We start from the raw sequence: 288,358 nt of genomic DNA on the forward strand, positions 1-288,358 counted from the left end.
CAGTTCTTCTTGAGAAACTGGACATTTATCATTAATATGTTGAATTAGAGGCTGACACATTATATCCTCATTCGACCCAAACTTTGGCCAGAAGATTGAGGGTTTGAGGATGGGTTCCTGAGTCCAAGTAAAACAGCAATATTTTATCATTTGTTGCTCTTTCTTATGTTTAGTCCTTTCATTATCCTTCCAGTGTTTTAACATGAGACCTAGGGGACTATCAAGGGGAGTATCTTTGTTACCATCTTTATCCTTCTTGCTCCCTGTCTTGCTTGGGGTATTTCCCATCTTTGGGGTGAGTCTCAATTTCCCTCACCAGAAATGTCTCACTTATTGGGGTGAGGCTCAGTTTCCCTCACACTTTCAACCGCCAAGATATCCTGACCAAGGAATGCTTCACCACCCCCATCCCTGCCACGGTTTTCTTACCTTGGTCCCGACCACCAAGGAAGTACTTTGCCAGCTCCTGTGGCTTTTCCTTCCTTGGTCTGTGCACAGAGTCACCTTATCACTGTGGTATGCGAGGATCCTTTCCCCCAAGTCACCGGCCAGTTTCTGCATTGCTGAGAGTCTGGGTTTATTCATCGCACCAGGTGGGTCTTAGTTCCTCATTCCTGAGGCTGCTGCAGTGAGGCAGTGGGGTGCCTCCTCATGAGAGAGGACCGGAAACCACCCCCAGAGGAGAATGGGCTCCCCATATGGGCCACCAAATTGTTAGAAATGCTTGTTCCTTGGTGCCACAAAGAAATAGCCCTCGAACATAAATTTAATTTTCTCAGCAATTTTTACTTCTATAGAAGGGTGTCACTCGCGAATGGAGTAATGGCGAGAGCACACCTGGACAGGGGAGGGGAAGGAGTTCTTGTTCCTGATACAGGTAGCCCCTACTGCTGTGTCATTCCTCTATTGGCTAGGGATGGACTGCACAGTCTAATTCCGACTGGCTGTTTTAAAGAGAGCAGGGGTATGAGCCAGAGCGGAGGAGTGAGTAGTTTGGTGGGAAGGAAGCTTAGGAACAGGTAACCAAAGATGACTTAGGTCAGAGCAGGTGACCAGGGGCGACTTAGTTCAAAGCAGGTGACTGGGATGAGTCAGGACAGAGCAGGTGACCAGGGAACAGATGTGAACTACTGATTAGGACTGGTGGAAAAGTTGTTTACTTTGTTCTAGTTGAAACTAGAACAAAGGGGCGAAGAGAACCCAGAAGTTAGACTTTAAAATCGAGAATCGAAGAGTAAGAGAGCTGAACATAGTGACATATTGATTCTTTGAAGAGAAACTTGGGGTTCACTATATTTAACACCATCATCTTCTTTTTAATAATTTCTAGGTAAATTACAAATATTAGTATGCTCTGCTCTCAATTTTTCAGTATGCATTTTATTAAAGTTCTCTTTTTTCTATGTAAAAATATGCATACCAACTAATGCTGTTATCTTAAGTGTACATTTGCCAAATATTTGCAAACACAGAGACCTCTATAATCCAAACTCCTATCAAGACATACATCATAACCATAACTTCAGAAAGTTTCGTCATGTCTCTTCTGTGTAAATATCTACCATCACTCTCCAAAGGCAACTGCTCTTCTGATGAGTTTTCTGCGGCAAATTAGCTTTGCTGTTGGAAAATCTTATAAATTAGCTTTGCTGTTGGAAAATCATATAAATCATGCAGAGGGCAGTCTTTTGTGCAAGGATCCTTCAGCTTAGCATGATGTTTTTGAGCTTCTTCCATGTTGGTTTTGTTACTGTTGCTGTTTTGTTTCCATTGCATGCATATATCAGTTTGTCATGTATTCTCATACTGACAGACATCTGCAGTGTTACCAGTATGTTTCTATTATGAATAAAGCTACTGTGAAGATTGTTTGTAAGTCTCTTTGTAGACTTGTGTAGTTTATTCATATAATTAGGTTTTGGATCTCCCCAATGATTCCAGGCTTTTGCATGGATTTGAATACTTGCTCCATATACTGTGATTTAACTCTGGTAATTAGTGGGGAGGGGAAGGAATGCGGTACCAGGGGAGGTGTTATCTGTTTTCTGTGTGTTTGAAATAAGCTTTCTTTTTGGAAGTTAGTTGCTAATTGGAGCACTCATCTACCTCTTTATCCTCCCTGGCTATACCCAGTGCTTTAAACTTAACATAAATGGGCCAGACACCCACTACTTGGCTTAAGCAAAGGAGAAATAACCAAACCAGCTATTCTAAATTTCTTTCCAGTTAATCACGTGGGAAAGAGCCTGGGTACCCTCTCTCCTTTCCACATCCATTAACCTTACTTAGCTGGAAGTTTTCTAGAACCTCTCTTCTTCCTATAGGTTTCTCCTACCTATCTTTTGAGCGGTGATTAATTCCCAGTAGGTCTTGATTTGTAACTGATTCCATCCATTTAAAAAATCTAGGGCCTTGTTTTTACTTTGGAGAAATACATTTGGAGGCATAATTGCTTATGTTTTGCTTCAGTAAGGGAGGTTACAGAGACACAGATGAATATGAATGAACAAGAAGGAAAGTCCTTATTCTATATTTGTGGAAACTTTTTAAAAAGTGTATTTTAGTGGGTCCTCCAATTGTTAAGCTGAGAGTTGGTCATCCTCCAATCATATTTTTTAAATTGTTCACCTAACATACACTACAGTATTGCGAAAAGGTTTTTTTTTATTGTTTTACTTTTTGCATAATTCTTTGCTTATTTTTGTTTGTTTCTTTTGCTTTGATATTGTTGTTTATAAATGTTGTTTAGTTTTGGTGTCAGAAGAACTACGGGCAGGCATTTTTGAGGAGCAGTTAGCAGTTTTAAACTATCTACCACTCTATTTATTTCCTCCGATATAGTCAGTTTCACATAGAACTCCAAATATGCAAATTCTACTTTCAGAAAGCAGTAAAGACTCCTGTATTCCCTTATCATTACAAATGTGTTAATTTTTTAGACAATTTCTGTGAGAAGCAGTATATCACAACTGCAAGACAGATGACCCACATATGCTTATAAATACAAGACATATGGGGACAGAATCAGCCTTTAAGAGACTGTGTGTGCCAGAGAGAAACCTTCTTTTACTTCAGGCACACACAGGATAAAAGTGTGAATCTTTAAACAAAATGATGGTGAAGCTGTGCTTTACGTGCTGTATGACCGCATGTTAAGAAAATGCACATTCTAAAAACAACGGAATTTCAGAGGGAATTGATGCAGGCCAGGTAAGCCCCAAAACTGGGGCTTTTCCTGGGAGGGTTCTCAGCTTCACCCAGGAAAGAATTCCAGGGCAAGCTGGTGGTGTCAAACAGCAACTTGAACTGAAGCGGCTGTGCACAGAAGCAGCAGAGCGATTTCTCCTTGCAGAGCAGGGCTACCCCATAGGCAATGTCCCAGAGTGACAGCTCAGAGGCTGTTCTGCACTCACTTATACTCCTTTTAATCATGTGCAAATTAAGGGGCAGATTATGCAGAAATGTCTAGAAACAGGGTGGTAACTTCCAGGTTGTTAGGTCAGTGCCATGGAAATGGGCGGTAACCTCTGGGTGTTGCCATGGGAATGGTAAACACATGGCACGCTGGTGAGTGTGTCTTAGGGAGAGTTGCTTTAACCTCTTCCCTGTTTTAGCTATTCCTCAATCTGGTCCGGTGTCAAGCCCCAGCTCCAGAGTCAAGACCCACCTCCTATCTCAATCAAGAGAAAAATTTAACAACACGTGCACCATATATATCTATAAGAACTCTCAGAGATGAGTAACTCGAAGGCATGGTTAGGACTTGGGTTGATATAATATCTTAGCAAAAGAACAGTGCATTTTTGGGAAACAGATAAGACAAAGTGAAAAGACATTGAGTATCTAGTGTGGCAAGTGTGGGAAGGCACATATACGGGGAAGCAAATGGCAGATGAGGGCTGATCAGTAAAGCCTGTTATGTGGATTCCTGTGATGCCATCTCCAGGCTAAGAGTCTAGAGTGGTCTCCAGGAACTAACTTCTATCCTTCCTGGCGGACACTGATACTTTATAAATTTATGTGCTTATTTTAGGCAAATAGAGGGAAGGCAGAGAGCTTTCTGTTTATCTGCTCATTCTCAGCTACTTCAGTTTAAAATAATCTTTATGCCAAAGTAGCATATTTTGGGGTGACATATTCTTCAATCCCTTACTTGACCCTAAAGGCCTCGTAAGGAGTCTTATGAAGTATGTCTATTGCCTCCTGCCTGTCTAAGAAAGTGGGGAGCACAGACATTGGCTCCTATGCTCCATTAATCAATGAGGACTCCATTGGGTATAACAGCCCTGCACATTTAGGCTGAGCATGTCAAAGTGCAGTTCCTATGGGTGCCACAGTGGGAGGAAGTGAGAGCTTCACTACATGGGGCCATGGCCTGCCCCTGTCAGTTTCACCAGTGCAAAGCTCAGTGAAACCTGCTGCAATTGGTCAGTGGAGCCGTGGCAAGCACAAGGACAGGCCAAGGGGATGTGAAGTGCTGCACAAAAGATATTAGATGCACTTTTATTCATAGATCTGAAGAGAAAAATCAGTTACCGCCTCCATGGGTGCTGAAAAGGCATTTGAAAAGTTTCAAGTGATGATGCTCTTGATTAAAAAAAAAAGAACACTCAATAAAATACCTTAAATACATATGCATATGCATGCGCCCTTGAGAGCAAAGATTTATCATAGATGTAACACATACATCCAGCAAAATGAGGGATTTATAACTACTAAAGCCATGGAATAGATAAACCGCCCCCGATAACAATAAGATTTTTAACTGTAATGAAAATATCCTCAAATATATTATCCAAGAGAAATAACATAGAGGCATAATAATTAGGAAGAAATAGATAATACTTTTTTTTTATAACATGGCTATACTCTGGGAGACACAAAAATAACCAATAATCTACTAGAAACAATAAGAGAACACAAAAGATAGTAAAATATGAAACACATATATCAATATATAAATATATCATAGAAATCATACTTCAGTAACACTTTGGAATACATAATGAAAGAAAAATAGCAATAACATAAAAACAAATAGAAATATAGTTAATAAAACTGTGCACAACTATATGAAGAAAACATTTGACACTCTTGGAACCTGAAAGTTGACCTACACACATGGAAACATATATCTGTTCTTGAGTAGGTATTCTTAATATTTTATTAAATGATAATTATCCTTAATTATGTTTATAAATATAAACCATTATAGAAATATCAATAGTTTTATTGCTTGGAACTAGACAAGTAGAATCTAAAAGTCATATGAAATGAAAACAACATGCATGCAACATAAAAGGGAACAAAGTGAAAAGTAGTGAAGTTACTATCCTATCTCCTATGATAGCGCAACGTATCATGAAGTCTCTAACAGTTTGGCACTCTTCCACGAACACACAGATGAAGCTATGAAACCAAATATACTGAAAACTATCAAAGTAAACTTGAACAAATACAGTATTTTAGAATGTGGTAAAAGTGCTTTCTCAACAAAGGAGGAGAAAGAGAAACTGGGTTTAGTTCAGGTATCTGTATACTCCTCACAAGTTTGTCTCTTTTAATGCCATCATCCCGCGTTACTGTGGTACAGTCATCCAAACCGATAAATCAACATTGGTATATTTCTATTAACAGAACTCCAGACTTTATTTACATTTTACCAGTTTTTCCACTAATATTCTTTCTGTTCCAAAATACAATTCTGGCTACCACATTGTATTCAGTCATCCTATCTGCTTAGTCTTACCTGGTTTGTAATAGTGTCAGTCTTCTTGTTTCTCTTTTTTTTATTTTTTTTAAACAATTTGGAGGGACATTGGCTAGGTCTATACAATTTTCCTCCATTCAGGTGTGCCTGATGCCTTTCTCATAAGGAGACAGGAGTTTTGCAGCAGGAGACCTCAGAGCTGAAGTCCCCTCTGATCACGTTGTATCAAGTTTACAATTTCTCTATTGTAAAGTCAGTGTTTCCCTTGCCATACCGCATTCTTTGAAAATAAGTCACCAAGTATAAGCCATATTCGAAGGAGGGGATTTGAACTCCACCTCCAAGAGGGAGTTGTTTTAACAATATGATTTAGAATTCTTTTGTAAGGAAGGGTTGTCTTTTTCCTCCAGTTATTTATCAACCTTTTATTTATATCAGCAGGAACGTCATTTCATGCAATGGGATATCCATCTGACATAGCAAAATAAGACCAGATCAAAATGTGTATTCTAATTCATACAAAGATTTAAATGTAAAAATAAAAATTTGCTGTAAGTTAATATGGGCTAATTATTGTATAATGGCAAAGTGGCAAAGGCTTTTTGAAGTATAAAAACGTAAGTGGGTGAAGCTGGAAACCGTCATTCTCAGCAAACTATCGCAAGGACAAAAAACCAAACACCGCATGTTCTCACTCATTGCTGGGAATTGAACAGTGAGAACACATGGACACAGGAAGGGGAATATCACACACCGGGGCCTGTTGTGGGGTGGGGGGAGTGGGGAGGGATAGCATTAGGAGATATACCTAATGTTAAATGACGAGTTAATGGGTGCAGCACACCAACATGGCACATGTATACATATGTAACTAACCTGCACGTTGTGCACATGTACCCTAAAACTTAAAGTATAATAATAATTTTAAAAAGTAAGTGGTGTTAAAAAAAAAAATGTATAATTTTGGCTGGGCACAGTGCCTCACGCCTATAATCCCAGCACTTTGGGAGGCCAAGGCGGGCTGATTGCCTGAGCTCAGGAGTTCGCGACCAGCCTGGGCAACATGGTGAATCCTCGTCTCTACTAAAATACAAGAAATTAGCCAGGCATGGTGGTGGGCATCTGTAGTCCCAGCTACTTGGGAGGCTGAGGCAGGAGAATTGTATGAGCCCGGGAGGCAGAGGTTTTAGTGAGCCAAGATCGTGCCACTGCACTGAAGCCTGGGTGATAGATTGAGAATCCATCTCAAAAAAAAAAAAAAAAAAGTAATTTCACAATATACAAAAAAGATTAAGAGCTAGGATTCACAAAAATACCATATGCAAAGTCTAAAACCATAGTACAAACTAGGGATATGTACCAGCTTATACATAAATGTCTCATCTTCTTAATGTGTATTAATGCCTTTTAGATATAAAGAAGTGAAAGAGAAAAATATTATAGAAAAAATGGCAATAAGCCTAAGCAACTATTTTACAAAGAAAATGTTGCTTAAATATATGAAAATTTGCTTATATTCTGGATGTCAGAAATCCCTATTGAAACTACAATGAACTCCTGTTTTCCAACTATTGAATTAACAAAAATTGAAAATTTGACAATGGACACTGTTATCAGGGGTCCAGAGAAGTAAGCACTCTTCTGCATTTGCCTTGGGAGTGCAAAATTTTCCATAGCATATGTGAAGAAATTCATTAATATTAATGGAAATAGGCTGGGCTGGATTTCACACCGGAAATCCCAGCACTTTGGAGACAAGGCAGATGGACCATTTGAGGTCAGGAGTTCAGGACTAGTCTGGCCAACATGTTGAAACCCCATCTCTACTAAAAATACAAAAATTAGCTGGGTGGGGTAGCATGTGCATATAATCCCAGCTACTTGGGAGGCTGAGGCAGGAGAATTGCTTGAACCCAGCAGGCAGTGAGCTGGGCTTGCACCACTACACTCCAGCCTGGGTGACAGAGTGAGACTCTGTCTCAAAAAAAAAAAAAAAAAAAAAAAAAATGAAATAAAGAATGTATTTATCCTTCAGCACAATGATCCCTCTTCTAGGAATTTATTCTACAGACATATATTTACAAATACAAAGGCGACAAATAAACAAGTTTGATTAATGCAGCATTTCTATTATCCAAAAATAAAGGATTTATGATAACACAATTCTGATATATTTTATAATTCATACCAAAAATACAGTTCATAAACCATAATACAAAGTAGGTTTTATGTCAAGCTTGTTAATATTTCATTTTAGTTTCTGTAATTTCAGTGACTTTTTGCTAGTCTTATCTATTGAGAACTGAGAGAGCTTTGTATAAGTCTCTTGCTAAACTAGCTTCCAGAGGATGGAAATGCAGTCGATTTTTTAAATAATTCAGTGACTACTAAATTATCTTATTAGTGTAATAACCTGTGAGATATTTTGAATTTCTTTATACTAACATGCAATGTGTTTTCCATCTCTCTTACTGATTTTCATAATTTTATGAGAAGAGGCTTCTGTTATGGTTAACTTTATGTGAAAACTTGGCAAGGCCATGTGCCCAGTTGTTTGGTCAAGCACTAGTCTAGATGTTGCTGTGAAGGTATTTTTAAAATGTGATTAACACTTAAAATGAGTTGACTTTAAACAAAGCACATTCTCTTCCATAACACAGGTAAGCCTTTAGTTGAACTCCTTAGCAGACTGACATTTCCCGCAAAAGAAGGAGTTGAACCTCCAGACCACAGCATGGAAATCCCACCTGAGTTTCCATTCTTGGGACTTGAGACCACATCATTTCTCACCTGAATTTCCAATCTGCTGGTTTGCCCTGGGGATTTCAGATTTGCCACCTTACATTCATACGAGCTCAAACGTCTGTGCGTGCGTGCGTGTGTCTGTCTGTGTGTGTGTATAACGATAAGAAACTAATACAACACTCTTGACCTTTCTAATTTAAAGGAAATGCTTGAAACCTTTTATTAAAAATTAATTTGCAATCATATTCTTACAGTGTTTTATATTTTGAAACGTTCAATTAGTCCCTTTCTAAGGTGATATTTTGTTTCAATATCATCTTTGAAAGAGATTAAATGGAGGGGTTTTAGTTTAGAAAAAGCACCAAGATTCTTAGTATCATAACTTTCTTTGCAGAATCCAGTAAGATATTAATGAATCTAAAGATATATATTTTACTCCTATTTATCTTTGGTTTTTCAAATTATTTTTCTTATAGTTTTGCGTAAGGTGAGGGGTTTTATCTGGGTTAGTAAAAAATGATTTCCAGCAAACATTGAATGTGGTAAAATTCAACTGGGTCAAGAAGACTTAGCCATAACTTCCCTTCAAGCTAAATACATAATAAAATATGTGTAAATATGTGTAAAATCACCTGATTCATAAATTCTGATTGCTGACAATACTGAAATACATTTATTAAATCCTTCTAGACTTTATTTTTTTAAAGCGAGATCATTATATAATTTAAATGGCTTATTTGTGATATCTAACAAAATAGAAACTTAAATGGTTTGTGTGTTGCCTGTAGTATATTTCTATTATATAGAGGCCCATTAAATATATTTCAAAGACTACTTAATGTTATTTATAAATGTTAATCTTTTTTCCATCCTTCATGATGCTAAATAAGGAAGTTTATAAAAATATTTTAAAACTTTGTCATTCCCCACTTATAGCGCAGTTGACTTCTTTAACTACTATTATTCTACATAGTTTGATCCTATGTTATCTTCTGTACTTTGCATTCTACTGAAATTACCTGAATGTGTAATTACTTATTTAAAAAATGTCGTAAAAATGGTTTTTTGAAAGTAACTAGTGGAAAAATTTTCTTTGTCACATTCGAAGTTGCTTTTGCAAATGTGTTTATAATTCACGTGTCTACTAAAATCTTTTTAAATGGTTTAATTTTAACTTGATATTATACAAAATCATTATTCTTCTTGTAATCATCATCAACATCATATCTCATCTCTAATGAGTATTCATATACTAAGGAATGTGTCCACTCCTTTATTGCATGTTCACTTTTAATTTACAAAACAATTTTCTGTAAGTTAAGCACTGCTGTCATGCCGGTTATCGGAGGAAAAAACTGAAGCCCGGGGACTAGGCAAATTGTTCACCATCAGAGTGTTTGTAAGTGGTGAGAGAGATCTGAGTCCAGCTATCTGATTCCATAGACCCAGCTTTTAGCCACTGCATTACACAGTCTGTTGAAATACCTGGTCCTTGCCAACATCAAATCCTCATTCAAATGTCTGTTGGCCAATCAAATTGTAGAAGCATCAGTGTGTGGCTCTGTTTGTTTTGCTATAAACTATCCTCATGTTAACCTTACTCTTCTTTTTCTTAGGAAAAAAAAAGTTTATTTAAAAGATTGTGACTGATATATAGTTGTTGTTTTTTTTCCATAAAAGAGGTCACAATAATGAATAAGCTGAAATTTGGGGCCATGAAATCTTCAGTATCAAGGAAGTTTAGCCTTGACATAGAAACCAAGACTGAAAGAGATGGAGAGGAGCTTGGAAGGGTGGCCAATCAGCCCATCAGTGTAGGAGGAATTGGCTGCAATCAGCAATTTTCTGTGACCATAAACAGACGTCCAGGATAAACTTATTCTTTGTTGTGAATGCCCATGGTATTCCTTCATAGCCTTAGAAACACAGTTCATTTCAGCAGTCATACCACTATATTATTTTAGTAGCATTTATTATTTCACTTGTATCAAATATTTCACTATTGAAATCCACTGGAAGATTCTATCACAGAGTGCCAAAAGCAAAGAATAAAGAAGGATAAATGATAATACCACCATAGGAGCAAAATCTGTAGAATTGTTTTAAAAATACTTGTAAACAGGACTAGAAGACATATTTAGTGAACACATCTAGGAAGTTATGCCAGCGTGTTAGGATGTGGGTGTAATGAGGTTTAACTCCCTCGATTCCATCACATCTGGTCTGCTATAGATAACTTGTTCATTCACTCTTCCTATCCTATATTTTTAAGTTTTTATTTTACTGACTCCTTTACACCAGCATTTAAATAAGGTCAACACTATTTGATCCTAAAATCAACAACAGCCAGAATTTTGAACTGTACAATTACTTCTAACTTCTATCTTAGATCTCCAACCCATTCATAGCAAATCTTTTGAGAAAGTTGTTTGCACTTATTTCACCATTATTATTATTTTTTCAACCTCCCATTCATGTCTTTTCCCATTATAACCTAAATTTTCTCCAACACTGTACTGGTTTCTGCCATCACACACAGTGATATCGAATGCAGTGAGAAATGTTTCAGCAATTATATTTCTTGATGTTGAATTATGTTTTTCTCCTGCATTCATCCTTGTTAATCACTATTTTCTTTTAAAAGTATTATCTGGCATTGCTTTTCACGACATCACACTCTTACGGTTGTCATTCCTTCTCTCACTCTGAGCCTTAAACTGATTTACGTGTTTCTCACCTAGATTATTGCAGCACACTGTCTTCTTAAGTACAGTAATAACTCTCTTTAAATATGACCAAGGTATCCTTTCCAAGTATAAATGTAAGTATGTATTTCTTATACATAAAACATTTACTGTAAAGTCTGAATAAAAATATTGGATAACTTCTTTCTTGCTTGAGTAATTACATTGATTAAGAACCTTTAATTAATTTACTTTTAAACATTTCTAAAATCTTAAGAAAATTATTTTCACTTCATTTAGATTCGGTTCCCTCATGTGCAAGGTGAGGAATTTAGATTACATTCGAGGTTTTGAAGTCTGGCTTCTCAAATTTAATGAATTAGGAAATGAAATTTAACTTCAGTATTTCAAAAAGCCAAATAGATATTGCATATCTATTTCCCAGTAATTGGTTCAAACTATAATATATGTTTTTATTTCTGTTTATATCATGTTAAACACAATAATATAACATGTTAAAAATGTTACATATGTTAAATATAATATCTGATTAAAATGTTCAGGTATCCAATGAATATTTTGAAACCTTATAATTTGTTATTACTTGTTAGGCTATTTTGATATACATACTGTTTTCAAAAGAAAAAGTCAAAGTCAGTGAAAAAAAGCAAAAAGCTGTGTGATAGTCAATAGTGAAAAATAAAATTATATCCGTTCTGTGAGCCTTTCTAGGTATAAATACTATAACTCTAAACTCCTAAATGAGTTAACATCATCAAAATTCAAGAAAATTAATAGAAGACTTTCATGTCACTCAAATGACAGCAAAAAAGTCCCCCTATGTTTCTTCATGTTTGTTGTTAATGGGCACTGCTTTGCTCACCATAAGTAACTATGACAGAGCTGGATATTTAGAGGAAGACATACATGGATGAAGATAAATTAAAATCAGATGTTTATTTTAGTGATATGTTGACCGTCTGATAAAAATGATAAAATTAACTATTTCCTCTGTGTAGTAAAGAATTGGCTAGCCTTTGATGTCAGTTCCTGGGAGGGAACTTCTAAACCTTGAGATTTCAAGAGTGATAGGAGTACCTTTATACTCATGGAAGAATCCTGGACCACAGCTGACAGGTTATGCTAATAAGATGACCCATGACTAGGACTGAGACTGGCTACTGCAGTGGTCCCAGGGTGGAGTCGGGCCACACCAGAAAGACCATTCATGTGACTGGAGGGTTGGACTTTGATCCCTGTAAGGCGACATCAGCCTGGATTCTGGGGAGGTGAAAGCACTGGAGTTTGAGTTCAACCACGTGGGCAGTGATCCAATCAGCCGCATCAACCCAGTAAGACCCGATTACAAATGCTGGACACTGGAGCTCACCTGAGTGTCCTGGCCTGGTGTACTCCATGTGACCGTTGCCACGCAACAATGTCAGGAGGGTAATGCATGACTGAGGAAACAGGAGATCCATGTTTAGAACCCTCCTAGTCTCAGGTTCTACCCTGTGGGTTTCTTCCTTTGACTGCTTATGATTTATATCTTCCTCCTGATATAAAATTGTAAGTATAAGTATAGCACTTTCTGAAGTTCTGTGAGTCATTTTATTCAACTACCAAAAATGAAGACGTTTATGAAGATGTCAACATTTGCAGCCAACTGGCCTGAAGTGAAGGTGGGCCTGGAGACCCCTGAAATTGCAGCTGGGGTCAGAATCTTAGGTATATTTGGCAGTTCGGATGACTGTGAATTTTAAGTTCAAGATTGGCTAAATCCTGTTAGGGTCTTTGATCAAATATTAAGGTATTAACTCCTAGTGCATTCCTGATGACTCAAATGATAGAGCTGATAAAAGTAAGCACAGTAAAACTTGCATTTCTGAAAATAAGTATGACTGTAATTTTTAAGCACATTGAGTGTTACAGGAAAAGAGAAATATCTGGTTAATACAACCCAAAATAGAAAGCTTAAGCTGGGACAGCTTTTACAATCTTTTCTTTTATAAAAAACAAAATCAAAGCAGAAAATTTTATACTAATTTCAGTAGTGGTGAAAAGCTAATTTAATGAAATTTAATGATCTTTCAGGGTTAAAACAAACATTTTCCAAAAAATAGAAAAAAAATTTGTTGATAAGCTGCATCAATTAAATACCTACCAGTAATATCAAATTTCTGGTTGAAATATTGAGCACTCTCTTCCCAAATCAAAAACATTATATTGATGTTTACTTTCCATATAATGTGTGGAACTTCTGCTAAACATTGAACTGGTCATCACAGCTGATGTAGTAAGGCAAGGAAAAAGTAAAAGGCATAAACCTGAGAAAAAGAAGAAAGCTGCAGAAGATATGATTTGGTAGTTGCAAAATCCATAGGAACAGTCAAATTCCCAGTGGAAATTACTATATGTAAATGTGATACAATCACAATATGAAAACATTGTATGTCTATACTCTAGTGACAATTAGAAAATGAAATTTTAAAATACATCTTACAATGAATCAGAAATACCAAATACCAAATTTGACAAAACTTGTTTACAATCTATACATTGGAAATGAAATAAGTAATTGCTAAGAATTTTTTACAACACCTAAATAAATGGTTTTGTCATGTTTGTAAATTGTAGGACTGAATATTGTACAGATATCAATTATCTACAAATAATTGTATGAAGCTTCGGGAAGCCAAAACAAAATTCCAAAAAAATTCATAAAAAGTACAAAGGTGATACTGTACTGTATATGAAAATGCAAAGACCTGGAACAGTCAAGACATTCTTAAAGAATAAATTTGACAGATCACTAATTTCAAAAATTAAAATAAAGCAACAGTAATCATGACAGTGTTACATTAGTATCAAGATAGACAAGAAGATCAATGGAAGGCAATAGGACCAATATAGATCGACACATATAAAGTCCATCGATTTTCAACAAATGCATTCATGCAGTTGCAGGAGGAAAGGAAATCATTTCAGCAGACAGTGCAAGAAGAGCTAGAAATTCATACGGGAAGAAATTAACCCTGACCCTAACCTCATAGCTGTATAAGAATTTATTCAAGATGAGTCATAGGACTTAAATACAGGACTTACAGAAAATATTATGTGAGAATACCTTTGATATTCTTCAGAGTTAGCAAATATGTAAGACACAAAGAGTACTAATCATGGAAGAAAAGATGACAAACTGGACTTCTTCAAAATGAAAAGAGCACCTTTTCCTTATCAAATAATATCACTAAGAGAATAACAAGGCAAATTATTACCTGGGAGGAAATATTGTCAATAGCTATACCTAAACAAGAATATACATATAAATCCAGCAGACTGATAGTAAAAGGACACACACTCCATTAAAACTTGACAAACCTTTGAGCAGACATAGTAAAGGTGCTCAACATTATTGTTCATCAAAGAAATAAAAAGTAAAACAAAAATGCAATTATTCATAGCTAAAAATGGCCAAATGAAAAAGATTGACATAGACAATGTCAATTGTCTATGTCAAAGTGTTGGTGAGGATAAAGAGCAACCAGAAACCCTCCTCAATTGTTCATGCAAATGTAAGCTCTTGTAAATCCTTTGGAAAACCCTGGAAGATTTTAAATTTCCCTCTAATCCAATAATTCTACTCTGAGTTCTTCACCCAAGAAAAATAAGAGCATTTGTGCACAAGCCTACAAAAAGACTTGTGGCTTGTGCACACATGTCCACAGAACTTTTTTCATTGTATCATTTTCTTTTTTTTTTTTTTTGAGATGGAGTCTTGCTCTTGTCACCCAGGCTGGAGTGTAGTGGCGCAATCTTGGCTCACTGCAACCTCCACCTCCCGGGTTCAAGTGACTCTCAGGAGCCTCAGCCTCCTGAGTAGCTGGGATTACAGACAACCACCACCATGCCTGGCTAACTTTTGGACTTTTAGTAGAGACGGAGTTTTGCCGTGTTGACCAGGCTGGTCTCAAACTCCTGACCTCAGGTGATCCTCCTGCCTTGGCCTCCCAAAGTGCTGGGATTACAGGCATAAGGCACTGCACCCAGCCACTTTATCATTGTATCTTATACTGAAAACAGTCCATATATTCATTGTATTAGTTCATTCTCATGCAGTTATGAAGAAATACCCAAGATTGGGTAATTTATAAAGAAAAAAGATTTAATTGATTCACAGTTCTACATGGCTGGGGAGGCCTCAGGAAAGCTTACAATCATGGCAGAAGGCACTTCTTCACAGGTGGCAGGAGAGAGAATGACTGCCCAGGGAAGGAGAAAGCCCCTATAAAACCATCAGATCTCATGAAAAGTAACTCACTATTACGAGAATAGGATGGGGGAAACTATCCCTGTGATTCATTTATGTCCACCTCATCCCTCCCACAACATGGGATTATAGGAACTACAATGCAATATGAGATTTGGGCAGGGACACGGTCAAACCATATCGTTCTACCCTGACTGCTTCCAAATCTCAGGTCCTTACACTTTAAAACACAATTATGTCCTGCCAACAGTTCCCCAAAATCTTAACTCATTCCAGCATTAACTCAAAATCCAAGTCCAAAGTCTCATCTCAGGGGGACAAGGAAAGTTCCTTCCACTTATAAGCCTGCAAAATCAAAAGCAAGTTGGTTGCTTCCTAGATACAATGGGGTACAGGCATTGGATAAAAATACCCATTCCAAGTAAGAGAAATTGTCTAGGACAGAGGGGCTGCTGGACCTATTGCAAGTCCAAAACCTAATAGGGCAGTCATTAAATCTGAAAGCTCAAAAATGATCTTTGACTTCATGTCTCACATCCAGGTTATGTTGATGCAAAACGTAGGCTCACATGGTGGTGGGCAGCTCGGCCCCTATGGCTTTGCATGGTACAGCCCCACTCTCAGCTACTTGTACAAGCTGACATTGAGTGTATGTGGCTTTACCAGGAACAAGGTGCAAGATGTTGGTGGATCTACCATTCTGGGATTTGGAGGACAGTGACTCTCTTTTCACAGTTCCACTAGTGGGCAGTCCCCAGTGGGTACTCTGTGTTGGGGCTCCAACCCCACATTTTCCTTCCATGCTCCACTAGCAGAGATTCTCCATTAGGGCTCTGCCCTTGCAAAAGACTTCTGCCTGGACATCCAGATATTTCCATACATCCTGTGAAATCTAGGTGGAGATTCCCAAACCTCAATTTTTGACTTTTGTACACCCACAGGCCCAATACCACAGGTAAGTGACCAAGGCCTGGGGCTTACACCCTCTGAAGCAATGACCTGAGCTCTGTATTGGCCCTTTTGAGCCACATCTGGAACTCAGGGTACCATGTCCCAAGGCTGCATAGAGCAGGGAAGCCTGGGTCCAGCCTGCACGACCAGTTTTTCCTCCTAGGCCTCTGGGCCTGTGATGCGAGGATCTGCCTTGAAGGAGAGATTTTCTCCATTGCCTTGGCTTTTGTTACTTATGCAACTTTCTGCAGCCAGGTTGAATTTCTCCTTTATTGTTTTTTATCACATCTCAGGTGGCAAGTTTTCTAAACTTTTATGCTTTGTTTCCCTTTTGGATGTAAGTTTTAATTATAAACCATGTCTTTGTGAATATATAAAACTGAATGCTTTTAACAGCAGTCAAGTTACATCATGAATGCTTTGCTGCTTAGAAATTTCTTCCACCTGATACCCTAAATCATTTCTCTCAAGTTTAAAGTTCCACAGTTTTGTAGGTCAGGGGCAAAATGCCACCAGTCTCTGCTGAAACATGGCAACAGTTATCTTTATTCCAATTCCCAACAATTTCCTCATCTCCATCCTAGACCACCTCAGCCTGGACTTCATTGTCCATATCACTATCAGCATTAAATGGTCAAAGCCATTGAAGAAATCTGTAGGAAGTTTCAGACTTTTCCACATTTTCCTGTTTTCTTTTGAGTCCTCTAAACTGATCCAACCTCTTCCTGTTACTCAGTTCTAAAGTCACTTCCACATTTTCAGGTATCTTTATAGCAGTGCCCGACTCCCAGGACCAATTTACTGCCTTAGTCCATTCTCATGCTGCTATGAAGAAATGCCCCCAACTGGGTAATTTATAAAGGAAAAAGGTTTAATTGACTCACAGTTCTGCATGGCTGGGCAGGCCTCAAGAAACTTACTATCATGGCAAAGGCCCCTCTTACACAGGGTGGCAGGAGAGACAATGAGTGCCCAGTGAAGGAAAAAGTACCTTATAAAACCATCAGATCTCATGAAAACTAACTCACTATTGTAAGAACCAGATGGGGGAAACCACCCCTGTGATTTAATTATCTCCACCTGGTTCCTTCCACATGTGGGGATTATGGGAACTACAATTCAAGGTAAGATTTGGGTGGGGACACAGCCAAACTATATCACCCATCAACAGGAGAATAACCCAAGTTTCTACATTTATACTATTTAGCAAAAGAAAAGCAATAAGTTTATAAGACATGAAAACACATAGATAAACTGCAAATAACTTTTGTTGGATAAAACAAAACATAGATGAAACTAATCTGTATTAACAAATCAAATAGAGTTGCTTATGCACTGGTAGTGACTAGAAAAAGAAATTAGAAAATATTTAGAAGTGGTAGAAATGGACTATATCTTGACACATGTTTTGTCACCTGAGTGAAAATGTTTATTAAAATTCATCTAAATGTCCACTTAATAATTAGGAATTTTACTGATATCACAATAAAATATTTTTAAAGTACTTTGAAACTAAATTCATAAATTATTTACATATGTGAATAACCATCTGAGTTAGTAAAATGTATCATTTATCTAACTTAAGAAAAACTGTACAGCATATGTCTTGGTTTATGTATTTCCATTTTCAGCTCAGTGTTTCTAAATTAAATATTTTAAGGTAATTTTTTTACAACAAAAATACCTAGAAATAACCAAGGAGTTGAGAGAGCTATACAAGGAAAATTACAAAACACTGCTGAAAGAAATCATTTTTGACACAACAAATGGAAATACATCCCAGGCTCATGGGTAAGAAGAATCAGTATTGTGAAAATAACCATCTGTATGGCCTAAAACAATGTACGAATTCAATGCAATTCCTATCAAAATATCAATATAATTTCTTTTTGAGATGGAGTCTCACTTTGTCATGCAGTCTGATCAATGCAATTTTTTACAAAATTAGAAAAATTCCTAAAATTCAAATAGAACCAAAAAAGAGCCCAAAGAGCCAAAGCAATCCTAAGCAAAATGAAAAACAAAAAAAAAAGTTGGAGGCATCAAATTACCCAACTTCAAATTATACTACAAGGCTATACTAACCAAAACACTATGGCACTGGTATAAAAGTAAATACCTAGACCAATGGAGCAGAATAGAGAACCCAGAAATAAAGCCAAATATTTACAACCAACTGATCTTTGACACAGCAGACAAAAACATACACTGGGGAAATGACACCCTCAAGATACGGTGCTGGGAAAATTGAAGAGCCACAAGGGGAAGAATGAACTATATTCGTGACTCTCACCATATATAAAAATTATCTCAATGTGGATGAAAATGTTAAATTTAAGACCTGAAGCCATAAAAATTCTCAAAAAAATTCCTAGGAAAAACTTTTCTGGACATTGGCCTAGGCAAATAATTTGACTGAGAACCCCAAAGCAAATTCAACAAAAACATAAATAAATGGGACCTAATTAAACTAAACATGTCTGCACAGCCAAAGATTTAATTATCAACGAATGGAGCAATGGCGACCTTTGTGAGTGAGCTGGAGGTGGCCAAGAAGAACTTCAGTGAGGCCCTGGGGGACAACGTGAATCAATACTGGGCTAACTTAAGCTGTGGTTCAAGCGGAAGATCAGGAAAGAGGACTTTGACCTTGAAACTCATAGGTTTCTTACATAGGATAATATGCATCCTCACAATGATTTCCTCCTGGCCATTCTCACGCATTGTCAGATTTTGGTTTCTACATCAGAGGGTGCTGGATCTTTGCCCTGGATGGGGGGTTCTGCAGCAAAACCTGGAAAGCCCAATGGAAAGAAAAAGCTTTCTTCTGTCAGAAATTTGATCATAGATTTCAGCCTCACAGTCCTTTCTCAAGAGCCCAGTAATTTGTGGCAAAAGATCCCCAAGATGATGATGATTTGAAACTTTGTTCCCACACCATGATGCTTCTCATTCAAGGCTGGCTTGAAGGGAGAATGACAGTGACTGCTTATGAGCATGGGCTGGACAATGTCACCGAGGAGGCTATTTCAGCTCTTGTCTATGCTGTGGAGAATCATCCTAAAGATATACTGACATCAGTTGTGTCAAGAAGGAAAGCTTATCGGTTACGAGATGACCATTTTAAATATGCCTTTGGCAGTAATTTGACCCCACAGCCATACCTGAAGAATAATGTAGTAGCTTAGAACAACTTAATATAAAGCCCTCAAGCTTTTACTGCTCCCTGTGCTGGTCAGAATCCGGCTTCTCACCCACCTCCTGATGAAGCCGAGCAGCAGGCTGCATTCCTTCTGGCATGCTCTGGAGACACTCTATCTGCATCTTTATCTGCAGCGAACATGTATGAACTTTTTGAAGCTCTGCGGGTACACAGGGAAGTCATACCTACACATACTGTCTATGCCGTTAACATTGAAAGGATTATCATGAAAGTCTGGCATCCAAATCATGAAGAGCTGAAGACAAAGTTCACCACCAGTGCTTGGCAACCAAGGAGGGGCTTTTGCTGTGCTAAATGAGGATTTGAAGGTGCGGGACTCTCATCAAATTCATTGATTACTGAAAATTGAATTTTAGTGGGGGGGTCTACATTTCAAGGCTGAAGTGTATGGTATATATATAACCGTTCATATGGAAATGAGACAATGAGTACCTTTTGTGTTGCTCTTGTGAAGCCACTAATATAAATCTTTGGTAATGACCCATATCTCTATATGTATGTGTTCCTAGTTGTGGGAGCAGGCACTAATGAAATCCTGTGCCTGGAATGGAGATATTTCGGTACCTGAGGCTTAGTATCTTGTGGTCTGCATGTAAGATAGATGACATCCTAGAACAAAGAAGCTGTTACAACTTAGTCCCCCTGATCAGCAGGGCATCTCTGTATTCAGTGATGTCGTACATTCTGTATCTAGAAGTCTAAAATTTCTGCCTTTCTCTTAAAGGATGTGCTCTTGCATTTTGCTTTAAATAACCTACACAGTTTTAAAAACCAGATACCTCCATTATTGATCAGTTTAATTTTTAATAGCTATACGTAACCCCTGAAAAATTTATCACTATAACTCCATGTGAAATATGACTTGGAAGTGCTCTGTGTTACTAAACAAAATAAAGTCCCTCTGCATTTAAAACCAAAATCAAAACAAAACTCTTGGAATGCAATTAATTAACTCTATGTCTTCCCATGACTCAAGTTTTGTTAGAGTTAGTATGCCCAAAGAATTTGATTGGCAGTCTCTTTGGTTAATTATTCATATAGAATATATTTTAAGAAATGTATACAAACTTGATATATGCTTGGTAATTCCCCTGTTTCTAGGAGGTACCTATTTCTACCCTTTCAAGTGATAAAGTGGAAATAATTTACATTCGACAGTTTCACTGATAACAAACCTAGGTTTTTTTTAAGAGATATGTTGCTTTTTACTTAAGGGATAGCGCTGATGATAAATTAGTATATATACATATAGGTTTGCATAGGTCTAAATAATGGCTTTATAGATATGTATATATGGTTCACATATCTGGTTCTGTGTATTTGATTTTGTACTTTAAATGTGACAAACCTTTTGGGAGAAAAAAGATTTAATTATCAGTAAATAGGCAACCTACAGAATGGGAGAAAATATTTGCAAATTATGCACCTAATAAAGGACTGATATCAAGAATCTACAAGGAATTCAAACAAACCAGCAAGGAAGAAAAAAATAATCCCATCAAAAATTGAGCAAGTGATATGAACAGACATTTCTCAAAAGAAGATATACAAATAGCCAACAAACACATTTTTAAGAATGCTCAATATTACTACTCCTGAGTAAAATGCAATTGAAACTACTATGAGATACCATCTTACCTCAGCCAGAATGGGTAAGGGTACTTTTTATTAAAAAGAAAAAAGTAGATATTAGCATGGATATAGTAAAAAAAAAAAAAAAAAAAAAAAAAACACTTATGCACTGTTGGTGGGAATGTAAATTAGTACAACTTCTATTGAAAACAGTATGGAGATTTCTCAAGTAAGAATAGATTTACCATTCAATCCAGAGATCCCACTGCTGGCTATCTACCCAAAGGAAAATAAGTCATTATATGGAAAAGAAACTTTTATGTGTATGTAAATTAGATATATGCTTGGTAATCCCTCTACTGCAGCACAGTTTACAACTTAAAAGATATGGAACCAACCTAAATTCCTATCAACCAATGAGTGAATAAAGAAAAGGTGGTATATATCCATATAAATATACTATGGAATACAACTAAGCCATAAGAAAAGAACAAAAGTGTCTTTTGCACAATTTGGATGGAGCTGGAGGCTTTTATTCTAAGTGAAGTAACTCAGGAATTGAAAACCAAACATTACATGTTCTCACTTACAGGTGGAAATTAAACTGTGGGTATGCTAAGGCATACAGAGTGGTATCATGGGCACTGGAGGCTCATGAAGGAGGCTGGGCAGGAGAAGGTGAGGGATGGAAAACTATTGAGTACAAGGTACGGTATTTAGGTGATAGGTGCACTAAAATCCCAGACTTCACGGCTACACAATTCATCCATGCAACCAAAAGCCACTTGTATCCCTAAAGCTATTGAAATAAAAATTAAAATAAAAAGAATTGAAGCTAACTCTCTTAGTAATTAGTAATGTTAATACCAATTATTCATGTGTAAATGTACATCGTAAAAGGCGAAAACATAAAAATATGTATTTATATTATTAAGAACTGCAACACAGTTACATTTCCATTTTTAACTGCAGGCTTGACTTTGCAATCCTCCTTTTGCCTACACACCAAGCAACCACTAATGTATTGAACTAAGTGCATTGCCTGAAGAAGGTTAGCTCTTCTCGCCCAGTGACAGAAATTAACACAAGTTTAGCAACAGTAAATGGTAGCCAATAAGAAAACCTGACCAACTGTGCTGAATTCTTGTCAGAGGGAATGCTAAGCATCCTTACCTCTTTAAGTTATATGTTGTATCAGTGCCTGCTTATTAATCCTCTGAAGTCACTTACCAGCTCACACATATCTTTCTTTCTTGAGAAAAACAGAAGTTAAATTGATCTGTATAAGACTGTCTATACCAGATATGGATGAAGGCTACCAGTTCAATAAAAGAATGGTTAGCTATGGGGCAGATGAAAACTTTGCACAGCCTATGTTCAACTCCCCTTCTAAAGTTGCCTCAAGGAGCCATTCGATCCACTTCAGCACACATATATACAGTACCTGCTGACTAAAGAGTACATTTTAATTTCAATGAACTGAGAAACAAATAAGAAAGTCGTAAATTTTGAACTAAATACAATACAGATGTTGGAATTGTAAAGTGCTGGGTCTGTCCCACAGACCGTGGCCGAGCGATGGATGAAAGGAGTAGGCAGACACAGGTACTTTCCCTGAGAGTGCGGCTAGGGGACTGCACGGCTTAGCACTGCTGACAAGAGTGCCACCCCAATAAGCCAGAGCTATTTGTATTTACTTAGTACAGATTTAATGGCAAAGGCCTGGAGCAAGCACAGTTTGTGGGTGATTAACACTGCTGACCCCCCGAATAGAGAGCAGTCCTCTGTGCAAATGATCAGAGGTTGGTTTCTGGAGACATAAGTGAACCAATTTATCTAGATAAGGATCTTTATATTCCCATGTTATTTACCATTTGCCTTCTGCTTCAGGGTAAGGGAATTAGCTGCCTTCAGCTTTTATTCTGTCCTGAAGCTGTGCTAAACATCCCAGCCTTCCAAGAAGGTTTGGGTCTTTCCCTATAATTTTTCCCACCATGCTGACTGATCTCTGACATCTCCCCATTTTCTTTTTGTTTGTGTCAGGTTTTGTTGATTGAAGAATACAGATGTGTGCAGCAAAAGGTTTGTCTGGTGTAGTGGTTGCTGCTTGTATTCTGGCTTTGCATCCTAGAATTAGTAAATAATGAGACAAACATGAGTATAATTCGTAACATTCTTTTCCAGTCAAGGAGTGATATGTAGTGTTGCTTGGCTCCTCAGTCCAATCTGTGCCATTACTAAGGAAACCCATGGCGGGTAGGTCAATCCCTCCTAGCCAAGCGGTTACGTTATTAGAGGCTGGGAAGGGAGTATCTGCACAGGTAACAGTGCAGAAGAAAGGCAGATTTAGAAGATGGGCTTAATAGAGTGTAGCAGGTACCAGTTGCAACCAGAGTGAGAAAATAAGAAAAGCCAATATCCTACAAGAGTTGCAATGTACAACAGAAAGCATAGCAAGGAACAAATTATCTGGAGTGAATGGTGTCTGTGTCCAGGGTAGGATTTGCTCAGCCTCCTGGGTTGTCATCTTCAGCATCCCCCAGGTAATGTCCAGGGCTCGTGTCATCCAAGGAAGTTGCATCATCCGGGGCTGCAGGTCCTGTAGGGTCATTCCCTTCATTTCTCCTACTGGGTTGGGTCCTAGCCACACCATGGTATGATTTGATGCATCGTGCTGGAATACAAAGAGGACTTGAGAGGGTGTGAACACAAGTATATCCTCTTCCCCATGTTAGCAAATCATCTGGACCACACCATACATTACTATTTACATCTTTCCATAAAACTGCAGGTTTTATGTTGTGAGGGCCTTTGGTAAAATGCACTTCTGTGGCTGATTGAAATTTATCATTCAAATTTTAAAACTTAAGGGTAAATAAGGCTTGTGCCAATAGTGTTTCAGGGTCCTTACTCATATTCCCCCTTTTTCGTTTTTTGAGTATATTGAGCCTATTAAGGGTGGAGTGGACACATACTATGGCCTGTCCTTGGGGTTTATAAGGGATACCTGTGGAATGTTGGATGTTCCACGTGTAATTGTTGAAATTGTGAGCTGGCACAAGCCAGACCATTATCAGTTTTAATTTTGGGGGCCATCCCATAAATGCAAAAGTTGAAAGAAGATGTTTAATGACATATTGGGTGGACTCTCCAGGCAAAGCATGCACACTAATTAGGTGGGAATTGGTTTCAATGGACATATGTACATATCTTAGTTCTCTAAATTCAGGGACGTATGTAACATCTGTTTGCCATAACTGATTAGGTTCTAGTCCTCTAGGGTTAACACCTGTTGAAGGAGGGACTGTGCCTGTGAGCTGGCAATCTGGGCATTGTAAAATAATTTGTTTAGCTAGTCTTTAGGTAAGATGAAATTGTTTGGATAAATTTCTACAATTTTGATGGAAAAATTGATGCAATTGGGTGGCTTGGCCAAGCAGTGACATCATAACCTGCAGGTATGCTTGATTATTCCCAGAAGCCAGTGGGCCAGGCAGTGAGCTGTAGGTTCGAATATGTGTGGTAAAGTTAGGATATGTACATTGATCAGCAATTGCTGAAGTCTGAAGAAAAAGTGCATATAGGTTGGGCTCCAGAGCAGACTCAATGAGGGCTGTCTCAAGGTTCTGCAATAAATAAACAGCATAAGCAGAGTCACTATCAATATTGATGGGCTGAAAAGAAAATGTTTCTAGGGCCAATATTAAGGCTCCAACCTCAGCTCTCTGAGTAAAGGTAAATCCAGAACGAGTGAGCATATTGAGCATATTAAGGGTGGAGTGGCCATGTTCTATGGCCTGTCCTTGGGGATTCCCACCAATAGCTGCTTTTCCATTTTTACTAGAGCCATCAGCAAAAAGCATTAAAGTGTTAGATATGGGAAAGTGAACTACCTTTGTAGGCATAACTACAGGAGTATGAGGTAAGAACTGAAGTAATTTGTCAGCAGGAAGGGCATGTTCTATATGGCCTGCATAATCAGATACTGCTATCTGCAGGTCCAGAGATAAGGACAAGACTGCTTGGAATTTTTTTTTACTCAAGGGATTTATGACATCAGGGTCATAACCTAGCAACGGATTGCATTGTCTGTGGCCTGTATAGATTACTTTACTAACTAGCCATATATGGATAGATAGTGTTTTAGTCCCAGTATGTGGGTAAAAAAATCCATTCTAGGAGGTGTACTAGCCCTGGGCCATCTGTCCTATTAATCCTGCTGGGGAATGTTTAGTAGGAAAAAAACAAACAATTCCACTAAATATTGTGGGTCTATGTGATTTAGTTGCCTCTAAGAAATAGCTTGATCTATTTCCTCATTTTCCCTTTTTGGTGCAGGCGTTAAATACTTGGGAGAGTCTAGGGCTGTATTGCCCTTTAGGATAGAAAACAGGTTTTGTAACTTATCAGTAGTTATGCCTAAGGTGGGGTGAAGCCAGTTAATATCACATACTAATTTTTGATAATCATTTAAGGTACATAAGTTGTTAGTATTTAATTTAATCTTCTGGGGTATAACTGACTGAGAAGCTATTATGTATCCATGATATTTACAAGGAGAACATTTGTACTTTTTCAGGTGCTATGATTAAACCTCTTAACGGTGTATTCCTTTTGACAGAGGTATATAAATTTAAAACTACTGGCTCTGTTGGGGCTGCTAGTAAAATATCCATAAAATGAATAATTTGCAATTAGGAAATTATTTTCTACTGGGAATCAAAGCTTGATTTACATGATGCTGACACGTGGTAGGACTCTTCAGCATCCCTTGAGAAAGTACTTTCCAATGAAATCAGTGAGTTGGCCTTTCATTATTGATAGCTGGTATTGTAAGCACAAATTTTTCTCTGTCCTGTTTTGCCAGGGAAATAGTATAAAAGCAGTCCTTTAAGTCAATAATGACTATAGGCCAATCTCAAGGAATCACCACGAGGGAAGGGAGCCCCTGTTGAAGGGGCCATATAAGTTGCAAATTTGCATTGATAGCCTGTAAGTTATGCAAAAGTCTCCATTTACCAGACTTTTTGGGAATGACGCAAACGGGCAAATTCCAAGGGCTGTTTGATGGTTCTATATGGGTAGCTTTTAATTGCTCCTCAACTAATTCATGGGCTCTTTGTAATTTCTTTCCCTTTAAAGGCTACTGTTCTACCTAAATTGGATTTTGAGAGATCCATGTCAGGGTTAGGGGAGGGATAATAATAGTGGCCATTATTAGAAAAGGGTTTGCTGTTCACATAGTTCACCAAATTCTGCCCTCCGGAAGAGGTATTGACTGACCTTTAAAGTTGTTTTAGCTAGCACTGACCAGTCCCATGGGGTCATATGTAAGTTGTCTGCTATGGTCTCAATTAATCCTTTTGTAAGTGGACTAGTGCCTCTGTTTTCTCTAATGCTTTTCCTTATCTCTTTATCAGCATCAGAAGAAATGGGTTCATATACCTGATTGCCTTGTCGATCTTGCATTACCAGGCAGGCGAAGAGCTCCCCTTCTAATGCTGCTTGCCTAAGACAGGGTTCCATAGCTATAGTGTATCCCTTGTCTTTCTTCCAATTTATTGTGGGAGGGGGCTTAGGCAAAACCTCCGTTTCCTCTTTGGTATTTTTGCCCTGTAACAGCAGGACTGAGGGAGGAGGAGGAGGAGGCAGTAAGGTAGGTGATGGTTCCTCCTGCCTTCCTTTTTGAGGTTCTTCTGTGTAGAGCAGGGCCAAAGCAGCCCTGACTAATGCACACAACTTTAAAAATGTTACTGGGACCTGAAGCCCTTGCATACGATGTTAAGATTTCTCCGCATTTGTTCCCAGAGCTCTAGGTCTATTGTCCCTTCTTCAAGGAACCATGGCTTAAGGGAAACAACAGTTTGCATTAGGTCCTTTAATTGAGCCTGTGAAACCAAAGCTCCAGTAGCTTTAAGTAGCTGTTCCAATACTTTTATATACTGTTTCTGTTGAGCTTATAACTGTTGTTCCATGATGAAACTCTAGCCTTAACAATTCCCTTGATCTTGGAAATCCTGAGCGGGTACCACTGACCTACTGACTGCACAGTCTCTTTACCTTTGTTTTCGGGGGTTCCGTCACAATCCATGGCAGCATTCCTCACACAGAGCACCACCTGCCAGGTCCGTCCCTCAGACCCTGACTGAGCAATGGATAAAAGGAGTAGGCAGACACAAGTATTTTGCCTGAGACCGCGGCTAGGGGACTGCATGGCTTAGCACCACCAACAAGAGTCCAGCCGCAATAAACCAGAGCTGTTTGTATTTATTGAGTACGGATTTAATGACAAAGGCCTAGAGCAAACACAGTTTGTGGGTGATTAACATTGTCGACCCCCGAGTACAGAGCACTCCTACATGTGAATGATCAAAGGTTGATTTCCAGAGACATAAGTAAACCAATTTATCTAGGTAAGTTTCTTTACATTCTCTTGTTATCTACCCTTTGCCCTGTGCCTCAGGGTAAGAGAATTCGCTGCCTTTAGCTTTTATTCTCTCCCAAAGCTTTGCAAAACCTCCCAGCCTTCCAAGAAGGTTTGTGTGTTTCCCTATAATTTTTCCCACCACCCTGACCAATCTCCTACAGCAAAGAGGGCAAGATAATTGCATCCTAGGGAGTCTGTGAAAGCTTCACAAAAGCAGCAGCATTGACCTGGAGAGAAATGGACTTATGAGGTTCCTAGACAAGAGTAACCTGCCCCTGACTTTGTGCTGCTCACCTGCCCACAGAAACTTAGCAATGTGCTGTTAGCTTGGAAATGTCCATTCGTCCATGTGGCCATCACACATAGGAGGGTGTGTGTGATGATTGTTGCAGGAGATGAGGCTGGAGAGGTAGTCTGTGACCTTGAATAGATTCTAAACAAACATTAGTTTTGTGTGTGTGTGCGCATATGTATAATAAATATTTTTTAAAGTTAAGTTTTATCTGGTTTCATGATTAGCATCTAAGTGCCTGTCATACTCTCCCACTTTAACCTTGGATTTCATCTGTGGAAAGAACACTATGATTGTTCCTTTCTCTTAGATTGACCTTTTGTGAAACCACACACATTATCTCTTCATTCTTTGAGGGCTCTTTCCTTCCCACCCATGCAGCCCTCTCTCAATCTTCTCCCCCTGCCCTAGGCCTTCTTGGAGCTTCTCTGTATCTAGCCTGACTGCCTCAGCAAGATCATATACCCACATTTTTAGGGTCTACTTCTCTTTTTCTTCCTCAGAATGTACCTATCTTATGTCTATTCCTCATAAAACTCTGTATTCTGAAAACTAATCATGAAACAAATTAATCAGACACGAAGATCTTCAATAATTTAATTTGTCCTGTCTCAATATTGGTCTCATTTTCTTTTCTTCTTCTCAGGATCCCAGAGCACTCTAGTCACCAAAGCTTTGGCAAGGATGTGGTTGAAATTGTAGGGCTACCTGGGTAAATAATAACAAATATGTTGTTATGCATCTTGCCTCACACCATCCTTCAACACTCATCACTAAAGCCGTTGTCTTTTCTATATGTAGAATGTTGCCCCAGCTATTCACCAAGGAAGATCACTACCAATACTATTATGATTTGGAATTATTTTTAGACATCCCATCTATTTTTGGTCTGGTGGTAGATTTCAATAAAATTAATCTTCTATATGAAACTGGGAATGTGTTATGTGCCATTTATTATTACAGTCAGGAACTCCAGACAGTGTGAATAGGTTGATTAACGACCAGAGTGGAACTCATGTCCTGGGCTCTCCTACTGACTTCATGTAGCAGAGACACATCATTCATCAGGAATGACCACACAGTCTGCCATATTTTATTTCTTAATTACATTTCAGCTTTTGCAAACTTAGATTGTAAGTCAAGAGAAATTTGAAATTATAAACTTTTAGAGCATATAAAAACTACTTTGATTTGTATACAGAATCCATCAGGCCATCTTCTGAATGAATAAAACACACTTAAAACTCCAGAGACCAAAGTACATATCTCTAGATTTTTCTGTGTCTTGAAAACATTAACAATCACAATGTAAAAATTATTTTACTTGTAATTAGGTCACTACTTTTCGATACTTGGATATGAAAGTCAATTAATTTGAATAATAATTTCAACAAAAAGCAGTATGAAACTCAAGTCATTGTATTGTAGGCACCATTATTAAGTTCTGAACTAATTCTCCTTGTAAATCTATTGAGTATGTGCATTATTTCAAATGTTAATTTTGGTTAACTATTGAATCAACTATTGCCTTTGGGGCTATATCTAAAGTTGGATGGATGGAGTTCAGTTACTTTAATTAAAAATATTCAATTAACTGAAACCCAGATGACTGTGAGTCCAGACAACATTGAATTTCTGAGTATTAATTACTAAGTAAATAAATATTAAATGCAGGATGATTGATTTTTCCCCTGGAAACCTGAAGTCAAATACAATTACTCTTTACATTTTCTTTTCAAGTACTTAGTTAAGAAAATACAAAACTTATAAAGAAACTCATTTAAGAATTAAAAGATAAACGAGCAATGGAAGAGGACACTGACTCTGTGTTCAAGTTTTGTTAAATTATAATGCAGTGTTTTCTTCTTAAAATACATTTGTATTCTATTTTAAAAAGATGAAGCAAGTTGGGTGCATATCAAATAGTAACCAACAAAAATAAAGAATATTAAGTGATATGAGAAAATCCTATTTTTGCATGCATTTCTATTATGTCAGAAATATATGATCATAGAAAAAAACTCCAACGAATGGAAAATATAAAAAAGGTCATGGTTTAGGTGATGCCATTCAGTTATAAAAATATTTTTAATAATTTTCAGACTCACTAGAATTTTGTGGTATTTCTGCATCTTCATAATCATGTTCAACCTTCACATCACAGAAACAGTTCACATGACTAAGACATCTGTAATTTCACATAAGCTTGTCTTAACTCTTTGTATGGGTTGGAGAAGTTTTCATACCACTGAGATGTAATATCTCATAACACTCATAAGCATAAAGTTATATAATTGATGCATGAATTTCTCCACCATTGAAACATTATTAAATATTAGAAAAATGTGTCCTTTACCTTTAAAATAAATTAACATACTGAAATACACATTACTTTGGGGTGCTAGTCTTGGTACAAATAGTACAATTTTTAAAAAGGATAGGAGTAGGGTGGTTTGAAGAGAATATCACGATTAAATATTTTTATGGCATGATTTGTAATGGCAAAAGTCACTCTAATATAGAAATAACAGAGGTGAATGATTTAATTTGCAAATTCTTCATTCTGAAAGGGAGAAAAATATATTTTTTGCAACCCTAAAAAGTTCAGATCTGGGACACCTCTGTGACAAAAGATGGATTAACAAGAGAAAAATAACATTTTTATTTTTAACATGTGCTATGCACATTACCTGGAAGAAGCCTCAGTTCAAAAATATCTCTTGAGATGGTGGCTTAGGGTCCTGGCTTCTATAGCAATCTAACAAAGAATAAATTCAGAAGTAGCAACACAAAAGAAAACACAGCTTCATGGTTTCCAAAAGGTAGACAAATAAAGGGAGAGTAGTACCGTTTTCTCCCAGATTCCCCTAGCTTTCAGGCGGAAAGTGGGGAAACAGGCCCCCGTGCTCCTTTTTCACGAGGAAATTTTTGGACTCCCATAGGAAAGAAAGGTCGTTCAGACAGCCCTTTCCTGTAACCACTGTTTCCTCTGTGTCTCTATCTTAATATGTCTTTCAAAGAGGCATATTGGGGGGTAAAATATTGTGGGTTTTTTCAAGTCATGCCATTCTCTGTCCCTAGATGTCCAGTAGTAATTCTTCCCCTATTTGTGAAAACCAAAAAATGCTTCTAGACCTCATCAGATGTCTGGTGTGTGTGTGAATCACCATGTCCCTCTTTCCTAGTTAAGACCTACAGCTTCAGATAACTGTATGTGTAAACACAATCAGACTGGAATTTCTGTGGCCCTGGATGGTCGTGTAACTTTTCAATTCGTTTCAACAAATCTCTTTCTTGAAGGCTTATTATTTTACCTGAGTGTTTTGTTTAAATCTTTAGGTCTCTAAAAGTAAGGACATTTCTTTTCAACTAAAAATGTGTTAGATACAAGGAACCAAATTGTATGTATTTTGAGATATCATGTGAAGAAAATTAGGAGGGTGTTTTTTTCTTGTACTGCTTTATTTTCAAATGTAATATTTCCTGTGAAATGTAATTACATTCTCCATATATTTTAGGTAGGTTACAGACCTTTGAAACTTGAAAAGTTTATCTCATAAAAATAATTCATCTCTTAAACTGTCCTCTTTTTATTCCTATGTACTTTTGCTAGGCTACATTAAGTGGGATTAGTATAATAACTTTTGAATGCAATAATTCAACTCACCATTTGGTATTAGGATCTAAGAATTTCTGTTGGTATACTATGGTAATGTAGACCATCAAATTTAATTTAAAAAGTGGTGCTCAGAAGAATTTTTATTTAGATTTAAAACTAGATCACAAAGCCTATGCTTTGTGCACATGGGAGAAATGAGACCTAGAATTAATCCCTCACCACAAATAAGTAAAACACAGCACAAAATGGAGGGAACCTCACAGGCTTGCTATGCCTGGGAATAATCTCTGAATTATTTTCAGATATATAACCTAACATGCCTGTGATCCCCGAGAGAAAGGAAAGAAAGAGGTGAATGTGGCCCTCCTCTAAGCTCTCTGCAAATAGGCAAGTTCAGTAACATGTTACAGAGAAAAGGAATCCAAATAAAGATTAGAACTGTTACTATGTTGAATAGAGAAGGTCCCAGTTCAGGGAGTTGAAAGTAACTTAATTTGCAGACTACAGAACCCGAGAAGGAAACCTCTCAGAAGCCTCCTAGCACATATGGAAATTACGTTTACATTTTACTATAATCTCTTAGGTGTGCAATAGCCTTATGTCTAAAAAGTGTATGTACTTTAATTGAAAAATGCTGATGATCGTCTGAGCCTTCAGAGAGCCATCATCTTTTGGATGGGGAAGGGTCTTGGCTAGATGTTGATAGCTGCTGACTGATCAGAGTAGGTGCGAAGGTTGGGGTGGCTTTGGCAATTTCTTAAAAGTAAGACAACAGTGAAGTTTGTGCATGAATTGACTCATGAAAAGATTCATGAAAGATTTCTGTGTAGCAAGTATTGCTCTTCGCTAGCATTTTTCCCACCTTAGAACTTCTTTCAACATTGGAGTCAACCCTTTCAAACTCTGATGCTGCTTTATCAACTAAGTTGATGTAATATTCCAAATTATCTGTTGTTATTTCAAATATGTTTACAATATCTTCGCCAGGAGTAGATTCCATCTCAAGAAATCACTTTCTTCGCTCATCCATAAGAAGCAACTCATTCATTCAAGTTTGATTATGACATTGCAGCAATTCATCGCATTTTCAGGCTCCTCTTCTGATTCTGCTTCTCTTATTTCCACCACCTCTGTAGTTATGTCCTCCACTGAAGTCTTGAACTCTTCAAAGTCATACATGAGGGTTGGAATCAACTTCTTCCAAACTTCTGTTAATGCTGATATTTTTATCTCCTCCCATGAGTCTCAAATGTCCTTAATGGCATCTAGGATGAGGAACCCTTTCCAAAAAGGTTTCAATGTACTTTGCCAAATTCCAGCAGAGGAATCATTATCTACAGCAGCTATAGCCTTATGAAATATATTTCTTAAATAATAAGACCTGCAACTCATACTTATTTCTTGATCCATGGGCTGCAAAATGGATTTGTGCAAGCGGGCATGCAAGTAACATTAATCTTCTTGTGCATTTCCGTCAGAGCTCTTGGGTGACCAGGTACATTGTCAATGAGAAATAATATTTTTTAAAAATATATTTGTTTTTACTGAACAGTAGGTGTCAATATTGGGCTTGAAATATTCATTAAACCATGCTGTAAACAGATGTGCTGTCATCCCAGCTTTCTTATTTATAGAGCACAGGCAGAGCAGATTTAGCATTATAGAATTAGATTTATCATTTTCTTCTTAAGGTCCCTGAGATTTTTGAAATGGTACATGAGTATTGACTTCAGCTTATAGTCACCAGCTGCATTTGCCCCTGAGAGAGTCAGCTTGCGCTTTGAGGCTAGGCATTTACTTCTCTTTCCCTATGGAAGTCCTAGATGGCATCCTCTTCCAACAGAAAGCTGTTTCATCTGTATGGAAAAGCTGCTGTTTAATGTAGCAACCTTCATCAATATTATAGCTAGATCTTCCGGATAACTTGCTGCAGTTACCAGTACCTGCTGCTTCAGGTTGCACTGTTATGTCATGAAGGTGGCTCTTTTTCTTAAACCTTGTGAATAATGTCTACTAGCTTCAACCATCTCTTTTCCAGCTTCTTCACCCTTCTCAGCCTTCATAGAACTGAAGAGAGTTAGGGTCTTGCTCTGAATTAGCCATTGGCTTAAGGGAATATCATAGCTGGTTTGATCTTCTATTCTGACCATTCACACTTTCTCCGTAACAGCAACAAAGCTGTTTCCTTCAGCCTATCTCAGCTTCTGACGTGCCTTCTCACTAAGATTAATTATGTCTAGCTTTTAAACTGTGATATATGGGAATTTTTCTGTTGCTTGAGCACTTAGATGCTATCTTAGGGGTTATTCATTAGCCTAATTTTAATACTGCTGTGTCTCAGGGACTAGGGAGGCCTGAGGAGATGGAGAGAGACAGGAGAATGGCTCACCAGTAGAGCCATCAGAACACACACCACATTCATTGGTTAAGTTCATTGTCTTAGATACCACACATTGCTTGTTGGGAAGATGGTGACAATGAGTTTTGCTGCTGGTGTGCTTTGACCAGGGTTGGGGGATGTAGTAAGAGAACCAGATTTTAGTGTTAGTCATGCCAATATCTAACCAGAACGAGACATAATGATCAGAACAGGGACACTCGATGAGATCGCATAGAAGAGTCTTTACAAGTAGGAATCCATTCAGCAGAACCTGATTATATTTGAACATTTTAAAGACAGTTCACATTTTAAGAAAGTATAAGTTCATAGTATGGGACAGCTTTATTGTTGTAGGAAGAGATATTACTCTTATGTACACTGAAAATACTTATAAATTGCAAAATTTGGTTGGTCCTTGTGCTGCATTCTGAAATGCCATAAATTCCCTTAGTCATTTCATATTCTTTCTTTCTAGTCTCAATGGTTTCAGTATGGTTAGCAAAATCTGCATATTTTATAAACACTCCAAACATACTCCTGCCTTTGTGCTTATATTACCATCTGCCTACAATACTCTGTCCCCAGGGCTAACTCCTTCATCAAAGTCACTCTCCTGCTTAAACAGCTTGTCATTAAAGAAGGTGTCCATGATTATTACATTTAAAATCACCTGTCCTCAACTAACTCTACTTTCCTTTATTTTTATCTTACTTTTTTGGATAGCATTTATTACTGCCTGGCAAGTGATGCGTTATTTTATGTAAGTCATGTATATGATAAATGTTTTATGTCACATATTATATTGAAGTACTTGGTTATTTGTGCCTTCATCCATGGGGAGTATGAAGTTTGTTTTGTTCATTGAGGTATCTTTACTGCCTGAAATGAGACCTGGGCTATCAAATGTATTCAATGGAAATATGTTTTGCAAATTAATATAAAGAATACTCAACTTTATAAACATGTTTGATATAGTTTCCCTTGCATTACACAAAAGTCTTCCAATTATTAGTCCCTAACTCAGAATTTCTATACAGATAGATAAGTCTGAAAAACAATGTTTAGCCTAATAAGTTAAGACTCATTGTGACTTTTCTATGTCATCACTGATGAAGACAATTATGCTAATTATCCTTAGTACTGCACCTTATATTAAACTTTGAGTACCATCTAAAATAAATTCTGTATTGAACACTAAAATCATATTTTCACTATGTTAGTCTTAAATGTTATTATTCCCTAAGTTTCTGTACTTGTCACTCACCTTTTTTGTAGACTCTCATCGTGTGTGTGTGTATTGGGGGGGTGGCTTTAACCTCCACATGCTTAAATCTTTCTTTCTTGTCTAGAATTGTCTCATAAACTCCAGATGCCCAAGACTAATTGCCTCCTCTTATAACTGATAAATTAACTTAAACTTAGGCTGAGATTGTCTCTTACCTTGTAGTTATAAGTAGCAAGCTGCAATCTAACTTAGTATGTAAACCAAAACCTAATAGCAAATTTCAGCCAATCATAAGTAGCCATGTTTCAGACAGTCAAAGACAGCCAACTCATATCATGCCCAAATAAGACACATTTAGCTGTAGTCAGTCAAGCGATTTCTCTACTTTGCTTGTTTTCAGACTATACATACTGGCTATGGGTGGAGCTTTCTGAACCTCCGCTGATCCTAGGGGCTACTGATTTATGAATTAATTGTTCTCTACTCACATAAGTTCCACTAAATTTAATTTGTCAAAAGTTTTTTTCTAATAAAAGATAATTTCTGTGAATTTATAATTACTTCTAGCCTTCTATGATCCTTATTTCATGCAACAACTACCTATCTAGTTTTTCAAGTAAGACACTCAGAAGAAACTGTAATATTGGCAGATATTTCTCATAGATACATATAATCTCAGTCTTATTAACTCCTTTCTTCTTCCTAGTCTCATAAATCCACTTCTTTATTTTTATGTATATGGCTTTAAATCAGCCTTTTACCACCTTCAAATATATTCAGTCAAACTCCTCTAGTCAAAAGTTTGTATTACTTATCCCTAACCTTTCAAAGTTCTATTAATGCAAACACAGCTCTTCACTATCTTGGCCCCTGTTTTCCAGCATAATTTGACATCTGTGAGCTTCTCCTTGGCAGAGACTTGGGCTTATTCATCTCTGTCACCCTAGCACCTAGGATAGTGTCTGATAAATAACAGCTATTAGGAAAGAGAACAGTGGATGAATAATATGTAAACAAATGAATGGATTTTAATAGGACAGTCCAAACATATCTGATTCTTTTCTGGCAGTGTTTATTGGCACCTATTTTGGAAAGAATCAACAAGCCCTCAAGTAAACAAATAATAAGCTTCACCTAATTCATATTTTAATAAGAATTTACTGTATAAACAGATTATCATAGATAATTCTGACATTTTATAAACCTGATTATCATATTATATTAGATAAAATTAGCACATTTTCTTCAGTAACAAAACTTATGGAAGTATCTTCCGTGCATAAACTTAGAAAAGTGTTTGAATTTAATACCTTAGCTGCTTCATATGTCTGACCACTCATTTGTAACCATCAAATAAACACTTCTGAAATCCAGCCTCCTATTTAACTTCATGGTATCTGCATCCCAAAAGATTATGAAAGTGATTATTTTGTTTGGAAGAAAAGAATTACATCCTTTTGGATGATTGTCATCAGTCTCTTGAAGTCATTTAATATGGTGACTCAAAGGCATGTAACATGTAGTCATTCTACTTTATGGGCCAATATAGATTTGATTCATTCATTATTCATCTGAATTTAGTGAGTGCTTATTGGATTTGATGAAATCTGAGGATTTAGAGATGAGTAAGAAACAATTGCTTTGTTAAACACTGGGCTTCAGAGCAAGATGAGAGTCTTGCAAATCCTATTGACCAAAAGGTAACTGTGGTCATAGATGTTATGGGAAGAATGTATACAACAGGCTCCTTTTAGAAATTCATGGTCTTCATTGACACATTAAAGTTCTGATAAGTTATAGTATTAAGAGACCAGTTTGGCTTAGTTTGACTCAGTCCTTCTGATATTTATTTAATAACATATATTTTATAAGGAATTTTTAATCTATTTTCTTAAGTTTTTACATTCTATAGTGTTAGCACTGTATTAGTAATATGAGATGATACACTTTAAGTTACTTTATAATAACAAACTGTATGAATTTGTTGGTGGCAAATAAGAAGTAACACATGTGGAATGGTCAAAAATAATTTATCTCTGAATCCACTGGAATATCTGCTGTTTTCCCATAATACCGTAAGTGAACAAGATCAATATGTACACTACATATTTTAGCAGAAACAAGCAAAAGACCCAGTCTTTGTGTTATGAATGATTTTTATTAGGATGAATACATTGGATTTATTTTAACATTCTAAGATTTATTTTAACATTCTAATGGATTCGATATTAGATGAGTAGAAAAGCCTCACTCTAAGAGGTGCAAAATGCAGAGAGTGATGGATGTCTTTAGCTCTGAAGCTAGAGCAATGATTTACATGCCATTTTCTGAATATTAAGAAGTAAAATATTAGTTTTACTTTTTATGTTCGAGGTTTATGCCTTCTATAGTTAATACTCTTTTCATGCTGTTCATTTGAGAAAGGAGCAATTGTTATGAATATCGCAAATCTGCATTTCAAATGCATAGTGTATATGAGATATATGGGTTACACCAGAATATAGAATATTGATTTTCGCTATAACACATTTTTTTAGTTGCTTATAACTTTCTAAAAAAAAACCACCCAGTTCAAAGAAATCCGTGTTTGACTTCAGTATGTTCTTTTTTAAAAGAAATGTATGACTTGTATAATTCAAAGCCAATGGTAAATTTAAACTTTCAAATCCTAGGAAGATGCTATACACGTTTCATTATGTATTATGGAAATTCTATTTTATTCAGAACTGTACTACCTCTCAACAGTATACGTGAACTTAAAAAAAGATGTGGTATCCTCATCAAATAATATTTAGGCACATCAATTTTTCATGTATCCATATATCCTTAGAAATGTCTTTAAATGTCCTCAGAATAGTATTTATAAGTATATATTTTATATTTTTGTATGTATACTTCAAACCAGTTGACTGAAGTTTAACTTAGTTCAGAGAGCCTAAACATGAGCATTTTTTCCTTTTTAAAATTTTACAAGAAAATAATTTTTAGAATGCTTATTCAGTTATGGTTATTGAGCTATCTGGTTTCTCTTATAACGTTCACAAGTTTTGCTCCATTTATTATTTAAAGAAAAAAATTGAGATTATTTTTAGATAAGTGAAAAGTGCAGATAAGTGATAAATACTGTGTAATTCACTAATATAGAAATGACAATGTTATTTTGTAAATCATAAGTTGTTTGAATATCAATGTCTATGTAACCATTTACCTATGTGTGTGTTGCTCCAAATAATTATAAAAAAGGGATAATATCATTCACAAAACTTTTAATAGAGTATGTGTAGGTGTCTCTGTATGGTGGTATGTTATTCTAGGAGTCATTGGAGGTGGAGTCTTTCACTGCACAAATGCTACATAATGTATTTTGATGTCTTGATTATCTTTAAATGTTACCTCCTCTCCTCTTCCCCTTTCTTTCAATATTCCCACCTCCCTGTCTTATTTCAATTACAAATGAAAGAGACTCAACTGCAAAAAGAAATTAATTAGAAAATTTTCAAGAGAATCCAATGTTATCTTTGTAAGCTTGGGGTAAAATGTGATGAAGAGTATCATAAGCATACAAACTAACTTTTTCTTTTATAAGATGGATCTACATTATTTATTCAAATCATCTCCCCTCTCAGTCCAGAGAAGTATACTGCTTAAAAAATATTTTTTAAAAACCCAACAATTTAACATAAGTTATGACCAGAGGTATAAAGGGTTTGGAACTCAAAGATACTATAAATAGATCCCATTGGTGGCCACAGGTCACTCATCTATGTGACTGTGTAACACACTGGCTCTGTGCTTTCTCAACTGCTCCGGCAAAAGATGACTATTGAGTTAAATAGAGGTTTTCCAATAAAAGCATATTCTTCTTAAATCATGGAAATATTTCACCTCAACTATTAGAAACTAAAATAAAATGTCCTAGAATCAATAGAACGGATTTTTCTGAGTCCTTGATCTTTCTTGACTTTCCTGAAAGAGAGACCACTCTCACTAAATTATATATGTAGAATTATATACACACACACACACTTTTTTTTCAAAAGAAATGCGTGCACATTAAAAGAAAGGCCAGAGAGCTCAATACCCTTAACCAAATAAGCATTTAAAAATTATTTTCATGTAAAATTTTAAAAAGAAAAAAACTCAAAAATTTTTCTATAATTTTTATAGATATAAAATTATCAATATAAATATACAAATTATATATATTTTATATATAGAATTTTATGTATATTTATAAATACATAAAATCATAGAGAAAATTATAAAATTCTCCAGTATATGTATATAATTTATACAACTATATATTAAATATAGAATTCTCTATATAGAGAATATATATATTTATATAGAGAATTCTAATTATATATAATTATATATAATATGTAGAGAAAATTCTCTATAATTACAGAGATAATAATAGAAAATTTTATTGAGATTATATAACATATATAATGACACATATAATTTAGTGAGATTGTTTTTTACTGAGTCAGAATTTTCTATCTTCTTTTAGATTCTCAAACAGTTCTAGCACAGAATAAATATTAGGATCCACAACAATAAAAGGAAACCCCATCCGGCCTGTTGGGCAAATCACATGCTATAGCTTTAAGTGGAGACACAGAGTAAAAGTCAACGCTGATAAAATGCAAGGAAGAAGTCTAAGGCTGACTTTGAGCTAGCTCTGTATTTTCCTACGAGAAGTGTGTTTTATTTGCAGTCATTTATAACAAGTGTTTGTTTCATGAATCTAATTGCTTTTTGTTTTCCAAGAAACAACTCTTACGGATCATGTTACTTCATAAGTTTGACCTGCCTTATGTTACTTGAAGAATGTTCGTGGGATATTCATATTTCCTACTTTTGCAAGATTTTTTACTTGTTCTTCTTCTTCTCTTATCTATATATACTACATTTGTCATTGGAAACTTTCTCTTCTAAAACCCTTGCTAATCACAGAAACCTTTTGTTTTTCTGACATCCTTGGAAAAATTAGTCTGAAGACTTATACTGGAAACATTAACTGTAATCTTTCTTTTTTAAACATTGTTGCGCTGTCTCCTATCTTCCTCCAGTATATGGAACTTCACTCATTTTATTATTAGTGAGACTATTGTCATTATGGACATCAAATAACTCTTGTCACTAACTCAGATCCTACTGAGGCACTTAGAGCTATTTGTCTGTCCATTAAATGGCTTCAGAAAGCAGATTTCTCGTGCCTTTGTTGGGTATTTTACCTGCATCATTTCTTGCAGTTGGTTTGTTACTGCTTGCTGTTATCAAAACTTTTCTGGCAGCTAAGCTGCTCTGAGCTTGGGACATGATCTCAGGAAGAAATTTGCATTGCATAACATAATATCAATAGGTATAAAATAAAAACAGGTGGGTCTCACTGTAAGTAAAATGCATGAAATTTATTAAATATGGAGACAACTGTGTGGTAAAATCATAGTATAACTTTGGTGCTAAACTTCTGAATATGATTTCATATTCCGTCATAGGCTAATATCTTTCAGAAGATTTTTTTTCACATTTGAAGTAGTGCGTCACGTTTATGTAAAAATGTAAAACCTATAAAATACCTATTTTTGTACATGAACAGAGCATACATTAAAATATAAAATTAAAGATGGTAAGGAATATACCACTCTTCTGATAATAATCACCTTTGAATGGAGAGGAGAGATGGGCCTCAAATTTATCTGTAAAACTTTTAAAAGTAAAACAATAAATAGATAAGCATAGAGAAAAATCTCGACAAAAATGTAGACTCCAACTCTGAGAAAGAGTACGTATTTCTTGTAGTACTCCTCCACATTCATTTTTTCAAGATTTTATTTTTCATCAAACATAAAAATAAATGTAACTATGAGTCAAATACTTACAAAAATCATATAAACAAAAATTGATTTTAAAGGGATCCTGTTTTAACTATGTCAGTTGGTATGTGTACCATGTATATATTTATATTTTTAGAACATTATATTATGATTGATGTTTGTTTCAATAATACCTAGTGTACAGGTATCATTAATTGACTTTCTACAGTGGGAACGATGGGTTCAACTTCCTTAGAGCTTTTCCCCTCAGCCCTGCCTGTAAACACAGCCACACACATTTCTCTTAATCCCATCTTTTTAATATTTAGCAATAATTTTTGTGAAAACAATTCACTATTTTTATTATTATGATTATGTAAACATTCACAGGTGAATCACAAAATATACCATATTTCATTTATTTTACAAGTTTTCTTGTTTGAGTAGTATATAATTATCTCTCTTCTCTCTGGCTGTGCATGCATTTGTGTGTGTTTTTAACTTGTTTGCTTGAAAAGTAACTATCCTTGATTTTTTCAAATGCTTGTATTTTCTCTCAGCTTAATATTCTGAAGTCATTGTATTCCTAGAATCTTGTATAATTCAATTTCAATTTGGACCAGCTGTTCTCTAGGTCCGCTGAACTTTTGTCATCAAATTTTCTTTCACTAAATCTTGTAGATTACTTCTATTCTGCCACAGAACCCTTAGATCCTCAAGCCTATAATTTACTCCTTTCCAGCTTTCTGATATGTCTTGGAGAAGCACCCCTCTCAATAATTTACCCAAAGAAGAAAATAATTAATTTAAAAATCCTTACTGAGACCAAACTTCTGCATAATAAACAAAAGACAGATTATAACTTTTTTGGTTATTGTCCTGATGCTCTACCAGTTAATCATGAAATGTGTGTTTAACTTCTTTCTGTGTTAGCATGCATATGGTTTAAATTTTCATAATTAGCAGAACCCACTTTGCCAGGGAATTGTTTACAGTAAGATATTACATGCAAAATCTTAGAATAGTGCCTGCCACAGAAGAGTTCAGAAAGTATTAGCCATTAAAGTTAGTGATAATATCTATTGAAATGTATTCGTGAGATCTTCATTTTATATTAGATATTGAAATTTGATATTGGACTTTTAAAACTTTCTGAATTCAAATTTTTAACAGCTTCATTAAGGTAATATTCACACACCATACAACTCACTCATTTAAAATGTACATTGTAATTAAGTGTAGTCACAGATATTTGCATCCATCTGCACAGTCAATTTTAGAACATTTTATCACCTCAGAAAGAAACCCATTACCTTTTAGCTACTTCCCCAATCCCTGGTCCTCCCAGCCCTAGACAACTACAAACCCATTTTTCTCTGTATAGACATTTAGTATGTACAGAATCATTCTAATATGTGTTTTTTGGTTTTTTTGTGTGTGTGTCTGTGTGACTGGCTTCTTTCACCTAATATAATGTTATCAGGGTTCTTCCATATTGTAGCATGTATCAGTATTTCATTCCTTTTTATCATAGAATAATGTTCCATTGTTTGGATATAATACATTGTCTTTATCCATTTGACACTTGAGAATGCAAGGTGTTTCTATCTTTTGGCTATTACAAATAATGTTGCTGTGAACATTGGCATGTAAGTTTTGTGTAGAGTTATGCTTTTATTGGTCTTGGTTATAGACATAGGATTGGTCTTGCTGGGTCACAAGGTAGCTCTACGTTTAACCTTTGAGGAACTGGTAGACTGTATTCCCACCAGCAGTATGTGTGGGTTCTGTCTCCATATCTTCGGCAACACTTATTATCTGATTTCTGCTTCTAGCCATGCTAGTGCATGTTCAGGGCTATCTCATTATGGTTTTGGTTGATTCGCATGTGTCTAATGACGATGTCATACAGCTTTGCATGTGCTTATTGGCAACTTGTGTATGTTTTTGAAGAAATGTCTATTCATCCCAGAGGTTTTCATAGGTTGTGTCACTATCATCATTCAGTTCGAAGAATTTTTTTTTTAATTTCCATCTTGATTTCATTTTTGACCCAATGATCATTCAGGAGCAGATTATTTAATTTTCAGATATTTGCATGATTTTGAAGGTTCCTTTTGGAGTTGATTTCCAGTTTTATTTCACTGTGGTCTGATTGAGTGCTTGATAATAAATTCAAGAAAATTTAAATTATGAGGCCGATTTTGTGGCTGACAATGTGTTCTGTTTTGGAAAAAATTCCATGTGCTGTTGAATAGAATGTACATTCTGCAGTTGTTGCAAAGAATGTTCTATATATATATCTGTTAATATAGTTTAAATCCACTGTTTATTGACTTCATCTTGATGACCTGTCTAGTGCTGTCAGTGGAGTATTGAAGTCCCCCACTATTATATTGCTGTCTATCTGATTTGTTAGCACTTTGGGAGCTCCAGGGTTAGGTGGATATGTGTTAGGATTGTGTTATTTTCCTGTTGGATAAGGACTTTTTTTTTTTTTATTATTAATGTCGCTGTCTTTTTTAACTGCTGTTGCTTTAAAGTTTGTTTTGTCTGACATAAGAATACCTACTTCTGCTTGCTTTTGGTGTCCATTTGCATGAAATGTTTTTTTCCACCCCTTTACCTTGAGTTTATGTGAGTCCTTATGTTTTAGGTGAGTATCTTGAATTACGTTGAATTGATGTGAGTCCTTAAGTTTTAGGTGAGTATCTTGAAGGCAGCAGATAGTTGGTTGGTGAATTAATAACCATTCTGAAATTCTCTTTTAAGTGGAGCATCTAGGCTGTTTACGTTCAATATTAGTATTGAGATGAGAGGTATCATGCCATTCATTGGGCTGTTTGTTGCCTGTATACCTTGTTTTTTGTTTGTTTGTTTGTTTTTTAAATTGTATTTTTGTTTTAGAGGTCCTGTGAGATTTATGGTTTAAAGAGGTTATGTTTTAATGTGTTTCTGGGATTTGTTTCAAGATATAGAGCTCTAACAGGAAGATTCATAGCCCTAAACAACTATATCAAAAAGTCTGAAAGAGCACAAACACACAATCTAAGGCCAGACTTCAAGGAACTAGAGAAACAAGAACAAACCAAACCCAGAAGAAAGGATATAACCAAGATCAGAGTGCAACTAAATAAAAAAAAAAAAAACAAACAAAGAATAACACAAGAGATAAATGAAACAAAACATTGGTTCTTTCAAAAGATAAATAAAATTTATAGACCATTAGGAAGATTAACCAAGAAGAGAGGAAAGAAAATCCAAATAAGCTCAATAATAAATGAAATGGGAGATGTAAAGAAATCAGTAGCTCTTCTACACACCAACAGCGACCAAGCTGAGAATCAAATCAATAACTCAACCCCTTTAAAATAGCTGTGAAACAAACAAAAATTTGTAATATACCTAACCAAGGAGGTGAAAGACCTTTAAAAGGAAAACTACAAAACACTACAGGGGTCCGTCCCACAGACCCTGACCCAACAACAGATGAATAACGTACACTGACACAGATATTCTGCCTGTCAGTCTGGCTAAGGGTCTGGGCCCCTCACAGACGCTAAGGAAAGTGTGTAAAGAGTAGCAGCCACCGCCCTGATCAGCCAGTGAAGCTCGCATTTATTCATTACAGATTAAAGGTCTTCAGTAAACACTACTAGAGGGTAATTGACCTAGCTGCCAATTACCCATCCCCACTCCTGGTAGAAAGCAATTACGCAACCACAGTTGATCAAAGCTTGGTCTTAAGACCACATGAGTAAACAAAGTATTTAGATAAACTACTGTACATTCCTTTGTACCTACTTGGAGCTATTTAGTCAAGGTAAGGATTAGACTGCTTTCACCCATAACCCTATCCTGAGACTTTTGTAAAACCTTCCAGCCTTCCAAGAAGATTTCTCTCTATATCCTATAACTCCATCTTAAAATTTTTCCCACCAGCCTGACTGAACTCCCACATCTCCCCCTTTTCTGTTTTATTGCCTTGGGTTCTGTTGACTGAAGCATACAGATGTGTGTAGCAACAGGTCTGTGGGGCAAGGCGGTCATTGCTCTTATTGCGACTTTGCATCCTAGAAATAGCAAATAACATAAGACAATCTTGAGTATAATTAGCAACATTCTTTTCCAGTCAAAGAGTGACCCCCAGAAGCAGAGGTATAACCAGGAAAGATGATCTCACACACCCTTCCGTATGGCTGTTTGTTGGGTGTATAGATCTGTAGTGGGAAGGGATTCTAAAATTTTAGTTTTAAGTTGCTTTACATCTGCTGTTGACTTGTCATGAAAGGTTCCCCAGAGGTGTTGTTTCACCTCATCCCAATTATGTATTGATTGATTCCATGGAAGAGAAGTGACACAGATATGTTTATGCTCCCAGTCGTAGTTTAATTGCTATCAGAATGCCAGGGCATCTTGTGACTCCCCCACATATTCCAAGCCAGCCTCGAGGGCTTGCAGACATGTAAGTATCTTTTGATCTATACCCTGCTGTAAGAGAAGTTCGTTAGACACATTTCGGGCTAAATTATCTACAATAGCAGCTGTTTGTACTGATTCAGTAATAGATGGTATAGCCACACTAGCACTTGCTGGGATGACTATGGCTAAGATTATAAAGGCTATAAGTGCATCTATGAATCTTTTGGGTCTGACCTGGGTTAGGGCATGTTCTAAGAAGGCAAAGGCAGAGAAACCTCGCCAATTGCATGTCAAATTGACTGGTAATAATGCCTCAGATTGTCTCAATACCATGACACTAGCAATAATTAGACATATTGTCATGAGGGAAACCAAGCCTCTCCCTGCACCTGGGTCAGCAACACAGTTTTGAGGTGTAATGGAAATAACAGTTCCCATAAGGAAAACATATGGATGGGGAGTGCAAATTAGGGACTGAACAGTGTGATTATGAATAAACGTTATCGTATAGTTGTGACTGGAATCATGATATGTCCCATGCTGAGATGCTGAGATGCCCCAGGTACCATGAAGTGTCTTGGGCTGGCATGGACTTTACTTGGGGTCTGGGGTATCTCATCCCCTCATCAGCCCAAATCATAGGGGAATATGATGAGGCTATGAAACTGGGATTGATGACATTATGGATGAGGACATCAGTAAGTTGGCCCTGCAAACGGCCACAGGGGCTCCAGTCTAAGATGTTATAATTGCCTAACTGGAGGCTATGGGCTTGTTCCCCATGACAGACCTCCCAGCTAAAGTGCAATCCATTACTTTCCCAGCTTTGTTCTTTAGCACAGGAAGCAATGTTTGGAAAAGCAGCACTGATTGCATTACCTGGTTTGAGGCTACCTGCAACTAAGACTTTTAAGGCTTTTTTTTTTTTTTTTTTTTTTTTTTTGCCATAATACAGCCTTAATTGTGTTTGGGCAGATACACAATAAGGATTCGAACCTTTATAACTTACACAGCGAGAGGATAGTGGAGTGACAGGTAGTGTTATCTGGCACCTTAGTCTAATGTGTGCCATGATTGAGGGACCCCACTGGGGGCAAATCTATCCCTCCTAGCCAAGGAGTCACATTATTAAAGGCTGAGCAGGGGGTGTCTGCCCAGGTGACAGGGTAAAAGAAAAATATGAGCCCAATAGAGTGTAGCAGGTACAGGTTGCAGACAAAGTGAAAACACAGAAAGGATCAATATCCTAGGTGAGTTGCAATGTACAACAGAAACCATAGCAAGGAGTAAATTATCTGGAGTGAACAGTGTCTGTGTCTGGAGCAGGATTCCTTCAGCATCCCCAGGTAACATCCAGAGCTTATGTCGACCGTGGAAGCCACATCGTCCGGGGCTGTGGGTCCTGCAGGGTCAGTTCCTAGCCATGCCATGGTATGGGTTGATGCATTGGGCTAGAATCCAAAGAGGACCTGAGGGGGTGTGGACACAAGCATACCCTCTTCCCCGTGTTAATTCATTTGGACCATACCATACATTACTGTTTACATCTTTCCATAAAACTGCAGGTTTTATGTCTTGAGAAGTTTTAACAAAGTGCTTTTCTATAGGTGATTGAAATTTGTCATCTAAATTTAGAAAATTAAGGGTAAATAAGGCTTGTCCCAATAGTGTTGCAGGGTCTTTACCCATACTCCTCCTTTTTTGAGCATTTTTTTAAGGGTGGAGTAGACACGTTTTACTATGCCTTGTCCTTGGGGGTTATATGGCATACCAATGGAATGTTAGATGTTTCATGTATGACAGAATTGTTGAAATTGTGAGCTGGCATAAGCTGGACCATTACCAGTTTTAACTTTTGCATTTATGGGATGGCCCACAAAAATTAGAAGATGTTTAATGACATATCGAGTGGACTCTCCAGGAAGGGCGTGTGCACTAATTAGATGAATGTTGGTATCAATTGATACATATACATATCTTAGTTTTCTAAATTCAGGGATGTGTGTAACATCTGTTTGCCATAATTGTTTAGGTTCACCTGTTGAAGGAAGGGATGTGCCTGTGAGCTGGCAATCTGGGCATTGCAGGATAATTTGTTTAGCTAGTCTTTGAGTAAGTTGAAATTGTTCAGTAAGTTTCTCTAGTTTCGGTGAAGAATTGATGTGATTCAGTGGCTTGGTCAAGCAGTGATGTCATAACTTGGAGGTCTGCTTGATTATTGCCATAAGCCAAAGGGCCAGGCAGTGAGCTGGGGGCTGAAGTGTGCGTAATAAAAATAGGATGTGCATGTTGATCTAGCAGTTGCTGAAGTCAGAGAAAAAGAGCACACAGGGCAGGCTCCAGAGTGGACTTAATTCGGGTTGTCTCAAGGTTCTGCAATAAATAAACAGAGTAAGCAGAGTCACTCACAATATTGATGGGCTGACTGGAACATTTCCAATGCCAATATCAGGGCCCCAATCTCCGCTCTCCGAGTGCTAGTAAACCCAGATCAAGTGATTGAATTACCTGGTCTCCACCAGACTGCCACTTTTCCATGTTTACCTGAACCATCAGTAAACAGTGTTAAAGCATTAGATATGGGGAAGTGAGCTATTTTTGTAGGCAAGATTACAGGAGTACAAGATAAGAAATGAAGGAGTTTATCAGCAGGAAGGACATGCTCTATTTGTCCGATGTGATCAGAGAGTGCTATTTGCAAATCTATAGATACTGGCAATACTGCTTTGAATTGCTTTTTACTTAAAGGAATCCTAATATTAGAATATAACCTAGCAACAGAGTGCATCGTTTGTGACCTGAATGGATGACTTTCCTAAGGAACTGGATATAGGGAGACAGTGTTTTAGTTCCGGTATGTGAGCAAAAAAACCCATTCTAGTAAGCGTAGCCCTGAGGTGATCTGTCCTATTAACACTGAAAGGGAGTGTTTGGTGGCAAAAATAAACAGATGACTTGAGTAGCCTGGATCTATGCTATCTTGTTGCCTTAGAGAGATAGCTTGTTCTATTTCCTCGATTTCCCTTTTTGCTGCTGGGGTTAAATGTTTGGGAGAATCTAGGGTTTTATTGCCCTTTAAGATAGAAAACAGATTTTGCAGCTTAGTAGAATTTGTAATTTCTCTCCCTTTAAAGGTTACTGCTTTACTTAAATTGGATTTGGAGAGAGCTAACAGCTGTGGCCATTATCAGAAATAGGTCTTTCAAATTTTTAAAGTTTACTTAAATCTTAGCAGAGAATTATAATCTGGAATGTTCTTGTATACAAAGAACACATGAAATTTTGCCATGGGTTGCCTGCGGAGATGGAGAGCTGAGCAGGCAGGTCCCGGGGCAGCAGCTGTGTTGCACTTGCTTAAGCGCTGCTGCTTTTTGTCTGCGCCGCTTTTCACCTGTGCCACTCCCTCACCCTTCCTCCAGAGGGCTGCTGCTGGCCAGGTGGACCTTCCTGCGCATGCCTCCTGCATCTCCCCAGAAGGCTAGCTCCAGTGCACTGGGCCTGGCTTCCCATCCCCACTGCCACTTCGCAGGTAGAACTCACCAGTTCTAGGTTTGTGAGCTTTCCCACCGCCGAGCATTCCTTTTTGCCTACTGGTCACTTGGCCGCAAGGCTCCTGCCTCTAATGGTTTTTTTTTTTTTTTTTTTAATCTTTTTATAAGAGTTAAAATACTGGGTCCATATGCCCAGTTGCCTTGTTGATCTTGCATTACCTAGCAAGCTAAGAGCTCCCCTTTTAATGCTGCTTTCTTAAGACAGGGTCTTATAGCTGGAGCATATCTTTTTTCCTATTTATTGGAGAAAGGGGTTCAGGCAAAAACTCCGTTTCCTCTTTGTTATTTTGACCCGGTGATAGTAGGGCTGAGGGACTTGGGTGTAGTAAAGTAGGTGACAGTTCTTCCTCCTTCCCCTTTTTAGGTTCTTCTGTGTATAATGGAGCCAGGGCCACTCTAAATAAGGCCCATAGGGTTAGGGCTGTTATTGGGACCCGTTGCCCTTGTGGATAATGTTGTTTAAGATTTCTCCCCACTTGTTCACAGAGCTTTATGTTTAACATACCTTCTTTCAGGACCCATGGATTATGGTTTACAACAGTTCGCATTAGATCCCTTATATGAGCCTGCAAAACTGAGGCTCCACGAGCCTTAGGCAGCTGTTTCAATACTTTTATATACTGTTTCTGTTGAGCTAATAGCTGTTGTCCCATGATGAAACTTTAGCCTAAACACTCCCCTCCAAAACTTGGAAACCCCAAGTGGGCAACAATGACTCACTGACCACACAGTCCTTTTCACCTGCATTTTCAAAGGGTCCATCATGCTCCCTTTGCAGCATGCCTCACATGGGGCACCAGCTGCGGGGTCTGTCCTGCAGAGCCGTGACCCAATGGCAGATGAATAACATACACTGACCCAGATATTCTGTCAGTCTGGCTAGGGATCTGGGCCCCTCACAGACACTAAAGAAGGTGCTATAAAGAGTAGCACCCATGGCCCTGATCAGCCAGCAAAGCTTGCATTTATTCAGTACAGGTTAAATGACAAAGATCTTGAGTAAACACCACTGGAGGGTAACTGACCTGGTTTCCGACCCCCTGAGTAGAGAGCAATTGTGCACTCACTGTTGATCAACGGTTGGTCTTAGGACCACATGAGTAAACCAGCTATTTAGATAAACTACTGTACATTCCATTGTACCCACTTTAAGCTATTTATTCAAGGTAAGGATTAGACTGCTTTCACCCATAACCCTATCCTGAGATTTTGCAGAACCTTCTGACCTTCCAAGAAGATTTCTGTCTATATCTCATAACTCCATCTTAAAATTTTTCCCACCAGCCTGACTGAACTTCCACAAAACACTGCTGTAGGAAATGATAGACGACACAAATGAAAACATATCCCATGTTCATGGATGGGTAGAATCAATATTGTAAAAATGACCATACTGCCAAAAACATTCTACAAATTCAACCCAATTCCCATCAAAATACAAGCATCATTCTTCACAGAATTAGAAAAAAAAAAACAATTATAAAATTCACATGGGACCAAAAAGAGCACACAGAGCCAAAGTGTTAGTAAGCAAAAAGAAAATATCTGGAGGAAATCACATTACCTGATTTCAAACTATACTATAAGGCTATAGTCACCAAAACAGCATGGTACTGGTATAAAAATAGGTACATAGACGAATGGAACAGAATAGAGAACCCAGAAATAAGCCCAAATACTTACAGCCAACTGATCTTCAACAAAGCAAACAAAAACAAGGTGGGAAAAGGACTCACTTTTCAACAAATGGTGCTGGGATAACAGGCTAGCCACATGTAGGAGAGTGAAACTGGATCCTTATCTCTCACCTTATACAAAAATGAACTCAAGATGGATTAAGGACTAAAATCTAAGACCTGAAACTACAAAAATTCTAGAAGATAACACTGGAAAAACCCTTAAGTCATTGGCTTAGGCAAAGATTTCATGACCAAGTACCCAAAAGCAAGTGCAATAAAATGAAGATTAGTAGCTGGGATTTAAAGAGCTTTTGCATGGCAAAAGGACCAATCAGAGTAAACAGGCAACCCACAGAATGGGAGAAAATGTTCACAATGTGTACATCTGACAAAGGACAAATATCCAGAATCTACAACAAACTCAAATCAGCAAGGAAAAAATAAATCACATCTAAAAGTGGGCTAAGGACATGAATAGACACTTCTCAAAAGAAGATATACATATGGCCAACAAACATGAAAAAATGCTGAACACCACTAATGAACAGGGAAATGCAAATTAAAACCACAGTGCTATAACTACCTTACTCCTGCAAGAATGGCCCAAATCAAAAAAAAGTAGATGTTGGCATGGATGCAGTGAATACGAAACACTTCCACACTGCTGGTGGGAATGTTAACTAGTACAACCACTATGGACAGACTCCTTAAAGAACGAAAACTAGAACTACCATTTGATCCAGCAATCCCACTACTGGGTATCTACCCAGAGGAAAAGAAGTCATTATACGAAAAAGATACTTACACTCGCATATTTATAGCAGCATGATTTGCAATTGCAAAAATGTGGAACCAACCCAAATGTCCATCAGTCAACAAATGGATAAAGAAACTGTGCTATATATATATATATGATGGAGTACCACTCAGCCATAAAAAGGAATTGATTATTGGCATTCACAGTGACCTAGATGAGATCAGAAACTATTATTCTAAGTGAAGTAACTCAGAAATGGGAACACAGATGTTGTATGTTCTCACTCATAAGTGGGAGCTAAGCTCTGAAGATGCAAATGCATAAGGAAGAAACAGTGGACTTTGGGTACTCAGAGGGAAAAGGTACGAAGGATGTGAGGGATAAAAGACTATAAATAGGGTGCAGCATATCCTATTAATAGGGTGATGTGTACATCGCATTCTCACAAATCACCATTAAAGAACTTACTAATATAACCAAACACTACCTGTTCCCCAGTAACCTGCAGAAATAAAAAAAGAATTAAAATTGTCTATTCAAATTCTCCACCCATGTTTCAATTGGGTTACTTGCCTTTTTATTGAGTTGCAAGTATTCTTTACATGTTCTAGATACAGTCCCTGTTAGTTATATGCAATAAATTGTAAATGACTCCTCATATCCTGTAGGTTGTTTTTTTCTTCTTTGATATGTCTTTTGAAGCACAAAAGTTTTTATGTTTCTTTTGTCACTGGAGTTTTGGTTTCATCTAAGAATTTACAGGATTTAAGTCAAGTGTGGCTCTTGTGAAATCACTTAATTAATGCACATTAACTTTTAAAAGTTAATTTATAGTCTACATAGACTATCTGATCAGGTTCCATATTTCTCTATGAGATAATTATCAGATTACCAAGGATTACATTAAGAAATCCTTAATATTAAGTATGGACAATTGCTAGGATGGGACAGATGCATTTTCCAGCATAACTGTCTTTAAAGCACACTTTACATGTCAATTTTATATTTGCTTATATGTTATTTAGGCAACACTACTCAATATACAATATTAGCAAATTGCTTATTTTGTTTTCCATATGGAACACACAGTAGTTCTTTGAATATATATTTTCCACTCTTTAGAAGAACTTCATCTTCTTCCTATGTTTGTTAAATATTAAAAGGAAATAAAAAATACTTGCACGTTAAATTCCGTTTTAAAGGTATTTGTACCTGAATTTCCTTTTCCTGGAACATAGCCATGACCATCTTATTATCAAATGATCTTTATCTTCATCTCCAATGATATTATTACTGAGCTTTGCCTGAAAACACTACCCAATTGTGCTGCAATAAACAAAGTGACCAGAGCTGAAATGAAAAGCTAAAAACAAAAGATAGTAAGAATAAGAAATGTAGATAATACAGAAAACATGCAGGTAAAGACCACGGCTTTGGGGACTTTAAAAGGAAAGAAAAGCAAAGCTGAGAGATAATGGAGAAACAGTCCTCAGATTTAGGGAGATCTTGGAAGCAGTAACAGCATCAGAGAAAGAAGAAGGTGCTGATGAGAGAGGGCTCAACCCAGACAGAAGAGAGCAAGCCACATGGGGGGAAAAGATGGGGGGAGGAGAATCAGACTGGTGTCATTTTCTGGTCATTACTGGGAAAAAATGTTTCACAGAAAAACATACATCTACACTCACTGCATTTTTTTCAGCATCATGGTGCAATTCTCTCTTGCTTAAAGACTGAAAATATATGCAACACACCTAAGAATGCATCCCGTGAGAAGATGCAATTTATGATCTGGGGAAGAAACAAAAATCAGCTGGAAAAAAATCTTTGTGCTTTGTGAGAGGGTTTGAAGAATACAGCGAAAGGAGGATTGTGTTTCTATTCAAAATTGGGTCTGTTTACTCAATTGCATGTCAGCCATATGACTACAGCAATTACCTCATTCTCTGAACCTTAGTTTCCTCAGCCATAAAATCATGAAGAATTAATTTTTAATTTTTGTATAAGGTGTAAGGAAGGGATCCAGTTTCAGCTTTCTACATATGGCTAGCCAGTTTTCCCAGCACCATTTATTAAATAGGGAATCCTTTCCCCAGTGCTTGTTTTGTCAGGTTTGTCAAAGATCAGATGTAGATATGCAGCATTATTTCTGAGGGCTCTGTTCTGTTCCATTGGTCTATATCTCTGTTTTGGTCCCAGTACCATGCTGTTTTGGTTACTGTAGCCTTGTAGTATGGTTTGAAGTCAGGTAACGTGATGCCTCCAGCTTTGTTCTTTTGGCTTAGGATTAACTTGGCAATGCGGGCTCTTTTTTGGTTCCACATGAACTTTAAAGTAGTTGTTTCCAATTCTGTGAAGAAAGTCATTGGTAGCTTGATGGGGATGGCATTGAATCTATAAATTACCTTGGGCAGTATGGCCATTTTCACGATATTGATTCTTCCTATCCATGAGCATGGAATGTTCTTCCATTTGTTTGTGTCCTCTTTAATTTCGTTGAGCAGTGGTTTGTAGTTCTCCTTGAAGGGGTCCTTCGCATCCCTTTTAAGTTGTATTCCTAGGTATTTTATTCTCTTTGAAGCAATTGTGAACGGGAGTTCATGCATGATTTGGCTCTCTGTTTGTCTATTATTGGCCATCAGATAAATGCAAATCAAAACCACAATGACATACCATTTCACACCAGTTAGAATGGTGATCATTAAAAAGTCAGGAAACAACAGGTGCTGGAGAGGATGTGGAGAAATAGGAACACTTTTACACTGTTGGTGGGACTGTAAACTAGTTCAACCATTGTGGAAGGCAGTGTGGCGATTCCTCAGGGATCTAGAACTAGAAACACCATTTGACCCAGCCATCCCATTACTGGGTATATACCCAAAGGACTATAAATCATGCTGCTATAAAGACACATGCACACGTATGTTTATTGCGGCACTATTCACAACAGCAAAGACTTGGAACCAACCCAAATGTCCATCATTGATACACTGGATTAAGAAAATGTGGTACATATACACCATGGAATACTATGCAGCCATAAAAAAGGATGAGTTAATGTCCTTTGTAGGGACATGGATGAAACTGGAAACCATCATTCTCAGTAAACTATCGCAAGGACAAAAAACCAAACACCACATGTTCTCACTCAGAGGTTGGAATTGAACAATGAGAACACTTCGACATGGGAAGGGGAACATCACACACCGGAGCCTGTTGTGGGGTGGGGTGAGTGGGGATAGCATAGCATTAGGAAATATATACCTAATGTAAATGACGAGTTGATGGGTGCAGCACACCAACATGGCACACGTATGCCTATGTAACAAACCTGCACGTTGTGCACACGTACCCTAGGACTGAAATAAAAATAAACATGAAGAAAATACCTTTCTCACAAGACTCGTTAGAGACTGAACTAGATGATAATGCCACAATCACCAGCAGTGTGGGTGATAGTTTATTAAACATCTGTTTACTGTGAATCACCAACCCAGTGTCCAAGAACCTCAATCCTCCATCCTCAAATGCACCAGATACCGTTTGCATAAAAACCTTAAAGGTTTCTAGGATTATAGTTAGAATTCTTATTCAAATTATACCTACAATTACTCTAAGATAGCAACGCTAAAAATAGGACAACATATTGAGAGTTGAAAGAAAGGTTCCTTGGGTACATAAAGTGTACCTTACCAGAAAGATAATTTAGACACCAGGCTGTGTCAATACTTGATATTGACTATAAGTATTCATTAGCACTATTTGCTTATATGAATATGCATTTGTAGAGTGACTGTCTACACAAACTAGAATAATTGAGAAATCCTAACGAAACATTAAATAGCTCTCTGTATACCCAGAATACATTTAAAGGTGCTATTCTATGCTCTAATTAAATATTTTATATTTTTATATTAATGTGTGATATTTACCCTTGTAATAGGGTATAATTTCTATTCTGAATTGAAGAGCCAGAATTCATGATCATTGATGAAAAATGTGTTTATTATACCGAACTTTTCAACTATTTTTCACATGGTGCTTTTTCCACCAGGGTCTTCTGCACACTTTTGTTCATGAATTGTCTAATTTAAATGGCTATTTAGAAAAGCAAAGGTTGCGAAAACAAGTAAAGAATTAGTCTCCTCAATCTAAGACACCTCCTAAGACAAAATGGCTAAATGTAACATGGTCTGCTGGATTAGGTACTGAAGCTCAAAAAGGTACACTGTAGAAATGTTGGTGAAACCCAGATAAAACCTATAGAGTTAGTCATGAGTATTTTAGTATATGCTAATTTCTTCTCTCTCCCTCTCTCTTTCACGAGTACGGTGTCTAGGTCTCAGCTAATGCAGTCTCTGCCTCCTGGGCTCAAGTGATACTCTGACCTCAGCCTACTGAGTAGCTGGGACTACAGGCACATGCCACCAAGCTTTGTCTAATTCTAATGTCATAGTATGCATAAAATCAGTATGATTACATAAGATGTTCACACTAAGAGAAGCTGGGCGGGGGTTATTTTCTTAAATTAACATATTTACATAATAAGATAACTGAGTGTTAAATATAGTGTTGCACAATACTTAGGATACAGAGTCACTTAATATAATTTCACTGTTTTCAGGGAAAAAAGGCTTTTCAGCTACATTAGAGTATGGCCATTTTTTTTCCACATTAGTTGCTAGCATTGATTTCTCAGGCATTCTTTACTCTTGATGAAACTCAGTATCTTAGGCATTCTCATACATATAATTTAAGAAACGTTCACTCATGATTTGGCTCTCTGTTATTCGTGTATAGGAATGCTTGTGATTTTTGCACATTGATTTTGTATCCTCAGACTTTGCTCCAATTCACAATTGCTACAAAAGAGAAGAAAATATCTAGGAATACAACTTCCAAGGGATGTGAAACTACAAATCACTGCTCAAGGAAATGAGAGGACACAAACAAACGGAAAACATTCCATGATCATGGATAGGAAGAATCAATATGGTAAAAATGGCCATACTGCCCAAAGTAATTTATAGATTCAAGTCTATCCCCATCAAGCTACCATTGACTTTCTTCACGGAATTGGAAAAAACTACTTTAAATTTCACATGGAACGAAAAAGCCCGCATAGCCAAGATAATCTTAAGCAAAAATAACAAAGCTGCAGGCATCACGCTACCTGATTTCAAACTATACTACAAGCCTACAGTAACCAAAACAGCATGGTACTGGTACCAAAAGAGATATATATACCAAAGGAACAGAACAGAGGTCTCAGAAGTAACACCACACATCTGCAACCATTTGACCTTTGACAAACCTGACAAAAACAAGTGATGAGGAAAGGAGTTCCTATTTAATAAATGGTGTTGGGAAAAGTGGCCAGCCATATGCAGAAAGCTGAAATTAGATCCCTTTCTTATACCTTATATAAAAATTAACTCAAGATGGATTAAAGACTTAAATGTAAGACTTAAAACCATAAAAACCCTAGAGGAAAACCTAAGCAATACCATTCAGGACCTAAGCATGGGCAAAGACTTCATGACTAAAACACCAAAAGCAATGGCAACAGAAGCTAAAATTGACAACTGGGATATAATTAAACTAAAGAGCTTCTGCACAGCAAAAGAAACTATCATCAGAGTAAACAGGCATCCTAAACAATGGGAGAAAACTTTTACAATCTATCCATCTGACAAAGGGCTAATATCCAGAATCTACAAAGAACGTAAGCAAATTTACAAGAAAAAAACAACCCCATCAGAAAGTGGGTGAAGGATATGTACAGACACTTCTCAAAAGAAGACATATATGCAGCCAACCAACTTATGAAAAAAAGCTCATAATCACTGGTCATTAGAGACATACAAATTAAAACCACATTGAGAAACCTTCTCACGCCAGTTAAAATGTCGATCATTAAAATGTCAGGAAACAGCACGTGCTGGAGAGGATGTGGAGAAATAGGACACTTTTTCACTGTTGGTGGGGGTATAAATTAATTCACCCATTGTGGAAGACAGTGTGGTGATTCCTCAAGGATCTAGAACTGGAAATACCATTTGCCCCAGCAATCCCATTACTGGATATATACCCAAAGGATTGTAAATCATTCTACTATCAAGACACATGCACACGTATGTTTACTGGAGTACTGTTCACAATAGCAAAGACTTGGAACCAACCCAAATGTCCATCAATGATAGACTGAGGAAAATGTGGCACATATACACCATGGAATACTATGCAGCCATAAAAAGGATGAGTTCATGTCCTTTGCAGGACATGGATGAAGCTGGAAACCATCATTCCCAGCAAACTAACACAAGAACAGAGTACCAAACACTGCATGTTCTCACTCATAAGTGGGAGTTGAACAATGAGAACACATGGACACAGTGGGCGCATCACACACTGTGGGCTGTTGAGGGGTGGGGGTCTGGGGGAGGGATAGCATTAGGAGAAATACCTAATGTAGATGACAGGTTGATGGGTGCAGCAAACCACCATGGCACATGTATACCTATGTAACAAACCTGCACGTTTTGCACACGTACCCCAGAATTTAAAGCGTAATTTAAAAAAATGTTCTCACAGACATTAGGCATTTTATTTTTATTTAAACTATCATTCAAAATATTAAGTATTAAATGTAATTATTTTATGAATTGATATTTAATTCACCAGATCAGTGTCTTTTTTTTTTTTTTTTTTTTTTTTTTTTGAGACGAGGCACAGTCTCGCTCTGTTGTCCAGGCTGGAGTGCAGTGGCGCAATCTAGGCTCACTGCAAGCTCCACCTCCTGGGTTTACACCATTCTCCTGCCTCAGTCTCCCGAGTAGCTGGGACTACAGGCGCCCGCCACCATGCCGGGTATTTTTAGTAGAGACAGGGTTTCACTGTGTTAGCCAGCAAGGTCTCCATCCCCTGACCTCATGATCCACCACAGCCGGCCTTCACTTTTCTTACATTGCCAGAAAGCAAATGAATTCATTAATGATTAATAAAATATTAACATAAACCTAACTTTTTATGAACCTTCAACTTATTTTTCTAACATATTCGGGAAAATATGTTTTGGTGAAAATAACAGAAACAAACAAACAATAAACCCTCCTGCCAATGAAATCCAAAATGAAACAAAACAAAAACCCTACTGTATTTTTTACAACAAGTCATAGCAATACCATCATTTCGATGTGTCTACCATTACCTCAGGTAATGACTAACATATTTGCTGTCTCTATTAATGGGCATTTTGAAGATATTTCATATATATGAGCCATATAATATGTGGTCTTTTATGCCTGGCTTCTTTCACATATGATAATTTTTGTTCTTCCTCCGTGTTGTTACATATTGCAGTACTTTGGTATTCCACTGTATGAATGCACCATATTCTGTTTCTCTATTTTTCACTTGATGGACATTTGAGTTTTCATTGTTTTGGCTACTATAAATAGTGTTGGTATGAATCTTTGTGTACAAGGGTTTGTATGGATATAATAGACTTTTTCTTGAATACCACCTAGTGACTAATTTTTCTTAATTAATTTGTAAAGACCCTAAAATAGATTACATGCTTTTTATAGTTCTTTAACATTTTTCAACTCTTAGCTTCCATTCCCTAATAAAAAATGTGCCCATCAACTTCAAAACATTTGGCATTGCAAATCAAGATACAATTGTTCTTAAGAATTCAACTCACATATCAATTTTTTTAAATCTTATGTCTCCCAGTTGATTTCTAATGAGAAGAAATTTTATCACTTAAAAAAAATACTTCTGAAAAACATTTTCAGAAAGATCACAGTAAGTCATTTCATGTTTAAAGTTTTTAGAAAGTATAATTATCTGAATGTAGTTACAAATAGAGGTGTTTTTTTTTTTGTCCAAGGAAAATTGCCACTTTCTATTTGTGAACTACGACAAATTTGCATTCTTTTAGAATAAATAGAGATAGGATGTGTATTTGTCTACTGAGTTGAGGGTTGCAAGTTGAAAATTTAATAAAATTATTTCTCTACTTTGCTTACAGGGTAAATATTTTCATGCATATTACCTATATTTGCAAAGAAGTGGCACTTTGTAAAACCTTAGTCATATGTTCTTTTTGCTTTAAAAGTCATGTCTGCCAGGCATTGATGATAGTAGTGCTAATAATTTATGTAAAAAAAAAAACATCTTGATGTGTAAAAACTATAAGAAGAATCCTTTCCTGGTAAGTATTTAGCAAAGAACATTGATTTTTCTCATTATCTATTGCCTTATCTTTCCATTTGTCTATTTATGTGCCATTATGAAAAATAATCATATCTTAATTCTTCACATATTCAGGAAGGTATAATTATCAGGAAGAAGTTGACACCCAATGGTCCTGCTCTGTAAAGTTTTTATGCTGTTTGCAGACTTCCTGTTCTTCAACCTTTTTTCACAAAAAGCAGAAAGGGGACTTATTTTTAGTAAATAATAATTTACTAAATTTTTTTACTAAATGTTTTGATAATGTCCAAGTCAGCCTGGGCTTCTATTACACCTCTCACCGTTTTGGAAGCTGGAGGTCCAAGGTCCAGTTGGTGGCAGATTTGGTGTCTGGTGAGGGCCCATGTTCATAGATGCCCATCCTCTCCCTGCATCATCACAGGGAAGGGTCAAGGGATCTTTTGGGGCTCTCTTTTGTAAGAACATTTCACTATTAGAGCCCTACTACTATGATCTAATTACCTCCCAAAGGACCCACCTTCTAATACGATCACATTGGGCGTAAGGTTTCAACATATAAAAGGGGAGAGAGAGAAACATTTAGTCTACAGCTACATATACATTTTTTTAAATCTCAGTTAAGAACATTTAAATTAAGAGCTCAAGAACATACATACGTAAGAAGGGAAAAAAAGTATTTGAGTACATTTCTGCCTAACTCCACAGGCCATGGTTAGGTAGTGGTTTGTAGTGAATATTTAATATTTTGGCATTTTTAAGTTAAAATTATTTTTTATATCAAGAAAAAAAATGAAATTTCATATAATTCAGAAAAAAATAACTTTAGAGTAGATTTAAGCTAATTACTTATATTATCTGGTATTGAAGTCAGATGAGTTCACAACAATCATTAGCCTAGACAACAAAAAATATTGTTATTTTTTAACATCTAATTTTATTAAATATCTACTTTGTGTTAGGTTCTGGTAAATATAATAGAAATGAATTTCTACTGTTTATGTGTTTTAAAGAAAATAAATACATTTTCTTCTCATGTATGGGCTGCTTTTGATTCAAGTAAGAGGAAAATCAGTGAGGATTTCTTAAAAGCCATAGATATTTTAAAGTTATATATTTTTCTTTCCACAACTTGTATCTCTCTCTTTAATGGGAGAGAAATTACAGTGTGTTTTAGTGGTTTAAGGCATATCTCAAAAGCTAGACACACCTGGGAAAAAAAAATTTTGCCAACCATTATTATTGGTGACCTCTGGCAAGCTGCTTAATAAAATCCTCAATTTCTCTCTCTATAAAAATGGAGAGGCCGGGCGCGGTGGCTCACGCCTGTAGTCCCAGCACTTTGGGAGGCCGAGGCGGGTGGATCATGAGGTCAGGAGATCGAGACCATCCTGGCTAACACGGTGAAACCCCGTCTCTACTAAAAATACAAAAAATTAGCCGGGCGCAGTGGCGGGCGCCTGTAGTCCCAGCTACTGGGGAGGCTGAGGCAGGAGAATGGCGTGAACCCGGGAAGCGGAGCTTGCAGTGAGCCGAGATTGCGCCACTGCAGTCCGCAGTCCGGCCTGGGCGACAGAGCGAGACTCCGTCTCAAAAAAAAAAAAAAAAAAAAAAAAAAAAAAAAAAATGGAGATAATAATCCTTATCTGATGGAGTTTTAATTATCATGGAATGATTTCAAATCTCTGTGTGTTTACTGTACTTAGCAGACTACTTATTTCTGTTTTCATGTCTCCTCTAGCTGTGACTTTTTTTTTCACCATGGAAGCAAAAATGCTCATTCTGCTTTTGGTTTTGTTTTGTTTTACTTTACTTTTTTTTTTTTTTTTTTTATAAACAACAGCATTTTTCTAGGCACATTTTCCTTAATTTTCAAATAAATGACAACCAGTCATTAAAATAACTTCAATCTTCTTATTAAACTGAAAAACAGATTTAATCTTGTTATAGAATACTTTCAAATATAACTCATCATCATCTTCATCACCATCCTCATCCTTTTAATGTATAATGAGTTACTATTGAGTAGCAGTCTCACAACATCACTCATTTGATCTGTCAAAAATGCTGGAGTTAAGCAAGGCATCTATTACTGTTCTTATTTCACAGATAAATTCATGCAGAGAGCACTTGAAGTCACTTATAAGTGTAGATGATGGAAAGTTAGTATGCTCACATTTTTATACTTCAAGTTTAGTACTTGGTTTCAATCAAAAACAACCTTTAGAAACAAGAAATAGTAACAGTGTACAGATTTACAAAGGAAATGTGAACAGAAAATATCAAATAATCGTTTTCAAACACTGGATATTACGCCGTAACGAACAGTGATTACCAAGCCAAGAAAACTAAGATGAGCCCTGTGATTTTCTCAATTTACTTATTTGAGTTTCCAGACTGCAATTCAGGTAGGGGAAACTAAAGCTGAGTCTGGCAGAGTTTCTGAGTTGAGGAGATGTTGCTGAGTTTCAAGGGAGACCAAGTTGAATAGAATTTGCAGGATGAATTTCTGAGAGGAGAGGCACAGGGAAATAACTCCAGATCTCGTGGGAAGGTCCACCCTGAGTAGGCAGCAGAGTAGTGATCAGTGCATGAACTTTAGGAAACCACACCAACCAGGGGAAGGCACTACCCAAAAACGTTAAAAGTAACATTGCCAAAAAGAATACTCACTACTGTTAGATGTTCACATTTCCCTACTTGTTCTAAAGTGATCTAAAGAATAAACAGTCAAAACCCAACCACCAAATTAAAAAAAAAATCTTAAAATAGCTAAAACGCCTGTAGAAAATAAAGACAAATTTGAAGGACAAAAATTACCTAATATAAATGATTATTATAAACTAAAGTAATAAAAAGTGTGATATGAGCATAAATAGAGACAAACTGATGAATAGGGAGTAGAGAAAAATATACCTGAGTTTTGACAAAGGTAAAAACCAAATTAGAAAGGATAGTGTTTTCAATAAAGGATGCAGCAGTAATTGGCTACCTGTATGCAAAATAGTAAATTTTGATGAGAATGTCACACCACAAAAATAATTAAGAATTGACCATAAGCCTTAATGTCAAACCTTAAAATATGCAACTTTTAGAATAACATATAGAGAAAATCTTTGTGAACTTACGTTAGGCAAATATTTGATATATTATACCCCAAATAATTTATTTTCAGTTGGCCTTCATGAAAATTAAATTGTTTAATAATCATAAGACATTGTTATAAATGTTAAATCTCAAAGCAGAGATTGGAAAAATATTTTCAAATTACATGTCTGATAAAATTTTTATCTAGAGTATATGAAGAACTCTCAAAGCACAATAAGGAAACACCCAATTTTATAAAAGGCCAAAAATATGAACACATCTGTCATCAATGAACACATATGGATGACAAAAACATGTTGATACTTTTCAGGTTTAGGAACACATGAAAATGGAGAGATGGGTTGCTTTGCATTGGAGAGTATAAATGAAAAGAGCCCTGAGCGTTTTCCTTAAGATCATGAACAAGATAAGGATGCCCACTCTCACCACTTGTGCTCAACACAATACCAGAAGTCCTAGCTACAGAAATCAGGAAAGAAAAAGGAAAAGATATCTACATAGGAAGGGAAGATGTGAAATTATGTTTACGGATTATATGACTTCATATATAAAATTGCTAAAAACTCCACCAAAAAAGGTTAGAATTAATGAAAACAATCGAGTTTGGCCACAGGTTACGAAATCAACATATAAAATCAATAGTGTTTCTGCACATGATGAACTATCCACAAAAGGAAATTAAGAAAACCATCCCACTTACAAAAGCATCAAAAAGAAAATAGGAATATATCTTACCAAAGATATAAAAGACCTGTATAGTGAACACAATAAAACATTAGTTAAAAAAAATGAAGAAGGCTAAATAAATGGAAAGATATCCTATCTACATGGATTGGAAGAATTAATATTGTTACAATGTCTCTGCTACCCAAATCAATCTACAGATTCAATATAATTTATATGAAAATTACAATGTCCTGTTTCACAGAAATAGAAAAATCCTAAAATTCATCTAGAACCAGAAAAGACCCCAAATCATCAAAGCAACCTTGAGCTAAAATAACAAAGCTGAAGACATCACACTCCCTAATCTCAAAATATTTTCTAAAGCTACTGTAAAGAAAACAGCATGATACTGTCATAAACACATAAAAGAAAATTGGCACAATATAGCACAAAAATAAAATAAATTGAAGAAATTGAATGAATTATAAAAAACTTACCCATAAAGAAATTGTCAATCCCTGGTGGTTCCACTGGTGAATTCTATTACACATTCAAGGAAGAAGTAACTTTTTCATATACACTCTTTCACAAAATGTTCTATTTTGTTGGAATATGCCCCAACTTGTTTTATGCGGCTACCAGTACCCTGATATCAAAAAAAGACAAACACATTAGAAAGATGTGGGAAATAATGTTACATATCAGTGTCCATTGGGTTTATAGAAGTAAAAATCTGTCATAAATATAAGTAAATAGAATACAATTTATAAAGTAGATAATACAAACAATAGGATTTTTTTTCTAGCAATCTGAGCTTGCTTGACAGTAAACCATCAATCAAGCTGACTTCCACATTCAGCCAATATAAAACAACACAGACTCTATTTATCCAGCAGCCATAGTAAACCAGGAAATTCTACAGAATACTGCAGATATTGACAAAAGAAGGGACTCTAATCTTGGAGGGAAGGAAACTAGACAAGGTGAATCACATTTCTACCGATTTACTGTCTGTGAGGCATTTTCCAGATTACAGTGCACACAGAAAAACACACAGTCAAGTAGTTTCCATGAGTTGAGGAGGCTTTTACTGAAGTTTGAGAAGAGGGGAAAGAGCTAGGATTTGCAGAAAAAAAGCACAGAAGAGCAGAGAATTCTCAGAGAAAACTCTGGATATGCACAGATGGTTCTCTTGAGTCTTTGGCTGAGTACTGATGTGCACACAGAAGGAGAAAATATCTTAAATGTGGAAAGAACCATAAAAAAGGATTAGGTTGAACAAGCTCTAGAACTCACATGGGACTCCAACCATAGTGGAGGACTTGGTAACATACTGAGTAGAGTCTTTACAATACATGAGAAGAGTTCCTCAGAGTGATATTTATTGCCTTTCCAGAGACATAAATTCACCCTAGACTGAAGGCTTCTCTGTCCCTACCCCATGAAAGCTTAAAAACAAGTCTTAAAAGGATTCTAAGTAAATTAAATGCATGCCAAAACAAACTCCAACAGTATATTAGTAAAACATAACTATAACAATGTAAACTTCTCCAGACCTAGCAGTCAATCAAAATTTACAAGACATTCAAAGATGCAGAATCATATAACTCATACAAAGTAGTGATGTCAGTCTATACAGAGAGACCCATAAATGGCAGGGATGATAGAGCAGCAGTGGACAAAAACAAGCAATTAGAAATAGGCTCCATGTGTTCAAGAAGCTTGAGAAAAATATGAATATAATGAAGAAGCAAATAAAAAAACTAAAAGAACTGAATAGAACTTTTCGATAAGAAAAAATACAGTAGCAGAAGTGAAAAAACATACTGAGTGGCATGGACAGCAGATCAGATCCTCCAGAAGAAATAACCAGTAAACTAGAAGACATAGCAATAGAAACTATGCAAAGTAAAGTTCAGGAAAAAAAGGTAAACACGTCATCAGTCACTTGTGGGTCAATAGCATATAGTCCAATATACATATAATTGAAAGAGAAGACACAAGGAGAATTTTGAAAAATAATACCATTTTTTCCAATTTGACTAAAACTATCAATCCAAAATTCTGGAAGCTCACCAAATCCCAAGCGGAATAAGCGTAAGAAAAAAAAATCCAAGGCAATCATAATTATATTGCAGAAAACCAGTGATAAAGAGAAAAACTCTAAAAGCATTCATCAAGATTGGTGGATGGTGGGTGTATTACATATTAAATAGAAAAAGCAAAATTAAATGTGAGCGATCACTCATCAGAAGCCACAAGCCTTGCAGTCAAGGGTAAAACAGTGTAAAAGAAAAGTAACTGCTAAGTTAGAGTTCTTTGCAAATTATCTTTCAAAATGAAAGCAAAATAGTGTTTTCATACCCCCAAAAAGCCTCAATAATTAATCACCAACATATCTGCACTGACATAGGGGTAAAATAAAGTTCTTCAGACAAGAAGAAAATCATATATACACACAGGCACACTTATATCACAGGGTGTTTAATATATATTTATATCCGTATCCATATATACATATAACATTCTTTTCATTTTCTGTGTCTTTAGAGGATAAATAAGATTTCTAGCTATTACAGCGTGAAGAGATTGGTGAGTATCCTCCAACCATAGACACACACACACACTTTATAGCATTTTCAGAAACACCACATTCCAGGTTCTAGAAATTGATAAAAGGCAAATTGAGAAGTTTTTATTCAGGAGCCAGTAGAGCTTTGGTTAAGAAAAGCAGACGTCTGGGGGCTTCTTGCCTGGGGCTTCTCTCATTTCCCCAAATTTAGTTGAAGAGAATGGTACTTTATCAGGCAGAGCTGATGACAAAGACGAGAGGAAGCAAACTTTACTTGAGGTGGTTAGTGAAGACCCACAGCATCATCAGTAAAATTATCAAATTCTGTGAGTAATGCATGCGGAAAACGTGCAGCTCTGCTAGCCTAATTTCTATTTTAGTTGCAACAGTGAAGGACAGCCAGAAATTTAACAGGAAGAGCTTGGACATCAGAGAGCCATCGAAGCTCTCCACAAACCCCTAGCTGTGTGGGAAACAATTTGCCTATTGCAGGAGAGAACTGAGAATTTCCAGTGGAAAGTAAAAGCTGAGAAAAACTTTGACAACATGTAATGTGCTCCCCCACCCACTTCTCTCTCACACATACATATCCATCTGCAGAGACTGGAAATGTATGGCCTTGTGATGTTCAAGCACAAGCTCTGCCAGAATCATTAGCTCACCACTAAGTTACACTGTCACAGGGTCCAGCCGTAGATAGACTAAAAAATAAAAATAAGAATTCAAAAACAGCATAGACTTCAGCAACTGTAAACAACATGGAAGACAGAGTCTTAAGTCCAAGTATATTAAACAAAAATGTAAAGAGAAAAATTCTGAAGTCAGAGCTGCTGCAGTATAATAACTAAAATAGCCAGTTCTCAGAGAATTACAAAGTGTGCACAGAAACAGAAAACATAACCAAGAATGCAAAATTAGGAAAAAAAAAAGTCAACAGAAATTAACTCAGAATGGGCCCAGATGTTGGATTGAGCAGATAATGGTTTAAAGCAACTATACAAATATGTTCAAATAATGGATGAGGATGTTTAAATAATTACAAGAAAATGTGCAATAATGATTCAACAAAAAGAGAAAAAAATAAGAACCTATCAAATCTATGGAAATAGTAGCATTGAATACTTTTTAAAAGGTGAGAATTTTACTTGAACTCAATAGATTTGAGATGAGAGAATAAAAGATAAATGAACTTGAAGGCAGATCAGGATAAATCATTCAACTGAAAAATGAAAAAAGAAAATGAATATAGCCTCACAGCTGCATGGTTAAACACAAAGCACATCAAGGAATGTCAAGCATACATGTGATAAAGCCAGGTGGGAAAAGGGGTAGAAAAAATATTTGAAGAAATAATGGCTGAAAACTTCCCAAATTAGATGGTAGACATTAATGTACATGTCTAAAAAACTCAACACACTCCAAGTAGCATCAACAGAGATTCACACACATGAACTTCACAGTCAAACTGCCAAAAGCCAACGACATGATAAAACATTGAAAGCATCAAGATAAAAACTACTTACTGTATAAAAGGGAACAAAAATATGACTAATGGCTGACTTTTCATTAGGAATAGCGTAGGCAGGAATGCTATGGAAAGACATAATCAAAGCACTGAGAGAAAAAAAACTGTGCACCAAAAAGTTCATATACAGCAAGACCATCCTTCAAAGTGAAAGTGAAACCTGCTTGCTGGCCAAGATGAAGTAATAACAGAATGGATTTACAATCTACTCTAAATAATTAATTTCAAACGGATCTAATGTATGAAGTAATATTTTCAAGACCCTGGGCATCAGGGAACAGAGGACAAGGATTCTGCAGAGATTGCAAATGATGCACATATGCCCTATGATTGCCCCAGCTTAATGCCTGGAGTTAGATTCCAGGCTGCGGCACAGAGGAGGGACCCCCAGGCAGAACCTGGTGGTCTCTGTGGGAGTTCAGAGAGGGTAAGGAATCTGGAGTGTTGAGGGGAGACCACCAGAGAGGAGCAAGCCACGGGGAGAGATACCCAGAGATCTGAAGAGAGTCTTGAGGCTTAAGATGAGTTCTTATTAGCCCAGGCATCTAAACAAACTATAGGAAGCCAAGAAAATAATCTCCCAAAAGGATCAAAGGAAACACTCCCCTTAGCTCATGTAGAGTCAGGAATAATTCCTGCTTCCACAGTCACAGCCGAAAACATCATAATTCACAGCACATCAGGAACAGTAATCAGAACGGTTTTGCCTTAGTAATCAGGCAAAATTAGGCATAAAGCAAATGCTGCTCTGCTGATTCCCAGCAAAGCTTAAAGCGACACCCAAAAGTATAAAAAGCTTTCCAAGTAATTTAACTGTATCCCAAGAATAAAGCTAAGAGCATTTATAGGAATACTTAAACATCCAGCACCTCAAAAGGTAAAATGCACAACTGGCTTACAAGTTAAAAACTACTAGGCACACATAGAAGCCAAAAAACATAACCAATAATGAAAAGTCAATAAATTAAAATCAGCTGAGACATGACACATTAATAAATTTTTATAACCGTATTCCATGTGTTCAAGAAGCTAGAGGGATGGCCGAACAGGATAAATAGAGATGAGAGATAGTAAACAATCAATCAATCAAACTTCTAGAGATGAAAACAGTAACACTGAGTAGAAAAACACAGGGAATGGAATTACAGCTTAGATTGCAGAATGAAAGATTAAGGAACTTGTAAACATTGTAATAAAAGCTGTTTAGTGAAACAGAAAAGAGACTAAAGAATAAAAGTGTTTGTGAGAAATGAGATAAAGAGCTTAATATATGTTTAATTGCTGTTTCTGAAGGAAAATAGAAGGGATGGCAGAAATCATATCTGAAGAATTATTAGCTAAAAATTTTTCAAATTAGATGAAAACTAGAAACTTTCAGATCCAAGAAGGCCAAGGAACTCCAAGCACAAAAAATATGAATAAAATCCAATTAAAATCAAATTGCTTTAAAACAGTGATGAAAAGAATCTCTTAAAATCCACCAAGGAAATAAGGCATAGGAGAAAAAACAAAGATGACTTCATATTTCTCCTTAGAAACCATGTAAACAACAAAGCAATATGTTTAATGTGTTGGAAGTAAAAAAAAATTCATAGAATTATATATTCAGAATAAAAATTTATATGAGTGTAATAAAAAGTATAAAGTAAAAATTAATAATCTATAAAATTAGAAGGTGAAATAAAAGCTGGTTCTTTAGTAGAAGCAGTAAAATCAGTAAACCTCCACATAAAACTTATCAAAAAAGAGAAAACAAGAAATTTTAATTTTAGGAAAGCGAACATTACTATATATTTTGTAGATAAAGAACAGTAATAAAATATTACAAGAAAGTATGACAATAAAATTGAAACATAGATGGAATGCACTAAATTCTTGAAAGACACAAACTTTCAAAACTCACATGACAAGAAAAATATATAAATTGTTCTATCTCTAATAAAGTGAATTGTTAAAAACCTGTTCAGAAAGAAGACTCCATGTCTGTAAATTTCACCCAGCATTCAAAAAAGAAATGTTAATTCTAACAAAAAAAGATTACCAGAGCTAATAAATAAATGGGTTCCTCAAAGTTGCAGGATAAAAGATCAGCATATAAAATTTAGTTTTATGTGCTAACAATAAGGAATTAGAAATTAAAATGTAAAAATCAATACAATTTACAATAACATCAAATATTAAATGTTGAGGATAAATCTGACGAAAGATTTATTTGCTAAAGTCTATAAGACACTGCTGACAGAAATTAAAGAATATCTAATAAAATGGAGATACACATCATATTCATGGCTCAAAAACCTCAATGTTGCTAGGATGTTGTCTTAGTCAGTTCTGGTTACCATAATAAAATACCACAGACCTGGTGTCTTAAACAGAAGAGATTTATTACCTCACAGCTTTGGAGGCTTGAAGTCTGACATCAGGGTGCCAGCACTGGTTCCTGGTGAAGGCTTTTTTCCCTGCCTTACAGACACAGCCTCCTTCACGCTGGGTCTCCACCTGTAAAGAGAGAAACCATAAGCTATTTGGGATCTTTTGTCCTAAGAAAACTAATCCCATCGTGTGGGCCTCACCCTCATGACCTTCTCCGTACCTAATTAACTCCCAAAAGCCCTATCTCCAAATATCATCACACTGCGAATTAGGGCTTCAACAAGTAAATTTTGGAGGAACACTGAATATGTCTATTCAGTCCATAATCGACATGAATTTTTATCAGATATGGAAGTTCAACACAATTGAAATCAAAATCTCAATGGGTTTTGTGTAAAAATTGACTATTGTATAATGAAATTCACAGTGAAATGCAAAGAATGTAGAAGAGCCAATAAATTATTTAGAAGAAGTAGGACAAAGTTGGAAAATGTACATTTCTGACTTCAAGTATTATAAAGCTACAGTAATAAGACTGGACAGTATTCAATTGGTCAATTGAATAGACCAATGAAACAGAACAGAGGGTTCAAATTAGACTGACATATACTCAGCTGCTTTTCAACAAAAGTGCAAAGGCAATAGTCCTTTCAACAAATGATCCTGGAATTATTGAGTATTCATATGCCAAAAAAAGAGCTTAGATCTGTATAACATGCAAATAAAAAAATTAACTCAGAGACACGGCATAGTGGCTGATGCCTGTAATCTCAGCACTTTGAGAGGCCAAGGCGGGAGGATCACTTGAGGTCAGGAGTTCGAGACCACACTGGCTAAGATGGTGAAACTCCGTCTGTAATAAAAATAAAAATTAGCCAGGCGTGCTGGCAGGCGCCCACCTACTTGGGAGGCTGAGTCGGTAGAATCACTTGAACCCAGGAGGCCGAGGTTGCCATGAGCTGAAATCGCACCACTGTACTCCCGCCTGGGGGACAGTGAGACTGTCTCAAACAAACAAACAAACAAACAAACAAACCAAAAACACCAAAAAAGCCCTCAAAATGAATCATAAACCCAAGTGAAACCTAAAAGGATAACATTCCTTAGAAGAAAGCATGGAAGAACATACTTGTGGGTTAGGGGTAAGAATAAATTTCTTACATGGTATATAGAAAGCATAAATCATAAAATAAAATATGGGCAACTTGAACTTTACCAAATTTTTAAAATTTTTCTCCTTAAATGATTCCATTTTGAATATGAAAAAGCTAGCTACAGAATGGGAAAAAATACTCTTACAACTCAATAAAACATCGCAGACAACACAGTCAAAACGAGGCAATATTTGAACCAGTACGTGAGACGTAAACCATATGAATGGTCAATGAGAATGAGCACATAAACATGCTCTCCATTGTGATTTGTTGGTGTATACAAATCTCAAAATTCAAAAATGAATAGTTTTTTGTTACCTCAAGGAAGTTGATTTGGAGAGAAATTACGTATCAAAACGTGGCCTAGATTTTTACAGAACAAATTGAAGATGTCTATCCACAGAGAGAAATAATCTACAGAAACAAAGACTACAGATTCATAGCCCCTAGCACCCCTACAGAGGTGCATTATAATTAAAAGATATGTAATATAATGTTTATATGTATTAAAAAAAACTTTAAAAGTAAATTAAGTATTATGATAACCAAAATAGTAAAGATCTTAGAAAACACAAGTATAAATACAGGTAAAATCACAATGGAGAGGTGGAACAGTAGACAAGGTGACAGTAGAATTAGAAGCTAAATCAGAAGCAACACAGAATGCAGCCCACAGAGAAAATGAGATATTAAGAATTTAGATGAGAAGTAAAGAGAATGAAAGGGCATGGGAAAGAGGGCAAACTAAGCTGGATGGATTATGAAAGTGCCAATGGCATGGGAAGAAGCAAAATTCAAAGAAATAATGAACCGAGAAGACAAAAGGAAATACAAAGGAAAATACGATCTCAAATTGTGCTAAGTTACAGAACACCAGACACAAAGTGAAAACATTAAAAGGATTACCTACAAAGGAAGAGCAAAATTACCTACCAGGGAAGGACAATTACCTACAAGGGAAAGGAACCAAACGGTAGGCTTTTCAAGACGAACGCTACAAACCAGAAAAAAGTAAAATGATACAGTGAAAGTGTGGAAAGAATTTACTAAGAAGAATCCTAATAATCTTCACATAGCAGATAAGGGCATCTTCAGGCCAAAAGAAAATTGAGAAAACTTCACTAAAGGAAATTCTAAAGAATGTACATGAGAAAGAAGCAAAGTGCTCCCAAAGGAAGATCTAGACTACAAAAAGAAAAGTCAAGGAAAGAAAATGTGAGGCTGCTGGGATGTTAGGACTTTCTTTATCTTAATATTTCCCAATTGCTCCCTGTATCGTCTTTATGTTAGTAATTTTTTAAGAGCAGAGTTATCCAGAGCCATTTATTATAGGAGCAAATACGACTGAGCCCACAGTAAGCCCAGGGAGCATGGCTGTATCACAGCCCTGCTGCAGGATGGATGGTATAATCATCATCTAATTGTAAAACGATGAAAGCACAGGGGCCTTAGAGAACACCCTGCACGGCCTTCTCACTTTTTAATGAGGAAAGGAAAGGTCTTATTATAATGTGTTTTTTTTTAAAAAGGTAGAAACATTTGTAATATATTTTAGGAAAATTTCCATCCAAAAAGGTTGAGCACCTTTAAAAGGTTTAATACTTTAAGGGTAAACTGTAACAATATGAAAAGTTAACTTGAGTGAAACAGTCCACTGTCTGCTATTTCCATATATGTACAGAAATTAATTGCTTCTAATTGTTTAATAGAAAAGTTTGAATGATTGAAAAAACATTACTTCAAATACATAACATGGGGATAGAAAGTCTTCCATTCTGAAGATGAGCTTACAAAAAGCAAGAAATGGCTTCTTACTAAGTTTTGTCTTTTCACCCTGTCTGTACTGGGTCCCCTACCCAATACATTGTATATAGTAAAAGTTTAATAAACGAACTGAAAGATAATTCACTGAAACTATTGAAGTTTGCAGACAGGCGCAATAGAATGCAGACAAATTCAATTCTTGATGATTAAATTTTCTTATTGCTGATGAGTTTAGAAAGAGGAAGGGACTAATAATGAAGATCCAACAGGTATCCAGGGGAATAAGAATCCTCTAATTGCCATCAGCCTCAGTAGAGGTTGGAGCTATAAGGATCAGTGCAATAAAAGAGGAAAAGAGGAGAGAGAGAGAGACAAGGAACAGGGGAAAGAGAGAGAGAGTGAAGACTCCATGTTCAAAAAGAATAAAGACAATGAGTTTTATGTCATATGCTCTCTAAATAGAAATATTTAGAGTATTTTAGGCTGTGATCTATTGTGTCACTGGAGTTTGCCAAACAAGATGAAAAAAGAGAAAAGAAATAGGATGGAGAGAGAAGAGGAAAAAAGTCTTATAAAGTATTTCTTGTTCAAAGTTCCCAATTAGAAAACAGTCACACTCATACACTGAATATGTTTGTTATGCACGACAGTGCTGTACATAATAACAAAAGATTGGTTGCAACCCCTCAATAGAGGGCTAGCTACATAAACTATACAGATACTGTACAGTTAAAAAGACAATCAGGAAAGCCTTTGTGTCCCAATAAGGAAACTGAACAAAGCAAGGGGTGGAAGAATACAGATATCATCCTGTCATGCATGTACGAAATGAAGAAAAGAGACCATGCCTTGTTTTATCGTTTTGATGTTTAAACATCTGAGTGCACCACCTATTTAAAACAACAGGTCTCTCTCTGTCACACACAAACGTTCCTAATTTAAAAGTATACTTCCCTGATTATTGCATTTCCTTTGTGTATGTTCCATTCTTCACATTTCGATATGAATTAACCCACATATACAAGAAAACATTATAGTTTTAAGGCCATAGATCTAGCAAATATCAAACAGAGAACAGTAGGAAAGAAGTAATAACACGGTGAACATTTCCTGCTTGCATTTGGGTGGTGCAGTGGTGTATATGAGTCTGTACATACATAAAACAGAATTAACATTGTCTCCAGCTCTCCTCCTCTCTGGCCCACCACAGAGAGACTGTCTTTGCTGCCTGGTGTGAAAAATACATAGAGGAAATACCAAAGACAGTGACAGACCAGGTTGATTTACTTTGCAAAGAGCACAGACTTGTTGGGGGAAGGTGTATAATTCATGCCGAAGTTGAAGAGACCAATGAGAAAGAAAGGAAGAAAGACAGGTTGTTGATTGCATGCAGAGAAATATTTGAAGGATTGCTGCCATGAATGCTGTTTTTCTTTTCTTTCTTTTTTGGTTGACAAATCGGTGGTTGAGTATTTTACTATTTTTTTCTTCTTTTTTAACTGTTTATTGCATAGAAACAAACTCTAAGGAGTAGATGTATAGACACATATACATACACATTCACAAAGCACTTTCACATAATATTTTCTAATTTTATCATTGTAACAAACTTTTAAAAAGCACCCATTTTTAAGATAAGAAAACAGGATCAAAGTAGTTAAGTGACTTTCTCACTGTGCCGCAGATAATATTGGGAAAAGACAATTTACTCATTTAATAAATATATATATTGTAATATACTTATTACTTATATATTTACTAATATATAAACAAATACACATTACTAACATACTTATTCTATTTATTGTATTAATGTATTAGTAATATATGTATTTATTACTAATAAATATGGTAACCATATTTATTAAATATTAAACATATTTGGTATATTAGTAAAATGGTATACCAAATTGGCCATGGTAGGCGACTTCTCTCTCTCTCTCCTCATGGGGGAGAGAGCTCACTCTGGGCCACGTTCTTTCGTTTGCTCTGAGAGACAAAGATAAACAGGAATGCGGCCTGCCTTCGAGGAGCTCACATTCTAGCAGAGAAAGACAAGAGTCCAGCCCACATGTGCTGCGGAAGAAGCATGGGTGGCACAGGAAGGCGCAGGGGCACGCTGCTCGGTGCTGCCTGATGGCTGGGGCATGGCTTTATGGACAAGGTCACCTGGAGCTGGCCTGGAAATCATGCAGGCCCTCCGAGGTACATGAGACAGATGTGAAGAGTATCTCTGCCAGAGGAGCTTTGCAAGTATAAAACACCTGGATGCTTTAAATGGATTGTATGTACCTGGTTCAAAAAGAGAAGCGATAAGAGAGGGTGCTCTTAGGGCCGTGAGGAGGCAGTGCAGAGACTCAAAAACACGTTTCTCTCTCGCCAAATCCCATCTCTGACCGCGATGACAGCATCATTCAAACTTTAGTGTGCCTAATATCACCTGGGGCGCTCTTCTCAGGGACCACACTTAGCACAGTGTCTGGGCTGAGGGTGGATGCTCTGTGACCTATGAGAACAAAAGGGAACAGAGAACAGAGGCAAGTCTGCCGGCCCTGGCTTGGCCACCATCCAGCCCCTTTACATCTGTAGACCTCCATTCCTTTTCAGCATTTCCAACGTGAGGGTGTTGCACCCAGCAAATTGCTTCCAAATCTTGATTTTTCTATTTGTGTTTTTGTTTTTAGTTTTTCCAGGGGAATTGTTAGTGTTGTTCAGAAACTTCATGCAACAGGAATATATGAATAGCTAATGGTTGAATTATTCTGAAGGGAGTAGGAGAGGAAATTCTAGAACTTCTCACAGCCCCCACTCCCTCCTGAGGCATCACCTGAAGCCCTCAGGAAGGTCCCCGAGCTCTTTTGTGTGGATCTAATGCCCACCCACACCTAAAAGAACCAACGCGGCGCCACGGAGGAGACGTGGAGCGCTGCGAATGTCTCGGCAGCGGGGATGAGAATGCGTTTAAGAACAGGGCAACAGTATGTAAGCTCATTGAAATGAGGGTGGTTAGACATTTCTCCATAAACCGTGATGGGACACTATTCAGGCAGAGTGGATGGTGTCTGAAAGTGTAAATGCAAAAATTTTCCCCACAGGACGACACAGCTAGCCCTATAACTGAAATGAAGTAATTCTGCCAGACCAGAGTTCTCCATGAGGTCGGGCACTGTATTTTGCTCAGCACTGCAACCCCGTTACATAGTACAGCGTTCCGCATTTTGTAGTTGCTTAATGACTGTCTTTTGAGTGACAAGATGTGATGAAAAGGAAATCAAAATCAAATATATTCAATTAAAATATACAAAAGAGAAAAAGTAGAAAGTCCAAGTCCTTTATATCACACAACCACCCTTCCCAAGTGGGAAGAAATGAGTCCAGGAAGATAATAAACAGTAAGCAAATAAAGCTAGTATACTTCCTACCCAAGAGTCTGTCAGGCTGTTCAAGAGCCTGGGGTGAAGGTAGATTAGACTGTGCCTCACGCAAGTTATGAGAACATATTCCAGGTAAATGCCAGAAGAAGCGCATAGCATGTCCACATGTCGAATTCACACGCATCTGTAAGTGACAGTGCTGATAAACGATTAAGTCTGTAACCTGTTTCATACTTTCTCATTGAAAATGATGAATTAAGAAATGAAAGCAGCTGAGACATAGTTGGAATTACTTGGTACCTAAGCCGCATAGTTTAGGATTGGTATTTACTTTGACCTACAAGGGAAGCCTTGACTATACATATTCACTAACATATCTCCTTCAGAGGCTCAGATATAGATCCTAATTTTTTGGAGGTAGTAGGTAAAATTTCATTCGGCCGTTCCTAAAAAAATGTAAAGACCCTATACAAAGGAGAACATGACTTACAACACCCACAACAGGGAGACTTGAGATCGTAAAGGGGCTACGAGAATGTATTCATGAGAAATAGTATTGAAATGCAAATCAAGCTCCCCTAGTAGCTAATCTAATTCATCACCTGCCATGGTTATGATTTAGGAAACAGCTACAGGTGGCTAAAGAGCATTGACTTGCACCAACAGATGACAAGGCATTGATGCCTAAAAGTCGGGATAAAGCTCACAAATCAATACGTTGTGATTCCTTCTTAAATGTGTAATTCTCAAAGGAGAAGAGTTTATGTTGATGATAAAATAACTATTAAAACAGTGAATTGTGAGCCATCCACTTCTGACATGCTCATGTTATATTGGCCACGGTTACCATGCAGCTAGCACAGAGTTGGTGCTCAACAGACATGGATGATTAAGTGAATAAAAACGAATGACTTAAACTGAAGAGAAATTGAAGTGCAATAGGAAGAAATAGTGGAATTAATTTTGAGAGAAATACTAAGACAGCTGCCATCTATTAACAATTAATACTTTTGTTAATGTAAATAGCGATCCACTTTTTGTCAACTTCGGAGTTTTAAGGCAATTATAACTTGAACCACTTTCTACCTGTAATCCCATGTCCTTCAAACCAATTTAGTCACTGGTGGTTTTAAGATCTCACCTACCTGGCTATCATTCATTAATTGCTCCATCCATTCACTCATCTGTTCCTCCATCCACGCATGCATTCACTCACAAATACGTGCAACTTTATGCCTCTTTGTCTTTCCCTCCCTCCATCTCTCTATTCCTCCATCTCCTTTCCCTGACTCCCCTGGAAATTCTTGAAAGCTGACTGCTGCTTTCTCTTTACTTTTCATTCAAACCAGAAACTCCTTCACCTCCACAAACAGACACAGCCATTTTCCTCTCAAACCAGGACTTTGCCTGGGAGACCACGTGGCAAGGTTTGCACTGTGGAGAAACTCAGAACTGCCCCTTTGCTCTACATTTTCTTAATCTTCAGAAGAGCCTTTTGGACTCTGCTATGAGGAACCATTTGGAATACATTACTATTGTAACATGTTGTAATTATAATAATGATGACATAAATAAATCCATAGCCATAGAGAAAAAGAGCCCATATCAAATTGGGGAAGACAAGGAGAAGAGGGAGAAGAGGAAGAGGAGGAAGGGATGGAGGGAGGAAAGGACGGAGGGAGGAAGGCAGGGAGAAAGTGAAGGAGGAAGGGAGGCAGTAAGCCTGATTCAAATAAATATGTCAGAATTGTTAGCAAGCAACATGGAAAATGGACTCAGATTTCCTCCTCACACGTTTATATGATACTGAGAGAAAGAAAACAATTGGCCATAGTGCTAATAGGAAATGTCTAACACCCATGGCAATTTCCATCCTACGTTGTAATGATAATATAATTCAGTTGGTCTCTCTCCTAAGAGGACTTTTCTCCCTGTGCTGTTTTTCACTTTAACTATTAAACGAGCGAGCGTTTGATGTTTACCTACTTTTCTGGGTCTTGGTATCTGCACACCCACTGAGCTTGTAAAAAGTCATCATTTCCTGAAGAAAATCACTGCGCTAGTCTCACATGCATTCTTAGAAACAAAATAATGCATGTCTAAAGCAACCATTCCCTGATCTAAGCAAAAATAACAAAAGTCTTCCTCTTCTTGAAAAATTTTAATCCTTACACATTTTATCTTTGTTATTTGTGGGCTGTCAAGAAAATGCCATGTAAGAAAATGCAGATGTGTGTTTTACTTCAAAGCAAATGCCTCCTCCCACTCTCAGAAGCAGGAACATTCCTTCACCACGCCATCCGACTTCCATAGCCAGATGCTTCATTACACAATAAAGTCAGTGGGCTTTCTGTACAGACTGGAGACATAAATTTGTGCTCAGTTGAAAAGCATTGATTGAGCCAGATTTTGTGGACTTTCTTATTCATTCAAATCGATTTATTAAAAGTTTCTTAGACATCTTTCACAAAGAGAGCACTAGGCTGATGAAGAAACAGGGAGGATGAAGATGTGGCTCCTATGGTTTGAGTACCCTATGTTCTTGTGGGACAAGAAGTATAAACCAATAACCTTCCTCCCAGCAAAATATAAGAAATGCTTAAGTATGAAGGGCTCCGTGAGAAGCAGAGGTGAGTCAGAGGTTAACTGTCCAAAATCCAGGAATTCTTCCCATAGAGATATCGGAGGTATACCTCGGATTCAAGGTAAAATCATCACAGGTGTAGATAGTGGAGTGAAGCATCCAGGTGGCGTTTGCTTTAAGACCAGTCAGAATAGAGGCTGGGAGAAGGAGAAGATGACAAGGTCAGAGTATGAGTTAGAGCCAGGAATGGAAGTAATTTAATGCCAGAAAAATCTGTTTAGGCTTTAATGAGTGAGCACTGAAGATTTCTTAGCAAAGAAATAACATCATCTGGGTTGTGTTGTTGGAAGATTTTGGAAGCAGAGGTTTCTGTAGATGTGGGATGAATTTAAATTATGTTTAAACCGCTGATGTGTCTAATTCATAAAGATTTACGGGATAAAATTTCAATACTAGAGGACTATTGTAATTATTAATACCTTAAATTTGTAGAGTGATTCATAGTTAAAAACAAATGTTTATGTGTATTGTCTCATATATTCACAATAACCAGTGAAGCAGGCAGCATTATTTCCATTTGTAAATAAAGGAGAAACTGAGTTTTGGTCATGTAGCAACTTTCATATATGTCATAATTAGAAGAAACAGGACCAGAATCCAGGGATTCTAAAACCAAGATCTCTTGTGAAATCAACAGCTATATAAATTAGGTATCAATAAATGAGGAAGGAAATAAGAGCCTGAAAATAATGGTAACACTATAATTTAAATAACGTAGGTGTCAATTTTAACAAATCAATGCTTTTACTTCTGCTCCGTTTGAACACATACTTTCATTTTCAGAAAAAAAAATAGGAGTTAACTTAGAATATAAGAGAAAGATTAACAGGTGAGACCAACCCCAACACTTTGGCCAAATTCAGTGCCATTCTCTCTGAAATTTAACATGAAATCTAGCACATATAGGTTTTCTAGTTTTATATTATCTATTTTATTATCAGACTATATTGGTGTCTGTCTGAAGACCTTGTTTGCACTACAGGTGCCTAAATCTTCAGGGGGATGAACTCCTGGATTTAAGGTCAGAGTGCTTTTCACAAAAGCCACTGTACGTACTTGACTAGCAAAGTCATAGAATTTAGAATCAGAGTGAGTTTTAAAAGAAAACCCCTTTGGAGGAGGCAGAATTTTAAGATGCATCTTCCAATATTCTGCTTCCTGGTGTACACAAACCTTGCCCCAGTTACACTAATCTGGGTGCTGATGTGAAGGGAATTTAAAGATGTAATTAAGTTCCCAAATCAGTCCTCCTTATAATAGGGAGATGATCTGGGTAGTTCTGACCTAACCTTATCAGCCCTTTAAAAGCAGAGGGTTTTCTCCTGCTGGCTGCAGAACAAAACGTCAGAGAGAGACACCCTGGCTGGCCTGAAACAAATCAAACATGTCATGAGCTATCTACAGGGGCCACGTGGCAAGGACTGCAGGCAGCCTCTCCAAGCCAAGTGTTTCTCAGACAGCAGCCACAAGGAAAGTGGGACCCTGAGTCCAACAAGTGCAAGGAAATAATTATGTAGGCAACCCGTAAGCTTGGAAGAGGGCTCTAACCACCAGAAGAGAAGCACACCACCCAGGACACCTTGATTTCAGTTCAGCTCTTTGGAACAGAGAATCTAGCCATGTCTTTCCTAGATTTATAATGAGCAGAAACTGTGAGACGATAAGTTTGCATCATTTTAAGTAGCTAAGTTTCTGGCAACTCGTTATATAGTGATAAAGGAGGAATACCCTCTTTATTTTTTAAGTAATAAAACAGGCCAAGAAAGATGTCATTATTTGATTCGAGGTCATCCAGTCAGCTAGTGACAGTTCTGTAAAACTCCAGTTTCCTGACTCTTGGTACTATGGTTTTGTTCTTCCCTCCTTTGGGGCACGCAGAGGTTTCTCGTGGTTTCACACCCCTTTAAGATAGTTCTTCCCAAACTCGATCTCTGGTGGCGCATATTTTACCTATCCTCCCTCTCCAACCAAGGCCCGAAGCTCTTGCCACACCTCTCCTATTGGACAATGCCCAGGATCAGAGCTCTCTTCCCTCTTCCCTGCCCTATTGTCAAATCCTAACACATTGCACAAGGCAGTTTCAGAATTGTGTTGTGTACCCGTCCCAGCTGGGAGCACTTTAAGAACCAAAGGTGGTGGAGATGGCAAAGTGTTTCAGAGTCAGACGATGGTCCCAGATCCATTCCATCACGTTTCCTCTCTCAAACTCCAAAATCAGGTGTCTGACATGCCCTTCCACACCTATACAGTAACTATTATTGTAACCTTCTTTTTTCTCTAGTGTTCTCCCTTGATTTTCAGTTTCTACATGGGCACTCCTGGTATCTGGTACTTTGCTGATAGACTCATTTCCAGGATCGCCACAAATAACCTCTGTGGCTTTAATTACCCAGAAGCAGTTCATCCTAAGGACACCACATTAACTGAGAAGGGTATGAATCTATACGTATTAACAGTTACAGTTCTCGAGAGCTTGTTTGGAGGTTCTAGCAGGGGAGCACAGCTACTCATATACCCTTGACAGAAGACCAGTCACCCTCTATTGGGGATGGTCATCCTCTTTGACCCAGCATGCAGCTTCAGGAGGGATGCACATGGAGTGGAGAGGGAGGAAGGGGTCACCTGCCTAGCCAGCCAAATCAACCCTGGTGATTAATGGGGTGACAGATGTCACAGCCAGATCGCCCTCACATCCTGTGCTTAAAAATGCCTGTTAGCATGCCCACATAATATTGCTTGAATGAAGAGTTACAATGTATAAAAATTGTTTTGATTATAATGCATTTTTACATTTGCCAACGACAAATAAAAATGTGTATCATTAGATCAAGATTAAAATTACGTCTTTGAAAGTCATAAGGCTAACAGCTATCGGCTACATAAAATATTATATCCCATGCTGGGAGACCAAAACAAGTGCTAAAATATAAGTGCAAGTTCCAATGAAATTTTGAGACTCCCTTAACGTTATTTATGCTCAAATGTGTAAAAACCAAAAGGTGTCCCATTCCAAGGAATTTTCAATGCCTCAAATTGAGATGTTAGGACCTCATATATATCCTTAAATTTTCTTAAGAAAGTTGGAACTTCAGTTACATTATCAATCTAAAAACATCTGCCAGTTGACCTCTAGATGAAGACATGAGTCCTAGTCACATTTGTAAATATGTACACATAGTTTAATTTTCTTTTAAAGTTGGTAACATGCAAATTAACCAATAGAAACCTAACTGATTTGCTTTTATCAGCACATTTTAAAATAACAGCTAATCAAAGGGTAGACATTCATCTTCTCTGAACAACAATACTTGCTTCATTAAGCAATATGTTGACGGCTAATATGATAAATTCAAATAACAAATACAAATTTTACAAGCCCTGATAACGGAAGACATAAAAGAGCATATTTTGAAAAGGGTGATTGCCTCATATATATAATTTTTGTCACAGTTACTTGAAATACACATGAAAGAGCATTGATGTTGAATAAATGATAACAGTAATCAAACTTTAATATAATACTATGTATAAATAGGCTTGTCAAAAGAAAAAATATGAGTAGCAAAGTGGAAAGACTAGATAAAATAATTCACTAAATGAGTGAGCAAAGTATTTAAACATTTTAATCCTTAAGAAACTTTTTTGTTAAAATAAGATAGGAATAAGAGATAGATATATTAACTCCCCATTTGAAATGTATATAACCGATTTTGAAGGTATCTTTCTCCATGTATCTACTGCTGCTAGAATAAATTATGCCTTTTCAGCAAGATATAATAAGTACTTTTCCTTCTGATTTCAGTCAGTATTGTGCAAAAGTTTTGTGTCTTACAACCGGAAAAAGTTTAGTGTGAGGGACAGTGTTAAGCTGATAAATAAATGAGAAAATTCCAAGCCAAACTTTTGAGTTATAGTGTCCTGTCGCCTTTCTTCTTAGTCTTTAATGTCAGTGCTGGAACTTAGCTAGCATCCATTATTCCATTTGGTTTCTCAGTTCTGATGTCCCCAAATCAGTCAGTAGACAATTTGTGGTTAAATTATTTTAGATTATCTTATTTCTATCATAAAGCACAAAATGTATTTTTACAATTATCTTTCCCAACATCAACAGGGGTAATTATTTGCAGTCTCTAAAGAGGCCCTAGCCTCAAAGTACTTTCTTCATACGCCTGTAATCCTAGCACTTTGGGAGGCTGAGGTGGGTGGATCACTTGAGATCAGGAGTTCAAGGCCAGCCTAGCCAACATGGTGAAACCCCCATCTCTACCAAAAAAAACAAAAAATTAAGTGGGTGTGGTGGCGGGTGCCTGTAGTCCCAGCTACTCAGGAGGCTGAGGCAGGAGAATCGTTTGAACCCAGGAGGTGGAGGCTGCAGTGAGCCAAGATTGTGCCATTGCACTCCAGTCTGAGCGACAGGAAGACCCTATGTTTAAAAAAACAACAACAAAAAAAAGAATGATGCCAAGTCTCAGTCGCCTGAACAACAAATAAAATACTTCTGTACTGCTGTGTTCTTCCAAAGACATTCAAATCACCTGTGACCTCCGTAGACTAGCAGGTCCCTGATAATAACACCCATGGAGCAGCAGTGCCTTGTGGGGGAAATGAGTGAGACTCATTGAGGACGTCAGATGCAGTGCCTCAAATGGTCTCATGAGGAGCCTCCGCTTAGGCTGGTTTCTGATTTTGAGAGTAAATCTACATCACTAGCAATGCTGTATAACAGGAAATCTGTCAGTACTGGGGGCCAGTGTGTTAGACTTTACTACTCAGCCGTACAAATAGCTTCTCTAACATGAGGTCCCTTCTATGTCAGCCATGCAGCTATGTTTTCTTTCCTTTAATTACCCAGAGCATGTTTTCTTCAGTTCTAGTACAATACGAGAAATAAGTCTTGATTATGCCAGAGCATCTTGAATCTCCTATTTGAGATTTATAAGTACAAGATGATCGCTTTAGGAGATGGTTTTATTTTCCTTTTTCTATTTTTTTTTTTTTTGCATTCTACAGAATGTTTAACACTATGCGTTACACACAATAGGTGCTCAGTCATTATTTGTTTAATAAGCAAATAAAAGACTCACAATTTCTTAAATATTGAGAGTCCAAATGTAGCCATTTGTTATTGTACTTTTAGGTCAGCTTATTCAGGTACTAAGGTATTTTAATCTATCATAAATATTTCCCATTTAAGGTATTTCGTTATAATAGTGCCATTATTGGCATGGCATTTTGATAAATCTAGAAATATTACTCATTCTCTGAGATTTCTGTTGTCTACTCAAGACAATGGAACTGAAATATTGGTACTTTTACATATTAGAAAAATAGAATTATTCAAAAAGAAAAATATAACATTATAAAGAACATGTTTACAAATGGCGCCTATAAAGAACACTGTATAGGAAAAAAAAATGCTATCCATGAAGTGGAAACCATACGACATGATAGTTCATTTATAAACTGCTTTCTTGTCTGTTTTCTTTTGTAATCGTGGAGAAGGCATGGTTGGGTGACACTTTATTTACCCACTTCCTCTCAGCTTGTTCTTATAATTTTGAATTTCCTACTTCATAGTCTATCCAATGAAATCTACCCAACACCAAGGATAGTACCTTGAGAGTTAAATGCTCTAACTAAATGTTTACTGGTTTTTTATTTTTATTTATTTATTTATTTGAAATGGAGTTTTGCTCTGTCACCCAGGCTGGAGTGCAGTAGCGTGATCTCGGCTCACTGCAACCTCCGCCTCCAGAGCTCAAGCATTCTCTGCCACAGCCTCCCGAGTAGCTGGGATTACATGCACCCACCACCACGCACGACGAAGTTTTGTATTTTTAGTAGAGATGAGGTTTCACCATCTTGGCCACGCTGGTCTTAAACTCCTAACCTCGTGATCCACCCACCTTGGCCTCCCAAAGTGTTGGAATTACAGGCATGAACCACCGCACCCAGCCTTTATTTCAATTTTTAAGTTCTGGAATACATGTCCAGGATGTGCAGGTTTGTTACACAGGTAAACATGTGCCATGGTGGTTTGCTGCACCTATCAACCCATCACCCAATTATTAAACCCCCATGCACCAGCTATTTTTCCTAATGTTCTGCCTCCCCCCACCCCACCCCTGACAGGCCCCTGTGTGTGTTGTTCCTGTGTCCATGTGTTCTCATTGTTCAGCTCCCACTTATAAGTGAGAACATGCAGTATTTGGCTTTCTGTTCCTGTATTAGTTTGCTGAGGATAATGGCTTTCAGCTACATCCTGATTTGAATAGACATACCTAAGTCAGTCAAGATAAAGAGGTAAAATTGATTGTAAAACGGATTGAACAATGTCCTTGAAATAGAATAGTGTTAATAATAGATTTTCCTTCCCATGAAGTCTGATTTAAGAATCATATTAGTTAGTGGGGGAAAGAATAGCTAGCTTCTAGAATAGATAAATCCACAAAACCTGATAGGCTTAGAACAAAAGAATTCTTTCTTTCCCACAGAAAGTTGAAGAGAGATATTCCTGGTTGTCAGGTAGACTTAGAAGGTCCCAGGCTCCTTCCATATCATGGCTATGCCCCATGCTGGGGTTCAGAGTCCTTGCGTTTTGCCAGTGGGTAAAGAGAGCACACTCATGTCCATTTCCCTCCCACTGGCTAGGAACCAGCCATGTGCTGACCACACTCAAGAAGGGAGGCTGAGATAGGTAGAATAATCATACACCTAGAGAGGAAAATAAATAAATTATGTGCATGCCCTTCCTTGTTATATATCTTAGTATCTCTGCCACTGACAGGGTTTAATATACCTTTTCCAAAGTTCTTCAGGATTATGTAAGGATTCGTGTGTGAATACAGCACAGAAATGATATAGACTCTGTATGAGATAAATACTTCATTTTTAAATTGTCCAACAATTCCTTTCCTCAGACTTACTATATTCCTTGAACACTCGATTTTTTGGTAATAGTCACAACTGCCTCACAAGAAAAAGTTGCCGTTGCTGTCAGTAATCCAGATTTCTCAAAAATGTAATTTTCTAAAGAAATAAGTCAAATTTTTTTCTGTGAATTTCTTTGCTTAAATATATGTTTGTTCCAGCCCCTATATGTCAGCCTGCCCTTGTCCTGATGAGCCAGACCTGCTCCAAGCCCTATGCGTCCACCTTTCTTTTTGCCCAACACTTTGATACAAGTTATCTTTGTTTTTCTCAAGTCAGAATGACTTCAACTCTGGTTAGATTCTCACTTGCTGCATCATAAAGCTGTCCCCAGAATAATTTAGGAAGCATGAGATCTCTGTATTTGTAACCCAACAGATGTCTAGGAAGTTAAACTTCCCCTGGGGCATGGTGCCATGTAATTTGGAACTCTTGGAAAGTGGTCCAGTATTTATCATTTCTGCTATCACTTCATCCCAGGGGATTAAAGCAGATGCAGCCAATGCCCACTGGGTTTTCTCCTCTCTTGTTCGTTCTTTATAGCCTTCCTTAACACTCAATAATTTTTACTAACAAACTACAGTCCCTTGGCAATACAAATCAAAATAGCACCTGGAATATAACTAATTCTTTCTAAAAAGGTCAAAAGGAGTCATTCGTGACATATTTCCAATATGCTGCACAAGAAACAAAAGAAAGATGATCTTGCTTTCATTATAGTCAGAATGTTGACAATCCAGAAGTAACACTGCTATTATCTGCTAATGATATATTAAATGTATGTATGCCATCTCACCACTCAAAATGAGAATTCATAGGAAAAAAAGGAATATGGATTTTTAACAGGGGTAATTGAATTTTGCCATCCTTCTAAATACTTTATTAACTAACCTCTAGTATGCTCTTGTTTAAATTGATTTGCATTGTACCAAGTGAATTGCCCACCATCCACCTGGGACGCAGCATCTTCTTTACTCTTAAAATCCTCTCACCCTGCTCTTTACTTAAACACACACACACACACACACACACACACACACACACACACACAGACTCCACAACCCTCTGCAATCCAAACTATACAGAACTGACATAAAATTGAGACAAAGGTACAGAAGCCAAGAACCCCATATCATATTTTGTGAGACATAATGCTGTAACCAACAATGATTTGTGATGTGATTTGTACTTGTTGATTTGCCAAGATGAAACGGACTCAATTCAGAAATTAGAATCTCTGAGTGTAATGAGAACCTGACAAGCCTTTAACTAGAACAGAAGGAAAAATTATTATCATAGGATCGTAAAATCAACTCTACCAGTATGAACCCTATAGAGGGGCCAAAAATTCTTGGCAATGTTCTTCAGTTGCAAAACACACAAGATTGATTAGAACAAGAAAAGATACATTATTTCCTCTTCCTGAGCAGTTGTGAGACCAGCTTTGTTTTGAAGATCTTATCACATACACACAAAGATTTTCATATTTCTAGGTCATGGTTCTATATAAATAATCATCTGATTCACTTATTAACTGCATAAGCTATTCAAAGTTAAAATGTATAGTGTGTACTAAACAATGTATTTCTTTTGGAACTTTAATGTTTACTACATAGATTTTGAACTTGGGAGTAGTTTTAGGAAAGCTTCCCTTCCTAGAGAATTTTTACTTTCCATAGCACTAAAATGAAGCTGTGAAAGTAAAGGACCTTGTTGTCCAGGTCATATATCATGGTCATTCATGTATCACCAGGACCTAGTATAAGACCAGGCACTCGGCAGGTGCACAAAAATTTTATGCCCTTCAATAATTAAAGTTTATTGTGGAGGGTACATTGTTTTTTATTTTCACAAATGTTTCACTTGTAAGCCAGAGAAGATCAATAAGTCTAGCATTGGAGATTGGTTTAACTCTTTCTTTATATTCCGGTAGTAAGGTGGCATACCAGTTCCAAGGGGAACAAAGTGATTCATCAAAAATTAGTGTATCTAATTCTTTCCCTCTAGTTCAGCCAAAGACCAATAAATGAAGAACTTCATGTTGGTTCCTTACGTTTCTAAACATCTTTACATACTTCTGTGTGGTCTGAAAACACAATTCACTGGGAAACATTTTTTAAAATGAATGGTTATGATAGCATCCTGGGCTCAACTGTACTATGATTCCTATCAGGTGGTGTCTTCTCTAATTTCTCCTGCATGGTTTCTAAACATTAAGCCCTGTTTTCAGTCACGTGAATTTGTACAATAAAATGAGTCGAGTCATATCAGATCCCTATTTTGAGCATATCACTATACAAGGAGTTGCTTTTTCTAAGCTGTGCCGAGAAAGCCTTAGTGGCCACCTGCTGTTCAGAGTTTTCTGTCTTTATCCTCAAAGCTACTCAGAGTGCCTGTGTTTCATTTTAAACATTCTTAGGAATAATACAGCGGAAAGATAATTTCACAAAATATCATCTTATCTATGACTGCCCAAACATTGAATTGATGGGTGTTTATCTGCCATACACTTTCCTAGGTTTTTGCCCCTGTGTCACTGTATCAGGTACTGAGACCTGCAGTGTGGAAAAAGGGGTGATTTGGATGTTGAACTTCCAGAGAACTTCAAGCACCCTATCTTCTGGGGAAAATGATACTAATGAGATGCTATTTTCTTATAACCTCGTTTTAGGTATCTATGTAGATAAACCAAGACCAAGAGGCTCCCTATGCTGTCCAGCATACTACCTGGAATTCCCACTTCCTGGGAATTCCACATGCCCACTCTGAATGCAAAGCCTTTCCCCATTCCCTATCCTGCCTTTCCTTGTCTACCTGAAAATGTCTACTCATCTTCCCAGGCTCCAGCTGAAGCTTAGGAAACTCTGTTGGTCCTTCGTGACCCTCTCAGTCACCACTACAATTAATCACTCTTGTCTTCATACCAACACTGTGTACCCTGCACAGACATTGAAATTTGATTATTCTCTATTAGATTCTGAGATTCTTAATGAAAGAGCCATATAAGTGCATACAAAGTAGAGCATTCTGTCAACATATGACAGGTGCTCAGTAAATACTTGAGTGAATGAATGAACAAAGCAATCATGAAAATCAAATGAAGCATTAACTCATTCAGTTGCCCTAATAACCTCCTGAATAGTTTACGTTTAGTTGTGAAAATGTAGTTGACGTTTTTTAATCTGTCAATATCTGTTGAGATACTTAACAGTAGTAGAAATAAACTAACATAAATATATATTCATTGGTAGGATAGTCATAGCTAAGGAAACCAAAAGGAAGGGTAAAAACCTTAAGATTCAACAAAAGTCAAAGTCAGAGGAGCTCTTGGGATTTAGATAATTGAGAGATGCCACTGTCAGGATGAATAAGTTTCTGTTGATTTCAGACTTTGTGTCACTAAAATTCCAGGAGGGCACCTGATTGGTCCAGTTTGGATCATGTGCCAACCTTCTACAATGAGACTGACTCCATTTCCTTTTTCTTTTTTATTTTTCAGGGTATCCAATTATTCTAATTTGCCCAGAACACTTCCACATTTTTTACACTACTTTGAGGTATGATGGATATACAAAATGCATGTATATTTAGTGTATGCAAGTTGACAAGTTTAGAGATAAGTATATACTCATGAAAGTATCACCATAATCCATGCCATAAACATATCCATCACCTTCAAGTTTCCTCCCACCCTAATTATTGTCTTTTATTTTTAAATAAGAACAGTTAACATGATATCTACACCATGTTAGCAGAGGTCTAAGTATCCAATACAGTATCATTAACTATGGGCACCATGCTGCACGATACAACCCTAGGATTTATTCATTTTGCATAACTGACTTTGTACTCTAATATTTCCCCATTTGTCCCTCTGACAGCCACCATTATCCTCTCTGCACTTCTATGTGTTTGGTTATTTTAGATACTTATAAGTGGTATCATGTAGTATTTACCATTTTATGCTTGTTTTATTTCACTTAGCATGATGTTCTCCAGTATCATCCATGTTGCTGCAAATGGCAGCATTTCCCTATTTTTAAGTCTGAGTAATATATCATTATAAGTATATATCATAGTTTATCAATTTCATGTATCAGTGGGCATTTAGGTTGTTTCCAGGTCCTACAGTGAACAATAATGCAGTGAGCTTGGCAGTGCAGCTATCTCTTCAAGACCCTGATTTCAATTTCTTTGAATATATGCTCAGAAGTGGGACTGCTGGATCATATGGTGCTTCTGTTTAAAATATTCATAAACCACATATCTGATACAGGGTTAATATCCAAAATATATAAGGAACTCTTACAACCCAAAAGGAAAAACACAAATAACCCAATTATAGAATGGGCTAAAGAATTGAAAAGACATCTGTTCGAAGAAGACATACAAAAGGCCAACATGTATATGAAAATCTGCTCAGCATCACTAATTATCAGGGGAGTGCAAATCAAAACCATCATGATATCACCTCAAACCTGTTATAATGGCCATTATCAAAAAGACAAAAGATAACAAGTGTGGGATGATTAAGTGGAGAAAAGGGAACCCCGTACACTGTTGCCGGGATTGGAAATTGGTGCAGCCACTACGATAAACAGTCTAGAGGGTCCTAAAAATATTACAAATGAATCAGCTTTCCGGATTGTGCCACATGCACTTTAGGATGGAGGAGGAATGTTTATTCAAAGAAAAACTAGTCTGCTGTTACGAAAAAGAAGGTAGAATAGAAATTTGATTTTTAAAAATGCCCTCATCACCTGGGCACTAGCCCGGGTCTACTTTTGCTTGAGTATTCTATCTTTTATTCTTCTTCTGATAGTTTATTATTTAATGTTTTATTCAATAAATATGTATTAAGAACCTAAAATACCAGGAATCATTCAAGGCCTGAGAATACAGCAATGAATGAATATGACACATACCCTGCTTTTATAGATCTTACATTTCAATGGAAGGACATAGACAATTAACAAATACATTACACAGGTTGAGCATCCTAATAAACAGTCTGAAATCCAAAATGCTCCAAAATCCAAAATGTTTTGACCACTGACATGACAACATAAGGAGAAAATGTCTACACCCGACCTCTTGTGATGGGATGCAGCCAAAACTTGGTTTAATGCACAAAATTATTTAAAATATTGTATCAAGTTACCTTCAGGCTATGTGTATAAGGTATATATAAAATATAAACTTCGTATTTAAACTTGGGTTCCCTCCCCCAAGATACCTCATTACGTAAATGCAAATATTCCAAGATCCAAAACACCTCTAGTCTCAAGCATTTTGAATAAGGGACGGTCAACCTGTATGCCATGTAAAAATTAGCAAAATAGAGAAAAATCAATCAGAGAAAGGTAAAAAGAACAATGCTGCAGGATGCATGTAGTTGATATTTCATAAAAGATAGGGAAGGTCTCTCTGATATGGTATTATTTCAGCAAGAACAGATGGAAAGTCATGCAGATGGCTGGGGCAGAGGGTTGGGATTTAGGCAGATGAAGCCAGTGGTGAGAATACTGGAAATTTAAAGTAACAGTGAAGAGGTCAGTGTGTCTGGAATGGAGCGAGGAAGTGAACAGTTACAGGAGAAGGACAATAGGGTTAGCAACAAATCAAAATCATATAAGGTATTAATTCTCAGTGACTTTGGTAAATAATTTGACTTTTATTCTGAGTAAAATGGGAATTTGTGGGACTATTTGGAAGTAGAGTGAAAGGAAGGAAGGAATAGATTATTAAACATATTGGGGGATAGCATTAACAGGATTTGCTGACAGATTAGATTTCAATGTAAGGAAATATTTAGCTTGATCAACTTTAATGATGAGCTTGCATTTATTGAGAAAGAAAGAATGTAGACTATAGAAAGAGGAATTTGGGAGGCAGACTGTAGGGCAGGAATCATGATTTCAGTTATGAACACGCTGATTTTGAAATGTCTGTTGTATATCGAAGGGAAGATATCCAGTAGACAGAAGGGAGCGTCCATTCACGCGGAAAGGTCTGGCCTGAAGATACAAATACGTAAAATTATCAGGGAAAAAGCTTTTAAAGTTATTAGACTGGATGAAATACTCTCTTATGTAATTATAGAGAAGAAAGCATATCTGAAAAAATGAACTTTAAGATCCTTCCAATTTTAGATGTTAGGTATCAGAGAACAGCCCATCAAAGAAGGCCAAGAAATAGGGGCTGATGTCAGTGAAGTAAGACTACGAGATGACCCAGAAGCCCCCCACCCCCCAAAAAAAGAGGGAAGGAGGCAAGTACTGGCTGGAATGTCAAATGTTGTAGCCACTTTGGAAATAGTTTGGCATATTCTGGAAAAGTTAATACAAATTACATGATCCAGCAATTACTCTCCTAGGTAGCTACCTGATAAAATTTATTTAATTTTTTATTTATTTAGTTTTTGGAGACGGAGTCTTGCTCTGTCACCCAGACTGGAGTGCAGTGTTGTTGTCTCGGCTCACTGCAACCTACGCCTCCTAGGTTCGAATGATTCTCATGCCGTAGTCTCCCAAGTAGCTGGGATTCCAGGCGCAGACCAGCATGCCTGGCTAATTTTTTCTACTTTTACCAGAGAGGGGGTTTCACCAGGTTGGCACCAGGTTGACAAAGGGAAGACACTAGTGTTTATAGCATAATTATTCATAAATGTCAAAAAGTAGGAACAATCCAAATGTCCATCAACTAATCCATGGACAAATAAATATGGTATACGTCTAAAATTGAATACTATTTGGCAATAAAGAGTAACAAAGAACTGATACATGCTAAAACATACATAAACCTCAAAAACATACTAAGTAAAAGAGACAAAAATGCCACATACATCATATGATTCCATTTATGCGAAATTCAAGAAAAGGCAAATCTATATAGACAGAAAGTAGTTTAATGGCTGTCTGGGGCTGGGAGTGAAATGGGAGTAACTTACTGATAGATACACACGACATTTTGGGGGTAATAAAAATTTTCTAAAATTGGATGGTGGTGATGTTTGCACAACTCAGTAAATTTTATAAAATTTATTGAATTGTACACTTAAAATTGGTGCATTTTATTTTCTGAAACATATATACTCCAATACACCTGTTAAAAGAGGAAGTAGTTGATCTTGCCAAAATTTTTTAGAGAGGACAAGTTACATAAAGAATGATATTTATTTGAGCTTAGAATTTCACAACATGGAGTTACCAGTATAGTTTACAAGAGTTATCTGCATGGTCCTGTTGGAACAAATATTTGCTTTTATTGTTGAAAAGATAATGGGAGACTAAACATTGAAAGATATCAACCATGCCTCAAGTTAGTTTATTGGATTAAGATGAAGTATTCCATTACATCTGCCTAACAAAAGCTAAAGAAAATTCACTTTGATAAACAACCACACTCTTCAAAATTTTTCATGTGCAATGTCTAACAGTCTAAAATTACCAAGCATGTCAAGACAGTATCAACAGACAATACACATATTAGAAACAGACTTACATTCTAGAGTTGAAGATACTAGCTACATTTAAAATAGCACTGATTAATCTTCAGAAAAAAAGATAAAAAGGTAAAGAATTTCAACAGGTAACTGAAATTTATAAAACAAAATAATTGTAATTATAGAATTTAATAAAATAACTGAAACTCAACACTTGTATTTGTCAGCAGATTAAACAGAGTATTAGTGATCTCAAATATTGGTTGTCAGAAAAGATACAGATCTCTCCAACATTGAGAGAAAAAAAGAGAGAATAAAGAAAATAATCTGAGTCACATGGGACACAAGGAAATGCTCTAACATGTTTGTATTATTAAAGTCCCAGACAGGAAGAAAAAAAAAAGGATAGAAGCATTACACAAATATTTTTGAAAATGTACAAAACTGAAGAAAGACATTGACACATTGGCCCTCTCAGGTTGAGGAAGCTCTGTGAACTACTAGAACAAAAATGAGACAAATATATGTGTGTGTGTGTGTATATATTGTGCATACATGTATTGTGTGTGTGTATATATTGTGCATACATATACATACATATATATGCACTATATATGTGTATACACATACATTTTCATACAGACAATACATACATACAGAATATATAATATATACATATTCTCATCAAGGAATATTATACTGGTGAAACCTGAAGACAAATATTGTATGAAGTTACCTTCAGGCTATGTGTTTAATGGTGTATATTTAGACTTGGGTTCCCTCCCCAAGATACCTCATTTTGTATATGCAAATATTCCAAAACCCAAAACACCTCTAGTCTCAAGCATCTTGAATAAGGGACAGTCAACCTGTATGCCATGTAAAAATTAGTGAAATAGAGAAAAATCAATCAGAGAAAGGTAAAAAGTACAAGGCTGAAGGATGCACACAGTTGATATTTCATAAAACATAGGAAAGTTCTCTCTGATATGGTGATATTTCAGCAAGAAGAGATGGAAAGTCATGCAAACGGCTGGGGCAGAGGGGATGGTCGGGGGGGGGTTTCGGCAGATGAAGACAAAGAAAAAACGTGAAAACATACACAGGAAAAAAATGCACATGGCCTTAAAGGGGCAACAGTTAGATTTATGGTTGATTTCTTAACAGAAATGATGGAAGCCAGAATGCAATGGAATTGCAAATTTAACTTCTGAAAAAAAAATCTCCCTACCTAGAAATCTATGATGAGCAAAAAATATTCTACAAAATATATAAAAAATAAAGATGAACAAGTAAACGTTCCTCACCAACCACATATTAAATGACATGCTGAAAACTAGTTTTCAAATAGAAGCAACTCAAATGCAAAAGGATGCACACAAATTTAAAGACCAAAGAGAAATGGAAAAAGAAAACATTTGGCTAAATCTAAATCAATAACAGAAAATAGTAAATGAAATAAAAATCATAGTAATAATGGAGTTTAGGTAAATATAAAATACATAACCAGAATAGAACACAACAGTTACTGAAGGAGTCTTTATATTGTACAGAAATATTGAAAGTTTATGTTTTTCATTATATTTGAATGTGATGAGTATTAAGACTGTTGTTTTGAGGAATAGCCTCTAGGGTAGCCACTAAAATGATAATGAAAGAATTCATTAATAAAGAGATAAGAAATGAAATACTTTCAAAATATTTTATTAATCCAAAAGAAGTCAATGAAAGGATAGGCAAATAAACACACACAGATTTGGTAAACAAAATAAACACAAAATAGCACATAGATCTGAATATATAGGTGTCTAAACTGGCATATCTCCTAATACTTTAATTAATATACAAAGATTAGAAGACTGTTAGAAACCACAAAGACTTAACCATGCTTAAAATATAAGGACGCAGATTAAAAAGGATAGAAATGTATACCATGAAATATAAATTTTTTTAAAAGGTAGTGAGCTCTATTAACATTAGAGTAGTCTTATAGCAAAACACCATTCTGGTGACAAAAAGGAATATTTTGTAATAAAAAAGTAATTCCAACAAAAATATGCAAATTATAAATTTTTATGCATATAATCATGTAGCTGTGAAATATATTAAGCAAATTTAACAAATCCACAGCATTTTTTACATACCTCCCACAGTAATTGATGGAAGAAGCAGAGAAATTAAAGAAATAGATGATTTGAAAAAACAAAATTAATAAGTACCATGTAGAAATTATAATATCCAATAATTACAGAATATACATTTTAGATAAGACATTAATCAAAAGTGATTTATCTAGGAACATAAAGCAAATTAGCAAAATTTCAAATGATTACCATAACACAGAGTGTGTTCTCAGATTCCTGTGAACTTAAATTACAGAAGAATGTTAGAAATATAACTTAAAACATCCCAAATAATTGGAAATACAACAATGCACATTTTCAGAAAGCTCTTTGTCAAAGAAAAATCCTAAAGGGAAATGTAAAAATATTTAGAAAAAGCTAATGGTAATTAGTCATATTATGGGAAGCAGCTAAAGAGTAAACAAGGGTAAACATGCAACCTTAAGTTCATACATTACAAAGGACTAAATTACAATCAGAAAGAACAAAAAGTAGAAGGGGGAAAATAATAAAGACGAAACTTTAATGACACAGAAAATAAATATAGAAAAAGGCACCAAAGCTACATGTTTCTTCTTTGAAAAATTCATATGTATATGCTTTTAGCAAAACTGATGCAAAACAAAAATAGAAGGTATCAATTACCAGCACCAGAAATGAAAAAACAAAGACACCAGTACAGACCCTACATATGTATCATACTGCCATGAAAATAGTTATGAGCAAGTCTTTGCCAATAAATTTAAACCAATAAAATTGACACTTTTTAAAGAAAAGCACAAATAAACTTACTATTAATTTTTAGAAATTATTTTCTCTATGCATTAAAATTTAATTATATAGCCTAAAACTTTTCAAATAAAATATTTTGATAAAAACCTTGTCTGAGGCCAGGCACGGTGGCTTATGCCTGTAATCCCTGCATTTTGGAAGGACGAGGCCAGTGGATCACTTGAGGTCAGGAGTTCCACACCAGCCTGGCCAACATGATGAAACCCCATCTCTAATAAAAATACAAAAAATTAGCTGGGCGTGGTAGTGCATGCCTGTAGTCCCAGCTACTTGGGAGGCTGAAGCAGGAGAATCCCTTGAATGCAGGAGGTGGAGGTTGCAGCGAGCCAACCTCAGGCCACTGCACTCCAGGCTGGGTGACAGATTAAGACTCTAAATAAATAAAGTAAACTTAATCAAAAGGACATCATAAGCGAATTCATCCAAACTTCCAAGTAAGAAATAAAGTCAAGCATTTAGAGAAACTAAAAAAAATAGAGTAATTCCAATTTTTAATTTGCAAGGCCAGAATAGCTTATTGCTAAAAATGGATGAGAGCACAATAAAGCGGAATTCAAGGCCAACTTTCTCTCATGAACATGAATACACATTTCCTCCACAAAATAATAGCAAATAAATTCTGCTGTCACATCATTCCTGGGCATCTGTCAGTTTTAAGTGCAAAGCAAGGGGTAAGAATCCAAGGCTACTGTTGCACATCTGAGAAACCAGCGGAGCTTTGGGCCATTTCTCAGGGCTGGAAAGACACAAATGAATTCTTGAGGGACTATAAATAAATTGGCATTGCACTGTAAGACGTCTAATGTATTTTGAAGCTGCACGGGTGGGAAACTAAACTCTAAGGCGATAGCCTCTGAAAAACAAGCAGAATTGTCCAGTTTCCCCTGTGCAAAAAAATTAGAGCTCAAGAAAGACCCCTTGAACATGCCAGGCACTCAGCCCTAGAGTGAATGTCATCACTTCTATGCCTTAGGAGTAGGGGCAAGTCAGAGACAGACTATGCCCTACCAAAACAATAACCCTATCTCTAGTCAACCCAGGTACCAATTTTGACTCAGTCTTTCTTCCTAGCAGAGGAGACAGCAAATCCTCCAGGGAAGTCTACATTATTTAGTCTTCTTCATTCAATAAAAATGAATAAGCATGCCAGGAGCAAAGAGCAGGAAACCAACCACCAAAAATGATAGTTTACATAGATCCATAATCCATCGATATACTGAACTTAAAAGACAGGGACTTAAAATAATTATAATATGTTCCAGAGAGGAAAAGATAAAAATTTGGAAAATCTCCCAAGAGAATTACACATTAAACAAAAATAAAAGGTGATTCTTTGAGAATATAAGTACATAACTGGAAAACACCACCTAGCCAACAACAAGAAAAGCAGAGAAAACACAAATTACTAACATCAAGAATGATAAGAGAATATCAGCAAAATATAAACATTAAATATAATGAACATATTATAAACTATACATAATTTTGAAAATATAGTTCAAATAAATTCCATTAAAATTGCATTTAAAAAACACATACAATAGAAAGTCTTGTTGTTTATAATGTTGTTAAAAAAATTTACTCATAGTTAAAAATATTTTTAAAAAGAAAACTCCAGATCCAGGTGTCTTCACCAGTAAATTTCTCTAGTAACTGAAGAAATAATATCTAACCAACTTGTTCAGTTAATTGGAAAAAAAGAGAGGACTTCCCAAAATTTTTTGTGGTGAATGTCTTGATAGTTGCAGACAAAGTGCTTCATAAAGTTGAAAAATCATTTATGATTTTACAAAATATCAAATAATAAAAAGCGATTGATTTAATCTTTTTAAAAATCCACACTAATACTTACAGAATACATCATATTCAGTGATGAGTGATAGAAAGTTTTCTAGATGAACGTGAACCAGGAGGTTTACCGTCACTATTATTAGTTAACCTTTTCCTGGGAAGTCTAGCCAATACAATAAAATAAAATGAAAAGCCTAAGGATTAGAAATAGAAAAAAAAATAAATGTCACTTTTCCCACATGACATTTTTGTATTCATAAAAATCCAAAAGAAACTGGAAACAAAGTATTAGAATTAATAAATTTGGCAAGGTTTCTGACTGTGTTAATATAAAAATTCAATGAAATTTTTATGTAACATGAACTGGAAAATAAATTGTAAATGTCATCATTACAAAACTTCTAAAATACATCAAATAACAAAAGAAGCACATAATCTCTACACACAAAAAATGTGAAATATAAATGAGAGAAATCTAAGAAGACCTAAATAGAGGGATATACCATATTTATGTATTATAAGACTGGTGTAAAAATATTCCTCCCCTCCAAATTGTCTATATAATCAATGCAATCTCAATACAACTTTCAATAGAATACTTTTTTATAAAATGAAAATTCGATTCTAAAATTTATACAAATATATGAAGAGCTAAGAAAATTCAAGATGATCTTAAAACAGAAAGAAGTGATAAATGTTTGAGATGATGGATATGCTAATTACCCTCATCTGATTATTATACATTATACGTATTGAAGCAACTTTATGTACCCCATGAATATGTACCATTATTATTTCATCCATTTAAAAAAATAGAATTGTAAGTCACTCAGGACTTGCTTTATGAATCTTGGTGCTCCTCTATTGGGTGCATATATATTTAGGATAGTTAGCTCTTCTTCTTGAATTGATCCCTTTACCGTTATGTAATGGCCTTCTTTGTCTCTTTTGATCTTTGTTGGTTTAAAGTCTGTTTTATCAGAGACTAGGATTGCAACCCCTGCCTTTTTTTGTTTTCAATTTGCTTGGCAGATCTTTCTCCATCCTTATATTTTGAGCCTATGACTCCCACACAATAATAATGGGAGACTTTAACACCCCACTGTCAACATTAGACAGATCAACGAGACAGAAAGTTAACAAGGATACCCAGGAATTCAACTCAGCTCTGTAGCAAGAGGACCTAACAGACATCTACAGAACTCTCCACCCCGAATCAACAGAATATACATTTTTTTCACCTATTCCAAAATTGACCACACAGTTGGAAGTAAAGCTCTCCTAGGCAAATGTAAAAGAACAGAAATTATAACAAACTGTCTCTCAGACCACAGTGCAATCAAACTAGAACTCAGGATTAAGAAACTCACTCAGAACCGCTCAACTACATGGAAACTGAAACCTGCTCCTGAATGACTACTGGGTACATAACGAAATGAAGGCAGAAATAAAGATGTTCTTTGAAACCAACGGGATCAAAGACACAACATACCAGAATCTCTGTGACACATTCAAAGCAGTGTGTAGAGGGAAATTTATAGCACTACATGCCCACAAGAGAAAGCAGGAAAGATCCAAAACTGACACTCTAACATCACAATTAAAAGAACTAGAAAAGCAAGAGCAAACACATTCAAAAGCCAGCAGGAGGCAAAAAATAACTAAAATCAGAGCAGAACTGAAGGAAATAGAGACACAAAAAACCCTTCAAAAAATTAATGATTCCAGAGCTGGTTTTTTGAAAAGATCAACAAAACTGATAGACCGCTACCAAGACTAATAAAGAAAAAAAGAACAATCAAATAGACGCAATAAAAAATGATAAAGGGGATATCACCACCGATCCCACAGAAATACAAACTACCATCAAAGAATACTACAAACACCTCTACGCAAATAAACTAGAAAATCTAGAAGAAACGGATAAATTCCTCAACACATACACTCTCCCAAGACTAAACCATGAAGAAGCTGACTCTCTGAATAGACCAATAACAGGCTCTGAAATTGTGGCAATAATCAATAGCTTACCAACCAAAAAGAGTCCAGGACCAGATGGATTCACAACCGAATTCTACCAGAGGTACAAGGAGGAATTGGTACCATTCCTTCTGAAACTATTCCAATCAATAGAAAAAGAGGGAATCCTCCCTAACTCATTTTATGAGGCCAGCATCATCCTGATACCAAAGCCTGGCAGAGACACAACCAAAAGAGAGAATTTTACACCAATATCCTTGATGAACATCGATGCAAAAATCCTCAATAAAATACTGGCAAACCGAATCCAGCAGCACATCAAAAAGCTTATGCACCATGATCAAGTGGGCTTCATCCCTGGGATGCAAGGCTGGTTCAATATATGCAAATCAATAAATGTAATCCAGCATATAAACAGAACCAAAGACAAAAACCACATGATCATCTCAATAGATGCAGAAAAGGCCTTTGACAAAATTCAACAACCCTTAATGCTACAAACTCTCAATAAATTTGGTATTGATGGGATGCATCTCAAAATAATAAGAGCTATCTATGACAAACCCACAGCCAATATCATACTGAATGGGCAAAAACTGGAAGCATTCCCTTTGAAAACCGACACAAGACAGGGATGCCCTCTCTCACCACTCCTATTCAACATAGTGGTGGAAGTTCTGGCCAGGGCAATTAGGCAGGAGAAGGAAATAACGGGTATTCAATTAGGAAAAGAGGAAGTCAAATTGTCCCTGTTTGCAGACGACATGATTGTATATCTAGAAAACCCCACTGTCTCAGCCCAAAATCTCCTTAATCTGATGAGCAACTTCAGCAAAGTCTCAGAATACAAAATCAATGCACAAAAATCACAAGCATTCTTACACACCAATAACAGACAAACAGAGAGCCAAATCATGAGTGAACTCCCATTCCCAATTGCTTCAAAGAGAATAAAATACTTAGGAATCTAAGTTACAAGGGACATGAAGGATCTCTTCAAGGAGAACTACATACCACTGCTTAATGAAATAAAAGAGGATACAAACAAATGGAAGAACATTCCATGCTTATGGGTAGGAAGAATCAATATCATGAAAATAGCCATACTGCCCAAGTTAATTTATAGATTCAATACCATCCCCATCAAGCTACCAATGACTTTTTTCACAGAATTGGAAAAAACTACTTTAAAGTTCATATGGAACCAAAAAGGAGCCTGAATCGCCAAGGCAATCCTAAGCCAAAAGAACAAAGCTGGAGGCATCACGCTACCTGACTTCAAACTATACTACAAGGCTACAGTAACCAAAACAGCTTGGTACTGGTACCGAAACAGAGATATAGATCAATAGAACAGAACAGAGCCCTCAGAAATAATGCCGCATATCTACAACTATCTGATCTTTGTCAAACCTGAGAAAAACAAGCAATGGGGCAAGGATTCCCTATTTAATAAATACTGCTGGGAAAACTGCCTAGCCATATGTAGAAAGCTGAAACTGGATCCCTTCCTTACACCTTCTACAAAAATTAATTCAAGATGGATTAAAGACTTAAACGTTAGACCTAAAACCATAAAAACCCTAGAAGAAAACCTAGGCATTACCATTCAGGACATAGGCATGGGCAAGGACTTCATGTCTAAAACACCAAAAGCAATGGCAACAAAACCCAAAATTGACAAATGGGATCTAATTAAACTAAAGAGCTTCTGCACAGCAAAATAAGCTACCATCAGAGTGAACAGGCAACCTACAAAATGGGAAAAAATTTTCACAACCTACTCATCTGACAAAGGGCTAATATCCAGAATCTACAATGAACTCAAACAAATTTACAAGAAAAAAACAAACAACCCCATCAAAAAGTGGGCAAAGGATATGAACAGACACTTCTCAAACGAAGACATTTATGCAGCCAAAAGACACATGAAAAAAATGCTCATCATCACTGACCATCAGAGAAATGCAGATCAAAACCACAATGAGATACCATTTCACACCAGTTAGAATGGCAGTGATTAAAAAGTCAGGAAGAAACAGGTGCTGGAGAGGATGTGGAGAAATAGGAACACTTTTACACTGTTGCTGGGACTGTAAACTAGTTCAACCATTGTGGAAGTCAGTGTGGCGATACCTCAGGGATCTAGAACTAGAAATACCATGTGACCCAGCCATCCCATTACTGGGTATATACCCAAAGGACTATAAATCATGCTGCTATAAAGACACATGCACACGTATGTTTATCGTGGCACTATCCACAATAGCAAAGACTTGGAACCAACCCAAATGTCCAACAATGATAGACTGGATTAAGAAAATGTGGCACATACACACCATGGAATACTATGCAGCCATAAAAAATGATGAGTTCATGTCCTTTGTGGGGACATGGATGAAATTGGAAATCATCATTCTCAGTAAACTATCGCAAGGACAAAAAACCAAACACCGCATGTTCTCACTCATAGATGGGAACTGAACAATGAGAACACATGGACACAGGAAGGGGAACATCACACGCTGGGGACTGTTGTGGGGTGGGGGGAGCGGGGAGGGATAGCATTGGGAGATATACCTAATGCTAAATGACGAGTTAATGGGTGCAGCACACCAGCATGGCACATGTATACAAATGTAACTAACCTGCACATTGTGCACATGTACCCTAAAACTTAAAGTATAATAATAATAATAATAATAATAATAATCATAATAGAATTGTAAAAATAAAGAGAAAATAGAATATCAAGATGGAAGACTTACACTACAAACTATCAAAATAATTATAAAGCTGCTGTAATTAAGACAGGGTGGTATTGGCACAAAGTGGGACAAATGGATGCCAGAAGTAGAATAAGAATTCAAAACTTAGCCCTCACATATACAGTCTCCTGTATTTTGAAAAAATTCTCAATCGAGAGCAGTAGGGAAAAAAATTACATTTTCTGTAAATGGTTCTGGAGCAAATGCATATACAAGGAGAAAAATAACTTTGACCTCTACTTCGCTCCACTTCCAGGGTGATTCTAGATCTACATATAAATGGCAAGGCAATCTGGAGAATCAGAATGCAAAAATACTCTAAAAATAGATGAAAGGGCTGGTATACAGCCATGTGCCACATAATGACGTTGTAGTCAATGATGGGCAGCATATACCACAGAGGTCCCATAAGATTATAATGGAGCTGAAAAATTCCTGCCACCTAGTGGCCTTGCAATAAAGATAAGATTCTAGCACAATACATTCTTCATCTGTTTATTGTTGTTGTTTTTGTTTTTGTTTTGATGCTGGTGTAAACAAACCCACTGCACTGCCAATCATATAAAAGTACAACACATGCAATGAAGTGTAGTACCTAATACTTGATAATGATAAGTGACTATGTTACTGATTACTATACATTTTGTTATTAGATTTTACTCTAATTATAAAAAAAATTAACAGTCAACAGCCTTACGCAAGTCTTGCAGGAGGCGTTCTAGAAGAAGGCATTGTCATCATAGGAGGTGACAGCTCCATGTGCTATTGCCCCTGAAGACCTTCCAGTGGGACAAGATGTGGAGGTGGAAGACAGTGACATTAGTAATCCTCACCCTGTGTAGGCTGAGGTCAATATGTGTGTTTGTGTCTTGATATTTAACAAAATATTTAAAAAGTTTTAAAAAAAATTAAACAGTAGAAACTTACAGAATATATACAAAAAATATTTCTGTGCAGCTATAGTGTTTGTTTTAGACTGTTATAACAAAAAGTTTTAAAAAAAAGTCTGTAAAGAGTTACAGTAAGCTGGCCGGGCTCAGTGGCTCACACCTGTAATCCCAGCACCTTGGGAGGCTGAGGTGGGTGGATCACCTGAGGTCAGGAGTTTGAGACCGCCCTGGCCAACACGGTGAAACCCCTTCTCTACCAAAAATACAAAAATTAGCCAGACGTGGTGGCAGGTGCCTGTAACCCCAGCTACTCAGGAGACTGAGGCAGGAGAATCACTTAAACCCGGGAGGTGGAGTTTGCAGTGAGCTGAGTGCCACAGCACTCCAGCCTGGGTGACAGAGTGAGACTCTGTCCCCCACCCCAAAAAGAGAGTTACAGTAAGCTGTTTATTATTGAAGAAAGAAAAGTGTTTTTATAAATTTAGGGTGGCCTAAGTAGATAGTGTTAATGAAGTCTGTAGTAGTGTACGGTCACGTCCTAGAAATTAACATCCACTGACACACAGGGCAATTTACAGTCCCGCAAGCTCCATTCATGGTAAGTCCTATGCAGGTGTACCCTTTTTAATCTTGTATACCATATTTTTACTGTACTTTTTCTATATTTAGATATGCTTAGATACACAAATAGCATTGTGTTACAACTCCCTACAGCATTCAGTATAGTAACATACTGTGCATCTTTTAACCTAGGAGAAATAGGCCAGATCTATCTCCCTATCCCTGTATCCCTCTAACCAACTAACCACTTACCCACCCAATCATTCATCCATTCCTCAATCCAACCATTCATGTATCCATCTACCTATCCAACCATGTGATCATCCAATCACCAATCCCCTAACCCAACTACTGATCCATCCATCCATCCAAATACCATAGAGCCTAGGTGTGCAGGAAACTACAGCATCTGAGTTTATATAGATGTACTCTATGATGTTCCCACAATGACAAAATCACCTAACGGTGCACTTGTCAGAAGGTAACCCTATCATTAAGTGATGTGTATTGGACACATCACTGTATCGGACAACAGCAATTTTAAAACCTGTGAATCAAAAGACACCATTAAGAAAGCAAAATAAGCCATTTGCCTCCTTCTCCGTCATCCTATTCAATGTGTGACACTAAAAGAGTCAGTACAACACAGCAACTTCCAGTGGCTTGTGGTACATCTATCTCCCTATCTACACATCTCTCTAACCAACCACTTACCCACCCAATCATTCATCCATTCATTAATTCAGCCATTCATCTATCCATCTACCTATCCAACCATGTGATCGTCTCCTCACCAACCCAACCCAACTGTTCCTTCAACCATCTGTCCATCCGTCCATTCAACCATCCATCTATCTATCCATCCACCCATTGACCTATCCATATCTATTTGTCTATCCATATGTTCTTCCATCTTTCCGTTCATGTGTAACTATGTATATAAACACACACGTGCACGTACACACATACACAGTTGAAAAGCAAACAATATAGCCACAAAAAGTGCATGACTTTTCGCCTTCAATTCCTTGATTAATGTTCGTAGGTCACTAAGTGGGTGTGACCTTCTGCAAGTCTGTAGAACGTAGCTATTAATAATAATACCACATGACGTAGCTGTGATGTGAAGTACAAGCACCCTGCACCCTGAAGTGTTATCTAGAAGTCAGTGCATTTTCTTCTCATGATGTCTTTCGAAAGGGTGGAAGATCTTTAGATCTGTGACTTAATTCAGTTTACTTTTCCCTCTGTCCATACTTGTCACAAAACAAATTTTGACCTTTTGTCACCAATGAGTTTTTTTCATAGACATGAATTATCTAGAATTATAACCATCTTGTGATCTAATTTAAAGACAAGAAATTCCTGGCCACACTTTTAAATGTGGAAACATATACTTCTCTGTCCTCAGGAGACATGGGGGCCAAATATAAGCCAGGTTCAGAGAATTATGTCCGGATAATTTGCTCCCCCTAAGCAAGGATTGTTTTGTATCTGGTCACTTTATAAGGAGTTTGACATGTTGTCCTACAGACACAGTTTTATGAAATTTGAGAATGGCATTGGAGTAGCTGTTCTCTCCATGTTGTCTTACAGATACAGTTGTATGCAATTTGAAAATGGCTTGGGGTAGCTGTTCTCTTCCCCTGCCTGGTCCTGGACATTCACGTGATGAAGAATACTATTGTGTGCCAATCTAAGTAGCAGGTTCTAAGCACATTTCAATGATGTTATCATATTCTTCCCTTCTCAGATAATAATTTGAATTTTTCTAAACTCCTCGAGCTTGGTAAATATTACTTTAGAAGTTCTATAAAAAGAAAAAAAATAGCAAAATGGATTACCATTAAAACTTGCTTAATATTCGTATCACAGGATTTCGAGCACATTGTCTGATACTTAGTACTAGTCATAGTATGCTGACAAAGGCAGTCATAAAAGGGACAGCATGTTCTATTTTACTGAAAACAGTTTGTGGAGTTACACTTCTGCAAGATTATAAAGTAACAGGAAACTCAAAAAGACACTGCTTTTGAAGATGTGTTACCACAAGCTAGCGTACTGCAAAGTTCCCCTGGAACATTTTAATTCTTCTCTTAGATCCAGAAAATGGAAAGGTGTTTCAGATAAAACACTTCTCAAGATATTGGTGGAAAATGGGAATATCGGGTTTAATAACCCTGGAGCCAAGATTTTAAAAAATAAGAGGTAGTGCAAGAAAGCAATAATCTCAAATTGTTACTGTTATTCTACCCTTATCTTTTCATCTTCAGACCGGCACTTTTACATGGGTAACAAACCCTAGCTTACTTACAACCGCACTCATTAATTCCCTTCAGCCTAATTCTATGTTCCCTCTGTGTGGGGAGACAATTTTTCATGGGTCTCCTGTATCTCTGTGTAGTCTTGCGATGTATGGAAGTGACTTCTCCTTGTTCCAGACTACTGTTTCAGGAATGCTTGTATAGCCAACATCTTCAGAAGGCAGATTGTCTCTCTATAAAGCAAAGGGCAGGCAGGCTTACTGCCCATTATTAAAGATTTGGTTTCCCAACCTCAGGGTTCCATTACACATGCAAGTGACATCTGGACTTCCTGTGTCATCCCGAGGGAATCAGGACTCAGGGAACTTGCACAAAAATGATGATGCTCTGACTACTGCTCATGCCATGAGTACTAACCTGTCCTTCACTGTTGATTCCAGAGGCTCATGGCTTCTATCAGAACCTGGGAAACTATAGAAAGCTAATTTGTTAGTTTGCAAGCAGGGTAAAACCTCAGACCCTTAACAGTTCTTCACACAACACAAACTCCAAAATCATCCAGGTTTGAAAGCTTAGAGTTAAAAGCCTCATACCAATTAATTGACAAGTATTGATTATATTAAAGTCAAGTATTGATAATGGCATTGGAAATCTTACTAGTTATAAGTGCATTACATATCTATATTACATGCATGTATGTATACATGCATATGTAGCCTTCATTATTATGTATTGTCTCTCTACATACAGAATATTTGAGGTGCAGAGAAAGCAAATAACTTTCCCCAATTTACCCAACTAGTACCTAGTGGACCTGAGATTCCAGCCCCCTATGCTTGTCGTCTCCACCTGAGCCCTTACCCACCCTGCTATATATGTCTGTAACTGATTTTCTTCTTTTTCCGCTTCATTCTTTGGACACTATCATTTCTAGGCATCTAGAGAACCAAATATCTCATGGTCTAACTTCATAGTCCCATAGTGAACTAACTTCATAGTGCCTATTGTAAAATAGGCACACAATTTACTGATGTAATATACTAAATTAGTAATATAAGCATTCTGAGCTAATCACTCTAAAGATTCCTCTGTTCCCTAAAAAAGCCAAAATGGTAGCCAGGAGAAGAGATTCATTGTAGCTTGAAGGATCTAGGAAAGATGTCTAGAGAATAAAGCACAAATTTGAGTAAATTAGTGCCACTGAATATTCACAGTGGTATTTGGTTTTCTGTTCCTGTTTTAGTTTGCTAAGGATAATGGCCCCCAGCTCCATCCATGTATCTGCAAAGGACATGATCTCATTCATTTTTATAGCTGCATAGTATTCCATGGTATATATGTACCACATTTCCTTTATCCAGTCTATCATTAATGGGCGTTTAGACTGCACACCTACAACCATCTAATCTTTAACAAACCTGACAAAACAAGCAATGGGGAAAGAATTCCCTGTGTAATAAATGCTGGGAGAACTGGCTAGCAATATGTAAAAAAAGTCAAACTGGGCCCCATTCTTACACCATATATCAATATAAAAATCAACTCAACATGGATTAAAGACTTAAACGTAAAACCAAAACTATTAAAATCCTAGAAGAGAACCTAGGCAATACCATTCAGGACACAGGCAAAGGTAAGTGTTTCATAATGAAGATGCCAAAAGCAATTGCAACAAAAGCAAATTTTGACAAATGGGATCTAATTAAACTAAAAAGCTTCTGCACAACAAAAGATACTCTCTACAGAGTAAACAGACGGCCTACAGAATCAGAATAATATAATTTTATATCTTTCTTGCAAAACATATCTCATTGAGAATGCTGTTATACAAGATTATTGACTATTCATGACATCCTGCTTTAATTCAAAGGTCAGTGGGCTTCTCCATTAGAAATTCTATTTTCTTACTTCAAAATTAGACTTGGAAATATAAGATTACATTCCAATTTCATAAATGGAATATATTTATATATAAATTTTTAAGCTGCATTTTGAATGATTTTACAAAATAATTCTAATATAGGGGTGCCATATTTGGCAAATAAACATATAGACTATACAGTTAAATTAGAATTTCAAATAAACAGTATTTTTGTTAGGATAAATAATATGTCCCATGTGAAATTTGCACATACTTATACTGAAAAAGTTATCCATTTTCTATCTGAAACTTATATTCAACTGGTGGTTCTATATTTTACCTGAAAACACTGTGTTACTATAAAATTACAGAAAGTGGTGAGTTTAAAAGTCACAGAAGTTCAGACTGATATCAGCTTATCTTTTAGTATAGAAATAGATGTAGATGTAGAGATAGAGGTACTCTTACAGATATATGAATTCCTCATTATCTCATACAATTATAACATTCCCACATATCCTTTCTTTTTGATTAATAAAAAAGAATAGCGATGCTGAAATTTTATGCAGTTTAAACCATGACCACATTTTCTTGACCTGTAGTTATTATGTATTCTGGGAAGCTGTGCCATAGTACTCTATTTATCATAAAGTTTGTTTTATGTGAATATTCACACTGAATAGTGTCCCTGAATAATTTCAGAGCAATTTCTTCATAATAAATTATCCTTTTATACAGCCTGAACTTATATATCTCTTTTTGGACCAAGTAGTATAACCAAGTGCTTAATAAAATAACCCATGTATTTTCAGCAATTAGATTTTAATTTGATGATAAAAAGATTATGCTTTACTTAAGTCCCTAATCACAAAGTGCACAGAACAGCTTATCAGCTTTAAGCCCTGCAGACATCTCTGAACTCAGGAGGCATATAAAGGCCCCTGGACTAGATTGAGTTCCTTCCCTTCCTAGTTTTAAGTACATGTTTGAAGTCAAAGATTAGGTCACTAAAGACATGCAGTAAGAGATTCCACAAGAACTGATCCAGTGAAGTACCAGAATTGGATAAAATTTACATGATTTACAGTGAGTAAACAGAAAAACAAAGGCCTAAGATTTTAAAACAAAAGAAAAAAGGGAAGGAGAACACAATACAAAAGGAGAACACACGATTCACTTCAGAAAGACATTTCTGAAGTATCTACTTTCATAATCCCAATTGAAAGCATATCTTCCAAAAAAAACTATATGAAATCTTGGATTATAAGGCTATAGACAGATATGAAAATATATGGCCGAGGCAAAAAGAAATCTACGGAGACTCAGATTAAATATGGAATAGTTTGTATTTAATAGAATCAAAAGTTTAATTACAGAAATATATACTAGAATCAATTGAACAGAACCAATACTGTAGAAAATTCAATCAATAGAGCAGATAAAAAGCTTAAGAAACCACCGCATGTTCATGAATAAGAAAGACAAAGAGTTAAACATAATCTGAGAGAAGATATAAAATAGGTATAATTAACATGAAATTGCATGTAATTTGTGTTCCTTGAAAAGACACAGAGTGACAAAAAAGCAACATTAAATTCATAATATGAAAAGAGAAATTCTGGGATGGAAGGTCTGAATCTGCTAGAGAAAGAGCATTCTGAAGCAGCAAAATTTCCTTGAAAAAAAATCAAACATGTAGACCCCATCTGATGAAAGTTTTACACTTGAAGTAAAGGAAATAATCTTGAAGTATTAAAGTGGAAAAATTAGATCAATGACACAGAAAGAAAAATTCTGTTGAATGCAGATTTCTTCTTCCTAACATCAGAATTTTTCAGTTAAAAATATAAAAGCATATGACTTAAAATTCTATATTCAGTAATTTATTCAACAAGCATTATTAAAGACCACTCTTGTACCAAACACTGGACTAGGGGTGCTATACTTTTAGGTCTTCATTCATGTTTGGAGACAACAGAAGGGTGTATCAGTCTGTTTTCATGCTGCTAATAAAGATATACCTGAGACTGGGTCATTTATAAAGAATAAGAGGTTTAATGGACTCACAGTTACACATGGCTGTGGAGATCTGACAATCATGGTAGAAGGCAAAGGAGAAGCAAAGTCACATTTTACATAGTGGTAAGGAAGAGAGAGCTTGTGCAGGGAAACTCCTTTTTATAAACCATCACATCTCATGAGACTTATTCACTATCATGAGAAGAGCATGGGAAAGACCTACCCCCATTATTCAATTACCTTCCACCAGGGTCTCTCCCATGACAAGTGGGAATTGTGGGAACTACAATTCAAGATGAGATTTGGGTGGGGACACAGCCAAAGCATATCAAAAGGCTTAGCAAGTAGACCTCCTACAGCCCTTTATGGGGGAGTATCCACAGAATTCTCCCAGATAAATCACATTGAGGAACTCCAAAGAAGAGAATCTGCAAAAGTAATATAACTAGAAAATAATCAACCAGACATGTATCTGCTACACTGAGTCCTCTGGGTGGAGATTGTGGCCTTAGGGAGCTGACCTCCTTTACCATGGCTAATAGGAAAAGCTAGATGCATTAGTCCGGGATACTTTCCTAAGGCTGGAAATAGGAACGTGCTGAAGAGAAATGATTCTGTTTTCCTTAAATGGCAGGAGGCCCTTTGCTAAGGAGTGGAAGGCAGATACATTGGTGCTGTATTGGATCCTGCCACAGGGTTCCAGAAAACAAAACTGGGCTCTCTGCTCCCAGAGGGTAGCACTCTTCTCCTAGATTATCCAATGTCCAGGGTCCCAAGGAGGGGCCCTGGCCTCCTGGAGCATAGTTTCCTTTTGTATTTTCCTGACATGTTTCCTCTTTCTCCCCTTTCCCAGCCCCATCCTCCAAAAACTTCCCATGGATCAAGTGGCATTGCGTGCCTCACAGTAAGAACGTGCTGCTGTACGACTCACTCTAGAGGGAGCTTTGCAGGTTCACTCTACAGAGAGCCCCTCTGCAGATGCTAGACACAGCCCCACCTGCCTGTCATAGCCTCAAACCACAGATACCACCTGCAATGGCACTGGCTAAGTTTTGCCATTGGGCCGAAGGATAAAAGGACTGATGAGTAGCACACAATGCCATTTAAACTATTTTTATCTGAGTAATTCTTATAGTACGGTTATAAACCAGAATGCAAACATAATTTTATATGTTGACATATAAGATTTCTAATCTAAAATAAAAAATATTCATCTAACTTTTCAGATGAGTAACAGCCAGTACTGGTTTAAAATTAATCAGTGTAAAAATTGCCCTGAATTTCATGTGGGTGTCAATAGAGTTTATTTCTGATATTGATTATTACAAAAAAATTGCCTTGGATTTTTTTTAAATAGGTAAACTTTAGATAATGTAAAAACAGTGTATTACAATTCGCAGTTGCAAAAATGTGGAAGCAACCTAAATGCCCATCAAGCAATGAGTGGATAAACAAAATGTATATATACACCATGAAATACTACTCAGCCATAAAATGGTATGAAATAATGGCCTTTGCAGCAACTTGGTTGGAGCTGGAGGCCATTATTCTTATCAGAGTAACTCAGGAATGAAAAACCAAACACTCTATGTTCTCTCTTATACAAGACAGCTATGAGGATACAAAGGCATAAGAAGGATATAATGAACTTTGGAGGCTCGGGGAAGGGTGGGAGGTGGGTGAAGGATAAAATACTACCTACTTTATGTAGAGTGTACAGTGTACATGGCTCAGGTGACAGGTTCACCAAAATCTCAGAAATCACTGCTAAAGAAGTTATCCACATAACCCAAAACCACCTGTGGGGTTCTGTATTCCCCAAAATGATTGAAAATAAAAATAATTAAGTAACAACACTGTATTCATCTGCTAGGGCTTCCATAACAAAATACTACAGACTGGATGGCTTAAACCACAGAAATGTACTTTCTCACAGTTCTGAAGGCTGGAAGTACAAGATTGGAGTGCTGACTGGTTTGGTTTCTGATGAACGCGCTCATTTGCTTTCCAGATGGCTGCTTTCTTGCCTTCTTGATATGTCATCATGACCTCTTTTGGAGCATCTGAGGGAGCTAAGACGGGAGGGAGGTAAAGCGGGAGAGGAGCAGGGAAGTGGGTGGAAAGGGATATGGAGGTGGAGAGAGAGCATGCAAACAAGAGCTCCAGCTTCTCTTCCTACAAGGACACTAATCCCATCAGACCAGAGCTCCATATTTACGATCTGGTTGAATCTTAATGACTTCTTTATTCCAAATGCAGTCACACTGGGGTTAGGGCTTCAGGATATGAATTCTGGAGTGACCCGAACTGTCAGTCCATAACAAACAGCATATATTATTTCTATATTGCAGATAGAGGAAAGGAGTGGTGAGGAAGCTCATTCATGATAAAAGGAATAAGGAAAGACTAAGAAGGCATTAAAAGATGACAGAAGAGAGAGACTGTCAGTTAAGACTGAGGGAAAAAATGGGAAAAGCTTCTCTTTCAAAGGCAAGAGTCTCAGATTGGATTATTTAATTTCCAAAATAAGCTAGCAACACCATGAAAACAAAGCAATCGACAAACGTTAAAATTAAATATTCATAAGCTATGTCAAGCAATAACCAAAAGGCAAGGATTACAGTATAAAAAATAATGATGTAGAATTCAAAGTTAAAGACATTCATAATAGTTCATTATGAATATATAACAGAAAAACATCCCTTCAAAAATGCATATCATAGAAATATACAACGCAAAAACTGATTTTTAAAAAAGAGAGAAATCGATAGGCATGAAAGGGAACCTTGTGCACTCTCACTCAGTTGCATTTTAAACAAGAAAAATATAGAAAATTTATTAAAATGCATTCAGCATAGGTTATCTACCACATGAACAGAATGATATAATTTTTACTTGCAGCGTTCAAGAGAAACAAATGAAAATGTGTTTGAATTAATAAGAGAGCTCAGTAGGATATATGGATTACAAAATATACAAAAATCAGATGCTTCCCTTTATACCAGAGATAATCATTAGGAAAACACGATGATAAATATCCTTTTCCCAAAAACTACTAAAAAATGTTGACAAGAAAATAAACTTTAAAGTAGATGTGCATAACTACATGAAGAAAACTACAGATCCATATAGAATGTCCTAAGAAATGGCTTAAATGGAAAATTCTTAAACAGCAAGAAATATGACAAAACTGTCAATTTACCCAAATTATAAATTATATGTCATTCTTTTATGGAATTTCCTTAGTTTCCTAGACCTGCTATAAGGAAGTGCCATAGGTTGCGAGGCTTCAACGGCCGACTATTTTCTCACAGTTCTGAGGGCTGGATGTCCAAGACCAAGATGTCGGCAGGGTTGGTTCCTCCTGAGATCTCTTTGACTTGCAGGCAGCCACCTTCTTCCTGCATCTTCATGTGGTGTTTCTTCTGTGCTCTTGCACATCTGGTGTCTCTTTTTTGTGTGTCCTCATTTTTTTTTCAACAAGGATACAACTCCAGTTGGGTTAGGGCCCACCCTCAAAGCCTCATTTTAACTTAATCTCCTCTCTTTAAAAGCCCCATCTCCAAATTGTCACATTCTGAGGTTAGGATTTCAACACATGAATTTTGCAGGGGAGAACAGATGACAAAAATCAGCCCATAACAAGAATGTAGCAGGGAGTTAGTAAAAAATTACCAATTGTGTTTTGTCGCCTGCCTTCTTCACAGCTGATTTGGATTCTGCTTCAGTGAGTTAAGGGCAGAAGTGATGTGCTCCATTTCAGGCCTGGCCATAAAACAAACTTTTTTTTGTTTTGTTTTGTTTTGTTTTTGCTTTGAGACAGAGTCTCACTTTGTTGCCCAGGCTGGAGTGCAGCAGCGGCGCAATCTCAGCTCACTGCAACCTCTGCCTGCTGGGTTCAAGCGATCCTCCTGCTGACTAGCTGGGATTACAGGCACGGATAGACCACCACACCCAGCTAGTTTTTGTATTTTTAATACAGACAGGGCTTTACCACATTGGCCAGGCTGGTCACAAACTCCTGAGCTCAAGTGATCTTCCAGCCTCAGCCTCCTAAAGTGCTGGGATTACAGGCGTGAGCCATGGTACTCGGCCCATAAAACACACTCTCAACCATCCCAGTTCTTCCTGCTTTCAAAGAGACTTTGAAGAACTTATATTTACATGGCAGCACATAAAAAAAAAAAAGGTGCCTGGATTTCTGAGTTACCCTAGAAGGCCACACACACACACTTGCATTAGGTTGTAATAGAAGTAAGAAACAACTAAAACAACTATTTTTGTTTGGTCATTAATTTTTTCTTTTGTACTGCAGCAAGCATACATTAGACTAATAGAAAATACACGGAATACACACAATACCACATGTTCTTAAACATTCCCCATTCAAGAATTTAAAAACTCTTCATAATTATTAATTATACCTTCCATTAAGCATTTACATATTTCATTAAAGACAGATGGTCATCTAATAGTAGTGGAAATATTAAACTCAATCCACATCATTTTCTTGTGGGAAAACCTACTTTACTTCATAATCAAAGTTATCACAGAAGAAATAGCCCCTTTGAGGAACTTTGAATATGGTATGCTCTACAGAATCTCCAAAGATGAAAGGACAAGGCCCTATAGAGGGAGGAAAGCCCTTGAATAAGGCCCAAGGAAGGAAGTAATATCAAAATAAATTAGTGCCTAAGATGCAGCAGCTACATGTCCACAAACATGAAGTTCTATTCACAAGGAAATCATGACCAGGTACAAAATCATCACCTTCTAAAACTCTAGGCCACCATAGTTAGGGAAGATGTTTAATAGTGTTACAATGGACAGATGTAAGAGTTGATTATTCTGCCAACTTCTGCTGTAATCCAACCCAAAATGATCCTCCAGCTGAGAGGCTAGGGGCTTTAAACCTTTATCACTACTTTCAAATGCAGACATCAAAGGGCAGAGTCATCAGAGCAGATACAGTCACGTAGCAAAGCCATTGTACCTCCCTCATCTGGAAGCTCTCTCCCAAAAATAACTGTGAGAGAATTTACAGTGCCCATTGATGAGAGGCACTTCTTATAATTAGTTTTGATGACAATTTTAATTGAAGTTTAGCCCTTGAATACATGCATACAGAAAGAATGGGACATCTTTGAAAGAAGTGATGAAACTCTTATAAAGAGCCCAAGACCCTTACAAAACAGATTGGAACAAGGAAACAACAGTGCAGTAGGCAAAGAAAGAGCCAAAAATATGAATTAAAAAATGAAAATGAAACTTTGAATATGATGTACTCTATAGAATCTTGCTAAAAATAGGAAGTATTTTAGGACAGCTAAAAATTTTTATGATTGCATTAAGAAGGCTGTAATAGGCCAGGCTCAGTGTTTCATGCCTGTAATCCCAGCACTTTGGGAGGCTGAGGTGGGCAGATCACCTAAGGTCAGGAGTTTGAGACCAGCCTCGCCAACATAGTGAAACCCTGTCTCTGCTAAAAATTAGCCAGGTGTGGTGGCAGGCCCCTGTAATCCCAGCTACTTGGGAGGCTGAGGCAGGACAATTGCTTGAACCTGGGAGGCAGATGTTGTAGTGAGCTGAGATCGTGCCACTGTACTCCACCTCAGGTGACAGCGCAAGACTCCACCTCAAAAACAAAAACAGCCTGTGCATATTCCAGGAGGCAGACGAGTTTGGCATGGCTGAAGAATCAGCAGGCAGAGCCCTCAGGCCATGGGTAGAGAGGAGGCTTGACAGCTGAGGCAAGGCTCTGATGTTTGCTGTGATAAGGGCTGTCATTCTGAATGTCCCCAGGTCAAACCATGGCCTCGTGCTGAAAACTTATGTAGAGGAAACTGAAATGAAGAGTAATTAGGAAAAGTATCAAAACAATCATGTGTCTGCACTCTCGGAAAAAAGCTGAAAGTGCAACACAGCATTGACCCTGTGAAAACAAGTACAAGTTAAAAGTTGCTGGAATCCCTAAAACACGTTAAGCCTTGGGAGAAATGTGACTGTGCTCTGAGTCGTGTAGCACATCATCGTAACTCCTGCTTCTTAGATTACAGCAGAACTCATCCTCATCGTTCTTATTCTGTCCCGAGTACGTGGTACCACAGGGGTACACCAGCACGCCCAGCTAATTTTTGCATTTTTTTGTAGAGACGGGGTCTCATCATGTTGCCTAGACTCAAACTTGGCCTCAAGTGATCCTCCCACCTCAGTCTCCCAAAGTGCTGGTATTACAGTCATGCCCCACCACATCCAATCTCGAATCATGTTTTTAAAAGGGAATCCATATAAACAGGTATATTAGTCTGTTCTCACACTGCTATAAAGGACTGCCAGAGACTGGGTACTTTATAAAGAAAAGAGGCTTAATTGACTTACAGTTCCCCATGGCCAGGGTAGCCTCAGGAAACTTACAATCACAGCAGAAGAGCAATTAAACACATCCTTCTTCACATGATGGCAGGAAGGAGAAGTGTCAAGCAAAACGGGGAAAAGCCCCTTATGAAACCCCCAGATCTCCTTAGAACTCACTATCACAAGAATAGCATGGGGGAAATAGCCCTATGATTAAATTACCTCCCACCAGGTCCCTCCCACAACATGTGGGGATTATGGGAACTACAATTCAAGATGAGATTTGGGTGGGGACACAGCCAAACCACATCAACAGGTGAGAGGGAACTGCCAAATTCTTAAAAAGAAAAGTTGTAAGGATGAACTACACTGTATTTGTAAGCTTTGCCTCAAATGATATCTTCCCCATCCGTGTTCCCTGCTAAGATACGCCCTTCCTGTGACATAGCAAGGAGCCAGGCAATGGCTGGACAGATACCTCTGTCAAGTGGGACTGGCCAGGGCGCCCCAGGACCACTCATGTTCATGGGCCAAAGCAAGTCATGTTGCTAATTCCAGTCAATGAGAGCAGAAAATTATGTGCCCCTTAAATGAAAAGGAGATGTGAAAACAATGAAACCTATCTCAATTATCACACAATCTATAAAATCTATACAATGCAGGTAATAAAACCTGTTGCTTACCAGACAGTAAAGCAGTGCCTAAAGTAAACAATGTGACACTGAAAATCAATAGACAGATCAATGAAACATGGTAGAAAAATGCAAAAATAAGTGCATGTACATAGAGAATCTTAGTAAATAATAAAGATGACATTTTGAAAACACTGGAGAAAATTGTAATATGATGTTAGGATAACCAGACAGACATGTTGGAAAAAATGAGTATCGATTGCACTACTGACATCTAAGAAATACCTGCTGGGACAAATCTTTAAACTTGGGAAATGAGATTAAAAATATTAAAAGGGAGGAACAATTTTTTAAATAATCAAGAAGCAAGCAAGAAGTCATAAGCAAGATGACATTTCTGAGTGGCATAAAATCCAAATGTTATAAAAGTGAACACTAACAAATTTGACTACAAAAATAAATACATAATTTCTTCATAGCTAAAAAAAAAGAACTCAAGGTGAAAAGAAACAAATTGGGAGAAGTATTTGCAATATTGCCATATTGGAAATGTTAGTCTTTTTAGTATATAAAGATCTAAGAATTAATAAGAAATAATTCAAACAAGACAAAAAATTAAGTTGAATGGACATTTTACAGAGAAGGAAATATGAATTGTTCTCAAAAGAATTCTCAACAGTAATGCACAGTAATGATTTCAATGAGGCATGTTTCTTCTTTCAGACTGAGGAATCTCAAATTTCTGACAACATTTTGTATTGATAGAAGTGTGAGTTCTTAAAGTGTAATAATAATAAATAAAATTTAAAAAAAGGAAGTGTGAGGTAATCAGTACTCTCATATATTGCTGGAGGGAGTGTAAGTTCAATCTCTGTAGAGTTTTGGGCATTATCTACCAACATTTAAAATTCAAAATGTTCTTTCACTAAAAATTCTACTTTCAGGTATAGTTTATAGATATACTTACACATATATAAAAAATGCATGCACAAAGATAGAAACTGTATTCCCTCTGCCATCATTTGAACTCAAGGAACAGAATTAGATTCTAGTTCTTGTTCACAGCATGCTTTTACCATCCATAAATGGCCCTTTTATTTAATTTGCTCTCCCTCATAATGTAGTATTTTCCACTGCAGCACCTAAAATAAATGCTACAACAATGAAGATAACATATTCCAGCTACTTTCCATCTTCTCTCCTTCCCTCACCCAGTTTAACCACCATCTTGAAACCACATCCATAATATTCTGTTTTATGGAGGTTAATTGCATCTATATATATAGTACCAAAAAGTACATGTATTAAACTTGGTTATTACTTTTTTTAAAAATCTGTGTTGAATCTTACAGAATTTACTTTTCATTTAATATTTATAGCCAAAACCATCTACATTGCTTGTACCACCTGTAGTTCAATCGTTTGAGGTACCATTGTGAAATCTGTCACTTTATTCCTGCATTCTTCCATGGATGGGCAGCTGGGTTGTTTCTTGGTCTTTACTTTTGTGAACAGCATTCACTTGTGTGAATATTTTCATTCATGTCTCCTGCTGAACATGTACATGACTTTTTTTTTGGATACATCCAGGACCGCAATTGCTTGGAACCAACATAAATGTCCAACAACGATAGACTGGATTAAGAAAATGTGTCACATACACACCATGGAATACTATGCAGCCATAAAAATTGATGAGTTCATGTCCTTTTTAGGGACATGGATGAAACTGGAAACCATCATTCTCAGCAAACTATCGCAAGGACAAAGAGCCAAACAGCACATGTTCTCACTCATAGGTGGGAATTGAACAACGAGAACACATGCACACAGGAAGGGGAACATCACACTCTGGGGACTGTTGTGGGATGGGGGGATGGGGGAGGGATAGCATTAGGAGATATACCTAGTGTTAAATGACGAGTTAATGGGTGCAGCACACCAACATGGCACATGTATACATATGTAACAAACCTGCACGTTGTGCACATGTACCCTAAAACTTAAAGTATAATAATAATAAAATTAAAAAAAAGATAAATATTAAGGTTTAAGACACAGCCAATCTGCTTTCCAAAGATGCGCCATTTGAGATCATCACCAGAAATGTCTAAGAGATTCTGTGGGTCTGTGTCTACTAAAAACTTGATAGTATCCGATATGGTTTGGCTGTGTCCCCACCCAGGATCTCATCTTGAATTGTAGTTCCGATATTCCCCACCTGTCATGAAAGGGACCAGGTGGGAGGTAACTGAATCATGGGGGCAGTTACCTCCATGCTGTTCTCGTGATAGTGAGTTCTCATGAGATATGGTTTTATAAGTGGCTTTTCCCCTTTTGCTTGGCACTACTTCCTGCTGCCAAGTGAAGGAAGACATACTTGCTTCCCCTTCCGCCATGACTGTAAGATTCCTGAGGCCTCATCAGCTATGGTGAACTGTGAGCCAATGAAGTCTCTTTCCTTTACATATTATCCAGTTTCAGGTATGTCTGTATCAGCAGTGTGAGAACAGACTAATACAGTGTCAAATTTTTAATTGTTGCAAATCCAAAGCATGTAAAACTGTCTCACTGAGGTGTCCAACAGTATTTTTCTCCTCACTAATGATGTGAACAATCTCATTTTATGTTCTATTGGCAAAGTATGTTTCCTGTTCTATTAAATGCCTGCTTACTTTTGGAAACTATTTTCCAATGAGTTACTTTTCTCATTGTTTTATGAATGTTCTAAGTATATATTTTGTAAACATTCCACGTACACACTTGATACTAAGTTGTGTGTGAAAGTCTAATGAATTGTTTCACTTCCTTTCATATATATGTTGGTATACAAGGGATCTAAATTTTTTTTTTTTTTTTTTGCGATGGAGTCTTGCTCTTGTCACCCAGGCTGGAGTACAGTGGTGCGATCTTGGCTTACTGGAAGCTCCGCCTCCTGGGTTCACACCATTCTTCTGCCTCAGCCTCCCAAGTAGCTGAGACTACAGGCACTCACCACCATGCCCAAATAATGTTGTGTATTTTTAGTACAGATGGGGTTTCACCATCTTAGCTAGGATGGTCTCCATCTCCTGACCTCGTGATCCACGGGATCTAAATTTTAATAGTCATATTTATTTTTTCATTTGTAAACAAAGCTTTTTGCATGCTATTTAAGACAACTTTCCTTCTCAAAGGTACAAGATAGTTATGATTTTAAAAAGTAGTTATATTTTGTGTTTCATGTAATTCTTTAATGCTGCTGCAGTTAAGTGGAGTATATTGTATGAGATGATGGTCCATTTTCTTCATAATGATAGCTGTTTTTCTAGTTCCATATATCCTGCCATCTCTTCTGTTCTGATATATTACATGCATGGGTCTTTTATGATCAACTCTGTTCCATTGATCAGTTGCATAACCCTGAGCCAACATCACACTTTCATAATTAATTTTATAATAAAGTCTATTAGGGCAAGTTTCTTTCTTTTCTGCTTTTTTTCTTCAGAAATGCCCTACCCATTCTTGGCCATTTCTTTTTCCTATAAGTTTAGAATTACATCACTCAGTTCCATGACAAAAAAATCTCAAAGATTTTGATGGGATTTGTATTGCCTTCATACATCAACTTGGGAAGAACTGGAATTTTTATAACACTCGGGCTTATTACAGGGTCATGGGACGAAGAGTATCAACTATCTGTAAAGAATTACTACAAATCAATTCGTATATATTACTTTAGATCTCTTTATAACGTTTTACTGCTTTCATTGCAGAGGTCTTACATATCAACTGTTTAGTTTTATTTCCATATACATAATATCCTTTCATGTTATAAACAGTTTCTCCTTGATTTGATAATCTAAATGTCTGCTGCACTTATAACAAATTTTCCATTGGTTTTGTGGGATTTCTCTATACAAATAACCAGAAAGGGGAATCTGTGAGGAGTGGCTGTAATGTTGTGAGAGGAAATTTCTTCAGAGAAGAAATTCCTCGGGAGGAACTCAGATGTTGGCCTTCACCAGGTGACACTCCCCGAAGCTGGGGGTATGGTAAGTACCTTCGTCCCAAAAGTGGGTGGGGACTTGGGTATCAACTACAACCTGGACAAGATAGTAGTCCAGGGTTACTATCCAGGTTACTAAATAATAAGCAATATTGCATTCCAGGAGCAATTCCAGAGATTGACACCATCAAAGACGTAAAGGATACAGGATTGGGATCCCCTCTCATATCCCCATGCAATGTGCTGCATTTCTGACTCCTGCAAAAATCAGTTGGATTGTGGTGAATGATGGTTGACAGCAAAAAACATAACCAAGTATAGTTCAGAGCTATTTGTATTTTGCCGTTACTTTCAAGGGCAAAAACTGCAATTACTTTTGTACCAACCTAATACTACTGTGCCAGATGTGGCATCACCACCAGAAGGGACCAACACATGCTCTGGTCCTCATGTGCAGCTTGAGGTAAGCACGTTCCTCTCAATAGGAAGAAACAAGCAGTCCATCTTCACATAACCGATGACATATTCTCTGTTTTGCACTCCATCTGTGCCAACTCTAGTCTTTGTTATAATTAGGTCACAGAGATCCTATTTATCGTAATACTTTTCTGAACATCTGTCTTGATTCATTTTGCATTCCTCTAAAGGAATAACTGAGGCTGGGTAATTTATAAAGAAAGGAGGTTTATTTGGCTCACAGCTCTGAAGGCTATACAATCAGCACTGCTTCTAGTGAGGCCTCAGGAAGCTTCAGTTCAGGGCAGAAATGGAAGGGGAACAAGCATGACATGGCCATGGCAAGAGGAAGGAAGGAAGAGAGACGAAGGAGGAAGGTTCCAGCTCTCTTCGATAGTCAGATCTCATGGAAACCAATAGACTGGGAACTCACTCATTACTGCCAAGACAGCACAAAGCCATTCAGGAGAGATCTGCTCCCAGGACCCAAATATCTGCCACCAGGCCCCAGCTTCAACACTGGAGATCACATTTCAACGTGGGACTTGGAGGAGACAAATATACAAATATCAATGTCACTTGGATCCAGTACCAATTAAACCATTATGCCTGGACCTAGAGTACAGTGTTGAGTACCCTCAGGCCAGAAGATGTCAGTAAGATTCAGGTACTAAATTCATTGGTAAGTTCTAAGAGTTCAGTGGCTCAGGGCATACCTGAATATCATTTCTAAGATACCAGTTGTTCCACCTCCCAAATCTTATCCTAAAAACAGAAATGGCATGTGGTAGACCTCTTTGGAGTTTTATTGTTTTTAATATACTTTACTTTTTAGATCAGTTTTAGATTTGGAGAAAAATTACACAAAATGTAAAGAGAGTTCCCGTATACCCCCTCTCTCTGACACACTATTTTCTGTTATTAGGGCCTTGTGTTAGTGTCATACATTCACTACAATTGATGAACCAATATTGGTTTTTATTAATCACTAAGCTCAAAATTAACATTAAGATTCACTTTGTATTGCGCATTCTGTGGGTTTTGGCAAATGTGGAGTAACATCCATTCACCATCACAGTATCACAGAGTAGAGTTTCACTGCCCTAAATGCTTAAAAAGGATGGACTATGTTTTTATGAAGCATTAGCCATTATTAATTACATAACCATTCTTTCATTACTGAGTGTTAATTCTTTCTGATATTATTTCAAACTAGGCTTCAGTGAACATTGTTGTACATTATGTAAACATTTTTCCAAAATAGAAGGCTTAAAATGGAATTGTACATGTGTTTTTGGTTTTGTTAGACATGAGGGTCTCGCAATGTTTCCCAGGCTAAAATCAAACTCCTGTGGCTCAAGGGGATTTTTCCACCTCAGCCTCCTGAGTAGCTGAGACTACGGGCATGTGTCACAGTGCCTGGCTATGTTTCATTTTGACAGGTACTGATATTGCCAACATTCTCTTTGGAAAATATGAACCAATCTATGCACCCAATATGAACACAGCCTGTCAACACTGGATGTTATTTTTTTGAAATGTGATACAGCAAATATGCATAGGTCAATTTGCCACAAAGTCGGTAACAATTTCATTAGATACTGTATGTATTCTGGTCCGTTTCTCTACGTATCTGTCCCTGTGTCAATACCACATTATTTAAATATTGTAAGTACATGTTTAAATTGTGATTGTTTCTCCTTTTCTCAAATTTATTTCCTATTCTTTTGGTTATTTACCAGTCTAGATCAATTGTAAAGTTAGATGGCCAGGGGTCCATTAAAAAGATCCTTCGAAATCATATTAGCATCATGTGGAACCTATGATTTGGAAAAAATTAAAATTCTGAGGATATTCTACTTGTGAACATGATATACCTATTATTTGTGTTTCTGTACATTATAATTTACATGTATTCCAGCAAATGAATGTACGTCATCATTGGACCAATGACAATGCTCTATGACCTTAGGTAACATATATATGCTCTATATCTTTATCTTCTTTGTATTAATACATTTTAGTCATCTATAACATGGATATAATACTAACATAAAACTACATTTCTAAACTATTCCTACACCTCCAGACTCATTTTTAATGTTATTTATGCCATGTTACATTTTTTTCTTAATAAATTTGAAGAAGGTTTATCCATGTTATGGGTCCCTTTCGAAGTACCAGTTTTTTGTTTTATTTATCAAGAATGCCTTTTAATTGTTTTTTTTTAAATTAACTTTTGCTTTTATCTTTGGTAGTTCCTTATCTTTACTTTCTTTAGGTTTATTAGTCTCTATCATCTTGAACACTTAGTTCTAACACAGAGCTGTCTCGTTTATAGGAGTGATTTCGTGTAATTTTTGGCTATTTGCATGCATCTTATACATACGTATAGATTTTAATGCATTCATGTAATACAACTAATCTATGTTGTATGTACCACTATTATCCCAATTTTAGCAATAACAAAACAGATACTGTAACTTATCCAAGGTCACACAGTAAAATAAATGTCAAGTAAATGGCAGACCTGGAATTCAAAAGCAAGTTGTTTGGTTTCAGGATCCATGTGCTCAGCCACTGCATTATTCTGCCTGTAAATACTGTCTTAGCTGCACCCTCCCCCTCAACACACAAGTTTTTATATCAAATTAGGTCATTTTTACTAATGTCTAAAAAGTTGTTCACTTTATTTTTTTCCTTTTTAATGCTAGATGTATTTAAGGGTTTTCATTTTTTTGTTATTAATTCCAAAGAGATCTGGCAGGGAGATAATATTTTATGTTTGTTTTTACCAATCTTTGTTGTAATTACTAAGTTTATTACATTGTTTTAAGTGAATATCAAATATAAAATGTTTCCCTTTTGAAATATGGACTTACCTTTCTTGCCTATTACAATATTATTCATAGCAAATAGTGTTTAAAATGACTACTCTGCTGAACAGATATCACCCTTGCTAATTGTTTCACTGACGAATTCGTATTATTGTGTTGTTTGTATGTGAATTTTTAATCAAGTATATTTTTCTTTTACTCCAATCGTGACTTTCATACTGTATTCTAATAGTATCTGGTATACAGGCATATTTCATTTTATTGCGCTTCATTTTACTGGGCTTTGAAGATGCTAGTTTTTTAAGGTTTGTGGCAACCCTGCATTACCAAGTCTATTTATTGGCACCATTTTTCCAACAGCATGTGCTTCCTTTCAGTTGCTTTATCACACCTTGGTTACTCTCACAAAATTTCAAACTTTTCCATTATCATTATATCTGTTATGGTGATCTATGATCTCTGATTTTAATGTTATTATTAGAATTGTTTGATGCACCAAAATATACACTCATATAAAACAGCAAAGTTAGTTGATAAATGTTGTGTGAGTTCTTAGACTGTTCCCCCATCTCTCTTCTTCTTAGGCTTCATTATTCCCTGAGACAAAATAATGTTAAAATGAGGCCAATTAATAGCCCTTCAAAGGTTGCTAAGTGTTTCAATGAAAGGATGAGTCACATGTTTCTCACTTTAAATCAAAAGCTAGTAATGATTAACCTTAATGAGAAAGGCATGTTGAAAGCCAAGACTAGCTGAAAGCTAGACCTCTTGAGCCAAACAGCCAAGTTGTGAATGCAAAGGAAAAGTTCTTGAAGGAAATTAAAAATGCTATTCCAGTTAAAACAATCATAAGAAAGTGAAACAGCCTCATTTCTGATAATGGAGAAAGTTTTAGTCATCTGGATAGAAGATCAAACCAGCCACAACATTCCTTTAAGTCAAAGCCTAATTCAGAGCAAGTCCCCAAACTCTCTTCAATTCTATAAAGGCTGACAGAGGTGAGGAAGCTGCAGAAGAAAAGTTTGAAGCTAGCAGAAGTTGGTTTATGAGGTTTGAAGAAAGAAGCCATCTCCACAACATAAAAAGTGCAAGGGGAAGCGGCAAGTGATGTAGATTCTCCAGCAAGTTATCCAGAAAATCTCGTTAAGATAATTGATGAAAGTGGCTACATTAAACAGATTTTCAACAGAGACAAAACAGCCTTATATTAGAATAAGATGTCAACTAGGACTTTTGCAACTAGAGAGGAGTAGTCAATGACCAGCTTCGAAGCTAAAAATTTCAGGCTAACTTTCTCGGTAAGGGTTAATGCAGCCAATGGTCATTTAGTTTCTTTCTTTTTGAAATGGAGTCTCACTCTGTTGCCTAGGCTAGAGTGCAGTGGTACAATCTCAGCTCACTGCAACCTCTGCCTTCGGGGTTCAAGCGATTCTCCTGCCTCAGCCTCCAAAGTAGCTAGGATTACAGGCATGCGCCACAATGCCCAGCTAATTTTTTTATTTTTAGTAAAGTCAAGGTTTTGCCATGTTGACCAGGCTGGTCTGAAACTCCTGGCCTCAAGTGATCTGCCCTCCTCAGCCTCCCAAAGTGCTTAGACTACAGACATGAGCCACCACGCCCGGCCCAATGGTCACTAATTATTCTGAAAATCGTAGGGCCCTTAAGAATTATGTTAAATCTATTCCGCATGTGCTCTGGAAATAAAGCCTGAACGACATCATATCTGTTTATAGCATGGTATACTAAGTATTTTAAGCCCTCTGTTGAGACCTACTGCTCAGAAAGATTTCTGTGAAAAATATTACTGCTCATTGACAATGCACCTGCTCACTCAAGCACTCTGACAGAGATGTACATGAAGATGAATGTTGTTTTTATGCCTGCTGACACAACATCCATGCTATAGCCCATGAAAGAGTAATTTCAACTTTCAAATCTTTAAGAAACAAATTTCATAAGCCTGTAGCTGCCATAGATAGTGATTCCACTGATGGACCTGGGCAAAGTAAATTAAAAACCTCCGGAAAATGATTCACCATTTTAGATGCTATTAAGACTTATCTTGATTCATAGGAAGAGGTCAAAATATCAACATGAACAGAAGTTCAAAAGAAGTTTATTCCAACCCTGTTTGATGTCTTTGAGGGGTTTCAGACCTCAGTGAAAAAAATTACCGATATGGTAGAAACAGCAAGGAAACTAGAACTAGAAGCGAAGTCTGAAGATGTGGCTGAATTGCTGCAATTTCAATATTATACTTGAGTGAATGAGGAGTTGCTTGTTATGGATAAGCAAAAAGGGTGGTTTCTGTAATAGAATCTACTCCTAGTGAAGATGATGTGAACATTGTTGAATGAAAAGAGATTTAGACTGGAATATAAACTTAGTTGATAAAACAGTAACAGGGTTTGAGAGGGTTGACTCCAATCTTGAAAGAAGTTCTACTGTAGGTAAAATGCTATCAAAACAGCACTGCATGCTACAAATAAATCTTTCATCAAAGGAAGAATCAATGTGGCAAACTTCATTGTTGTCTTAAACTGCCACAGCCACCACCTTCAGCTTACCTCAACCCTAATCAATCAGTAGCCATCAACATCAAGAGGAGGCCCTCCATCAGCAAAAAGATTATGACTCGCTGAAGGCTCCAATGTTCATTAGCATTTTTTAGCAATGAAGTATTTTTAATAAAGGTGTGCAGTGTTTTTTAGACATAATACTATTCTATACTTAACAGACTACAATGCACTATAAACATAACTTTCACGTGCATTGGGAACCTGAACATTTGAATGACTCAATCGCAGTAGTTGCTCTATTAAAGTCATCTGGAACCGAACCTGCAATATCGGATATATGCCTACATAGATTTGCTATCTACATAGTTTAATTAAAATTGATGACTCTTAGTTTTGAAGTACATTTAAGATTTTCATCATGAAATATCTTTAACCACGTTAAGGGCTTTGGGTTTTGCTTTTCATTCCTGTATTATCACTATTGTTTTCCCATTTGTTTGTATTTGTCTTAAGGAAAAAAAAATTTTTTCATTTATTTCCAAAAGTTCTCTAACATAATTTATTTTAAGTATATTTCTTACACACTGTCACTGAAATTTTTTTACTGATCCTTTTGTTTTACTGTGGAATTTAATTCACGTATATTATTTTGGTTACAAATATAAACTTGTTTCTTTCCTTAACTTCCATTTTCCCCCATATGACACCCCTAGTAGATAACATATAATATGACTTCAAGATTCATCTTTATACCTTTAATCTTACATTTATAACTTATATTTTCTTTTTGCTCTACAGTCTGAGGCAATTCCTCGGTATCTTCTAGAGTACTTTTTGTCCAGTATATCCATTTTGTATCCCACGTATTGATTTTTTACAGAAATAACATGCTTAATTTCGAAGGCTAACTCTTCTTGTTATCTGAATTATTCCTTTTTAATGGCATCCTTTTCATTGTATGGAAGTACAATCCTGTCAAATGTCTTCAAAAGTATTAACTTCTCTGCTGATCCCTGAATTCTCTCTTTTCTATCTGGAATCAGCCTATTTTTTTCATTTTTGACTTACATTTAATGAACTTGGTTCTCTTCAACAACTTGATCATCCTCCTTTTTTCCCACTTTAATAGGCCTAACCTTCCTTATCTAAGAAGATGAATAAGCTGCCTCTGAGGTTATGTGAGTTGGTTTTCTCAACTGATGTCTTTCTGGAGTTGGACTGCTTCCTCTTAGTGCACGTGGGAGGGAAGTCAGCACCTAGGTTCTAATTCCAGATGGCCCAAAGGATGAAATATTTATCCTAGACTTCAAGGATTAGAGTGAATTTCATTCCTTGGTAGACTTGACAGTCAGGGCCTCCTTTCATTTCTTCTTTTCCATATTTATTATGAAGGTCTTGAATTATCCCAATTTCTGGCCTGAATTCCCTCAAGCTCATATACTCAAAATCAAGCAGATGGTTCACTTTTTCTCTGCAGTTTTTCTTTTGTGGGCTTATGTGACATACATGCATGTTACCAGGGAGAGATAAAAGACTGACTTCTGGTCCAACTCCTGCAAATTCAGTTACTTAATCAGTTATTCCACAGATCACCTTGGGGGTAACTTCCTGCTCTTTTTGTTTTTCTGTCCGATCATGGTATTTCTCTGAATTTGCTCCTAGGTTACAGCAGTTTTTCAGCTTGTGTTATGAACCAATGTATCACTGCTTCTATTCCACTTGGTTTGTTTATGTTCCAAAAAATTCTCTTTATTTTGTTCCACAGTGGTAGACCTTCTTGTAAAGAGTCAAATTCTTTAAAATATTAAGAAAATACAAGCAGAAATAACCTTTGGGCATTTGGTAATATCAAGTTACATGAGGCTCAGATCAGAGATGCTGAAGCATGAATAACAGCAGAGACAAAGTAATGAGAATAGTTGAGAGTGAGAGTAGAAAAAGATAAAAATAGGAACAAGGATAGAGGCCTGGAAAAGTCCAAAAACAGAGAGGAAAGGGGTACTTATAAAAGAGATGGGAAAAAATGACCCAGGCAGGAAGAAAGCCAAAACAGAACAACATTAAAAAAAAGAATATTAATGTATTAATTTATAGCAATAAAGAAATGTAAGCTTTAGAATATAAACAAGGCAGGAGACATTTTTAGGGGGAATTCCTGTTCAATGATTGTAAATGCCTTAGAGCTGTGGTTCTCAAACCTTCACATGCCAAGTAATTGGGGAGGCTTGTTAAATTACAGATTCATAAGAGCCAGGTGTTGCTGACGCTGCTGGTTCAAGGACAAGAACCACTGCAATGTAGAGAGGGTGAAGCTGTGGATTTTCCAAAGCACATTGGGTCTAACAAGTTGGAAGACCTAGGTCACTGAGAGCGCAATATCCATAGAGCGGGTGGATGGGAGTCAGAATGAATGCAAGGATAGAGGGTCAGGACATGCAGGGAGCCCAGAAGCAAAAGGGAAAAATGAGACTGTGCAATTGTAGTGGCTTAATTCAGCCCCACGCTTAAATTCCTTTGGTACATTAGAATCCTTGGATATTCAAATGAATCCGTTCTCTGCCTCTTTACAGAAGGATAAAAGGAGTAAAATTGAGTTAAGGGAATGTGGTTATATCCCAAATACAGTGATCTGGATGGAAACGTTGGATGGGGAAAAGGAAGGAAGTTTCTGCAGGTGGTGGTAGAGAAGAAAGGGAGATGGGATGAGGCCCAGGTTTCTGGTTCTGATTCCTGAGTGAGAGGAACACAGGTCAATTAAGCCCATGTTTGTCGGAAAACTTAATACAATAAAATTATTTTGAGTAGTAAAGGTGAAGTCATATGGTCCAAGAAGATTAAGATAACCCAATAGCAATAACGGTAACAGATATAACTGCAGTAAACCAAAAGAATATTGTGACTTATGAAACCATAAATAAGAATGCAATTATTTTAATAAGAATATAATCAATATTTTTTTGACTATCAAACAGGAGACAATATATCTAGATTTGTAAATTCAGACCCTAACTTGTGACCTATAGCAAGTTTTAAAGTTTTTGACTTTTCACTACCTTATTTGTAAAATGAGAGTTATAACTTATTTTCAGGTTTCTTGTAACGATTACAGATCCTATAAAAAAAAATAGACTGTGTCTGGTGTAATTTAGATACTCACTGAGGAATAGTCATTGCATTATTTTTACAATTTTCATTATTACTTTTATTAGTTTATTATTAATAGCAATTTGTGGCCACATTTCACTCCTCACCTCGCCAACACTCTCGTTTAAGATAATGCCTTTGGTTAAAAGGACAGACATGCCAGAGGGTGAGGAGACAGGAAAAGAGAGAAACCACTGACCAGCTTCAATGAGCCCCTGTCAATGGCCAGGTCCACAGAGCCCACTTTTGGCCTTTCCAATCTTTGATTCCCAATTGGCTGTTCTTGCAACATCTACCCTACTCTAAATAAAATGTCAAAGTCAGTCTGGAATTCAGTGTTCCCTGGATATCACAACACCTGCTTTCAGTCCCCCGTGCTCTCGGAGACACACCGTTCACACATGTGAAGTATGCCTTTCCCTAGAGAGGGTACCATCTATTCATTTCCGAATTATCAATGCCATTAACCTTTGAGGCCTACACAAATTAACCCGTTGTTTGGAGCCAACTGCTTCCTGCTAACACTTATGAATTTTCAAATAGCCAAGTGACATTTTTAAAGCAGTCAGGAATCATCTAGGCCATGGTAGTAGGGGATACCTCTGCACTCTCGCCTCCGTTTGCAGCTTCTGATTTATACAGGAGCAGAAGGGTCTCCTGGGAAAATGCTTCAAAGTCTCCATGTGTCTACGAAGCTAACTCCTACAATAGCCATGAGAGGCAACAGAGGGAAAATGTCGAGGAGTGACCGCTGGGCTTCTGAAAGCAAATTCCTCCCAAGTGAAGAAGGCAGAAGAAAGTGGACTTGGCAATGGCCAGGAGAGAAAGAGCAGACCGTGGGGTGGCATGGCCACTCTTACTCATCCCATCCAGAGCACCCCAGTGCAGTGCTTATGCCTTGAGTGGGGAGGGGCCGTGTAAAAGATACCCCATTTTACCTCATACACCAGCAGGCTTCATATGCAAGCCTCTAGAAATTAAGAGCCAGGAGAGACAAGCTTATGTGCTTCAAAGCAGCTAACCATTTACTCTGGAGTAGAGCATGGATTCAAATGGCAGAGCTTAAAGGCAGAAGCCATGCATTTATTACTCAAATGCGGTGTTTGTTAGGAAAAAAGTAGTATCAGTGTAAACTAAATGCAAGCTGGAAAGTTGAGTAGTCTTTTAAGAACAGCATCAGAGGAAGTATCATTATCAGCTTGTTCATGATACAGTGACAAACACCTTCAAATCTCAGTGGCTTCAAGTTTCTCAGTCAGATTACATGCTTTTCTTGGGTTGGCTGGAGGCCCCATCCCAATTCTCCCTCAAGATAGAAGCCAGGCCAACAGAGAGACCATTATAATAATCTAGAACAGCAGTCCCCAACCATTTTGGCACCAGGGACCTGTTTTGTGGAAGACAATTTTTACACAGACCAGCGAAGGAGATGATATTCAGATAATTCAAGCGCATTACATTGATTGTGGACTTTATTTCTATTGTTATTACGTTGTAATATATAATGAAATAATTACACAACTCACCATAATGTAGAATCAGTGGGAGCCCTGAGCTTGTTTTCCTGCAACTAGACAATCCCATCTGGGGGTGATGGGAGACAGTGACAGATCATCAGGCATTCAATTCTCATAAGGAACGTGCAACCCAGATCCCTCACACGCACAGTTCACAATAGGGTTCCCAATCCTGTTAAAATCTAATGCCACTGCTGATCCCACAAAAGGTGGAGATCAGGCAGTAACGCGAGTGATGGGGAGCAGCAGCTATAAATACAGGTGAAGCTTCACTTCCTTGTCCTCCACTCACCTCCTGTTGTGTGGCCTGGTTCCTAACAGGCTACAAACTGGTAATGGTCTGTGGCCCACTGGGGACTCCTGATCTAGAATGTTTCCTGTTAAAATGCCTGAGAGAAACAATAGCGTGAAGAAGCTCAAACCGCGTGTGCAGCCCATGGAGCCTCCTGGAAAATTGGAGTCTACCATACACACAGGGGCAGATGGCCCAGAGGAACACGTGGGGCCAGGAGGAGTGAGATGTGGGTCATAATGGCTGTATGACTCCATTTGCTCTAACAGGCCAGTTCTTACAGTTACTAGATGAAATGCTTATATAGTAGTAGCTCTATGACAGGTCCTCATAAACACTAGGGGGGTCAGAATGCCTTAAAATAGGGCCTGCAGTGGCCGGGCACGGTGGCTTAAGCCTGTAATCCCAGCCCTTTGGGAGGCCGAGGCGGGCGGATCACGAGGTCAGGAGTTCGACTAGCCTGACCAACGTGGTGAAACCCCGTCTCTACTAAAAATACAAAAATTAGCCAGGTGTGGTGGCACATGCCTGTAATCCCAGCTGCTCAGGAGGATGAGGCAGGAGAATCACTTGAACCTAGGAGACAGAGGTTGTGGTGAGCTGAGATCACACCACTGCACTCCAGCCTGGGGGACAGAGCAACACTCAGTCTCAAAAAAAAAAAAAAAAAAAAAATAGGGCCTGCAATTACAGCTGTGATGCCAAAAGGCTACTACAGAACATTTACATGAGGGTGTGACTTACTGGTGCAGAGAGACAGGGAGGAATAACCACACCCAAACCTTTCCTGGGTGACTAAAAATAAAATGAGTTCTCTCTCACAGGGCTGCAGTACAGCTCACAAAATCGACCATATAAAGTTGTTTCTGGCTGTCACTTTGAGTAGAGTGGGATTCTCCACCACCCCACTCACTCCTACAGGGCACACCCTTCAGGCCTCCTGAACTGCAGCATCAGCTGCCTGACTGAGCTACCTGCAGACAGGCAGACTGCTTCCGGTCACAGCCTCTTGTGCACCTTCCCAAGGCTGCTGCTCCCAAGTCACACAACAGATATAGTTTCAACCCTACCAAACACCTTACATGACACGTGTAATCCCAGCACTTTGGGAGGCCGAGGCAGGTGGATCACCTGAGGTCAGGAGTTCGAGTCCAGCTTGACCAGCATGGTGAAACCCCATCTCTACTAAAAATACAAAAATTAGCCGGGCGTGGTGGCACGTGCCTGTAATCCTAGCTACTAGGGAGGCTGAGGTAGGAGAGTCGCTTGAACCTGGGAGGTGGAGGTTGCAGTAAGCCAAGATCATGCCACTGCACTCCAGCCTGGGCAGCAGAGCAAGATTTCATCTCAAAAAAAAGAAAAAAAAAAAAACAAACAAAAAACAAAACAAAATAAAAACACCTTACATGCCTTCTGAATAGGATTTAACTTTTGTTAAACTAGATCCTCAACTGCAAAATGGAAATAATTTTATCCGCTTCAGAGAGCTGCTGAAAGGCTTGTAGTTGCTGGGTATAGAGTCTGACGATATGCAGTTGCTATCCAATAAATATTCATTCCCACACTTCACCAATTCCTGGTTTTCCAGTGCTCCCTCTCATTGAAGTTGAGGTGCTCTGATGTTGTCCTCTATTCTCAGAATTTTATAGAGCATCTTACAGTTAAATGGCTTTGCCCAGCACACTGGCTCTTGGAATTGAGAGCCCCATCTCATTAGCGAGTAAACTCATCTGAAGCTTAGCGAGCAACAGGACTCTGCTCCCTCCATCCAGACAGACTCAAAACTGCAAGCCTGAGGTGGAACATGCTAAGTGCCGGTTGGTTCCCAAATAATCCTACCTGAAGCTTCTACACGATTCTAGAGATGGAGTTTTGCTTGCTGATGACACTGAAAAATCATGTGAAAAGAAAATAGGAACTTAGCTCTGCCTGAGCATTTCAGCCTTTGTGTGCTGCTTTTTTAGATAAGGAAATGGGCAGAGCCATGTGAATGCTGTTGGCCAGAGGCCAGGGAACGTCAGAGAAACTTGAAATGGAGCCCAGAAACTGAATCCGAAGGGGTGCCCCTGCGCAAAGGACTAGCTTAGCAGCCTGCAGAAGGGCCAGGAGCCATCATTTTGGGAAACCTCAAAGGCCCATGGAATTGTAGTCAGAAGCTTGCGTCTATGTGCATTTTCTGAGAAAGGATTTCATCTCTTTTATCAGATTCTCAGAACGACCCATGATTCAAAGCCAAAGAGGAAAACAAAGAAGTGAAGAATTGGAATTCAAACCTTTGGAAAAGCAGAACAAGTCTAACACCCACTTCTGCATGTTCAAACTTGATTAAATTCATTATATATTTTAGAATAATTAACTCTCTCTGGTTTGAAATAACTATGGTCTTCAGCCACGCTCACCATTCTCCATCAAAATGTTGGCCCAAAATTTACTTGCCTACAGTGTTAATTTTTAATGTTTATTAATGCCTAATATTTGTGCACTGTATGGGTATATGTGATATTCTGTTACATGCATAGAATGTGAAATGATCAAGTCAGGGTATTTGGAGTGTCCATCACATCGATGGTTTATCATTTCTATGTATTGGGAACATTTCAAGTCCTCTCTTCCAGCTATTTTGAAATATATATTGTTGCTAACTAGTTAGCCTACTCTGCTCTCAAACCTGGGAACCTATTCCTTCTAACTGTATGTTTGTACCCATTAACCAACTTCTCTTCATCCTCTACACACACACCGGCTTTTCAACTTGCTTACAACTAACACTTCCGCTAAATCAAGCTATTTTTTCCTCTTCTTTTTCCTTCTTTTGATATCGACGTGTGTTGTCACACACCAATCCTGGTGGAGTAAGACCTTTAGGTTTCAGTACTTGAGCCACTTTTTGCCTTTTGCTGAGGTCCTTCCATTGCCCAATACTGAGGGGCCCTCTGTGTCTGGGAACTGAGTTCAAAGATGTCATCTCCCTGTTCCACTATACAGTTGCCCCTCCTGGCATTTCAAAAACCACACTGGTCACAGCCAAATTTTCAAATAATCAGCTACCTAATGTTACCTGATTATGAAGAAATTGTTTATTCTTCTACCTTTTTTTTCCTCTCCATGTGTGCATCAACTAGGATTTAATTCATCACAACGGTTCCTTTCTTCCTTATTTCCAATCTTGACCTCGTCCTTGACATCACACTCAACATACACATTAGCTTACAATGAGACATATTTATAGAGTGACTCTTGTATACCAGAGGGACATTCTACAACTAAGCGTTGTGTCATTCACATCCTGGAAAAACAAAATCCCAGGCCATTAGGGTATTTCCATCTAAAAAACACATGATGGCAGTTTCACAGACCATTAATACAAAGAAGAATGTGAATGTATTATAAGAACTATGCAGGTGAATCCTCTGCTGGTTTTAAGGAAGAAATAATGCCCAGTGTGATATTGTGAGATACACACAGTCATGCACAGCATAGCGACTTCTGTCAACTATGTCAACTATGGACCACATCTACAAGGGTGGTCCCATAAAATCATAATAGAGCCAAGAACTTCCTACCATCTAGTGACTTCATAGCCGTCATATTATAGTGCAATGTATTACCTTTTCTATGTTTAGATACACAAATACCATTGTGTTACAACTGCCTACAGCATTTCAGTATAGTCACATGCTATACGGGTTTGTAGCCTGGGAGCAATAGGCTATGCCATAGAGCCTAGGCATGCAATAGGCTGTAGCATCTAGATGTGTGTAAGTGCACTCTATGATGTTCACATAAGGATGAAAATACCTAATGATAAGCCTGTCTTTTGTAGCCAATGAGATAACTGGTGGCTGGGCTTTCCAAGACAGCCTCAAGATGGAGGGTAGTCCCTGGAAAGACCAAGGCATGAGTAGAGAGTTGGAATTTTCAGCCTTACCTTCCAGCCTAAGGGAAGGGGATAGAAACTGATGGTTGAGTTGCTCACCAACGGCCACTGATTTTATCAGTTATGCCAACTTAATGAAGCTTCCATAAAACCCCCCCAAAAAGCAGGGGAGCTTCCAAGCAGCTGAACATGGGGAATCCCAGAGAATGCATGGAAGTTCCATAGGTCTTCTCACATACCTCGTCTTGTCCATGTCTTCCGACTGGCTATTCATCTGTGTCCTTTGTAATATCATTTATAGTGAATGGGTGAGAAGAGTAAGTCAAGTGTTTCCCAGAGTTCTCTGGGCTGCTCTAGCAAGTTAATGAAACCCAAAGAAGGGGTCATGAGAATCCCCAATTTATAGCCGATTGATCAGAAGTATAGGTGACCATCTCCTCCTTGCAACTGGCATCTGATAGGGAGGGCAGTCTTGTGGGGCTGAGCCCTCAACTTGTGAGGTGGGTGCTATCCCCAGGTAGTCAATGTGAGAATTAAACTGAATGAGAGGACACCCAGCTGATGTCCCCTTGGTTGGTGGGAAAATCCCCCCACACATCTGGTGTCAGAAGTGTTGTACTGAGGGACGTGTGAGGGACAGGTAAAGGAAACACACACGTTTGGTTTTCTCAAATCCTTACTCCCGGTTAAACAGAATTAGAAAAGACTTCCTAGAGGAGATATTATGGCCCAGCCTTGGAAAGTAGCAGGAAATGTCAGGTAATAGGTCAGTAGTTGTGTTAGGCTGTATCTTATGTTTTATTTAGGGAACTTGTGAAAATCATACCATAAAGGTAGACGGGGACCATCACATGAACTTCCTGGCAAGAAAGTTTAATAAATTCACTCTGCTTGTTAGTAGGTGATTAATTTGATCTCTTAATAATAAATATGCTCTTCAGCATTCTCCTTGCTCAATCCTTAATGAACCCATAGCTAACCAAGGGACATCGAAACGAGGTCTTCCATGAATGGGATTTCTTGCCTCACTAACATGAGACTTTTCAAGTGCTCTCATATGGCGGGGCTTGTAAATCTTTCTAAACCGCATCAAACACTTGCACTGGGGTCATGATTGCCTCCATCCGTGACCTTATGATTTCTTTCCCACGTGGCTCTGTGTTGCCGTTTGGCTCTGGATTTTGCCCCTGGGTTTACTTTGGGTGCGACCCTTTCCTTCCCATCCCTTAAAGGCAAGGTTGGCCCAGATTAGCTCTCCAGGCCCTTGCCAGGCTTTCCCTTGTGGGTAGCCTGAGATGCCTCATTCCTCCTGGGCCATCAAATAGCATCTCTGTGCTGATCCACCCACCCCACCCAGTCTCTGCCCCACACTCTTCACTCCTATAGCCCTGCCTACAGGCTTCTCCGCTTACATTTGGAGATGCAGCTCACACCCAACATATTTAAGACTCAGCAGATTTTCTTTTACACAAAAACTTACTTTTCCTACTCACACTGGAAACCAGTTTCCTATAACACTGCCAAACCCCTTAAGGGTTTCCCATCAAATCTGTCACACAGCCCTGTCCACGACACCACAAGAGCATTTATGAATCCATTCCCAGCCTCGCTGCCAGCGCCTGAGACAAAGCCCACGTCATTTCTCCCCTAGATTAATCTCACCAGGAGTCTCATGATGGATCCTCTGCCCCAGGTCAAATTCCCTTGACATCCATCTCCACCTGACCGCCAGAAGTATCTTTCCAAACATGGGTCACCATGCATGTTTCAGCTTAAAATCTGCCCATGAGTCCTCTTTTCCACCAGTGCTGAAATCAAGCTCCCCTAAAATGATTCACGAGGACATCACACCAGGTACCTCTTTACCCCTTCACCCCTAAGCTCTTCCCTACCCACAGCCCAGGCCCAGCGCCATGGAATGTGAGCCACCATCCAGGGACCTGGTCTAGCCAGGCTTCGTTGAACTCCTTCTTTGCCCCTCCTGGCTTGTGTGTCCCATCCTAGGTGGAAGATCTATCCTTGCCACCCTCCAGCCTGGTCAGGTGTCCCCCTGGTGCATTCTCTCGGGCTGACATTCTGTGAAATCCTGTCCTATTTGATTGTTTCCCCCTGTGCCCCCTCCTCTTTCTCCTTCAAGTGCAAGCTCCATAACCATAGAGACAGAGTCTTCCCCTAACAGTCCCTAGTGCCGTGCAGGTGCCCCTCGGAACAGATGCTCAGCCGAGAGGGTTGTGTCGCAGACACCTGGGACGAGAGTGACTGCAGGTTCCTCAACTCCCTGTGAAAAAAGCATGCGGACTGTGGAGCTGCCACTTCCCATGATCTCAGAGAGTTCATGTGCATCCAGGTAGATCATTACATTCTACAAATGCAGAAGACGGAAATTTGACTTCGGAGTAATGGAAACACTGTCTTAGGTCTACCAGGGATTCTTAAGGCTTGTTCCCAATAAAGTAGGGAATGAACTCACTGGCTTACAATTCCATCTTAGAATCTAGAGTTTTGTTAATTTAGAAAATGTTCAATATTTATTCCTGCCCAATCTATTCCTATCATTTTGGCATTTTTCAAATGGCATATATGAAACATTTGCATGTTTCATATATGCCAGGTACTGTTTTAAGTACTGTTTTCTAATAACTTATTTAATTGTCACAACAACCCCATGAGAAAGGTAATGTAATTATCACCTCCATTTACAAATGGGAACCCCTAGGCACAGAGAGGGCAAATAAATCCTCCACAATGGCACAGCAACTAGAGAGGCAAGCTCATATTCAGGGGGTCAGGCTCCAGCCCAGAAGATACTCCACTGCCTCGCCACCCTCTCTGTTCAGTTTAGTAGTTGACACTTTTATATTACTATCTAATATTTCACCCAACTTCCTTTTCATGTGCCTGAAAACCATCAAGCAGTTTTGAATTTACCTTCCAAATAAAATAGAATAATTAATGTTTTTAAAGCCCATTTATGTACTAACACCTGCTGGCCGTTTATCATATTTCAGACAATATCCTAAGCAATTTAACAGAATTGTCTCATCTCATTCTCACAGCAAAGTAATGTTTAGTCCTCTCCTTTTCCATGTATCTCAAATGTCTTAAATCCTATTCTCTGTTACATATACTATGATATAAACTGACTGGATTCCTCTTTGCAAATGATAAAATGTTCCCTAAAAATATTAAAGTTAGCTTGCATAATTTGTTTTAATAATAAGCCCTAGATTTTTTTTATTCAATTATAGATCAATTATAGATATCTTTTCAAAATGGAGAAAAATCTATCTTAAAATATAGTAGGAAAAACCCACTTCACAAAGAAAAAAAGCACATTCTAACAAAAGTAAACAACTAGTAAAAACATGAAAATGTTTAAAATGTCTAAGATGTGTTAAGGTTTTAGTAGGCATCTGATGGACTTGTAAGGGAGATTTGAGCAAAAGAGCCAAATCTGAAAAATAAAGTTCTTGATTGCTAATCAAATGATTAAGGAATGGTGAAAATGCTGGCTTCTTCTAGATGGACTATGGTTCTTATCTAGCACCCTACGACCTGGTGGGTCTCCGAAATCATCTTCTGAATGGGTTTGTTCTGCACCCGCCATACACTCTAAGTCGACACACAATTATTACCTTCAATGCTGGCGACAGATGGTTGGCCCACTCTGCACTAAGATCCCCCCTCCAAATCAACTTTTACAATATACCAAATCTCGATATGGATAGGGAAAAAAACTCCAAGGAGGTAAGGCTTTCAGAATGTAAGAAATGGAGAAGATTTTAATGAAAATCTCATCTAAATCCATCCAATTTGAGAGACTGGAACCCGGTGGGGAAATGAGCTACTGAAGCCCATATGACAACCCAAGGGAACACTGACCTTCTAACTTGGCATTCACCCAGGGAATTGCCAACCACTCCACAAAAGCAGGACGCAGATCTTACAGTTTAGAAAGCACCCAGAACTGAACCTTGTCCACCTGACCTCTCCGTCCTTGCTGGTGAGCTAAGACATTGAGTCCATTTGGTATCAGGAAATGAGCCCCACACACAGATTCAGAAGTCATCAAGGAGGCAATTGAAATCACTTGGGCTTTGCATCTGCCTTCCATGGCCAGGCACCTGCAGAAGTGCCTCACCTGATATCAGAGAAGCCCCAGCTCACCTGCCACTGAGCCTCAACACTGTCTCCTAATAATTAGCTCCTGTGAGACCTGCATCCTATTAGACAAACCCCTGCCTTAAGCCACCTCTTTAGAAGGCTCTCCCTGGCTTCCAGTGCAGTTTTGCTCAACTTTTATTTTAAGTCTTCTTCCTCCGGCAGCTCATTTTTCCCTGGTCTCCTGAGTGGCCCCTGCAGGCAGGCTTCATCATCAATGAGAAGTGCACCAATCAACAATTTTGTTCCAATGACAAAACCTCAACGCATCTGAAGTGCTGTGGACATGAAGAGGCAGAGCAGCTTGAGAAAGGGCAGAATTTCCAGCAGCTGGTACAGAAATAGCACAGCCAATTAAGATTCCAGCTGCAGAGAGACAAAGATACAATCTGGAGCAATCATAACTCTGTGCTGTGGATTTTTAGGAAAACAGATTTGCCTTTTACTCCCAGGTTTGGTGATAAAGATTGAGAGCCGGCTGGACAGCTGGCAGCCCTAGTAAGTGTCTCCCTTGCTCCTCCTAACTGAATTCCCACCCCCAGCCCCACCAACACACACTCCAACATGCGGCTCAGGGGTCCAAAGTGGTTTTGGGTTTCGCTGCTGCTTCCTCTGGTCTTCTCCAGTGAGGTCAGGGAGCTTTCCCAAAATAGTGCTCAGAAGAGAAATTAGCTTTCAAAAGGGGAGAAAAAGGCAGGAAACATCACATCCATGGAACTGTCTTGGCAGTGAGTGAATATGGGAAGTATTTCAGTGAATGGAATAAATGAATCCCCCCGCACCTCACGCTGAAGAAAACCAGCATCAATATTTCACTTTCTGCATGATTGTGGATAAAAAGCAAGGCCACGTGGATTTCTAGGGATCTGCGTTACCTTGGCAGGGAGCACATGAGTATGAGCATAAGGCCCTATTTCATTTTATTCTTTTATGACATTGGTTTATCAAAATAACACATCTAATATCAAAATGATATTTCTTAAAAGCAAGTCATTAGGAAAGAGTTTTCAGTTCCATTGCCCTGTGTCTAAAAACAACCACAAAGTACATTTTATAGCTTTCCAATATTTCTCTAATACTTTTATTTGTTTCTGATTTGGAGGGAAAAATTAACGATGCAAAAGGCGTATTTCCTTTGAGTTCAGGGTGTATGACTCTGTTCCCAGACTGCTATAATAAATACTACCCAAGACTGGGTAATTATAAAGGAAAAAGGCTTCATTGACTCACAGTTCCGCAGGCTTAACAGGAAGCACCGCTAGGAGGCCTCAGGAAACTTATCATCACCGCAGAGGGAGAGAGGGGAGGCCGGCAACTTCTTCACAAGGTAGGAGGAGAGAGTGAGAAAGGCGAACGGGGGAAAAGACCCTTATAAAACCATCACATCTCGTGAGAACTCCCTCGCTACCAGGAGAACAGCATGGGAGAACCCGCCCGCATGATCCAATCACCTCCCACCAGGCCTCTCCCTCAACATCTGAGGATTGTGATTCGAGATGAGATTTAGGTGGGGACACAAAGTTTAACCATGTCACAGGAGTAAAATTAAGAAAACAAAGCCACAGATTCTTACCTAGTTGAAAGTATCAGTTTGTTGTTGCTGTTGCTGAATTTTGCTTAGGTTTTCTTCTATTAGAAATAACTTCAGGCCAGGTGCAGTGGCTCACGCCTGGAATCCCTATGCTTTGGGAGATCAAGCTGGGCGGATCACTTGAGGTCAGGGGTTCAAGACCAGCCTGGCCAACATGGTAACACCCCATCTCTACTAAAAATACAAAAAAAAAAAAAGTATCCAGACATGGTGGCAGGTCCTGTAATCCTGGCTACTTGGGAGGCTGAGGCAGGAGAATTGCTTGAATCCATGAGGTGGAGGTTGCAGTGAGCCAAGATTGTGCCACTGCACTCCAACCTGGGCGACATGGAGTGAGACTCCATCTCAAAAAACAAACAAGAAAGCAAGAAAGAAAACAAAAGAAATAACTTCAAAATCTCTTAAAACAACCTTACCACCTGTTTTCTAGTCTTAATCTTCCATTCTGCAGATTGGCAGTACTTTATGTCTATCTGCTGACTGAGATTATAGAATTCCTCACACATGGCTCCTGGGCGCTTGCTAAACTTGTAGTTACTGAAACTCCTTTTCAGATTTGAAGGCGTCCCTGAACGTGGACTTCTTTGGCTTCATTCTCCCCGACCTGTGTTATATTTTACAAAAACACCTCGAGACTGGCTCACCCAATTGCCTCTGTGAGCGCCCCTAGGAACTTGTTTTGAGGCTGAATACACTCCATCTATGACCGCTCTGTTTCCCGGCCCTTGGCCAATATAGACCCAATGTCCTCAGGTTCTTTCCCTTCTGCGAGCTGGGTGACATCACTTCAGACCAATGCCCTATTGTATGTTAGAACCAAAAAGCGTTTACATTTCCATTCAAGCCCTCATTTCTACACGGAATTTTTGGTAGTCCTCACAAACTGCTGTCCTCCTGCTTTTGTCCATCTCAGTAAATGGCAGCAGTATCTACCACATTGCTGAGGATGCAAACCTAGATATTTCCCTCAATTCTTCCTTTATAAAAATTCCTACAATAGCCCTGATAATTTTATTACCCCAAATTTTTTTTATTTTTTGAGACGGAGTCTTGCTCTGTCACCCAAGCTGGAGTGCAATGGTGCAATCTCAGCTTACTGCAACCGCCACCTCCAGGGTTCCAGCGATTCTCCTGCCTCAGCCTCCTAAGTAGCTACAGGCATGCACCACCACGCCTAGCTAATTTTTTGTATTTTTAGTAAAGATAGGGTTTCACCATTGTCCAGGTTGGTCTCAAACTCCTGACCCCAAGTGACCCCCCGGCCTTGGCCTCCCAAAGTACTAGACTATAGGTGTGAGCCACCATGCCCAACCCATATTTTTAATTGCCTAATTCCATTTATTTCTATGAGTTTAGCTCAGGCTGTCACCATTTCCACCCTGGACCATCACAAATCTCCATCTCTAGCCATTGGGTACCACTCACTCGTCCGCCACCCTCGTGCCGCCATCTCCTCACCATCCATCCACCTGCCACGCACAACTCACATGTGAGTCATTTCCCCATCTTAAAACTTCTCAGCTGCTTCCCGTTACCTTTAGAATGAAATCCACACTCCTAATGGTGAGCCTCAAAGCCCTGCACACCAGGCGCCTGCCTCCGGCTTCATTGTTATCCCATGTCCCTCGCCTCTCACCCACTGTGGTCTGGACGCACCTACCTCCTCTTTTCCCCTAAAACACCAAGGTCAGTGTGTCTTCAGGACCCCTGCACTCGCTCTCCATTCAAAGGCCTCCTTCTCTTTCTGCAGGACTCCACTCACGTGCCCTCTCTTCAGAGAACCCTCATCTAGCACCCTATTTAAAGTGTCTCCCTGCCACAGAGCTCCTGCGACTTTCCCGGCAAGAGCACCTCTAGGTCAAGAGAAAGACCTTGCAGGTTCATTTATTAAGCAGTGAGACTCAGCCTATTTATAGATGAACAACATAGTCACCATTTGAAAAGGCAATAGATATAAATTGAAAGAGAAAGATGATATTTTTATTCCATCCTTCAACAACCACTCATAGCAATAACTGACTAATAGGAAATGCACCTCTATTCAGGCTTCGTAACTCCTCACTCCCAGGAACCTCCATGCTCATTTCCCTTCCACATTCATTCATTTTCACAAGGGTCTCACCTTTTGTCACAGAAAGAATAAAAAAGCAATTTTGTAGAGATATGTCATCAGAAGAGATGCAGCACTGTCTGAGGTTGAAACAGTGAGCTCTCTCAAGTAAGTAGCTTGTGTGGCATCTGACAGTTGTTGGCTCTTGCCCTGTTTCCCTCAAAAAATTAAAATGCCACAGGCAGACCTGTGGTTCTGCGCCCAGGGTAACACAGTGCAAAGTCTGAGGACTGCAGTCTATTATCACTTTATTACTCTCTCTAGCTTCACCTATCACAACCATAATGATCTTGTATCTCCTTTGGGTTTGTGGGGAGTTTTCTCTCGGCTATCTACACTCAGGTATGAGTTTTACATTATGTCTCACATATGTGTACATTTTTGGACTGTCAACACTTTATGTGTAATTTCCATAAATTGTGTGTAACAACTGTTAACACTTAACCACAACTTCCAGCATGATGCCTGACTCACCCTAGGTGCCCAATAGGGCTCAGGGACACCGTAAAGGATCAAGACTTCGAGTAATTTAGCAACAGGGTCAGCTCTAATATCCTGCTTTCTAGACTCATAACTAAGCCTGTAACTATGCCAGCACTCAGATGTTTGTTTCTATTCTATGCTAAGAACAGAGACACTGTTGTTGAGGTAAGTGTGGTCCCTAGATAGTGTCAAGAAAATGGACTCTGTGACATCCTGAAAATCTCTTACAACATAAATAGTCCCAGTCCTAATGTTCCAGATCAATATTTGTTTTGCAAGTCGAGAAACTTAAACCCAAAAAGGTTAAAATAATTTCCCCAAGGTCATATAAATAGTGTCGGAGAAAAGTATGAACTCAAGGTTTCTGAATTTTTTTAAAATAAGAGAATTACTAGAAATGTCAAGGAACTTCCACACAATGGAATATTGTATATCCTCTAAAAGCAATTCTCAAATGATCTTAAAGTTATATTGATAAATGAAAAAGGAGAAAAAAAATCCATAGGTGTTTTCATTTGCAAAGAATATCTCCAGAAGTAGATAACAAGATAACAGGAAATATACAAATTTGGTTACCAATTGGATGGGAAAGAGAAGTAAATGGAAAACTGCTTTGCATTCATTTTGTGACATTTTTATGACTTTTCCAATTTTTTACCTTGTATACATATTCATTGAATCAAAATAAAAAATAAAAATTTACAAGGGTTACATAAAAAAGAAGTTAAGCCCAATCTGTGATAATTAAGAAGAAAATCTTGATATTGTTGTGGTGTACTTTTTTATGCTTTTGATGTTGTGATTATATTGTATCATTAGGAAGTGGCACCATTGAGAAATTATTTGTCAATGGTATATAGACATAAATACTTTTATCTTATTTTGAGGGCTTACCTTTTTTGTTTTGTTTTGTTATGCCAGTTCCTACTGGAAATGTTTTTCCTTTTAAAAGTTTTTCCTTGTTAACTAAAATCAACTTGATCAATCAAGTTCATACACAGGTTGCACGATTTATATTTTGGTAAACTGTCTCCTAAATATTCACAGATAGATAAATGGTGTATTAGATAAATGTTCGTTCTCAGGCTGCTGATAAAGGCACACCCAAGACTAGGTAATTTATAAAGAAAAAGGTTTAATGGACTCACAGTTCCACATGACTGGGGAAGCCTCACAATCATGGCAGAAGGCAAAAGGCACATCTTACATGGTGACAGGCAAGAGAGAATGAGAGCCAAATTAAAGAGAAAACCTCTTATAAAATCATCAGATCTCATGCAACTTATTCACTACCATGAGAACAGTAAGGGGAAAACCGCTCCCATAATTCAGTTATCTCCCACGGGGTCCCTCCCACAACACATGGGAATTATGGGAGCTACAATTTAAGATGAGATTTGGGTGAGGACACAGCCAAACCACATCAAATGGATAAAGAAAATGTGGTACAAATATACAATAAAATATTATTCAGCCATAAAAAAGGAGGAAACATTCATGATATCTTCTAACATTCATGGATTTATTATAGTTATATATACACAGCCTCATTCCAAAAAATATTTTGAGACAGTTTACAAGAATACATATGGTATAACATATGCCAGAGAAGACTGGCAAAGAAAATACACAAATATCACAAGACATCGTGAATGTTTTCTTCTTTTTATGACTGAATAATAGTCCACTGTATGTGTATACCACATTTTCTTTACCTTTTCACCTATTGATGAATATCTAGGTTGCTATCAAATCTTGGCTATTGTGAATTATGTTGCAGTGAACGTGGGAGTGCAGACACCTCATTGAGATCCTGACTTCGTTCTTTTAGATATAACATGAACTTCGAGGACAATATGCTAAGTGACATAAGCCAGTCATCAAAGGGCAAAAACTGCATGATGCCACTTGTATGAGGTATATAAAGTAGTCAAACTCATAGAAACAGAGAGTAGAATGGTATTTGCCAGGGGCTTAGAGAGGGAAAAAAGGAGAGATGCTCTTCAACAGTTAGAAAGTTTCAGTTTCATAAAACGAGTATGTTTTTGAGATCTGCTCCATATCATTGTGCCTGTAATAAGCAGTTCTGTCATGTATATTTAAAAATGTGATAAGAGGGTGGATCTCACCTTAAGTGTTCTTACCACAATAAAAATAATCTGCAAAATAGGATAAAGAGAATGCTGAGAGAATTCATTTGACAAGGCCTAACACAGAGACTGACCCAAATGCCCATCTTTTTATGTCTAATAAACTGACACTTGAAAGATCATTATAATACATCACACCTAGAATGTGCAGATTAAACTAAAATTTATGGAACACATGCATTATGCTCCTATCAGTTTTCTCCAACAATAATGCACACACTAATAGGATTCAATCACTTTGCTATCAATTCAAATTGACAGTTATATAGAGTGCCCAAACAATTACAATGTATATAAATTATTTTTGAAACTAATAGGCATCATGTCCATGTAAGATGTTTATATAAAGAATTTTACATCCTCATCATCTATGAAAAAATTGCCAGAGTGATAATATTTCAGAATATGAAAAGGTTGAGTTTAAATGTGTATGAAATTTATGGTGAAAAGATATATCCACCCAAGTGGACGGCAAGTTCATATTTGCTGATTAAGAGTACAGAATTAGCTTATTAACAATACACTATTCGGTGCAGATATAATATTTGCCATCACTTTCTAGGTAACTGTTCTTTCAAGATGCAGTAAAACCCACATTTTTTGAGATACTGAATGCTTGGCCTTAGCTCTCTTGAAAACTAATAGCAATATTTTATTAAAAAATAGAAAATATCTCATAATGTGACTTTGAGAGCTAAAAAGCCAGTATCATGATAAGTCTTTAAATCTATAAGGACTATAATTTGCCCATCTGTTATGAGAACTAACATTAAGTGACTGAATGGTAGAAATTTTGAACGCTGATGGCATGTTTCTGAATCACTTTATGTTATTACTGAATAATTAAGATTTACTGAGTTATTAAATAAATCAAAATTACTCTCTATAACATATAGCATAGAACTGCAGGAGATTAAATACAGGGAAACTCAATTGTTTAGACTTAGCAATTTATATTTTTGAAGAGGCAGATATAGAAAGCTATGCAAGTAAATAAAATAGAAAATAATAGGTGTGATTTTAATATTTCAAATTCTATTGGAATTGAAAAGAGAAAAAAGTTTACTTTCTTCTATCAGGCACATATTTTTAAAAATCTATTTTCTCATTCTTTCTTTGAAAAAATATCATGACAGATATCATTGCTTGGTTTCAGAGATTCAGAAGGCTCAAAGAAGTTAACCAAACTCACACGGCTATTAGGAATATGAACCGTAAACAAATAATCTTGCAAATATGAAAATGAAGAGCATCCAGGAGGATGCCCAGTGTTTTCAGGACAGAATAGAAAGAAAAGAAAGTGTAAAGCGTTTACATCTGCTAGGGATAAGACATAAGAGAATGTGCAACAGGAATGAAAAGAAGGAAGAATTTTATTTAAAAGAATCATAAATCCTTAATAACTTTTTGGAATCAAGTAGGTGCTAAGATTTGTAAAAAAAATGGACAAGTTTGTTTCCATTATAACTGTACAAAAAAAGAATTCAGAAGGCATTCTAAAAAGAAGTGAAATATGAAATTAAACCACGGAGAATACTGTCAACATTGCCCAGTCACTGAGTGGATTTCAAGTGGACTCCTTTGTATTTTCCCAGCCCCTGTCTGGGAAATGATCCACTGCTTTTAACTCTGTCAAGTGATACAACCGGGTTTGCTAAAACACAGAGAACATGAGGCTCTTCCAGTCCTGTGGAATTGTCTGTTGATGCTAGTAGAGAACAAAAGTGAAGGGATTCATAAAATCAATATTTACAGAAAGTAACTTTGTAAGAAAAAGGCATGCTTTATAAATAAGAAAACAGCATCTTAGCTGGCAAGCCTCTGCAATAAATTTAAGAAAAAGTTAGTGAATAATTTGTAACACAATTATACTCACTTTGAAATATTACTCCTCAAACTGAATTGTATAGCTGGAAAAAATAATAAGAAAATCTATCTAAAAATGTGGATAGTTTTTGGCATCCATTAAGCTGTGGCCATTGAAGTGAGCCTAAGGATACCGTCCTGCTTGACAGCATGTCAATACAGAGAAATCATTCTGCTGTAATGGGCAATAGCTCTGTTAGCCAAAATGTTAAAAACAAACAGCAAAAATTGGTGTCTGAATTTTGCTGAATGAAGAGTTTTGAGATGGCAATCAAGGAACAATTTAAACTTTTACAATTCAGGAAACAAAAATTTGTTTAAAAAAAATCATTGTGAATGCTGACAAAATGTTTGCTGAAAAATAAAGTTATAAGTGTTAATTTACTCATTAATCACACTTGCATTTGCACTGAAGACACAAAGGAATTAAAAATGTAATCCCTGCCCTCAGGGAACACATTATGTAGTGGAGTGATATATATAAATAAGCAATGTAGAATGAAATTTATAGAAATCCCACGTAGATGAACCTTGAGGACATTATGCTAAGTGAAATAAGCCGGACACAAAAAGACAAATACTGTATGATTCTCCTTATAGGAGGTACTAGAGCGGTCCAATTCATGGAGACAGAAAACAGAATGATGTTTTCTGATGGCTGTGGGAAGGAGATAATAAGAAATTATCTAATAGGTACAGAATTTCAGTTTGGGAAAATGAAAACAGTTCTTGCGATGGATGGAGGTAATGGCTGCATAACACTGTGAATGTACTTAATGCCACTGAACGGTACACATAAAAATGGTTAAAATGATAACGTTTATGTTATGTACATTTTACCATGATAAAAAAGTACTGAAGTATACTTGTATGTGTATGTTATAACTAGTTGATATCTTGAAGTAGAAAACCTTCTCCATATTAGAAGTAACTTTTAAAAAGTAAAATGCTGATGTTAAAAATAAAAATGCTGATATGAGTTAAAACATCATTTTTCACTTACAAATTATCTTCCTTTTTCCTTTCAAAAAATGACTTAAGAAAATAAACTAAGAAAAAATATTTATAAATTTCTATCTTAAATTTAAAAGATTTAAATTCAAACAATTATATAAAATGAGTTTATATACTATATAAGAAATATATTATGGAATATATATTTGTAAGATATCTTATACATTACATTTATATAGTAGTTTTCATATATAAATATATGAAGTAAACAGTCCTCAAAATTTTTTTTTATTTTGTGTTAAGTTCCTGGATACATGTGCAGAAAGTGCTGGTTTGTTACATAGGTAAATGTGTACCATGGTGGTTTGCCGTATCTATCGACCTGTCACCAAGGTATGAAGCCCCACATGCATCAGCCATTTGTCCTGATGCACTCCCTCCCCTTTGCCCTGCCAACAGGCCCCAGTGTGTGTTGTTCCCCTCACTGTGTCCACGTGGTCCCATTGTTCAGCTCCCACTTACGAGTGAGAACATGCGGTGTTTGGTTTTCCATTCCCGTGTTAGTTTACTGAGGATGATGGCTTTCTGCTTCAACCATGTCCCTGCAGAGAACCTGATCTCATTCCTTTTTATGGCGGCATATTATTCCATAGTGCATATGTACCACATTTTTTATCCAGTCTGTCACTGATAGGCATTTGAAATCGCCAAATATTTTTAATTAAAAATTGAGAAGAAAAATAAAGCAGAAAATATGATTTCAAAGATTTTCTACGTTCACTTTTTTTTCTTTTTGTGACAGAGTCTGGGTCTGTTGCCCAGTCTGGAGTGCAGTGGCGTGATCTCAGCTCACTGAAGTTTCTGCCTCTTGGGTTCAGGCAATTATCCTGCCTCAGCCTTCCGATTAGCTGGAATTGCAGGCATGCAACACCACGCCCAGCTAAATTTTTGTATTTTTAGTAGAGATGGGGTTTCACTGGATTGCCCAGGCTGATCTCGAACTCCTGGCCTCAAGTGATCTGCCCGCCTCAGCCTCCCAACGTGCTGGGATTACAGGTGTGAGCCACCACACCTGGCCTCTACATTCACTTTTGGTCAGAAGAGAGGATGCTGAGTAAGCTGTAGTTTATGCTAACCCTTCTAGTATGTGTAGGTCAAATGGCAGGTGACTTGCTACATAGCAGAGTCTAGTAAATGACTGTTACTGTTCTCTTGTGTCAGGTAATTTAGAGAGGGAGAGAAGAAGAAACAGGGATAAGTAAAAAATAAATAAATAAAATAAACAGACACCATTAGGAGAAATGAAGTAGTGAAAACCTCCAAAAAGCCTCTCTTCCATAAAAGCAACTAGAACACTAGCAAAATTTCCAAAATCAACTTTTTCTGGACTCGTAGCATTAACCAAAGGCTTGAAACAGTGTAGGGAACATTTATTCAACCAAAATAGCTGAATCTCAGTAAGCATAAGGAATTTCTGTGGCATTTTAATTTACCCTAAACCCATTACCTTCTCTCCAGCTCCATGGTAGCCTAGAAAACAAACAGCTCACAATCAACGTGAAAAACAGCAGCCTCACAGCCAATGGAGGGGTTTGATCAAGGTTGGACTTTTTCCAAATCCCTGTTCTCAGAGATTTGTCATTGTTTGACATGACTGGAAGTTCCCTGGAAACTCCATTTTCATTTCCAGAGCATTTTTCATGGCTCAGAGCTCTCCACATGCAAACAGCCCTTACCTCAGTGCTGTTTGTTAAAAAAAAAAAAAAAAAAAAAAAAAAAAAAAAAAGGAATTGTTTAACCTCAGGTGCCCAAAGTGGTAACAATAGTTGGGACAAACAACAAGCTAACTCATAAACATAAAAGAAGAGTTGGGGAGTGAGATGTCCATAGGGAGTTTTGAAAAGCTTCAACATATTTCTGGGAATCAAAGAAGCCATGTGAATGCACAGGGCTTTGCACATGCCCAGGGATATGTGAATGCTTAAAAAAGAGCTGGCAAAGCCCTAAGTCCTCACCACTGACTGATTTTGAAGCTCTGATCGAACAGGAAGTGAAGGGTAAGGCAGAGTTGGAAAGTGCTTAGGGGAGTTTTGATGTCATGTACCAATACATATACAGAACCTTTCAGCAAAGACTGAGAAGCTTCATGAGTCCAGCATTTAAGAAATATCTGTCCCAACACTAGCTAACCATTCAGCTAACTGTGCGGAGACACCAGTGGCCACATACGACAAAGGATACAGAGTTGAAAGAATTAGCTTAGTTAAGTCACTAAACAAACAGAAAAAATAATGATAACAACAAACCCTTGGAATGGGGAAGAATCTGGTTTCCAGAGCTGGAACATTATTTAAATGTCCATTTTTTTCCACAAGAAGTAATAAGACAAACCAAGAAACTAGAAAATATTGCACATATACAGGAGAAAAAAAGACAATCAATAGAAACTATCCCTGAAAAGGTCTAGATTAGAAACTCTCTATGAAGAAGTTCAGATGTGGACTTACCTGAGAAAGATTCAAAATCAACTAATATAAATGTGTTCAAAGAACTTACATAAATCATGTTTAGAGAAGTAAAGGAATTTATTTATAAGGCTGTGTCACTGAATAAAGAATATCAATAAACAAACTATAAAAAGAACCAAATACAAATTATGAAGTCAAAAAGCACAATAGCTGGAATGAAAAATTAACTAGAGAACCTCAAAAACAGAGATGAGTGGGCAAAATAATAAATTAATCTTAAGACAGATTAATTGAGACCAGCCAGTCTGATGATCCAAAAAAAAAAAAAAGAATGAACAATCTTAGATACCGGTGGGACACAGTCAAGAATATCAGCATAAGCACAATGGGATTTGCAGAAGGAGAGAAGAAATAAAGAAAAGCAAAAAGAATAATTAAAGAAATAATATCTAAAAACGTCCAAACTTTATGAAAAATATTAATCTGCACATCCAACAAGCATAACAAACTCCAAATGAGAGAAAATTGAAGATATACATACCTGGGCACATAATTGTTAAGCTGCTGAAAGACAAAGACAAAAAGATAATTTCAAAAAGGGCAATGGAAGTGACTTCATATACCAGAGATCCTTTAACAGATAAACAGCTGATTTCTCATTTGAAGCCCTACAGAACACAGTGATGTATCATTCAAAGTGCATAAAGAAAAAGACTGTCAATGAAGAATTCTATATCCAGCAAAATTAATATTTAAAAATAAACTAGAAGATATTTCAGATAAACAAAATGTGAGAGAATGTGTTAACTAAACTTCCATAATAGTAATACTAAAGGGATTTACATGAAGAAATAAAAAGCACCTGTAAATGTAAGCACATAGGTAGATATAAAAGACAGGATAAATGTGTTTTTTTGTTTCTAATACTTTTCCTTTACTATCTTACTTAAAAGACAACTGCACAAAGTAATAATTGCACATCTATGTAGATCAGCATAAAATGTATGAAGATGTAACATGTATGACAACAATAGCACAAACAAGGGAGAAAGAAACTGGAGCTAACATAAAGCAAAGTTTTTGTATATATTAAGTTTGTCCTAATTCAATAGAGATTGTTATAAATACAAATGCTAATTATATTCCTAAGGAAAATCATTAAGAAAATTACTCAAAAAAAGGCCAGGCGTGGTGGCTCACGCCTGTAATCCCAGCACTTTGGGAGGCTGAGGCGGGCGGATCACCTGAGGTTGGGAGTTCGAGACCAGCCTGACCAACATGGAGAAACCCTGTCTCTACTAAAAATACAAAAAATTAGTCAGGCATGGTGGTGCATGCCTGTAATCCCAGCTACTCGGAAGGCTGAGGCAGGAGAATCACTAGAACCCAGGAAGTGGAGGTTGCGGTGAGTCAGGATCACACATTCATGCCATTGCACTCCAGCCTGGGCAACAAGAGCAAAATTCCATCTCAAAAAAAAAAAAAAAAAGAAAGAAAGACAGAAAATTACTCAAAAAAATGATACAGTAAAAGAAAGCACAAGGAGATTAAAATGGCATATTAAAAAGTTTTAGCCTAAAAGAAGGCAACAATGAAAAAATAGCAGATCAAAAATGACATGTCATAGAATAAACAAATAGCAAAAAATTAGATACAAACGTTGTTATGTCATTAATTACATTAAATGTAAATGGACCAAATACTCCAGCAAAAGACAGGGATTTAAAATTGGGCTGGTCACAATGGCTCATGCCTGTAATCCAAGCACTTTGGGTGGCTGAAGTGAGTAGATCACTTGAGGTCAGGAGTTCAAGACCAGCCTGGTCAATATGGTGAAACCCCATCTCTACTAAAAATACAAAAATTAGCCTGGCATCGTAGCACACATCTGTAGTCCCAGCTACTCAGGAATCTGAGACACAAGAATCACTTGAACCCAGGAGATGGAGGTTGCAGTGAGCCACCTCCTGGGTTCAATTTAGAAACACGATTTAGGTCCAAAGGCAGAAATAAACTTAAAAGTAAAATAAATAAATAAATAAATCATACATTAAAACAATAATTAAAAGAGATCGTGGCTATGTTAAAATCAGAAAAAATTGACCTTAAGCCAAAATCTGTCAATAAATACAAAGACAGAAATAAAGTTATCATTTTATTATGATGAAAGCCTCAAAATGTTTGTTTCTTCATCAAAAATCAATAAAAATTATAAAAATTTATGCACCAAACAACTGAACAGCAGAATCCTAAAATATGTGAAGAAAAAACTGAAAGAATTGAAAGGAGAAATAATGTAAAAAAAAGTAATTGGGGACTTTACCACCTCACTTTTTAAATTATGAATAGGACAACTAAGCAGAAGATTAACAAGAAAATAGATGATTTTGAATAATACCAACAATTAACTAGACATAACAGACATCTACAGAACACTCCACCCAACAATAGCAGAATATACATTATTTTCAAATTCACATGGACCATTCACCAGCATAGACCATGTATTATGTCATAATATAAATCAATAAATACAAAAGGAATGAAATCTTACAAAGCATTTTCTTTATATTAGAATGAAATTAGAAATCATTAATAAACAGAATTTTGAAAAACTCAAAATACACTGAAATTAAATAACCTGCTCTAAAATAATCATAGGTCAAATAAGAAATCACAAAGATAATATAAAAATATTTTAACATGAGTGAAAATGAAAACACTACACACCAAAACTTATAGGACAACTACATTAAAAAAAAAGATCTCAAATCAATAACCATCTTAAAACTTAAAGAAAAAACAAAGAGCAAACTGAACCCAAAACAAGCACAAGGAAAAAACTAATGAAGATTAGAGTAGAAATACACAATATAGAAAATATAAACACAATAGAGAAAATCAAAGAACCAGTTCTTTGAGATCAACAGAATTGACAAGCTTTTGGCTACACTGACAAAGAAAAAAGAGAAGACTCAAAACACTAAATTCAAGAATAAAAGATGGAACATTACTATCAATTACAGAAATAAAATGGCCTATAAGGCAATACTATCATATAAACAATTTTATGACAACAAATTAAATTACTTGATTAAAATGGATGAATTTCCAGAAAGACATGAACTACCTAAAGTGAGTCAAGAAGAAATAGATAATCTGAACAGGGCTACACATGTGAAAACATTGAATTCTTAATCAAATAACTTTCCACAAAGAAAAGCCCAGGGGAAGACACCAAACACACAAGCAACAAAAGAAAGAAATGAATGAATTGAACTTCAAATTCTAAAGCTTTTATGCCTGAAAGTGTATAATCAAGAAACTCAAAATAAAACCAACAAAATGGGAAAAATATTTGTAAATTATCTCTCTTTTAAAGGACTATTATGCAGAATATATAAAAATATGTATTTTTAACTCTTACAACTCAACAACAAAAAGAAAAATAATTCTATTAAAAATGCATAATGGATGTAAATGGAGAATTCTCAAAAGAAGACATACCAGTAACTTATCAGCACATGAAAATATGTTCAATGTGTTAGTCATTCAGATAATGTAAATTAAAACTACAATGACATACCACTCCATATCAGATGAGATGCCTATAATCAAAAAAAGTGAACACTAACAAGAACAATGAGAATGTAGAGAAATTGGAACCCTCCTTCATTGCTGCTGGGAATGCAAAATGGTACAGTCCCTTTGGAAGGCAGTTTGGTAATGACTCAAAAAGTTATAAATACATTGAACATTTCCAACACAAAGAAATAATAAATGTTTCAGATTATGGATATGCTAATTATGCTGATCGGGTCACTATAAAATATATATATGGAAACATCACTATGTACCCCATGAATGTGTGTAATTATTGTCAATTTTTAAAAATAAAAATTTAAAAGAAGCTATACATAGAGTTCATACATAGCAAATCCACTGCTAAGTATAGAACCAAAAGAAATAAAAATGTGTCCAAGCATAAACTTGTCCATGAATGTTCATGGGAGCACCATTTGTAATAGCCAAAAAGTAGAAACAACCCAACTGTTCACCAATTGATAAATAAATAAACAAAAGAGTAATTTTAAAAAACAGATAAGTAATTACCAGGGTCTGGGTCAGGAGGTTGAGGGAGGGTGTGTAATGTGGAGTTTATACCAATGAAACTGTTCTGGAATTAAATTGTGGTGATTATTTCAAACTTTGTGACTATACCAAACACCACTGAATTGTAAACATATATCAGAATCTCACATTGTGCACCACAGATCTATACAATTATTGTTTGTCAATTAAAAATAAATTTTAAAAAAGATAAAAATGTTAAACCATTGCATTACATACTTTCAGTGGCTGAATTTTATGGTATGTGAATTTTATCTTAATTAAAATGAAAGGTTCAGCTGGTGTTAAACATACCAGCTGTAACTTTGCAATTGTTTTAAAATTTGAAAAAAGAAACACAACTGAGGGCCGGGCGCGGTGGCTCACGCCTGTAAACCCAGCACTTTGGGAGGCCGAGGCAGGTGGATCACGAGGTCAGGAGATCGAGACCATCCCGGCTAAAACGGTGAAACCCCGTCTCTACTAAAAATACAAAAAAAAAATTAGCCGGGCGTAGTGGCAGGCGCCTGTAGTCCCAGCTACTTCGGAGGCTGAGGCAGGAGAATGGCGTGAACCCGGGAGGCGGAGCTTGCAGTGAGCCGAGATCCCGCCACTGCACTCCAGCCTGGGAGACAGAGCGAGACTCTGTCTCAAAAAAAAAAAAAAAAAAAAAAAAAAAAGAAACACAACTGAGAAGAGAAGATAAAGGATGCTGAGTAACAGAGATTTTTAAAAAGAGCAGCAAGTGATTGCAGATAAAGAAAGAGGGCTAAAATTTAAAGATGAATAAATTTGTTGTAAAAAATCAGAAACTTTTTCTGAAAATGGACACATCTAAATCAGGCGTGATTGCATGAGTGTATACATATATGTATAAATGGTAGAACTATGCCCCTAATATTTATGCATTTTACTGTATATAAATTATGCCTCTACATAACAAGCTATATTTTACAAGATGCATATGCACACATGCACACAGGAGCACATGTACACATGCACACACTCGTGCACTGAATAAAAGCTTCATGAAACAGAATTATTCTTCCATCCTGGGATACAGTCTAATGTCGGGAGAACCAGCCCCCAATATTTCAACGTAGGTTCTTTCTATTTTCCCTAAGTGTCGGCCAGTCTGAGAAACAAACAGAAAGAATACAAAGAGAGGATTTTACAGGTGGGCCTCCAGGGGTGACATCACATATTGGTAGGACCGTGATGCCGACCCTGAGCTGCAAAACCAGCAAGTTTTTATTAGGGATTTTAAAAGGGGAGGGGGTGTACAAAGAGGGAGTAGGTCACAAGGATCACATGCTTCAGAGGACAATAAGATCACAAGGAAAAGGCAAAATTAGAATTACTGATGAGGGTCTATGTCCCACTGTGCATGTATTGTCTTGATAAACATCTTCACAGGAAACAGGGTTCAAGAGCAGAGAACCAGTCTGACTAGAATTTACCAGGCTGGAATTTCCCAATCCTAGTAAGTATGATGGTACTGCAGGAGACCAGGGCGTATTTCAGTCCTATCTCAACCACATAAGACAGACACTCCCAGAGCGGCTGTCTATAGACCTCGCCCCAGGAATGCATTCCTTCCCCAGGATTATTCCTTGCTGGGAAAAGAATTCAGCCATATCTCTCCTACTCGCACATCCATTTGTAGGCTTTCTGCAAGAAGAAAAATATGGCTCTATTCTGCCCGACCCCGCAGGCAGTCCGACCTTATGGTTATCTTCCCTTGTTCCCTGAAAATCACTGTTATTCTATTCTTTTTCAGGGTGCACTAATTTCATATTGTTCAAACACACGTTTCACAATCAGATTTCATATTGTTCAAACATACATGTTTTACAATCAGTTTGTACAATAGTGGTCCTGAGGTGATGTACATTCTCAGGTTACGAAGATAACGTGACTAATAGATTAAAGAAAGGCATAAGAAATTATGAGTATTGTTAGGGAAGTGATAAATGTCCATGAAATGTTCACCATTTATGTTCAGAGATTGCAGTAAAGACAGGCGTAAGAAATTATAAAAGTATGAATTTTGGGAACTGATAAATGTCCATGAAATCTTCACAATTTATGTTCTTCTGCCTCGGCTCCAGCCAGTCCCTCTACTCGGGGTCCCTGACTTCCCGCAACAGTCTTATCTATTCTAATCTTGCCTGTTGATATATATATATATATATTAAAAAAAACAGAGGCATTGAACTCTTTAATTAATGTGAAAACAGTGCTCTGGAGTCTTTCTCTTCTCTCTCAAAGAGTCAGAGTTTTATGAAAAAAATGCATGCATATATTTCCCATATTTATTGTATGTATATCCCAATGAATTGTAATACATTACTGTCTCACCTTAACAAAAGGTTAAATTTCCACTTTTAATATGATATTTTCTTAATATTCTTGCCTCCCCACATCCTTTCATGAATCATTTTGATTAACAAAAGAAAGTGGATAGAATTCTTTTCCCAACAACTTATCCTGCACTTTTTAAAAGTGTAGTCGTATTTTGAAATAATCACCATGGCTTCCAAAAGTTTCACCTTGGGAGTTATAACCATCGATCATTTTTACTGCTTGAGGCCAAGGGCTGCTTCTTAGTGCTTTACGCACAAAGCACAGTCTTCTTTATCTTCACCAAGGTAGACTCAGGGTTAAAATGAAGGTGCATTTAGCAGTGGTTCACTGCTGACACTGGCCAGCTTGGGGTGCAGTTCATCAGGGCAGTTCACCTGTTATGTGGATTGAAATCAGCAGGGAGAGAACACAAAGGGGAACCTGGATGCCTTTGCTATACGCTGAGCTCAAAAGTCCAAGCAGTTCCACATTCTCTGATTAAATGGCCCTCCTTCGACTTCTGACCATACTTTAACCTGCCGGAGCTCCCAGAAAAAGGCTCACCTCCACATTCTACAGTAGCCCTTTTTGTATTTGGCCAACACATTATTCCATCCTTAGGACTTCAGGCTTCTGCCAATACCTAGGACCCCCCATCCTGTGTTGAGCAACTTTCATTCTGAATCCAGGAATGGAACTGCATTTATTGCTGCAAAGTGTCATCTTGTTAAATTTGACTCACCGTTGTTGCCTGTACATAAGTTTGGGAATCTGAATCTGTCAATATTTCTTCCTCATGGTTTCACATCCTCAAGGATCTAATATGCACAGCATCTACCAATCTGAGGGATCCTTGAGAACAGAAATGAGGTCTTACTTGGCTTTGATCGCTAAGACCAAAAATGCAAGACCTGGGCTTCCACTCTTTCGGTCAGCTGTCATTGCAGTATTACTTTTTTAGATACAAGTTGTACGCACACCTTTTCCTCATTGCTGTTTTGTTCCAGGAACAAGTATATATCTCTAGTGGCAAAATCAGACCACATTTACATTTTAAAATAATTTCTAATTATTAAATAGTTAAAATACACAGAAAGTACAGCCAATAATTTAGTAAACCTCCTATACTTCTTACTCACTTCACAAAATATTGTCATATTTGCTTAGAAATGTTTTTAAAGATTAAAACCTAGTAAATGCTATTAATGCCTCCTTTCTTGGGTTTCTTCAGTCCCATTCTCTTTCTTTATTTCCCAGAGGTGAAGAAAGGAAATTATCCCACAGTTAGCATTTATTATGTATATACATTTCCTTATAGTTTATATCACAAGTATATATAATATATACATACTTATCTCTATCCCCAACAATCTATGGCATCCTATATAACATAGAGTTTTGCAACTAACTTTCTTCATGTAATATCATATTTTCCTAGCAGTTGCTTCTATTTTAAACACGTAGCTCGGGCTCACTTGTACTCTTTGCCACATGATGTTCAATTTCATAAATAGGTCACAATTCTATCTACTTAATCCTTTGTCCATTGATTTTTTTGTTTTACTGTCGTTTTATTTCTATATTTGTTTTATTATTTTGGCTTTTGTTTGCATACACAATTGTTTTTGCTTTTATAAACACATTGCTACAAATAATCTTTGACCTGTTTATGAACATGAGACTTCCTCAAAGATATTATCAAGGAATGGAACTTTTGGGTTCTGAAGCATGTACCCACAGGCCCTATTCAAATGTTAGTCATAATTTTTTCTACTCTAGTTCTTAGTTCTGCTCCTCAGGCCACTGTTCGTTGTGCTGATAACTGCCTACACCTCTGAACTGCCTTCCTTCAAGCAGCCTCTTCCCTCCCCTCTGTAACTTTATCTAAAAGATGGAAGAATGCCTTCCCTTAATTTTACACACAATAAGAAAAATCAGGATCTGTCTTCTACCAAGGCTTTCCTATTGGCTTGGGAATAATTCAGACAGAGTAACTTAAAACTGCTAATATAAATTCATAGGTCCTGACCCAGACCACTATCAGGAAATCCCAGAAAGGATGTTCAATATTTAGTCACCATTTTTCATCATATGCTGAGACCAGCCTACCCCCTTCCAAAGGAAGCTTCCTTAAACTGATCCACCATACCCAGAGTTCAGCTCCAACAGTCACGAAACTCAAAGAGAAGAAAGAGCATTACGCTGTTTCCCCAGTCTAAGGGCTACTTCCAAGTAACAATTCCCTGTCCTGGGATTAACCACTTTCTAGGACAACTGCATGTGGATGAGTAACATCTTGTCCTCTGACCCCAGCAAGACAATAAATATAAGAAATCTCTAATTAATCATTAGTTTAGTTATCAATGTCTGGGCTATTTTGACTGAAATAATACTTGGCTATTATTAGCTCATATCAAATCAAATGTAGTCAATCCCAGTAGAATCCCAGTAGAATCCAAGCCTTTCAGCTGGAGGGAGATGAAGATCACCATGGTTACAAAACATTGAAAGCCTTCACTCATTTTCTTCAGTGGATAAAAGTTGTAATGAAAATACAAACACTGATGTAAGGAAAATCAATAGCATACAAGCACAATCAAGTCTTCGTAACTAGAAGCAAAGTAATGCTAGCTTCCAGTACAGTTTAGCTGGCATTAGACATCCTCCCACCATCAACAAGAGTAAAACCTAAACAAAATGGAGGAAACAACTGCTTCCTCAAGACAAGGCCTGTCAAGACGGCTGCAACACCTGAAAAACAGGAGACGTGAGGCTTGCCCACATTCAGTCTTCCTCTGTGGGTGTGCTTTCTAGGCTATGGCTCAGAGAGGTCTCACTGGTTGGAGAAGACAGAGTTTAGTTTGGGGCTACTAAAGCAGCAAAGATTCGGGGATAGGATTCCAAACAAGGAAGAACTGGAGAGAAAACAAAAAACAAGAAACAAACAAAAAATACCTCAGAAGGCTGCTGGCATTTCCTCTTTGTCTTTGAGCTTCAGAAACTTAAAATACTAGTGATTACTTAAAGAGACATTAATATTCACATGCCTTTAGGGTTTATAGTAGATGTAGAAGTGAAATGTATGAAACTATAGCAATAAAAAATTTTAAAAGGAAGATGGAGTTAAGTGTTTTAAGAATTTGCATTGGTTGGGATGTGCTGAAAATATACTTTTAAGATACTTGTAAGTTAAACTTGTATGTTATGCTTTCTTGATTAACCACTAACAGAATGATAGCCCCCAAAAAGAATTCTACATAGTCAATAGATGAGATAAATGTATATCAATAAAACACTGATTAAAACGAAAGAAGCGAAAAGGCAACATAAAAGAACAATGAGCAAACATAAAAAATAAAAAACAAATAACAAAGCGGTAGACTTAAATCCACCATATTATTTATTATACTAAATGTAAACAGACTAAGTGCAAATTTAAGACAGACATGGTTGGATTAAACAAAAAACTAAGATGCCACCATGTATTTATAGGAGACACATTTAAAACATAAGGACACAGAGCAAATGACAGTTTAAAATGGAGAAAAACGGACACAGAATATGAAAATAAAACAAGACAGTGTATTGCGATAATAATAATTCAGAAAAAAATAGACATCATGGCAAGTAACATAAAATGAGGTGAAGAGAAACACTGCTTAATAACAGAAAGGTTAATGCATTAGGAAGCAACAATAATCCTAAAAAAATATGTCTTTCATGACCTCATTTCAAAATAGATGAAGGAAAAATTGATCAAAAGAATTGAGAAATACACCATAATAGCTGGAGATTTTAACACATTTTTTCAGTAATAATAGAAGAAGCATATTAAAAAACAATTAATAATGAAACAGAAAATGAGAACATTATTGACCAAGTTGGCCTAGCTGACATTTATAGAATTCTCAACCTATATATTGCTTATGAAGCTTTTACCAGAAGAGACTATACATATTCGGTCATCAAACAAGTTTTAATAAATTCCAATGGATTATAATCATACAGTTTATGTTTCCTTGCCACGGTGGAATTGAATTAGAAACAATAACAAAAAGATAACTAAAAATCCCCAAATGTATGGAAGTTAAACAGCACACTTTTATTTTTTTATTTTTGAGATAGGGGTCTAACTCTGTCACCCAGGCTGGAGTGCAGTGGCACAATCATAGCTCACTGCTGCAGTCTCATCCTCCCAGGTTCAAGCAATCCTCCCACCTCAACCCTCCCAAGTACCTGTGACCACACAGGTGCACATCACCACGCCTGGGCATTTTTCTGTTTTTTTGTAGAGATGGGATCTGACTATTTTGCCCAGACTGGTCTTGAACTCTTGGGTTTAAGCAATCCTCCTGCATAAGCCTTCCAAAGTTCTAGAATTATGGTGTGAGCCACTATGCTTAGCCACCACACTTTTAAACAACTTACAAGTTGTAGAAAAATTCACAATTGAAATTGCAATGATTATTAAAATGAAACATAAAGTATGTGAAATGCAGATAAAGCATGGATGAGAAGGAAATTTATAGCACTAAAGGCATAGTTTAGAAAGAAAGAAATATAAAATACATGATCTAAAATTCCAGCTCAGAAGATAGAAGAGTTGGAAACAATAGTAAAAAAAAATAAGATGAGAAAATCAACAATACCAGAAGTTAGTTCTTCAAATAACTAATAAACCTCTAAGATGCTAGTCAAGAAAATAAAATTACTAGCATGAAGTATGTAAAAGAGAACATCACTAATATTCTACTTACATGAAATAGAGCATGAGAGGATATAATTTTAAATAGTCTGCCTACCAATATAAGGACTTAAATTCTTTAAATTCTTTGAAGAACATAACTTAGAACACAAAATAGAAAATTTTGATAGTTTTATATCTGTTAAATAAATTGAATCTATATGTCTTAGTTTGTTCAACTGCTATAACAAAAATACCATAGACTAGGTGGCTTAGTAACAACAGAAATCTCTCTCTTAGTTCCAAAGCTGGATAGTCTAAGATGAAAGAACTAGCAGATTCTGTGCCAAGGGGGGGCCTCTGGCCTGGCTCATACACCACCTTGCTACAGCCTCACATGGTGAAAGGAGCGAGGGATCATTCTGACCCCTCTTTTACAAGGATGCCAATCCCATTCACCAGGGCTCCATCCTCATGAGCTAAACGGCTTCCAAAGGCCCCATCTCCTAATACAATCACTTTGGGGTGATGAATTTCGGGGTTGGGGGACATAGAAACATGCAGTCTATTACATCATACATAAATTTTTTTCTGCTTTTTGTTTGTTTTTAAAGAGAAGATCTCACTCTGTCACCCAGGCTGGAAGGCAGTGGCAAGAAGATCATGGCACACTACAGCCTCAAACTCCTGAGCTCAAGAGATCTTTCCCACCTCAGCGTCCCAAGTAGCTGGGACTATAGGTGTGTACCGTGCCCTGCTAATTGTTTTAATTTCTGTAGAGAAGAGGTCTCATTAAGTTGACTAGGCTTGTCTTGAACCCTTAGTCTCAAGTGATTTTCCCTTCTTAGTCTCTTGAGGCACTGGGATTACAGGAGTGAGCCACCAACCCCAGCTTGTAAAATTCTTTTCACAAATGAAATTTCAGAACCAAAATGCTTAACTGGGCGATACTAAAAAAAATTAATTAAAAATAATAAGAAACATAGACAAATTCCTTTAGGAGATAGAAAATGTGAGAAGTCATTTCAAAGATAACCATAATATCAAAACCTCACAAAAGAATTACAAAATGGAAAATTATATATCAACAGCCTCATGAACATAAAATATAAAATCCCCCAAATATAGAACAGACAATCAGGGAAGACACACCATACACACACATACACACACATACACACCCCATAATCAAATGAGATTTAGTCCAGGAAGGTGGCAAGTTTAGTTTTACATTTGAAAATCAAATCAATTTAATTGATCATATCAACAATATGTAGGATAAAAAACATAAATTACCTCAATAAATACAGAAAATAAGCATTTGAAAAATTCAACACCCATTTATAATAAACATATCATCAAAAAGAAGTATAAGAAAACTCCCCCAATCTAATACAATACACTTTCAGAAAATAAAATAAAATGCTAATACCTTAATATTGAAACAGTGGGCTGGAAAGGATGCTATTATCCCCACCCCTACTCAACACAGTCGTATTGACTGTAACCAGCGCAATCAGACAAGAAAAAATGAAAAGGACAAAAATGGAAAAGGAAGAAGTAAAACTCTGTTTACAGACAGTATGATTATACATAGATTATAAGCCAGTATCTTCATAAATGGAATCTCAAAAATCCATCAAAAATTATTAAAGATAATCTAGCGACATATTTTTCAAATAACACACCTTGATGAAGCAAAATTTATTTAACATGGCAAAATTTTAAAAAAGGATTTATAAAAATTATTTGAATTAATAGGTGATTTTAGGGAAATTAATCCATGCAAAGTCAATATACAAATATAAATTACATTTTTCTAAAATAACAACACACAATACAAAATGAAGCTTAAAAAGCAATAGCTTTGATAAAAGCATTACATATATCTAATACCTACTGAAAAAATCCAAGGCAAGATGTGAAACATCTCTATACAAAAAATATAATACAGTGCTGAGAAAAATTTTCGAAGCACAAATAAGAGGAGAGATAGTCTCTGTTTGTGGATTAAAAACTCAATGTTTTAAGATGTAAATTCTGCCCAAGTTGACCGAAACCTGCAATGTAATTCCAAACAGATTTCCAGCAGATTTTTTCCGTAAGGGTTAATAAGATTTGATGCTAAAATTCACATGGAAATGCAAAGAATGTGGAATGACCAAGAAAATCTTGAACTAGAAACACAATATCAGAAAACATGCACCACTAGAGCTAATGATTTACTAAAAACTATTCTAATAAAGACAATGTGACATTGGTAGAAAAGGTACATAAGCAGGCCAATGGAAAAAATAGAATAAAGAAATAGACACACGTGTATTGTCACTTGATTTATGACAAGAGCACCATACAATTCCATGGAGAGAGACTGGCCTTTTCTGTAAATGGCGCTCTAGAAACTGAATGGTCTTTCTAAAATAAGAAGTGAACCTGGATTCCTACCCAATACATATTTTAAAAATAATTAGAGGTGAATCATTATCTAAATATGAAGTTGACATGTGCAGACTTCTAGAGGAAAGCTTCAGAGAATATCTTCATGAACTTGGGGTGAATAGAGTGTTCTTGAAGAATATAAAAGTGCATTAGCCATCAAAGGAAAAAAATGACAAGACTTCATTAAAATTAAGAATTTCTGTTCATCAAAAGATGCCATTAGGATAAATGATAGGCAACACAATGGAGAAAATGTCATAATTCTTATATTTGAGAAGGAATACATATCTAGAACACATAAATATCACCTACCAATGAAAACAAAAAAGATAATTCACTTTTTAAATTGCCAAAACATTGGACAGTTGCTTCATAAAAGAAGATATCCATATAACCAACTCACATAAAAAGGTGCTTGGCAGGTAAATGCAAATTAAAAACAGAGGGAGCTATTAAAGCAAATGCACCAGAATGCCTAAAAAGACCAAAAAGATCAAGTGTTGGCAAGGTTGTTGGCAACTGGGACTCTCAGACATTGCTGGCAGGAGTGTAAATTGATTGAAGAACTTTGAGAAACTGCTTGGCAGGCTCTACAAAGGTGAACCGTATGTCCACGTAAGGACCCAGCAATTCCACCTTAGGGATACAGGCTAGAAAAATGAGTGTATATGAACACTGAAAGACGTACACAAGAATGCTCCTAGTGGCTTTATTCAGGCACAAAAGAATGCCTTCTTAAAATACATGACGTTTGGAACAGGCAAAACTGTTCCAGGGTGATAGAAATAAGCAATTAACATTGAGAGTGATGGAAATGCTTCTTAACATAATCTGGTGTGTGTGTGTGTGTGTTTGCGTGTGTGTGTGTGTTTGTGTCTGTGTGAATTCATAGAACTATACACTCAATATTTGTACATATTTTGTATTTTAATTATATCTCAATGTTAAAATAAGAAACAAAGTGTTTCCTCCTCCATTAATGTATTTGTAAAATCTTCAGTCCTTTCTGCCTATTCCACATACAATTCTTGTCCTAATTATGGTTCCTATGAATTACTGGTGCATTTCTTCCATTGTTATTGTTTCTTTTATTTTAGTGGTAGTTGTTTCTTTGTTTCAGCATCCTAACAATGATCTCCATATCATTTACTTTTACTTTTTTGGTCATTTTTCTTCACCATTCCTTTTCAATTATAAGACCTTTGGATTAGATATGCATCTCTCTTATAAACACATTCTTTATAGTTCTCCTAAGCTTAAAACCATCATTCCAAGGTCCTAAAATCTGACTCACAAAATGAAATGTGAATTCCCATCATTTCCTAGAGTTTGAATGCACGTGAGTTGAAATACTAGAATCTGCACTTTCAGACACCAGACACAGATCTCCAAACCCAAAAACATGAAAAAAATGGGGGACGTTACTCAAATGATCTGGAGTAGGAAAAGACTGAAGTAATCACAAATTAATTAATCTCTTCTATGTAAATATACTCTTAAATACATATTGCCTCTGATGCAGCAGAGAGCAGGAACTTTCTCTGGGCAAGCACAGAATACTTCACTGATATTCCTATTAGTAATATCCCAGGCATGCTGTTGTAAAGTGCCCAAAAAAAAAAAAAATACAAAACTTACATGATGGTTACCTGAAAATCTTGTCTTTCAAGTGCACATGTAAACTAAAATAACCTACCAAGACATTTCTCAGTTTGACTGAGGGGGGAAAAACAGCATTCTTCCCAAGTCCTTTGAAATTGTGGCTCAAAGCCAACACCTCAAACTGAGCCTAATGTTACAAAAATCTATAAGCCATTAACTCTAGCCGTATTAAATATATAAAAATCAATTCTAATGCCCTGTTCTTCCAAAGTCCCAACCCTCAATTGGAAATATATAAGAAAATACTGCCTGCTCCCCAGTTGCCCTTCAGCTTTTTATCTGATTTATTCTGGAAGCATCAGTTGTGCCCACCTGTATCAGGAAAATAGAAAAATAAGAAAGCAGTCAGCAAGTCTGAGGGTCCTTGGTACCCCCACTGGCCAGCTCTTCATCCAGAAGGCAAGCCCAGCTCTCGGTGGTCACACCATAGCCCTGGATCCACAGCCCTGGGGGAAATCACCTGCTGTCCTGGGTATTTCTTTCCACTGGTTCAATAATAGACTCTGATACTTTATCTAGTTCTTATGTTCCTGTTTATCATCTATGAAATGGAGGATGTTTACCTTCCTTTGGAAGTTCCTGATTAACCAACATTAAGAACAGCATAGTCGAAGGAAACTTTCTTACCTCCTCTTTTAATAGGTATCTGCTTCTGCCTGGCAGATTTTTTTTATTCCAGTATTAATGTGCTACCATATCCTCAACTGTATACTTTTGTTGCTGGTTCTTTCTGTTTCTAGTTCTTATTCTATTTATAAAAACTGGAATACAAAATCCTCCAGTGCTTTCTTGGTCTACTTTTCTGTTTAGAAATTTAAATTTCTAAACAAATAGCAATTTAGCCACATCTTGTAATGTTTAATGTGCACAGCTTTTATCATCATTAGGTTACAGGTATTTTCTAATTACATACATGGTATTTTTTACCATAAATGAATGAGAACGTGGTAGTTTTGTTTGTGTGTGTCTCGCAAACTATGAGATCTTTTGAATCTGTTCGTAAATTGTTTCTATAATCCATTTTGGTTCCAGAACGTGTTCTTTCAGTATTGATTCTTGGAGTTTATCGGGTCTTCATTGCGACTTAGTAGATATTCGATCTTTGTAAATGTCCTTTGTGTTGTGAAATTGTTTGTGCAGTCATCGTTTGTGCAAGGATTGTGGTTTTTCAGAAGCAATATAGGAAAATGATTAAGACACAGACTCTAAATCATAACTCCCACATTCACCAGCTCTGTGATCTTGGACTAATTACTTTAACCTCTCTGAGATTCCATTAGCATATCGGTTAAATGCCTAGTGAATATTAGATGTTATATAAGTATTAGCTATTATAATACAAATCCATGGAATCTAGCTAATTGAATCATTCAAATATTATTTATTCTTATTAAGATTTTTTGTTTTACTCACCAATTACTGAGAAAAGAGATTTAAAATCACTCTTTATGATATTACATTGGTCTTGCTTCTCCTAAAAGCAAGCTCCAAGACAAAGATTTAGGTAGGAGTGGCTTCTTTGGGAGATGATCCCAGGGAACTTTATGAGGAAGTAAAGAAGTAGGCTAGATAAGGGAAGACAACCCACTAATCTGTATTAACTAATAAAGTCACATTAATTAATATTGCCATGTGGCTTAATTCCACTGAGAACTGAATGATGACTCCTGAGATATTAATGCCCTAGTATTTGAAACTGGTGAATGTTACCTTAGATAGCAAAAAAAAAAAAATTTTGCAGATGTGAAATTAAGGATTTTGAGAGGAGACTATCCTGCATTATTCAGGTGGGGCCAATGTATTCTTCAGAGGCGAAAAGCAAAGCGTGGTTTGATACAGACAGAAGGGAAGAGACAGAGTCACAGTGAAAGCAGTGAGCCTTGATCGTGCTATTGCACTCTAGCCTGGGTGACAGAGAGAGACCCTAACTCAAAAAAAAAAAAAAAAAAAAAGGCTTAAAAATTTTTGAAGCAAAAATCCCCCATCAGAGAAATCAACTATTTCTTTGTGAGGCCTCTAGTCCCAGGAAATAAAGGGGAAAAAATCACAAACATGACTGAGAAAATTGTAGCCAAGAAAGATCCTTAAGTTTATACACAAAGTCAAATCCACTGTGTCTGGACTAAGCCAAACATCAGTTGGTAGAGGGAACAATTCAAAAACAGAAAATAAAATAGAATTCTGTACTTTAAGAATAGTTTAACAAGACAACTTAAGATAGTTTAAAGCACACAGTAAAGCTGTTTTAGTTGATCTACTCTCAAGGTATAAAATGCTATTTTATAATTAGCTAAAATTCAATATTTTGCCTTTTTTAAACTTTACCACATTTTTCCTAAGGGCAAATCTTTTATTAAATTATTATTTATGGCCAAGTGCAGTGGCTCACGCCTGTAATTCCAGCACTTTGGGAGGCCAAGGTGGGTGAAACACCTGAGGTCAGGAGTTCGAGACCAGCCTGGCCAACATGGTGAAACCCCATCTCTACTAGAAATACAAAAATTCACCAGGTGTGGTGATGTGTGCCTGTAGTCCCAGCTACTCGGGAGGCTGAGGCACGAGAATTGCTTGAACCTGGGGGGAGGAGTCTGCAGTGAGCCAAGATAGTGCCACTGCACTCCAGCCTGGGTGACAGAGCGAGACTCTATCTCAAAAAAAAAAAACCTTATTTTCATTAGAGACTACTCAGCGATAGCTGTGTTCTTTCATAAGACAAAATAATTATCAGCTGAGAACATTATGTATGTGAAAGCTGGAGGGTATTTGTGTTCCCTCATAATTCATATGTTGCTACCATATCTCCAGTGTGAGGGTATTTGACAGTGGGGCCTTTGGAACATGATTAGGTCATAATGGTGCAGCCCTCCCAAATAGTATTAGTGCCCTTATCAAAAAACACCCCAGAGTGCCCCCTCACCCCTTTTGCCATGTGAGGACATAGAGAAAAGATGACCAACTCTGAACTAGAGAGTAGGTCCTCACCAGACACAAAATCTGTTAGCACCTCGAACTTGGACTTCCAGCCTCTAGAACTGTGAGAAATAGATTTCATTTGTTTATAAGCCCCCCAGTTTTGTTATTAAAACCCAAACTGATTAAGACAGATTGTGAAGACAGACTGCCTGGGTTTGAATTTACCATTGAACCATTTTGCGACAGTGAACCAATGATTTAAATTCAATCACCCTCAGTTTCTTCATCTATACAATACAGATCATAATAGGACTGCATGCATAGGATCGTTGTGAGGATTCAACAAGGTAATTAGTGTATAAAGTTTAACACAGCTCCTGGCACAGACTTTACTAAGTGCATTCTATTTTTATTCAGTTTATTTATTTTACACATTTCAGGAGCCAATGGTCTAACAGCAAAGCAAGAGTTTAACTCATATAAAGCAGGAAGTGGTAAGAGCTGTAAAGGTATTATAGACAATTTGCAATGGGAATTTGATGGACAAAGAAATGTTCTCCTCTGGATGAGACAAGAAGAAAACCTAGGAAGATGAATGAAGAAGTGGCATTTAAGATGGACTTTGAAGGACAGGTTGGATCGGAAGTGGCAGGAAAATCACCAGCAAGGGTCTGGGCACCTGTGTCATCCATGGCTCAGTGGGAAGATGGAATTGACTTGCACATGATACTAACAGCTGGAGTTGGAAAGGCCCACCACAGAGATAATGTGAAGCCCAAGCCATATAGATGGTGCTATGTACATTCATATTACCAACACTACACATTTGCATAAACCTGAATACTTTTCATTTCCTTATCACCATGGATAAATTACCCACCTATTGTTGACTGGAATTATAATAATGACTTATCCTTAGCATATTCACATATTCCAGGCATCTCAGTTTACTTTATTAACGTCCATAACACCCTTGTCAGGCAGACTGGACAAGGTGGACAAGCACCATCCCCCTCTAAGACAAAGTCAACTGAGGCCCAAGATGGATGCCCAAGGTCAACTCTCCAGAAGACCACAAGTCGACTACTTCTGACACCTTGTCAACTGTGCCAAGCAATGCCACAGTCCTGTCTCTAGGAGCTGAGCCTCAGTCTCCCTAACTGAGTTACTATGAACTCAAGCCAAAATTCTCCCAAAGAGTCAAATGCGTGGCTTGCACTCTGAGAAAAGTAACACAAATGTGACAGAATTCACTCCAACGTGCTGGGAGATGTTACATCTGAAACCACGGGTTCTCCCAAGGTCTTTATTGGCATTAACGAGATTTGAAAATAAGAAATAGCTGTTTAGCAGGTTTTGTGTGGAGATAACACGAGCCAAGTAAAAATAAAAAATTAAGTAAAGGTTCCATTTTTCCTTCCTGGACAAAACCTTAGAATTAGTCTGCACTTACTTTGTTCTAATAACATAAAATCTTGTTTGTTCTAATACAGATACACAGAAAGTTAAATGGAAAATTATAAATAAACTTTCAAGTTGTTCATCTAAGTTATGAGATAAAAGAATGTGGCTACATCCAGTGTCTTCAAGCTAAAAATGATATGCAAATTACAGTACTTTTTGGAGCACTAAACCCAAAGCAGTTATAAAGATAAACAGTGTTAAAGCTAAAGTCCACACTGCAGGCAAACTCAAAGGATCATCTCAAAGCCAGAGCGTGTAAACCCTGAACCTCAGCCAGCTTTAGCCCCTTACCCGTAAGTAACATCTAACCCCTATAAGGTTTAAAAATACATACAATAAAAATGTCTGAGGCTATAGGTATTGCTATGGTTCATATTGTTTGGGATGTAAATAGTCCTTGCCGATATTAATGAAGGAGTACTCAGTGACCTATCTGAGAAGGTACTGTCACTCACCTTCATTAAGCCACAGATTTCTCCTTCATTCCTGGTGTTGACATCAGTTTTGTCTTGACCTGCGCACAAACCTGAGCCACGTTGCCCAGGAGGTGGAAGTCAGCTTTTCAACTTTAGGTGCATCATCTGTCAAAGAAAAACATAGTTTTTTGTGTTTTTTTGTTTTTTTGTCCCCCACCCCAGCTAGAAGCTAAGTGACTCATTCAGGGATCTCCGCCTCGTTAGCACTGTGATTCAGCCAAGGGAGCAGAACGTCTCTGACCATATGTTCACAGGCTGCAAACAAAAAGCAGAGAAATTTCTGGAACTCCTCTGTTCTCATTTATTGCTTTCAGCTTGGGCTTTAAACCACTCAAGAGATGGGTTCTTGTCAATATTTTCATTACTCAGGCAAAGGCATTGGCCCAATCTCTCTTTTTGACAAGATAGGAAAGTGCTGTCGGTGTTGTCCATGTCCTCCTCTCCTCCCGTTTTAGCTTAAGTCTGGGAGAGATATCAAGGGCTGCCTTACATATGGAGAGTTTGTAGTGGACCAAACTGGCAGGCACCCTTGCAGTATCTGTGTCATTCGCACATCTTCTGTAATCTCCTCCCTTTTGTCCATATGGGACAGGGACTGTGGAACTATGGGCATTTATTGAGTGCTGACTGTATTCCTGGCCCTGTGCTGGGGGGGTTAAATTATTGTGTTTCATCTTCAGTTAATGATCTGTACATTATTTCTACTTTCCCAATAAGAAAGCAGTCTCAGAGTATTGCCAAAAGCCACACTTAGTAAGTTTCAAGGGTGGCATTTGAAAGTAGTTATTTCTAACTCCATGAATGATGAAAGTGAAAGACAAAAAATTAGAACACAGGCTTTTAGGGTCTTCTCAGGGAGGCATATTGGCTCCAACCACTGAGTTACATTTCACTGGAGCCCTGGGAAGCTAAAAGAGCCAGGGTGGGTCCAAGAGGGAGCTTGAAGCTAGAAATTCTATCTGGCACTAAACTCTAAAATCTAGAAATGTGAACTAAAGCCCTTTAGCATTCTACCCAGATTCTTCCATTTAGTTTATCAGATCATAACATCAGAGAAGAATATCAAAGATGGTATGTCATAGGACAATAAGCATGTGTTTGGTGGGAGGGTCCCTATATAGCAACTTTGGAAAATTGGGCATATCTGAGCGAGACAGATGATGATATTGAGAGAGAGAAAAATAAATGTAAACATTCAAGATAGTCTTACTTGGACCTAAGAACCTTCCCAATACATAGAATTTCCATTTCCAATTATACAGAACAATGTACAGCAAGTGAAAGCTATAGCTTAGAACAAGTAGAAAGAAGAGTTGGGAGAGTTACAACAGAAAGTGTGGTGTTAAAGGCATCAGAGAGCTTCAGAATAAACAGGGACTACAGAGGCATCAAGTCCAGAGAGGGAAGAAATGTTCAAAGGTGAGCTGAGAATTTGCAGAACATTTCCCTGAAGCCATTTGCCAAACCATTAAGAATTTGGCTTTAGTTTAGGCAGAAGCCACAGCTGGAGGCAGAAAACAAACAGTGGAGATTCTGCTGCTTACCTGGGGCTAGGATGTCAAAACTGGAGACCAGGAGTGTCAACAGAGCCAGGCTTCCCTCAAGATGTTTGCCAACTTCTGAAGCAGTGCAAAGCAGGAGGCTAGGGAGTAAGTTTGAAAACAAGGCTGTAGAGTAGTACAGAGAGGAAAAATTTTCATAGTCTCTTTGTCTTGAGGAGACAAAGCCCCTCGAGACTCACAATGGAAATGTCACCAAGGCCCTTTTCCTAGGAACACACATGAAGCTCAGGAACAATGAACATTAGCAAAGCACAACCAGCCATGTCCTTTACTGGGTCGTGGAGATCAGCCCCCACTCCCTCTACCTAGCAGAAGAAAGGAGATAAAATCATATGTATTCTCCACTGCTCTTTCATACATGATGTCTAACATTCAAAAAAAAAATCTATACGTGTGAATCGATAGAACCCTAGGGACAATAATCAAGAGAAAAATACAGAAAACAAAAGCAGACCCACAGAGATAACAATATTGGAATTGGTAGACAAGGATTTAAAAATATGTATGACTTATATGTTCAAAAACCAGAAAAAAAATACAGAAGAGACTAAAAGACGAAGATTTTGATGAAATTGTAATCTACGATATGAAGAATCAATACACATTCTATACCTGAAAAATATTTTTAATAATATTTAAAACTACAGCCTCAATGGATGGGCAAATTGGGCACAAAAGAAAATAGAAGTAGTACCAGAAGACATGAGAGATAGAACAACAACAAAACAAAATCAAATGACAGGTGAAAATAAAGGAGAACAGAAAATTTTGAGGATAAAAATAGCTCCATAAAGAATAGAGAAATGGAGGTTATGAAATTATCTAAAAATGATATGCAAAAAGTTTCCTAAACTGAATGATATGACTTTCCAAGTTGAAATTCCTGAGTACCCAGCACAAGTTAAAATTTAAAGACTCACAATAAAGCATGTCATTGTGAAGGTTTAAAATGCAGAGATAAAAGATCATGAATAGTAAAAGCTTCCAGAAAGAGAATACAAGACCACGAAAACAAGGGAAATCAAAATTCTCAACAGCAGGAAAAGGAGCAGAAAAACAGTAAAGAAACATCTTAAACCAGGGGTCCACGACCCCCAGGGGGTGTGGTGGACCCCTACCAGTCCGTGGCCTGCTAGGAACCGGGCCGCACAACAGGAGGTGATGGGGGGCAGGGTGAGCAAATATTACTGCCTGAGCTCCGCCTCCTGTCAGATCAGCAGCATCATTAGATTCTCATAGGAGCGCGGACCCTATTGTGAACTGTGCATGCGAGGGTTCTAGGTTGCACGTTCTTTATGAGAATCGAATGCCCCCCGACCCTGTCTGTGGGAAAATTGTCTTCCATGAAACCAGTCCCCGGTGCCCAAAAGTTTGGGAACCTCTGCCTTTAAATTGTTTAAATTGTATATTCAGCTAGACCTTCCATCAAGAGTAAGGGTATAACTTTTTAAATGTTGACATGCAATATTTTACCTTCCTTGCACCTTTCCCAAAGAAGTTACTTGAGCATTTGCTTCAAAAAATGAAGTAGTAAACCTGGAAAAAAGGACCTAAGAAATAAGAACCAGAATGAATTCTACAAAGAAGGCAGTCCCACAGAACACCTGCCCTAGAGGGCAACAGAAATCTCTAGGAAAGTGGTCTTTTGCATACATGCGGCCAACAAGCATATGAAAACAAGCTCAAAATTACTGATCATTAGACAAATGCAAATCAAAACCACAATGAGATACCATCTGACACCACCCAGAATGGTTATTAATAAAAAGCAAAAAAAAAAAAAAAAAAAAAAAAAAAAAAAAAAAAACCAGATGCTGATGGGGTTGTGAAGAAAGTGGAATGCTTAAACATTTGTTGGACAAATAAGTAACATTTGCATTTTGTTTGTGTTTAGAGTTACAACATCCAGGAAATTGGGAGGACTTAAGTTTCAACTAAATTATAGGTGGTTGACCTTGATGTATCTAAACAGTAACTACCATTTTTATTTATTTTTTTAGCAATGGGAACATAGGAAACTATAGCAAATTGAGGTAACAATTTACTATAGGAAAAAAAAAAGGTCAGGAGCCCATTACTTTGTTCAGCCATGAACATATGTAAAATACTGGCTGTTATTTCAAAAAAATGCAATACAGGCATATTAAAAGCACAAGAAAAGAAAAATTGTGAGAAAGATATAAAAGGGAGTTAAATTTTCATCATAGAAGGAAACCAATAAATAATGCCTAAATGAATATATTTTTAAAGCAGTATAATACTTAGAAGTAAAGACCTAATTAACTACAGAGCAAAAGTAACTGAAATCTATTATCCAGATGGGGATGAGGGAGGTATAGTGTAAACAATTGCCAGTTTTTATTATATGATTTTAATACTGTTAGCTCTTCAACTATGCCAACATCTAAACTTAATAAAAAAGAATAAGAATTGGCAGTTTGTCATGAAATAATTTTATAATGACTCTCATTTAGAATTATCAAAATAAATTTTCATTCCCAAAGAAGTAAACTTCATTGTGCAAAAAATTGTGTTCATGTAGAAGAGCTAAAATGAATTTTAATACAGATGGTGTGTAATGTGTGCATTCACACAGCATCTGAGAATTGATCTAGCTCTTGGCTCTCAATGGTAATAATGCATACCCAGCAATTTCTGGAAAATACTTACTTGCAAACCCAACGAACAATTCAAGACACAAATTATTACTAAGAAATGCTAGTTTTGTAAATTGCACCAAATAACAATCATATATTGAAGGCTTTAATATAATGATACAATGATGTTTCCACAAACTTTTATATATTTGCTCCATAAATATCATTAAGCACATACTAATTACCAGGCACTTGCAAAATACTTAGAGTACAAAGATTAAGTTAAAAACTAGGTCTTGTCCTCAGTAACACTATAAAAACTCGAATTGTCTCTGACAGTTTCCATTATCACAAAAAAACAAATATTTTCTATCTCCTTATGCTGGAATTAACTTACAACTTAACCCAAAGCCAAGCGTATTAGTCTGTTCTCACACTGGTATAAAGAAATACCCGAGACTGCATAATTTATAAAGAAATGAGGTTTAATTAGCTCACGGTTCCTTAGGCTCTATAGGAAGTAAGGCTGGGTAAGGCCTCAGGAAACTTAAATCACGGTGAAGGCCACGGGGAAGGAGGTACGTCTTCCATGGCCAGAGCAGGAGGAAGAGAGAGGAGGGGGAGGTGCTACACACTTTTAAGCAACCAGGTCTCAAAATAAGTCACTCACTCTCAGGAGAACAGCAAGGTGGAAATCTGCCCCCATGATGCACTCACTTCCCACTAGGCTCCTCTTCCAACATTGGGTATTACAGCTGGACGTGAGATTTGGGCGGGGACACAAATCCAAACCATATCACCAAGTCAACATAGATAGCTATGTTCTTCACAGTAAATCTCTTGAGGATATGTTGTGTGATGGTTGCAGTAGTACCAGTAAAATTCTCAAACAACACCAACCACCATCTAGAATTCCTAAAGGGACAATGACATGAAGTCAATAATGAAATAGCGAAGTCGCTTTGTTAAATGGAAAACAAATGGATTGCCCCAGCTGAAATAGAAAATATCAGTCCTTTTAACAACCATAAAATCACCATTGTTTCTCCACTCTGAAAACATTTGTAGGTACAGACTGAAACCAATTCCTTTCTTCTAGAGTCAGGTGACAAAAGGCCACCTAAATAACTTCTTGGTCACTGTACATGTAACTTTGTAGAAATAAGGCTATTTTCCATAAGGCACATGTGGAAATCAGTTGAATATCTCATAGTTATACACATACTTATGGTCGTCTTTCTTTAAAAAAAAGAAAGGAAAAAAGAAACAAATCTAACAATAACCTTAAAAAGTGACAATAAATTCACTCAAGTCAGTCTCTATATAACATACTATTATCAATGGTGTCCTTTCATTTTGATATAGGAAGACAAAAAGGGAGAAAAACAAACAAGTACCTTATTTCATGTCATTCAAGATAATTTTGACTTTTAATGCCTTTCTGCAAAAGAATGAATGATACGACTGGGGTAGTCCATTGGTTACAAGTCACTTTGGTGTATTACCAAGAAAAGGAAAAGACGGGTTAATAAAATCTCATTTGGGCTAGTCCTTTTTTCTCCTTTCAGGAAAATAAAGCTGAATCTTATATTTAATAATAGCTTGACCTTTAAACTTACAAAGAGAAACAACCAATGAAATCTTCCCTCATAGACTAACGAGAGTTTGTAGAAAAAAGCACAGAGCAATGCCCCAAGGAAATCATCAATGAACAAGAATCAATCTGCATCAGGACCTACTGACTTGATTCTCGAGCATTTAAGATCCCAGGATGATGAGGTTCTGAAGTAAAAAGGCTCAATTTGACTGGGGGAAAAAAAAGCCTTATTTTCTGCATCAGTTTACAATTTATTCACTTCAGGAGATAATATTGCAAAGTGGTTAAGAGCTTTTGGAATTAGACGGCCTGGGTTTGAGTCCAGATTTTGCTTTTCTGCCCTGTTAGATACCTTACTTAACCTCTCTAAAATTTAGTTTATGAGGGATAATAAAGATCTGTCACATAGATTCATATGAGAATTATATGACTATATATATATAGCTTCAATAAATGTCAGAGAATAATATGCATATTATAATTATCACCATCATTGTATAACTTATTCATATGTTCTTATATTTTAAATCTATAAGCTTGTAATTACATTTTCTTTATGTTAGCAAAGTCGTGTGCTTTCTCTTTTTTAAACAGATTTGAAAAATATCATTTATTTATTCAACAGTATTCATCTATTTTGTTGGCCCTTTCAAGGTGTGAGTTATTTTCCTGGGTGTGTTTGGTCAAAATGGAGTGAGATTAATATTTTGTTTTCTAGTTTACTAAGTTTTGCACTATATTCATTGATCTCTTCTATCTAATTTTTGTTTATTGTGTTGTATTTTGTAAATATATTTTTTAGCTGAATGCTGACTGTTTAATTGATTTACAGGAATTGCTGTATTAACACATACAAGGAATCTTTCTTACATTTTTTAGAATAAAATGTTAGAAGACATTATACCCATTTTTTCTAACTATTGTACTATTTTTCACAATGACACAGGAAAAAAAATCTCAACTCTTTCCACCCTTGGTCAGATGTCATAAACGCCCCTGGTCATAAGCAGCCCTGGTGAGACATCCTGGGCCTCTGTCACATGTAAATAATAAAAAATGTGTGTGGAGGCACAATGCAAAAAGACAGCCATTCTCAACTCAGGATGCACAATAGAATCACTTACGGTGCTTTTAGATTATAGGACACTTCAGCTCCACTCTTGTTCCAATTTGATTGGACTTGGCAAGGGGGCCTGTTATCAGAATTCTTTACATTCCCTTGTTGTTTATTTCAAATTCCATAAGGCAGGCTCTACAGGGAGGCTGAGGGTGCGTCTGAGCCACTCCTCCCTTACCTTCCTGACTGGCCTCTTGTAGGTCTACAGTTGCTACCTTCACTACCAGAACTATCCTGAGGTTCCTGTGAAAAAGTCCACCGACAGGGATGGCCTCTCTTTTCCCAATATGTGCTGCAGCTGCCTCAGTTGGTTGAGTTTTTTCCTGTTTCTTCCCCTCAGTCCAAATTCTGATTCCAGTTCTAATTCCGGGGTTAAGCATTATAGTGAATTTATTTTTAATTTCCAAAATATTAAGAATGTGGAGAAGGGGAAGTCATAAATTATTCTGTCATCTAGAATCACAATTCTAATGTTTCTAAGTTTTTTTAAGTATTAAACTTACATACTCATAAAGATATTTGCACCAAAATTTATAACCCAGAATCCTACCAAGATTATTTCCATAACTTCCAGCAAGTTATTCCTTTCAAAATTATAATGTCTATTTATTCCACTTAGATTTGTATAGATAATAGGAAAGCTGGAGCTAAGTGATATTGTTGGCATTCTACTTTGTATAGAGAAACTTTAAGTGTCTGCTCTGTCATCTTTTCCTCACCTCCTGACAAATAACTAAAAGAACAAAAGCAAGCGTACTGCAGGACGACCTCTTGAAACTTCCCATCCAGGCACTAGGTTCCCTGCCAGGTAACTTCTGAAGCTTCTTTTACCTCCCTTCTCGTGGGCCTAGGGGAACTAGTGGATCATTATTGAGTTAACATTTTGTTAATTTGTTGAATAACGATATTAAGAAGAACTACAAATAAAATTAATATGATGCATTACTATTACAATCTTGGGAGAAGTAAAAACATACTGACCATGCAGGCAAAATTGGACCATATTAAAATTAAGAAGTTCTATCAAAAGATGCCTTCAGATGAATGAAAAAATAAAGCCAACATTGGGTGAAGATATTTACAAAACATACATTTGTCAAAAGATGTATATTCATGGTTTATAAAGACTTCTACAAATCAATAGAAAAAGCAAACAATCCAATAGAAAATGGGGAAAATATGTGAATGAACAATTCACAAAATAAGATATAAATTCCCAACAAACGTAAAATAAATTGCTTAATTTTATTTGTTATCAGGAAAATGAAAATTAAAACCACGATGTGATATCACTACATACTTACCTAACTGATAAAAAGATGAACAAAATCAACTGTTGTTAAATCTCATACATTGACTGAAAGAAACATAAGGTGTTAGAATCTCTTTGGTAAGTTGTACGGCAGTATCAATGAAAGCTAAATATATATGTGTCCTGTGACCCAGCAATTATATTCCTCAGTATATAGAAATAGATACATATGTGCTCTAAAACAAGTATATGAGAGTAATCATATCAGTACTATATGTTATAATTCAAAACTGGAAATAATCCAATGTTCATCAACAATAAAATAGACAAATACATTTTGGTATATTTTCAACTTTGTGCTTTACAGAAAAAGTTTGCCAATCCCTGTTACATTGCAATAAATATGGGTAAATAACAACTATGAAAATGTATGAATGATTCTCCCAAAATATTGATGAGCGAGACAAGTCAGACATTTACTGAGCTACTAGATTTTTTTTATAAGGTTCTAATATGGGCAGGGTGAACCCATGATGTTGGAAGTCAGGAAAACAGAAATCCTGAGTGTCATCGGCATGACCACAGAGCCTGGCTTCCTCAGGGACTGGTAGCGTTTCAACTCTTGACTTCAACACAGTTTACACAGCTGTGTCCACTTTGTAAATCTCACAAAAGTGCACATTAAGAGTGTGTGTACCTTTTCACATATGTGTCACACACCATGAAAATTATTTTTTTCACCTCACTAAACGAAAATGTCCTAAGTCATTGTTGCAGTGGTCGCAGTGTTAGGAAGAGATAAAGTAGTATCTTCATAAACAAAATTAGTAAAAATAATCCTACAAAGTAAAAGCCAGATCATAACCTAAAGAATATTCACTTCCAATCCTTTCTTTTTCTTATAACTATGAGAATAAGGCCAATAAAGTTATTTGATTTTACCAAATGAATGTCCTATTTTGCATAAGAGGATAAATTAAAACTAGTATTCTGGCTTAAAAATCTAGCCCTTTTCTTACCACATACTTCTATTCTCATTAAGGTATAGAAAAATAAAATAACCTATAAATAAAAGTTATGTGACTCTTTATTTTTAGTTGTCATCTCCATAAAATAATTTTATCATAATTTACCATTTACTTTAAAGCAGCAAATACTTCAAAAAATTATTTATTTTGCCTTCGTGTCTTTTTTTTCAAATAGAAATATAGAAACAAAGATAAAAACAGGATTAGAGACGATGAAAACAACATATTAGAAAATACAATTTAAGACAATTTATTGTCTTTCCAAGCCATGAGATAGTTTCCATACCCTTACTATAATGAATAGAAATATTCCCCCTTTCATTTTTAAACTTATAACCATAATATACTGCAAATATGCAGAAAATATTGAAAATAATACAACGGGCTCTATCCTAGATTCTTAGAACCCTGGATTCCTTAGTTGTTAACATTTTAATCCATTAGCTGTTGATACTTTGATCCATATGTTTCTGATATTTTTACTGTTTATAGTTTAAAAATTGTAGATGAAGCCAATCACCCCCATGTACCTACCCATTGCATTCCCTAGCTTCCCAGAGGTACCCCAAACCTCAGTTTGACATCTATGAATGTTTACATGTATTAATTTACAGATTCTATATGTACCTATATCATCAGGAAATATTGTTTTACATGTTTTAAATTACGTACATGAATGCTCTGAATTGTAGCTTTATGTTAGGATTATTTAAAATGGAAAGTTCTAAATGACTTGCTTCAGGATAGTTTTCAAATTCTCCTAGGAAAGAAATCACCTGACTTTTATCCTCATAGTGCTTTGAGAGGTGGATTATAATTGCAATGTCCTACTCTGCCTGTCATATTTTATTTCTTAAGCTGCCTATATGTAAGTTCAGTCTTGCACCTATGTTTATAATTAATTAGATCCCAAAATAGAAATGGCAGCAGAGAATAGAACTTTGTTGTTGTTGAAAGTATCAGAAATGGTTGGAGGTTGCCTGCTATTTCCCTACACTCTATGCAACCATTTCCTGCTTACCCAAAGTCTTAATTAAAAAGTGAATTGTTTTTTATTTTATGACTTCGACAAGAAGGTCATTATTCTTTCATTGGGTAGCTCTGCAGTAAGCAGCTTTCTCTTTTAAAGCTTTGACTGATTTAGCTTCATTTTAACTCTGCTCCATTGCTGGATAGTACCTTTCTTCTGTGAGTCATTGCTGATATTCCCCCGTTTCACTTCCCATGTCCAATTCAGTCTCATTTTGTGACACCCAACTAGCTCATCCACGGCCACCCATCTGCTCTTCCATGTCCTCATCTCCACGTCCTCAGGCTGAGCTGCTGTCCGATCCCATCATGCTGCACTGATTTACCCAAATCTGCTACTGTGACCTCTAGTCTGTTCTCATTTCGGCTGCACTGAAAGAAGAAATATCAGGTTTCCAACATTCTTTCAAGCCCTGCATCACGTGGCTCTACTCACATCTCCCACCTCACTGGGACTGGTCTCTTCTCAGTCTCTTCCCTGGAAGAAAGATGTGCTCTTCCCTGGAAGAAAGATGTGCTCTTCCGGTAGCTTCAATGTTCCACACGCCTCCACCCCTCCCCACAGCCTCGCATAACCCACGCCCTCAGCCCAAGACTGTCTTCCCCTCCACACACAATCCTTTCCTAAGAAAGTCTCCTCCAGCCTCCCAGGACCTCATCTGTGGTACCTTGTTCTTTTCCTTCAAACTCTGATCCATGAGAGAGGGTGCGCATGTGTCTGTATCAATGTTTCTCTCCCTCACTAAATCCTAAGCTCCATCAGAGCAAGAACCATGTCAATTTTTTTTCAAACCTGAACATTTATCATTGAAACCCCACCACTTAGCAAACTCTTGTCTTATGGTAGCTGCTTGATGAATACTTGAAGCATTAAAAATGGTCATTTGTATCACCTAGCATGTGAGCAACTAGAGGTTGTATCCCTAATATCTGACAGTGTTTGTTTATTTTAAAAGTGAGGTGAAATATTCACATAGGTGGCACCAACCTTAGCAACTGCTCAGTAGCTGCCGTGGTAGCTGGAAACGGCTGTCCTGCTGATTGCCTCAGTGTGTGACATCTCCACCGCAGCAGCTCTGGGTTCGTCAGTGCAGGGGTGCTGCCTAGGACCTTAGCTAGTTATCATCCCCAGGTCATTTGTGTGGCTTAGTTTATCAAGTGAGCTAACAGAAGTCCTAAAGGCAGGGTCCGTGGGCAGGTGAAAGACCACAGGGACATTGTAATCGGGCAGGAAACCAGCCTGGATGCTCAGGAATGTGAGAATCTCAGAGGGTAGTAATGGAGAGAGAGGAACACAAACACGATGAGGGAGGCTTTAGCCTGTTTTACTCCTGCTTTAGCTAGTTACACTTCTGGTAGAAAAAGAAGGAGAGAGAAAATTAAAAAATAAAATATGTGACTGGTGTAGCCTTTCTTAACTGTTTACATCAGCCCATATTTGCATTGTTTCCTTTGAAAATACTGAATTCCATTCTCGTTCTCTGCTTAGAATATTTGGGTTTTCCATGTTTAATATACCGTAGACCATTTGTAACCAAAAAGCTATTCTTAGGTAAAGTGGTTTTTCTTATATATTTTTACATTGAAAAAAAAACAAATTAGGAAGCCTTTTTGTATTTAAATGATTATAGGCAATGGCTCACGCCTGTAATCCCAGCACTTTGGGAGGCCAAGGCGGGTGGATCACCCAAGGTCAGGGGTTCAAGACCAGCCTGGCCAACATGGTGAAACCCCCATCTCTACTAAAAATACAAAAATTAGTGGGGTTTGGTGGCCTGCACCTATAATCCCAGCTACCCAGGAGGCTGACGCAGGAGAATCCCTTGAACCCAGGAGGAGAAAGTTGCAGTGAGCCGAGATCGCGCCATTGCACTCCAGCCTGGACAACAAGAGGGAAACTGCATCTCAAAAAATAAATTAATTAATTAAATAAAATAAATGATTTAAACCTATGGATACCAATGACTGCATTCATAATCATAGCTATTTAAAGACATGGCATAATAATTTGCTTTTCCCTTGGTTGCATTCCACTTATTAGGAAGTGGACTAAGAAGCAGAAACCCAACTTCCTGAAAATCTTGTTTTCCCAGGGTTTTCAGATGTTCTGTCTACACTGAAAGATGATAACAAAGCACTACCAGGGGCAACTTTGACACCTTATGAAATTGAACAAATAGTACTGTGGTTCTTAGCCATGAAATGGAGTCCATTTTGGAGGTAAAACACTTCTTGTCTGGGGCACAGATACATAAAAACAGATTGCGCAAAGAATGTGCACAGATCACACAAAAGCCTCCCCACCCCCAAGAAAAAAAGCAAGTATATTATCACTACTTTGGATTTTATATTTTTCTAATTATCTAGGTATATAAAGTATATACTTTGAATAAAAGTGAACTGATAATTACTCTTCCAGATACCAAAACTTATTGTAAGGTTATATTAACAAAAACAGTGAGGTTTAGAGACAGACAAATAGAAAAATGGAACGAAACAGAGTCAACAATTAAACTAGCTTATGTATGGGAACCTGGAATAATATCAATTTTTTTTAAGTTGTACAATATGTGCTATCTTTATGGATAAAAATAAATATAAGCTGGGCATGGTGGTTCACACCTGTAATCCCAGCACTTTGGCAGGCCAAGGTAGACTGATCATTTGAGCTCAATAGTTCAAGACCAGCCTGGGCAACATGGAGAAACCCCATCTCTACCAAAAATACGAAAATTAGCCAAGCATGGTGGCACGTGCCTGTATCCCAGCGTCTCAGGAGGCTGAGGTGGGAGGATCACTTGAGCCCAGGAGGTTGAGGCTATAGCGAGCTGAGATTGCACCACTGCACTGCAGACTGGGAGACACAGTAAGACCCTGTCTCAAAATAATAATAATAATGATAATTAATTAGACCTGGGGCAGGGACAGATTCCCTGTTCACTAACCCTCTTTTCTTGTCTTCGTGGGCACACAGCTAAAACCACCTTCCCCAGCCTCCCATGCTTTTGGATGTAGCCACGTGTCTGAGATCTGGCTGATGGAAGGTGAGCAGAATTAATGCACCCACTTCCAGGCCTGACCCACTAAGGACTCACTGCACAATCGCCAAGCCTTATGCACTCTTTTGGCAACCGTGAAGCCATGTGCAGAAATGGTGGATCTACAGTGCGGAAGGAACTGGGGTCCCTGAGTCAAGGCTTACAGTAAAGGCAACTGCCAATCAAAAATGTCCATTGTGGACCTACTTGATAAATTTTTATCAGATTAGATGACCTATACTTGTGAGTTTATTTGTTAAAGGAGCTAGCATCAACTTTTCTGGTACAGATTTATTTAATACCATATGTAACATAACTTCTATGTCATTAAAGATTTTAGAGGTGAAAACCTTTGGACACCTCTATAATGAAATATAGGAAACGATATTTATGACTTCAGGGTAAGAATGGAATGCTTGAACAGGACACGAAAGCAAAACAGCAAATCATAAAGGAAAATGTTAGCAACCTTACAATTAAAAAGAAATTTGTATTATAAAAGCCATTATAAGCATCATAATCAGATTACATCAATGGGAACAGATAGGGAGAAGTTATTTACAATGCGTATAGCTCACAAAAGATTAGTATAGAGAAAATAAAAATTCCTGTAAATATTTTAAACAAAGAATGCAATAGAAGAAATAAGCAAAAGATGCAAATGAGCAATTTACAAAAGATAAAATCTGAATAGCCAACATAAATATGAAAGCATGGTCAAATTTACTAGCAATTCCAGAAACGCAAATTAAATGACAATGAAAATTGGATAAATGTTTCAAAGCTTAACAATATCAAATGTTGGCAAGGATAAGGGATTATAGTAACACATATACACTGCCAGCAGGGCTGTGAATTGGTGCAGCCACTTTGAAAGCAGTAGGGAATATTCACTGTGGTTTTGCACGTAAATCCATTATAACCCAGCATTCTACTCCTAGGCATATAGCCTGACAAAGTTATCACACATATATATGCAAGAAAATTTTCTATAGAAACATTTATAGTTGCAGAAACTGGGAAATAACTTTGAAGAGTTCATCGATAAAGGAAAGGTAAGTAAATTCTGGCATGGCAATAAAATTGTATGCTATAGAATAGTAAAAACTAATAAATTGGATGCATATGTTTTAACAACAGAATGGAAATGCAATAAGAATAAATATTTCTACATTTTCAAAATAGGGAATGCTCCATTTGGCACTTTTTCACTTTCGTAGAGATGGCAAACAGGTAAAGGAAAGACAAGGATGCAATGTGGATCTGTAAACGTGGCTGTCTCTGTAATAGTTTGCTTCTTTCAAAAAAGGCATTTAAAGCAAATATACCAAAAAAATACATTCGTTACATCTAACTTAGACTCTGTTGTGTTATTTTCTATGTATTTAAAAGTCTTTAAATGAAAAAATAGTTAAAATGATACAAGTCAATATGATAACTAAGCTGTAAGAATGATTTATCCTATACTTATCCCATACTCTTTGAATTAATATCTTCTCATGAGGACACAAAATATTTTACACATCATCCCCACAAAAAAAAAAAAATGAAATAGAAAGAAGGAGGGAAGAAAGGAGACGGGACTTAAAGGAAGAGAGAGAAAGAGAAAAGAAGGGAGAAAGAAAGGGAAGAAAGGAAGGGAATATTTTTTGTCTTAGAAAGATGTATTGTTTATACAAATGAAAAGATGACAATCTACTGAGAAGAGACACTTGCTGAGAAACTAGATTCTTCATTTGTTAGCACACTAAAAAACGAACTTTACTATTAAGGTTATGAAATGCAGGTATCTTGGGCTGTCTCAATAATTGATAAATTCAACAAACACCTAAGTAGACATTAATCTCATACCATTGTATTTTATCTTCATAACAAGCCTCTGAGGCAGTAAAATTGAAACTCAAAGGAGTAAGTTGATCCTGATCAAATAGCTAATAGGGGAAGGGTGTGAATGTGAACCCAGGTCTTCTGAATTCTAATACACTCCTTATCCCACAATACTACAGCTATGTAGAGAAGAAAAAAAAGTACAGTACCAAGACTTGTTTCCACACTTCCAAGTACTGACATCATTAAAATCATTTTTTGAGGGTTGAGGCTTATGTTTTAATCTCAGATTTTTCCATAAAAAAATAAAAACACTAGCCCCCACCACCCCCAAGTAACCTTTTTACTTTTAACTAACCTAGAGACTGTTAAGCATTCCGTGAATTTTCTCCACTCAATAGTTCCTGGTTTAGAGCAGGGAAATACAAGGTAAGTTATTGCACACCATCCGAGACTGAGATGGAATTAAATGAATGCCCCAAAATGACTAGAACAACCAGAAAAATCAAAGGTACCACTTTGGGACAGGTGCTTTCTCTCAATTAACTTAAAACTTGGCTAATTTTGGGAGAAAAGTGAATGATGGTTGTGATTAAAATCATCACATGGGCATCTGATGGTATGCCGTAAACATGATCCAAAGTTAACGCAAAGAGGTTTAATGGCCTGGACCGCAGCGAGCATTATCATTCAGGGCTATTGCAGAGCCTTAGGCAGCCTCTCAGCTTGACTAGCAAGCGGCCTAACACTCCCCATCAATTGCTTGCATTCCAGCAATAGAATAAAGCTCACGCTTCACAAATCTTCAGAACTCAGTTCGTACAACTGTCAAATGGATGATCTCCAAGGCTCTTTTTAGAAAATCTATGGTGTCTTTGCCAACAAGTAATCCCCATCCCATACAAGAGGGACATATGCAACATACCAGTCGCCCAGTCTGTGTTCAAGGGAACCAACAGAATGGTGACCTCAAAGCCATCAACCCTGTTCAGTGAAATCACTTTCATTTTGGGGGTGATTTGTTTCTAGAATGATTATTCCAAATGGCATGCACGCTGATACTCATTATTCATATTCACCCCATGCAATGCACTAATTTTCTTACTATTGCACTAAACTTAGAATGCATAGTGCCCTCACCACCCCCTGCAATCTTTTCTTTCACTCATTTGATGGGGGAAAATTCAGTACATTAGATGTTTCCAAATATACCCCTATTATCAACAGTGGCCCTTTATAAATTTCAATTTTTAATTTTTGTGGGTACATCATAGGTGTACATACTTTTGGGGTAGATGAGATGTTTTGAGACAAGCATGAAATGTGAAATAAGCAAATCATGAAGAATGGGGTATCCGTCCCCTCAAGCATTTACTCATTGAGTTGCAAACAATCCAATTATACTCTTTAATCAACAGTGGTCCTTGACCAGCACTCTGCTGCCACCCAAAAAATGCATGAGAAATGGCCTCTCCGTGAGCTAGTTATCTTCTTTTGCCATCCGGTTCTATTTTTATCAGTTCATTACACTCCTTCTGACATTGGCTAGGATCCAGGCCCTTAGAAACTGCCTGGCAAAAAGCACTCTAGAGAGGGCATGCTGCTACATAAAATGCATCTGTCACCCCAATTTATGCAAATCACAGGCAAGGACCATTTTTAAAATTAAAAAAAAAACTAGTAAGAACTTTCTAATACAGAAGAAAGAAAATTCAAATTCAGATGAAGAAAGTGGCAGGAAGGTGTGGGGAGTGAGTCCTTCTATTCAAAACTTAGAAACGACACCATTCCCAACCCCAGAAGGAAGACTGGTCCAGGTGGGAGACCTAAGTCCCATAGGAGGTAAATTGTAGATGTGAAATTCTCACACACCTGGCAGCCTCCTAGCAGAAAGGAGTGATTTCTTGTGTTGCCTAAATGTCTTGGCTTGGTGTGTGTTTCTGTTTATGTCAGGGGAAAGGAATTTTAGGAAAAGCTGAGAACAGTAGAGTTGAATAACTATAATATGATTCATCTCATAGGAAACCTAATATGGACCTCAGACAAAACTCCACCTCATTTTTTTTTCCTTTAATATAAAAAATACTTTTTCCAGTGTATAACAGGAATAGTCCATCACCCCTAGGCTCTGGACGCTTAAGAAATGGATGCCCAGGAGAAGCACAGGATCTCAAACATAGTTGAGAGCAAATGAAGCCTCAGGAGACTTCAGGACAAGGACAAGGAAATGGTTGCCTCATATTAAAAGAAAATAGTTGATCTGTTAAAAAAAAAAAAAAAGAAAAAAAAAAGTCAGGTGTGGTGGCTCAAGCTTGTAATCCCAGCACTTTGAGAAGCCAAGGTGGATGGATCACTTGAGGTCAGGAGTTTGAGACCAGCCTGGCCAACATGGTGAAACTCTGTCTCTACTAAAAATACAAAAGAAAAATAGTCAGGCATGGTTGGCACCTGTAATTGCCACTACGCGAGAGGCTGAGGCAGGAGAATCACTCAAACTGGGAGGCAGAGGCTGCAATGAGCCAAGATTGTGCCACTATACTGTAGCCTGGGTGACAGAGTGAGAGTCCGTCTCAAAAAAAAAAAAACAAACATGGAACAGTATTAGTACTTTATGAACTTTCAGTTTTGAGATTCCCTTGAATAACTAGAACACATAATTATTTGTTTGGCAGAAACCATTAATCCCACTATCATGTTTTCCCAAGATGAGAATAATATGCATATTCTCTAGTATTGTCTAGGGAGAATTCCTTCTTCAACCATTATTTCTTCATACCTTTATGAAGAAATGTCTTCTCTAACATTCTAGTAAAATGCAACACTTTTCTATTTTAAAAAAACTTGAATTTTTCCAAGCCATAAGTCTTACTGCAATTTCTGAATTTGCATTCTATGAAAGCCTATTTGCTCTATCTTCACCTTATTTGAATGAATGAGTGCTAGGTTTGTCTAGAAACTGTAACGATTTTAAGAAATGTATAACTATATTTAACATGCTGTATTTACGGGGTACGTGACAATTAATTCCACATATAATCATTCCCTTCTATCTTGATTTGCACAAAGCCCATGGTAACAAGGATCACATGTGTTATTGCTCTGGGTTTTACAGAGGGGTCAGCGCCCAGCATGGCTGAGAGACAAGTACATTCTTGTGCCATGCTCTGATGCTGAGTCCAGTCTTCTTTTCTTTCAAAGTAGCCATTTGTAAACTGACACACTTATGTTTCTATTTCTCAAACCACTTTCAGACCTATTTGGAACCTGCCTTCACAGCTTATGGATTATTTTTAAGATTCTAAAATAAAAATAGAAATTTATCATCTTTGACATAAAAAAGGCCCAAAGAGGACTCCAAGCTTCTACTAGTAGGACACACCAGGATGCATTTTTTATTCTGTTACTTGATGTGATTTGGATGGTTTGTCCCCTCCAGATCTCGTGCTACAATGTGGCCTCCAGCAGTGGAGGTGGGCCTAGTGGGAGGTGTTTGAGCCATGGGGGTAGATGCTTCATGAATGGCTTGGTGCTGTCCTTGCTGCAGTAATGAGTGAATTCCCACTCTATGAGTTTACATGAGATCTGGTTATTTAAAAGAGGCTGGCCCCTTCTCCCTCCCTCTCTTGCTCCCTCTCTCTCCCGCTCCTGCTCTCGCCATGTGACATGCTGGCTCCCCTTCAGCTTCCTCCATGAATGGAAGCTTCCTGAGGCTCTCACCAGAAGCAGATGTCAGCACCATGATTCCTGTACAGCCTGCAGAACCGTGAGCCAAATAAACCCCTTTATAAATTATCCAGTCTCAGGTATTCCTTTATAGCAACACAAATGAACTAAGACACTGCTGAAGAAACAAGATGTGTTTACACTTCTTCAAGCACCTGTGACGCAGAGCCTCACCCAGGAAGGGCATGAAACAGCCCCAGAAGAAAGGTATCCACCCGGCCAAACATCCCAGACGGGGCTGCAAAGGCCCTGAAGGCCTGACCCATGTGGGATGTCCTAATAAATCGGGGACTGAAAATGTGTTAGTCACTTCCTAAGCACAGATGTGCTTATGTTTCTGATAGATAAGACTGCAGTCTTTATTACTTTAATATTGCATCTCTTGACTCAGAACACAAAGCCCTCAATATCTGAGGGTTTACAATAATTCTCAATAGCATTTAACCTGGGCACCAACATAGTAAGTAGTTTCTAGGACACCTTCTGCCTCTGTCTTCCCTCTCTCCTCTCTCTTTCTCTCCCTCTCTCTCTGCCTCTCTCTCTTCCTCATCCTCCTCTGTCTCCCTCATCCTCCTGTCTCTGTCTCATTCTGCACCTTCTCCCGCCCAGTTTGTCCCAGGGGCTCATGCTCCTTAGTACCTGCTGGTTTGGGTTTTCTTGATGGTGTTGTTGCTGCATCCCCTGCCCACAGTCTTTTACTCTTTTCAGGTCTTTTTCTCCACTCCACATCCTTTATCCTACTGTCCTTTGTAAGATGAAGACAAGCTTCCTTTCCAGGTAATGGCAACTCCTCCTGTAGTCCCCAAAGGAGTGTGTTTTTTTCACTCATGCCAAGACCTCTCTGAAGAACTTGAAAAGTCTGCAGAGCATCCTGGAAGGGGCCTTCAAATGCACTTGCTGCAAATGGTCAACCTGTTCCCTGATTATTTTTCCCTATCTCTTACCAGCAACTGTGGGAGTGGGGACAGGGCTTATATACCAACCCATTTTTAACCTATGAATCTCAGGACCTGTGTTAGTCTGTTCTCACACTGCTAGAAAGACACAGCCGAGACAGTAATTTATAAAGGAAAGAGGTTTAATTGACTCACAGTTCTGCATGACTGGGAGGCTTCAGGAAACTTACAATAATGGAGGAAGGTGAGAGAGAAGCAAAGGCATGTCATACATGGCGCAGGTGAGAGACAGTGAGCAAAGGGAGAAGAGCCCCTCATAAAACTATCAAATCTCATGAGAACTCACTATCACAAGAGCAGCCAGGGGAAAACCAGCCCCACGAGTCAATCACCTCCCACCAGGCCTTGCCCTCAACACATGGGGTGATGGGGATTAAAATTCGAGATGAGATTTGGATGGGGAAAGGGAGCCAAACCATATCAGGACCCAACTATCACTCCAAATCCCTCATCATTCTAAGCCCTGGGGCTCTCTTGCAGATAAGATACCAGGTAGCCCACCCTGATGTCCCAAGAGTCCTGTGGGAGACAAGAATATTAAGACTTAGCTATGACCTCACAACCCTGGAAAGCTGCCAGAGACTGTGCATTCTTTGTGCTCACCATGGCAGCAGGGTATTTACAGCCACTGCTGTGCAAGAGGGCATACTGGAGCTGATTTGGGTTTGTAAATGATGACCAAGTTTGCAGCAAGAAGGCTTTGAGGATGTAATCGATCTAGACAGGTGGATCTCGCAGGAGGCAGAAAAGAGATGAAGCTGACAGAGCGGTCAAAGCATAAAGGGGAGAAGGAACATGGCGCAGAGAAGCAGAAGTGCTTGCAACAGGGGCTCCAAGTGAATCACAATGATATTGATGATTGGGAAAAAATAAGTGAGAGAGACAAAGCGGGACTAGAATGCTGAGCCTGAAAATGTGAAGAAACAGCTATTTATTGGATGAGGTGAGAAAAATAGACAGTAATAATTAATTTTAGAGCAGGAAAGTGACATGATAAAAGTAGTGTTGTAAAAATATTAACACCATACAATCATCTAGAATGCATTCCAAGTGGGAAGACTTTTCAAGAGACCACAAAAATAATCCAAACTTGAAAAGGAGCTCAACTTTAATGGCAAAAGCAAGCATGGAAAGAAGAAAATAAATCCAAGAGAAATTTTTTAAAGAAGAAATTTCCAACTAATTTGTAATGAAATAAGTATAGGGTAAGAGAGATTATCACCTCCTAAGTTTAAGAAACATCCCACAGAACAGTTCTGGATTCATTATACCATTAACGGGAGAAAGTACTATATTCTTGTTTCTTTTGGGTGGCCGAGCACAAGAACAAAACCGTTCCTATAGTTCTTAATGTTGCCTACCGATTTAACATTTCTGGCATTTTCAATATTGCATCAGAAATTCTCTATGTCATATGTTATGTAGAAAAAGAAGTTTATTATTTCTCCAGTTTATCTACAGACAATGAGCCTATTGTATTTATATCTTCACTTCTGTTTTACTTTCAGAGTTTGCACCTGAATATTCAGGACTATTCAGTCAACACAGGCTGGTGGGTGGTAAATGTAATGTCATTTCATGATACATTTGAGAGTAGTATTTTCTCCCTGAAAAATTGAATAAAAGGCATACAAGGACATCCGGCTCTGATTTTAAATTCAAATGATAAACCTGCTGCAATGTGTATATTAAAAAAGAATACACTGTATTCTTCAACTATAGCTTATATGATTTCTCTTTCTTCATTTCACATCATTCTTCCATTTCACATAATCGCAATATCCTTCATATGACAATTCAGTAGAATCTTTCAATTCCAAAGTCAATGGAGATGGTCACATAAAATATCTCTGACTGTCAAAATTGCTCTAAGATTGTTTATGGCTACATTTGCCCCTGGCCAAGCAATCAGTTGAGAATTTGAGCATCAGGATATGTCGCTGCTAAAATGTTTATGGTAATATCTGGATTTGTGCAATTAATCATTATATAACCCTCACTTTGTAACTCTGAGATTCAAAGGAATACGCTAATACCTGAGTCTGATTCCATCCCCAGTCTTGTCCTGGAATACACAGACGGTAACAACAGTAGCGCTGAATCAAAGCTTTATGTAGTGGAAGGCACTGAGCACAGCCATTTCTATGAATTGTCTGATTTAATACTCTAACGACACCATGTTGGGTACTACTTCAATCTTCTCTTTTACAGAACTGAATCATAGAGTTTCAGTAACTTCTCCAGGAATACTTGCTAGCAATCTACACATGATTCACTGATGTAAGTCTTGTGAGTGAGTTGTACACAGAACACTATCGGTGCTCCGAGAAAGACAAAGACAACAGCAATACACAGGAAGACATCCCAGGGTGACGACATATGAGCTGGGTGCTAGCAGACTTTGGATTTCTAGGGAAACACAACAGTAGTCCAAGATCTTGTGTATAAGATCCTTATAAAGAAGAAATATACAAAAGTTTAGTTGCTATGCCCAGGATACTTAGACAACATTCTCATGACTCAAGTACTGAAGTCTCAATACCTTGAACAATCTCTCTTTCTCTCCTCTCTCTCTCTCCCCCTTTCCTTCTCCCTACATCCACAGAGGCTACCACAATTACCATGTCTTTAAGATACCAAACTCTTACCAATTTTTTTGAGCAATTTTCTTTGCCTTCTAACTCACTGTGCACAGAAAAATTACTTATCTGGACACCCTACTTGTTCTTCAGCCCTGGGGAAAGGTAAGAGGAGAGGACTCTCCAGATGAAGGAAGAGCATTGCAAGGCCTCACAATCCAAGAATATAGGCTGCATATATTTACCATCCCTCCAAGAAGAAGCCTTTCCATTTTTTCTAGTGTTGTGTTCTACATGCTTCAATGATGACCACATGGTTCTAGAACTCAGAAATTCAATAATTTTGCAAAAACTGAAGATATAGAATTTAAATAATATCATCCATTGCATTTTCAAATCTTAAAAACCTGAAATTTTAAACATGTCTTCATATGAACAACTCTCTCTCCCCATAATACTTGCCTTTCCTATAAATATGTCAAGCTCAGTTAATCTTTTCTGAATACTAGAGTGGATTTGCAAAAAGATGGACATTTTCTGCTTTATTCCAGTATCTCCAGTGTCTCTTAACATTTTTGATGCCTTCATCATAGTAAAATGGCTTTCATTTATGACTCCCATTTCTTCTAAAACTTTCCCAAGACTACTTCCCAAACTCAAGCCTTCATTGCCACTGACCTAACCCAGTACAATAGCTTTGCGGTCCCCTATATTGTATCTCTGCCTTCAGTGGTCTTGCTGCAATGCCTCCTCTACATTACCACCCAGGTATCTTCCTACCACATCAGATTCATTGGGTTATTTTTCTCCTCAAAAAATTCTGATGGATCCTCTTTGTATATAGAACAAAAATCCTTAGCCGGCCGGGCATGGTGGCTCACACCTATAATCCCAGCACTTTGGGAGGCCAAGGCGGGACGATGACAAGGTCAGGAGTTCGAGACCAGTCTGGCCAACATAGTGAAACCCTGTTTCTATTAAAAATACAAAAAAATTAGCTTGCCATGGTGGCAGGCGCCTGTAGTCCCAGCTACTCAGGAGGCTGAGGCAGGAGAATCACGTGAACCCAGGAGGCGGAGGTAGCAATGAGCTGAGATCACGCCACTGCACTCCAGCCTGGGTGACAGAACAAGACTCCATCTCAAAAAAAAAATATATATATATATATATATATCCTTAGCCTAGCATTAAACATCTTCCATAAGCTGGGCCTAATATACTTTTTCTATTTCATGCTCTACTTCATTCTTAATCTATCAGGGTAATACAGATACCAATTAGAACATGTCCTATCTTTCTTGCCTGTGTGATTTCATCCCCAAATTCCTTTCACTGAGTGTACAGTCACTAGATTTGCTCATATAAGCCCCATTATAGCTCAAGGCTCAATTTGGATTCACCCTCCTCTGTAAACCCACCCTTCAGGTTGAACTTAATTTTCCGCATGGATTTTGTCCTTATCTTTCTGGTGCACCTTCTGTTCTGAGTTGTATTACAGTTACTTGCACACATGACTGTAAATCATAAAGAGCTTGACCATGTGCCCCACAGGGAGCCTGACCCTTAGCATGTGCTCAGGCAAGATGTGTTGCATGTAATTCTTCCCAATGCTGAACTTCAAACTTCTCCATTGGACACTTTCAGGCATTTATTGGCCAGTTGCACTTCTCCAGTCAATGAGAATAGAGTCTTTGAGATAAAATCCATCTATTGTCTTGTTGGCAGGCCACATATCCAGCCCATCTGTGCCGATGCCACAGACAGCTTGAATAACATCTGTTAGGCACATACATTAATGAGACTCTATGCCCACCTATCCATCAGAATCGAGACAGCAATGAAAGTAATTTAACACACGATATTGTCTATTGAAAGGCCCGCAAAAAATGAAACCCTAAGATATATCATGCCCTCAGTTAATTCCTTTCAGTTAACTTTGAAACTTTGAAACAACCCATTCTAATTGTCTCATAAAAACTAAGCAATCCAAGCTGTATTTGGAGATGGCTGATGATATATTTATTTCACAATGGCCCACAACACTCATTTAGTATTACCTTTAAACTGTCTTACAACTCTATATGTTTTGGATACATCCCTGCTCTCTTCGAAGAACTTATTTCTCTGTCTCTGAGAAGAGTAATTCATTCTAAGGATCCAAGATTATTTTACTCTGTAATTGCCAGAAGAAAGATTTCATCTTGATTATATTTTAAATAATTCACTATAATTTTTTACTTTTATACGTAGTTTGAAACACCATACCAGTTCATTTCCATTGAAATATTTGGCATTTGTTTATACTAGTCTTGAGAGAGAAGCATGGTTGGAGAAAACTTTATCTTATGATATTGTCTAATTAACTAGCAAATAATTCTGTATCACCAGCAGCATTCTCGTTGCTAGATGGAATAATATTTCAGCAAGCAGCATATTGCACCTATTGATATATGAAATGGAAACCTAAACAGTAGTCTGAGACCTGAGACTAGAGATCATTTGATGAGGAGCTCATACATATGTGTATAACTTCAGGATAAGGAATTTTTAGTAGATGGGGTCCTCTCATGTTAGATAATCTTCATGAAGTGATTCGAGCGGAAACTTGAGTACTGATTTCATGACCTTTAATCAGTTTTTAATGTCTTTCATTGTTATGTTTTGCTGTCTGCTTTGCAGATATATGAAATGTAATAAAGATACAGCAAACAAAATTTAGCTAGAGAATAGAGTATAAAGTAACCCCAAATTCAAGATAGACATTAGCCTCATTTGAATGACTGAGCCACATGCAAAGGCCACTTAAAATGAGTTAATAATTAAGCACTAATTAATTGAATAACTGGAAATTATAAATATTTAGAAATGTATAGTAGCTTATCCATGATGAAGTATTAGAAAGAGAATAATACATGCTATTGTCTTAAGTCCTAATAGCTTGACCATTTCCATTAATTTGAAATGATCAAACTCATATAGTATCAAAATCAAAATTAGATATCAGCATATTCTACCAGAAATTAGATTTGAATTAATTTTATTAAATACAATCATATTTAGTTATAAACCGGGGTGTGAGAGAATTGTATTTTTTCCTTCGATAATGAATCACTTTTCAGCATAAAATGTGAACAGTAGATATGTCTACCAATAGACATGTCACCACAGTGACACACTACACTTGTCAATAAAAGCATATTGTGTTGGTTTGTATTGCCATAACAGAACACCACAGATTGGATAATTTATAATTAACAGAAATTTATTGGCTCATAGTTCTGAAGGCCGGAAAGTCCAATATTAAGGGCCAACATGTTCAGTCTTGGTGAAGGCCCAGTCTCTGCTCCCAGATGTCCTCTCAAATGCTGCTTCCGCCAGAGGAGAGGAACACGCTTCCTCACATGGCAGAAGAGCAAAAGAGCTGAGAGAGATCACTCCTTAAAGCCCTTTTATTAAGACATTAAACTCAACCACGAAGGTGGAGCCCTCATGGCCCAATTACTTCTTAAAGGCCCCCCTCCCAATGCCATTATGCTGGCAATTAAATGTGGCAATTAAATTTCAATCTGAGTTTGAGGAAGCAAACATTTAAATTATAGTATATATGTTATCACTCTTTGACAATCATTCCAAATGTTCTCTATTGAAGGTTTAAAATTATCCATTAGCTAATATAAAAGCATTATTAAAAATAATAATATACTCATTTCATAAGACTTAAAAAATGCATCCAAAAAAAAAAAACCCAGCAATCAGATTGGGTACATTGAATCCATGTAATGTATAAGAACTTCAATCCAAGAATTTGGAAGATCTCAGTTGAAAGGAAACTGACGCATAACCAACTTTAAGTTGTATTTTGTGTAGCACGTAAGTTCCATAAGAACTATCTCCATATTGCTAATTGTCAATATGCATGAATGATACCTGTCCACCTAGAGTTCTGCAAATCTACCTACATTTCTTGAGAATTGCTTTCATTGCTCCTTTTATTGTCAGCTATATAGTCACAAAAATATAATGATTCCATGTCATCAGAATGGAAGTTGTTTTCATAGCCTCTCCAGAACTGTAATTTTGACAGTACTGAGGAATCATGGCATTAATTTGTAAAGAATTTGCTGTGACAGTTTGGTTCTTTCACTGTCTTCTCTATATCATTTTAAGCAAAGACACAGGTTTTTTTGAAGATATTTGCCCCTTGTATGCCCCCTTTTTTATTTTAATCATTTTCCATACTTTTCTTTCTTACCTTTGTAAGAAACCAAAATTACCCTTGGGAAGACAAAACTCATATTGCAACTTTAAGAGGTGTAAAAAAAGCTGGGTCATCGTGGGAGTTGTGAGACTGTTTGGCTCCAAACCGGGTGCTAAAACAATTCCAAAGCACTTGGGTTCTGCGTCTTTGTGAAGATCATCAGGGCACTCTTGCGTGCTAATTTAATTCTAACGGTTGTATGTCCAGGTCTCTGTGAACCACGCAGTTCTTTCAGTTAAACAGAATGAAAATTGGAGCTGAATATCGAGTCAAGGAGTGTGAAACTAGTGAGCCACGATGGTCCTAGAAAAAGCCAAGAATATAACATTTGAAAGCACAAAGGCACATAGGAGGACATCCAGTGAGTAAGGCTACAAATGCCCTTTTGCGCCAAAGGAAAAATAAAACTGACCATTAAAAGAGTTATTGCAAGGTCTTGAGCTTGTCTAAATCGTTTCTCCCTTAACTGAAAAATAGTCGATTAGAGGCAGGAAGCAAGCAAGTTGCTAGTAGCAGAGCAGGAAATGAAACCTAAATTCTCCCATCTTGATGATGTATGACACCTTTATAAGATTTCAATGCTAAAATGCTAATGCAGTCAATATATTGGCTACTTCTTATATTTGTTTCTTGTGACAAATTACTGCAAATGTAGAAACTTAAAACAGTAGAAATATATTCTCTCATAGTTCTGGAGGCGAAAAGTCTTAAATCAGCATTACTGAGCCAAAATCATGGTCTCAGCAGAGCCACACACCCATTGGAGGTTCTAGGGGAGAACCTATGCTTTGTTTCTTCCAGCTTTTAGTGACGGCCACGTTCTTCAGCTTGTGGCCACATCATTCCCACGTTCCAGTTCAGCAGCACCTTTAAATCTGTTTCATATTCACATCAGCTATGTGTCTGTGAAATCTCCTTCTGCCTCTCTCTCTTATAAGGACACTTCTGAAGGCATTTGGGGCCCACCTGGATAATTTCCCATCTCATGATCCTTAACTTAATCACATCTACAAAGATGCTTTTTTCCAAATAACATAATATTAGCAAGTTGCAGGTATTGGGAATTCATAGATTTCATGTGGGGAACAAAGACATTATTCTACTAATCATATGAATTATGTTTAGCCGTATGTAAAAAAAAAAAAAAAAACAAGTCTACTGGACATTGATCTGTCAACTTTTTCTCTTGGCATAATATGACAAATCTAAAATTACATAAAATGTATAAAGACAACCATAGAAAATAGTTATTGTTTTTGCCTGTCCAACATCCACCCTTTTTTATGCAACAGCAAAAGGCAATTATATAAAGCAGCCTTCCAGCTTTGTATTGTCTGGCACAATAAAATATGTGCCGTGCCAGTCTCCAGCCTTTGTAGGGCTACAGCCTTTGCAGCAGAGACTTGGCATCTGCTGATGAGCCTCGTATGTGCCTATAAAAAGTGTGAGATGGTCATGGTCCCCTGCTCTGAGAATTGTGCGCCTGCGCTTTAAGCCGGGGTTTAGAAAGAAAAAACAAAAGCCACACCTGTTGATTTCTCCTGTAATTGCATTTTTTAAAACTCTAAATATGAGTGATACTTCTACTCTGGTCAGCATGCAAGCATGGCAATACTCAGGTTGCCTTAATGGGGTCTCAGACAGAAAATCTATAAGGTGACTTTAAGGGACATTAATTTTATGCTACTTCCCAATCCTGAAAAAATCCATTCCAAAGTGCTTTTACATGAACTAAAAAGATAAAGGCTTATTCCTTTTCCAGTAGCTGCATGAAATGCTGAAGTACTGTATTAATTTTAAAAGAACATAGGTTTGCTTCTTTGAACATGTACTGTATTTCTGTGTCTTCTACTATGAGCTGTTCTTTGTTTGCATGTGCTTTTATACCTCCAGGAAAACTGATCTCAACTTAAATAAGCCAAAATTAGATAATACTGTGGCCCCTCTTTCCCCATCATCATTCACCAGGTAATGTAATGGGCAGTAAATCCTAATGGCACAGGGCCGTATCTCATGTTTGAGTTCCTCCAAAATTCACAGGTAGAAATCCTAAACCCCAAATTGATGGTATTGAGAGGTAGGGCCTTTGGGAGGTAATTGAGTCAGGAAGGCACAGCCATCGTGAATGGGATTATTAATGCCTTTGTGGAAAAGACCCCAGAGAGCACCTTGGCCCCTCCTACCATGTGAGGACACAGCAAGAAGATGCCATCTATCAACCTGGAGGTGATTCTCCCACTAGACACCCAGTCAGGTGGCATCTTGATATCAGATTTCCAGCTCCTAAAACTGTGAGGCATGGCCAGGAGCGGTGGCTCATGCCTATAATCCCAGCACTTTCGGAGACTGAGGGAGGCAGATCACGAGGTCAGGAAATCGAGACCATCCTGGCCAACATGGTGAAACCCCATCTTTACTAAAATACAAAACATTAGTTGGTTGTGGTGGTGCAAGCCTGTAGTCCGAGCCACTTGAGAGGCTGAGGCAGGGGAATCGCTTGAACCCGGAAGCAGAGGTTGCAGTGAGCTGAAATCAGGCCACTGCACTCCAGCCGGGCGACAGAGCGAGACTCCATCTCAAAAAAAAAAAACTGTGAGGCATATTTTTATTGTGTCTAAACTACACAGTCTCAGGCCTTTTGTTGTAGCAGCTTGAAAGAACTAAGACGAACTGGTTTCAAACAGTATGGATTCCATCAACAATCATTTAGTAATTATTAATAAGTTAGCACAGAGGATCGAAGTCAAAGACAAGGTAAGTTCACCTTCTGAAGGTTTATTGAAATTAATTTACTTTAGATTAGATTAGCCATCTGCAGAAATCATTTTACAAGTAACTATGTCTCTGAGGTCAAAAGCAGAAAGAGGAGATCTAGCTATTCAATAAAGGCTTGGCAATGTAAATGAGTGCTTGGTATCTATTGAATCTTGGTATCCTCTTTTATTTTTTCAGAGGAAACACAACACAAATTATTAGGCAATAGCCTAGAGTCTAGAAATGGATCAATAATTTGTCAGGTTCCTTCCAATACCACTGAAGGCAAGGCCATCCCCATTAACCTGCTCAATTAACTCAGCTGTTCATATCCCATACCTGCTGTGGTGGCCAAACAGGGCTCTAGATCACATTCTGCTTCCATATTCTCTTCTAATTCTTCCACTATCTATTTTTCTTCCATGTTTATCAATGTCTAATGAGAAAATACGTCGGTGGGCTGACCTAAGCATTCAGATATAAGAGAAGTTTTAGTTTTATAATGAATTTATTTATTTATTTATTTATTTATTTATTTATTTATTTATTTTGAGATGGAGTCTCACTCTGTCACACAGGCAACCTGCACCTTCCAGGTTCAAGTGATTCTCCTGCCTCAGCCTCTTGAGTAGCTGGGATTACAGGTGTATACCACCATGCCTGGATAATTTTTGTATTTTAGTGGAGACTCGGTTTCACCAGGTTGGCCAGGCTGGTCTTGAACTCCTGACTGCAGGTGATCTGCCCACCTCAGCCTCCGAAAATGCTGACTGAGCCACTGGGCCCAGTCTTATAATGAATTCTAAAATCAGCATTCTAGTTTAAACCACAGTCTCCCATAAGTTTAGGGGGGTCAATCAATCACTGAGTCCTGACAGACATACAACTCAGGTTCAGAAACCTACAAAGTTGAGAGTCATTCCATGGGATATGGTGACCACACCAAGGCTCTGCCATCCTTGAAGCCTCACCCAAGAGATCAGCTTTTCCCAGACATCTATTCATCTCTAATCATTGATATTGCCGTGCACTCATTCGAGGAATGTGTATTAAGTGCCTACTGGGTGTCAGGCGCTGTGTTAGAAAGCGCAGCAGCAAAAATGGTTTGCATGATCCTTGCTCTCAAGAAGTTTGCGGTCTATGAACAGTAAGGATACTAATACCTTAAGCAAAAAATATGAACTAGAACCTAAAGAACTGAGTAGGAGTTAGCTATGAAAGTAAATATGAAGGTTTTCCAGGTAGAGAAAAGAGCAGAAATAAAGACTGTGATGTGGAAAAGAGCCGGATGCATGTAGAGAGAAGAAAGAAGTCTGGAGCTTAGTGAGAGGAGAGGAGAGTAGCAAGAGGCCCAGAGACAGTGGGAGAGGCAGGTAGAGGCCATGCCGTGCTGGGCACAACTAGCAGGTCATGTCAGAAATTCTCTACTTTGTTCTAGGTTCAACTGAACACTTTGAAAGGACTTAATCCTTGTAAATCATGTCAGGATATTGTTTGATTGGGACCCGTGATGACCAGCTCCTATCCCATCTACCTACTATTGTTCTGCATTTCTAGCAGATAAACAGAAAATAAAGACAAGGAGGAGGCTATCTCTCTCTCTTGTTCTCAACAAGCAAAGGTTGTCATAAATGGCAGTGCAGTCCCTGTGAACCATATTCAGCCAGCAGTTGAACTGAATGTAAACTTTTTGACTGAATTAGGTGTCCTTAAATAAGCCACCACTCTCCAAGTTGCCCACAGGCTCCAACACTCCCTACTGCCTTGTAGATCACCTGCTGCGGTCCTTCATTTTACCCGCCTTGCTTCCAAAGCCTTTTGAGTTTGCAATCTGTCTTAGTCTGTTTTGTGCTGCTATAACAGAACAGCAGAGACTGGGTAATTTATAATGAACAGAAATTTATTGGCTTACAGTTCTGGAGGCTGGGAAATCCAAGATCAAGAGGCTGGCATCTGGCGAGGGCCTTCTTCCCACATCATAACATGATGAAAGGCAGAAGGGCAAGAGTGTGTGTGTGAGAGAGCAGTGGAAGGGGGCCATACTCATCCTGTTATCAGGAGCCTGCTCTCACAGTAACTCACTCACTCCCATCATGATGGCATCAACCTCATCAGGCCCCACCTCCCAACACTGTTGTCTTAACGATTAAGCTTTCAACACTTGCTTCTTGGAAGAAACACTTAAATTATAGCACAATCTATATTCACATTGTCAGGCTATATGATGTATTCACCTAATTTCACTGAAAGAACCCATGCTGAACAAGGACACAAGAAGAAGTAATTATTAACCTTCCGTGGATCCCAGCATCTTTTGAAAACATGATGAAAATGTTTGAATCTCTCCCCCAGGAGATCATGTGCATGTGTGCAGACACACACACACGCATACACACAAATTTCGGTGACACATTTTTACATAACCTCCGAAAACCATTTAAGAAACCCATTTAAGAAGCACCAGAAACTGGCAACTGAAGCTAGCTGAAAACGAGCATTGAGGCAAGGAGCGGTAGGTGCCATAACATGTTGGTGAATGACAGAGTTTGGATTTGTGTCCTTGACCAAATCTCATGTCAAATTTTAATCCCCAGTGTTGGGGGAGGGACCTGGTGGTAAGTGATTTGATCATGGGGGTAGAATTCCTCCTGGCTGTTCTCATGATCGTGAGTGAGTTCTCACAAGACTTGGCCGTTCAAAAGCATGTGGTGCCTTACCCTTCGCTCTCTCCCTCCTTCTCCAGCCATGGAAGATGTGCTTGTTTCCACTTCACCTTCTGCCATGATTGAAAATTTCCTCAGGCCTCCCCAGCCAGGCTTCCTGTACAGCCTGCACAGCTGTGAGTCAATTACACCTCTTTTCTTTATAAATTACCCAGGCTTGGGTAGTTCTTTATAGCAATGTGAGAACAAACTAATATAGGGAACTTTCTCCATGGATGAGATGAGGGAGAGGCTGTGTCCAGGACCTCCAGCCACGGGTACCATGGCCTTTCTTAAGACCACCTCTTCTTTTATACATGGCCTAACATTTCCCAGAACTCACTTTGAAAACTCTATAAAGAAAGAGAACAGGTACACAATTTGTTATTAGTCCTCATAAAGACCATCAAGAAAGCCTACATACGCTCTAAGTATTTACATTGGCTCTCTAGTCTGAAACACTCAGATTTTATATGTTACTAAATGATGATGGAAAGCTTTTCCAGGTAGAAGAAAAAGCAGCAACAAATCTGAGGATACACCTATTGTTGCTGCTTTTTGCAACCTGCCTTTGGCCCACTTTCAGCCAAGATGGGATTATTGAGGGTTTAATCTTCTCATATTTATTTTCTTTTTCTCATATGTCATTTTATTACCTTTAGCTCTCACTTCTTTTAGAAACAAAATTTAGGCTGGGCGCAGTGGCTCACACCTGTAATCCCAGCACTTTGGGAGGCTGGGGCGGGCAGATCACGAGGTCAGGAGATCGAGACCATCCTGGCTAACACAGTGAAACCCCGTCTCTGCTAAAAATACAAAAAATTCTCCAGGTGTGGTGGCAGGCATCTGTAGTCCCAGCTACTCGGGAGGCTGAGGCAGGAGAATGGAGTGAACCCGGGAGGCAGAGCTTGCAGTGAGCTGAGATCGTGCCACTGCACTCCAGCCTGGGCAACAGAGCGAGACTCCGTCTCAAAAAAAGAAACAAAATTTAAAGAACTTCTGCAGTTTTTCAACAAGTCGTGTAAATGAATTTGTAGTTTTCACAATGCTGCTGAAAATGCGGAAGTGTGTCAAGTGTTAGCTCTTCTGAAATGTTACAACCATAAGTACCAGGATTCCCTATTGAAAATCACCCTTCTGAGAGTCTCAGTGCAACTTGGGCAAAAGACTTTAAATAAGATGTATATAATTCTATGCAAATCACAAAATCCATCCAAAGTAAAATTGTCATCCAACTCAGAACGCTGAAAGAGACACACACGTGTCTGCATGCATGCTTGAATTGGACAGCTATGCAGGCATGATCGACTCCACACTGTCTGAGCAATCTGGAACTTAAATGTCTCTATCTCATTATCACATTTTAAGTCATGATGCTGACAGTTGATGAGACTTTATGCAAAACACGGCTCTATAATAGGACACAGCCTCCATCTAACATACTTCTAGCAGGAAATAACAAGCAAAGAAACCAACCCTAGAAAGCCCACCCAAAATGCTCCTTACAAAGGTAGACATTTCTTTTCCATGACTATTGGGATTTTTTATGGGCAGAAAAATATTGAAACAGACCATCTGTCACTGGAGACTCCACCAGAGAAATACATTTTCAGCAAAATGGTAAGTTTTCAGATATGATTTCAAAGCAGCTTGGCATGAGGCATTGCAGCCAGACGCCTCTTGCAGAGCAGACGGTGGAGTAGAGGACAAAAAGGATATGTCAGCAAGGACTTTGCCGAGGAAAGACTGATGCGCTGCCACCAAGATACAGGACTTAGCATAAATTTAATATGGAAAGCTGGAGAAGCCAGCAACCGTATTTTAAAAGCAGCATTTCAAGGCAAAATAATTAGGAAAGAAGGGGACACATAGCAAAGATGGAGGAAAGCATGAAGCAGCAAAGAAAATGGAGAAGAGAGAGCTGAGGGAGAGAGGCACCAGAGGGCCAATACTCACCTAGGGTTTTCAAACCCTTCATTATTGCAAAGCAAAATAGTTTAGGAATTACCCACATGGTTTGCTACATACTGTACGTACACTTATGCAGGTATTACCTCCCCTGTTCAAGGAAATGGCTGTGTTTATTGAGAGAATAAAACAATCCTGGATAATGCAGAAGGCTCAGCAAGAGAAAGCAACTAAAGCTGATATGCAGAATACAGGCGAGTGGGTTTAAAAATTACTCTACACTGATTTTAGGAGATAAATAATAGTCCTGAAGTTTTTATATATATAGGTCTGGGGATGATGGCTCATGCCTGTAATCCCAACATTTTGGGAGGCTGAAGTGGGAGGGTCTCTTATACCCAGGTGTTCAAGACCAGCCTGGGTAACATAGTGAGACTTCATCCCTTAAAAAATAAAAATAAAAATGTTCATGGTGGTGCACACTTGTAGTCCCAGCTACTTGGGAGGCTAACATCAGAGCTAACTTGAGCCCATGAGTTTGAGGCTGCAGTGAGCTATGATTGTGCCACTACATTCCAGCCTGGGCAACAGAGCAAGACAATGTCTCAAAAAAAAAAAAAAAAAAAAAAAGAGACAGAAGCATTAAGGATGAAATATAAAACCGTTCATAGGCAGCATCAGACCTTTATTTTTGACAGTTAAATTTTATTTTGCCCAATGGTTAAAAAAATCTCATCCTGTGAGTGCATGGGGGTGACAGGATAGACAGCAACCATGCCTTTGAAGTTGTCTATCTCCTGTGAGAAATCCGCCCGCCCAATGCTCACCTGCAGCAGTGGCTGAGAGCAAGGTGACAGGAGCCTAAGCAGTAAAGGGACCCAGCCTGCACAGCCCCCACCCGGAGCACCTGTCCCTGACCACTGGGCAGGGCAGAGCCAGCCTGCGGATCCTACTCTGCCCATCCCGAGGTCTAGGTTGGCTCCACTCACCCAACTCACCCCAAGCACAGAAGGCAGGACTGTGGGCGCTGCTCCAGAGGCTCTTCCCGTTCCCGGTGGAATTCTGTGACCCAGTGACCGTTCAGCTGGAAGGGAAGATAGGACAAACGAAACCCTGCGTTATGAGCACAGAGTAGGTTTCTCTTCTATTCAATCATCCACACAGACACTTGAGCATTTTTTTATATTATAGTCATGAAATACCAATTACATCATACACTGTAAAGAGACAGTGACCATGGACAGCCCTTGCATGTTAAGTGATGATGTGCGGGTGTCACAGAGCCTCCAGCAGCAGCGCCTGGGTCAGAATCCCGCTCTCCTCTTCTCACAATGCCTGGTGAAACATTCCACCCAGAGGGAGCCCAGGCCACTACAAACGGCAGAACTGCATTAGTGGCAGAAAGACAAATGCTTCATTTATATTACTGTCTCAGAGAGAGAGAAGCTACTTTAAATCAACAGACCTTACATCCGAAGTTTATCTTGACTCCTCAAGGATGGCTTCCTTCACTCTCCAGCTTTAGGAAAACAATAAAAACAATTCCTTTTCAAATAAAAAGTAAAGAGACCTCCTTCCCAAGGTGAAAAGCTAAAAAGAAAAGAGAATGAGAGTTTTGTCACTTAAAACACATTCTAATGGTCAGTGATGTATTTTTCAAACATTACCAGAAAATTAAGCGTGAAACCTTACATTGCCATTAAATCACAGCAGAGGATTACATTATTGACACTACCCGGACAGTACATAGCCACAAAATAGCAGTGGGATAAGAAAAGAGAAATTGTCGCCTCGTTGCTTCCCATTGGATGGTTTGTTCAAACTTTCTTCTCCTTCCACAGAGACCTATTCCCCTTCTCCAAAGAGTTTTTTGTCCTATTTCCAAAAGTTCAAAAAATTAAGAGGATTCTCAAAATAAGAGTTCTTTAAGAAATGTTTTTGGGCCACGCACAGTGGCTCATGCCTGTAATCCCAGCACTTTGAGAGGCCAAGGCGGGTGTATCATTTGAGGTCATTAGTTCGAGACAAGCCTGGCCAACACGTTGAAACCCCATCTCCAGTAGAAATACAAAAATTAGCCAGGCGTGATGGCTTGTGCCTGTAATCCCAGCTACTCAGGAGGCTAAAGCACGAGAATTGCTTGAGCCTGGGAGGTAGATGGTGCAGTGAGCTGAAATTGCACCACTGCCCTCCAGCCTGGATGACAGAGTGACACTCTGTCCCAAAAAAAAAAAAAAAAGAATTGTTTTTAAACAAAAAAAACTAATAGGATACTCGTAAGAGTTCTTTAAGCATTGTTTTTAAAAACAAGAGAAGAGTTCATTTTCTTAAGTTTTCTGATACATTTTATAACACATCTTTAATTTCTCATGGCAGTGGTTTAATCCCATCTTCTTCACTCCATGGTTAACCCTTGGAAACCAATGAGAAATGTTCTCCGCATGAATCAAATTTGATCCTTTGAAATAGCAACCACAGCACTGGGGCTTGAGGACTCAGGTCATCAGTTGGGGGGATGTATTTCGTTCTCATTAGGGCCCAGAAGGGATTCAATTAAAAAGGCAGACTCTGGCCAGAGACAGGAGGCTACCATGCAAGCTCATCTCCCACAGAGTCCCATCCTCGCTTCCTTGCTGCTACTCCTCATAGCAGCTCAGCAGGAAACAATGGCAAATTCGAACTCCTATAAAATGAGAGAAGTGTAGAAGAAATTCTGTTTGCAAGGGTGGGGCAGCTGGAGAGTTTTTCTTTCCCATCCCTGGGCCTCAAGGGAAGTGAGAGGGAAGCACACAGACGTGTGCAGCTCACTGATGCTGTAGTAGGGCATTCTCACATTGCTATAAAAAAATATCTGAGACCAGGTCATTTATTTTAAAAAACACGTTTAACTTGCTCACAGTTTTGCAGGCTGTACAAGAAGTATAGTGCTGACATCTGCTTGGCTTCTGGGGACGACTCAGGAAAGTTACAATCATGACAGAAGGTGAAGAGGGAACAGGCACCTCACATGACAAAGGCAGAACAAGAGAGACAGGAGGGAGGTGCCCCATAATTTCAAACGACCAGATCTCGCAAGAACTCACTATCTCAAGGACAGCACCATTCAGTAGAAATACACCCCCGTGATCCAATCACCTCCCACCAGGCTCCACCTCCAACACTGAAGGTTACAGTTCCGCATGAGGTTTGGGCAAGGACACAGACCGGAACCATATCAGATGCCACCCCCAGGGAGTGTGGGAGGAGGGAACACAAGCTCCCTCATCTCACTGTTGCTCCCCTTCTAATTACCTCCTTATTGCTCCTGTAAGAATTTACCAAAATAATTAACGGCTTAAAAAAACACAAATGTCTGTGTTAGTGGCAGAAGGACAAATGTTTCCATTATATTACTGTCTTATATAGAGAGAAGCTACTTGAAATCAACAGGAATTACATCCAAAGTTTGTCTTCACTCCTCAAGGATGGCTTCCTTCACTCTCCAGGTCTAGGAAAACAACAGAAACAATTCTATTTCAAATAAAAAATGAAGCAACTTCCTTCCCAAGGTGAAAAGCTAAAAAGAAAAGAGAACAATATAGTTTTGCCACTTAAAACATGTTCCAGTGGTCTGTGATGTATTTTTCAAACTCTCTTAAAGTTCTGAAGGTCAGAAGCCCAAAATGAGTCTTATGGAGCTAAAATTAGGATGTCACTGGAGCTAGTTCCTCCTGAAGACCTCAGAGAAGAATCTGCATCTTGCTGCTTCCAGCTTCTAGACGTGGCCAGGTCCTCTGGACTCATGGCTGCATCACCCCAATCTCTGCCTCAATCACATCTCCTTCTCTGGCTTTGATCCTCCTGCCTCTGTCTGATAAGGCCACTGGTGATGACATTGGGTCAATCTGGACCAACCAAGACAATCATCCCATCTCAAGCCCCTTAGCCTGATCACTTTTGCAAAATCTTGTGTGCCTATAAGGTCATTATTTGTAGGTTCCAGGGATTAGGACATGGGCGCCACTGAGGGCGTGAGCACTGTTGAGCCTACCCTTCTCTGCTCTCCCGCAGGTACTTCCTATCACCTGAACCCAATCAAGGCCAGAGGGCAAAGGCACCTCTTGATGCAGTCAACAGAGGTCAACCCCCCAGGGCACAATGCACAGTGAAGAAGTGGCAGACATGACTCCATAAGGCACACAGAGGTCACCAGCATGTCTTATATACTCCAGTGTCTTCAGACCTGAAGCTTAAAACTTGTCTGTCTGCTTGTAAATGCAACTTAGCAGACTCAGTACCAGTTAAAGGCAAGCTCCCTCATCAACTGATATGGTTTGGCTGTGTCCCCACCCAAATCTCATCTTGAACTGTAGTTTCCATAATCCCAATGTGCTGTGGGAGGGACCTGGTGGGAGGTAATCGAATCATGGGGGCGGTTATCTCCATGCTGTTCTCATGATAGGGAATGAGTTCTTATGAGTTCTGATGGGTTTATAAGGAGCTTTTCCCCCTTTTGTTTGGCACTACTCCTTGCTGCTGCCACGTGAAGAAGGATGTGACTGGTTCCCCTTCTGCCATGACTGTAAGTTTCCTGAGGCCTCCCCAGCCACGCTGAATCGTAATTCAATGAAACCTCTTTCCTTTATAAATTACCAAGCCTCGGTATGTCTTTATTAGCAGCATGAGAATGGACTAATACACCATGCCCTCAGACTCTTGACCCATCAGAAGTCAACATCCTCAAATCATGAAGTTAGAAAGAAAAGGAGGCTGTGTATTTTGCAATGTAGACCCACATCAAGTGGTTTTCAATTCACTTCTGCTTCAGAGGAAAGAGCAACAAAATTATTTTTGCACACATTTCAAATATATGAAATGCTACATTAATTATAGTTTTTACAGAAATCTCATTGTCATCTTCAGAATCATTACTTTCCTAAAGGTAACATGTGTACTCAGTTGGAATCAGCTAAATTTTTGTTGACAACTTGCAACTCTTCTTGTAAATGAGTGTTGCAGTTTACATTGAAGTCGACATTTGATGTTTAGTACTATATTGTGCATTATCCCTGAATTAAAAAAATAATAATAAATGAATGGTTCAAAGTGTATTCATTGAAATATAGCACAGAACTAGTGATGAGAATAGTAAGCTGAAATGAAAAATTCAAAATTATATATACATTGATATACTGGCCTGTGGAGGTTGACATAGCAAGATACCACAGACTGGGTGGCTTAGGAAAAACAAACTTACTTTCTCATAGTCTTAGAGGCTGCAGGTCCAAAATCAAAGTACCGTCAGGGTTTCCAGTGAGGCCCCTGTATGAGTCTGTTCTCACACCACTAATAAAGACATATCCAAGACTGGGTAATATATAAAGGAAAGAGGTTTAATTGACTCACAGTTCCACATGGCTAGTGAGGCCTCACAATCATGGTGTAAGGCAAAGGAGGAGGAGTAGTCACATGTTACATGGTGGCAGGCAAGAGAGCATGTGCAGGAGAACTGCCCTCCATAAAACCATCAGATCTCATGAGACCCATTCACTGTCATGAGAACAGCAGTATTGGCGTAACTGCCCCCATGATTCAACTACCTCCCACCAGGTCCCACCACCACACGTGGGGACCATGGGAACCACAATTCAAGACAAGATTTGGGTGGGGACAGAGCCAAACCACATCAGTCCCTGTCCTTGGCTTGTAGACAGCTGCCTTCTCTGTGTCCTCACATGGCCTTTCCTGTGTGCTTATATGAAAGAGCGAAAGAGATAGTGATGTCTGTTTATTTTCTTATAAGGACACCAGTCCTATCTGATTAGGGCCCCACATCCGTGACCCCATTAGCTCGAATTACCTCCTTAAAGGTTCTATCTCCAAATAAAATCACATTGGGGATTAGGGCTACAACATATAAATTTGGGGGGGACACAGCCTATAACAATTGTGAGCAGGACTTTCATGGAAGCATATACTTTGAAATTACATGTGTTGGGACAATTCATCCAAAAGTGTGATTTCTTCCACACAGTTGAAAAAGAAAGAAAGATTAAAAAAAAATCCAATAGCAATTATTTGAAAATTGGACTTTAATGGACCAATGTTCCATGTGCTCCTGCGTCCCAGTGGATTGAAAGTTGTGAGATTTTTCTAAAGAGCAGCATAAAGCCATCAAGGCCCTCACATCATTTTCAAAGAAAGTATAGTCATCTCCCTGATAAACCAGGTTTATTTTTCAGGAAGAAAAAGTGCAAAATAATGTTCTCCATCGAAAACTAGTTTTTCGTCTAAAAAAGGCAGAGAAGAAACCAAAATCTAAATACATTTACAGGATTTAAAAGGTACTGTCTAGCGGGAAGAAGTAACCATTTAGAAATCCAGTCTTCTCTATCAAGCACCTATTGTGTTCCAGGCACTGGAAACACAGCTGTGGACGCAATGCAGCCCCAAGTTTGGGGATCTTATTTTCTAGTGGGAAAACATAGTAAACAAGCCAACAAAGTCACTACTGATTGCAATGAATGATGGGGAGCAATTAAACAGGGTGATGGGAATGAGAGTGACCAAGGGGCACCACTTTAGAAAAAGCCTCTCTGGAGGGGTGACATTTGAGGACAGATCTAAAGATGCAAAAGAGCCAGGCATGCAAACAGAACTAAGGAGAGATGAGTGCAAACACACAGGGATGAGCAGGTCCCAGGATGGCTAGTCCAGAAAGGCCAGTGTGGCTGGGGACCCGAGGTGAGGGCTGATCTGGGAAGAGCTTTTCTTTTCTCACTGGAGCAAATGTAATGACATATTATGGAGCATCTTTAGAAGTCACATTCCAACACTATAATCGAACATGGAAAAAGAATACTTTTAGGCCCAAATGCAGCTCAGACATGAATTAGGGATTCACTCCCTGCAACCTTGAAAGCTCAAACATTCAGTGTGCCTCTGAGAGCAATAGATACTCATCGATTTAGTGTCTCAAGTGTCTGAACGTTTTCTTGAGTAAGAAAATGCTCTATAATTTCCGGGGCCATATTTGATAAAATATCCAAAACTGTATTACAGAGCCACCAAACAATTGCTCTCATTCCTGACAACCTATAATTGAGAGTAAAGATTTTTCATTCGATAGAAAGAAAAGAGCCTGGACACTTGCGGAATCTCACCTAGCACTCCAACTTTGCACCTGTGAGCCTGGTAACAGATACTGCAGGGAGAAACTGCAATCATGATCACCCTTTCAATAATAACTTGTTTAAAATAATAAGAAGAAATAAAAACAACTTGTTCAAAATATTATTTTATTTTTGTTACTTAAAAATGGTGGTGATTCTTTCTTGTGAACTTACAGACCTGATAGTTTGGGAAACACCATTCTAAATCTAAGCATGATTTTCAATTAATTAGAAAATACCCTCTTTATTTTTTCCCATCTCATATATGCTAATTGGAGTATCTTCAAGTTATGAGAAATTATGTTTCATATCACACCTTTATCACTTGTCAAAGATCAAACAGCGTTAATGAAGTGAACGATGCCACATTTTTGTAAGGAAACTGATACACTCTATGGTGTCTTAGAGGTGTTTGGTCCAAAAATAAAAGGTCAGAGAAAAAAGAAAAGGCCCTTGAAGAAGAGATTTGATGAGTGTTGAATACAGGTACCACCTTTCAAACCAAACACTTTCACACTTGCAAAAAGTTTCGAAACACACACAGTAGCTACTTGTGCTAACATAAACAGAGTAGCATCTTTTGAAATTTCTGATAAAACACAAACAGAGATGGAGGGATAAGAAGAGAACAATGGCTGTTCACCTACAAATAAAACTAAAGTCAAGACAGACAATGTATAAAGGGCACATTTGCTTTAAGGACTCAAGAGTGTCCCAGAGAACCCAGTGGAAGAGATTCAGCCATGACACAGGAATGCACAGGAACCAGCAGGACTGCTATGTACAGTTGTGGAGATTGTGCACTGCACAAGTGTACCTGGCCAAGGAAGCAACTGGAGCCCAGAAAGTCGTTGGGGAACGACTAAAAACCCACCTACAATCCTTTCTCCAAACCATGCACTCCTGCACGCAGCTATGTTCACTTAAGTTAGCGGATCTCACAGGGAGCAATTTTGCCTTCCAGGAGGCACTTGGCAATACCTGAACACATTTTTGATTGTCACAATTTGATATACATTCTACTGGCACCTAGTGAGTAATGGCCAGGAATGCTACTATAAACATTCTACACAGGACAGCCCACCAAAGCAGAATTATCTGGCCCAAATGTCCACAGTGCTGAGGTGGAGAATCTCCAACTTAAAGATGACATTTTCTAATTCATATCAAGATGCAGCCCAGTGGGAAAGCCATGGACCCATAGGGATGCAGCTGTCCAGTGGGAAAAACTTGTTCTGATTCACACAAAGAGCCTTGTGGGAACCAGGAACTCTAAATCCACTGTCTGGTATCTCAGCCCTGTCTCCTCTGTTTCTCTCTCTCCCTCCCTCTTTCTCTCTCTCCCCCTTTCCCTCCCTTCCTCTCCCTTACCCTCTCCTTCTCTCTTTTTCACTCCCTCTCCCCCTTCTTATCTCTGTCTCTCTCTGTCTCATTCTCTTTCCCTTTCTCTAACTCTCTGTGTCTGCCTTCCCTGACATATCCAGAAATAGGCAGGCATTCATCCCTGATTTGAGAAGATGGAGCCACATTTTACACATGACTCTAGTGACCCTTTCCTCTCTTCCCACTGTGAAAGGTAGAACAGGCTTCAGAGGTCACTTGAGCTGAGCAAAGGAGCCAACATGTACCCACCGGAACACCCTTCATTCCTCGTCCTTCTGTGTCCGGAATTGGTGGGTTCTTGGTCTCACTGACTTCAACAATGAAGCTGCAGACCTTCACGGTGAGTGTTACAGCTCTTAAGATGGCACGTCTGGAGTTTCTTCCTTCTGATGTTCGGATGTGTTAGGAGTTTCTTTCTTCTGGTGGGTTCGTGGTCTCGCTTGCTCAGCAGTGAAGGTGCAGACCTTCGTGGTGAGTATTACAGCTCTTAAGGCGGCGCATCTGGAGTTGTTCGTTCCTCCCGGTGGGTTCGTGGTCTCGCTGGCTTCAGGAGTGAAGCTGCAGACCTTCACGGTGAGTGTTACAGCTCATAAAGGTAGTGTGGACCCTAAGAGTGAGCAGCAGCAAGATTTATTGCAAAGAGCAAAAGAACAAAGCTTCCACATTGTGGAAGGGGACCCGAGCGGGTTGCCACTGCTGGCTTGGGCGGCCTGCTTTTATTCTCTTATCTGGCCCCACCCACATCCTGCTGATTGGTAGAGCTGAGTGGTCTGTTTTGACAGGGCACTGATTGGTGCGTTTACAATCCCTGAGCTAGACACAAAGGTTCTCCAGGTCCCCACCCGATTAGCTAGATACAGAGTGTGGACACAAAGGTTCTCCAAGTCCCCACCCTAGTAGCTAGATACAGAGTGTCCATTGGTGCATTCACAAACCCTGAGCTAGACACAGGATGCTGATTGGTGTGTTTACAAACCTTGAGCTAGATACTGAGTGCCGATTGGTCTATTTACAATCCCTTAGCTAGAAATAAAGGTTCTCCAAGTCCCCACCAGACTTAGGAGCCCAGCTGGCTTCACCCAGTGGATCCCACACGGAGGCTGCAGGTGGAGCTGCCTGCCAGTCCTGCCCCATGCGCCCGCACTCCTCAGCCCTTGGGCGGTTGATGTGACTGGGCGCCCTGGAGCAGGTGGTGGCACTCTCAGGGGAGGCTGGGGCCGCACAGGAGCCCACAGAGGCTGGGGGAGGCTCAGGCATGGCGGGCTGCAGGTCCCGAGCCCTGCCCCGCGTGAAGGCAGCTAAGGCCCGGGGAGGAATTGAGCACAGCAGCTGCTGGCCCAGGTGCTAAGTCCCTCACCGCCTGGGGCCGGTGGGGCCAGCCGGCTGCTCCAAGTGCTGGGTCCGCGGAGCCCACGCCCACCCGGAACTCGCACGGGCCCGCAAGCACCGGGTGCAACCCCTGTTCCCGCCCGCGCCTCTCCCTCCACACCTCCCCACAAGCTGAGGGGGCCAGCTCTGGCCTTGGCCAGCCCAGAAAGGGGCTCCCACAGTGCAGCGGCGGGCTGAAGGGCTCCCCAAGTGCCGCCAAAGTGGGAGCCGAGGCAGAGGAAGCGCCTAGAGCGAGCGAGGGCTGTGAGGGCTGCCAGCACGCTGTCACGTCTCACTTCCACTTATGGAAAAGTTGCTGATCCCCAGTTACATGTTGAGCACTCTGCTGGGGAAGGAGAATCAAAACATGATCCCCACACTCTAGACATGGGAACCTTTGAAGGGACGCTGACATGTAGCCAAATACAGGCACATCATATGGTTGCTGTGATGCTCTTTGTCATAGTCTGAGCAGAGAAAAAGAAGCAGAGAGAAAAGAGAGAAAGAACAAGCTGTAACTGTTTGTTGATAAACAGAATAATCTCTGGAAGGAGACATAACTGATCATTTCCACTGAAAAGACACACATAGTAATATTGAGTGGGCGTAATATCATTTTTCATCTTTTTATGTTGGGAACATAAAACTGGATTAAACTCAGAATCAAGTGTCATAGGACAAAAAGCAATGTTCACATCAAGTTCTTATCTGTATATTGCAACATCTTTGAAATTCTAAAGAAAAATATACTGAGAAAAGTATAAGCAGGAAACATCACACTCTAAGACAAATAAAGTATGCATAATTGTGATTAATTTCAGTTACACTAAAGAGAAAGCACTCAGAGGTACTTAGGCATCGCCATTTCTTTATCATCTGTTTCAAATAAAAGTTTGGCTTTATGTTTATATATAAATGCAAATTATCCATATTTAATGATAGATCTTTACTCTATATGGACATATTATAGAACATCAAGAGTGTTCTAAATATTGCCTATTCATTATGTTTCCTTATACACAATCACCTAACAGCAGCATTGGGAATGACAAGTATGAAGCCTGGAGGGAGAAAAAAAAAAAACATCCGCCCATACTCAGCCACCTGGTGCTCCAGACTGGGTTTCCAGAAAGCCCACTCTGAGCCTATTGATGTGCAGTGTGTTTATTAAGGAGGAAGAGAAGAAAGGAGGCAGAAGTGGGCACAGCAGAAGTTGAACTGGGAGGCAGACCCCAAAAAGCCTTGTTAACTACTGGGAGCTCAGCCCTTGGATGGGCACTGCAGAGCCATCCAGAGTAGGGCCAGAAGCTGGGGGCTCACCCTCCTGCATCCATCAGCCAGGGGCCATCTGAGAGGGCAGAACTGGGGTCAGGTGCCTCTCTGCAGCTGCAGTGACCTCTGAAGGGGCTGAGAGCAGGAGACTGTGCACGGCTGCCCCCAAAACTGCGGCAAGGAGGCCTTTACTGAAGGGATTATTGCAGCGTGCAACACACCTGCCACACCTGGCAATGGACCAACATGCAAACCTGACACCTTTAAAGGACTGAAATCACTGACTGGTGTAATGATGGTGCTTTCATATCCATGTCCTTGTTCATTCAACCAGCATTTATTAAGTATCGACTAAGTGCTGGGTACTGTGTTAGGCACAGTTGTCCATGAGGGAGACTGATTCGGTGGCCATCTTGTCCATACCCTCCTACTGTTTTAGTTCTGGCCACTATCCCCGAAAACTTCAGTGGCTTAAACAACAAATAGTTATTTCTTAAGATTCAGAAGACTGGAAAGTCCTAGATCAGGGTGCTGGCAGATCTGACAGCCACCTTCCCACTGTATCCTTGTGTGGCAGAGAGGGAGGCATGATCTCCTAGCTCCTCTTATAAGGGCACTAATCCCACTCATGAGAGCTGCACCCTCCTGACCTACTCATCTCCCAAAGGCCCCACCTTTTACTACCTCTCCATTGAGGGTTAGAATTTCAACAGATGAAATTTGGGGGGGACGTAAACATACAGTCCATAATACCCGCCCACCTGACCCATACCCAAAGAAATGCCAGTGCTTTCTGCTTAAAATACTCCAGTAGCATGGTTCATATTAAAGCTTAATCAAGATCAAAATATCCAGCTATAAAATTAAAAACTAAATAAGAGTCAGAAGAGGAAATAACAGGGAAAAAGGAATGAAAAAAGTTACTCCTTCACAGGAAAAGATGGTAGAGTGAGGTAAATTGAATGAACAAGACCTTTGCCTTCTGTCATATCTGGGTCCAAATTTCAACTTGTCTATATATAAGCAATGTCACCTAAACTTCTCTTGAGTTTTTCGTTGTGAAATGAATGCCTGCATTGTGTGAGTTTTGGCAGGATTACATAAGATCTGTGCAGAGGAGGGAGACTGGGTCCTGAGCAGTCATGGGGCCACAGTGACCACAGCATCTTCCTCGGATTCATCACCAGCTTCTCCAGCACCATTACCAAAGCACCACTGCAATAGGCCAGGCAGCAGATGCCCTCCTGCAGGTGACATGCAGATGGTAAGTCCGTGTGAGTTACAGCATGTGTTTAGTGACACTGCTTATCGAGGTCCCACAACTATGTTTCTGCTCCATAAAAGATCCTTCTCACTTCCAACATAACCTGAAATTTACTATTATCAAAAAAATGACTGGCTGGGTTTGGGGGCTCACGCATCTAATCCCAGCACTTTGGGAGGCCAAGGTGGGTGGATTACCTGAGGTCAGGAGTTGGAGATCAGCCTGACCAACATGGTGAAACCCCGTCTCTAGTAAAAATACAAAAATTAGCTGGACATGGTGGCAGGCACCTCTAATGCCAGCTACTTGGGAGGCTGAGGCAGGAGAATGGCTTGAACCCGGGAGGCAGAGGTTGCAGTGAGCCAAGATCACGCCATTGCACTCGAGCCTGGGTGACGAGAGCGCAACTCCGTCTAAAAAAAAAAAAAAAAACGACTTGAGGCAGAAGCCACGTCCACCACTGAATCATGAGCAGAAAACCAAGGCAGCAGGGTGAAGCACAGCACCCCTTGCAGAGCGACCCACTGCAGAAACACAGGTCAAACATGGACGGAATTGAGGCCTCCTCGATAAGAAGCATCTAGCACTGTGGCCTTACAGAGTGTATTCAAAGGAGGTGAACCCTCCTTTGAAATCGACTGAGAAAAACACTTGCTTAAAATCCCAACATTGCGATATAGCAACTGCTTGGAAGTTTCTGCCAACTCTATTAAGTGCCTTGAAAACAAGAAGCAGAAGCAGCACAGAGCAGCACAGAAAACAGAAATAAGCCCAGCAGGTTTCAAGGAGGAAGGTAGTATCCTTCCCCATAGATGCCCTTAGTCAACGGCATTGATGTGGAGAGGCTGAATGCAGAGGGAGATACCAGCTTCCCGGCGCGTGGTCATCAGGCTGCTGTGTGCGTGTGGGAGAATGTGTATGTGATTGTTACTCTAAATCCACTTCCCACAGCACAGTTTCAGTCATTTGCTTATATTCCTTATCTCTATGAATATCCAAATTCTTTAAAACCCTCCAGAGTTTTCCAGGGTGAAGTCTAAGCCAAGGACTACAGTTGTGTGTCTTTGTGCTGAGAAGCCAGATAAGAAGAAGCTTGTACCCACTACAGGGATGCTGCCTTCTTTTCGACACCGTTAAAATATTATGTCCCATTTGTCTTCCCAGTCACCACATGGGGAGGCCTCATCATCCCTTCCCACAAGAAGACAAGGTGATGGGGAGGTGGAGCAGCAGCTAAAGGTCCCCAGCTGTGCCGAGCCCGGGTGGCCTCCACCGCTGCCTGGCTCAAAGCCTATTCCCTCCTCATTTTCCCCACCTCTTTGGCTGTGATTTCCTGCTAAGAAAACGTATTCCATGAAAAGTTCTGGTTCATTCAGTGAACCTCTTCACACGGCTCCTGAGAAGCGCGACTGATCATCTCTCCCACGCCAGCAGACTTCCTGTTCCCTGCCTCTCACTGCTGATAGGATGCGCTAAGAATGAGACCCCATGAACTATTTTTTTTTTTTTTTTTTGAGAGGGAGTCTCACTCTGTCTCCCAGGCTGGAGTGAAGTGACATGATCTCAGCTTACTGCAACTTCTGCCTCCTGGGTTCAAGCGATTCTCCTGCCTCAGCTTCCCCAGTAGCTGGGATTATAGGTACCCACCATCATGCCTGGCTAATTTTTGTATTTTTAGTAGAGATAGGGTTTCACTATGTTGGCCAGGCTGGTCTTGAACTCCTGACCTGGAGTGATCTGCCTGCCTCAGCCTTCCAAAGTGCTGGGATTACAGGCATGAGCTACTGCGCCCAGCCCCCATGAACTCTCCACGCCAAAATCCTGGGCCTCAGACAGAATCAGGGGCTTTACAGGACAAAGCCTAGTTATCCATCTGATAAATGATGTTGCAGCCACAAACAACACACGATTTGCTTTTCTGTGCGCAAACCAAAATCTTCGTTTAAACACTGTGTATTAGTTTGTCCTCATCCTGCTATGAAGAAATAGCGAGACTGGGTAATTTACAAAGAAAAGAGGGCTGGGTGCAGTGGCTCATGCCTATAATCCCAGCAGTTTGAGAGGCCGAGGCAGGCAGATCACTTGAGGCCAGGAGTTCGAGACCAGCCTGGCCAACATGGTGAAACTCCAGTCTCTACTAAAAGTACAAAAAGTTAGCGGGGTGTGGCGGTAGGTGTCTGTAATCCCAGCTGCATGGGAGGCTGAGGCAGGAGAATCGCTTGAACCTGGGAGGCAGAGGTTGCAGTAAGCCAAGATGCACCATTGTACTCTGGGCAACAATAGCGAAACTCTGTCTCAAAAAAAAAAGGAGGTTGAATTGACTCACAGTTCTGCATGCATGGCTGGGGAGACCTTGGGAAACTTACACAGGGCAGCAAGAGAGATAATGGGTGCCAAGCGAAGCGGGAGGCCCGGAAAACCATCAGATCTTGTGAGGACTCACTCACTATCACGAGAACAGCATGGAGGAAACCACCCTCATGATTCAATTATCTCTACCTGGTCCTGCTTTTGACACTTGGGGATTATTACAATTCAAGGTGAGATGTGGGTGGGGACACAAAGCCAAATCACATGACACAGATTGCTCCCTGCGCTGATAGAAAGGAAATAGTGATTTCTACAAAAGCCTTAGAGAAACACCTAGGAGAATTCAGCTGTTAAAAGCACAAATTGGGACTCAAAAGAATTTAACAGTTTTACACCCCACCACAACCAAAGAGGTAAAGGTTAATGATGCGAAGAAATTAGGTGTGAGTAGGACATTGTGGTGTCATGGTGTGAAGCCTGAACCACTCTTTAAAAGGGACACAACTCCAGAGCCAGATTTTTTTCAAGTATTGCTCTGCCGTGGAGGAACAGAACGTTAACATAAAATTTCCATTACAAAAGTCCAGGTTTCACTGTGGTTCAGATCCTAGACTTTGAAGACACACAGCTCATTAGGCATTTCAATCATGCTCATCAGTTCCTTGCGTTGAACTCTTCTCAGCACATCAATTTTTTCTCTAATTATATTGATTTTAGCAAATTGCAGTGTCCGTCTGAGCTGATTTTCAAATATGACAGCAAAAGCTTTCAATGAAAGAGAAATACAAATGCATTGTGTAGCACTGAGCTGCATTATCCCCTCAAACTTCACAGAAGAAACACAGGCATTTGAAGGCAAGTAGAAACTGCCTGATGAAATGATGGCATTCTGAAAAATAAACAGCCACTTCAATTCCAGGCAATCATGGTTATATACCTCTTAGGTGATCATTATTTTTCTTGCCTGATAACTAAACTAGGAGCAAATCAAAGATTGAATCCATATTTACAATTTCAACTTTTTTTTCTTTTTTCTCTTTTCTTTTTTTTATTTTGAGATGGAGTCTTGCTCTGTCACCCAGGCTGGAGTGCAGTGGCGCAATCTCAGCTCACTGCAACCTCCACCTCCCTGGTTCAAGCGATTCTCCTCCCTCAGCCTCCCAAGTAGCTGGGATTACATGCATGTACCACCACTCCCAGCTTTTTGTATTTTTAGTAGAGATGGGGTTTCACCAGGTTGGCCAGGCTGGTCTCGAACTCCGGACCTCAAATGATCCACCCAGCTCGGCCTCCCAAAGTGCTGGGATTACAGGTGACCCACGGCGCGCAGCCTACAGTTTCAACTTTATGCCTCAGAGAGTGTTCAGGTGACAAATCTAACAGTAAGTGACATTTTAAAATCAAACTATTGAGGGTTTTCATTGGCCACAGAGACGAGCACCCTATGCTCTCTTCTGAAAATCCAGCTTCCCTTCCCAAAAGCAGAGCACATTTCCGTCTGTGCTGTGCTGCCTCTCCTGAAGACCACATGTGCTCCCAGCACTTTGCTTTAGATGAACTGGAACTCTCTCTCCAGCCAAGACCTCGCTCTTGAGCAGCAGTTCCTGCAGTCAGCATCCCACAGCCACCCCCATGTCATTTGTTCATGCACTCATGTATTCATTTATTTTAAAATATTTAACAAATATTGACTATCAAATATTTGCCTGGCACTGTGCTGGGAGCTTGATGACAAAGTGAACAGAATAAGCATAGTCCCCTGACCTGGGGCACCATGTTTCCTCCCTGGCCCATTTCCATCCATGATACCCGCATTCTCTGGGTCACACCGAGGAGACATTGGGCCTGCACGTTGGCCTCCTCCCTTCCCCATCTGCTGCCTCCACCGTGGGAGCCCGGTGGCCTTTCACGAGGTGAACGCAGCAGCTTCCTTGCAACTTTCCCATTTCTCATCTTCTTCCACTGAACTAATGTCAGACTGAGTGTTGTAAAATGAGGAAATCGTCACAGGTAAGCTGGGGAGGTACATGACCTGGCTCTCCCATTGACTGCCACCTGTACACGATTCCAGGAACCTCTTTGACTCTCCTCCTCCGTGTTGGGTGAAAGTGGGCCATTTTATACCTGGTGGGAGGGGACACGAACACTCCAACAGTCCCCTGAATAAGCCTTGTTTGTCCGGCTCAAGACAGCCGAGGCAGGCCCTCCACTGCAGCGGATGGTCACGCCTGCAGCTAGCAGTCACCTTGCTCCGGCGTCTGCATCTGCCCACAGTGAAGGCAGCGTGACACGGGAGCCAGGCACAACGCCTCGCAGTCCCCGAAATCCACTCTCTACGTCCATCATGGGTCTGTTTGTCCGGCCCCCAGGTATCATCGCAGCTGGGCTGGCTTCTGAGACGACTTGCGGAGTCATCCGTGACCCCATGAGTGACAGGCCTCTGAGACATGCAGCAGCGCGTGGCCTCCTCTCACCGGTTCCACAAAATGAAATCTGGCTTTCTTGGGGAGTAGGGAAGTGCAGCAACTTTCCAATCCCATCCGAGGAGTTAAAATCAAACCTCAAAAGAAAAGTTTCTGCTCGGGTGAGGTGGCTCACACCTGTAGTCCCAGCACTTCCAGAGGCCGAGGCGGGTGGATTGCTTGAGATCAGGAGTTCAAGACTAGCCTGACCAATATGTCGAAACCCCATCTCTACTAAAAATACAAAAATTAGCTGGGTGTGGTGACACGCACCTGTAATCCCAGCTACCTGGGAGGCTGAGGCAGGAGAATCACTTGAAGCCGGGAGGCGGAGGTTGCAGTGAGCCGAGACCACACCATTGCACTCCTGCCTGGGTGACAGAGTCTCAAAAAAAAAAAAAGAAAAGTTTCTGAGTAACCTTACAAGATCATTCTCCCTGTCTCATGAGGAGTGCATCCTATATCATGCCCAATTCTGATTCTTCATCCCATAAGGCTCCTGAGGGTTTCAGCAAGTGCCTGAGTCTGTAATGGTCACACCAGGATCAGCACCCATTAATCTTGGTTCTATGCTGACGTAAAAAGCTGAGGATGTTATTCCTGAGAACTAACCAAGCACTTCAGGATCAGACATGAAAACTCTCCATTTATTTTCTCACACCTCACTTCTGCTTGGACTGGGTATGGAGATACTTCCTCCCAGAGGACAGTGGGCTGTGTATCAGTCAGTACAGGCTAAGTTCGTTCAGGAACAAACAATCCCAAACTCTCAGGGGGCTCAGACAACAAGTCTTGTGTTTTCCTCTGACCACATCCCCATCTAGGGTAGGAATAGGGGCTGAAAGGGCTTTTCTTTCCTGATCCTTGTTTCTAGACCTAGGCTAACGCAGTCCCTGCTTTCTGGAAAATCACGTTTCTGAGTCAGAGGAAAGAGAATAGGAGGAGGTTTACTAACAAGCTTCCTCTAAAAGCAAAGTCACATCTGATTGGTTGAACCCAGTCCCATGCCCACCCCCTACTTCAAAGGTAGGCGAGGAGGGAATTCTACAAAGAGCCAGTGAGGATCGTAAGGTACGATAGTCATTACCGTAACCACCACGGACTTCCGCTGAGCGCCCGTCTCCGCGAAAGTACTGACCCTGGACCCCCAGTTGCCTGGGTCCACCTGTCGAACCAAACACAAGCCTCTTTTAGGTCTCTTTCACTCATCTGAGCAGGACTTGGCTACCCAGAAACGCCACCTAACACCCGCAGCTTCGCCCCATCATCTGTGACTACCTACTGTGCCCGTGAGACTGTCCAGTCTATAGACTGCCGCTCAGAGAAGGTAGGCTAGTAACTAAGATCCCAGACCCTGGAAGGAGAGCCCCTGAGTTTGAATCCTACTTTACCATTTACCAGCTTGCAGACTTAACCTGCAGGCCTCAGCCTTCTCCACTAGGAAGTAGTGTTTGTAACAATACCTGCCTGATTGTGCTGCTATTGCACTGTCTTAAGGGATAAATAAATAAATAGGCCTATACTGAGACCAGCCGGGCTCACAGTAAGCACTATATTACTATAATAATAATATATATTATTAAATTATTATCATTGTTACCAGGTTAGTCCATAATGTTGTTTATTGGCTTTTGTTGAATTAAGCCCCAGAAGCTTGTTCTTTGTAACCCATACTTAAGCAGTGGACAGAAAGGTAATCACCTACTGTCTAGTTCTCCTGAAAATTAGATACAAACCTAGGATAAAACACAAATTTTTTAGCATCTACTATATGCCAACCATGTGGCTTCATTAGAAAGCTCTCTGGAGAAGCTTTATCCTACAGAAATGTGCATCTATTTCCATGGTGCATTTAAAAGCTTCTAACCTTCAATTACATAAAGTAGGATAAATTCAGACAACGTAACGGTCCTATTCGATTCCATTCAAACCTAATGTGCAGAGGCAGATCTAAAGTACAGGGGGCAGAATTTCAGGATAAACCGAGAATTGCATAACAAAATATTCCTTCATTCTAAAGACTATGTAGGCCAACCAAATGTGTACTTTTGTGCAAGAATTTGTTTGGATTATGGCCAATAATTCTACAGTGATGAATTTCTAAATAAATTTAAGATACCAATCTCATCTCGTGTCTTCCTAATAATTACGAAGCCCATCAATATCTTCTACTCTGCAGAGCTTCACTCCAAACTCCAGGAGAAACATCAGTCAAAGATACCGGTATACCCGACCTTTTTAAGGGGGGAAGACAGTGCGAATGTGAGAGGTGTTTCTTCCTCAGAGTAAGAAGCCATCAGAAGTTATGCTTCCACACAGCAGAGCTGTTTAATCGTTCACACTTGGAAAAGACACCGATACATAGGGTGGGCAGGATGGCTGCAGAAACCCCACAGAGCAGGAATTGGGAGCCACAGTCTGAGCTGAAGAAAGGGCAGAAGGCCTGTCTTACTGTTGCTTGCACAATGATATTCGCCCAATATTGAGAAAGTGTCCATTGTTCATATTAAAAATGGGGAAGGGGGTTGATACAGACCGCACCTCCCACCCCAAGCATGCTCCATCTGCCACTGGAAGGATGGGAGCTTCATAAAGCTCTAGAGGACGAGGCAGAGCCTGGGAAACAGACTGCCAGGCCCACCCCACTCAGCAACTTTGATCATGTTTCAAACTTAGAGAAAATTAGCAAAAATATAAGTGTAATATTGTATTGTGTCCCATTCACTTTATCAGTGTCTCTCTCTATTTTTCCCACACCATTCATGAGTAAGTTGGAGACGTCAAGACACTCTATCCCTGAAGATTTCCATGTATTTTCTCAGAACAGGGACGCTGTCTTATATAACCATGGCACAACCATCAAAGTCAGGAAACTGTATACTAATATAAAACTATGACAGGGATGCCCATAGGTCCCTGGTAGAGCTTGAGTCTGTTCAGGGACCATGTCCTGCATAAATGCATATCTGTGTTTGAGGCTGTGCTCCACACACCTAGACCACTGCGAACCAAAGGAGCACTCCAAGGTGGAACACAGATCAAAATCATGTCTCATTTTCCCTTATTCTTATTAATTTGACACAGAAATCCTGTAGCCCACTATCCTCCCACCATTTTCTAAGGTGGCCAGATATTTCCACCATAGAAATTGAGGCTTTTTTTTTTAGGATTAGTCTATAGATAACCCTTTGTGTGGGCTCTCACATGCAGTTTTTTAGCCTCTTACATTTTCTAGACTATGGGTCCTGTCCCTGCATCCCACACTCACGTGCACACCACACATGCACACTCACTCACTCACATGCCTTGTTTCCTTGTGTTCTTTTGTTGACAAGTTTTCTTCTCCCTCTCCTAAAACAATTTCCAAATTTCAGGAAGGGACGTGTCTCCTGATGGTCCCACTTCAGGAGCCAGCATCCCAGCGAACTGATACCAGCTGATAGAGGAGGAAAAAGCCGAGAAGCCAGTTCAGAAAGGCCTGACATCTTCTCCCTCCCGCAGGAGCCACAGACACTCACCACTAGGTTCCCCCTCCCTTCTCAGGGACCCTGCACTTAGGTGCTCACTGAATCCCATTCACCTCAAGGCCCTGAAGAAAACTGCCCAGCAACTCTCCCGTCTCCTCTTGACATAATTTTTTCACTCTCCCAGATTATTCCCATTGGTTTATAATAGTGTTGGGGTTTTCTCCCGTCTTGCAAGGTAAACAAAACAAAACTCATAACCTTTATCCCCTCCAGCTACAACCTCCTCTCTTTTTACTTCACAATAAAACTCCTGAAAAAGAATCATCTGCTCCCTCTGTTTTAAATCTTTCCTGGTCATTCTTAAACCCCTTTCCATCATCATTTCTCTCCCACCACCTCCCTGAGTCTCTCACCATGGTGCTCAATGTCCCATCGCTGCCTAACCTCAGCAGTGTCTTGTCAGTTTTCTCCTGTGTGGCCCCTCAGTAGCTTGGGTGCAGCTGTTCCTCCTTGAAACATCTCTCCTTCTTTCCTCAGCTTAAGGACACGACCCTGCCCTGCTTCTCCTCCAGAGAGCCACCTCCATGTCCAAGCTGGCTTCTCCTCACCACCCTTTTTTTGTTTTGTTTTGTGTTGTTTTTGCTAGCTTGCTTTCCGACGCAGACCACTACCTCTGCCCTGTTCTCTCTAGACCCCATCCCTTCTCACTAATGATTCCCGATGTCTCCCCTGAACTCAAAGCTGGCTGTTCTTGTTGTTGTTTTGAGATAGAATCTCACTCCGTCACCCAGGCTGGAGTGCAGTGACGCAGTCTCAGCTGACCACAACCTCCATCTCCTGGGCTCAAGTGATTCTCCTGCCTCAGCCTCTGCAGTAGCTGAGATTACAGGCATCCGCGACCACACCTGGCTAACTTTTGTATTTTTAGTAGAGATGGGGATTTACCATGTTGGCCAGGGTGGCCTCGAACTCCTGACTTCAGCTGACCTGCCCACCTCAGCCTCTCAAAAGTGCTGGAGTTGCAGGCACAAGCCACCATGCCCAGCTGAACTCACACCTCGTCATCCAACAAACTGCATGGCCTCTCTTGTGGGATATATGACTGGCATCTCAAACTTAACCTGCCCAAAGCTGAAAAGCTATTCCTTTATTGTCCCTGCCAAGCATGCTTCCCTCATAGTCTTTCCTATGCTGTTAATGACAATTGCATTCACTAGAATTGCTCAAACAAAAACAAACAAAATAAAATCCAGAGCCATCTTCAACTTTCTTCATTCTCTCCCACCCAATGCCCATCCTTAGGAAATCCTGTTGGCTCTAGCCTCAAAGCATCTCCAGAATCTGCAGACCACCCCCATCACCATCCCCCATCACCACCCCCATCACCATGCCCTTGCACCACCACACACACAGACACCTGCGCCAGCCCCGCCCTGCTCTGCCTGGGCCCCGACACTCTGTCCCTGGCTCAGCAGGCACCATGATGGCGTCCAAATGTCAGCTTGTCACTCCTCTGCTCAGAATCCTCCCAGGACTTCCACTCTCACCCAGAATTAAAGCCAAAACCCAATCAAAACCCTACCAGGTCCTTCCTAATCTGCAGCCACAACCTGACCTCCTCCTGGCCTGTCTCATCTCCTCTCCATCAGGCTGGCGCCGGGAAGGGGGGAGGGCTCTCCCCAGCCGCCGTGCTCCCATTCTGTGCTCCCTGTGCAGTGAGACCCCATCCAGCCTCCCTCAGACTAAGAGCACTGTGACAAGTCACCACCATTTGTCACTCAAAGCAAAGTGAAGGATATGACTGCAGGGGCTGGGCTTGCGTGTGAGTGTGTATTAACTGAAACTTCCTCCTCAATATCTTTCACACTTTTCTTCTGCCTCCTAAACTTCCAGGAAATAAAAATTAACTATAGGGAATATATTAACCGCTTTTGTTGGTCAAGTCCAGAAAACCTGTCACAGAAAACGTAAGAAAGATAATTAAACACAATTGCATATTCAAAGTTTTATGAGTTAAAATGAATCAGAGGTCAGGTGCAGTGTCTTATGTCTGTAGTCCCAGCACTTTGAGAGGCCAAGGTAGGAGGATCACTTGAGCCTAGGAGTTGGATATCAGCCTGGACAACATGATGAAACTTCATCTCTACAAAAAAAATACAAAAAAATTAGCTAGGCATGATGGCATGCGTTTGTAGTCCCAGTTACTCAGGAGGCTGAGGTGGGAGGATTGCTTGAGTCCTGGAGATGGAGGCTGGAGTGACTGTGATCGTGCCTCTGTACTCTAGCTTGAGTGACAGAGTGAGGCCCTGTCTCAAAAACTACAAATAATAAAAATAAAATGAGTCAGAGAGAACACAAGGCTGGGAAAAGAATATTTCTTGATTTCGTTATGGAGATAGCCTTCCCCGTGTCGCAGAACACCTCTTTCGGGACACTAACACACTTGGCTACTGTCACATTTATTTGATTGCCTTCTAAAGGGCTAACATGTATTATTACCAGGATGTAGGGCCATCCTCACTAATAATATGTTCCCAGTCAAAATAATATGCACACACTGCCAGCACCAGCAAAATTAAGTAGAATCCACCCCATTGGGAGGGATGTTATTGCACTTGGGTTGGCTTCAGAGAGCTGTTTCTAACGTTACATGAGTTAAATATATGTTTATGAATAAGTCATGAACTTGACTTGGAATCCAGAAGCATCCTCACAACCCCTGCGAACAAAGGGAAATCAAATTGTTTGTCCTCCTGTCCACAGCAGCTTCACAGAGACAGCCTGAGCTTTTAATCTTCAGTGGACTCCCTTGACCCCAATTTCGCCTACCAATTATAAAATCACATCATGCATCTCCTTGAAAAGGATACCCCCTTTCAAAGAGGCCAATCTGTGCCAGGAAGGGAAGTTGACCAGAGACTGGGAGAGGCTCATAATTACCTCTTGCAAAACGCTGCAGGAATCCTCTCATCATGCCTGAAGAGGGAAGGTGTAGCGACTGCTCAAAGCCCACACACCTGTGAGCATCGACCATCAGTTAGCAAGGCCTTCTCATATGATTTGAAAATGAGCATTGCTGTAGGAGCACTAAATATGATTAGTTTATTGTGTTTCCTATGATTAAAAGACACTGAGGTAAAAGTATTAATCACCCAAGAAGGTATGCAGTCAAATAGGGGTAAAGGCCGGGCGCGGTGGCTCACGCCCGTAATCCCAGCACTTTGGGAGGCCGAGGCTGGCAGATCACTTGAGGTCAGGAGTTTGAGACTAGCCTGGCCAACATGGCGAAACCCTGTATCTACTAAAAATATAAAAATCAGCTTGGTGGGGTGGTGCACACTAGTAATCCCAGCTACTCGGGCAACTGAGGCAGGAGAATCGCTTGAACCCAGGAGGTAAAGGTTGCAGTGAGCCGAGATCATGCCACCACACTCCAACCTGGGTGACAGAGTGAGACCTTGTCTTGAAAAAAAAAAAAAAACCACCACCAAATAGGGGATAAAGCCAAATAGAAAATACTGGGAAGGAAATAAGCTTTGCTAAGTCCCTGATGCTGAGGCTCTTAATTAATTGCATTCTTTAAAGAAATAAGAAAATAATAAAAATGAGAAAGATGCCAGGAAATCCTCAAAGCGATTCTTGTAGCAATCGGTGCCATATATTAAAACGGTCCTTTTCTTACCTGTTACTCTGTCAGTGAAAGATGTCTGTGATTGGGCAACCAATTGACTCAATATCACAGCATGCTTCTTATACCTAGGGGAGGATTACTTGATCAATCACTCTTAATATATTCCATGTTGATTTTGGGAAAAAAAAATCATTGATATGATTTACTCCACAAGTAGACACTGCTGTTCCTCATATATAAACCCTATTAAAGTTGTAACTGTCTTTCAAAAATATATATAAAACCCATATTGATCATTATAACTGTAGCAGGAGTCAAAATCCCCGAAGTATGTAAGGGTCAGGAAGTTGAAGCAGCTGTAAGAATCAGGCTGAGTGAAAGCAAAGGAATTTGCAGTGACAATGGCAGACAGAAGAGGGCATTGCTTATCTAAAGGAATTCAAATACAAATTAAAAAAAAAAAAAACAGAAAAAAAAGCTACTGTATATGAAAGACAATTATACCTCTATGGATGGATTCAGCCTACCAGCAAACAAATTGTAACTTCTCAGTCAGACTCACTTAAAAGGTAAATTTTTACCCAAAAACCATAGTTTTTGTGTGAGAACAAATATTTCAGCATATGTGGAAAGACAATATGTCCCATTTCTGGATGATGAATAATATGGTAATTGTAAGGATATGTAATATAACATTTATTGCTTAGTTAAAAAAAAGTTCTGCACATGTATCCCAGAACTTAAAGTAAAATTTTAAAAAAGCTTAATATTAGTATTTCAAAAAACAGGAAAAAATCTTCACTAATAAAATTTTACACAATGTCTGAATTATGTGTCTACTACCATTTTATTTGCAAAAGGAAGCTGTTAAGGGTTTTTTTTTTTTTGTCCAAAACAGTGGAATTACTAAGAAAACATAATATTAATAGAAACAAACTAATACATTAAAAAATCTTATTCAAATGAAATAACTTGGCAGGTTGAGCAAGCCGAACCCATGACATTAAAAAGCACTATTTTATTCTTGACTCCCACTATCTCGTTGATCTTTATTCACATGCAGTAATTTTGCCCCTGCCCTGACGAAAACTTCTGCAGGTCCAGCAGCTTTTCTGCTCAGTCAGTCTAGGTCGCTGGAGAGGTCCTTGCTCATGTTGAGTCTAAATGCAGCTCATTCATTGGAATGAACTCATTCCTAAACTCATTCTCATTCCTTAGAATGTTGGGTCCAAGATTTTAATGTTACCCCAAGGGAAAGGGGCCCTAATCTTCCTTCTCATCCTCTCTCTGTCCATTCCACCTGCTGGCCAACAGCACTGCTCCCATCAAGGCTGAAGCTGGGGAGGAGGGAGAGCATCTAACTGAAGGTTTCACACCCTCTGAGCCTGGGGATAGCAGAGCTAATATCCTGGGTGAGTCTGGAAGTTTATAGCTGCCTGTATTAGTCCATTTTCACACTGTTATAAACAACTGCCTGAGACCGGGTAATTAATAAAGGAAAGAGGTTTAATTGACTCACAGTTCCCCATGGCTGGGGAGACCTCAGGAAACTCACAATCATGATGGAAGATGAACGGGAGGCAAGACACCTTCTTCACAAGGTGGCAGGAAGGAGAATGAACACAGGCAGAACAACCACTTATAAAACCATCGGATCTCATGAGAATTCACTCACTAACCCGAGAACAGCATGGGGGAAACCACCCCCCTGATTCAATTGCCTCCACCTGGTCTCTCCCTTGGCACGTGGGGATTATGGGAATTACAATTCAAGATGAGATTTTCGGTGGAGACACAGCCAAAAATATCACTGCCTCTTTCTCATAGTGGTTTTCATAAGCTCTTTGGAGCCTCAGATCATCACTCGACTGGGCACCCAGGGCACCTCATGGTCACCTTTGCCCCCTTCCAAATGAGAGCTCTGTCCCCTCAGGTGGTCCTGGAAAGAGCACTCAGGATAACCCAGTGTAGCCTACATTTGGGGTACAGCAAACATTCATATGCTAGGGCAGTGAGTGCTGATCCCCACACAAAAGGAGGGACCTCATCTCTGCTTTGCCCAGAGCTGAGAAGGGCATTAGCCAGTCTCTTCCACCAGAGTCCGTCTAGAAAAAAGCACATTTCAGAGCTCTCCAAGGGACCTCTGGAAGCCCTCACACCAGGCTCAGGAGGGAGGACAGCTCACTCAGCCCTTCCCCAAGTAAAAAACCTGGTCTCACGGTGCAGTACATTCCTTCCAAATAAGCCCCTCCCTAGATTCCTCTCCCCAAATTCTCTTGACAGGCAGACCCATATATGTCTGACAACCTGGAAATTACCAGCCTCATCCTAAAACTTTCTGCACAAACCGCCCTTTAATGTGCATGTAATTAAAAGTGAGTATAAATATGGCTGCAGAGCTCCTCTGAGCTGCTACTCTGGGCACACTGCCTGTGACATAGCCCTGCTCTGCAAAGAGCAGGCCCTCTGCTGTGCACGGCCACTTCAACACAAGTTACTAACACCACTGGCTTGCCCTTGAATTCTTTTCCTGGATGAAGCCAAGAACCCTCCCGGGCTAATCTCAAGTTTTGGACACTGGAGACACAGAAAGAGAAAGGGTAAGAAGAGGGTAAAGGATGAAAAACTACCTATTAGGTGCAATGTACACTACTCAGGTGATAGGTGCATTTAAATCATAGACTTCACCACTGTACAGTTCATCTATGTAACCAAAACAGCTTGTACCCCTAAGTCCATTGAAATAAAAGACAATTTTAAAATAGTAAAATTAAAAATTGAAAACATTGTACCACTGTGACAGACACTGTGACAGGGAGACACAAATAGCAATCTGTGTCTCCCTAAGCCAAGTAGAACTTTGTTTTCACAAAGTGTAGCCTTTCTCAAAATTAAAGGTTATAGAAGGTCTCAGGTTTAAGGCACTTCTCATATTTCATAAAGAATAATAATAAGATAATCACTTATTGATCTTCACTTTTCTTTAAGCAATGGAGGTCTTGCTCTGTTGCCCAGGTTGGACTCAAATTCCTGGGCTCAAGTGATCCTTCCACTTCAGGCTTCCGAATTGCTGGGACTACAGGCAGTGCCACCACGTCTGGCTTAATCATCACTTATTGACCATCTACAACAATCTTCATGACAATGATACAAGTCATTTATGGTGTCCATTTGTTTTAAGAGAGACTGAGGTTGGCCAAGTTAAGAGAAAGTCATATGACCAATATGTGAATGCAAGTTCCTGATCTTCTACAATGTCTCAATGTCTCTTGACCACAAATAAAAAATTAGAGAAGTTTAAAAAAACAAAATATAGACAAAATTACCAAATTACACACTTTTCTGTTAAAAAAAAAAAAAAGGAAAACATATACTATGAGAATGTGAGGTTAATTTTAGTTACACTTTATAGCATAGCACCACTGGTACATGTTTCCCGTGATACTGCCATGTTCTGTTTATTTTTATTTTAATGTCTCTCATTTTGGCTTGCAGTCAAAATCACTTTCCTTAGCCAACGATTAGTTCACCTTTGCATTTTGGGCCAGTGCTAATGATAAATCCACATAAATCTTGCAAGAAATTGCATATTTCTATATATCAGATTTTCATATGAATTGTTAAGCTTGGCCAAGGTCAATGCAACCCTCTGCAGGACTAAACTTTAGACAGGCTTCTTCCCAATTCCAGACCCCTGACTTCCCTTTCCTTAGAATGTTTACTTTAGAAAACTCATCATTGTAAGTTCTTTCTCTGCCCCTTTGAGACGTAAATTATTTCCCAGCCTCTTGCCAGTTGTGCAACCCAAGACCGTCTTTCTCAAGGATCTGGGAGCTATCTCTTTGAAATTTAGTCATTCAAAAGGATAGGTTTCCTGTTTCCCCATCTATCTGTGTATGTATGCATCCCTTTTTACATCTGTTTGTGCACATATGTATCTCTGTGTGTACACATGTGTCTGTGTGTGCATGTGTATCTGTGTATCTCTGTACATATATGTCAGTGTATTCATGTATGCATCTGTATGAGTGTCTGTATCTGTGTGTGCACAAATGCATGTGTACATATCTCTGTGTATGTATCTCTGAGTGCCTACGTGGCAGGGTAGGAGGCTAACTTTAATAAATGCCAATTAACAAACACAGACAATTAAGCATATCGGCTACCCTCCCCTCCAAAGTCCTCCAGTGCTTCCTGCTAGCTCACCCCAGTGCTGACAAACTCTCCCCCTTGTTTTAAGAGTTTATTTCTATGTCTCTCCCCTATTTTAATAGTCTCTTTCCCCAATTGCAATAAGCTTGAATATAGTCTTCTTTGCTGTTCATTGCAATTTTTTTTGACAAGCTGAGGGAATCAAGATGCCATGAGATTCCTGTAAATAATTGAAGATGGATGTGCCATACTACTGGAGAAACAATAAAAAAAAAAAAAAAAACCACTGCCCACTGGCTTTGCACACATGTAAGATGCAAGTAGTTAAGCTCATTCACTCAAATATGCTGTCCTTCATTAAGTCATTTTTTATAATAAACAACTTCTAAAGCCATCATTATAAACATCAATGCAATTGGGGAACAGACAAGTTCATTTTAAATCTCCATCTAGTTTATCTTCAAGCCATAATGTATGCCAAATAACTTAAGTCATTTTGTTCATAAATCTACACATCACCAGAGGGGAAAACAACTGGCACAGATACATCAGTAGCAGAGAGGAAGAAAAAAAAAGGAAGTATATGAAGTGTAAGTAGAGAAAAGTATCAATAGAAGACGACAACATGATATCAGAAATCCAGCGGGAAATAATCAAATGAAGGGAAGAGGTAAAGATAAGGGGATATAGTAAAGCGTAAAAAAAAAAACAAATAGATCTCCCTTCCCACATCCCCCCAAAAAAATTACTGTTTTACAGACAAAAAAGAAAATCCCAGAGAAAGAATGCGTTGCTGGGTCTTTTACGGAGATAAATAAGAGAATTCCTTCCCTCCAGGATCTTGTAGTTCAAGAATACATTGCTCTATTACATACAGCAAAACAGTAAAAAGAAAAATAAGGGAGAGAGGAGAAATGACAGTCATTCCTCCCAGATGACCAGGGAATTAGGGGTGGGACCAGAACTCCCAGAAATCAGGGATCCTGATTTACTTTTCAGCATTTCACTCCGATCCCTGCCTGCTTCATGCCAACAGAGCTAATTACCGAGCATCATAATTACATTCTTCCTCACTAAGTTTCCCTGACAATTTCAATTAAATAAGGTGTCGTTCCTCTAAATCAAGTTCTTGCTGATCATAAATAAAGCTCTTGGTGATGATAAATAAAACTGTTAATAATCTAGACTCAAAGCGAGGTGCAGTCTCATCCCCCTGTGAATTCACAATCCCTGGAGGGTCCCTGTGAGTCTCATTGCTCTCCCACAAGAGCGTGCTTCTGTGCAGTTGGGTACTGTGGTTTTCCCACTGCCGAACGCATCCCTGGTGCCTTCTGAATGAGTCTACAACTCTTTGGGTTTAGGTTCCATTGTCGTCATTTTTAAATGCATCCATTACTTGCAGATCGCTGAGTCAATGTATAATGAAAAACTCAATTCTATTTAAGGGCTAAACGATAAAATTCGCCAAAAATATGGGTGGAATGATAAGCGGTACAGAAATGAAGAGAGATTGAAAAGAGTCCTAAGAGGTAAAGAAGATTAAAAGCACGGAAGTTTAGCTTAAAGAGATCTACATAACCCAGGCAGTGCCTTGGGAGAGAATTGCCATAGAATACCTGATTTCTTCCATTTCAATGGTACCATCTGGGACCCAAGGCCCATTCTGACCTTCACTGTCATTATGGGGAAAAGGTGAATTCTGTCATTGCTATAGCAACCTTCCTTTTCAGCCTTTCCTCTCATTTTCCTCAATTCATCTTCTGTGAGTTGCTTATCTCCCCTCGTTATCAAGTGACTAGCAACTCTTCAATTATTTTTTAAACCTGAGTTAAAGTCCCAGCTGTATCATGGAGAGTTTTGTCCACATTAGTAAAATAAAATCACTTCCTGTCATAAACCTCTGGCTCGTGGAGATGGGCTTTATTAAATAGCTCATGTTAATTGTGAGTTGACATCCCCTATTGGGTAATGCACGTGTGACCATGTTGGAAGAGAAGAATTTCAGGTGAAAGGCCCATTTATTTAAACAGATCTGTCCTCCACAGTTCTACCAAATAAGCCCCAATTGTGGAGTTTCTACAGATCCTTCCATTTTGTATCTATCATCTCATGAATTTTAAGGGAAAAAAAAAGAGAGGAAAAAGGTGTCCCACTGAGGAGGGGTGGTTCCATTCTCCCACTGATCAGTTATGTAATCTTTGGAGAATCAGTTCAGGAGGCTGCACTTCAGTTTCCCCTTCCATTCAGTGGGCAGAGCAATGGCTCCCCTAGCTGTGTCTCAGGGATGCTGTGACTGTTTAAAGAGATACCGCGTATCAAAATGGTATACCGATGTAAGCTATTATTACATAATTCAGACGTTTTCTACACCCATCACGATTCATTTCAGAGCACTGTTGGCTGTTCTTCAGTGACAGCCATGTGCTGCTTTCGTGAGTATAATTGGGCGGCGAGCCATGCAGCTTCCTGGATTAGTGAGTTTTTGTTTATGAAGTTTCCGATGTTTAGAATTTTTTCTCCATCTTTGCTAATTGGCTTTAAATGCTAGTAAGGAAGAAGCTGCTACTGCCAGTAAATTAAAATTGCCTGCATTTCATTCCTTTCCAAGCCTTGTTTACCCAAGCCAGAATTCATTTTTTGTTCAACATTTTAAAAACCTTTATTATGTTAGGTGGTAAAGCACAGAGAGAGGCATGCTCAATGCTTGAGCTTTGATTTTTTTGCATTCCATGATGTGTATGTGTGTGTGTGTGTGTGTGTACACATGTGTGGGAGGACTGGGTACCATTTTGGATAGCTTTCAGGCCTCTTGACACGACCATAAAGGGAAAGCTTGGGGCTTGTAAAGAACTTTACCAACATCTTCTGAAATTAAACCAACCATTCTGTTGGTTTTTCTGTTTCTACTGATCAGTTTTCTTCTATTGTTACTGCACTTGTTTACTTCGGCTGCCATAAAACAAAATACTATAGACTGGGTGGCTTAAACAACAGTAATTTATCCTATCTCAGCTTTTATATGTATAGTATATTTTCTCCAAGGTTTTATACCAATTTTAGGCATAACTGGCCTTTTCCATTTATGAGTTTTGGGTTCTGAAAAAAGTTACAACCTCTCTAAGCCTTCATTTCCACCTCTCTACAAATGGAGAAAATATTGCTTCTGTGCAGGTTTTATTGTGAGATCAAGGACATAATGTACAAAGCCTGGCACCAGGTAAGTTCTCAGCAAACATGTCTGTGTGGCTAGATCCAATGTCCTGGGCCAATGCTGGACAGGCTCCTTCCCTACATAGCCCTCCAAAGAGAAACAGAACCTGGGACTCAGAGCCCAGGATTTGCCGTATCCCCCCGAGAGTCACTGACTCACAGTAGGGAGGAGCGAATTTATGCTTTCCAGCCTGGGTCTCAGAGACCGTCCTAGAATCTTAATCCTAGCACCCCTCTTAGTCTTTCAGTTAGATAACCCATCTCAATTTAAAGATCTCTACAGGAAAAGAAAATGACAATTCCCTCTCCTCTCTTTTTCACACCCCACCCAGTGCTACACAAGAGCTTTCAAAACTCAAATCTGTGGGTACGAAAACCCTCCTGTTTATTTTTACTAAAAACAAGAGAATCACACACACACACACATGCACACACACACACTTACACACACACTTGCACACACACACATACACACACACAACATCATGGAATGCAAAAAAGGTTTGATATCATGAGAAGATTAACTGAAAAGCAATTATTCTAATCACCAGCTATGGAAAAAGGCATAAAGAATTAATCAGCAGCTACATTTCAAGCTAGAAACAGAGTGAACTATGGTGGAGCTGTTGGGATCACGGGGTCTGAAGTCAAGGTCCCTGGTCTCAAATTCCAGGCCCACCATTTACCAGTGGCAAGGCATGGGTCCAGCTGCTTAACCCCTCTTCCCCAGTTTCCTCAAAATGTGCTGGAAATAAAATAATATATAAAATGCACTTAGAACATCACCTGGTGAGTGGCAAACACTCAATGAACATTAGCTGCTGCACTTACCTTTATGATCACTATCGCATAAACGCCACAAGATGCAGGTGCAGCGATGACTCATGGTGAACGCAGACAGGTGCGAGCACCACACTACGCTGTGGGACGCCCTGAAGGCGAGGAACAGAATGACACAGCTCCATCTCCACAGGACCTGCCAATTTTTAAGCAACCACTGCACATAATCTGAGCTCACATCATAGCCATCCTAAAAGGCGGATAGTTTCATCCCATTTTTGCTCATTAAATGAGTTATTAACCCAAGACTACAAAGCTAGTAAATGATGACGCAGGGATTCAAGCTCAATCCTTTCACTAGAGCTTAGTGAAAAGGTTGAATGACTAAACCACGGTGAAGAGCTAAAGGGAACTTGGACCCTTGCCTCTTACCCACCCTACATGGCATCATCTTGACTGAGTCTCTTCAGAAGAGACTATGGTAGACCAGGTGGCTCCGTTTCAGAAGAGTCCATTATGACTTTATGGTTTCCAACGGAAAGCACATGCAGTTCAATGTAACCACACTCATGAAAGGTACATTCCCTTCATGCCTGGACCCCCGCACCTACCTTTGTGCCTTACTCCCTCCCTTCCTCTATCCTTTCCTTCCTTCCTTCCCTCCTTCATTCCCTCTGTCATTTATCCCTCCCTTCCTTCTTTCCTTCCCTCTCTCTCATTCTCCTTCCTTTCTTTTCCTCCCTCCCATCCTTCTTTCTTCCTCCCTTCTTTCCCATCCTCCTTCCTTTCTGCTTTCCTTCCTTCCTTCTCCTCTCCTTCCTTCCTTCTCCTCCTCATTCCTTCTTTTTCATCACTCCTTGTTTCTCCTTCTGTGAAATGGGTATAATGATATTTTCCTGCCTCTGTATACCAAGGTTTTTATGTGAACTGAACCAATTCCTTCATAAGATATCTTTGCTTACATGATGAAGCTGGTGAGCTTGTTTGTTTTCTCTGTTTTGCTTTGTTTTTCTTCTTAAACTTCTTAACAGCCCCAGACTCCAACTGTGCAAGATGGTGGGAAAGCCTTCAACAGGAATTACTCTGGAGAAGCTAGCAACCTTAGCAACTGCACATCGTTCAAGATCAGCTGTCCAGAAGGCTCTCTGTAGAACAGAATAGCTAAATACATCCCCTGGCCTGCAGCTTTACCTCATAAAAAAAGATGAAAGGCACAATCATTGCTGCTTTTGCCACCTAATAGATAAAAATAGCATTGTATCTGGATTACAGGGAGAAAGAAAGCATCTCCTGGGCAGGTGCCACCCACAATCCTTATTCCTCCCCAGGCTATTCCATTCTAAAGGAGAAAACTAAACATTTCAAAAACCAAACACGGTCTCTTGAGCACAGAGGCCTCAAACAATGTTCTCACTGAAGATGTGTCACCTGAGAAAAGTTTATTTCCAGGGTTGTGACAATCCCTACTAATAAGGAGCTTTGCAGGCAAGAACACGGTGCTGGTCAGAAAGTCCACGTTGCCTGATGCTTGGCGCCTTCACTTGAGTTAACAACACCTCAGATCATCCGCTTGGCTTTTCATGTTTGAATTTCCCCCTAGAAACTGCTTCAGGCACAGAGGGAGAGCTGTGATCGTTTTTATTTTGTTTCATGTCCAACTGTTCCGTAATCCAGCTATGAAAGAATTGTCAGCTTTAGTGGAATCCTTTTCCAAGCTTTTCATAGTCATGGTGAAAGACATCCATTCTGTTGGTTTTTCTGTTCCACTGATCAGTTTTCTTCTATTGTTATTGCATTTGTTTACCTGGGCTGCTGTAAAACAAAATATCAGAGACTGGGTGGCTTAAACAACAGGAACTTATTATCTTGCAGTCCTGGAGGCTGGAAGTCCGAGAACAATGCGTGGGCAGGGTTGGTTTCTCCTAAAGTCTCTCTCCTTGGGTTACAGATGACCATCTCCCAGCTGTGTCCTCATATGGCCCTTTCTCTGTGTACCTGCATCCCCGGTGTCTCTTCCTGTTCTTATAAGGCCACAGTCGTATGAGGTAGGGCCCCTTCCTTTTGACTTCATTTCACCTTAATGATATGGCTTGGCTGTGTCTCCACCCCAATCTCATCTTGAATTGTAGTTCCCATAATTCCCACATGTCATGGGAGGGAGCCAGAGGGAGATCATTGAATCCTGGGGACGGTTGCCCCCATACTGTTCTTGTGGTAGTGAAAAACCATCATGAGGTCTGATGGTTTTATAAATGGGAGCTCCCCTGCACAAGTTATCTTTGCCAGCTGCCTTGTAAGGCATCCCTTTGCTTTTCCTTCATCTTCTGCCATGATAGTGAGGCCTCCCCAGCCATGTGGAACTGTGAGTCAATTAAACTTCTTTCCTTTATAAATTACCCAGTCTTGGCTATGTCTTTATTAACAGGGTGAGAATGGACTGATAACATTTAATGACTTATTTAAAGCCCCTGTCTCCAAATACAGTCACATTAGGCATGAAGGCTTCACATATGAATTTCAGGAGGACACAATTCAGTCTTTAACAGTTATGCAGTGTATTTCATTTCCATATCCCCGAGATGAAACTCTTTGTTCATCTGTGGCTTCTTTGTTCCTCTGCTTTTATTTCCTGGGAAGGAGGCTTACAGGCGAGGTGAGGGCTGATGGGGTATCTTTAGGTGTGCAGGAGTCATTTCTGGGCTGGAAAACATGGTCCTGGATACACAGGTGTTGGTCCTGGGAATGCAGGAGTTCTAGTGACTGGAGCAGATCCATTTTAGAGCCATTGCTCTGTCTTTGAGGAGTTCTCATGCTTCCATGAAAACCACATAAAGATGAAAGAACATTATCAATTTGGACGTTTCAAATGACCAACCTAAATGCTTAATGAGGGAAATGAAATGATCATTAAAAATATAGACAGACTCAGGAGCACATTAACTCAGTTCTTGTAACTAGGGGCAGAGAGCCTTGGATAATTACTGTATGAAATTGGATGAATGGCTGTATGCCTTTAGAAGAGAGTAATATCTACATGCAAGTGAATGTGATGAATATATTACCTACCACAAGTAGGTTAATAAGTGGAAGTGGTAACCCTTGATCCACACATTTTTAGAATCTCTCTATAACTGTAGAAACACTGAGGCTTTTCGTGAGGATTCTGAAATCGTATGCTAAAAACATTTTCAGGGTATTCTGAAGAACAGACAGACAGACAAAAATGAGACAAGCTCTCCATCAGAAGGACAAAGATCTTCTCCGTCTTAGGGAAGGGCCACTAGCTCATGCGGGGCCAGTGCTCCTGCTGTCCTCTCCATCTAACCTCCAGAATCTTCCTCTCCAAGGACTCAGTCCTGGGTTCCTTTAGAGTCCAGCTAAGGCCAAAACTCCCCCATGGAATATCTAGTCCACAATGACCACCTTGTCCTCTGAACGCCTATCTGCCATCCAGACTTGTGATTTTGGTTTTCAAGCTTACTGCTTTGTCTTTCTGTTTAACTATTAGATTTGTCACTGGAAAGGGGCAAAAGCATAGGATTTCAGAGTGGGAAGGGCACAAGGAGACTTTGTAACTGATTTTACACAGAGAAAAATGAGATCATGGCCAGTTGAAGATATTCTGTTACAGAAGGCCAAACAAACTAAGACTAGCCTATGGAAACCTAGGTCAGGCAGCTTCACTGGTAAAGAAGGCAGGTGTGGTGGTTCACACCTGTAATACCAACACTTTGGGAGGCTGAGGAAGCAGGATGCCTTGAGCCCAAGAGTTTGTAGACCAGCCTGAGCAACATAGGGAGAATCTGTCTCTATAAAAAAATTTTTGAAAATTAGCCAGGTGTGGTGGCATGCACCTATACTCCCACCTACTTGGGAGGCCAAGGCAGGAGGATCGCTTGAGCCTGGGAGGCAGAGATTGCAGGAAACAGAGGTCATGCTGCTGTACTCCAGCCTGGGCAACAGAGAGAGACCCTGTCTCAAAAACACAACAACAAAAAATTGAGATCCTGAGAAGCTAGAGAACTTGCTTGAGGACAGCCTACTACGTGGAAATAGAGCCCAGAGAAGTATCCTGTTCTCTTCAGTGGAAGGTCAAAATTCTCCCCCTCCCACACGCATATGAAAGCCAAGTAGCTCCTGCATCCTGCCACATCCCTTATGACCTAACACGCAGCACCCACACGTGGCCAGTCCAGGTGAATGCCTACCTTCCAAACACCAAGACAGGTCAATCAGCAACAAGGACAGGAAGATGAGGCATTCTCTCACTCTCCTAGGAACAGGAACTCTTGGCCTCCCTGTTCTGACCTTAAGTCCTATTTTCATGTACTTTCCAGCTCACCTCTTCATTTGGTCAGAGGTAGCATTTTGCCCTGTATCATCTATATCTTGCTTTGCTAAAATTGCTTCACATCTAATGAAAATATCATCGGCCAGCTTACAACATTTTATTGCATTTGAGATATCGATGGCCAGAGGGAAGTTATTAAGAAGTGAGAGTTATTATCTGGACATGAGCACAGGAATGAGTCATTATCCACTGTGTTTCTTCCAGCAGTTTCATGAGAGATGAGACAAGCTGGTGGCAAGTTTCAGTTAGTCCACATCACACACCTTCTGCTTTGGAAATGTGAGGGTCGAGCAAGCTGGAAAATGTGTTTGTTTCCAGACAGCTTCCCACCAGCTGCCTGGAGACGCAGCCTCTCAGAGGTCTGGTCATGCATCCAATTTATTCTCTCCACGGGGCGAGTCTGTTGATAAAGGTCACAATGAAAGTTACAAGCACGTCAGTGGGAGAGTGCCTGTCCAAACCTCCTACAGAGGGAACAAGGAATAACAACAAACAGCAGGTAGTTTCTTAGAGATCTCTCACCTGCTTCTAAACAACATTCTCTGCCAAGCAGGGGCTGGGTTTTTGCAACTTCTTCTGCTAGGATTCACCCCAGTCCTGCCCATCCGCCCACCCTTTCATTCTCACTCGATCCACCCATGACCTTTCCTTCTTGGTTTTGATGCTGCAGTAATGTCTTCAACACCACGTTAGAATTTCCTTTCCCTCTGACTTCCACTCGGAGTAACTGATTTCGAAACACACATACACACATGCACACATGTACACACACATGCACACACACACACACAAACCCACACATACACAAACACATGCACACACACGTATGAACACATGCACAAACACACATACAAAACACACGCACACACAGATGCACACACACAAATACACAAACCCACACATGCACAAACACACACACACAGAGAAACACACACGCACACACAAACATACACACACAAATGCACACACAAGCACACACAAACATACACACACAAATGCACACACACGCACACACAAACATACACACACAGATGCACACACACGCACACACAAACATACACACACAAATGCACACAAACATGCACACAAACACAGGCAACATGAAAAAGCGGCATGACTTGGAGGTGAAGCTCAGCTCTGCTATTCAGCGTGGAATCGTGATTACCCATCATTGCTGTGCCTTTTATCTTCATCTATAACATGGGACTGGTGACACCAAACTCCTGGGGTTGCCATGAGGATGACGTGGATAATGCACATAAACACTCAGCACCATGGCAGGAACATGAAAGGACTCATAAAACCGTACCTATGATTTTTTTTACAGATACCAAGAAAATACTCCTAACCTCCCTCCCTGTACTTGGCTGTATCATCTCCTATCTGTCAGCAACTGTGCTATTACTAAGAATCATAAAAGTTGTGTACAGTGTCATGCTCCTGTAAGCCCTGAATCAAAAGTATTCTATTAGGGAGAAGTCCCCCATTGTAAGGCAGACCATAGCCATAAATGGTTTAAAAAATTCACTCAGTGCATTGCTGTAAGCAAGAGGGGTCACTATCTATTACACGCTGAGAAGTTCACATCAAGGTATCCACCACAATCCCAGACATCAAAACTCCTACAGTCCAATTGCTAAGACATGAATTAATATTAATACAGGAGATTAATCGGAAGATAATATTAACACACGCTTCTGAAAGGCAGGGCTATGCTGTGCATCTCTAGACACAGACATACATGTTTAAGCAAACCCAACATACACAGAGTGGAGGGTGAATCCGTGGATATAAGCGAAGGGGCAAGAGTAAGCAGTAAAATGAAGGTAAGTCTGACAACAGTTCCAAGAAGGGGCCGATCAGGCAGGAAGAGCAGGGGAGGGACTCATAATGGAAGCTGCGCTGGTGCAGAGAACCGAAGGATGGGAAAGACTCACAGACTGGGAGAGAGGAGGCTAGGCATGTTGGACAGGGAAACAGCATTCCCAGGCTCACAGGTGGAGGAGAGCACCCTGTTCTGAAGGCAGAGGAGGTGCTGAGATGCTCCAGGCCACTTTATGTCACCAGAGCAAACACCACGGTGCCGCTACCATCGTTCTTAGCGCAGTAAATACTGAATGGGATTTTTTAACCATAAAGTCGGGTTCCTCTTAGCTCAGTAAACACTGAATGGAATTTTTTTTTTTTTTTTTTTTTTTTTTTTTTTTTTTTTGAGATGGAGTCTCACTCTGTCACCCAGGCTGGAGCGCTGTGGCGCAATCTTGGCTCACCGCAAGCTCCCCCTCCCGGGTTCATTTCTAACCATAAAGTCGGCTTCCTCTTAGCTCAGTAAACACTGAATGGACTTTTTAAACCATAAAGTCTGCTTCCTCAGATTCACCTGGGGAGGGCTGTAAAAAGTCTGGGGTCCAAGCCCATCCCCGGAGATTCTGATCAGATTGCACTAAGCAGTACCCCAGGTGACTCTAACGAAGCACCTGTTAGCAGGCTGCATCTTAGAATTGGCCATGGTGGAGGTTGGGGCACCAGATGCCCTGGGAACCCTAAAAGGGATGCTGCGTGTGAGATGGCAGTATAAGCCCAGGAGAAGTGGCTGACAGAGGCCAGACATGGCTCGGAGCACACAGCCATGCAGGAGAGAGAGCATTTTGGACAGGCCAGATCCCAGAATGCAGTAGGAATGCTGAGAGTAGCAGGGACAGGAGTGTTTGCATCTGGGTGCCTGGCTGCAGCACGGGATATGGCCCTAAATATGAACCCTTGTGATAAAAATGTCTCACTACTAGTCCACTGGGCATTACATATGCCTCATGTTCAAATCCACCCAGCACTTTTTTTTCTTTTATTTTACTTTAAGTTCTGGGAGACATGTGTTGAACGTGCATAGGTATACATGTGCCATGGTGGTTTGCTGCACCTATCAACACATCATCTAGGTTCTAAGGCCCACAGGCATTAGATATTTGTCCTAATGCTCTCCCTCCCCTTTACCCTATCCCCAGACAGGCCCTGGTGTATGATGTTCCCTTCCTGTGTCCATGTGTTCTGATTATTCAACTCCCACTTATGAGTGAGAACATGTGGTGTTTGGTTTCTATTCCTGTGTTAGTTTGCTGAGGATAATGGTTTCCACCCTCATCCCTGTCCCTGCAAAGGACATGAACTCATTTCTTTTTTATGGCTACATAGTATTCCATAGTATGTATGTGCCACATTTTCTTTATCCAGTCTATCATTGATGGGCATTTAGGTTGCTTCAAAGTCTTTGCTATTGTAAATAGTGCTGCAATAATCATATGTGTGCATGTGTCTTGATAGTAGAATGATTTATAATCCTTTGGGTATATACCCAGTAATCACCCAGCACCTTTCGAAGCCCGCCCACAAACTATTCTCAATTTCTAGTCCAATCTCGGCAATCTACTTGGATGTCTGCGGCTTTGTAGCTGACCATCATCCAAACTCCTGCCTGAGCTCCAGGCAACATTCCTTGCATGGTCTGGCCAGCCTATTATCACAGTGACTAAGAATCCAGATTTGGGTCTCCTAGCTGGAGGACAAAGGACACCCGTGGGCTTTGGCTCTGGGGTGGATGACTGGACAGGACAGGGATGACGGCGGAGTCTCCAAGATGATGCCCAGGGAGCAATCAGAAGGGCTTCAAGGTCAGCAGCCAGGCCCGACATCCACAAGCAGCAGTGGCACGGCTCTTTCAAGAATGTCCCCAGTGAGCAAGGAGAGCTGTGCCCCCGGGCCTGCTCTTCGATGTCAGCCCATCTTCAGAGCCTTGATACCCAACCTTCCCAATATCATCTCAATAATTCTTTCTTCTGCTTAAATACACCAAAGCTCATTTCAGTAGATGACAACTGTGAAGTCCTTGTCAAGCTGTCATTAAACTAGAAACCGGACAGTCTACGTGATTCCAAAAAAGCAATGGACACTTCGATGCCCTTCTTGGCCCACAGGAGATCCCACTATGAGTCAGATCATAAAAACTAAATAACGGTGAAGCCACTTCTACAAAAAATGTGCCTCCTGGAGAGGCTCAGCCTTTGCGAAATGCCTGCAGCCCAGATCTGGAGGCTTCCACAGGCATGTACCACATTATACTACAGGTATTTTAGCCAAATTGCTTTTGATTTTTGAAATGTGCAGATTGCCTTTGTTGCAGGAACTGTTGGCATGAGGATGCATATTTGAGGCTTGTTAAGGACGCTCGTTACACAGGAGAGAGTGATGGAATTGTTCTAGCTGCGCAGGGAAGCACAGAGGCGAATGTGACTATCAGCTCCCGGAGCTTCCGTATCATTTCTTACGTACGGCACAGGACCTGAGGACTCAGGGTCCCCTCCACCTGCTTCTGAAAGAAAAGTCTTCATTTGGCTGTAGTTGAATAACCTCCCCTCGCCGAGACTCTTCTGTATGGCGAGGCTCGAAGCCGTTTCCAATTAACCTTTCCCAAGAATGCATAGGGGCCCAGCCAAGTGGGCCATTTGTGATTCTTTTCTTTAGCTGCTTTTACTGTGACCATCTCAGATAAGAGAAATGAATTGGAGCAATTCTACAGTGAGTCTTAGGATGGATTTTCTGTTACGAATAAAATTTGCTGTCAAGCTACTTTGGCAGCTCTGTTTTCATTAAAGGTCATTCAGAAAGTGGCTCCATGACAGCTACTGCCAGCCCCCTCCAGTCCCCCAGCGACTTCCAGCGCGGTTCACGCAGTGACACCTGGTGGCCAGAAGGTGTCCTTGCAATGAAGAGGCAAGAAAGTGTGTCCATGTATCTGCGTGTCTGTGTATCTGTGTGTCCACGTACATGTGTGTATCTGTATGCCTCTGTGTGTATATCTGTGTGTGCATGTGTGTGTCTGCACATCCATTTGTGTGTGTGTATGTCTAGGTATCTGTGTGCATATGTGTATCTGTACATATACGTCAGTGTGTTCATGTATGTATCTGTGTACCTGTGTGCATGTATGAATGCAGGTATGTATCTGCGTGCATGAGTGTATCTCTCTGTGTGTATGTATACATCTCCGTGTATATCTGTGTGTGCACATAATATATCTGTGTGCACGTGTGTGTGTCTGGGTTTCTGTGTGTGCATATATGTGTATCTGTGTATGTCTGTACATATATGTCTGCATGTTGACGTATATATCTGTGTGTATCTATGTGCACATGTGTGTATCTGTATGACTGTGTATCTGTCTGTGCACACACACATTTGTATGTATCTCTGTGTGAGTATGTATCTCTGTGTGCCAGTGTGTCCATATGTGTGTGTCTGGTTGTATCTGTGCACATGTCTATGTCTGTGGCATCTCGGAGTATGTGTGTGCACATCCATGCATGGAAGGAGGCTCATGGATGCCTGGAGGCTCAGCAGGTAAACGTCCTTTTGACACCCTCCAGTCATTTAACCTGCTTGGCTCTCCATGTCCAGTACTTTTTATTTTCTCTAGTCCCCAGTCTGGGACCCTGCTTTGTGTAGAGTAGATATGGTTAGCTGGCTAGTTTCCCCTTCTCTTCTAAGAAATTATGTGAAGTACTTAGGATAAAGTTTTGTCAAAATATTTCCCATACAAATGTACCACTAGCAGCTTCTACTTTTTTCCCAAACTCTCTTGTCCATAAGCAAAATGACAAATAACCCTCTGTGTCCTGGCCTACAATACAAAAGAGAGAAAACAAAACTTTCCCCCTTAATTTCAGTGGTGGCACACTCTCTGGCTTTTACCCAATTCTTCCACCAACCACCTCTTAGTCCACCACTAGGAATCAGCCCATCAGATTCCATTTCTTAAGCAACACACTGCTTTGCAGGGGGCTGTGGCTGCAGAAACAGAGAATAAGAGGGAACCGGCCTTGCTGCCAAGCCAGGTATTTGAAGTATTTTCTCTCTCTTTCATCAGTGACAGAGGCATTAGCTGTATTTTGCAGGTAAGGAAATCAAGATTAATCAGGTGAGCAGGTAAGCCCCATATATGAGATCTCACCTTGAGCACTGAAGGACAGGACAGAATTGAGAGCTGAGTCAAGAGACACACCAAACATTCAGAGGACAGAGAGATCACTGAGACTCCAGTAGCCAGGGAGTGGGGAAGTTGGAAGCTGAACTCAGAAAGAATCTGGCAAAAGTTACTGAAGGCAAAGAATGAGGAAAGTCCCCTATAAAAGGTGGTGGGACCTCTGTGAGAGACACCCAGCTGTGAATTTGACATGTGAGGGCTCAATAGGACCTGTCTAAACTGTAAACTGTGTATTAGCGAGTAGTGGAAAATAAGTTAAACTAGAGAAGGTCAGATTTTAGAGAGTGACAAAAAATTGGCAGGGGGAATTTACATCAGACGGGTGGAAAATGGAGAGCTATTGAAGGCTACTTACCAGGCTGTCAAATGAAGAAAATCTTTGTAAATATTTTCCCATTCAAGAAAAAAATGAAAACTTCTTACAACCTTAACTTGTTGGCATGGGCCCCCACCAACAGCATGTGTAAATCTATAAGACTCTATGTTAGTGCATCTTATAAGGAACTACATCCATCTGTGGTTACTTGGAACTCATAAATCATTTGATGTCATCCCCACATCAACAAAGCAGGGTAGAAGCAGAGCTCAAACTTGTCTTTATTCCCACAGTAAAAGCCACATACATTCGAGACTCCAACCAATATTTACTGAATGCCTGTTGTTTGCCCAGAACTCATGTAGATTCTGCTGAGATGGCCAAAACAGACATGATTGCTACCCTTAGGAAGCTTACCATCCAGCGAGAGAGAGGCTCAAAACCCACCCCCTAAACGCTAACGATTCATTCTGCACTGCACTATGGAGTAGGAGGGAAACACAACTTGTCCTGGTGAGCAGTCACAGGGGGACTAGGGGCTCACTCGAGGCAAGCGGTCTTAGAATCTTGCAGAGAAGATTCCTACTGAGGCCTGAAGGTGAGAAGGAGCCAGGGATGCAGGGGGCGGGAGAAAGAAAAGTCAAGAGAGAGGTTATTGGCCACAACTTGCTCCTAGCCCACGGGAAACAAAAAAACGGAAATTTGTTTTCTCCATCTTCCAGAACTCAACTCAGACATCCAGTCCTCCAAAACCTCATCCTAACCCTAGAGACAGTTAATTACCATCAACCCTCCTACCAGGAGGTGGTTAATCAAGTGCTTTCCGTGGGTGTATATTTCTTTACCCATCTGTTTCTCTAAGAGATTGTGAGCTTCACTTCATGAGAACAAGACCCTTTCTTCTCCAAAATGGCATCTGGCACCATAAATGTATGATGAATTGAGTTGGATCCAAAGTGCCTGCATGAGGTTTTCATTGCACCACATCAGTTTCACCCATCATAAATGCTTAAGCCCTGCTTCATCAGTTAGGATAAAATAAAATAAAATAAAATAAAATAAAATAAAATAAAATAAAATAAAATAAAATAAAATAATAAAATAAAATAAACAAAACACAATTCTGTGAAAAATCAACTTTATAGGCCAGGTTCACATCTGTAATCCCAGCATTTTGTGAGGCCGAGGTGGGTGGATCACCTAAGGTGAGGAGTTCGAGACCAGCCTGGCCAACACGGTGAAACCCCGTCTCTACTAAATTAGCCGGGTGTGGTAGCAGGCGCCTGTAATCCCAGCTACTCGGAAGGCTGAGGCTTGAACCCAGGAGATGGAGGTTGCAGTGAGCTGAGATGGCGCCACTGCACTCCAGCCTGGGCTACAGACTGAGACTCTGTCTCAAAAAAAAAAAAAAAAGACAGAAAAAGAAAAATCAACTTTACTTCTCTTTCTCTTTTTTAAACAAATTTTACATAGACAGGTGTATGTATTCATGCGGTACATGAGATGTTTTGATACAGACATGAAATGTGAAATCATCAAATCATGGAGAATGGGGTATCCATCCCTTTACGCATTTATCATTTGTGTTACGAACAATCCAATTACACTCTTTTTAGTTATTTTTAAACATACAATTAAGCTATTTTGACTATAGTTACCCTTTTATGCTATCAAATACTAAGTATTACTCATTCTTTCTACTTTTTTGCACCCATTAACTATCCCTGCCTCTCCCCAACTTCCCACTACACTTCCCAGCCTCTGGTACCCATTCTTCTCGTCTCTGTCTCCATGTGCTCAATTGTTTTGATTTTTATGTCCCACAAATAAGTGAGAATATACGATGTTTGTCTTTTTGTGCCTGCCCTATTTCACTTAATATAATGATCTCCAGTTCCATCCACGTTGTTGTAAACGACACAATCTCATTCTTTTTTATGACTGAATAGTACTCCATTGTGTCTAAGTACCACATTTTCTTTCTTCTTTTTAATCTTACTAAATTCCTTGATTGAGGATTCTAAAAACGAGTAATAATATAGATGGTCCCCAACTTACAATGGTTCTGCTTTTGATTTTTCAACTTTATAATGGTGGGAAATCAACACGTATTCCATAGAAACTGTACTTTGAGTTCCATACATCCACGCTGTTTTTCACTTTCAGTATAGTTTTCAATGAATTACAAGAGATATTCAACACTTTATTATTAAACTGACTTAGTGTCAGATAATTTTGCCCAACTGTTGGCTAATGTAAGTATTCTGAGCATGTTGAAGGTAAGCGAGACTATGCTATGATGTTTGGTAGGTTGAGTGTACTAAATGTATTTTGGACTTAAAATATTTCCAACGTGTGATGAGTTTATCAGGACATCACCCCATAATAGATCAAGTAGCGTCTCCAATGTGCAGCCTGTTTGGAGCACATTTGGAGAAACTGCAGAGGTAGGCTAGGAAAGGTAGGGAAGTCTAAGCTAGAAATAGTCATTTGGAGTAATGCAAAATCAAGTAATTATACAAAAAAGGTTCAAGGGTTTGGAGCAAAATCTATGTGTGTTTATTCATTTGTTTTTTTTAATGGTCTCAAAAAGAAGATACAATCAGGGGTAGGGTATCTCCTAAGTGTGCAAAGACACCCTCCGGGAGAAGAGAATCTACATGTGATGGGAGTGCCAGGGTGGCTCCCTTCTACTTCCTCACCTGCTGTCCAAGAATGAAATACCCAAGTACTCATCAGCCTTATTCAGCTGATTTAACTTGGAGTGAACAAACCAAAGCCATTCCTGTGACAGCTGTTCATGAGAAGGAGCAGAGAAGCCAGTTACTATGGAGGGAAATGCCCTTACTTTGAGTTCTACTACAGGTGGAGAAGTTAAAAGTCATCCTCGGCTGGTCACAGTGGGCTCACGCCTGAAATGCCAGCATTTTGAGAGGCCAAGACCAGTGGATCACCTGAGGTCAGGAGTTCAAGACCAGCCTGACCAACATGGAGAAACCCCGTCTCTGCTAAAAATACAAAATTAGCCAGGCAAGGTGGCACATGCCTGTAATTCCAGCTACTCAGGAGGCTGAGGCAGGATAATCACTTGAACCTGGGAGGCAGAGATTGCGGTGAGCTGAGATCACGCCACTGCACTTCAGCCTGGGTGATAAGAGCAAAACTCCATCTTAAAAAAAAAAAAAAAGTCATCCTTAAAATTAGGTCTTTATTGAAACTGAAAACTGATAGGCATCCATCATGAAGTTTCCAAATAGAACCACTGTGAGAATTTCCTTCCTTGCGCTGAAGGCAGTCTCCTCTGTTACTTAATGCTTATACTTGGCTGGTTTAACCACGAGACTCATTCTTGAAAAGAAAAATAATAACAATTGAAGCACACTAACCAAATGTCCATTAGGTTTGTGTGATGGTTAATATTTGGTGTCGACTTGACTGGATTGAGGGCTGCCTGACAGCTAGTAAAGCACTGTTTCTGGGTGTCAATGCAGAAGTTTCCAGACGACATTTCCAGAGGAAGACCTGCCCTCAGTGTGGGTGGTCACCAGCCCATCAGTTGGGACCCAACTGGAGCAACAGACAGGCAGAAGAAGGGGGGATTCACTCTGCTTTCCTTCTTCCAGAGGAAGAACCTTTTTCTCTTGCCCTTGGACATCAGACTCAAGGCTTTTCAGCTTTTGAACTCTGGAACTTGCACCAGACACCAAGATGGGGGCTCTTGGGCCTGGCTGGGGGCTTTACTCATGACTTCCCTAGTACACAGGTTTTGGGCTTGACCTCAGCCAGGCTATCGGCTTCTCTGATTCTGCAGTTTGCAAGTGGCCTATGGTGGGACTTCGCCTCTGATGGCATCGGCCAGGTCCCCTAATACATCTCCTTTTGTTGATCATACTGGCTCTGTCTCTCTGGAGAAACCTAACACAGTTTGATGACAGCTGAAGCCTGCTTTCCTAACACAAAGCAGGTTCTAATATTTCACAGGCACTCAGTAGGAATGTGTAGGATGAATGAATGAATTAATCAATGGACAAACGCCTGATGCAAATGCTGAGACCCTAGTGGCACCAAAGCTTTAATGAAAATTGGTTAGGAAACAAAAGCTGTTTCTTGACAGCAGCACTTGAAAAACTCTGCAGGTAAAAAATGAACTAACTAACCTTCATAACTAAGCCATAGCCCAACCCGCACAGGGCAGACCTGCCCCAGTTCCAGCTTCTGCCCTGAGCCCAGGCCCCAAGCTGCGGACTGACAGCTCCTGACCACATCCCTCCAGCCCAGGCTTCCCACTGTTGCTAATCTCCAGGCCGCCCATGGCTCCATGAGCTTTCTTAGCCTTTTCATCAGCTTTGTAACAAATTCCCTACATGAAATTTACATTGTTCCCAGAAATGGCACAACCAAGCATAGTCAACTATCAATTTTCCTAAGGCACTCATCTGCCCCACAGTTTATCTGCAGAAAATCTTGCTTTCAAATTCTTAGGAACCTAATTAAGCAAAATAGAAAAGAAAGATCTTTGTTGAGACCACCCACGATCTTGTGTTTGCATTTTCTGCTCCATGTATTCTTTAGTCCAACAAGTGATCTTTCAAACCAAAACACTTAATTACCTAATTATTTCCTCAAAACCTGGAGATACATGTATTAGAAATCCAGTGGAAAGAGAGAAGAGGATGGGGGTAACCTCTATAGAGCCCACGGTTCTGCCGCCATCTGAGAGCTGATATTATTTCCCGGATTTTAGAAGCCAGAAAAAGTTTAAACTGATAAAAACGTTAAATAAATTAGACAACTCTCATCTTCTTTTGAGTCAGATATTCATAATGTAGTTCATCATTTTTTAAGATTATGTGCCAACCCATAGTAGAAATGTTAATAAAAGCAGAAAGAACAGTGTTCAAAAAGTCCTCCTAGGCCTTGGTTATTTTGATTAGCTAGATAGTGCCTTCATAATTTTAACACCTATAATTCACTGAATTGATGATTATTTACATTTATTTCTAGTAAGAAACTACTACGTGAAAGCCCTGAGTTAATAAAATAAACCCTAATTTGTTATTTATCTGCAGATTCAAAATATTTAGATGTTCTAACATGAGGAACAGAGGGCTAGTTATATAACCCTGAATGGGGAAGAGACCTTTCTCTGGGAAGTCAGCCCCCTTAGACCTACAACTTCTCGAGATATGGCCATGAAGAGCCAAGGGGAAGAAGAGCTCTCACCCCATCTGCACTCATAGCTGGATAAACGCTGACAATCAATAAATGGCAGATGTCTTATGAGATTATACTCAGGTTACTAGTCAGATAAAACTGGAGACAAGACCAATTCTCCTGTGCCATCTTCCTCTATGGAGTGGTACACCAGTCAAGGGCCAAGTGAGTCACTGAAGACAGGGGTTGTCTGTCTGTTTAGGGAGCTTCAAACAAAGACTCCAACAGTTTTATGGACCTATAGTCAGGGGTAGGATTCAGAGTGGAAAGCACCAAGAACTGAGTAGCAACAGGGAAGGATGTCCTCAGTGATTCCTCCTCCAGCCTCCAGTGAGGGGCAGGAGCCTAAGGAAGTCAAATTGTCCCTGTTTGCAGATAAGATGACTGTATATTTAGAAAACCCCATTGTCTCAGCTCAACATCTCCTTAAGCTGATAAGCAACTTCAGCAAAGTCTCAGGATACAAAATCAATGTACAAAAATCACAAGCATTCCTATACATCAATAACAGACAAACAGAGAGCCAAATCATGAGTGAATTCCCATTCACAACTGCTTCAAAGAAAATAAAATACCTAGGAATCCAATTTACAAGGGATGTGAAGGACCTCTTCAAGGAGAACTACAAACCACTGCCCAGTGAGATAAAAGAGGACACAAACAAATGGAAGAGCATTCCATGCTCACGGATAGGAAGAATAAATATCACAAAAATGGCTATACTGCCCAAGGTAATTTAATGAGCACATGTTTAATAAGCATCTATTCCAACTAGGTCCTAGAGAAGTACAAGATTAAGAATTCAATATAGCCTGTAATCTCAGCACTTTGGGAGGCCAAGGTGGTTGGATCTCTTGAGCCCAGGAGTTGGAGACCAGCATGGACAACAGAGTGGACCCCAGCTCTACAAAAATTACCACAATTAGGCTGGTGTGGTGGCATGTGCCTCTGGTCCTAGATACTTAGGAGGCTGTGGTGGAAGGATCAATTGAGGCCAGGAGGTGGAGGGTGCAGTGAGCCCAGATTGCACTACTGCAGTCCAGTCTGGGCAACAGAGTGGGGCCTTGTCTCAAAAAAAAAAAAAAAAAAAAAAAAAAAAAAAAAAAAAAAAAGAATTCAAGATAAATTTTAAAAACTATACTAGTTAGGAAGAAAAGCATGTGGACAAGTGTTACCATCGATATATGTTCAATGTCGTAAGGGGGTACATAGGACCAGTGATATCTGCCATCTGAAAAGTCACGGGATAGTTCTCAAAGAGATACTTTAACTGGGTCTAATAAAATAATTGAGATATCAAATGCACATAAAACATTAGTGTGTGTGTGTGTGTGTGTGTGTGTGTGGTCTCTACTAGTGAGAGGTCCTGTGGTGGTAAGGAGCTTGGACCATAAAGCAGGTGGCCTGTACTCTAGTTCGCACTCTGTACATCTACTCCAGGTCCCCAGGCACATCACGTCCCCTCTCTGGATCTCTGTGCTGCAATAAACCATCAGGTGCATTTTATGTCTAAATAGTATGACTCACATGCTTCAATCTGACTTTGTTCTCCCCATCCCATCATCATCATTGCCCCTCTCAGGCCCTCCAGAACACCTGGCTGATTCTGGACAAGAATGAGAACAAGTATTAAACCACTGCACAGGAGGGTGACCAACCCCATTGCACCATATCCTCTAAGCCAGGACATTTGGTCAACTGACCAGACTGATCCCCGTCCTGGAGATGGCATGGTCAATGGCCATCGCTGCCCATACCTAGAGAGCACAGTCAGCAGAGGAAGGGGGATGGCTGCAAGTCATAGCCTTGTCCCTGTCCTCTACAGCTGGCAGGCACTTCAAGCGGGATCCGAGTGTGGCTAGAGTCTTCCATAAAACACCCACTTCATTGAAATCAGCAGCAGCTCTGTGTGGTGACCCTGGAGTTGCCTATCACCTCTTCCCCATAGGAAATGTCCATGTGTTTTCTTGCATCTCTTCTACCTCTACTCCTCAGTCTCTCTTTGTCTAATAGTTCCAATCTCTGTCTTTTTTTTTATTATACTTTAAGTTTTAGGGTACATGTGCACAATGTGCAGGTTTGTTACATATGTATACATGTGCCATGTTGGTGTGCTGCACCCATTAACTTGTCATTTAGCATTAGGTATATCTCCTAATGCTATCCCTCCCCCATCCCCCCACCCCACAACAGACCCCAGAGTGTGATGTTCCCCTTCTTGTGTCCATGTGTTCTCATTGTTCAATTCCCACCTATGAGTGAGAACATGTGGTGTTTGGTTTTTTGTCCTTGCGTTAGTTTGCTGAGAATGATGGTTTCCAGTTTCATCCATGTCCCTACAAAGGACATGAACTCTTCATTTTTTATGGCTGCATAGTATTCTATGGTGTATATGTGCCGCATTATCTTAATCCAGTCTATCATTGTTGGACATTTGGGTTGGTTCCAAGTCTTTCCTATTGTGAATAGTGACGCAATAAACATACGTGTGCATGTGTCTTTATAGCAGCATGATTTATAGTCCTTCGGGTATATACCCAGTAATGGGATGGCTGGGTCAAGTGGTATTTCTAGTTCTAGATCCCTGAGGAATCGCCACACTGACTTCAACAATGGTTGAACTAGTTTACAGTCCCACCAACAGTGTAAAAGTGTTCCTATTTCTCCACATCCTCTCCAGCACCTGTTGTTTCCTGACTTTTTAATGATTGCCATTCTAACTGGTGTGAAATGGTATCTCATTGTGGTTTTGATTTGCATTTCTCTGATGGCCAGTGATGATGAGCATTTTTTCATGTGTCTGTTGGCTGCCTAAATGTCTTCTTTTGAGAAGTGTCTGTTCATATCCTTTGCCCACTTTTTGATGGGGTTGTTTGTTTTTTTCTTGTAAATTTGTTTGAGTTCATTGTAGATTCTGGATATTAGCCCTTTGTCAGATGAGTAGGTTGCAAAAATTTTCTCCCATTTTGTAGGTTGCCTGTTCACTCTGATGGTAGTTTCTTTTGCTGTGCAGAAGATCTTTAGTTTAATTAGATCCCATTTGTCAATTTTGGCTTCTGTTGCCATTGCTTGTGGTGTTTTAGACATGAAGTCCTTGCCCATGCCTATGTCCTGAATGGTATTGCCTAGGTTTCTTCTAGGGTTTTTATGGTTTTAGGTCTAACATGTAAGTCTTTAATCCATCTTGAATTAATTTTTGTATAAGGTGTAAGGAAGGGATCCAGTTTCAGCTTTCTACATATGGCTAGCCAGTTTTCCCAGCACCATTTATTAAGTAGGGAATCCTTTCCCCATTGCTTGTTTTTGTCAGGTTTGTCAAAGATCAGATGGTGTAGATATGTGGCATTATTTCTGAGGGCTCTGTTCTGTTCCATTGGTCTATATCTCTGTTTTAGTACCAGTACCATACTGTTTTGGTTACTGCAGCCTTGTAGTACAGTTTGAAGTCAGGTAGTGTGATGCCTCCAGCTTTATTCTTTTGTCTTAGGATTGACTTGGCGACACAGGCTCTTTTTTGGTTCCATATGAACTTTAAAGTAGTTTTTTCTAATTCTGTGAAGAAAGTCATTGGTAGCTTGATGGGGATGGCATTGAATCTATAAATTACCTTGGGCAGTATGGCCACTTTCAGGATATTGATTCTTCCTACCCATGAGCATGGAATGTTCTTCCATTTGTTTGTATCCTCTTTTATTTCATCGAGCAGTGGTTTGTAGTTCTCCTTGAACAGGTCCTTCACTTTCATTGTAAGTTGGATTCCTAGGTATTTTATTCTCTTTGAAGCAATTGAGAATGGGAGTTCACTCATGATTTGGCTCTCTGTTTGTCTGTTATTGGTGTATAAGAATGCTTGATTTTTGTACATTGATTTTGTATCCTGAGAATTTGCTGAAGTTGCTTATCAGCTTAAGGAGATTTTGGGCTGAGACGATGGGGTTTTCTACATGTATAATCATCTCATCTGCAAACAGGGACAATTTGACTTCCTCTTTTCCTAATTGAATACGCTTTATTTCCACCTCCTGCCTAATTGCCCTGGCCAGAACTTCCAACACTATGTTCAATAGGAGTGGTGAGAGAGGGCATCCCTGTCCTGTACCAGTTTTCAAAGGGAATGCTCCCAGTTTTTGTCCATTCAGTATGATATTGGCTGTGGGTTTGTCATAGATAGCTCTTATTATTTTGAGATACGTCCCATCAATACCTAATTTATTGAGAGTCTTTAGCATGAAGGGTTGTTGAATTTTGTCAAAGGCCTTTTCTGCATCTATTGAGATAATCATGTGGTTTTTGTCTTTAGTTCTGTTTATATGCTGGATTACATTTATTGATTTGCATATGTTGAACCAGCCTTGCATCCCAGGGATGAAGCCCACTTGATCATGGTGAATAAGCTTTTTGATGTGCTGCTGGATTCGGTTTGCCAGTATTTTATTGAGGATTTTTGCATCAATGTTCATCAAGGATATTGGTCTAAAATTCTCTTTTTTGGTTGTGTCTCTGCTAGGCTTTGGTATCAGGATGATGCTAGCCTCATAAAATGAGTTAGGGAGGATTCCCTCTTTTTCTATTGATTGGAATAGTTTCAGAAGGAATGGTACCAGTTCCTCCTTGTACCTCTGGTGGAATTTGGCTGTGAATCCGTCTGGTTCTGGACTTTTTTTTGGTTGGTAAGCTATTGATTATTGCCACATTTGAGAACCTGTTATTGATCTATTCAGAGATTCAACTTCTTCCTGGTTTAGTCTTGGGAGGGTGTATGGGTCAAGGAATTTATCCATTTCTTCTAGATTTTCTAGTTTATTTGTGTAGAGGTGTTTGTAGTATTCTCTGATGGTAGTTTGTATTTCTATGGGACTGGTGGTGATATCCCCTTTATCATTTCTTATTGTGTCTATCTGATTCTTCTCTCTTTTCTTCTTTATTAGTCTTGCTAGCGGTCTATCAATTTTGTTGATCTTTTCAAAAAACCAGCTCCTGGATTCATTAATTTTTTGAGGGGTTTTTTGTGTCTGTATTTCCTTCAGTTCTGCTCTGATTTTAGTTATTTCTTGCCTCCTGCTAGCTTTTGAATGTGTTTGCTCTTGCTTTTCTAGTTCTTTTAATTGTGACATTAGGGTGTCGATTTTGGATCTTTCCTGCTTTCTCTTGTGGGCATTTAGTGCTATAAATTTCCCTCTACACACTGCTTTGAATGTGTCCCAGAGATTCTGGTATGTTGTGTCTTTGCTCGTTGGTTTCAAAGAACATCTTTATTTCTGCCTTCATTTCGTTATGTACCCAGTAGTCATTCAGGAGCAGGTTGTTCAGTTTCCATGTAGTTGAGCGGTTTTGAGTGAGTTTCTTAGTCCTGAGTTCTAGTTTGATTACACTGTGGTCTGAGAGACAGTTTGTTATAATTTCTGTTCTCTTACATTTGCTAAGGAGTGCTTTACTTCCAACTGTGTGGTCAATTTTGGAATAGGTGTGGTGTGGTGCTGAAAACAATGTATATTCTGTTGATTTGGGGTGGAGAGTTCTGTAGATGTCTATTAGGTCCGCTTGGTGCAGAGCTGAGTTCAATTCCTGGGTATCCTTGTTAACTTTCTGTCTCGTTGATCTGTCTAATGTTGACAGTGGGGTGTTAAAGTCCCCCATTATTATTGTGTGGGAGTCTAAGTCTCTTTGTAGGTCACTAAGGACTTGCTTTATGAATCTTGGTGCTCCTGTATTGGATGCATATATATTTAGGATAGTTAGCTCTTCTTGTCGAATTGATCCCTTTACCATTATGTAATGGCCTTGTTTGTCTCTTTTGATCTTTGTTGGCTTAAAGTCTGTTTTATCAGAGACTAGGATTGCAACCCCTGCCTTTTTTTATTTTCTATTTGCTTGGTAGATCTTCCTCCATCCCTTTATTTTGAGCCTATGTGTGTCTCTGCACATGAGATGGGTTTCCTGAATACAGCACACCGATGGTTCTTGACTCTTTATCCAATTTGCCAGTCTGTGTCTTTTAATTGGAGCATTTAGCCCATTTACATTTAAAGTTAATATTGTTATGTGTGAATTTGGTCCTGTCATTATGATGTTAGCTGGTTATTTTGCTCGTCAGTTGATGCAGTTTTCTTCCTAGCCTTGATGGTCTTTACATTTTGGCATGTGATTGCTGTGGCTGGTACCAGTTGTTCCTTTCCATGTTTAGTGTTTCCTTCAGGAGCTCTTTTAGGGCAGGCCTGGTGGTGACAAAATCTCTCAGCATTTGCTTGTCTGTAAAGCATTTTATTTCTCCTTCACTTATGAAGCTTAGTTTGGCTGGATATGAAATTCTGGGTTGAAAATTCTTTTCTTTAAGAATGTTGAATATTGTCCCCCAATGTCTCCTGGCTGGTAGAGTTTCTGCTGAGAGATCCGCTGTTACTCTGATGGGCTTCCCTTTGTGGGCAACCCAACCTTTCTCTCTGGCTGCCCTTAACATTTTTTCTTTCATTTCAACTTTGGTGAAACTGACAATTATGTGTCTTGGAGTTGCTCTTCTCGAGGAGTAGCTTTGTGGCGTTCTCTGTATTTCCTGAATCTGAATGTTTGCCTGCCTTGCTAGATTGGGGAAGTTCTCCTGGATAATATCCTACAGAGTGTTTTCCAACTTGGTTCCATTCTCTCCGTCACTTTCAGGTACACCAATCAGACATAGAATTGGTCTTTTCACATAGTCCCATATTTCTTGGAGGCTTTGTTCATTTCTTTTTATTCTTTTTTCTCTAAACTTCCCTTCTCACTTCATTTCATTCATTTCATCTTCCATCACTGACACCCTTTCTTCCAGTTGATCGCATCAGCTCCTCAGGCTTCTGCATTCTTCACATAGTTCTCCAGCCTTGGCTTTCAGCTCCATCAGCTCCTTTAAGGACTTCTCTGCCTTGGTTATTCTAGTTATCCATTTGTCTAATTTTTTTTCAAGTTTTTAACTTCTTTGCCATTGGTTTTAATTTCCTCCTGTAGCTCAGAGTAGTTTGATCATCTGAAGCCTTCTTCTCTCAGCTCGTCAAAGCCATTCTCCATCCAGCTTTGTTCCATTGCTGGTGAGGAGCTGTGTTCCTTTGGAGGAGGAGAAGCGCTCTGCTTTTTAGAGTTTCCAGTTTCTCTGCTCTGTTTTTTCCCCATCTTTGTGGCTTTATCTACCTTTGGTCTTTCATGATGGTGACGTACAGAAGGGTGTTTGGTGTGGATGTCCTTTCTGTTTGTTAGCTTTCCTTCTAACAGAGAGGACCCTCAGCTGCCGGTCTGTTGGAGTTTGCTAGAGGTCCACTCCAGACCATTTGTCTGGGTATCAGCAGCGGTGGCTGCAGAACAGCGGTGGCTGTAGAACAGCGGATCTTGGTGAACCGCAAATGCTGCTGCCTGATCGTTCCTCTGGAAGTTTTGTCTCAGAGGAGTACTCGGCCGTGTGAGGTGTCAGTCTGCCCCTACTTGGGGGTGCCTCCCAGTTAGGCTGCTCGGGGGTCAAGGACCCACTTGAGGAGGCAGTCTGCCCATTCTCAGATCTCCAGCTGTGTGCTGGGAGAACCACTACTCTCTTCAAAGCTGTCAGACAGGGACATTTAAGTCTGCAGAGGTTACTACTGTCCTTTTGTTTGTCTGTGCCCTGCCCCCAGAAGTGGAGCCTACAGAGGCAGGCAGGCCTCCTCAGCTGTGGTGGGCTCCACCCACTTCAAGCTTCCCGGTTGCTTTGTTTGCCTAATCAAGCCTGGGCAATGGCAGGCGCCCCTCCCCCAGCCTCGCTGCCACCTTGCAGTTTGATCTCAGACTGCTGGGCTAGCAATCAGGGAGACTCTGTGGGCGCAGGACCCTCTGAGCCAGGTGCGGGATATAATCTCCTAGTGCGCCGTTTTTTAAGCCTGTTGGAAAAGCACAGTATTAGGGTGGGAGTGACCCGATTTTCCAGGTGCCGTCTGTCACCCCTTTCTTTGACTAGGAAGGGAACTCCCTGACCCCTTGCACTTCCCGAGTGAGGCAATGCCTCGCCCTGCTTCGGCTCACGCACGGTGCGCTGCACGCACTGTCCTGCACCCGCTGTCTGGCACTCCCTAGGGAGATGAACCTGGTACCTCAGATGGAAATGCAGAAATCACCTGTCTTCTGCGTCGCTCATGCTGGCAGCTGTAGATCGGCAAACTCCGTCTTTTCTATCCGCTTTCAAAGCTCTCCAAAAATATTCTCACCCTGGCCAGATGCAGTGGCTCATGACTGCTATCCCAGGACTTTGGTAGGCAAAGGCAGGAGGATAGCTTGAGCCCAGGAGTTTAAGACCAGCCTGGGCAATACAGCAGAATCCCATCTCTACAAAGATAAAAATATTAGCTGATTGTAGTGGTGCACACCTGTAGTGTCAGCTATTTGGGAGGCTGAGGTGGGAAGATCGTTCGAGCCCAGGAGGTTAAGCCTGCAGGGAGCCACAGTTGTACCACTGCTCTCCAGCCTGGGTGACAAAGTGAGACCTTGTCTCTAAAAACCACAACAACAACAAAAATCTACCTTCACCCCCCACATCCAGCGCCCAACTATGTTTGAATGCTCCTTAAATCTTTATGGTTAATCTAATGCTGCTTCTCTATCTGCCATTCTCTGCTTATACTTCAAAAGTAAAATAATGAAGCTTCTTTCTGACTCAACCCATTTTTCTATCAGACTTTGTATCTCCCTCTTCTCAATGTCTGCTAACGTGTCTGGCAGTATAACAGGCATTTTACATAAGCAATGTTATTTCTTCTGTACAACAACCCTATGGTGGTTTTTTAAAGCAGCAAACAGTACATGAAATGTTAAGGGTCTTACCCAAGTTCTTACTGATAGCAATTGACAAATTTTAGAAATTGAGCAAGTGTCTGTAAGGTTCTGAATTCAAGTCATTGCACTATGGTGTTTTGGTACTTTTAAAAAGTCTCCAAAGAAAATTACTTTATTTTTCCTTTATATTATAATAATATGTGGTCCCTTTTCAGCCCAGTTACTGTAAACTCCTGAGACCTGAGACATTGCCATATTCATTTCTATACCCCATAGAGCTTTGTACAGCCCTGGGCATATAGTGAATGGTTAATATTTGTTCAATTGAAATTATCTAAAGCATGTTCCAACTTCTAGTTCCTAAAAAGCCTGAGATTTTACAGACAGGAGGTTAATGATCCTTGTTTTGTTTCTGTTTGGACGAGAAAAAGTTACCATGCCGTTGAGCTGGTGAAGGCTGTCCCAGAGGGTAGGGCCAACCTTAGTATAGTACTGAACTCCAGTGCTGCTCCACTTCTTATGACAGCTGTTGGCATCTTTTTGCATCTACTGTTGACAGTTATCATAAATAATGTGAATCTTCATCTAGTTCAGTGTCTAATTCATATCTTGCTAATGGCAACAAATAAATGACCTGTGCAGGAATCTGGCATAACCCTTCAGCTGGTGTGCCTAGATCTGGTTGGCTTTGCTGCGAACATGTGCTTTGTTGCTGAGAACAATTTGGGAGTGTTAGGGACACTAGGCAAGGCTTGAATCATCAGCTGTACAAAAGACAGTGAAATTCAAAGCCCAAACACAGATAACGTTTCCTCAGATGTTCCATCATTTCAAGGTAAGCTGGAGCTGAAGAATTTTGAAATATGATGTCAGACACAAGCAAAAGGAAGAGGACTATGTGTACAGAGACTGAAAACTTGCATTCTATTATAAAATTATTTAACTAGTTAATTAACTCAAGGCTAAGCAATTCTGGGCAGGGTCTTCCTCCTCTGTTTCCCTAAATGTCAAGGAGGGAAAAAAAAATTGAATCTGTTGCTCTGTTTCTGCAAGTGTCGAAATGAAATATTAAATCTCCTGCTTCTAGGCTCTCTCTAGCTCTTATAGTTTGTTACTCCCATCTCTGACCAGATCATATCAAATATTTCTAAATAATGAGATAGACAGCGTGACCAAGGAGCAAAGCCCCTTTGAAGGTTTCCTACACCCATTTATTCCCTGTTAAATGTTATGTTCAAACAATATTTAGCTGTATAACATAAAATGCTTTCATTTCTGCCCCTAAAGTTGGGCAAATTTGACTGTCTCTGCTTATGCTGGGGATGAATGGCCGAGAAGTGTCTCCACAGTGTCAGTGTGGCCTCTTCAGGAAAGGGGTAGGTCCTTTCCATCACAGAGGAAGAGGTATTCTCTAACTGTTTTCCACAGGACAGAGATTAAGATGTTGGTTACATCCTCCCATAGCCTCCCCAGAGATGAATCCCCTCAGATTCTGCCTAAGCAAAATCTGCTACAGGAATACTATTACACCTCAAACAAAGACAAATATATTCAATAAGTGAACTCTCAGAATCCATAAAATAGACAAAGTCCAAGCATAGAGACATGTTACAAGAAGGTGGTGCAGTGAACTTTAGGATTTTTTGAGTAAGGACAATGGATTACATATTAAGTTTTCTAATCCTCAAAAAAGAAAATAATCAGTACTGGTGCTAGGTAAATTTCACGCCCACCAGGAGATTTTTTTTAAGGATCCCCACAATATATTCTAGAATCTTATTAGTAAAAGAAACTACAATAAATATACACATATGAGGTTGTATTAATTAAAAATGTATTCTGTTTATTGCATTTACAGAAAGATAATTAGCAGCTGTACGCCTAAAAAAAAAAAAATGGAGCATAAGCATAAGTGGTCACCATATCATCCTTTTCTTTTTTTTTTTTTTTTTCTTTTTTTGAGATGGAGTCTCACTCTTGTTGCCCAGGCTGGAGTGCAATGGCACGATCTTGGCTCAACGCAACCTCTGCCTCTGAGGCCTCCAGCGATTCTCCTGCCTCAGCCTCCTGAGTAGCTGGGATTACATGCATGCACCACCTTGCCACGCTAATTTTGTTTTTTTAGTAGAGACAGGGTTTCTCCATGTTGGTCAGGCTGGTCTTGAACTCCCAACCTCAGGTTATCCACCTGCCTCAGCCTCCCAGAGCTCTGGGATTACAGGTGTGAGCCACTGCGCCTGGCCCATGTCATCCTTTTCTACAAGTACTTGGAAAGTGACTTTCCACTCAAACAGAGGATTTAAGACTGACCACTTCCTTCCAGTCTGAGTAAGAACCCAGTGCTTATAGATGGATTACAGTTACAGAGAAAATTATCTACCATTTATCTCTAAGGAGAAAAAACATGAAATGCTTCTCAAACAGTGCATTTTTGCATTTTGAAACTTCGGTGCTGCAATTCCTTGGCTCAAAGTATTTTAGTGAGAAGAATGTTGTTTCTGGTTTGGAAGCATCACCTATTGAACAGTATCAGAAGGATAAAAAACTGGCTTTGTTGTAACTGGTTGTTCTATAGCAGCAGGCGTCAGGTTCAATTAATAGAGACCTAGCTTGAGAGCACGGGCACAATCTATATCATTATAATCTACCTGAAGCCTAAAGAAAACAGTGTCTAACTATTTCTAGAGGAGAAGGCTTTTCTTCGCTGACTTACCCTATAACATCCTGCAACATATTGAGTGGAGCTTATTAAGTACACTGCAAATACCTCATCTGCAAGCCATCTGCTTTTCAAGTGCAAATGCACTGTTCATAAGAAAACAGTGCCAAGTAGCTTTCTAACTTTTACTTCTAGGTTTCCCAAGAGCTATCCAAAACTATGACTTTTCCTCTACCTGCTAACTCTTGTATCTAAATTGTTTTTAGAGACTTCTTATGAGGAATTTTAAAACATGCTTTAGTTTTTACATCAGAAACACTCCAGAAGTTTCCCACCTCCTCCTTCCATCTCCTTAATAGGCATTAGGTTTCAAATGGATTAAACGTGGAGGTTTGATTTAATCAAATTGTTTCCTCTTGGTGTTTGGAAAATAACCAAGCAGTTTCAATGGTGAATCAATGCAATACCACCTTAGAGCCACTTACAAAATCAAAACATATTTGTGCATCTGAATTCTTCACTGGCAGAGAACAGCTTGTACCCTCTCTATCGATTAGGTCCCTGTTACTATTGATTAAAACAAAAAACCACAGAGAATCACAACTTTCAGAAGGTTAGGGAGAATGGTATGCTTGACTCAGCATTCTAAATCAGATCAAACAAAGTATCCGACCTACTGAGGAGATGCAGAATTTGGACTAGTCGCTGATGTCAAATTCAGTTTAGAGACCATTTTGTCAGAGTTCCCTATGAGCCAAACTTAATAGCAAATAGAAAAACAAATTCACCCACAATATGCTTCTGGAGGACAATGAATCCAGCAGCAATGGGGTTGTGCTGGCTGCACTTTAATGCTGTTAGCTGCTTCATGGTCAAATTGAATACTAGTGGGACGAACTGCTGACACACAACATATGCCCCAGAAGCTGACTGCTGGAATGAAAGGAGCTCTAGCTAGACGACTAGGAAAATCAGGAAACAAGTGACAGCTCAAGTTGAAACAAAGTTTCATGTGGTCAGACCACCTGTGGGACAAGCTGATGTATTTATTATTGTCCAGAGAATCGCTGGATTTTACAGCTGCCAAGAGCTTCAGCAATCACGACCTACTTCTCAACATTTTTTACTGTTTTCTTTTCCTACATTTGTCCATTAAAATATGTCCTTTGCTAGTTTCTGTCCTGGGTTCTTAATTCATAAGCACTCTTCCTTGGTAACTTTAGCACTCTTACATGGATGACTCTCAAATGTTTATATCCAGCCCTGACCTTGCTCCTGAGCCTGCAATCTCAAACATTAAACAGCCTTCTCGATATCTGCTTAGTGATGCCTCAGTAGCACATTTAATTCAATGGGGTGAATGAAAACCAGCTCACTCTCTTGCCAAGTAAGCCCTTGCTTTACTCTCTCATTACATGAGTTAGTAACAGCCCCATGCTGCAGCCTCCTGGCTCAACCATCACAGTGTCTAGCCATCTGTCTCTCTTGCTCATGCTGCCTCTGCAATACTGCCCCAAGGTCCCCTCCTGGCCATGTCCTCACGATGCCCCGGTGGAGGCCTGAGACCCTCACCTGGGTCACTGCCATAATCACGCTCTGACATCTTCTACTACCCAGCCCTCTGCACCCTCTGGACAGTTATTTTTCTAGAACACAGCTCAGTTCTGATTGTGTCACTTCTCTGGCTGCAAAACTCAATGTTTCCTCCTTGCTTCGTAGATTCAAATCCAGATTTCTCAAAATGACAATTACCGGTGCCCATCATCTGACCTCAGTCTCCTTTCTTGCCTTATATCCCACTCCATCCCTGACATCCCCAGTTTCTCTCCTCCCCTTGGGCCTTACATGGGGCTTCTTAGAGAGGCCAAAATACAGGAATCTGGACCAACAATGCACGGGAAAGACAAGACAAATCCATTCTAAATATACAAATAAATTTTCCATCATTAACACAAAAATAATTGAAAAAAATTAAAATTTAACCAAGATTACATTTTCATTTATCAAATTGGCAAAAATCCAAAAATATGGTAACATGCTCTGTTAGCGAAGCTGTAAGGAAAGAGGTATCCTCAAGCACTGCTGGTGGCAGCATACATCGGTAAATTTTTCGAAGGCAATTTCGACACGTCTGTCAACATTTTAAGTGCACTTGCATATGGTGATTGCTTGGGAAGAATGGCCACAGTACTTCAGCCTTTCCTGCCCTCATCCCTCTGTGAGGTGCATTAGTCCATTTTCTCACTGCTATAAAGAACTACCCCAGACTGGGTAATTTATTAAAAAAAGAGGTTTAACTGACTCACACTTCCACATGGCTGGAGAGGCCTCAGGAAAGTCACAATCACAGTGAAAGGTGATGGGGAAGCAAGGCACGTCTTACGTGGTGGCAGGGAAGGGAGAAAGAGAGAGGAGAGAGAGACCGAGGGGGGAAACTGCCACACACTTTTAAACCATCAGATCTCGTGAAAACTCACCAACTATCACTATCATGGGAGGGGAATGTCCCCCATGATCCAATTACCCCCCACCAGGTCCTTCCTTCAACACTTGGGGATTTCAATTCAAAATGAGATTTGGGTGGGGACACAGAGCCAAACCATATCATAATGAAACACTGTCATTCATCTGAGGTAATATCTGAGGTTCATTGCCTCATGCCAAGGATATAAAGGATGTGGACACACAAGGAGTGAGGTTAAGTAGAGGTTTAATAGACGAAAGAAAGAGAAAAGCTCTCTCTCCTGCAGAAAGAGAGGGGCTCCAAGTGGGTCTTCTGGTCCATGGTGAAGTGCAGGAGTTTTTATAGATGAGCTTGAGGAGGCAGTGTCTGATTTACATAGGACACAAGAGATTGGTTGGGCCAGGTGTGCCATTTGCATAGCATGTAAAGAAACTTGTGGCCGCACCCTAATCTTTTATTATGCAGATGGGTTCTCTACTGCCATGTTGCCCACTCTTTCACTGTTCTCATGGTGACAAAGAAAAGAGAAGATGGAGCCTCCATGTTGAACATACCTGGCTTCCAGGTAACCCGTGGCACAGATGTCAGCATTCACACGTTCAAGTTTCCAGCTTGCTTATCTATGTTTGCAACCCAATTTTTCAGGCTGCTTTTTGTTAGAAAAGAAATGATTTGGGGGCTGCCTTTTGTTAAATGGGAAATTCTGCCAAGGACTCTCTTACCCTCACTATCTGCCTAAATAATTTCCTTTTAGCTCTTATATCAATAAGTGGACACTGCATGAATACAGTGTGAGTCCTATTGTGTGACTGCCTTTAAGATGGAATCTATTTCCCCTCCTCTTGAATCTGGGCTGGTCTTGTGATTATCTCTGGCTAGTGGAAGGCAGTGGTGTTCCAGTTTTGCGGCTGGATCTCAAGATGTCCTGGGTGCTTCTGCTCTCTCTGGACCCTGCCTTCTCTGTATGAACAAGCCCCAACTAGCCTGCTAGAGGATGATCAGCACATAGTCCAGTTATCTCTGTCTTTCCAGCCAACAGACACCCAACCAACCAACCACCAGATGTATGGGAGAGAACATCTTAGACTTGCCAATCCCAAGCCAATTTATCAGTTGCCTGTAGGGACCGACCAAGCCCAGCCAATCTCAATGAAGCTTTGCCCATATCTGCAGAACCACCCTGTAAATAAATCTACAGACCTATAGATTTATTAATAATAAACACTAAGTCCTTATTGTTTTAAGTCGTCAAGTTTTGAGGTAGCTGTTTATGCATAAATAGCAAACTGATATACCCATTGAGGGAGAAATTCTGCTTCTAGAAATTTGTTGTACAGAAAAACTTGCACAACTACAATATTACCATAGCTAAGGTTATTCACTGAAGCTTGTTTGTAACTTCAAAACAAAAGTAGTTTGGAAGCATCAATAGAGATCCGTTCATTAAATTATGGTATACCCATACAACGGACTGCAATAAAACTGTGGAATCAGTTTCCACAAGGAAGGCTCTGGGTGAACTCACATAGAATATCTTCCAAGATTTACTAGCATTTGCAAGCTAGTTTACTTGGCAAAGTTTATGACAAGCTACCATCTATATGAAAAATAATAAAGCAATAAATGTGTGTTTCATTGTATATACAAATAAATTATTTGAAAAGATACCCAAGAAACTGAAATTTTTACTTGCCTCTTGGAAAATAAATGGAGTGACTAGAAACAAGAGTAATAAAGATAATTTTTACTATATTTTTTCTATCTTTTGAACACTAACCCAGGTTAACATATTACCTGTTTAAAAAATAAATATTTATTTTAAGTAGGACAAAACACTTTGTACTTGGCTATATCTGGTCACTTAACAACATAGTTATCTCTGCCTGGATAGGACTTACGATTTTGTTAAGAAATTGTTTAATTAATAATAATTTAAAAATGTGGCCCCTACTAAAACCACAGAAATTGGCAGGAACTTTTAACATCCTCTGGTGCCACGCTTGTCTCAATGCACATCCAAGCTATCTGGTCACAGGGCCTCTGCTGGACCCTCCACTGTAAGAGGGAGCTCTTTATAACACCCTGGTAAAAGAACTGAAAGAGAAATGCATGTTTGTAAAAAACAAGTAATTTTATTAAAGTTATTTCCTTACAGAAAGAGCATTGTGGATGAAGACAATGTCACTGCACTACTTTTTAATTGTGAAGAAATCACCACTGATCAGAGGAGAGTTAAATAAATATTGTTACATCTAAAGAATGAAACAGTGTGTAATTTTTAACACCATGGAAAACAGTATACCATTATATAAAATACAAAAGATAAAGGTACAAAATTGTCTATCCAGTAAGCTATCAACTACATGAAAAGAAAAAAATCCTTGAAGAAAGAAAAAAGGAAGACCTAAAAAGAAATATAGCAATATAGTGGCAGGAATTGTTCATATTTGTTTCTTCTCTTCCTACTTTGTATTAATTCCTAAATTTTCTATAACATTTATACAATATTTTTAAATTAATATATAGTAAAAATGATAAACATAAAGTAAGTTTGCCAACAATCTATTATGTCTGATTACAGGATATAAAGAAGTAAATAAGAAATAACATTAATCATAATAATCAAGTATGCTAAATCCTTTAACAAACAAGCTCAACACCTAAAAAAGATTTTTTTGTGCCCACTTACAGTTCAGCACAGGTAGCGAGGAGGCTCTCTGCTCCATGAAGTGACTGAGGAACCAGGCTCCTTGCAGCTCCCAGCTCTACCTTACTCTTAGAGTAAGGTCCTGAGAGTGTTCTTCATCCCCCTCCTGGAATAGGAAACAGCAGGAGGAGTACATTTGGAAGTGTGTTACAGCTCAGGCCTGGATGCAGCCTGAATCAACCGGGCCACACTCCATGGCTAGAGTTCAGCACGTGGTCTCATCTAACTGTAAGGGACACTGACCAAGTCCTGTAGCTGTGTGCCTAGAGAAAGAAACAGCAGCCATGGCAGACTTTGAGCCAGTCTCTGACATGATCATTGAAAGGTTCATAGAAAAAGAGAACTTTAAGCTATTTCTTAAAAGTTGGGAAAGACATAAATTGGGGAAAAATAGGAAAGAAGATTGGCTGGATAGCTTGGCATGAGAAGGGCAGAGAAAGATAATTAGGTAAATCACTTTCAAGAGAACAAAGAAAAGAAAAAAGAGCCATTAGAAGACCAACCTTGATATTTCGTACTTTTCATCAAAGTTAGAAAAATTTGCTTTAGCATCTAGCAGGACTGTGTTCCACTTTTAACTCTACCTCTCTGTCTCTGCATGGTCTTGGACAAATTATGTATCAAAACCTAGAATTCTTGAGTGTAAAATGAAGGTAATAATGCCCAGCTTACAATATTATGGTAGAATGTTAATAAAATACATAGGAATAATTCAACAAATGAGAGACCTTGCCATTAGGCATTTTCATAGTGCAGAGTCAATTCTGATTCACAATTTTTCTAAATGTTTAGGACATATTCCTCATTCATCACTCTCTACTTTAAACAATAAAGAAACCAGGACAAAAAATAATAATTACTTTTACACTTCATAAACTAAAAGGTGAATTACTAAGCACATAAAATGAACATGCTTGACTTACTAATTTAAATAATGGCTGAATCAGATAATAATTACGAATGTATTTATTCTACTTACATTACATGGTTTCATGCAATTGAATTACCACTTCTTTAATTAAGGGATTTCAGTATTTCTTAGTTTTGATCATTTATTAGCACAACATAAGACTAACGGGACAACAAAAGAAATTCTCACCGGCTCTTAGGAGCTTTCACAATGTCAAACAACACGGGAAACATCAGAAAAAAAGAGGGAACTCATTCTAAAATATTTGCTTACTATAACTTTTGCCATTTAAACTCACATCATCAGTTCTATTTCATGACTTCTTGTCATCAAATGTTTTTTACTTTTTCTGATGCTTCATTTTGACCATTCTCAGAGACTCTGGGAATCAAAACTTTCTGGGCCCCAGTCAGATGGTAATAAATACTTCTGCCTTTTCCCTGACTGATGCCTTCTGCTAGGGACTGTATTAGTCTGTTTTGATGCTGCTGATAAAGACACACCCCAGACTGGGTAATTTATAAAGAAAAAGAGCTTTAATGGATTCTCAGTTCCAAGTAGCTGGGGAGGCCTTATCATCCTGGCAGAAAGTAAAGGTACATCTTTCTTGTTTGCAGGCAAGAGAGAACTTGTGCAGGGAAACTCCCCTTTATAAAACCATCAGATCTCAGGAGACTTACTCACTATCACAAGAACACCATGGGGAAGACCTGCCCCCATGATTCAATTACCTCCCACCTGGTCCCTCCCACAACACGTGGGAATTGTGGGAGCTACAGTTCAAGACGAGATTTGGGTGGGGACACAGTCAAACCATATCAGGGACTTCACCACCTGCTCCATGCCTAGTGCTGTGGTGGACCCTGGGGAGCAAAGATGAAAACCCTGATTCTCTGCCTCCGTGATCGCACCCAGGGAAGGGGACTCAGGCGGCTATAAATCAATGTTGGTGATACCTTGTATGCAGTCAAGGGTCTGACCCAACCTCAGGTAATTAGGGAACTTTTCTCTTTGATTTCTTGTAAGTACAGTATTTATGCCTTGCTGTTTGTGCAACAGTAACAAAAACCTGAAACTGGGTAATTTGTTTGTTTTCGAGATGGAGTCTCCCTCTGTCGCCAGACTGGAGTGCAGTAGCACGATCTCAGCTCACTGCAACCTCCTTCTCCCGGGTTCAAGTGATTCTCCTGCCTCAGCCTCCCGAGTAGCTGGGACTACAGGTGCGCGCCACCATGCCTGGCTAATTTTTGTATTTTTAGTAGAGACAGGGTTTCACCATGTTGGCCAGGATGGTCTCAATCTCTTCACCTCATGATCTGCCCACCTCAGCCTCCCAAAGTGCTGGGGTTACAGGCATGAGCCACCACACCCGGCCGAAACTGGGTAATTTGTAAAGAAGAGAAACACATCTCTCACAGTTCCGAAAGCTGGGAGTCCAAGATCAAGGCCTTGATAGGTTCATTGTCTGGTGAGGGCCCATCTCTCCCTCCAAGATGCTGTCTTGTTGCTGCGTCCTCCAGAGGGAAGGGATGCTGCCTCCTCACCTGGAGGAAGGGACTGAAGGGGAAAAGGCCCAATGCCACGTGAGCCTCTTTTATGAAAACCTTAACTCCATTCAGGAAGGAGAGGCCCTCATGAACTCATCGTCTTTTAAAGGCCCCACCTCTTAAAACTATCGCATTGGCCATTATGTTTCAACGTGTGAATTTTGGAGGGGACACATTCAAATCATAGCAATTTATAAACATAAACTACCTCTTGTTTATGCCATAGAAGATAGAGGAATGTAAAATAAGGGGAAACACAAGCAAAGCAGAACTGCTCTGTGCATTGCCTTGTTAGAGAGCTCTGTTTGCTGGAAAGGCCCTTGGAACTGCCAGTGTTAGTAGCCCAAAGAGGCTACTTGAAGGGGCTGGAAAGGGTTGCAGCCCCCAGGGTATAAGTTAATATATAGCCACATTGCTCTCTAGGCACAAGAAAACAATCATGGTATCAGAGTTGTACATAAAAACAATCCTTCCCTTACAGAATTCTGTTGAGTGCATGCCTCCTAAGGATGGAAGCCTTCCCGCTATGACAGCCACGCGAGGCACGGCCCCCAGCAGCCATGCGCAAGCTTGCCTATGGGAAAATCAAATGAAATGGAACCTGTGGCTGAGGCTTTCTTGGAAACGAGATGGGTGTCTGGGAACAAGAAGCTTTAGATTTACAGTGATCTTTTTTTTTTAATGTTTTTCATTGTGATGTTCAAACTTTTGCACCTGTGGTGATGTGAAAAAACCATGTTAAGCCTTCACTACATGCCAAGACTTGAACATTGATTTTTAAGACTGAGCAAGTGAAATCAGGTTCTTAAATGTCTCAATTCTATTTCCACAGCTAGAAACACCCAGAAAACAGGAGGCCATTTTGCAAATAACTCAGAAAGGTGTTTGAAATTGAGGTGATAGAGACCACCACGAAGAAAGGGGAAAGAGGGTTTACCTGGAAGGAAAGACTTAAGGAAGATGTGGAAATTATACTCTGAGATAAGGGCAAAACAAGGTAAACAAGGTAAACAAGGGTAAACAAGGAATCCCATTCAGGTGCTGAAATCACCACAGACATTTACTGGGCTGTGACTGTGTCAGGCATTGTTCTAGCCGGGTTACAGGTATTCATTCCATTTAGTCTCACCTGGCTAATGAAATGGATACTATTGACCAGGCGCAGTGGCTCACACCTGTAATCCCAACACTCTGGGAGGCAGAGGCAGGTGGATCACCTGAGACTAGGAATTCGAGACCACCCTGATCAACGTGGTGAAACCCTGTCTCTACTAAAAATAAAAAAATTAGCCAGACATGGTGGCAGGTGTCTGTAATCCCAGCTACTCAGAAGGCTAAGGCACAAGAATTGCTTGAACCCGGGAGGTGGAGGTTGTAGTGAACTGAGACTGCGCCACCGCACTCCAGCTTGGGAGACAGAATGAGACCCTGAAAAAAGAAGGGAAGGGGAGGGGATGGGAATGGAGAGGAGGGGAGAGGAAGGGAAGGGAGGGGAGGGGAGGGGAGGAGAGGGGAGGGGGGGGGGAAGGAAGGGAAGAAAGGGAAGGAAGGAAGGAATGAATGAAGGAAGGAAGGGAGGGAAAGAAAGAAGGAAGGAAAAGAGAAAGAAAGAAAGAAAGAAAGAAAGAAAGAAAGAAAGAAAGAAAGAAAGAAAGAGAAAGAAAGAAAGAGAAAGAAAGAAAGAGAGAAAGAAAGAAAGAAAAAGAAAGAAAGAAGAGAGAAAGAAAGAAAAAGAAAGAAAGAAAAAGAAAGAAAGAAAGGAGGGAGGGAAGAAGGAAGGAAGGAAGGAAGGAAGGAAGGAAGGAAGGAAGGAAGAAAGAGATACTATTATTACCTTCTTCAGGGATCCGAAGCAGAGAGTGGGGTCACCAGTGGACAGTGACACACAGCTTTGCAGCCAGTAGGAGGTGTAAGAATTGAAGGCAAAGTAACTGGTATCCAAAGTCTGCAATTATAGCCTTTATACTACCCACCCTCCTATCCAAAGAAGAGCAAGATACACACACAATGTATTAGGTAATACCTGTAGCCACATGTAATTTGGTTTATTCAGAATTGACTCAGAAAAGGTATAAATCCTAGTGAGATTTTAGATATGACCTCAAGTCATATCTAAAACACACACACAAATGAGATACATTGAGGTCCTGTTTTGCACTTGGTCTAATCAACTTTATGTATCTGTTTGGACTGAGAGCTCCTATATCACTAACTCTTGATAATTACAAATATTCTCTAGGAGTTTGCATACTATTTACTAAGCTCTCCTCTCAGCACTGTGCATACTTTCACCTATGGCATCCTCAGAATAGCCTTAGGAGGTCGTGGATGGGTTAAAATAATGCTGTGGGGAGGCCAAGGAGGGTGGATCATCTGAGGTCAGGAGTTCAAGACCAGCCTGGCCAACATGGTGAAACCCCGTCTCTACTAAAAATACAAAAATTAGCCAGGCAAGGTGGCAGGCACCCGTAATCCCAGCTACTTCAGGAAGCTGAGGCAGGAGAATCACTTGAACTGGGGAGACGGAAGTTGCAGTGAGCCGAAATCACACCAATGCACTCCAGCTTGGACAACAGAGCAAGACTCCATCTCAAAAATAAATAAATAAATAGATAAATAAGTAAATAATGCTGTAGCAAGCCAACCTCAAAAGATATGATGGCTCAAGCACAGCAGAAGTTCATTTCTTGCTCACATGTATATATATATATATATATATATATATATATATATATATATATACATATTTTTTTTTTTTTTGAGATGGAGTCTTGCTCTGTCACCCAGGTTGGAATGCAGTGGCGTGATCTCTGCTCACTGCAACCTCTGCTTCCCCGGTTCAAGTGATTCTCCTGCCTCAGCCTCCAGAGTAGCTGGGACTATAAGTGCTCACCATCACACACAGATAATTTTTGTATTTTTAGTACAGATGAAGTTTTACCATGTTGGCCAGGCTGGTCCCAAACTCCTGACCTCAGGCGATCCACCTGCCTCAGCCTCCCAAAGTGCTGAGATTACAGGTGTTAGCCACCGCACCCAGCCTTGCTCACATATAACTTTCATCAGTGTTCCTATTGGAAGGTGACTCTCCTCCAAGCAGTGACTCGGGGACCCAGACTCCTCCCATCTTGTGGTCCTGTCATCTTCAAAATGTGGCTTCCAAGTCACTATGCTTGCGTGTATTATAAGGGTGGAAAAGGAATTCACATGTGGAAATAGGAAAGTGGTACACATTCTATTCATTCATTTATTTACTCATTTATTTATTCATGTACTGATTGATTGACCTATGTATTTATTAGCTGTTACTATCTAAAGGAGAAGTAAAATGTGGTCTAGCAGTATGCCCAGGAAAAAGGGTGATTGTTTGGGAACAGCACTCCAGTCTTTGCCATGGCTAAATATATTAATATCCCCATTTTATAGATTAGTAAATGTTGGCACTGGAGAGTAAATAACTTACCCAAGTCATACAGTTGTTAAGTGTCAGAGCCTGGATTCAAACCCAGGTAGTCTGGTCCAAGAGTCCTGCTCTTAACAGAGATGACTGATTATTTCTCCTTAAAGATGTGATGAATTGAATGAAGCACCTGTGGGTATGTCACGTTCCATTTCTCAGCAGGACAGGCAGAGAAGTAGCATATTTCCTTCTTTTGAAGCCTTAACCCTCCTTCCTTCTTTCTTCCATCCCCTCATTGCCATTTAACTTATACTTTAGTGGATTCTTGTACAAGATTTCTCTATCAAGAGCTCCTACCAATACTAAGAAAGTTTTTGGTATTGAGTTCCAAATTTCAAAACTCTTATCACAGACTTGAATAGAAGCAGCAGTTACTACGGTACTGTGGTACTTTAATGACAGCAAGTCCTCCAGCCCAGTAAACTCCTACACTGAAATGAAATGGATAAGGGACAATCCTTTTTTATACTGGAACTTGAAAGTATAAAGGATATTCTATCAATTATAAAACTTTTTTCTATGAAAAAAATACTTTTAGATTCTGTAAGGTTTTTTCCCTAAATGTTTTAGTCTTGTTTCTCTTACACCCCTTTGCCTTTATTTCTAAGGCCTTGATCCACATTGAGTTAATATTTGAAAATAAGAAGTCTCACATGCACACGTATATTTATTGCGGCACTATTCACAATAGCAAAGGCTTGGAACAAATCCAAAAGTCCAACAATGATAGAATGGATTAAGAAAATGTGGCACATATACACCATGGAATACTATGCAGCCATAAAAAATGATGAGTTCATGTCCTTTGTAGGGACATGGATGAAATTGGAAATCATTCTCCGTAAACTATCGCAAGGACAAAAAACCAAACACCGCATGTTTTCACTCATAGGTGGGAATTGAACAATGAGAACACATAGACACAGGAAGGGGAACATCACACTCTGGAGACTGTTGTGGGTGGAGGGAGTGGGGAGGGATAGCATTAGGAGATATACCTAATGCTAAATGACGAGTTAATGGGTGCAGCACACCAGCATGGCACATGTATACATATGTAACTAACCTCTGCACATTGTGTACATGTACCCTAAAGCTTAAAGTATAATAATAATAAAAGAAAAGAAAAGAAAAGAAGAAAATAAGAAGTCTCATAAAGGAACTATATTGTACTTACGAAAAAGCTGCTTGTTTTCAGTGCTGTGCTCATAATAACTCTTTCCTCTCAGTAAGCCCTGTCCTTCAGGGCTCATTCATCTCTACCTTTCCACACCCCACTCGCTTTATGTCAACGTTTGAACTCTGCTTCCTCACAGAGCCTGCCAGTGGGCAGGACATGGAATGGGCCCGTGACTCTAGGCCTCCCCACAAGCTGAGTTTTGGGTTCTCAGAGTCTTCCCAGTTCTTAGAGACAAATCTCCCCAAACACTGTTGTTCTGTCTGACTACAAATGTCCCTGCTACAATTTCCGTTTCTATCCTTTGAGCTGACCCCCAGTCCTGACTTGGTCACATTAGACTGCACTACTGCCCTCCCATTCCACCCTCCTGCTTTGGAGGAAAGTTAAGTAGTTCTGCAGCCAGATCACTTTTTTCTTGCATAAATGTAGCCAGTCCTTTTTTCTCCCAACTAGCCACTGCTGATGAGTTCCCATTTTGCCTCAGAGCATAAACCATTACTATTGAGACCTTGGATAGCACTAGGGAAATACTAACCACATTCAGATACCTAGGTTAGCCACACTTGGATTATATTTACCAAACAGCTCCTTTTTTCCCTAGGCATACAGTTGAACAACATTTTCAAACCTCCCTTTTAGTTAGTTGTTGCCACACGCTTGAGTAATAGCCAAAGAAAAATGAATAAAAAGATGTGTACCACTCCTTCAATCCTCACGCTAATTCTTTTCCACATAATGCACACAAGCACGGTGACTTGGAAGCCACATTTGTGAAGATGGCAGGATCACAGACAGAAGGAGCCTGGGTCCCTGGGTCACTGTTTGGAGGAGAGTCACCTTCCCATCGGAACACCTGATGAAAGTTGTATGTGAACAAGAAATGAACTCTGTTGTGCTTGAGTCATGATACCTTTTGGGGTTTTTGTTGTTGTTGTTGTTGTTACAGCATTATTTTGACAAATCTACAACCTCCTAGGGCTATTCTGAGGGTGAAATGAGTGAATGCATGTATCCTGCTTAGAGGGGAGCTTAGTAAATAGCATGCGAACTCCTAGGAAATGTTTGCTATTATTATTACCAAAAGTTAAAGAGATGTGGAGGTTCTCAGTCTAAGCAAATAAATATAGTTGATTAGGCAAGTGTTAAATATGACCTCAATGTATCTCATTTGTATGTTTTTTTTAGATAATCAAGTTTCCCATTAAGAAAGCCACAGATGAAGGGCATCAAGTATCATTCATTCAACAATCAGCCAAATTGGACTGAGCACAAACTCTACACCAAACCTTAGGATTCATCTATAAAACAGCTTTGCTACTTGAAGTGTGGTTCTCAGACAAGCAGCATCAGCATCACCTGGAAGCTTATTAAAAACTACAGACTCTCAGACCCCCTCCTAGACCCACAGACTCAGAAGACGCATTTTGACAAGTTCCCTAGGTAGCTCATATGCACGCTGAAGCTTCAGAAGCTTTCTAAAAACGGATACCGTCCCAGACATCAGAGTACTGTCCATCCGTGAAAAGGAAGACGAGAAAGTAATTAACCCTGGCAGGGAAAATCAGGAAAGACTTTACAGCTGAAAAGTTTTGTTTTTTAATTTGGATCTTGAAGGATAAATCAAAGTTTACCAGATGGAAAAATAAATGCAGGCAACTTTGATAAAGAAGCTAGAGTGTAAAATGACACAGCCATGAAGGACTGTGATCTTTTCCTGTGGGGTTGCAAAGACAGTCTGTGGGCTGACTGTGAGGGCAGAACCAGAAAACATCTTCAAATTTACGTACACAAGGAGCTTGGATCCAGACCCCAAATTCGGAACACTTTGCAACCTGCTCTCCTGCACACCAGACACTAAGCTTGGAACAGGAGCCTTATCCTGTTCATAAAATTGAACGGGCGGCCTCCAACGATAGGTGTCACCATTTTCATGGGGCTTATGGTAAATACCACTGAAGATATCCAACCCTAAGCCCTGTATCAAGAGCCTCTGAGTACCCTGGAGGAGGAGGAGAGACTGCTCACTCGCCTAATACCCTGGGTTCCCTTAAAATCATGGGAAAGTTCACCTCAGCTGGGGCAGGGGTGGTGCAAAGCAGGATGATGCTGAGCTTACCGGGTAAGGCAGCAACTATACCTACCTAGGGGGTTAAGAGACAGCAAATGAAAATGGATCCCTCAAAACCTGGCATCATCCACAAAAGGTAAAAACAGATGGATACATGATGAAGGCTGTTTTTTTAGTATCAAAATAATTTAATACTGTCATAGTATTTTAAAATTGTACTCCACAAATGCTTAAAAATGAAACAATATTTGAGGTTGCAGGGCAGCTACCAGGACGAGGGACTTTCTCTCAGGGCACAAGCATTGTGTTTGCTCATCTTCCCACCAATCCTACAAAGCATTTTCCGCTGTCAGTCACATTTTCTAGGTGAAGAAATCAAATTGGAGAATCCAACCATATTTAAGTGAAACTGCATTCTAATCCTGGACCCATCACTTATTATCTGACACCACACTCCCTCTAGAAAACATACCCCTCCCATTCCTGAGTCTCCCCAGTGGTTAACCCCAAACATATCAAGTTTGCAGTTGATGGCACACACTCTGTGGCTTTGCATATTGTATTAAACAGCATTACCCATGCCCTCCAGTGTATATCATGGAAGCTGATCCTCCTACATACTCCAGCCTGGGTAACACCATGCTTTACCGTACACTTCCAATACTACCAACTAACCAACACTACCAAGTGTACCAAGCCATACAGCATTGCCAATAAGGCATAGTGTACGTTATAACTGGTAAGTTTAAGTGCATGGTACACCAGCTACACCATACACTTCGCCTTACTGGAAATGTTGTAATGGCTTGTGGCTAAATTTAGCTGGCTAAATAAATGAGCATTTTATCATGCTGCCACTGAAGGTGACAAACCTTCCCCATGTCCTCCTTGTGTCTATGTATAGGCTAATCTCCTCATGAAAGAATTTGTGATTTGAAATTTCATTTTGCCTTCACCTACAATATACTATTTCCAGAAGAGCTCTGGGAATACAAAATGGAAAGGCAAGAACCATCTTGACAATTCCCTCTCCAGCCAGCAAAGCCGTTCCTGGGAAGATCGTACCCTCCAGCACTCATCAAAAGTAATTACCCTGGAGAGGGAACACGGTTTGGAAAAGTAAGACCATTTCCATTATTACTTTCTTGTATTAAATAATAAATATTTAACACGATAAAGTTAAAGCAATCAAGATGACAAATGACAAAGAAAAAGGGTATGAGGTACAAAAATACTACTTGCTCTCCAGAGAGATGTTCCCAAGCAAAATAAACAATAAAATACTTTCATTGTTCTTTTAGCATTTTCTTCTAGCTTTATTTGAGAATTAAATGCTCCCATTGGGTTTAACCTGAGACCTAGTCTAACACTGAATCTTAGATGTTTGGCTTCAAACAGACCACAAACTCACGCAGGAATCCTGGGATTTACAAAGGAGTGTGTGCAACCAAAAAGGGTTTACAAGCTTTGATGAGCAAGTCCAGATACAAATTCTTATTAACACACTAATTTTCTCTGCCACAAAAGGAATTTATATTGTGAGAGCAGGCGTTCTACATGCAGAAGTTAAAAAGAGAACAATAATCCAGTTCCTAGCAGGCAATATCGGGAAAAAATAATATTAATACAATGAGAAATGTTGAGCTGATTTTTAATATGATTTTCTTAACACTTTTAAAATATTTCAATGATTATTGCAATGAAGTTGGTGCCAATTCTTCTTGATGTCCAGAAATACAAGATCAATTTGGACCTTAAATTTGCACAGGAAACTTACTACTAAAGCCTGCTTTCTGAATAGGTGAATGGGCAGCTATCTACAATATACAATTCAAAGAGCCTAGATTTTGTTTCCCAAAACAAATCTTACAACCTGGTTGGCTGAAATCTCACCATGAAAGCACTTTTGATCTGGTACAAAAGTAGCCTAAATATTGCTGAGCTACTTATAGGGAAAGGGATGGAGTTTTATTTTTTCAGCACTTACTTAGTCCCAAGAAATTGTTAGGCAGCTGGGTGCAGTGGCCCATGCCTGTCGTCCCAGCACTTTGGCAGTCCAAAGCAGGAGGATCATTTGAGCCCAAGATTTCAAGATCAGCCTGGGCAATAGAGTAAGACCTTGTCTCTACAAAAAAATTAAAAAATTAGCCAGGCATGGTGGCACATGCCTGTTGTCCAGCTACTCAGGAGGCTAACAGAGCCAGAGAGACAGAGCCAGACCCTTTCTCAAAAAAAAAAATATACACATATATATATTATATACAACATATATTAGGTACTTAACAAGTTACCTAACATATAATATATACTATATACAAAATATTTAATATATAGTATATACCAATATATATACTATATATTATATAAAATACATAATATATAGTATTTATAATGGTATATAGTATATATTATATAAATAAATATAATTTATATATATACTATATATTTTCATATATAGTATATACATTTTTATATATAATTTATATATATAATTTTTATGTGCTAATTATATATACTATATATATTTTTATATATACAATTTTATATAATATATAATTTTATAGATATATTTTTATGTACAAATTATATATATACTAAATATATAATATATATGCTATATATACTATATATAATATATATTATATATACTAATTATATATAGTATATATATTCTATATACTAACTATATATATTAGTATATATATTCTATATACTAATTATATGTAGTATATATATTCTATATACTAATTATATGTAGTATATATATTCTATATACTAATTATATATAGTATATATATTCTATATACTAATTATATATAGTATATATATTCTATATACTAATTATATATACAGTATATATTCTATATACTAATTATATATAGTATATATCTTATATATAATATATACTAATAATATATATAGCATATATATGGTGTATATATACTATAGAGTATATATAGATAGTATATATACATATACTATATATGTATAGTATACTATCAGTACACCATATAGCATACTATATATACTATATATGTATAGTATACTATATAGTATACCATATAGTATACTATAAATACTATATATGTATACTATACTATATGGCATATATATAATATACTATATATGTATAGTATACTATATAGTATACATATAGTATACTATATATACTATATATGTATAGTATACTATATATACTATATATGTATAGTATACTATATGTATACTATATGTATACTATATATACTATATATGTATAGTATACTATAAGTATACATATAGTATACTATATGTATACTATATAGTATACTATATATACTATACATGTATAGTACACTATAAGTATACATATAGTATACTATATATACTATACATGTATAGTATACTATATAGTATACATATAGTATACTATATATACTATACATGAATAGTATACTATATAGTACACATATAGTATACTATATATACTATACATGTATAGTATACTATGTAGTATACATATAGTATACTATATATATACTATTACATATACTAATTATAGATTTTTATATATAATTTATATATACTATATACAGCATATATAGTATATATAATATATATAGTGTATATATAATATAGACTAATTATATATTTTTATATATATAATTTATATATATAAATATATACTATATAATATATACTATATATAGTATATATATACTATACCTACACTATATATAGTGTATATATAGTATATATATATATATACTGTCTACTATATATAGTATATACATATATACTATACGTATATAGTATGTATATAGTATATATATACTATATACATATACATGTATATAGAGTGTATATATAGTATATACGTATATACTATATACGTATATAGTATATACGTATATACTATATATACACTATGTACTATATACAGTGTATATACACTATAGACACTCTATACAGTGTATATACACTATAGACACTCTATACAGTGTATATACTGTATAGACACTCTATACAGTGTATATACTGTATAGACACTCTATACAGTGTATATACTGTATAGACACTCTATACAGTGTATATACTGTATAGACACTCTATACAGTGTATATACTCTATAGACACTCTATACAGTATATATACTCTATAGACACTCTATACAGTATATATACTCTATAGACACTATATCCTATATATAGTGTACATAGAGTATATACACTATATACTATACTATATGTACACTATATCTCATATATAGTGTACATATAGTATATACACTATATACTATATATACTATATGTACACTATATATAGTATATATACTATATATAGTATACATAGTATATATACTATATATATCCTATATATAATAATTATAAATTTTTATATATAATTTATATACTGTATATAATATCAATACTATATATTTATATAATATATAGTATATATACATTTATAAAACTATATCATATATTTACATATTATATAAATATATAAATATATATTTATATAATATATAAATATATAAATATATATTTATATAATATATAAATATATAAATATATATTTATATAACATATAAATATATATTAATATATAATAGAAATATATATTTATGTTATATGAATATATATTTACATATTATATAATATATATTTATATAATATATACTAGATATTTAGATATTATATGAATATATATTTAGATAATATCTAAATATATCATATATTTAGATAATATATAATTATATAATATATTTAGATAATATCTAAATATATGATATATTTAGATAATATCTAAATAATGTAATATAATATATAAATATAATATCTTTATATATTATCTAAATATTTAGATAATATATAAATATTTATATATTATCTAAGTATATCATATATTTATATATTATCTAAATATATATATAAATATATTATAGATTATATAATATATCATTATATAAATATATTATAGATTATATAATATATATTATATAATTATAGATTATATAATATAATTATATAATATATTATATAATTATATAATATATTATATAATTATATAATATATTATATATTACATAAATAATATATTTATATAAATATATAAATAATATATTATATAATTATATATTATATATACATTTATATAAATATATTATATAATTTTATAATATATTATATATACATTTATATATCATATAATTATATAATATATTATATATACTTTTATATAATATATTATATATACTTTTATATAATATATCATATAATTATATATTATATATACATTTATATATCATATAATTATATATTATATATACATTTATATATCATATAATTATATAATATATTATATATACATTTATATATCATATAATTATATATTATATATACATTTATATATTATAGAATTATATAATATATAATATATTTATATATTGTATAATTACATAAATATATTCTATATAATTTTATGTATCTTAAACTATATATAAAATTAAGTACCATATATAATATACTTAAGATATCTAATATATAAATATATATAAATATATTTATATTATAATATATATTTTATAGTATATATAATTTTTATGTGTATATATTACATATTTTATATATTATATATTTTATACACTTATATATTTATTGTATATTTATATGTTATATAAATATATTTTATATGAATATATTATATAAATATATATTTATATAAATATGTTATATATAACATATATTTATATATTACATAGCTTAAGTATATAATATATGGTACTTAACATATAATATATGTTTAATATATAATATATAATATATGTAATATATATTATACACTGTATAATATATTTTTATATATTATATATTGTATATTTTATAGATTATATATTATATATATATATAAGGTAATTCATTAAGTACTTTGATCTTCCCAACAGCCTAATAAGGAATGTTAAATACACCTAATTTCCAAATGAGAAGCCGGTCTCACAGAAATGTAAAACACAGCATCTGCAGTCCATGCTCACAGAGGGGAAGAGTGAATGTTGGTAACAGTGCAACCATTGCCAGAGTCAATCCCTGCCTTTGCAGTCTACCACCCTATACAACCCGGAAGGAATATGGCATTAGGATTGCTTGGCCAAACCCCAGGAGTGATTGGTTTACACTCTTGTCATGTGGCTGAGAATCAGTTGTTTCAGCCTGAACCTCTTGGATCAGCCCTAGAACATTGGAAAATAATAGGACCTGGGTTGAAACAGCCCCATTCATCTCTATCAGGCTGGTTTAAGCATCTGAGAGACAGTAGCCAGGGCTGTGCTGTTTGTACCCGTGACTTCTCCTATTGTGTTAAGAGTCATTTGTAATGCCCTAGGGCATCCTAAAAAAAAACATGCCCACAGAAGCCGACAGAAAAGTGAGGAAGGAACTGAATGCTATCATTTGCAGTCGCTTCTGGATTAGATGGATTGCAGGGCCCAGGGCTGGCGGTTAAGGGTGGCTGCCTGGGTTCTCCTGATGCTCAACAAATTCCAGGCACAGACTCCTGACCTTTTGCTACCTAAACTTCTATCCAGGCCCCTACAATAATGGAGCTGCTTACAGGTGAATGGTGAGCTAATTTATGTAAATATGGATTTTGCTGGAGTCTTAAGGGTCTTCATAAAACATCTGCAAAACTAATGAAAAGTTGTTTAGTACAGTAAAAAAACCCAAGACTTCTATTTGAGTGCATAAATGTCTCTAAATGTGTAAGGGTTAAGGAAGAAAAGAAACCAACTGCCTCAGGAGACATTCAAATTATTCTAGTCTTTCTGGAAAAAAGTGACTGTGGAGGAGTTGTAAATCTTTTCATTGTGCCACTAATTGCTACCAAGGAGAGCATTCCGACGCAGGCTGCCAAGGCTGGGGAGGACAAGGTTCCCTCTTGAGTTCTTTAAAAGCTGGGCCATTGGTGAGTTCTGAAGGAGTCTGTGCACCCACACTAGAAGGTCTCTTTTAACCGCATGGTTCTCTACATCCATAATTAACAATCTCAAATTTTAAGACCCTTACAATTATAAAACAGTTTCTATCAAAGCAGTGTTTTCAGACTTTAAAGTTTTAGATGATAGGTTTCCAAGAGAGGAGAATTATGTTTATTATCTACTTTGTATCTAGGTGCATGGTTCTCTCATTTAAGGCTTCAGTTTCCATGGAAACAGGCTGTGGGGCAATGTATGGTTATCAGGAACATTTCCTTTAACACCTCCCAGTCTTTCAAAAGTACTTGCAACCAGCCTACCTATATAAAGTCTTAAATCTTTATAATTAAATTTACATGTAGTAAAAGTACTAAGCCCCCAACAGAGAAATAGAAACAATGCATGAAGAGACAATAAACACTTGTCATTCATTCATGCAGTATGACTGAGTGTTCCACAACTGCCAGCCATCGAGCCCCGCTCCGAGGGGAAAAAAGAGAGAGAGGACCCAGCTTCTAACCACTAGACACGTGCACTTCACACACTGTGGAACTGATTAACAAACACTGAGAAATGCCAGCCTGACTAGTAATAACAGAACAGCAAATGTACAAAATTAAAGAGCCCCATCCTTCAAGCTACCAACTTTGGGAAACTGTGATAGCAACCAGTGTTTGTAAGGCACTGAAACGGGAGCTCTGTGCTGCTGGTTGCTTTTTGAAACATCAAATCCAGTTCTTCTACTTCTGAAAAATAACTCTAATGGGAAAATAGGTTATGCATAAAGATATTTACAGTAACATTATTTTTAATTGTGGAATACTGGAAAAAATGGATATTCAACAATAATGGAATCATTATATTCCATTGGCAGAACTGCATTTAGGCATTAAAATAATACCCATGAAGATTATAAAAAAATGGAAAATTCCTGTTTATGTCAACTCTAAAGAGAGATTTGTGTGCACAGTTTGACAGTTACCATTAAAAAGTTTGTATTAAAAAACAAGCAATGGGGAAAGGATTCCCTATTTAATAAATGGTGCTGGGAAAACCGGCTAGCCACACGCAGAAAATGGAAATTGAACCCTTCCCTTACACCTCATACAAAAATAATCTCAAGGTGGATTAAAGACTTAAACATAAAACATAAAACCATAAAAAACCTAGAAGAAAACCTAGCAATACCATTCAGGACATAGGCATGGGCAAAGACTTCATGACTAACACACCAAAAGCAATTGCAAGGAAAGCCAAAATTGACAAATGGGATCTCATTAAGCTAAAGAGCACAGCAAAAGAAACTATCATCAGAGTAAACAGGCAACCTACAGAATGGGAGAAAATTTTTGCAAATCTATACATCTGACAAAGGGCTAATATCCAGAATCTACAAGGAACTTAAACAAATTTACAAGAAAAAAAAAAACAACCCCATCAAAAAGTGGGTGAAGGATATGAACAGACTCTTCTCAAAAGACAGTATATATGCAGCCAACAAATATATGAAAAAAAGCTCATCATCACTGGTCATTAGAGAAACGCAAATCAAAACCACAATGAGATACTATCTCATGCCAGTTAGAACGGCGATCATTAAAAAGTCAGGAAACAACAGATACTAGAGACGATGTGGAGGAAATAGGAACACTTTTTACACTGTTGGTGGGACTGTAAATTAGTTCAACCATTGTGAAAGACAGTGTGGCGATTC

The 288,358-nt window shown here is 38.7% G+C and overlaps 4 long non-coding RNA genes and 2 pseudogenes across 13 annotated transcripts, besides 1 other annotated feature; 1 reads left to right on the forward strand and 5 right to left on the reverse strand.

Moving 5' to 3' along the window:
• On the forward strand, positions 18,873-20,072 carry LOC392180 (transcriptional adaptor 1 pseudogene; annotated as a pseudogene).
• Positions 20,073-21,372: 1,300 nt separating this feature from the next.
• On the reverse strand, positions 21,373-27,098 carry LOC107986908 (uncharacterized). Of its 2 annotated transcripts, none has more exons than XR_005646960.1 (2): positions 26,601-27,098; positions 21,373-23,829 (listed from the first exon to the last, which is right to left on the reverse strand). It is a non-coding gene; the product is annotated as an uncharacterized LOC107986908 (long non-coding RNA). The 2 variants fall into 2 exon arrangements; XR_001745764.1 differs by lacking the exon at positions 26,601-27,098 and adding an exon at positions 25,049-25,907.
• Positions 27,099-28,457: 1,359 nt separating this feature from the next.
• On the reverse strand, positions 28,458-174,408 carry LOC105377795 (uncharacterized). Of its 6 annotated transcripts, XR_941374.2 has the most exons (7): positions 174,320-174,402; positions 173,184-173,281; positions 171,619-171,744; positions 69,804-69,913; positions 63,815-63,963; positions 47,381-47,715; positions 28,458-28,582 (listed from the first exon to the last, which is right to left on the reverse strand). It is a non-coding gene; the product is annotated as an uncharacterized LOC105377795 (long non-coding RNA). The 6 variants fall into 6 exon arrangements; XR_941375.2 differs by lacking the exon at positions 47,381-47,715; XR_001745765.1 differs by lacking the exon at positions 28,458-28,582 and having other exon boundaries at positions 45,124-47,715.
• Positions 81,188-81,418, reverse strand: RN7SKP159 (RN7SK pseudogene 159; annotated as a pseudogene).
• Positions 174,409-202,838: 28,430 nt separating the features above from the next.
• On the reverse strand, positions 202,839-214,792 carry LOC105377796 (uncharacterized). 2 transcript variants are annotated; one of them, NR_188123.1, is made up of 4 exons: positions 214,350-214,792; positions 207,032-207,085; positions 206,565-206,650; positions 202,839-204,011 (listed from the first exon to the last, which is right to left on the reverse strand). It is a non-coding gene; the product is annotated as an uncharacterized LOC105377796 (long non-coding RNA). The 2 variants fall into 2 exon arrangements; NR_188122.1 differs by having other exon boundaries at positions 207,032-207,156.
• Positions 214,793-228,240: 13,448 nt separating this feature from the next.
• Positions 228,241-236,302, reverse strand: LOC105377797 (uncharacterized). 3 transcript variants are annotated; one of them, XR_941380.3, is made up of 4 exons: positions 236,180-236,302; positions 229,926-229,999; positions 229,184-229,319; positions 228,241-228,386 (listed from the first exon to the last, which is right to left on the reverse strand). It is a non-coding gene; the product is annotated as an uncharacterized LOC105377797 (long non-coding RNA). The 3 variants fall into 3 exon arrangements; XR_941385.2 differs by having other exon boundaries at positions 228,348-228,386; positions 229,184-229,260; positions 236,207-236,302; XR_941384.2 differs by having other exon boundaries at positions 228,348-228,386; positions 229,184-229,260.
• Positions 281,406-281,575: an enhancer, noted in NCBI's record as "experimental_103459 CRE fragment used in MPRA reporter constructs". NCBI's record gives its function as "activates a minimal promoter by MPRAs in K562 erythroleukemia cells, with activity observed for the non-introgressed 8:5968831 variant allele {active_cell/tissue: K562}" and the evidence as "EXISTENCE:reporter gene assay evidence [ECO:0000049][PMID:34662402]".

This window comes from Homo sapiens, chromosome 8 (assembly GCF_000001405.40).
Source record: "Homo sapiens chromosome 8, GRCh38.p14 Primary Assembly".
NCBI classification, from domain to species: Eukaryota; Metazoa; Chordata; class Mammalia; order Primates; family Hominidae; genus Homo; species Homo sapiens.